The sequence below is a fragment of the Elephas maximus genome, chromosome 16, assembly GCF_024166365.1.
Source record: "Elephas maximus indicus isolate mEleMax1 chromosome 16, mEleMax1 primary haplotype, whole genome shotgun sequence".
NCBI classification, from domain to species: domain Eukaryota; kingdom Metazoa; phylum Chordata; class Mammalia; order Proboscidea; family Elephantidae; genus Elephas; species Elephas maximus.
This window is the reverse complement of record NC_064834.1, coordinates 61,491,918-61,745,841: the sequence shown is the minus strand read 5'-3', so window position 1 is coordinate 61,745,841 and position 253,924 is coordinate 61,491,918. Positions and strand designations below refer to the sequence as shown.

Sequence of the window (253,924 nt, the reverse complement as noted above, 5' to 3'; positions counted from 1 at the left end):
GCAGTTGATCCCCATCCCCATCTTCTGGGCAGAGGGCTGGCTCCTGGCATGGCCAGCATCTGAACTAGCTTCGTGAGCCACCTTCACTTTTTAAAATCAAAGCTTACCCTCCACTCTGTTTTTGTTTTTCAGCTTCTCCAGCTGCGTCCTTTCCCTTCTCTGCCAGTGCTTTGCTATCCTCTCCACTAATCAGTGACTGGTGGCTCCTTTTTCCAACTACTCTTTTCTTTCTACATGTATTTCTCTCTCTCCTTTTTAGTTTCTGACCCTTTCTGTCTTTCTCCTTGCCACCGACCTCCTATGACTCTTGCTAGGTTCGTTAATTTACTCATTCAACACAATTACTAAGTACCTATGGTATACCCAAGCTGTGTTAGGTAGGCATCTCAAAATCTGTGAAATAAGGAAAGAGTGGAATACAATTACCCATTTAAGAAAACATCTAAAACAACCTATATTTTTAGCAAATTACCTTGGAAGGTTCCATTATGGGGTAAGATTTCACATTCTTTTTTTCATCATCTCAAGCACTATCCATGATGCCTGGCATCTCAGGGCCCACTTTCGGGAATGCCAGACTGGTTGAGTGTGATTGACAAGTTCTGGCCACTCAGTCAGGAGATGGGGTTCTAGTCCTAGCTTCCTGCTAACTACCTGTGAGAACTTCAGCTCCCCTCAAGACCTCTCTTTCTTCACCAGTAAAATTCACCAGTAATGTCAGTGAAAAAGAAGAAGACCCTCAAGGAGATAGGTTGACACAGTGGCTACAACAATGGGCTCAAATATAGCCACAATTGTGAGGATGGTGCAGGACTGGGAGGTGTTTCATTTTGTTGTACATAGGGTCACTAGGAGTCGGAACCAACTTGATGGCACCTAACAACACTACAACAAAAATTCAGAAATAGGGCTAAATCAGCATTTCTATTTTCCAAAGAACATGAATTTTGTAATGAATGTCATGCCAAAAGTTGAGGGGGGGATCAATTTCTGTGATTTGGAAAGAACGTGTTTCAACAAAGATAAAACTGTTTCTTTAACCCAACTGTTCTCAGTATCTTTAATAAGCTAATGTGCTTTTTGAATCTTGGGTCACAGGCATTGGAAACTCAGCAATGTTTTTACAACTTCTTTGGTCATGGAACCTTTTTTTGTCAAGAAATCTCAGGATCAGTGCTGCTCAGAAACCAGTTTAGAAAATAATGGACTATAAATGACAGCCACTGTCACCAAGATTCTTTTCAGCTGCATTGGACACTGGCCACCTATGCCTTTGTAGCTAAACATTAAAAAAAAAAAAAAAGTTGAAAACAGAAAAGGATTCAAGTGCCGAGAATTTTTGCTCACCAAATCAATCCACAAATATGTCTTGTGTGCCTATTCTTTGAAAAGCATGGAGCTGGTCCAGCTGCGTTCTTGGCAAAAGGCACTATGGTATTCTGCTTCAGCGTAGGTAACATATGAAGCCTAGATCTGCCTAGCCTTCTGGGCCACAATGTACACTTTCATTTCAGTTATAATTGTCCATAAACTAACTTTCTGTTTCCTAAAGCCCTTTGCCTATGGGCTTGTGCTAGTTTAGGTGTTGGATAAGGGAAGAGGAGAGAGCCCTTCCCCCTTAAGTCATTTTACCCAGAATGATGGAGTTGCAACTTCCATTTTCCTTAAGAATGACTATTCCACAGGCTTAGGAGAAGGGCCACCACCACATCTCCAGAGGTGTAGAGAGTGGGGATGGAGGGAGTAGAGTGGGGTACTCACTCCCTGGCACAAGTCAAGGGGGCACCAGATGAGGCACAAAATGACATTCTGAGGCACCACAAATATGGAAAGCATCTGACTGAACCAGCTGGACAAGTGGGGGGAAGGCATTTCAGCTGATGCTCACTGCTGTAAGGTCTGTTCATCTTGAAATGGGGAGGGGGGGTGGCACAATCCCCCTGGGAGCTTGAATTGGGGGGCAGCGCACAATTTAGAGATTGCCCCTGGGTGCTCATTACCCTCACTAAGCCCCTGGCCACCACAATTGCCCAGAACTCTATTCAGCAGTGGAAACAGAAACTGTGCTGTGGGATCAGAAAGACAGTATATACCTTATCTTCTCCCTGCTCCTCAGGCATCTGCACTATTGAGATGCCTAGAGAGACCCAAACAGTATATGGTTTGATAGTGTATATGGGGGAAAAGATGTTCAGGAGGTGTAATTTCTTTTTTTTTTTAACCTCTTCAAATTATTGGCTGTGTCCTTAACTAGCTGTGTTGGTTTGAGCATTTCATTTCCCTTCTCTGGGCCTCAACTGAATGCCTCAGTTTCCTGCACTGTAAAAGAAGGCATTAACCATACTTCTATGACCAATTCATTTTAGACAAGAGCGCCAGGTCCATTCAATGGGAAAGAATTGTCTCTTCAACAAATGGTGCTGAGACAATTGGATCTCTGCGTGCAAAAAAATGAAGTTGGACCCATACCTCACACCATATATGAAAATGAACTCAAAATGGATCAATGACCTAAACATAAGAACAAACATAGGACTATCATATGACTCAGAAACTCCACTCCTAGATACATACCCAAGAGACTTGAAAGCAGAGATTCAAATAGATACTTGTACACCAATGTTTATTATTCAATCACAAGAGGTGGAAACTACGCAAGTGTACATCAACAGATGAATGAGTAAACAAAACATGGAATATACATGCAATGAAATATTATTTAGCCATATAAAGAAATGAAGTTCTAATAAAGCCTATGACATGGATGAACCTTGAGACATTATGCTAAGTAAAATAAATCAGACACAAAAGGGCAAATATTATATGATCCCACTTACAGGAAATATCTAGAATAGGCAAATGCATAGAGACCGAAGTTTATTAGTGGTTACCAGGGGTTGGGAGGAGGGGGGAAATAAGGAGTTATTGCTGAAGGGGTACTGGGACGATGTAAAACTTTTGGAACTGTATAGTGGTAATGGCAGCGCAACATGGTGAATGTAATTAATGTCACTGAATTGTACACTTAAAAATGGTTAAAATGGCTAACTTTTTATTATATATATTTTACCAGAATAAATTTTTACAAAGGGAGGGGTGGCCTCTGCAAGAGGTCTCTAGGAAGGCACTCCAGTTCTTACACTCGGTGATGCTGGGTCCTTACTGAGATGGCACAGCTGGACAGAAGGACTGTGGCTCTCAACTTGGGCTTTCTCAGATTGCAAAACTCAGATGTAACCACCGCCCTCCATCACAAAGGCAAAAGTGATGGCTGCTATAGGGTTGGGAGTGCTAATGAATTAATGTGTGTAAATTACGTGGAGAAGCACAGATGAAAGGTAAAAGATAAGTACCTGCAATGACTATTATTGCCCTTGGAACTCTCCAAGGCCTTTTCATTCTTCGGGCGGAGCCCCATTTGAGAAGAGTTTCTTAGTGAGCACTGTATGAGACTGAAAAGAGACCATCTCTCTGGGGACCGAGAATGGGTCTTATGCCACTTCCTTCCAAAGAACTTTCAGATGCTACTGCCATTTGCAGCAACTTCATCTGCCTGAAATAAATTTCCTGTATGGCACTGAGCTGTTCATTTTTAAAAATATATATTTTATTGTGATTTTGGAGAAAATTTACATAGTAAATTAGGTTCTCAGCTCAGCTGCTAACCAAAAGGTCTGCAGCTGGAATCCACCAACCACTCCTTGGAAACCCTATGGGGCACTTCTACTCTGCCCTGTAGGGTGGCTATGATTCGGAATTGACTCCACGGCAGTGGGTTTGGTTTGGGTCTTATATATATTATTCAGTGACATTGGTTACACTTTTCACAATGTGTCAGCATTCTCATTATTTCCATTCTGGTTCTGTTTTCATTAATCTAGCCTCCTTGTCCCCCTTATCTTCTCATCTTTGGTCTAGGGTAAATGTTGACCATTAGATCTCATTTAGATGATTCTTTAGAGGAGCACAGTACTCATGGGTGATATTATTTATTTTATGAGCCAGTCTGTCTTTTGGCTGATGAATTGCTCTTGAGAACAATTGATAAAAGACACGAAACATGCTTTGAAGGAAGAAAGCTGCTTGAAGAATTCTAACACCAGTGATGATAACTGACATTTATGTTGTGTTTTAAGGCTTACTGAGCACTTTCACATCTACTTCACCACCTCCCTATGAACTAGACAAGGCAGGTATCATTCTCCCTGACTTAAAGATAAGGAAAATGAGGCTTGAGCAGGCCACTGGTACTGGTGGGATTTTATGATGCAAAGACATTTGGGGATGCTATAGTCTAAACCTCTCATTATATAAATGAAGAAATAGACACCAAAAGAGACTGGGTGAGTTATCCAGAGCCACGCAGCTTGTTAGTAGTAGAGCCAGAAATGCAAAGGAGACCTCAGTGCCCCAGCCTTGCCCTGGTTCTACTACACAGGCCAGAGAATGAGTAGACAGGGCAGGTCCAGACCTTCTGGCACATAGGTCTAGGCTGAAATTCTACCACTCAACCTCGCGTGTTTTGAATAAAATTCAAATACGTGAGCCCATTTTTGCCACCCCCCTACCCCCACCCCAGCTTCCTGGCAGCACATGAACCCATTTTAAGATCTGTGGGGAGCAGCAGTGAGGAGGCTTTGTATGATGTTTAGGAGTTGTTTATGGAGCATTTCAAGAATCTATTTCCTAGAGTAATGAGCATAACGTAGCACAGCACAAAGAAATAGCTACAATTTTTTAAAATAGTATGTACCAAGAAATAATGAATGCTAATAAGGTTTTACTTCCCCAATTCAAGTTTTGAGGGGTTTTCTTGGTGTATTTCTTTGTGTTCTGGCCCCCTCCCCCCCAACTCCCACCAAATCACTCCTGCTTCCTTGAGGATGTAGAAATAACTTCAAGCAAGGTTCAGGAACTCCAGCAGGATATGTTTTCCCAAGAGCCCATAAATTTTAACACATCTCCTACATCTGGCCTCAGTTCTAAGCCAGTGAAAACTCCATCTCCTCAGACTTTTGCAATCACAGATCATTTAACTGAAGCTTTCCAGTGCTTACTATAACTGCCACACCCTGCACTTAATCATATTGAGTCAGAGTAGAGAAGAGTTTCTCCAAGCACATCTCTGGGGGTTTTGTCTGCATTCTGCGGGAACACTGGGTCCTCGCAAGGCTTCACACTTCTCAGACTCAGTCCTGTTTTCTCATCGAGCCCTGAGTGCACACACGCTCTCTGTTACACCCTCCTCTTCTCTAGCCCTACAGTTTCTGCTTGCTTCCCAAACTAGGAGGAAGAGCCCAAGGATCTGGTGTGAAAATGAGAGACTTTTCATGCTGGAAAATACGAGGAGTGAATGATCTTGGGTTGGGATTAAGAGAGCCAAACCTACAAACTGGGAAGATTGGGGGAGGGGGCAGGGGTGGGCTCAAGAGCTAAATACTTGGTAGGGGCAGACACACAAAGTAAAGGAAGTTCATTAATAGAACTAATCAAACTTCTATTTTATTTTGAGCAAAAATAAAAGTAGTGGCAAGTAAGAGGAGAACAGCAGAAAGACAAGGGATATGTTACTTTTATTAAATGTTTATAGCAAAATTAATGTTAGCCCTATGAAAGGCCATAGACAGAAGACAGTCTTGGGAGATGGACTAGTGAGGTCAACCTTCTCAGTTTACAAACTGAGGCCCAGAGAGGGGAAGAGGCCTGGCTCCAGGCAAATTGCAGATGAGACCAAAGTACCTCATCCTACTGCAGGCAGCTGCCTTCTTTTTCCAGATGATTCTCTGCATCAGTTTTAGCATTCAGCCCTCTTTTTTTTTTTTTTTTCTTTCCAAAAAATTAGGAGGGCAGCTTCCAGAAAGAAAAACTAGGACCAATGTTTTTAAGCAACAACTCAAGGGAACCCCCATACTCTGCATTTGAAGCAACGTGACTGGCAGCCCTTCAGCACAATCGACAAAGCCATCATAGAAATAGGAACTAGCAGGCAACAAGCCACCCGCCTCCATCCCCAAGTACCAAGAATATAGAAGAAAAAAGTAACTCCTGAAGGGGTAGCTGAAAGTCTTGACAACATTTCTTGTGCTGTATATATATGCGTGTATGTGTACGTGTTTGTACTTGTTTTTAGAAAGTTCTCTTTAAAGGCAATGAATTTAGGTTAGTGACTCATTGGTGGGTTTCAAGGAGTCCAAGAACACCCTAAAATTTTCTGCAAGTTTCATTATGAATATCATTGTCTTCATCATCTAGTGCTGCTACAACAGAAATGCCACAAGTCGATGGCTTTAACAAAGAGAAATTTATTCTCTCACAGTCTAGGAGGCTAGAAGCCCAAATTCAGGGTGCCAGCTCCAGAAGAAGTCTTTCTCTTTCTGTTGGTTCTGGGGAAAGGTCCTTGTCCTCATTCTTCCCCTGGTCAAGAAGCTTCTCAGCACAGAAACCCCGAGTCCAGAGGACAAATGCTCCTGGCTCTTCTTGCTCCCCCCACCCCCTGCCCCACTAGCTTTTCTTATATCTCAAAAGACACAACCTAATCTTTTAGACTGAGTCCTTCTTCATTAACATAACTGCCTCTGATTCTGCCTCATTAACATCATAGAGGTAGGATTTACAACACATAGGAAAATTGTATCAGATCACAAAATGGTGGACAACCACACAATACTGGGAATCATGGCCTAGCCAAATTGACACACATTTTGGGGGAAAACAATTCAATCCATGATATGCGTCTTCTGGCCAAAGGGGGCCCTTAACTTTTTTTTCATAAGACCCCAAGAAGAGTCATGTCTCTAAAAAAGATCAAGAACTTCTGTAATAAAGCATGTTATTGAGTTTGGGCCCATGGACCACCAGAAAATTCCACTAGGTTTTCCTTTTCTCTGTATATCAAACCAGGTACAGAATCAGAGTGCTGTCAAAGTAACCAAAATGGGGAAATTAAACAAATTTGATTTTTAAGGCATCAGTGGTTTAAACAGAGATGGAATTCCATCTTGGGATATCCTAATAGTCATTCCAGTCAGGTATGGCAACCACCTTCCTTTATGTTGACCTCAAAGGGCCAGAAATACAAGCTGAACCTCCCATCTTTCCCTGAACGAAGGTCAGAGCTCCATTACCCATGAATTTATCTTTACAAATCCTTGAACTTATTTAAAACAGGAAGCATTATATGGCATCTCTCAAAATATGCTCCACAGATGTTCTACCACAAAAAAATCTTGGAAAAGCATTATCATGTCCCTTCTTGGATGATCACAATAAACAATAGTTTTTTTTATTAAAGGCTCTGAGAAGTCCTGTCATAAGGAAACCTACTTAATTTTCTTTAACCAGGTATTTGCTGAAATTCCTTGACCATTAGCACTCCTTTTTTATATAATACCTACTAATATCTTATAGAATACACATTGGGAAGCACTGATACAGTGGAATGGGACCAGGGCTAGAAGGCAAGACACTTAGCTTCCAACTCTACTTCTGCTACTAAACGGCTATGCGACCTTAGGCCATTTGACTGCTCTGAGGTTCCCCAGATTCTTTCTGGGACTGTGATCTCTCCAATATAATCTCCAGGCTGACTGATGGTCTAAGATTCTTCTTATACCCATTTTCTATGATTATGCATGTTCTTATATAGGAGACTATGAGATACAATATTCTACTATCTCACAAACCATGATCTCCTGAGAATCATTTGAAGAGATAAGGTAAATGCTAGGCACTAGAGCAAAATAGTACCAACACCACGAAATTGGGTCAGCTTTATTCACTGTGAGGAGTATATTTTGTAGGCTCAAAACCAGAGACCTTAGCAAACACAAACGCAGCTAAGTGGTGACCATTTGCACTTGACGGCTTTAGTTTTTTGGAAACTGCACAACGTCTTTAAAGGTTTTATCAAGAATGACTACATGACCTTAAAAAGCAGAAGCCCTTTTCCAAAGAACCTGTTATTCCCACAGGCATTGTTACCCACTGGGAGAATCCCCTATCTCAGGGAGAAGGAGTGCTGACACTGCTCACTTTCACAGCTGTTTGAATCATTAACAGCTCTGACAGCAAGCTTTCCCAGGGAATACTAGAGGCCTGGGAGTACTTTAAGTACCACATGTAAAGTGTCTTCAGCTCTTGCACAATCAGTGGGGAAGTAGCCCAAGGTGATACGTTAACACTAAATGCTTTCTGCATCCAAGGCACAGGAAGTTCCATAAAATTTTTGCAGACAGCACACGGGGAAGCTGTCATAAAGAGCTGAGGGCCCAGGGCTGCAGGCAGTCGGGCCAGAGATGAGTTGGAACTTGTTCCTTTTCCCCAGCCACCACCATGGCAGTGTGTGTGTGTCCTTGTACCGAGGCAGGGCCACATGTCCAGGCAGGCTGTACTGTGTGTACCTTCCCACCTCATATAAAGAATCGTTCAATAAAAAGTCCATCTCCTTACTCCTTTGCTCTTGGTGCCCCATGAAAGCTAAACAGCTTAGCAAAGCATACCCGTCTTCCTAAATTGCTTCTGCCTCATATTTGAAATCCTGGGCTCAACCAGCAGAGCACCATCCAACCCAAAAACTGAACCCATTGCCGTGTAGTTGGTTCTGACTCATGGCAACCTCATATGTTACGGAGTAGAACTGCTCCATAGGCCTTTCATGGCTATAAACTTTTATGGAAGCAGATCACCAGGCCTTTCTTCTGTGACACCACTGGGTAGGTTCAAACTGCCAACTTTTAGGTTAGTAGTCAAGTGTAAACAATTTGTGCCACCCAGTGGCCATTATGGTATATAATATAATATACAGCTGTATATTCAAGCCTCAAGTTGCAATATTGAAGGATTCTATGAGCAAAATATTGAACAACGCAAGAAGGATCAAAAGAAGGTGGAAGGGAGGTCAAGATAGCAGAATAGCCAGACGCTTCCTGCTATCTGTCTTAACAACAAGGACACGAAAAAACAAGTGAAACAATTTTATTTATGACAAGCTAGGAGCCCTGAACATCAAAGGCAAAGTTAGAAAACACACTAAGCAGCAGGGGGAGGACAGACGGTTCAGAAGTGGAGAGGAGTTACTGGACCTGAATCGCTGGGATCCCTCAGGCACCATTCCCAGAAGCGGCTGCAGCAGGCTGGTAGTAGCATTTGGCTGCAGTTTCCTCAAAAAGAAGCACCCAGCTGCACAGCCTACTCATACCTCTGGAATCAGAGAAGAACGGCACTCTTGGCAAAAGCTAAGTATTTGCATATACTTTAACGCATCCCCAGCCCCCAAGCCGGCTTCAGTGGCTGTTGATTTCTTTGGGTCTGAGATAGGCCCTATTAAGCACCCTGAGCCATCCTGCTGGCCTTGGAGTAGGAATACATTCACAATTGGGGGAAAGATAATTTGCCAGCTCCACTAACCAGGGGAGGTCAGGACTGAAGTGGCTCCTGTCCAGGCATAATCAGTCCATGGACTTTGAATACCTTTTTCCCCTGCATGGTCTTGTGTAGGACTACATCAGGAGACTAGGCTCTTGTTGCCAGGCTGCAACCATTTCAGCTGTGTGGTGAAGAGGTGGGTGTTTGATACTTGACACCACTTTGCCTATTAAACAGAGTCCTCACCTACCCACATCAGGGGCATAAGGACTGGTGACTCCCTTCACGTCACCCATGACAGGGGCCCAAGGAAAACTTGTACCTCCCAGTCCTTACAACCAAAAGCATTGGGTGCCCAAGGTCCGTCTACAGAACTCACCAACTTGTACACTCTAGGGAACAGGGGCACGCTTTCCTTACAGACACTCAGGGGACAGTTCTAAGCCCCCACCTTGTCCAGAGTATGACCCCCTGCTGCAACCAGATACTGGTACCTATACCAATCACCCCTGCCCCTCTAAGACTATAGGACAGACCTGTACCACACACTTGATGATCAGTTACCTGGACACCTGAGCTGAATTCATACAAGAAAAGTGAATAGACGACTAGACTGATATACCTGATGACAGCTCTAGCCATCTGCCGACAAGATGTCAGAGCTTCAAAGGCAAAAATAACTAGGCTATTTAACTCAAGCAACCCATTTGGGCATATCAAAACAAAACAAAGCATGAAGCTAGGATACAGTAAGCAAACAAAATAAACTAATACAATAACTTATAGATGGCTCAGAGACAACAGTCAATATCAAGTCACATAAAGAAACAGACCATGATTGCCTCAACAAGCTCTCAAAACAAAGAATCAATGGATCTTCTGGGTGAAGGTGCCTCCCTGGAATTACTGGTTGCAGAATTCAAAAGATTACTATACAGAACTCTTGAAGACATCAGGAACGAGATTAGGAAGGAGATCAGGCAATATGGAAAACAAGCCAAGGAACACATAGATAAAGCAGTTGAAGAAATTAAAAAGGTTATTCAAGAACATAATGAAAAATTTAATAAGCTCCAAGATCCATAGAGAGACAGCAATCAGAAATTCAGAAGGTTAAAAATAAAATTACAGAATTAGACAACTTGATAGCAAGTCAGAGGAGCAGAATTGAGCAAGTGGAAGGCAGGACTGGTGAGCTTGAAGATAAAGCACTTGGCACTAATATATTTGAAGAAAAATCAGATAAAAGAATTCAAAAAAATGAAGAAACCTTAAGAATCATGTGGGACTCTATCAAGAAAAATAACCTACAAGTGATTGGAGTACCAGAACAGGGAGGAACAACAGAAAATACAGAGAGAACTGTTGAAGATTTATTAGCAGAAAATTTCCCTGATATCCTGAAAGATGAGAAGATATCTATCCGAGATGCTCACTGAACTCCACATAAGGTAGATTTTAAAAGAAAGTCACCAAGACATATTATAATCAAACTTGCCAAAACCAAAGATAGAGAATTTTAAGAGCAGCTAGGGATAAGTGAAAAGTCACCTACAAAGTAAAGTCAATAAGAATAAGCTCAGACTACTCAGAAAAATCCATGTAGGCAAGAAGGCAGTGGGATACTTATATAAAGCATTGAAGGAAAAAATTGCCAGCCAAGAATCATGTATCCAGCAAAACTGTCTCTCAACTACAACAGTGAAACCAGGACATTTCCAGATAAACAGAAGTTTAGGGAATTTGTAAAAGCCAAACCAAAACTACAAAAAATACTAAACAGAGTTCTTTGGTTAGAATATCAATAATATCAGGTATCAAACCAAGACTAGAACACTGGACAGAGCAATCAGAGGTCAACCCAGACAGGGAAATCACAAAAATAAATCAAGATTAAAAATATGCTGAAAACAGAAAAACAGCTACGTTATTAGATAAAAGAAGACAACATTAAAACAATAAAGAGGAACTAAGAAATGTAGTCACAGATCTTTCATATGGAGAGGAAGACAAGGTGATACAAAGAAATAAAAGTTAGGTTTAAACTTAGAAAAATAGGGGTAAATACTAAGATAACTACCAAGGGGACTACGATCCTACTCATCAAAATAAAATACAAGAAAAAAAAAATAGAGACTCAGCAGAAACAAAATCAACAACAATGAATAAGAGGAAAAGACAGTATATAAAGATAAACTACACAGCACAAAAAATTAAGTGGGAAAACGTAAGTGTCAACAACACACAAAAAAAGACATCAAAATGATAGCACTAAACTCATACCTATCTATAATCACGCTCAATGTAAATGGACTAAATGCACCAACAAAGAGACAGAGAGTGGCAGAATGGTTTTAAAAAAAAAACATGATCTATCTATATGCTGCCTACAAGAGATGCACCTTAGACTTAGAGACACAAACAAACTAAAACTCAAAGGATGGAAAAAGATATATCAAGCAAACAACAATCAAAAAAGGGCAGGAGTGGCAGTATTAATTTCTGACAAAATAGACTTTAAAGTTAAATCCACCACAAAGGACAAGGAAGGACACTATATAATGATTAAAGGGACAATATAACAGGAGGATACAACCATATTAAATATTTATGCACCCAATGACAGGGCCGCAAAATACATAAAACAAACTCTATCAGCACTGAAAAGTGAGATAGACAGCTCCACAATTACAGTAGGAGACTTCAACACAGCACTTTCAGCAAAGGACAGGACATCCAGAAAGAAGGTCAATAAAGACACAGAAGATCTAAATGCCACAATCAACCAACTTGACCTCGTAGACATATACAGAACACTCCACCCAACAGCAACCAAGTATACTTTCTTTTCTAGTGCACATGGAACATTCTCTAGAATAGACCACATATTAGGTCATAAAGCAAGCCTTAGCAGAATCCAAAACACTGAAATATTACAAAGCATCTTCTCTGACCATAAGGCCATAAAAGTGGAAATCAATAACAGGAAAAGAAATCAAACACTTGGAAACTGAGCAATACCCTGCTCAAAAATGACTGAGTTATAGAACACATTAGGGATGAAATAAAGAAATTCATAGAATCCAATGGGAGTGAAAACACTTCCTACAGGACCTCTGGGACACAACGAAAGCAGGGCTCAGAGGTCAATTTATATCAATAAATGCACACATGCAGAAAGAAGAAAGAGACAAAATCAAAGAATTATCCCTACAACTTGAACAAACAGAAAGAGAGCAATGGAAGAATCTCTCAGGCACCAGAAGAAAGCAAATAATAAAAATTAGAGCAGAATTAAATGAAATAGAAAACAAAAAAACAATCGAAAAAGTTAACAAGACCAAAAGCTGGTTCTTTGAAGATATTAACAAAATTGATAAATCATTAGCCAAACTGACAAAAGAAAAACAGGAGAGAAAGCAAATAACCTGAATAAGAAATGAGATGGGCGATATTAAAACAGACCCAAGCGAAATTAAAAGAATCATATCAGATTACTACGAAAAATTGTACTCTAACAAATTTGAAAACCTAGAAGAAGTGGATGAATTCCTAGAAACATACTACCTCCCTAAACTAACACAAACAGGGGTAGAACAACTAAATAGACTTATAACAAAAGAAGAGATAATCAAAAAACTCTGAACTAAAAAACAGCCCTGGCCTGGATAGCTTCACTGAAGAGTTCTACCAAACTTTCAGGGAAGAGTTAACACCACTACTACTAAAGGTATTTCAGAGCATAGAAAAGGACGGAATACTCCCAAACTCATTCCATGAAGCCAGCATATCCCTGATACTAAAGCCAGGTAAAGACTCCACAAAAAAAGAAAATTACAGACCTATATCCCTCATGAACTTAAATGCAAAAATCCTCAACAAAATTCTAGCCGATAGAATTCAACAACATCAAAAAAATAATTCACCATGACCAAGGGGGATTCATATCAGGTATGCAGGGATGGTTCAACATTAGAAAAACAATGAATGTAATCCATCATATAAAAACAAAAGACAAGAACCACATGGTTTTATCAATTGGTGCAGAAAAGGCATTTAACAAAGTTCAACACCCATTCATGATAAAAACTCTCAGCAAAATAGGAATAGAAGGAAAATACCTCAGCATAATAAAGGGTATTTATGCAAAGAAAACAGCCAACATCATCCTAAATTGAGAGAGTCTGAAAACATTCCCTTTGAGATCTGGAACCAGACAAGGATGCCCTTTATCACCACTCTTACTCGACATTGTGCTGGAGGTCCTAGCCAGAGCAATTAGGCTAGATAAAGAAATAAAGGGCATCCAGATTGGTAAGGAAGAAGTAAAAGTATCTCTATTTGCAGATGACATGATCTTATACACAGAAAACTCTAAATAATCCTCAAGAAAACTGCTGAAACTAATAGAAGAGTTTAGCAGAGGATCAGGATACAAGATGAACATACAAAAATCAGTTGGATTCCTCTACACCACTGACAAGAACATTCAGGAGGAAATCACCAAATCAATACCATTTACAGTAGCCCCCAAGAAGATAAAATACTTAGGAATAAATCTTACCAGAGATGTAAAAGACCTATACAAAGAAAACTACAAGACACTACTGCAAGAAACCAAAGGAGACCTACCTAAGCAGAAAAACATACCTTGCTCATGGATAGGAAGACTTATATAGTAAAAATGTCTATTCTACCAAAAGCGATCTATAGATACAATACAATTCCGATTCAAATTCCAACAACATTTTTTAATGAGATGAAGAAACAAATCACCAACTTCACATGGAAGGGAAAGGGGCCCTGGATAAGTAAAGCATTACTGAAAAAGAAAAACGAAGTGGGAGACCTCACTCTACCTGATTATACTGCCACAGTAGTCAAAACAGCCTGGTACTGGTACAACAACAGATACATAGACCAATGGAATAGAATTGAGAATCCAGACATTAATCCATCCACATATGAGCAGTTGATATTTGACAAAGGCCCAAAGTCAGTTAAATGGGGAAAAGATAGTCTGTTTAACAAATAGTGCTGGCATAACTGGGTATCCATCTGCAAAAAAATGAAGCAAGACCCACACCTCACTCCATGCACAAAAATGAGGTCAAAATGAATCAAAGACCTAAATATAAAATCTAAAACAATAAAGATCATGGAAGAAAAAAATAGGGACAATGCTAGGAGCCCTCATACATAGCATAAACAGTATACAAAACAGTACTAACATGCAGAAGAGAAACCACATAACTGGGAGCTCCTAAAAATTAAACACCTATGCTCATCCAAAGACTTCACCAAAAGAGTAAAAAAATTACCTACAGACTGGGAAAAAGTTTTTATCTATGACATTTCCAATCAGCATCTGATCTCTAAAATCTACATGATACAGCAAAAACTCAACTACAAAAGGACAAGTAACCCAATTAAAAAATGGGCAAAGGATATGAACAGGCACTTCGCTAATGAGGACATTCAGGTAGCTAAGAGATACATGAGGAAATGCTCACAATCATTAGGCATTAGAGAAATGCAAATCAAAACTACAATGAGCTTCCATCTCACCCCAACAAGGCAGGCATTAATCCAAAAAAACACAAAATAATAAATGCTGGAGAGGTTGTGGAGAAGCTGGAACACTTATACACTGCTGATGGGAATGTAAAATGGTACAACCACTTTGGAAATCAATTTGGCGTTTCCTTAGAAACTAGAAATAGAACTACCATATGATCCAGCAATCCCACTCCTTGGAATATATCCTAGAGAATTAAGAGCCTTTACACAAACAGATATATGCACACCAAAGTTCACTGCAGCACTGTATACAATAGCAAAAAGATGGAAACAACCAAGGTGCCCATCAATGGATGAATGAATAAATTATGGTATATTCACACAATGGAATACTACACATCAATAAAGAACAATGATGAATTCGCGAAACATTTCGTAACATGGAGGAACCTGGAAGGCATTATGCTGAGTGAAATTAGTCAGTTGCAAAAGGACAAATATTGTATAAGACCCCTATTATAATAACTGGAGAAATGGTTTAAACAGAGAAGAAAATATTCTTTGATGGTTACCAGAGAGGGGAGGGAGGAGGGAAAGGAAAGAGGTTTTCACTAATTAGATAATTAGATTAGAATTATTTTAGGTGAAGGGAAAGACAACATACAATACGGGTGAGATCAGCACTACTAGACTAAACTAAAAGCAAAGAAGTTTCCTGAATAAACTAAATGCTTCGAAGGCCAGCATAGCAGGGGCAGGGGTTTGGGGACCCTGGTTTCAGGGGACAGCTAAGTCAATTGGCATAACAAAATCTATTAAGAAAACATTCTGCATCCCACTTTGAAGAGTGGCTTCTGGGGTCTTAAACGCTAGCAAGCGGACATCTAAGATACTTCAATGGGTCTCAACCCATCTGGAGCAAAGGAGAATGAAGAGCACCAAAGACACAGGGTAATTACGAGCCCAAGAGACAGAAAGGACCACATAAAGCAGAGGCTGCATTGGCCTGAGACCAGAGGACCTGGATGGTGCCCAGCTACAGCCAATGGCTGCCCTGACAGGGAGCGCACGGAAGAGCCCCTGAGGGAGCAGGAGAACAGTGGGATGCAGAACCCAAATTTTTGTAAAAAGGTCAGACTTAGTGGTCTGACTGAGGCTAGAAGGACCCCGGAGGTCATGGTCCCCAGACCTTCTGTTAGCCCAAGACAGGAACCATTCCCAGGGCCAACTCTTCAGACAGGGATTGGACTGGACTAGGGGATGGAGAATGATATTGGTGAAGAGTGAGCTTCTTGGATCATGTAGACACATGAGACTATCTTGGCATCTCCTGTCTGGAAAGGAGATGAGAGAGCAGAGGGGATCAGAAGCTGGGCCAATGGACACGAAAATAGAGAGTGGAGGGAGAAAGTGTGCTGTCTCATTGTGGGAAGAGCAATTAGGAGCATATAGCAAGATGTATATAAATTTTCACATGGGAGATTGACTTGATTTGTAGACTTTCACTTAAAGCACAATAAAAATTAAAAAATACAGGAAGGAACACAAAGTCACTGTAGCAAAAATAACTGATCGACGTTTAACTATTTCAGGAGGTAGCATATGATCAAGAACCGATGGTACTGAAGGAAGAAATCCAAGCTGCACTGAAGGCTTTGGCAAAAACCAAGGCTCCGGGAATAGACAGAATATCAGTTAAGATGTTTCAACAAATTGATGTTAATGCTAGAAATACTTTTCTATGCCAAGAAATTTGGAAGAGAGCTACCTGGCCAACTGGCTGGAAGAGATCCATATTTGTGCTCATTCCGAAGAAAAGTGATCCATTGGAATGCAGAAATTATCAAATGATATCAGTAATATCACATACAAGGAAAATTTTGCTGAAGATAATTCAAAGCAGTTGTGGCAGTACATTGACAGGGAACTGCCAGAAATTCAAGCCAGATTCAAAAGAGGACGTGGGATGAGGGGTATCATTGCTGATATAAGATGGATCTTGGCTGAAAGCAGAGAATACCAGAAACATGTTTACCTCTGTTTTATTGACTATGCAAAGGCATTCAACTGTGTGGGTCATAACAAATTATAGATGACATTTCAAAGAATGGGAATTCCAGAACACTTAATTGTGCTCATGAGAAACCTGTACTTAGAGCAAGAGGCAGTGATTCAAACAGAACAAGGGAATACTGTGTGGTTTAAAATCAGGAAAGGTATGTGACAGGGTTATATCATTTCACCATACTTATTCAGTCTGTATGCTGAGCAAATAATCCAAGAAACTGGACTATACGAAGAATAGGGCAACAGGATTGGAGGAAAACTCATTAACAACCTGAACTATGCAGATGACACAACCTTGCTTGCTGAAAGTGAAGAGGACTTGAAGCACTTATTGATGAAGATCAAAGACCACAGCCTTTAGTATGGATTTCACCTCAACATAAAGAAAACCAAAATTCTTACAACTAGGCATACTGGGCCTATAGGCAACACCATGATAAATGGAGAAAACACTGAAGTTGTCAAGGATTTCATGTCTTCCTCCATTGCTCCTGCGAGGTGCCTGTCTAATCTCATGCCGGTCTCACAGCTCAGCTCTTTGTTTCCATGTTGGCTCCCTCGTGAATGGACTGTGGGCTTCCAAAGGGTAAAAACCTACCTATGGCACATCGTAGGTGCTTGTAAATAAATGCTCGAAGAAAGAGTGGAGGCACTAATACAACTTCTGTTTTCTGAACACATGCCTGTCTGAGGCTGTCGGTAGAAGTTTCACTTCCTGGTTTAGCCCAGCAGAAACCGGCCTGTCATTCACTGGGTCACCAGGGAATTGCTCAGAAGCACCCACTGAAACAAGCAGTCTTCAGCATTTGCAGCTGAAGCCTGACTTTGCTGAGAACGTGACAGGAGGGGAACTGTGTGGCAATCTGTAGGGTCGTCCCAGGAGGGCAGGAAGCTGGCACTCTTCAGGGCCCCCCCACCCCCTACCCCCACCACCAGGCTGGACACAAGGGGAATGCACAGGCAGAGGCTCCCACTGTCCCTAGAAAACTCCGTCCCACTGGCTGAGGCAGGGGTGATGCTTCTGCGTTTGCCTAGGGGCCCAGCCCAGTGGCCCCTCTAAGCTATTTCTGCCCTCACTGAGCCTCCTTCACTGGGGTGAGGCCTGGTTCAGAGGAAGGGCTGACACACAAAAAAAGGCAGAAGGGCGACGCTGTGCAGGAAGTTGAAGGTTGGAGCTAGAGCAGCGTACAGTATTTGGGTGACACACCACAAGAAAAGCTGCCTGAATATCAGACAGTGGAACAAAACCCTGACTGTTTGCATTTGCATTTCAGGAGTCAGGTTAACAACACCTTGTCTGGGCAGGCAGATCTAGTCCAGGGCCATCCTCTGCCTCTGACTCACTGGTTCAGCTTAGACCTCTCAGAGCCTCGGTTTCCTTATCTGGTAGCCATTGGGAGTATTAGACAAAAGACAAATGCAAAAAGATCAAGAATTTGCCCAATAAATGTGTCTCTTTCCTTTCTTTGCTATCGAGGACTAGTCAAGGTGAAAGATGAGGACTCTACAATCTAACTGTAGAGATAACATGCACACCACACATACACAGATACACATACCATACACACTGTTACGGATTGAATTATGCCCCCCAAAATGTGTATCAAGCTGACTACGCCATGATTCCCAGTATTGTGTGGTTGTCCACCATTTTGTGCTCTGATGTGATTATGCTGTGTGCTATAAACCTTAATCTCCACCTGTGGTTAATGAGATAAAATTAATTACGTTATGTTAAAGAGGATTAGAGTAGGATGAAACACCCTTACTCAAGTCACATCCTGATCAGAGGTAAAGGGAGTTGCCCTGGGGTGTGACCGGCATCACCTTTTATTTTACAAGAGATAAGAGGAGAAAGAAGCTGAGCAGAGGAGAGGGACTTCATACCACCAAGAAAGAAGCACTGGGAGCAGAGCACATCCTTTGGACCTGAGGTTCCTGTGCTGAGGAACTTCTTGACCAGGGGAAGATTGATGACAAGTACCCTTCCCCAAAACCTGCAGAGACAGAAAGCCTTCCCTGGGAGCTGACGGACTGAATTTAGACTTCTAGCCTCTTAAACTGTGAGAGACTAAATTTCTCTTTGATAAGCAATCCACTTGTGGTATTTCTGTTACAGCAGCACTAGATGACTAAGACAAACACTATACACACCACATGCACATACCACACATACATATACCACACACACCCACATTATACACACATACCATACACACACCATAAACGCATACCACACATATATACACATCATGTACACTGTATTACACACACACTACACACTTAACACACCACAAACACACATACTCACACATCACATATACTACACATGCCACACAAAATGCACACCACACACTACACACACATCCCATCCCACACATACACCATACCACAAACACATATACACACCACACAGATATCCACACAACACATAACACATACATGCATATACATCATATATACTTATACATATATACACCATACACACACACCCTTCACACACACTCACAAATATATGCTAAGTTTAGAACACTTATGAAGCAACAACTCTAAATTTTACAGTTCTCCCACTGGCTGCTCTCTAAGTAGAAACAGATTGTCTTCCCCTCCACTGTTTCTGGACCAAAGTTCCTCTAAATGTGGGTCTGCTCATGGTGGTTTCATTTCCTTTTCTCAGTCAACAGTCATTTGACACCACTGCCTGGGTGTTCTCTGCAGCACCAGCCTTTTATTACTTTGTATATTTGAAAACTGAGGGGATGGTTACAAAAATTCATAGTGACCCACCACTTACTGAGTGACTACTGTGTGCCCAGCACGCTCCGTGCTGAATCTGACCACAACCCAGCAAGATACTGCTATTCTCCTCTTCATACAAGAGATGAGAAATACAGGCTCAGAAAGGCAAAATAAATAGTTCTAAGCCTCACAAGGAGTTCCTGGGTAGCGCAGTTAAGCACTCAATTGCTAGCTGAAAGGTTGGCAGTTCGAACCCACCCAGGAGTACCTCAGAAGGTCACAGCCTTGAAAACCCTATGGAGAAGTTTGCTTTGCACACATGGGATCATCATGAGTTGGAGCCAATTCAACAGCAACTAACAATAGCAACAACAATAAGGACGCACAAGCAGTAAGGGGCAGGGCTGGGATTTAAACCTAAGTGAACTATGTCAGCCTGAGCTGTTTCCAGTGCCCCCTGCAGCCTGGCAACTCAAAATCCGATTCAAGTTTCTGAGGTGTTCCTAATTCACTGCTCTGATTACTATCCAGGCCATTCCTCTCCCAAGTTTTCACTTGGGTTCCTCTTAGCCCAAGCTCTCTCTCCTCCTTTCTTCCCTCTTCCCTCTTGGGAGCTTTAGGTTTTGCTTGGAGCAGGGCCCTGCTGGCAGAAGGCTGGAGGCCTCCACTTCCCTTGCCCCCACCCACATGGCCAAAGCAAACTTCTTTCTGGAAAACACAGTGCCCTCTGGACAAAGGCCCTGTGTGATGTCCTAATACCTGATTCATGGATCTTCTGTGAAAAGACCCAGTTCGGGTAGCTGGGCTGCCAGGCCTTGGACAGACAGAGTTCATAAACAGCTTCTCCAGCCCAGAGCTCAGAATGGACCAGAGCCAGGTGCAGCCTGCTTCAGTGATTAAGCCCTCCCAGGCCTTGGCCAGCCAGAGCCCTTTTCTGGGAAGCCAGCAGGGTAGCTAGATTTCCAAGGGCTGAGCCTGTGGGCCCCTTCACAACAGAAAACGAGCTTTGTAGTCAGGCAGACCTAGGCTAAAAGCCCAGCTCTACCACTTTCTACCTGTCTGATCATAGGCAAGTGGCTTCTGCTTCTCAACCTTGGCTCCCTCAACTATAAAGTTAACAACATCTGTCCCCAGCCCTGTGTTTGGGCCTCAGTCTCCTTGTCTCTGCCATGGAAGGATTGGACCACATGACCTTGAGATTTCTTTCTGAAATAACTTGCTCTCTATGAAGGCTGGTGGTGAAAGTGTCCTTGCTGCTCATGGGTACTATGAGGAAGATGGGTACCTTGTTAGCTCTCTCAGGGTGAGCACAGCTCTGGGGGAGAATTGCTGATTCAATTCAACTCAACAAATTTTGTTGGGCACCCCACAATGTACATCATTTTAAGGCTTTAGAGTACAAAGATAAACACAGGGCCTGTCCTGAAGCAGCTCAGAGACTAGACCAGTAGAAATGATAAGACCCGTAAAAGTAAATATAACACACAGCGGGAGGTGATAAATGTGCTAGATGGGGTACTGATAAAAAACAATGGGGCAACCGATGACTGCCCTGACAGGCAACACAACAGAGAACCCCTGAGGGAGTAGGACAGCAGTGGGATGCAGACCCCAATTCTCGTAAAAAGACCAGACTTAATGGTCAGACTGGGACTAGAAGGACCCGGGAGGTCATGGTCCCCAGACCTTCTGTTAGCCCAAGACAGGAACCATTCCCAGGGCCAACTCTTCAAACGGGATTGGACTGGAATATGGGATGGAAAATGTTACTGGTGAAGAACGGGCTTCTTGGATCAAGTAGACACATGAAACTGTTGACATCTCCTGTCTGGAGGGGAGATGAGAGGGCAGAGGGGCCAGAAGCTGCCTGAATGGACAAGAGGAGAAAGAGTGGAGAAAAGGAGTGTGTTGTCTCACTAGGGGGAGAGCAATTAGGAGTGTATAGCAAGGTGTGTATAAATTTTTGTATGAGACTGACTTGATTTGTAAACTTTCACTTAAAGCACAATAAAAATTAATCAAAAAAAAAAAGATGAAGGGGGCTGAGAGCAAAGGGAGGGTGATTTCTGGCTGAGTTGGGAGGTGGAATTGTAGTCAGTCCATGAAGAGTTGTGAATGACAGTTTGGACTTTATGAGCGAGACAGTCAGAAGCCATCGAGGGTTTCTAGCCAGGGCAGAGAGCAGATCAGAGCCATGGGGGCTGGAGCCTTTTGTTAGTCCTCTACCATCTGGGGCAGCCAGTCTATGGAATTATCTAGAAGGGACTCAGTTTCCTTCATTTTCACAAAAACGTTGTTCCCTTAATGAAATTGTTGAGAAATTGCATAAAATGTGCAGCAATCAAAAGCTGCCATTTGTTCCTGGTCCTGCATGTTCTGTGGCCTGATGCTCACTATTTCTCTTCCCTGTGCCCTCTTACCCAGCTGTCTCCCTGCACAAAAGACATATGAGTGAGGTATATGGGGCAGAAGGTAGGCACCCAGCTCAACAGACAGAGTCCCTTGGGACCTTGGTTATCCTGCCTGCTTGCCTTGGCCCCAGCTCACAGTCTTCTGGAAAGAAGTTGGCTTGTTGAGTAAAGGATGTGTCAGTGAGTTGCAGTTGGCATAACATGGCTGGAGCTGGCTTAAGTCTCCTGAGAAAAGCGTGTGTGTGTGTTCAGGATAAAGTGTTTTGCAGCTGATTTCAATCTGGGTCAGAATTGTGCAGCCCTCAGCATATGGCTATCTAGAGATGATAAGCTCAAACAATCCCTTCTAGGACCGAGCGAAAAACTAGCCTCTGCTGTAAACATAGCTGTGTGCCAGGCTCCAATTTCTGATGAGAAAGGGCCTGCTTCATTCCCAGAAGGGATCCAGATGGATCAAGGGGATAAGCCTCTCAGAGAGGCAAGGGTCTGCGGCTGGCCAACTTGTCTATCCAGAAACTCAGGTTGGGGGGGTGCGGGACGGGGAAGGCATGGTGAGCTCTGCCCCAGCCAAGCTCTCGCCACCTGGCTCAGGCCAAAGGCAACATGGCCATAAGAGTCAAAGAAGACACTAGGTTTTAGTCCTTGGGCTGCCACTCACTCACCATGTAATCTTGACCAAGTGACCCTGTCTCATTGGCACCCCATTTCCTCATCTGTGAAGTGGGACTAATGCATCGATGTGAAGCTAAGTTAAAAACGAGGAAGAAAATTCCAAGAAACTTCTGAGAAATAAAAGAAACGACTCCACCTGTCAGTCTACCTCAGCCTCTTTACTCAGAGAAAAGCCCCTTACATCTTTTCTCGGAGCCTGTGTTTTCTTAGTTTCCATATAATGAGAATATGCTTGGTTTTCTGGCTCCCCAGCCTACCGTAGGTGACAAACAATTGATTAGCAGGCAGCTGGGCTGCAAGAGAAAGGCATACTGATTACTGACAGAAATATAACAGACAACCGAGAGAGCAAGGAAGGAGAAGGAAAATCTGTGAGGCAGATACAAGATCCTTAAAAGCAACAGAGGCAATTTAGCACCAGGGCAAACAGACCTATTTACACATGTCAATAGCTCCAAAGACCATCATGCCTAGGAGCCTAGTACGATAATTGATACTTCCAAGGACTGTCCAAGGAAATTTCCAATAAGTACACTCTATATCTACTGTTCAGCAAGGCAGGGCTTTACAGAGTATTATTTTCAGAAAATTTTCCTTCCAAATGTTTCAAATAAATGAAGTTTGGATGCTTAAAGGGGAAACTCTCCAATATACTGAACACTCAGATATCAGAAAAGACAGTATACTCCATGAGTGCTCTGGAGGGCACAGTCATACTTGTTCTGTGCATATCAGAGTTCTGCTTGAGGATCAAATAAAACGATAGAAATGCTGATGCTACTGAAAAGGTGTAAAGCACTGTCCAAACTAACCAATTGTACACCCCCCCCCCAAAAAACATTGCCATCGAATCAATTCCAACTCGTAGCGGCCCTATGGGACAGAGTAGAACTGCTCCATAGGATTTCCGAGGCTATAGTCTTTACCGAAGCAGACTGCCACATCTTTCTCCGTGGAGCAGCTGGTGGGTTCCAACCACTGACCTTTCAGTTAACAGCTGAGCGCTTGACCACATTTACCATGAGGAGGTAATCCCTTGTGTATTGTTCTTAAAGGTTGTTTAAGAACAATCCCAATAAAGATGCTTTCTGACAAATTGGCCTGAAATGTAAGTCCGTTTTGCTTTTATTTGTGTTTAGAGCGTGAACTGTCTGTCCATTCTCTGCATGTACGACATACCCACTGTGGGAGGAGGGAAAGGTGGAACCAGGAAATAAGATTTCCGACCAGAAGAAAACTCCTCGTTCGATGAGTCGAGCTGTAGTCTTTATAGACACTTGTGTGAACACTGTGGCCTGGCAGGGCAACTTAACCTATCAGGCCACACACTTCTGCTTCTCATCAGGCCCTATCCCAGGTGCTTGGGAAGGAGGAGCATGGGCTGCCCTCAAGAAGCTTAGGGTCTAGTAGCTTTCCAAGGGCACAGCCCAGGTCAATATGAAGTATTGGGCAAACAGCATCTCTCTGGATACCTTTTTTCTTTAAATACACTTCCGTACACAAATAACACTTGTTTATATAGAAAAACAAGAAAATACAGATGATAAAAGAGAAAGATTAAAAGTACCTGTAATCCCAACAAACAGAAATAACCAGTATTAGCATTTGTATAACTGGTGTTAACAAGTTATGGGAACCCTGGTGGTGCAGTGGTTAAGAGCCGGGCTGCTAACCAAAAGGTCAGCAGTTTGAATCCACCAGCCACTCCTTGGAAACCCTATGGGGCAGTTCTACTCTGTCCTATAGGTTGCTATGAGTCGGAATAAATTCAATGGCAACGGATTTGGTTGGTTTGTTTAACAAGTTACAGAATTGTTCATATCCACGAGTACATTACTAGGATCATACTTCACACTGGCTGTTTTTACCCAAAAAAGTATGGGTCCCCTAATGCATCTAGAGTGATGAGAGAAGAAAACTTCAGAAATACATTGTCTATACTAGGAATAAAAGTTCCTCATCTATTCCAAATATAAATTCCTGAGATATTAAAGATGTAAATGTAAATCAATGAAGCCACAAACATATGAAAACAGACTGATTATAAGCATATTATAAGACAATGGACTAATTATGTAACCTCAGAATGGGGAAGACTCCTTAAATAAGACAGGAAGCCATAAAGAAAAAATAACTCCCACATGATGAAAGACAGCATGGAGAAAGTAAAAAATGGAAGCTATGTAAAAAATATGCAACATTTAACAGACAGAGGGTTAGTATCCCTAATGTCAAACATAGACTTCTGGCACCCAGGTACCTGCTCCAGATCCTCTATTCCCACCCCACCCCTGGGTGCTTCAAAACACAGTGTCTTTTCTCTTTGCCAACAGATGCTCATACTTAATGTACAAAGAGGGCCTCAGATAACAACTCAGACATCCAAATAATATAAACAGAGAATTCACAGAAGAAAAGCAAATGGCTGATAAACATAAAAAGATGTTGAACCTCACTGTTGTCAGGGAAATGCAAAAAGTAAGAAAATAATAGAATCCAGTGCTTACAAGGATATTTAGAATTGAGCACTTTCATATACTGCTTGTGCAAGTGTGAATGGGTACAACGTTGGAGGGAAGGTGGTTTGGTACAATCTACTAAAATTTAAATGTGTATACCGTTTGACCCAGCCATCCCACTTGCACAACTCTCTCCTACAGAAATAACAGCACAGATTCAGAAACATGAGTGTCTATTGGAACGAAGTTTGTAATAGAAAAATATATGAAACGAGCTAAATACCGGTAGGTTGCATTAATCATTGTGTATCCATGTTAGGGAATACTGTGCTGTCAGTAAAAGGAGTGAGCTATATTTTATGTGTTGCTCTGAAATGATGTATATGATATATTGTTGAAACGAAGCAAGATGCCCACTAACATGTACAATAATGTTTGGTTTGTAAAAATTTGTATCTATGTATGTATGCATATTTATGTCCGTATGCACCTAGAAAAAAGTCTGGAAGTATATGAACCAAATTATTACTAAGGATTGTACCTGGGGAGGGAAGTTGATTGGGGAAGAAGAGGAATTTTAATTCTCTCTTTATGTATCTTTATAATAGATGTGATTATTTTCCCCACTTCATACATAAGTTTGCTGAGGTTTATGGAAGCTGTCACTTGTCAAGGTCAAATAACAACGCTGCTAGAGAATGCAGAGCCAGCACGCTAGGTGAAGTTCATCTGGCCCCAAAGCCCCTATTTCTTTCCACTTTTCCAAGCTGCTCCTAGGGTGCGGGGTTAGCAAGAATACCTTACAGGAGTCTACCTAGGCTCCTAAGGACCAGACAGACAGGATTAAGTTTATGGCTAGTCTTCAGCCATTTCTCTGGTGGTTTCTCGCAGCAGAGGGGCAAAGGTGAGCTGCAGAGATGTCCTAGGAAGGCATTCTGGCTCTAACCTTTGGCCCTGTCCGTGGAGCCTCAGAAACTCATGTGAGGTGCTGGGGTGGTCACTGGGACACTGAGATGGCCTCTCTGGAGTGCTTTACTCTTTAAGATCACACAGTCTAGACTAGGTTTGCTACCTGCCAACCTGCGCACAGAGGATAGACCAGGCCATCAACTGACACTGCTTCAGACCAAAGGTCTCATGGCTTCAGCAGACTGGAACACTCCTCGGTTCCTTCTTTGCACCATTTCTCAGTTGTGGGGTGTGAGGAAGATGATGTGCCTGTGGCCCAAAGGAGATCTCTGTGGATTCCTCTGAAGGCAGTAGCCATAAGAAAAGAGAAATTCCTGAGTTAAAAAAACAAAGTCAGTGAACTACTTAGCCCCCTGAGAGGATACTCCTGTGCCCTTGCTACTATACTCAGAGGCCCTTGTGTCCATAGAGGCTAAGACTCTTGCTTGGCCACACTCCACCAAGACTGTAAAAGGTGTCTTAAACCCGTCGCTGTCAAGTCGATTCTGACTCATGGCAACCCTACAGGAAAGAGTAGAGCTGTCCCATAGGGTTTCCAAGGAGCAGCTGGTGGATTCAAACTGCCAACCTTTTGGTTAGCAGCCTGGGCTCTTAACCACTGTGCCACCAGGGCTCCAAAAGGGGTCTTACCACAAGCAATTTTGCTCTGGGATGGTGCTCTCCTCCTTGTGTTTCAGGTGCTGGTGCTGCCCAGTCTAACTTCCTGGACTTCTGCCTGAACCAATATGACAAAGCAGCCTCATTCTGGTTGGCTTTCCTTCACTTGGCTTCGCTGCTGGTCTCGTGGTGCTCACCTGATCTACCTTCCTTATACACCCTTCCAGAACTTCCCAGACAGAAAGCTTCTAGGCAACCATGGCCTGCCACTACCCTGGCCAAGGTGATCCACTGACAACCCAACACATTTAAAAACTGACAGGAGTCGCTTTGATTGGTCATCCAATAGATATGTACATGTAGGCTGGTGGATTCCCACTGACCAGTCTCTGGACCGTAAGCTCCCTGAGGGCAGGGTCCATGTCTGCTTTGTCCACCATTTGTACACTCAGAGCCTAGTTCATAGGAGGCTCCCACAAGTACCTGTTGATTAAATGAATACTGGATGAATCTTCTTAGACTCCCTTCTCCCTTGTCACATATGACAACATAAATCATTATAACATAGCAGATAACCCAATTGAGTAAACCAAAAAAAAAAAAAAAAAAAATTGCCATCAAGCCGATTCTGACTCGTAGTGACCCTACAGGACAGAGAAGAGCTGTGCTCCACAGAGTTGCCAAGGAGCACCTGGTGGATTCAAACTGCTGACCTTTTGGAGGTTTGAGTCCACTCAGGACACCTAGGAAGAAAGTCCTGGCAATCTACTTCCAAAAAATGAGCCATTGAAAACCCTATAGAGCACAGTTCTACCCTAACACATATGGGGTCACCTTGAGTTTATATAGCAAGAGAGAAAACAAATTCCTTCAACATTTTTATTGGTGAAATTCAAAAGATATTATAAAATATAATGAAAATATAGCAACTACAATTTTGTGTAATACAGATTTACAAATGAGAAGAATGGAATTCATTTTGGGGGAATAACATTTAGCCTAATTGATGCTCAAAGTTAACATCCCCGTCATCAAAATCCATTGCCAATGTTCACCCGTTAATGCTGATGTGTAATGAGATTTTACATTTTCATCTTTGAAAATGAAAGTTGACATTCATATAATTTTCACATGTCATGAAATACTATATTTCTTTTGCAGGTCATACAAAAACAGGTGCCCGCGGGCTGTAACTTACCAACCATAGCACCCGAGATAGTAGAGAGTAGGATGTTTGAGGAGGATGTTCTCATTTTCTAGCCTCACTCCTCCAAATCCTACGCTTTCTAAAACCTCGGGGTCTCCAAGATTCTGTTCCTCCCTTTCTGGTGCCCCTTTCTTTTTAAGGAAGGAAACAGGATGAGCCTGACACTCCTGGAGAAGGGCTCCCGGGGCCTTCGTTATTGCCCAACTGCCCAGAATCGTGTGGAGTCCGAGTTGCTGCAGGCCCTCCCTTTTCCAAGACTAGAGTTAGCTCTTTGCCAACCACTTGAAGACTGCTGGGAAGGGCTTACTTGTGCTGCTTCTCCAGCCCAAACCACAGAGAGAAGGCAGGCCTCGGGGGGCTGAATTAATGGGAAACAGTTGTGCTTGCCTAGTCCTGTGCACAGACGGAACAAAGTAAAATGCCTAAAACCCTGTTGCATCCTGAAAAACACGTCGTGTTGGCAAGACAGCTGACCATGGCATACAATTTGAAGCTGGCCAAAGGACCTAAATAAAGCACTAGAAGGAGCTCAATTTTCATAAAAACAAAGTGTATTGAAGAAATCAGGGATTTGTGAAAGCATCCCTCATTCATTCACTTATTAGTTCATTCCACAAATTATTTATTAAGGATACATTATGTGCCAGTGAAGCTCTAGTGGCATAGTGGTTAAGTGCTATGGCTGCTAACCAAGAGGTCAGCAGTTCGAATCCACCAGGAGCTCCTTGGGAACTCTATCGGGCAGTTCTACTCTGTCCTATAGGGTCGCTAAGAGTCGGAATCGACTCGACGGCCGTGGATTTGGTTTTTGGTTTGATTATGTGCCAGGCACTGTATTAGGCCCTGGGCATACTGCAGAAGATTAGGCAGACATAGTCCCTGCTCTCATGGAGTTTACAGGACTATTCAGCTGCATTTGCTAAAGCCCAGTATTCCATGAGATATTATGTAATATTCCTGGAATTATAATGATTGCATTGTAAATTAGTTGAAGAAAGACGAGATTAAATAAAGTCAGTAAGGTTGCTTTACCATATGACCTCAGAACCTTTAGTGTACAGACTTCCATTCCATTGAGAACCTCTGTACCTGTGATTGTAACCTCGTTTAGGGAAATAGGGTTTTTCTTTTATCATCAGTTGGGCAAACGAAATCATACCGGAATAGGGTGGGTCCTCATTCTAATTCCTTCTGAGTAGTGTCTTATAAAAAGACAGCAGCACACAGGGGGAATATAGACACCATGTGACAACGGAGACAGATCCATCTATCAGCAGCAAAAAAGCTAAGGATTGCTGGCAGCCACCGGAAAGTAGGACAGAGGCCCACAGAAGGAATTGACACACCAAGACCCTGATTTGGACTTTTAGCTTCCAGAACTGTGAGAAAATCAATTTCAGCTCTTTACCAGTTGGTGGTATTTTATTATGGAAGCCCTAGGAAACGAAGTCAGGGAGGGATATATAGAATGCAGCAACCCCAACCTTATTTAACTATGATGTCTTTTATAGGAGCTGCATTTTGTGGCCCATGGAACCTAATTTGGGGGACACACTTCTCAGGACCACTGTGTATGGTTGTGTAGGTTGTGCACTGAACAACTCCAGAGGGATCACTCACACAGGCTGCCACATCCATGGCACCCTGGAGTTGTGCGAGGCATTGACCTCAGTAATTCCAGAGACAGAGCCTGGGCAGCACAGTGCTCCCATGGCAACTCTTCAGCTCCGTGCCGGAGGCCCTTCCACAGAACAGGCCAGAATGGAGAGAGCTCAGCAGCTGCCCAAACTGACCATGTCTCAGAGGTAGCCTCAGGGAAGGTGGCCAGGAAGTCAAAGCACAATGTTCACAGGAGTCTCAGGCAGAAAAGAAACCAGTAGAGTGAATTTACAAAAAACACTAAAGTACAATATGGTGACATTTAAAACTGTGGGGATATAAAAAGGACACTGAAAACTTCTGGAGAGAAAAATCAGGTCATATACAAAGGAACAGTTATAAGACTGGCCTGGGAGTTCTCAAAAGCAACGTTGGGAGCTAGAAGACAAAGCAGCAATGCTTTCAATGTTCGAGTGAAAATGGTTTTCTGCCCAGAAGTCTCTACCTGGCCAGACTCCTGATCAAGTCTGAGGTTAGAATAAAGTCATTTCAAGGTTGCGAAGCCTCAAACGTACTACCTCCCAAGCTTTTCCAGAATTATTTGAATATGTTCTCTACTGACAAAACAGTGAACAAAGAAAAAGGCACGGGCTCTGGGAAACTGGGGATTCAACTCAGGAGAGAGCCCCAGAGTATCATTAGGATGAGGCAACAGTAGTCTAAGAACAACAGCTGTGTGGCAAGTCTGGAGGGCAACTGGTTCCCAACGGACCTGGATGAAGGGGCAGGAGGTAGGGAAAAGAGTCCTGGAGGGAAGCCCTCAGGGGAAAAAAAAAAATGACACTGAGAGATTATCTGACCCCATGGAAAATTCTATTTACAGAGCTGTGGAAAGACCTATCCATGGGTTCAAGGAAACTAACAACAACAAAAAGAGATAATTATTGACTCAAAAGAAAAAAAAAAAAGTGTAAGAAAAGCAACATGATAATAGTTTCCTACTTAGCTTATTAGTGAATAATATCTATGTAATTATAATAAAAAAGCGCCCTGGTGGCACAATGGTTAAGTGCTCAACTGCTAATCAAAAGGTTGGAGGTTTGAGTCTACCCAGAGGCACCTCAGAAGAAAGGCCTGGTGATCCATTTTGGAAAAATCAGTCACTGAAAACCTCATGGAGTACAGTTCTGCTCTGATACACATTGGGTCACCATGAGTCAGAATCAACTCAATGGTGACTGGTTACAATTCAATAGGGTGAGTGCCTAGGCTATGAGCCTGGGCCTGTTCCTAAGTGAATCTGAGGCCAACAACAGTCAGGAGAACAAATCAAACTTGAGGAGAAAGTTCCCAGGCAAGCCTCTGAGGGCACCAGGTCCTACAGTTGATTTGGGAGCACAGAAACTCTGAGCCCAGCAGGCAGGACCAGGCAACCAGACCTCAGGTTTGGTCAAATAGCATGTGTGTGTGTGTGTGTGTGTGTTTGAGGGATGGGTGTGTTCTGTGGTTCTTTTCAATAATGGTGGAGCTGTGACTATATATTTCCTATCTTGGTCAGGCTTGACTTAAAAAATGTAATCTAATGAATCATCAGGTCAGGGATGGTCAATGATTGTCTAGACCATCCATAGGTCAATGGAAATTAAACCGGGCATTATAGTTCTACAATGGAATTCGCTCTAATGCAATTCTACCTGTCTAGGCTCTTCCACATTTATCATTTAACACTCTGTGTCTTCTACTTGTGCTCAGAATAACTGAAGCACTCAATAACATGACCTATCAAGAGAATTCAACTCTAGTGACCAACCCCTTTCCCTTGAAATAGTCTTCCTTGGGACTCCAGGACATTACACTCCGCCAGATTTCCTTCTAGATCTCTGGGTGCAGTTTCTCCGACTCCTTTCCGCATCCCTTAAACAGTGGTAGTCTTTGGGGACTCTGCTATAAAACCTTCTTTTTCCTATGTAGGCAATCTGATCTGTCCCTGTGTTCTCAATTACTACCACGTTCCTTTCTTAAAACCGCTACAAAAACTTTTTTTCCCCTTCAGCATGCACAAGCATTCTTTGTGTGTTAAGTCCCCCTCTATACTTGCCTCGAGAGCCTGGGATAATCAGAGCAATTGGTCCACTATTGGCACTGACACCATCATAAACCCAGACATACACAGGGGGACTGAAACCAAGTCATCTGACCATCCAGATGTCCAGACTGTGGTGTGTGTGTATGCTTGCATGCGCCAGTCTGCTTATCTATCTTTCAGATTGTCATTAAAATGAAAAAAAAAAAAAAAAGTTTAAAGGCTTTTAGAGAGGACCTGACTGCAGCCTCGTGAGAACATGTGATCGCTCCATAAAATCTGAGTAAACGAGTTCCTAATATTCCAGGCACAAGTACTAGGGGTCGTAGAGGGTACAAAGGTGAATGAGCCAATGTTCCTTCCTAGGAGAGGCTAGAGGAGGGAGGGTAGGGGTGAGAACTGACATATACACAACCATACCAAAAAACCCAAAACCAACCCATTGCCATTGAGTCGATTCTGACACATAGTGATCCTACAGGACAAAGTAGAGCCACCCCACAGGGTTTCCAAGGAGCTGTTGTTGGATTTGAACTGCCAGCCTTTTGGTTAGCAGCTGAGCTCTAAACCACTGTGCCATCAGGGCTCCTACACAACTGTAGTCAGAATAAATTCAAGAACCCCACACAGTCCAGTTCCAGCCTTTTGTTGCATTTTAAAGAATCTAAAGTAAAAATACTATACTCACATATTTTAATACACACAATTTTTTTACATTTTGACTTTCCTGAAATCAGGATACCTCTAACAAATAATTTGATAAAGAAACATTGTGTTAGAGTTTAATTGGCAGTGTTTTTTCTTTCCTAGTTGTATAAAAAATAAAGATAAAATTTACAATTGATGCTGTCTGAGATTAAGTGAGAAATAGTTGGGTCTCTCAAAGAACATTAAATGAGATCAAATTTGTAATCCATAGCCACATGTCCTTAAGTCCCAACTTCTATTTCTTTTCGCTTCTAACTCTCTAACACCCCACAGCTGCCCAGAAGCCTCCCTTTCTCCATCCCTAACTGTCTACTCTCCACCAAAAAAGCAACACAACCTCCCTGGCATCTTCCTCAGAGAGGGAGCATTCTCTGTCTTCCTCTCTCTCCTGCTCTCCCTCTTTTCTCTCCGGGTATCAATCTTGGCCACCTTCCATGGAAATCTTCCAGCTCCACTCCTCTGTTCTTCCCCAACCCACTGATAGACTTGCTCTACTTGACAAGCGGGACATGTTCTACAGTTAGAATAGGCTAGGGATGGTCCCACAAGAATAATTCTTGGGCCAGGAATAAGAGTAACAAGCAGCTCACAATGCAGGTTAAAACAGAGGTGGGTTGCAGCAAGGTGCAGGATGGGAATTCAACCTTGGACAGGGAATCTTGGGAAAGTTCAGATTTTACAAACTTCAACTGTGACCTCTCCTCTCCAGGAGCTTCATACACATGTACACGCACGCATACACACATGCCTGAACACGCTTGCACTTAAACACCAGGCTGAGGCCTTTCCGTCCTACCAGGAGGGATGGGGGCTGGGCCAGGATGATTGCCTCCTGTTAAGGGATGAAGGGGAACGGAGAGGGAAGTGACCCACTCAGGTCACCCAGCAAATGAGCGGAAGGGGCAGGACAGGAACCCGACTCCCCAGTGCTGGCTAGGTTGACTCACAGATGGGAAGACTAGGGTGCAGAGAGCTGGGGGACTTGTTTCATCCCAGAGTAGAGGGGCAACAATAGACCCTACCCCTTCCCAACCTCCCCAAATTAAAACTAACTGCAAAAGGCTGGAGTACATGGTAAAAAAAATGGTCTCTACTGGATAATAGATGTTGGATTCAGAAGGAGCTTGGAGGAGGTGGAAGGGGGCTGAAAGACATTTTTTTGTTGTTGCTGAGAATACGCATAGCAGATCATGTACAATTCAACCATTTCTACACGTACAATTCAGTGCTATTGATTACAGTTTTCAAGTTGTACAACCAGTCTCATCCTTCTTTTCCAAATTGTTCCTCTCCCATTAGCATAAACTCACTGGCCCCTGAGTTTCCTATCTAATCTTTCTTTATATATAATCTTGCTTTAGGTGAAAGTTTACAGCTCAATTTCTCATTCAGAAATTTATACACAGATTGTTTTGTGACATTGGTTGCAATTCCCATAATGTGACAGCACACTCCCCCTTTCCACCCGGGGCTCCCTGTGCCCATTCATCCAGTTTCTATCCCTTCCTGCCTTCTCGTCTTGCTTATAGACAGGAGTTGCCCATCTGGTCTCGTATATTTGGTTGAACTAAGAAGCAGGTTCCTCACGTGTTATTTTTTGTTTTATAGGCCTGTTTGTCTAATCTTTCTGAGTTGCTATTGTCAATTTGATCCCACATCAGCGAAGCCTGTGACAGCTGGAACTCAACAGGACTGCATTGTTTTTCCAGGTCTCATAAGTTTTCCACCTTTGACAGGAAGCAGTCTTACCTCTTTTCTATTACTCGTTTTATTGGAAAATACTGGAGTTTTCTTCTCTGACAGGTTTCTGGCTTACACAGGTTCCAGCTTTCGCAGGTTTTACTGTAGATAGTTCTTAACCATCTAGTCTACTCAAGGTTGACATTCTTTACTAATTGAGCTAAACTATTGTCTGGTTTAAAGAAGACTTCAGGGGATATTTTTAGTTTAAGGTTTAAAGATTATCTCAGGGCAATAGTTTCAGGGGTTCAACCAACCTCAATGGCTCCAGAAAGTCTGGATTCCATGAGAATTTGAAATTCTGTTCTGCATTTGGTTGGGGGGCTTTTTGTTGATAATAATGTATCAATATTGGTTGATTAATTGGGGGTGGGGTGGGAGGGTAGCCTCTGAGGAGGACATGTGCTTCCCTAGGGCCTCAGAGAAAATAAGGGAGAAGCTGGAGAGGATGGATCTGCAGAGGGAGTTAGGTGCACTTTGGCCACCTAGTTGTGCCCTGGTATTTGAGTCCTTAAGTGCCCAGCAACCAGCAGGGTCTCAGGGTTCTTGTGACAGAAGGAAGCCCCTTGAGAGGACTTCAGATGTCCCTGATGATGGGCTACAGCCTGGCTAACCAGTTCCCACCTCTTTGAGCTGAAAGCTGTTTCCATGCCAGGAGTCAGGCAGAAAGATGGCACTGGGCATGCCGACTGTACCTTGCCCTTTGCTGGGCAGTGGGAGTATAAATAAGAAAGGGGAGAGGCCATGCTCAGGAGGAACTCACAATGGACCTGAGGAAATCGTGCATCAACACGAGTGCAACTGAAGTCCAATCTGATCTGCAAATTGTAGTACAGAGCTGCCGCCAAGGCTGGCTGCACTCAAGGAATTACCCAAGGCTTCTCAGAGCTCTGAGCCCATGGGAAAAAGTCAGGGAAGGCTTTATTTAGAAGGTGGGCTTAGAGGACTTTGGGTGGGTGGGAAGGAACGCTGAGACTCTTAAGAGACCTATTTCCCTGGAGGCTTTGGGATCTGGGCCCTCTCTCTCAGCCGCTGCAGGGTGCATGTGTGGCTGGGAACAGGCCATGTTTAATTATGAATCATCTAGGCAGCCTAATCAATCTAGACCAAGGTCGCTCTCTTCCGGGGCTGTGAAATCTCCACTCACTGGCCAAGTCCCCCAGTGCTTTCTAGACTCTAGGAGAGGAGGGTGCCAGGAGCTTCCTGGCACTCCTGGGTCTTCAGAAGGAGTTGATTAGGTGTGGACATCAGGCAGCGAGGTGTGGTTTACTGGGTGCAGGGTGAACTGGGGCCATCTACTCAGTGTTGACACAACTGTCATAAACCCTGCTTTGTTCCCAGCTCTGCCTGGGAAGATCCATGAGAACTGGGTGGGCCTGGCTAGCTGGGAATACACAGTGAGGACAGACAGGTTTGGGGAGAGGACAGCCCTGGGGGAACAGAGATGAGGCCTCAGAGGAGGCCTGGCTCTGTGGCTACAGCAGAATCCGGCTGTTAAAAGGCTGGGCTTTGGGCAACACAAGCAGGGTTTGTGTCACCAACTGCCAGAGGTGCCTCCAGGCCTGGGTAGGGGTTGCTGAGGAGGGAAGGCTGGCCACGGCCAAGGTGGCGGGGGGTGCTCTCTGGCACTGTTCCTAGGACACACCCTGCTCCTACCAGCCAGTCAGCTGGGCAGAGACCTGGGGCTCAGGCCTCTGTTGCTCTAGCCAATCCCAAGAATGGACAAGGGGGGTTGCTTAGTCATTCAACTAACATTCACGAGTACCTGCTCTGTGGTGGGCACAAGGGGAGCAGGACACGCTCTCTGTCCTTGTTGACTCAATGGCTAATGAAGAGACAAACCTGCAAGTGATCACAAGGCAACACGATAAGGGCTGTAGAGGGGGGCCTCTATGTGAGTATTGGGGGGTACAAACTGTCTCTGGGACATACTGGGAGAGCAGTAACAGCTGGAGGGGAGGACAGGTAGGGTCAAGGAAGGCTTTCCATAGGAGGTGACACTTAACTAAAATGTTAAAGAAAGTCATGGTTTTCAAGTAGAGAGAAAAGGGAAGGGCACTCTAGGCAGTGATAAAACTACATGCAAAATCAAGGAGCTGAGAAGGGCCTGTTTGGGGACTGATGAGGCATTGAGTGTGGCTGAACCACAGGTGGAGGCTGTGGGGGTGCAGAAAGCACTGAGATGAGGCAGGGGCTAAGTAGGGTCAGCTGAGAGTCAGGCTAAGGCATATGAAAGCCATATGGACCAGGTGTAGTGGCACCCCTGAGAAAGCCTGCCCTCTGGGTACACCTTTCTTTGCCCCTCAGTGGGGCTTGTTCTCCGCAGATGGTGGACTCCCCCTGGGCAAGGGTAGGAGGATGGTAACAGGGACCATATTTCCCAACAGGGCTATGGTATATAACACTGGGGCGATGGGAGGGTCCAGGGAGAGGAGCAACTACCACCCCTTCTGACTGATACTGCATCTCCATTGTGTCTTACTTTTGCTGCAACCACCCTAGGAGAGCACAAAGTGCACACAGGATGCACACACAGGAATACTGAGGTGGTGGGAGGTGGATGTGGGCCCGAGCTTCAGAGCGAGTTCCTTGTGGATTTGACCCAGGAATTCAAGGATCCTGATTCCCAGCACAAAGACCCAGCCCCTGAGTCAGAAAGTTCTCTCCTGAATTTGCAGATGGTGAGGGCAAGAGATCTCATGGAAAAATAGGCATCTTCTCTGCACCCCTCCTCCTCAGGGCCACTGCACAAGTTTGAGAGGCAGTGCCCAAGCCCAGCCCGAGGGAGCCAGCACTTCTCAGTCAGATGGGGTTCCCTCCTGGCTGCATAGTCCCTTTGGGGGAGCCTCAGAGAGTAAGGCATTTTCTCATCCTGTAGATGGGATAGTCCCCACCCAGAGCTCTCTGCTGTCAGGTGGCTGTGGCAGAGTAGTCAGGTGGTAGAGACAACAGTGGCCTCTTCCTTGCCTTATGGACACTGGTTCCCAGAAGCTCAGCTAAATAGAAATTTGAAAAACAGAGTATGAAAACAAAACAAAACTCCACAAATTCAAAGCAGCTCAACCTTGGGTGGGCTGGCCAGGTGTGACCAAGGGTCAGGTCTTTGGCCCCTGGGAGGTGTTGCCCTGACATCAGGAATCACATAACACAGACCAGGAGCCAACCTCATGTTTTTCTCCATCCTTAGGCTGTCAGCTACCTACCTAAGAATTTTCTCCATGTCTTGCTCAGTGCCTTTACTCACATTGTGTGCCACAGGAGAATTCTTCTAGAATATAGTCAGAAAGAACAATTTCCTCCAGATAAACTGAAATGCCCTCTCCACTCTAACAAGGAGAGCTATAAAACAAAGCATGTTTCCCCTTTTTGCCGAGGCTCCCAATCATCTCACGCTTATTCATTACCACTCTGTCAGCTTTTATGGCTCACGTACTTGCCACGTCTTCCTTTCCCCAGTACTCAAAATTTTTCTTTTGCTTAATCTGGTCACACATGGCCTGTTTTGTACATTTCAAGTCTTTGTTAGGAAGGGATGGTAGGTAAACAAACAATGAAGTTTCACTCAGGAAGGAGAGGTCAAAAGTGCAAAGCCTTGGGAAATCCCCTTTAGGTCACACCCTTTGGGCCCCCATGTTCCCCGAGAGCAAAGAGTGGGGTGCTTTCCTCTCCTCCCCTGCAGCCGGAGGGCATTAAGGAATGGGCAACCTCCCTCTCTTGTTCCCCAAGAGCCAGCTGCCCTGGCAAACTCTCCAGAGTGAGAAGGAAGAAACAGGGTTTCTTTGCCTCCCTTTGGCCTTCCTGCCTGTCTTCCTGCCATGCTGTGAGTGGGGACCTTTCTTTATCTGCTATCTAGGAGGTATTGGGAAGGTCAGCTTCAGGAAATTAACAATCAGGATGTCCGTCATAAGCACCTGAAGCATACACTAAATTAGGCTGTCCAATCTATCCCAGCCGCTGCTCCTGGCAGACCCAGGTTTTTGAGGCTTTAGGGAGACACAGAAACAAGAGAAGACACCAGCCCTGATGCAGTGGAGAAGAATGGTTGTGAGCGTGGCTTGAGAGTCATGCAGACCTGGTGTGAATCCCAACTCTGCCGCTTCCTGGGTGTCTGATCCTGGACAAACCACCTTGTCTCTCTGAGCCTCATTCTCCCTATCTATGAAATGGGGAGAACAACAGTACCTGTCTCTTAGCATTGTGAGCAGTCCATTAGGCAATGTCTCTACAGAGTACAGAATGTGGTGTGTGGATGGGCTCAGTCCAGAACAGGACTGATATTGTGTTAACGGTGGCTCTCAGAGGGTCGGAGGGAGTGTATGTGAACCCCAGGGCTCCTCGCTGGCAGTGACATAGCCCTAGGGGATGCCCAGTCCCCAGTCACTCCAATTTGCCCAAATGGACTGCTGACTGCACACTTCTCTGTCCTCAGGGGCAGAGCTATCACCAGATCTCGAATCTCTTAATAACCACGTGCTTTCAGCCATTAGCCAGGCTAAAGAGAGCATGGAAAACTGACTTACGCCTAAGCCCAGTAATTACGAATCCAACTGAAAAAAATTCCTGATACGTGGCCCACAGCCAGTCTGATAACGCCCCTCCCCACCAGCTCTCACCACCTCCTCCTGTCATGGCCAGGCTAGTCTCCTCCTCTCTGTCCCCCACCCTCAAGCCCCTTTCAGCTGGAGTTTCCCCTATTCTGAATGGTCTTCATTCACATCTCTCCGACCCTTGCTTCAATAAGATAAATGCCCCTTCTATTCTAGGAGTCACTGGGGCAGTCCCTGGTTGACATCTAGGGTGGTGTTTTTCAAAGTGTGATCAGTGGACTCTTCCTGCATTGAATCACCTGTGAATCTTGCTAAAATGCAAATTCCTGGGCCCTACCCTTGGGAGCCCTGGTGGCATAGTGGTTAAGAGCTTGGCTGCTAATCAAAAGGTCAGTAATTCAAATCCACGTGCTGCTCCTCAGAAACCCTATAGGGCAGTTCTACTTTTTCTTATAGGGTCACTGTGAGTCAGAATCAACTTAATGGCAACTGGTTTGGTTTTTTGTGGGGGTTTACCCATGACTTAGCTAGAATTTCCAAGGGAAGGTGACAGGAATCTTCATTTCTAACATGCTCCCCAGGTGATTCTGATGCATGTTTACGCATGAGAATTGTTGATTTGCCAACCTTGCTGAGTGCCAAAGTCTAGTCTTCACCTTATACTATTACGCTGTATGCCTTAGGCAGGACACTTCCCATCTCTGGGCCTTGGTTTTCTCACCTGCAAAAGGAAGGACCAGGACTTGGAGGTCTCTGGGGCCATCCTCCTCTAACACGCTTGGAATTCCACTTGGGACAGGCTCCTTTGTAGGGCCAGCATGGTGGGAAAGGAGAATTGCGAGCTGTTGAGGGTGAGTCCAGAAGTCCCACCACTGTCTGGGTGGACACCCAGCAGTTGCTATTGATGTTCAGGGGTGCACAGAGGTCTTGGGCCAGATGGGGGCCAAACCTGTTATCCCAGTGGCCTGGCCTCACAGGGGATTGTGTGGAGAGTACCAGTGTCTCGGCAGGTCAGTCAGGCCACAGGCAGCTCGGGGCTGATCCCTGGGGGAAGGGGTAGGCACAGAGAGTGGGTCTGATTGTCAGGGCTCAGGCTCAGAACCAGACTCTAGGTCCTACAGGAACACCAGAGAACAAATGAAAACTGGCGGATACCCAGACATGGGGGGCCAGCTGCAACTTAGGGGACTCCCTGGCAGGTGATGGCATTGCACAACTCTAAGAGGTACCATCTTAGAGAATACAACGTGGACGGTATCTCCAAGAATTGTGCAGCGTGGAACAACACGCTGGGACCAGGCACCAGGGGCACCCCCAGGCAGCCTAGTTCCTGATCTTAGGGCAGCAGGACGAGCTTGAGGCCCACTCACTGCTTTAGGCAGCTGGGGCAGAGCCAGCAGTGCAGGGAAGGATGTTCCCCATCCCTCATGGTTAAGAACAAGAGGACTGAGCTCAGCCCAAGGATGGCCATGTAGGTCAGGGAGGGAGGGAGCAACAGCAACAGGTACACAGGAACTTTACTCAGATCTACAATCTGCTCCCAGTAATTACAGCCTCCCTGCACATTTTGCCCTCTGGACTTAGGCTGCCTGACCCCTCCCCATTGACTTAGGAGCATTGCAAAAAAGAAGGAAGCATCCACAGAAGGTTTCAGGCCACTCAAAGGACCAGCCAACTGGGTCCAGGAGATGGGCCTTGTTTTGGTACAAGAAATGGTTAAGAACTTAAGAGCCACTGAAATTTGGAGGGTTGTTGTCCAGAGCACAGATTGCAAAAACAAACAAGATTCAGTGCTTTACAACAGACTAAGTGCCTTCACCAGCAATTACCTTAACCTTGAAACAACCCTGGGAAGTGATTAATATCATTACCCAGAGGAAGTAGAGACTTAGGAAGTCATAGGGCTAACAGGTGCCAGGGCCAGGACTCAAGTCAGCTTGGGCCCTGTATTTCCACCATGGCAATGACTACAAAGTTTTCATCTTCACTGGGGATGAAACCACCAGAAATGGCCTGGTGCAGGACAGTCTGAGTTCAGTCACTAGGAAAACTGGTGAGCACAAGGTACCAAGGCTTCTTCTTTTTAGCTGCCAGCAAATCAGCCCAACCCCATGCACGACAGAACAAAATGCTGCCCAGTTCTGCATCACCCCATGATCGGTTGCAGATCAAGCCATTGTGATCCATGGGTTTCCACTGGCTGATTTTGGCAAGCAGATTTCCAGGCCTTTCTTCCTAGTCTTAGTCTGGAAGTTCTGCTAATAACCTGTTCAGCATCAAAGCAACACACAAGCCTCCACTGACAGATGGGTGGTGGCTGTGCACGAGGTACATTGGCCAGGAGTTGAACCAGGTCTCTTGCATGGAAGGCAAGAATTCTACCACTGAACTATCACTGTAGCAAAGCTAGGAGTTTTTAAAGAGGTCATGAGATTTTTCTCTCCTGAGCCTCCAGATGGGTCAGCAGCTCCCCACTTCCTTAAGACCCAACACTGTGAAGGCTCACCCCTGAGAATCTCTGATTCTCCCTGGTAGTCCAACCAAGCTGTAAGCAGAAGCTGTTTTGTTCCCCCTATTAAACCCTTTGGAAACCCTGGTGGCGTACTGGTTAAGTGCTGCGGGTGCTACCCAAGAGGTCGGCAGTTTGAATCCACCAGGCACTTCTTGGAAACTCTATGGGGCAGTTCTACTCTGTCCTGTAGGGTCGATATGAGTCGGAATCCACTCAACGTCAGTGGGTATTAAAACCTTTAGAAACATCTAGATTCATAGAAGGACGAAATCCCAACCTGTCTTCAGTGACATCCCCCAGCCAACTCCCTGCATAACACACAGCCATACAACCACAAGCTTTCAAATTGTCTTTATTAAAAATCTTTTTATTTTCCTTTTGTAAAAACAAACACTTTGCGGTCAGTTATGCAGATCAGGAAAAGTGGTGACAATTTTATAGGGGGACAACCAACAAATTCAAATACTTTACAAACTCAAACTTAAATTAACTAGTGTTTTTCTTTTTGTCATAAGCTCAAAAAACAAACTCTGGTCCAGTTCAAGTATAAACTAACAGATCACAGCCTCAGACTGTCCAAGAATGGGAAACTTTAATACTAATGGCTGCTGCTCACACCAACATCAAATTAACCAAATACTTTGGGAATACTGTTGACATACTTTCTTTCGGTTGTTTACAACGAAAATTACACAGGCCTTTTGTTATATTAACCCAGGGTACAAATGAGTCTGTTGCTCAAGGTAACAACTGCTCTTATGTAACCTTTTAGGAGAGACACTTTGAAATGGTTGACAAACACTGAAGGAAAAGCTTTAAAAAAAAAAAAATCAATATTTTCCTGGTTGCCTTAAATACTGCATTATGTGTGACACAGAGGAATAAAAAGTGCAAATTATATACTCGTTGGAGGACCATGCCAATGGAATTGTATAAAAATAAATAAAAATAAATATATATACACAAGTAGAGAATCTTAGATGATTTTAAAACTGAAGATTCTGACTGAATACAGAGCCTGTCCTCCCTCCCTCCCAGGGGCTCTCTCCAGCTTTCTAATATGGAGAAGGTCAGGTCTACAACAAGGAGGACTTTACATGACTGAAGAATGCAGCTGTATGAAAGGCTGTCAGGATTTCCATGGAAACGCCACTGGGTGGGGCGGGGGGGGGGTGCGAGCTGGTGAGGTCCGCTCCGACTTTGCTGGGGGATGAGGCTCCCAGCCTTTCTGAAAGTGTACAGTTCCAGCTTCTGATGGAGGCTATGGGCTTTCCTCAGCAAGATTCAGTGAGGAGGCCAGAGCTGCCCCCAGACTTCCCTCCAGCGGGAAGAAAGACACATGGGGTCAAAGGTCTTCTGAGAAACTGGGGTCCAGACACCAGTTAAAACCTGTGGAGCCAGTCAGGGAACAGGTCCAGGCTGAGCCACAATCTTCAGGCCTCACTCTATTTGAGTTACCAACCTTCCCAAGGACCCCAAACCTCTCCTCACACATGTCCAAACTGTTCTGCTTTCCTCTGGTATTTGCCTTAAGTCTTCTCTCTCACAGGTTCCCAGTAATTCTCCCCTCACCGGTTACCATTTGCCTCAAGGTTTACACACAATCATTTTATGGTCTACCTTTCTTGACTTTCAGTGCCTCAGTTTCCTCACTGATAAAACATCAGTGTTGAACTAGATAATCTTTCCACTTTTCTTCCATTAGTTCACAGGACAGAATGTACAGTATACTCCTACCCACCATAAAAAGAAAAAAAAATCCCTTTCCAGTATACCTGCCTGCGGTAGAAACAGAAATAACAGGAACCGCTCAGGGGAGTGACACGTCTTCCTTGTTTTGTTTTTCACTTGTTTTTCAGGCTGAGTGCCTTCAGGGGAGTATTTGACTTGTGAAAACAGCACCAGGTTCCCTGCTGACCTTCCTGAGGTCTCCTCAAAGACTGTTGCCAAGCTTAATTTTCTAAGCACCTTTGTCCCAAAACTTTTCCAGTGGAACATCACACTAGACCTGCAGTCCATCTGGGGCCTGAAAACACTGACCTCCCATATCAGAAACACACGTTGGGAATAAAGGGCCTGACTTTCATAACACTTTGGCATCAAATTCTACACATATGTTCGACCTTGAGGAGCCTTCAAGGGTCTCTGTCAAGTTGGAAACAAACACTCCAAAAACCTCAAATGTCACTCTTCAGTCCTGCAGCTTTCTCTCTCCTCAGCTCCCACCCTCGTATCATGGTGAGACTCTTGTTCCCCAGAGCACAGGCACCAAAAGTGAGGCAAGGTCAGATGCCATTTCCTCATTTTTATGTTTCTTGAGCCAATGTCAGGCATTGCAGAGAGGCCAACATCCAACCTAAGACTACCAACTGCTGTTTTAGCTGGAGGGAGAAGAAGCTTGTTTTCATTTTTAATTAAAGTAACTCTATTTTTTTTAATGCCAAATTTGTTGTCCAGAATAGAACCAGCCCGCACATTTTCTGAAATCAAGATTTCCATGGGGGAACTTATCAGAGGGAACTAATCAGAGCTTCCAAAATGAAAGGCTCTTTCCCTCTCCTTAAAATTAGTTTAATTTTACTTAAGGCAAGAATCAGGTGGACTTCCAGAATAACTGAGAGGATGAAAGAGTTATCTAAAACAAGGGCTTTCCAAAAAGGCGGTTCAGCTGCAGGACGAGCTTTGGCCAACTGGTTACCCTGGTGCCCCTTCTCCTGGACTGCAGGACCCTGACTTAGCTCTCGCATACAAAGGGTGCCAGGCAGAGAAACCACAGATCACGGCAATGGCTCTCTTTACCCGGGAGTTTCCACTAAATCTTCTCCTTGGATGACTCAGTCTGGATGAACTGTTACATCCTATCAAGAATTTGATAGGATGTGAAAATCCCTGAGAAGTTGGATTTTATGAAGAGGAAATGACCCTTGGCACAAAAGGAGGGAGAGAGGGAGGGAGCACAAAGACGAGAGAAAAGTTAATTGAAAGATTGTGTGAGAGAAACGAGACAGCAAGAAGGCAGCCTATTGCCCTCAGTGGGCTGGACGTGCCAGGGTGACCTGGCCCCTGGAGACACTGGAGGGGCGTTTTAATGAGTCTCTGAGAACAAACCCAACAACGCGCCCTGCCTGCGTTTTCCTTCCTCCCTCGCTTCAGTTCCTGTCCTGGAGGGAAGCCAGGAACACCCCACCTCAGCAGGCCCTCCCCTCCCACCTTCCAGCAGCAGCACAGCAGCACAGCAGCACAGCAGCAACGGCGGCAGTGTCAGAGCTTTTTTCTCTCAAAGCACGGCACGATTCCGCTGTCCTCCAGCCTGGGGCTGCCCGCCCCCTCCGCCTCCTTCAGGCCTTCCTCAGCCAGCTGGGACAAGTATTTCTGTGGTAGGGAGAAAGGAAAAGGGAAGGAAAGAGGTCAGTAGTGACCTGGCTAGAGAAGAGAGAACGAGGGGTATGCCTGGGCCCCCTTTTCTATCATCTGTGCCTGGTGGGTGGGACACCCTCTCCTCTGTGGTCACCCCATCTGGGGTTGCGGGCCCCAAACTAAGCAATGTGTTTCCTCCCCTCATTACAAGTACTACGTGTGGAAAAAGTAAGAAAGTACAGATACTAAGAATAGCAAACACTACCACAGCCCTTATTCTCTGTGCCAACACTGTTCTAGCTGCCTTACTTAGACACACTCATTTAATCCTCACAACTCCTCTGCCTGTTTTCGAGAAAGAACTCCAGTCTCTAGGCAGCCAGTCACCTCCTAGAAGGGGAAAGGGAGAGGAGAGCAGGGAGGGCAGAAGGAGAAAAGGCCATCGTCCTATAGTAATAGTGAAAGACAAAAACCACAGCCTGACATCTGAGGCTCTTAACAACCTGTTTCCTGTCAGGGAAGGCTCACAGATTGAGTGTCTTGGAAGGCCCTCCACGTATTTAAAAACAAGCCTCTTTCTATGGTTGGGGGCTGCCTCCGTGCTGCCCTCTAAACACTCACTGCTGTGACTGGCCCTGAACCAAACACAGGCAGTCTGTCCAGGTCGCTGCTCTTGGGACATCTGCATTCAACACAGTGAGGCAGACCAGGAAACTGGCTGCGGCCCCAACCTGGGTCCTCTGAGCCAGAACAGCAAGAGGCAGTGCAAAGAGCACTGGATTCAGAGTCAGAGAGCCTGGCTTAGATCCAGGACAGTGGTTAAGTCTGTGGGCTCTGCCATTAGATGACTTGGGTTCAAATCCTAGCTCTGACCAGGCAGATCATCGAACATCTCTGACATCGGTAAAATGAGGGTAGTAACAGTAACTACCACATAAGGTCGCTGTGAAGTCTAAAAGTCAATTAAAAAGTTGAAGCATTTAGCACAGTGCCTGGAACAAAATAAACACTCAGAGTCCCTGGGTAGTGCAAATGGTTAGGTACTCAACGGCTAACTGCAATGATGGCAGTTCAAGTCTAGCCACAGGCGTCCTGGAAAAAAGACCTGGCAATCTACTTCTGGAAAAAATATCAGCCGTTGAAAACCCTCTGGAGCACAGGTTCTACTCTGACACACACGGGACTGCCGTGAGTCGCGGTCAACCTGATGGCAGCTGGTTTTTGTTTTAACGTTGGCCTTTATCATCAGTGTTACCAGTCACTGGATTTTGGGAAAGTCACTCTACTTCTCCCAGCCTCAGACTCCAAATCTGTTAAGTGGGAGGGACAGTGTCCTCCCTTCCTCCCAGCCAGGATGATTCTGGGGATCGGGTGAGGTGGTGTGCTCGAGAGGACCGGGTCTACCTTCGGGCTCCATGGAAGAGGCTGTGGTTGGTTTCCAGAGGTGGGTACGGCATGGCAGAGAGAGGGGCAAAGCACGCACCTGGGGCAAGGCTGCTGACCGAGGACTCGGTTTCTCCTCTGCCTCAGCTCGTTGTCATTGTTGGGTGCCACCAAGTCAATTTCTGACTCATGGCAGCCCCATGTGTTACGAAGTAGAACTGCCCTAAAGGATCTTCTGGGCTGTAATCTTCACAGAAGCAGATTGTGGGGCCTTTCTCCCAAGGAGCAGCTGGTTGGGTTCGAATTACCAACCCTTCAGTCAGCAGCAAGTGCTTAACAGTTGCACCACCATGAGAGGGAAAATGTGTGTGGAAGAAGGTAAGTGGATGTATGTGCTGGGTCTAGGCATGTTCTTCCCCAGGAACCAGAGCCAAGTAGGCAGGGAGCTTTCGTATCTAGCACTGACTCCACCTGTTGTTGACTCTGGGTAGGTTCTCTCAGCCATGACCAGCAGTGGGGTGCACGGAGTTTGTGTGGGAGTGAATGGCAGCTTCATCCACCTTTCCTGCCCCACAGAGCAATCCTGGTGGGTGCTAATTTTACAAGTTGCCTGACTTAGGGGTCAGCCAGCACCTGCTGCTCTGGTCTGGATTCTTCACTTTTCAGAGGAGCAACTTGGGGTGGGCGAGGCTGTGGGGACAGAGGCATTCTGTCAAGGCCACTGACAGAAACCCTATCTGGGAAGCCTGTGGTAGAGGTTCCAGCTCCTCAACAGGTATGCTCAGGAACCCTGAACTGCGGTTGGCCAATGTTGGGGGCTTAGCCAGTGTCTGGGTGTGGGGGGTCACAGGAAAGGCCCCAGCTTGCTGTGGTGAGAAGGCGAGTCTGCCTGGGGGCCTGGCCCAGAATACACTGCAGCCCACTCCCCTACAGAAAAATACCAGATTTGGAATTAGTGGCCCTGGCAAGCTCTGACTCTTCCTAACTCCCTGGATGACCTTGAGCTGTGTGGTCTCCTGGGGGCTACACAAACCAGGTGAGAGTCTAGAAGAGATAAAAGGTTTTCACACTGGGGTGAGTATCAGAACCAATTGGAAAGTTTGTTTAAAATGCAGATCCCCAGGCCTAGCCCTAGTGAGAATGACGAGTAAATGTGTATAGGATGGGGTCCCGGAAGCTGCATTTTAAAAAGACTTGAGGACCAAGGTTTGGGGAAACTTGAACCAGATGATCTCTAAGACCCTTTCTAGCTCTTCCATTCTGTGAGTTCATCTTGAGGGTGGGGATGTCTTCAGGGCAGAAAACTGCCCTCAGATGGCTCTGTGGAGTCCAGTTTGAATCGGCTGTGCTGGCCAAGTCAGACCCTCACTGCCCTTTCCCAGGAGATGTCAGGACCTGGGCCCCAGACCCCATGGTCACAGAGCAGTTGTTCTCCAGACAAAAATCAAGAGGCTTAAATGACCTGGGTTTGGGCATAGCCAATGACAGGCCCTTGCAGATGGTGACCCAGGCCATGACTTACAGATCTCAGCTTGCATGACCAGTTTAATAGAGTAAAAATCAGGTGATCTGGTCCCAGGTCCAGTAACTCACTACCTCCATAAAACCTGGGACAAATCACATACCTTTTCTGGGCCTCAGTTTCCTCCATTATAAAGTGAGAGAGTCGGCCCACATCTCAGTTTCCTAAGAGTACACTTTCGAATAGTTTGGAGAACTTTCTCAAATTCTGTATTCCAGGGCCCACCCAATTTTTACTGAATCTGACCTAGTAGTAGATGTATGTTAGAAAAACTGCCCAGGTGACTTTGGTTCACACCCGTGGGTAAGAACCATTGAATGAGCAAATCTATAAGTGTAACAATTCATAGACCTGATGGTCTCAGCAGTAATGACCATGTGGAATTAGGGCACGCTGCCACCACCAGGGGCTTCCCAAGTTGAGGTTCAACAGCTAGTCTGATTCCCTGTAACAAAAACTGCAGGTGCCTTTAGATACTTACCCTTGGGCTTCTAATAACATGTGCTTTCTGTTAAGTTACTAAATCCTAGCCTATACCAGAACGCACTTACGAAAACCACATTCTTATATACCTTAGTTAGGTATAGATTATAAAATATATCATCATATTTCATTTGTTCTAAGACACATTTTTTAAAACTCATTAACAGCTGTAAAATTGAGACACATTTTACAATCAATGGGGTATCACTGTTTAATTTGCAACTTTTTTGTTGTTGGTATCAAAAATAGTGTGTCTTATAACTGATGGTACCTTAGATTAGACAAAACATGGTATGTAGAGTATTTTTCATGTCACTTTTTAATACGCTGACTGACGTTATTTATTTATTGCGTGTCTCCTGCACTAGAATGAAAGCTCCACGAGGGCAGGGATTTTTGTCCATTTGTTTTTACTGTTGTAACCCCACTGCCTAGAATGGTGTCCAGCACATAGTATGCTTATGATGAATATTTGCTGAATGAATGAACAATTAAATGGAACTTAAGTGCGGTTTTTATTCCAGCAAGCAGGGACATCTGCAAAGGGAAACGGAACTATGGGGCAGTATCTGCATTTAGAGGAGCCAGGTCATTTGAAGAGGGGTCCCTTTCAATCACAGGCCAGGTGAACACTGGCCCCACTCGCAGGCTAGAGAGGGAGGCAAATATAAAAAAACGACCCAAATAGAATGCTTTAAGTGCATATTAACATAGAGACAGGTGCTCTGGGATCATCTGGGAGGAGCAGCCTGGAGTTAGGTCTAAAGGAAGACTAGGAGGTCTCTGTGCAGTGGAAGGTGGTAGAAACTCATAGAAGCAAAGGATGGCATGGTATGCCTGAGGAATGGCAAGTAGCCTGGGCCTTGAGTGGGCCTTGAAGGTGGGAGCTAGAAACAGAGGCATGCAGGCCCAAGCTGGCCTGGGAGCCTGATACCTGCCCTGAGGGTGAAGGTTGGGAAACCACCTACAGTGCTGGGCTAGGAATGCGACCCTTACCTGTAAGTTCCTGTAGTGGACAGCACTGCGACAGTGGCTCATCTTCGCCATCTCCTCACTCGTGTAGAACAGCCCACACAGCTTGCAATAAAACCCAGTCCTGGGCACCACGAACTCCACCCCTGGGGAGATGGGGGATGGACAGGCAGGCATTAGGAAGGCAGTGGGAGGCCTCTGTGGCCCCGGGTAGAAATGGCAGTGACCAGCCTCACCCCTCACTTGCTATTGACTTTGGCTAGCTCCAGTTTCCTCATTTGCAAAACAGGCTCAAGAGACTAGCACAGGTGGTTGTCAATCTAAGGGAAGGGCTCTGAGAAACAGGGTGAAGTGCTTAACAACTATTTGCTCTGCAACTGGCCTTTGGGAACCTAGGACCAGACTCTGTTACTGTACTTCTGGGAACATAAAAGGGAGAAAGTTCTCCCGATTTCTTACATTTTACTTGTTGGATTTCGTTTCTCCACCCTGTACCTCTCTTCTTTCCAGCTGACAAGGCCAAGGGTCTGGAAGAATTCTCTCAGTTTTGTTTATTTTAGAATTATGTTCATCAAAGAAATTTTAAAAATAAATTAAAGTGAGGAAAAATCACAGTCATGCCAATCCAAATATTTTCTTCCACACTATTTATTTATACATAGGATATGTGCATGTGTATATGTATATATACATATTTATACACACACATTCTATATAAATATACATACACATTTTTTACACATGTATAAAAAAAATTTTTTTATACACACACACACTATATACACATATGTATACACACATATTTATTTACACACACACACACGTATACATATAACATGGCAGTTTTTTAATCATATCCTAACCCAACTCTGTATCATCCCTTGTTCATGTAATTGTATATCATAAACATTTTCCATCCTGCTCGTTTTTATATCTGAAACATCAAATAAAAACACGTCATTCTTATTAAATAAAAGTGGTTACGGTCTCATAGGTGTATACATATGTCAAAACAGATCTAATCGTACACTTTAAATATGTTCAATTTATCGTATATTAATTATATCTCAAAAGTGAAGAGGATTTGAAGCACTTACTAATGAAGATCAAAGACCATAGACTTCAGTATGGATTGCACCTCAACATAAAAAGGAAAACAAAAATCCTCACAACCGGACCAATGAGCAACATCATGATAAACGGAGAAAAGACTGAAGTTGTCAAGGATTTCATTTTACTTGGATCCACAATCAATAGCCATGGAAGCAGCAGTCAAGAAATCAAAAGACACACCGCATTGGGTAAATCTGCTGCAAAGGACCTCTTTAAAGTTTTGAAAAGCAAAGATGTCACTTTGAAGACTAAGGTGCGCCTGACCCAAAACATGGTATTTTCAATCACATCATATGCACGTGAAAGCTGGACAATGAATAAGGAAGACCGAAGAAGAACTGACGCCTTTGAATTGTGGTGTTGGCAAAGAATATTGAATATACCATGCACTGCCAAAAGAACGAACAAATTTGTCTTAGAAGAAGTACAACCAGAATGCTCCCTAGAAGCAAGGATGGCGAGGCTGCATCTTACATACTTTGGACATGTTGTCAGGAGAGATCAGTCCCTGGAGAAGGACATCATTCTTGGCAGAGTACAGGGTGAGCGGAAAAGAGGAAGACCCTCAATGAGGTGGATTGACACAGTGGCTGCAACAATGAGCTCAAGTATAGCAACAATTGTAAGGATGGCTCAGGACCGGGCAGTGTTTCATTCTGCTGTGCATAGGGTCGCTATGAGTCAGAACCGACTCGACAGCACCTAACAACAACAATTCCCTCCACTCTCTATTTTCGTGTCCATTCGGCCAGCTTCTGCCCTCCTCTGCCCTCTCATCTCTTCTCCAGACAGGAGCTGCCCACATAGCCTAATGTGTCTACTTGATCCAAGGAGCTCACTGTTCACCAGTATCATTTTCTATCCCATAGTCCAGTCCAATCCCTGTCTGAAGAGTTGGCTTTGGGAATGGTTCCCGTCTTGGGCTAACAGAAGGTCTGGGGACCATGACCTCTGGGGTCCTTCTAGTCTCAGTCAGACCATTAAGCCTGGTCTTTTTACAAGAATTTGGGGTCTGCATCTCACTGCTCTTCTGCTCCCTCAGGGGTTCTCTGTTGTGTCCCATCAGGGCAGTCATCGGTTGTAGCTGGGCACCATCTAGTTCTTCTGGTCTCAGGCTGATGTAGTCTCCAGTTTATGTGGCCCTTTCTGTCTCTTGGGCACTGTAACCATTCTTAAGTGTACAGTCCAGTGATGTTAATTACATTCATCATGTTCTGCAACCATCACCGCTATCTAGTTCCAAAAATTTTTCATCACCCCAAACAGAAACTCAGTACCCCATAACCAATAACTCTCCATCGCCCTTCCCCAGCCCCTGGTAACCACAATAAACTTTTGCCTCTATCTTTCATACTTTTTTCATTAAAAATAAATAAACAAAAAAGACACTAATTATAAAGTAGCAGAATTTATTCTTACTTTTTCCTTGCATGTGTCAATTAAATTCCAAGTTTTTGGATGATAATAGACTCATGTTACATTTCTTGGTTTCCCCAGAGTGACCAGGACAGTGCCATGTTCTCCAGTAAATATTTACTAAATACATGAATGAATCACCCGGCACACCTTTCTCTTGAAAGTCAGACTTCGCAACTCTCCTCCAGGGTTAAAACATCTAGAAGGATGAAGTACTGATACATGGTACAACATGGGTAAACCTTAAAAATACTATGCCAGGTGAAAGAAGCCAGACACAAAAGGCTACGTATTGTATGATTCCATTTTTATGAAATATCCAGAATAAAGAAACCCACAGAGAGAGAAAACAGGGGCTGGAGGAACAGGAGAATGGGGAATAATTGCTTAATGAATACTGGGTTTCCCCTCGGAGTGATGAGAATGTCTTAGAACTAGATACTGGTTGTACAACATTGTGAATATACTTAATGCCTCTGAACTGAACACTTTAAAACATGAATTTTATCTCAATAAAACAAAACAAAACAAAAAACACCCAGTGCAGTCATCTCAGTTCATTCTAAGGTCACCGTTTCTTTCTTAAGTTTTTGTCCTGGGGGATGCTATGCAAATTTACCCCTTAAGAAACAAAAGAAGGAAGTTCGCACTCAAATCTGACTCTATGAAAATAGCACATTTAGAGGAAAGAAATGAGATTTTTTAAAAGGAGAAGAAAAGAAAAATAGAAACTTGGACGGAAAAGGGCGAGACTTCATAGCGACTAGCCCCTCCCTGGTAAGAGCAGACTTGTGGTTATCGGTCATCATATAACTGAGCTTTTGGCTCTTCCTTGTCCCACTTTCACATCTGAGGCCCAATTCTCTCTTGCTGAGCAGTCTACTCTCCCTTTGTCTCATGCATTTGCCTACCTGTCAGAGCCAATGCAAAGACTAGAAGATGATGCGGGTTTGGGTGGTAGTCCCTGGGGTAGTGGTGGTGTCAAAATCTCCTGGGAGCCTTTCCCAAACTACCTTTGTTCCCCACCCTGAGACTCTGGCTTAACTCTCCTGTTCGAAAATGAGCCTTAGGTGGTTCTAATATCACCACTCCATGTCACCACTGAAAACCACCAATCTGGCCCAATTCCAAGTGGTGGAATTGGAAACTGATGCTTAAGAAGGGGTCTGACTTATGTGAGGATATAGTTACCCAGTAAATGGAAAAGGAAGAGCAGGTACCCAGTATATCTCTGTCTAATGCTCCCTCTACAAAGCATATAGGGTCTCCCCAAACACAGTCTATTCAACACCAGTCCCTCAGAGAAGCTGGGCATTCAAAGAGGAAGAACGAGACGTTGTTTTGGGCAGGACTGGGACAAGAGGTGGGGAGAAGGAGTACAACAGCAGAAGAGGCTTGTTTCTGTTGACTTTGCTTCCCAGTCCGAACAAGGGCTGAACTGAGAGGCTCTGTGTGATCAGGAAGAAGGCATTCCCTGATGGGGAAAACAAGCTTCTCCTAGCTCTGGGTCCCAAAGCAGTGCTCTTTAAGGTCTGGCCCCGTGGGGCATCTGGTCTATCAAGAGAGACTGAAACTGCAGGAAACTTTAAAGTAGCACCTTGCAAATCCAGGTGATTGTATCGCACATGAACAACAACAACAAATGACGAAAAGCCCTCTTAGGCTCTCAGATGTTGCTATAGAACCACCATTTCTTGGAGCTGGATTCTCAAGAAGGGCTGTGTATTTCACCTACCTAGAGGAATGCTAAGTTCACTGAACACATCCTCTGGTTCCCAGGAAGGCAAAGAAAGGGGCTGTTTCAGCTCCACTTCAGCATATTCTGGTGACCTTGTGTCCAGGGATTTCATTTCCGTGTACCTGGAGTTTTCTGCAAAACATGAGCCAAGGCAAAGAACTAATGGAACACAACGTGCCTCAAAGAAGCAGTACTATTGTAGTTACCTGTACTGTGTGATCGGGATTGTCACTTAGGCTGCTTAATAAGATGAAGCTAGGAAAATAACTGCTAATTAGAACCAAAACACCATAATTAAGAGAGTTTTCCACTGCCAAAAGGTTGCCACACACAATAAAACTTGGCAAACCTGTGCATTCGGTCCAGGGGGAGTGGACTTTGACGCCTTCAGTTGGGATGATACACCTCCATGCCCCTCAACTCAGTATTATTCCATCTCTGTGGCCAGAAGAACTACTGAAGGACAAAAATTGTGCTGACGTCCACGGAAATACTGAGGCTGGCAAAAAAGCAATGCCATTCTCACCCCAAACTTGTCAAGCAGTGTCATTAACTAAGAACTCAAAACACTGGGTAAGGCAATAAGCCAGTAACATCAATGCATGTTGAGACCTACGCAACAAAATCTAAGGGGTTCAATCAGAGCAAGGTGACAATTTTGCTCCTCCTTTATCCTTGCCCTCTACAGAGCGAGCCTGGGCCTCAGGGTTTCTCTAGCAACAAGAAGGCACTTCACAGTGAGTTTCCATGGAGACCCAGATCCACGCAGGTGAAAAACAGCTCAGGTCAGCATGACTCTGAGAAAAACCCAAGGCTCTAGGTCATCTACCAGCTCCAGCCACCCACAGAGACACTGAGCTGAAATGTTTATTTTTAAGACTTGCCCCTATATTTTCTGCCCCCTGGCTCTTGTCTCCCTTCTTTCAGCCCCTGGTATGCTGCACATTTTCCTTAAAAAGAATCTCTAGTTCTTTCAAGATGAGAACCCTCCCTCCTCCTTCATACCTCTCCCTGTTTGGCAGCCCCTGATAGACTTAGTTTCCATTTGGCAGATAAGATCTGACTTAGTCTATTTTAAACTCTCTCTCATGATGTCACAGTGCCTGACACAGGCACGACATCACCTCCAAGGGAGGCAGAGGAGGTCCTGCGACACGTCTTGTTTTACTACCAGACCCTGGAGATAAATGGGTCTGAGGTAGAAAGAAGGGAAACAAGCCCTACTCCTTCCTTTGGGAGCCCCTCACTCCTTCCCTGTTCTCTCCTTTCTCACCTCCCACACTCCCACCCATCCCTAAGGGCTCACAAAATACGTCTGGGTGGGCCTCTGCCTTCTGATGAGAGGCTGCTTGCGGATCTCACTCATTTTGCTGATAACTCAAGCTCATTTTGGTTGTCAGAGTCAATTTGGGCTCCCATAAATTCAGAGAATACAGTCCTATCTGAGTTTGCGTCTTCAAAAACTTCCAGCCTCCTATCTGATTTCCTTTATACCATTCACCTAAATGCCCTAACAGTTTAATCAGGCTTTTAGAAGCTTGCCTCTGTCGCTAAATTACTTCCTGAACCACCTTGAATGCCAATGGAAACCTTCCTGATGTCCGTTCCAGCTTACGCATGCCCACACACTTTTTGAGGTGAGCAGTCGTCCCATCAACCCAACCACACGTGAGAAAAAGAGGAGGTAGTTACCCTGGGTCAACACTCCTTGGCAAGCCTGGCTTTGGAGGTCGGTTTCGGTGGGAGAGCTGGCTTTTTCCTCCAGGGGGCTGCCTTCACAAGGCCCATCTTCGGGGGTCCCCCTGGCCTTGCTGTCTTCGAGAACTGGGCTAGGTTGCTGGGCCCTCTCCTCTGCTGACTGAGGGGAAGACATTTGCTGGACTGCAGGGTCCAGACAAACGTCTGCACTCTCCTCTTCCTTTGCCTCCTTCTCGTGGCAATCTGAAGCCAACAGTAGTGAGTGGCCTATTTCACATTCAGCTGGCTTCTGCTCAGCATCCCGATTTAGGCCTGGCGCTTCCACGTCCATGTCACTGGGACAGCTCCCGGCAGTAAAAGGCAGTTCCTTGATCAACTCCAGGCTGATTTCCGGAATCCCATTGCCCATGGCTTTGACTCCCTCTTTGGTGAAATCCTTAGCTAAGTCCAGGTCTAAGGCGGTCGTCCCACAGGGGCATATTTCTGGGCAGGTTTTATCTTTCTGGTCCATGGGCACAATTTCTTCCAGCTCTGGGATGTCTGGTTCCATGATAAAATCTTCTTCTTCTCCCACCTCATCCACTGTGACCAGCTCCTCCATGTTAGTGGGATACCAGGCCTCCCCCTCTGCCTCACTTCCGCTGTCCCAATCTTGCTCCTGTACAAAAACACAGATCTGTGGTCAGGAAGCGGCTTAGGGATGGGCCTTGGTATTCAAACAGAGGGTGCAACCTTGACCACGAGGACCCTTCAAACCAGGGCAATCCTGAGGATTCTCCTAGCTGGGAGCAGTTACTGGGTAGTCAGGAGCTGTAAGCCACTGACCCACACAAGGTCCCATATCACTGACTCATCCTTATTTTGAGGCTCAAAACCACACAGGATTTGGAATAAGCCCTTAATGCTCCCTCCATCATGTTTAACGTGACCAAAAATTTCAATCCCTGGCACATAGTGTTTAATGAATAGTTTTTGAGTGAATGAATGATTAAGCTATAAACTTTAGATAAATCAGGTTGCTGGAGCTCTTTCCTTGCATTTGGGGCTTCGCGAGATGTAACTGGGGCAAAGTCCATCACAAAATTCCCCTAAGCGCCCTCTCCCAGCAAGGGTGCAACTTCCCCAGTCATGGCTCACACTTGGCCCCTCCTGCAACTCTCCCCTTGGCACCCCAGCAGCCTACAGACCCAGCAGACAGATTTAGGAGATCAGCTTTCCTGCTGGCGATACACATCTCTCCTGCCTCCACTGACCGGAAAGGCATGAAGCTGGCCACAGTCCAAGAACACTTCTTTTTGCTGTGGCAGTCCCTGCCCAGGATGACTATAGCTGAGTTTTTCATTTTAATTAAGTAAAATAATCTTTACAAGCATAGTAGATGTCTTGTTAATCCTAGGGTCTGGGCCTGCTCAGGTCAGGGCCCAGCTCAAGAGCCTGAAGCCCCCGAGAGACCTGCTGTTCTATTTTGGGAACCTGGCTCTGAAGCCTGAGTCTTTTCTGGGCACATGTGTTCTCTTACAAGGCACAGCCAAGTCACTAGAGTATGAGGCAGAGCCCAGGCGTGTGAGTAAAGATCACCTCAATAAAGACTGTGAAGATTCCAGGGAAAAACCATTCCTCCAAGAAGTGCTGGGAGGACCAGTCCATTCATGGAACCACTGGTAGGTCTGGGACACAGTCCACTCGGTGGGGTATCACTGGGTAGAATGGGGAATGGGGACTCCTATGACTCGGTCCCCAATGGCTGTTATGCAGATGTGTCTAAACTGCCAGTATCTGGGACAAACTTTACCTTCTTTTTCCTTGTGTTTTCTGGATCAATGGACTCTGTTTCCTTGTCCTGCCTGTCCACGGATTGGGGGCTTTCTTCCATGCCCTCCTGTTCTTTTCCAGCCTTAAAAAAAAGGAAAAAACAGAACAAATCAAATTAACAGTGAACAGTGACGGAGAAAAGAGGGAATGGCAGGGAAAAATGATGATATTGAGCACAGCTAACAATAGTCAGGTGCACTTCATATACATCATTTCCTTTATCTTCACAAAACCCCTCAGAGGTAGGTACTGTTATATTTTCATTTTACAGATGAGGAAACTGAGGCTCAGAGAGGTTAATTTGCTCAAGGTCACACAGACAAATGGTAGCAGAGAACTATCTTGAAGGCTGGACTGATATCTGGTAGGGGCAGGGGGAAGGGCAGAATGCCTGGCAAACTGGTATTTTTGTAGCTGTGAATGCCTGTAAGACAGTGAGGGTGAGCAGAAGAGGCCAAGGTGAATTGACTAGGGCAGGCTCAGAACCTGGGATTAACAGTCATCCTGGTGACATCTCCCCAACAGACTTGTCTTGGACAAACAAAATGAATTCAGGCCATTTATGGGCAGGAAGGGGGTTGTCAGCCGATTGGTGCCCTTCTCATCTTCTCTGTTGTCCTATCTTTGTCCTAGAGCTATAGCCCAAACTAGCAATCTCTTCCTTTCTTATTTTACCAAGCTTTTCTATTCCCTGCCCCTAATTAAACCCCTCATGATAATGCCCATGTCTGTGAAACTTAACAATTGAAAGCAGGTTGAGAATTAGGGTCTCTAATCAGGAGATGAGAGGCATTGGTGGTTGAGCGGTAGAATTCTGGCCTTCCACACAGGAGACCCAGGTTCAATTCTAGGAGGCCAATGCTCTTCTTGCACAGCCATCACTCATCTGTCAATGGAAACTTGCATGTTGCTGCGATGCTTAACAGGTTTCAGGTGGAGCTTCCACACTAAGACAGACTAGCAACAAAGGCCTGACAATCTACTTCTGAAAATCAGCCAATTAAAACCCTGCATGGATCACAACGGAAACCCTGGTGGCGTAGTGGATAAGTGCTATGACTGCTAACCAAGAGGTTGGCAGTTCAAATCTGCCAGGCGCTCCTTGGAAACTCTATGGGGCAGTTCTACTCTGTCCAATAGGGTTGTTATGAGTCAGAATCGACTCAATGGCGGTGAGTTGGTTTTTTGGTTTTGGATGGATCACAACGGTCCAATCTGCAGCTGATCATGGGGACGGCACAGGACCTGGCAGTGTTTTGTTCCATCATGCTTGGGCTTGCCATGAGTCAACTTGACAGTAGCTAACAACAAAGAACTGAGGGTTAGCAAACTATAATCTGCAGACCACATCTGGCCCTCTGCCTGTTACTGTATAGTCCATGAGCTATGAATGGTTTTTACATTTTTAAATGGTTGTATAAATACCAACATAATATCCTCAATTTTGTTTCTTGGCCCCCAAAGCCTAAAATACTTACTATCAGGCCCTTTGTAGGAAAATTCTGCCAGTCCCTGCTTTAGAAATTTCTGGAGGACATACCCCCATGACTGAAACTTTGGCCACCAAATCAATGACTCCTCTGCGGTTTCCTCAGAGACAAATTGCATTTTCTAGACATTTTTGGCTGAGGTTGGTTCCAGTTTCTCACAACCAGACACATACCCCTTGAGTTGAGAAGGAGGCAGCTGGGGCAGAAGCTCAGGGCTGACTGGTTCAACCAGTTTTTACTAGCCAGGAGCTGATAGTTCATATCCTCAAGCCCTTGCTCTTTCCAGTGTTTGGAGTGGAAGATTCCACTGAAAAAGCTTTGCTAAATCTCCTATGCTAACTTAGGTGTACAACAGCCACAAATGCCTTTTTAGCCATCAAAACCCACAGCTTCTACCAAAAGGTGACTTTATTTTTATCGCCCTGAATAAATTATCCACGGCCCTCCCTCATCAAAATAAATAATCCTTCCCCTTTCCAAGCAGTCCCTGCAGCCACACACCATACAGCCTACATATTCGGGTCAACACACCAAGGAGACCTGCTCCAGTTCAAGCTCGGGGAAGGCAGGGACAGCCTTGCTGGGCAGGAAGCCCTCCACCAGGTGGGCCTCTGCTGGTCCTTCCTGCAGGCAAAGGAAACACAGCCTTTCAGGTAGCCTCCCTTGGCCCTGGGACCACTTTGAGGTGAGAGCAGCAGCTTAAGTGAAATAGACAAATGCCACCAATGCACCCAGCTGCCCACTGCAGCTCAAGGACCAAGATATTAGGTCCCAACTGTCGCAAGCAGGGCTGAGCTGCTACCACAGGGTCGGGGCTACTGCTAAACTACCTCCTGACTGGCCTCCCATGTCTGCTCTGTGCCCTCCTTCCAAATCTACTCTCCCCAAAGCAATCACAGTGATTGTTTCAAAACATAAAACCATACCTTCTTGCTTAAACATTTCATTTGCTTCCTCTTTCACTTAGAATAAAGACAAAAATCTTTAACCTGCCTACCAGGCCCTGCAGGATGTGGCCCCTGATGACAAATCAGCCTGACCTACTACCTTTCTACTCCCAGCTCGCTCTGCTCTAGCAATCCTGGCCTCTCTTGCCCTCCAGCCACAGGACCTTTGCACATGCTGTTCCCACTGTCTGTTCCCCTTCTCTTTCATCCAGTGAATGCCCACCAGTCCTTCACATCTCAATCGTCATCATCCTAACCAGGGAAGCCTCCAATGCATTACAGGCACTAACAGCACTGTGTATCTCCATCTCTTTCTGAGCACTTGACAGTTGCTCTCTGCCATTCAGTTGAGGAATTATTCAATTAGTATGTCTTTTCCAGTAGGTTGTGAGCTCCAGGGGATCAGGGGTCATTTCAGTTTTCACTCACAACTGCAGGTGTAAAAGAATGGAGACTGGTAGGAGGAGTGGAGTGGATAACAAGCTTATACCTGCCTCCTGGCAAGCTTGGGTCTCTGTCTGGGATCCGAACTGAGTTGTTGTTGATAGGTACCGCCAAGTCGATTTTGACTCATAGCAACCCCATGTGACAGAGCAGAACTACCTCTTAGGGTTTTCTAGGCTGTAATCCTTAAGGAAGCAGATTGCCAGGTCTTTCTCCTGTGGAGCCACTGGGTGGGTTTGAGCCTTGTGATTAGCAGCTGAGTGCTTAACTGTTGCACCACTAAGCATAAGTGGTTTTTATATTTCTCCCTTGTATGGATTATTTATAGTGGGGGTTCCAATCTAAGGGCTCTTGGGCTGCATCTGGCCCACAGACATGTTTTGGTCTACACAGTTTCTACAGCATAGGAAATTCATACAGATCCCTCTCACTCTAAAGAAATGGGAGATGGGGCCACATGGGGCTGACATTCCTGAATGGCGGCCACAGAATGGAGCTGAGCAGTGGAGGCCACCTCCAACAGACAGGCACCTCCTTCTCGGTCAACCACAGTCCCATCATTCCCCCTTGGCTTCACTCATTTGTGTCACCTGCCTGGCTTCCTTTCCAGAAGGGAAGGGATCTATTATGGATCGAATAGTGTCCCCAAAGAAGTTATGCTGAAGTCCTAACCCTGGTACCTGTGAAAGTGACCTTGTTTTGAAAAACGGTCTTTGAAGACGTTATTAGTTAACACGAGTCATACTGGAGTAAGGTAGGTCCTAATCTAATCTAATCCTTATAAAGGTGAGAACAGACACAAAGAGATGGACAGAGGGAAATTGATCACGTGACAATGGAGTTATGCTGCAGCTGCAAGCCAGCGAACACCTGGGCTACCAGAAGCCACGAGACACCAGGAAGGATCTTCCCCGAGAGCCTTTGGAGAGAACGTGGCCCTACCAACAACACCCTGGCTTCAGACTACAAGCCTCCAGAACCGTGAGACAATACATTTCTGTTGTTTAAAGCCGCCCACTTTGTGGTGTTTTTGGTCCAGCAGCCTAGGAAACTGACGCGGCACCTGAGTCTGTAAGCACTGAGCTCCCCTTCCATGAAATGTTAACTTTCCCTTTGTGTTCCTGATTGAGTGACCTGATGTCTTTCCTTCTTTCTCTGGTCTTGTGGTCAGGGCTAGGTCTCCTGTGTGGCCCTGGCCACTCACAAACTCTGAGTAGCACAAACACTGAGTGTTTTACCACTGGGGCTTTCTCCAGAGATTTCAGAGGGTTTCTAATGAGCACAAGCTCACCAAAGTCCTACAATAGCCTTTGTGACCACACCCATTTTACAGACAAGAAAATCGAGGCACAGGAGAACAGGGTGTGACCTGGTTCTCAGAAGCCAGACCTTTGCCTCCAGACTCTGGGTTCAGTAATTCATTCATTCAAAAGACAACTATCGACTGCCCACTTTGTGCCAAGCCCTAATCTAAGGGTCTGGGGACACAGCAGAGAACAATGCAGACAAAAACTCCTGCTCTCATGGAGGTTATTTGGGAGAGGCAGAGAGCACAGACATGAAATAAAATAAATAAATAAATTAGGTGACAGGTTAGAAGGTGGGGAGTGCTACCAAAAAAGGAAAGAGGGAAGAGGGAGAAGTTGGCTGGGGTGTTGGGATTTTATGTAGTGGCCAGGAAAGACCTTATAGAGAAGGTGACAATGAGTAATGATTCAAAGCATGTGAGGAGCAAGCTACATGGACTTTGAGAGGGCGGGGACCTCCTAGGCAGGGGGAGCATGTGCAAAGGCCCTGTGGCAGGAGGTACCTGCTTTACTGGAAGAATAGCAAGGACACCACCCTTAGCCCTGCTGCCTCATTCCCAAGTTCAGCTGCTGCATGTTACCCACTCCGGGGACAACTCTGCTGGGATCTGGGCTTTTCTCAAATTCATGATGCAGAATTTTTGAGGTCAGTGAGAAAAAGTTTTTTTCTGCTGTTATTTCAACAACACTGGGCTGCCTGGCTCCAAACCCACAGAAACGACCTGTTCGGGTCCCCAACAAGTCCCTAGTGACCCACTCTAGGGCTACAATAAGCAGAATTAACTAGAGGGACAAAATTGTGGGGAAACCCATAGGGTTTTCTGGAAATTCTTTTTTTTTTTTTTAATCAGGCCCCCTTAAAAGGCCCCATAGTGCATGTCACCTTAAATAGGCAAAACCCAAAAACTAAACCCACTGCCATGGAGTCGATTCTGACTCATATCAACCCTATAGGACAGGGTAGAACTGCCTGATAGAGCTTCCAAGGAGCACCTGGCAGATTTGAACTGCCAACCTCTTGGTTAGCAGCTATAGATAGCACTTAACCACTACGGCACCAGGGTTTCCTTAAATAGGCAATGTGATGCAAACCAATGGGAAACAAAGTAGGTAAAACAAAACAAGAAATAAGGTTACAAAAGAGGATTCCAAGAAGTGTGGGTAGGAACGCAATTCCACTCCTTTTCTTGGGGGACAGGGAGTCAGCAGACAGTGGTAGGTAGGTACACATGTAAGGTCAGCCTGGAGCCCCTGCCACCTCTTACTTCTCTGTGCCTTTTCTTGAGGCACTGACCCATTGTCAGCTCCCAGCATATACGCTCTTCTTAAAAAACGTCCATTGGTTCAGCAGGTTCTCAGGACCCAGTACAAGTCCCCAGCGAAGCACCCAAGACCCTTCATGAACCCACTTCACCCACTCCCCCAATCTCATCTCCTGCTCTTCTCCCTGCTATACGTGTCAGGAAAAATTGTGGCTGACTTTGAAATGAGCAAAAAAGATTACTGGCTATCCTTTGGATGGAATGTGGACAGTTGTCTAGCATACTCGGGTTATCTGATTCTGTTGGGGTTTGCACTTTTCATTATGTTAAACTGAGCTATTTTTTATCTCTGTAAATTGGAGAAAACTGACAGTGATGCAAACAATTCCTGCTCATAGAGATACAAATATATTTTATGGGTAGCAATATAATTGATTTCCTGCCCCTGATGGAAGAGGCCGGTTTTCTATTAGTGAATTCATTTCAGCGTTCCTTATTGCCTATGTATGCACATGTACTTTGGGTTCTCCTTTGAATTGGTTTTTACATCTTGGTGTATTAACTAATGAGTTAAAGAAAATCTTTGACATGTATTCATTTTATGTCTGGTCATAATTTTGCTTTAAAGAAATTATCTTTTCCCAAAGCCAACTCCTCAGACAGGGATTGGACTGGACTATGGGATAGAAAATGACACTGGTGAGGAGGACCAAGTAGACACATGAGACTATGTGGGCAGCTCCTGTCTGGAGAGGAGAGGAGGAGGCAGAGAGGGTCAGAAGCTGGCTGAATGGACACAAAAACAGAGGGTAGAGAGGAGTGTGCTGTCTCATTAGGGGGAGAGCAACTAGGAGTATATAAGCAAGGTATATATAAATTTTTGTATGAGAGACGGACTTGATTTGTAAACTTACACTTAAAGCACAATACAAATTAAAAAAATAATCTTTTGATATGTCCTAAAACTGTAGCCACTCTAAGCATCTTCAGGTTCTTCATAACAATCTTTCTTTTTGACTGTTGCCCTCGCTGCTTTTTCTACTGAGAATCCCAAACTCCTTTTTCTCTACCTTCAATGCCCAGCGCAAATATCACCTCCTCTGTGCAGCCTTCCTCAGCAGAATTAATCCTTGCTCACATGGCCGCTTTTCCACCATCTATTCCAGCATGTGTCCCATTGTATCTCAGTTATTTTTCACAGGTCTGTTTTCACCATTAGACCTTGGTCTCTGCCACAACACAGACTATGTTCACTTCACCTTTGGGACCCTGTGCCTAGAACACTGTCTGGAAAAGCAGCACTCCACCAATTCACATGGAAAGGAATGCTGAAATACTGGCCAAAAGTACGACTCTTCAGTGTTCATGGAGTTGAGAATTGGGTTCATTAGTTATCACCAACTCCTCGGTCAGGGTTACTAGAAAATATGCATGGAGGATTAAGAAAATTAGGGTCTTTATGCAGACCCCTCCAACCTCCGTTACCCACCCCTACTTAAACATAAGAGACTGGCAAGAAGGAAGTATAAACCAAGTTAGAATATAAGCCTGGTATCCACAGTCTGTCTCATGACCCACAGTGTGAACTGAAGTAACGCAACAAGTTGCAAAGTCCTTTCAGATGCCTGGATGAAAGGGTACAGCTAATTGCTGCATTTTTATTGAAGTGGATGTGAAATACTGTGGGCAGTTGACTATGTCTAGAGAAACAGGCCAAACCCTGGGCATCCAGTATAATTTAGTGGGTGGTGGCTACTTCTCCTTTACCACCTCTCCTTGAAGCCCCAGGATTGGTAGATGCATTTGGCAGGAAAGAGGACTGAGTAGACCAAAGATCTAATCTCCCTTGGCACACTCTTTTGGTGCAAACACTTTGGGACCATTCCACCCTGGACAAACAAGACCACAGCAGCCAACACGCCAAGTTCCTCCCTATCTTCTAGTAAGGAAGCCCAGGTGCAGCGGGATTTGGTGCCAAATGGCCTGGGTGTGATCTCAAGCTCTACCAATTTCTGACCATTTGTCCTTGATCAAATAACTTAGGCTCTCTGTGACTCAGTTTCCTCATCTGGAATAATGCTGTGAGAATTAAATGACTTAACTGAGATAAAGTGTTTAGCACAGTACCTGGCAAATAGAAAACATTCAATAAATATCTGTTCATCATCCTCTGTATAATATTATTATTACTATTATTGTTTCTGGTCGACCCCTGGTGGCATAGTGGTTAAAGCACTCAGCTGCTAATCAAAAGGTTGGCGGCTCAAACCCACCAGGCACTCTGCAGGAGAAAGATGTGGCACCCTGCTTCCGTACAGCCTTGGAAACCCTATGGGGCAGGAAAAACTATAGGGTACGTATGAGTCGGAATCGACTCGATGACAACAGGTTTGGTTTTTTTTTGTTTGTCTGTTTTATTTTTCTCCTTTGGGACCTGGCTCATTTTCCCTAGCGAAGAGATTGCATCATTACCTCATTCTCTGGCATTTTGCCTTCTTTTCTATTATCAGCTCCTTCTTGGTCTCTATCAGGTCTCTTGGTCTTATTTTTCTCACTCTGCTTCGCCTTGGCTCTCTCAGGGGCCCTCATGACCTTCACCTCCAGCCCATCTTCCTTGCCCGAGTCTTCCGGGTGAGGGTGTCTGCTCTCCCGCAGCCTGGCCTCGTCCTTCCTCCTGGACCTCCCGGGAGTATCCTGCTGTTGCTTTAGGTACTTGTCCAACTTGGCTTTGGGCTCCTTCCAGTAGTAGCCGTCTTCCCGGCTTTTGTAGCTGGACACAGAATGGAGCAGATTGGGAGACCCAGACCTCAGGTACTTTTCTCGGTGGCCCCTCCCTCCTTCGATTCGCTCATCTAACTCCGCTTTGTCCAGTTGGCGGGGGTAGTGTTTGCGATCATGTACCCACAGGTCTGTTCGGTCCCTCTTGTCCTCCCCGTTCTCCCTCCAGGGGGCCGGGTCTCGCTCTTCCTCCCTCCTGGCATAGGGAGAGTGCTCCCACGAGTCCCTGCCGTTGCCCCAGTCAGCCCGGGAGGGGACCGGAGGACTGTGGGAAGAGCTGCAGGAGGTGAAGCTGGGAGTGTGGGACCTTGGGGAGAGCGAGCGGCTGACTGGACTACGGGAGCGTGGCCTTTCTGGGCCATATCTGTGAGGGAGCAAAGGAGCCAGTTTTAGAACCTGTTCACACACCTACTCAACACACACAGATACACATGGCCTCACACATAGGTATACTGTGTACATAGCACTCTTGGGTCATACACCCATCATTCACAACTGTACAGAACCACAGAGAGAAAGCCTTTTCCTCCACCCTGGTTTCTATGAGGAGTCCCTAGGTGGTGCAAATGGTTAACATGCTTCGCTGCTAACTGAAAGTTTAGAGGCTCAAATCTATCCACAGATACCTCAGAAGAAAGGCCTAGCTATCTACTTTCAAAAAAACGGCCACTGAAAACCCTACTAAACGCAGTTTTCCTCTGACACACATAGGGTATCCATGAGCTGGAACTGACTTGATGGCAACTTGTTTGGTTTGGGCTGGTCTCTTCGCGGAGGGGCTCTCCCTAAGCACAGTCCTGACTGCTTTCTGCCCGTTTACTTCTGCCACTCATGGGAACTAGGAGGGATCCTTGGATTGGTTTGGCTCAGTGCCATCTTTGTTCCTCTTAGAAGTGAGCTATACTTGGAGAGTAGGACTCTTCTCTGGGGGCGTCTGAGCTGAGATGGTAGGGCGAGGCTTGCCCTGGTCCACCTGGAGGGTAAGGCTGCCTAACCCTGAAGTTTAATTAGCCAGCCTCTTGGTTCCCCGGACTGAAGCCACTCCTCCACCTGGTCTGCTGGTGTCTCAGATCAAGAAACTGGAATCCAGAAATGGACTTCAACGTGCTCAAGATTCTGAGCTAGACCCCCTAGTCCCTGCTCCACTCTGCCAGAGAACTGCAGTCCAGCAGTGTAGCTTTATGCATGTCTTAAAAAACTTCAAACAAACACATGAAAGTCCCAACCTCAATGGTTATGTACAAAGATATTCATAGTCACACATTGAAGGCTGTTTACTCATTAAGCAAGTCAACTAAGTCATATTCCTGATACTCAAAAGGACAGGCATTTTTCACTTGGTTCCCAAATATTAGGAAACCACGCAGCCCTCACCAGTCTGGGGCTGCTGGGACATGGTTCATGAAGACCAGGCTGCACAGACCATCTTGGAGTCCACATCCTGGGCTCAGGCCCTCTACAGTGAGTTTAGAGCACCATCTGTGGCAGTCCTGGGAAAAAACCACAGAATGGGCCAGCCAGTGCCCACGCCAGCTGTTTTCCACCTTGAAGCTCCACAGGGACCCTCCTTGTAGGGGAGGGCTGTGGTAAACCTAACCCCAGCTTGGCATGGACACAAACTTAAGTTTGAAGAAAAGAGTTAGAACACTGAATGCATTCAATGTTCAGGGTAAATGACCAGTCAAGAAACTGCTTTTTTTGAACCATCTACATTTCTGTTCCTACATCTACAGAAAACTCGAAAACTGGCTTGAAGCAGAATACACGTACATACATACACAGTTACTCACATACACTTTCTGGCTGTTTTGGGACAATGTAGACTTGCCGCCAAAGGGCCAAATGTTAACAGAACCCCTCCTGCATTCCTTTCCAGAAAAGGAGAAGCACCTGAGGGGAAGCCCAGCATCTTGCATCTTTCTGAGGTTTAACCTGAACAGAACTTGTGAATTGGACTGCCCAGAAAAGCAGATGGACAGGGCAGGGCTTGACTCAAATACCCATAAGAAGGAGAAAGAGGAGAGATCTAGGGCCAGGGCCTCACCTGTCTGCTTCCCGGAACATGTCCCTCTCCCTCTGGGAATGGATGTCCTGGATGATGGCAGCCACGGTTTTCCCTGGTTTCTAAACAAAGTCAGAGAGAGTCACCATCAGAAGGAGGGAAGGAGGAGGGAGGAAGATGGGAGGTAGCGAGGGACGGGTGAGGGAAGAAGGGAGGCATTTAAAACTTGGAAGGAGGCTTGAAGATCACGGAATGCAGCCTCCACATTTTACACATCTGAAAACAGACCCAGAGAGGCTGAGGCAGAGTCTCTGCCCTGCACAACTCCAGGAGCATGATCGACATTGTGTTCCTGAGTAGATAGCGACTCCTTAGTTGTGCTGGGTTAACAGACACATTCAAGGTCATGCCTGGAACCCTGGTAGCACAGTGGTTAAGGGCTCAGGTGCTAACCAAAGGTCAGCAGTACAAATCCTCCATCCACTCCTCGGAAACCCTATGGGGCAGTTCTATTCTGTCCTACAGGGTTGCTACAAGTCAGAGCTCAACAGACATTTTAACTCCAAGATCTTTTCCATGTCTCATGCCCCATTCAACACCTTACTCTGGTATGTTCATCCACAGGGGTCATCTGATGCTCAAAGAAAATCTGTTATGTAGGCACCGTGAGCCATGATTCACAGCTGAGAATGCAAGGTGCCCACAGACTGCCTATGCCATAGGTCCCCAAATGGTAGCTATGCTAGAACAGGACCAATCCCAACCCCTAAATCCCAACCAGAGCCCTTCCTAAAGCCAGAATGGACAAACAATAACAAAATGAAAAACAACAAAGGATTTAAAAAATAAATAAATTAACAATCACAAAAGAAAAGCCAAGAGCATTTCCCAAAGACTACACAGGATTCACTCATTTAACGAGAAGGTATTAGCAGGGTGAATTTTATGGTATGTGAATTATATCTCACTAAAGCTATTATTTAAAAAAAAGGACTACAAAAACTCATTCTGTAATATCAACTTTTATAATTTTATTAAGAAGCTTAATCAACTTCCTTTTCTTTCCTTAATTTTTTTTCTATAAAGTTTACAAAGAATCATGAAATCTTGGAGTTATACAAACATTAGGTATCACCATGTATCTCATTTTACAGGTAGGAAGACAAGGTCCAGAGACGTGAAGTGAGCTTGCTGGGATTAGAATTCTCTGAGTACTCTAAATGGCATGGCTGCTTGCCTGTGTGGCTGTCAAGATTGAGGGTTGGGCTGGGAAAAGCACTGAACAAAGGTGAGATGAAGCAAGAGCTGCCTGTGGTTTCAGGGTAAAGCTCAGGCCTAGGGCAGGGAGAGATCACTCCTCTAGGTTCTTAAGATGCTGACAGACAGCCAAAGAGAAGATGGCGGCCCCATCCCCTGTGGCTGTGAAAAAAGTAGGAATTCAAGAAGCCAGTAAATTCTAAAAAGGCCCAGGAACTAGTCAGGATATCCACCTTAACAAGGCCTTTACTGCTTTGGCAAATGGCCTCTTACATACGAATATAGCTATAAAGATTGATCCCCTATAAGTGTACGAAAGTGCCACCTGCAATTAACCAGCTCTCCTAGGCCTTGGAGTCAACTAGCACCTCAAGCAGAGACCCAAGACCAACCAAGCAAAGAAGCCAAGGCTGTTGGCCTGGGCTGAGAAGAAAGCTGCAGCCCAAGATGCCTCCCTCTAATCCTACCCCACTCCAGACCACCTGTCCTTCAGTCAGAGTTTTGTCACTACCTTGGGGTAGAGTAAGAAGGCTCATTTGGAGGTGACTACACTCAATATGGATTGCACTGAGTCAGTCTTCTTCCTGCTTGCTCACCTTGGTCTGTAAAGTGGAAGCTCCCTACTGTACCATCAAGGGAAAGGCCAGCCTGGGATAGCTAGTCCACAGAAAGACCCACTACAGCAGCACTGCCTTCACACAGACCAACACATATACAAACAGAGCTCTGGAGAGCTGGTGGGCACCATCAGGACCTAGTACAAAGAATATAATCTGTTGTCACCATCACCAGGGAGGCCAAATGCTGGGCCTCAAATCTAGAAGCTAGAAAAGGCAAAGGCTAAATAATATGCCACCAAACTGGGTTAAATATACCATGGCAACTTTTCAGAACAGAATGATAAAAATTCTCCAAGGAGGTTGGATGGGGGATTTTCTGTAGTACAGAGTCCTCAAAGTCTCAAACTGTTTTCTTCTACTCCTCAGGAAGCTGAAATCTTCCCGACCGTTCCTTCCAGCCCAGACCCAGGAAAGCCCGGGTTAAGTGGAGGGTGGCCTTCTCAGAAAGCAGTTGAGGCTCTGCAGACTACTGAGGGACAGCCAGGATGGGGGTAGGGTCTGGGGCAGAGACCAGCAGTGCTGGAGCAAGTCAGGCCGGTCAGGGTTAGAGGCATTCCAGGAACTTGAGGTCCCTTAGCACCATGGTCATCACTGACAGCACTTCATTCTCTGCCCCATGCCCTCTGCCTCTGGTGAGGGCAGAGCTGGCCTTCGGGTACCACAGATAAAAACATCCTCTAGTGGCCGCTGGGATGCCCTCAGCAGGTGCCCATGCAGTCTTCCAGATCCAAGAAGCTTCTTTAGAGTGCCTCTCTGGGGACCAGAAGAGCCTCTTCCTGACTTAAACATTCTCTGCTCCTTATTTTCCCCACCACAGAATATCCTCCTGGGGCCATATTCAGCACAAGGCCCTCTGGAATTACTTATATTCAGGCCACAGGTTTCCAGGGAGCCAGGGCCCTGGGTTGCTTATCTTCACACAACACCAGCACAGAGCCTTGCATGGACCAGATGCTCCATGATACTGGGTCCAAGATGGAAGGCTAGATGGATGGGAGGATGGTGCTACAGAGGTTGCTGTCGAATGAACAGCATGGTCAGCAAATGGCTACATACTGGGGCTGCTCATCACTGGCATTGTGAGCCCTTCTGAGGATCAGAGGGTCAGCTCCTCTGTTTTAAGCGATTGTTGAAAAGTGTTTGGCACTCTCTGGACCAAATACTCTGCCAGCAGGCATCTGAGAAGGGGAGAGACATGGCCAAAGGTTTTCAGATAACAGAATTGACTTCTCAGAGTTCCAAGAAAATCGCCTCAACCTGCTTTGGGTACAGTCTCTGCATCCTGTGGTTAAAGGTGTGAAGGAGGCAGGTTAAATGCAGCTGTACTTATCCAAGAAAAATGGAGATGAGGGAGGTCTATGATGACATTTGGGGTAACTTTTTATTGCAGAAAATTTCAAACAGACAAAAGTAGAGAGAATGGTATACTGAACCCCAATAAACCCATCACCCCTCTTCAAAATTCTGAGCAAGCTTGTTTCATCTAACTCCCTATCCTCCTTCCCCACCCTCTAAATCATGGTATCTTTTCATCCATTCATGGTAACATTGATGCAGCTCAACAGCCCACAAGGGGATCATCCACCTGGTGAGATCCCAAGTCCCCTGCAGTTGTCCTAGGGAAAGGCTGACATGCACCAAGGGGGACACCATGATTTGAGAATCTCAACCCACAAAAAGCAGCCCCAGCTTGGTCCCCAGTGGGCTGGGTCAGTGGGGGTCAAGGCTCTTTGCCTGTGGGGGAGTCACATCCATCACCTATAAAGGTGAGATAATGAGGCTCATCTGGCAACCACCAGTAGCCTCAGGGCATGGCAGGCCACACTGATAAAAGCCAGAGTGTTTGGCCAACATGAAAGGAGCTGCTAGAGAGCTCTGTGCCCTCTGAGGGCTTCCCAGCTGTTTTACATACCTCGAGAGTCCTGGGCTGATACTGAAACCTTCCAGATAAGCCCTGAATTCATCAGAGCCGGAGCCTGTCAGGGCAGTCCTGATTGTTTGTGACATTACTGTGTTTTCACAGCTTCAACATTGCTTCTCACCTGACTGCTTCTGCCTGAAAGCCCCTTCCCTGTTGAAGTAAATTCCCATCATCCTTTAAGGCCCTGCTCAGTAATCACTCCTAAGTCACGCTGCCTTTTGTCACTCATCTTCTGAACTTATGCATACATGTTTATATCTTGTATAACTTTGCAAAAGAATAACTTGTCTACCCAGTTGGATTGCAAACTCCTAAATAAGAACCATATCTTATATTCATTAAAGCTTTTAGTATAATGACTTACCCAGAGACCTTCAATCATCATTTGCTGTTTTACCAACTGAGAGTATCATGGACCACTCACAACATCGCTTCCCAGGGGCTCTCTTTGGGGCTAGAAGGCTGGGCTGTGATTCAGAAATCAGACCCTCTGCTCCCAGAACCACCTGGAAGCTATCTTAGCCCCAGCCCAAAATAATGAATGAGAGTCTCAGGGCCAGGGAACCTGAAAACTCCCCCTGATGATTCTCTGATGTAGTGACTGGAAGACACTGGTTTAAATCACTGCAAGTTCCCTTCTGCATCTAAGATGCTATGACACTGTACTTAGACCTCCCTTGTCTCCATTTTTCTTGGGTGAATACAGCTGCATTTATAGAACAACCCAAAAAAGAGTCTGAAATTCTTGTCCAAGTCTGCAGGAAGGAAAACAACCTAAGATCTTGAGAAGCTTGAGCGTTATAGCCAATACCCCTGTGGCTCTACTTGGGGAGATCTTGTTGCTACAGCTCTTGCCACCTACCCAGACCCACGAGGGTATGAGGCAGAGGAGTTACAACTCCCGGGCCTTTATCTGCCTTCCCCCTCAAGGCAGGAACTTCACTGCCAACATGAGGCTCTTCACTGAGCCAAAGGCATGCAGTGACCATTGTTTCACAGGATGGTGGTCACTCCTTTCTCCAGAAAACTTTCACAAGGGTAGTTCAGAAAGCAGGTGATGGTTGGAAGCCAAACGCCTGCCCCACAGAAGAAGCCTCTCCATCCTATCCAGTGGGCCCTGAAGTTTGACATGAGCATATTCAAAATATTCAACCACCAGAACTGCACGGGCCTGACCAATTCGGGGTTCTAGGGCCAGGTGGCCCCCACTGTGCCTGTTGTTTATTCTTTAGTTGCTGGATTGTGGGAAAGCCTGGGGCCTGGGGAGGAGATAAGGAAGGATGTAGGAGAAGAGCATATGGGGACTTGGGCCAGTGACTCTTTACCAACCGATACTGAAGGGTTTTGATATCTTAACAACCAGGAGGGCCATACTGGTGCGTGTTGTTGTTGGCTGCGGTTGAATCACCCCCTCCCTCTGACTCATGGGGACCTCCACAACAAATGAAATCCTGCTCTGTCCTGCACCGTCCCTATGATCAGTTGGGGATTAGACTATTGTAATCCATAGGATTTTCACTGTTTTTCAGAAGTGGATCACCAGGCATTTCTTCCTACTCCATTTTAGTCTGGAAGCTCCACTGAAATCTGTTCAGCATCATAGCAACACATAAGCCCCCAGTGTCAGGTGGTAGGTGCACATGAGGTGCATTGGCTGGGAATCGAACCTACGTATCGGCCCTGGTGAACACACAGTAGGTTCTCAAGACATGCTTATTACTCAGGAAAACAAGACTAGGGCTGAGGAAGTGGTGACACTTTGTCGTTGTTGTTAGTTGCCATGGAGTCGATTCTGACCCATGGCAAGCCCATGTATGTCAGAGGAGCACTGCTCCATAGGGTTTTCATGGCTGTGGCCTTTCAGAAGTAGATGGCCAGTCCTGTCTCCCGAGGTGCCTTTGGATGGGTTCAAACTGCCAACCTTTTGGCTAGTAGTCAGAACGCTTAACTATTTGCAACACCCAGGGACTTTGGTGATATATTAAAGGGCTTTAATTTCTTTAATTCCTTAATACCAAGTAAAAACATTTCACATTTTATTGTTTATTGTTCAGATTCTCATTCATTCTGCACATGTATCACAACCTATTACTATGTGGAAGGCCCCGCCCCAAATATCCTGAGGAACATTATCCGCCCCCCCAAAATAATGTAAGGGGAAATAAGATATGAGCATGACAAAGTATCACTTAAGAGAGGGGATGAAAAATCCCTTATAATGTCAACTTTCTCTCCCTCCACTTTGCTACGTGGGTAAAAGGTAAAGTTAAAGAAAGACCAATCACCTCTGTATGTCCTGCACTAATCACCATACCCTGTGTGGTGGCCACTGGGCTCGGAGACCTCCCCAGAAGCCGTTCTCTTTTCTCCTGGTGGCAGCGCTCTTACTCCAGAGGTCTGGGTGGGCCTCCACCCCTGGATCCCAGGCTGAAGCAGGAGAGACAGGCCTGGCTAGTTATAGCATGGCCCCCCTGACCTCAGGGATTGGTCCAGAGATGGGCATGTGTCCTAAGCTAGCCTGATCAGAGTGACTCAGGACTTTGGTGGGAGTAAGCAGGAAAGGCTTTGGCGCTCCCTTGTTGAAGGAAATGGGGGGATGAGAATCCAGAGCTGGTGTTGCTACTGAGTCTACCAGGCCACCTAGAAGAGCAAGCCTGGAGCTGCCAGGGGCTGTCCCAGGGAGCCCCCAAAAGCTAACCAAGCAGAAAGCAGAACGGCAAAAAACCAAGTCCTAATGGCATCATAGAAGCCCTGGTGGTGTAGTGGTTCAGAGCTCGGCTGCTAACCAAAAGTTCAGCAGTTCAAATCCACCAGTTGCTCCTTAGAAAATCCTATGGGCAGTTCTACTCTGTCCTATAGGGTCGCTATGAGTTGGAACCAACTCAACGACACCTAACAACAACAATCATATCATTTGGTACCTGACTCAAGCTGTACCTGCAGCCAGGACTACTCTTGGACTTTTCATTTACACAAACCAATAAATTCCTTTTTCGGCTTAAACCAACATGCTTAAATGAGATGAATTTCTGTTACCTGCAGAGAGAGTCCTAGCTGATTCACATCAACTTAGGGGCCACAAAGCACACATTCCTATGTAGTTGAAAAGCGTTCTACGATGCTTTCACATATGTTATACCTTGTGACCTTCACGACTCTGAGAGGCAGTGTAACAGCTCGGGGAACAGAAAAGCCTTACTAAGGTTAGACAACAACATGTTCTAGGCCCTTACTACTTAAAGTGTGTTTAAGGACCAACAACATCAGCAGCTCCTGGGAGCTTTTCAGAAATGCAGAATCACAGCCCTGTCCCTGCATTTTAGCAAGACCCCCCCAAAGGATTTATATGCACATTCAAGTTTGAAAAGCACTGTTAGAATACTCTCTCTGCTACTTACTGGCTGGGTGACCCTAAGAAAATTAGTGATTTCTTTTGTCTTTTCATTTGGACAATGGAGATCATACTAACACAAAACAGATGAAGATATAGTGAGAAACCAAAACAGTCTTAGGTTTTAATTATGGCTCTTCCAGTAACTAGGATCTTGGGCAAGTTACTGAACTTCTTCTATTAGCCTCAGTTTCCTCATCTGTAAAACTAAGACAATAAAACCTGTCTGACAGAGCTGACGTCAGGATTAAAGCAGATAACGTATGTAAAGTACCTGGCACACTACTCGATCCAGTGACCAGGACACAACTAGCTGTACATATCATTGTTATTATTGTTGTACTGTTATAATTATGGTAATTACCTACCCTATCAGTCTACTTCCGTAAAGATTACAGCCTTAGAAACCCTATGGGCAGTTCTACCCTGTCCTATAGGGTCACTGTGAGTCGGAATGGACTCATTGGCCGTGGGTTTGGTTTGGTCCACCCTACATACCTCACAGGATAGCGTGATTATGAGACTCAAAAGAGACATTACATGCAAAAAATGCTTAAAACCAAAGGTTTTAGGTTCAAGTGAATCTTTACCAATCTAAAAACTAAGGTTCACAAGAGGTGAAGCAACTTGTCTAAGCTCATCAAAGCAGTAAAGGGCGGAGCCTAGATTGGCACCAATACCTTCCAATCTGGCATAGATCATATGGCTGCTGATGGTTTTAGGTTTAAACGCTTTTCCTCCCCCACCGGACTGTGAGCTCCTCTGTAAGCTTGCCACTTCCATATTCGAGGCACCCAGCCCAGTTCCTGCCCATAGTGGGCACTCAGTAAAAACCTGCTGAATGCAAACCTTGACCATCCAACCTCTTTAACCTATGGATTCTGCACCACCCCAAAGTATCTTCCTCAGTCAGGTATCACAGTGCCTTGGTACTTTAAGGAACTGATTACTGCTATTAATCCTAATTAGAAACTTATGACAACATCTCATTTGAGACAAAAGCTCCACTGAGAACTCATTGCAGAAATTCAATTCTATCCCCCAGGGGAGAGTCCAGGAGAACAAGACCTTTGCCTATGTTCAGAACAGGGTGGGATCTTTGACTTGTCTGAGAAAAGTAATGTGCTGTCATTAGTCAGAAAAAAAAGGAAAAAAAAAAAGCCAGGTTCTGCCTGAAGCAGAACTATTGGCCAAGGCACTTCAAAAGCAATAATGCAAGCAAAGCAGAACCAGGATGTTGGCAACTGGTTGACGTATTACTGATCCATATATGTAGACTTGTCAGAATGCTAGTCCTAGCTAGAAATAACCACTGTGCTTTTGTCTCTGATTTCAATCTTTAAGGCAAATTAAAGGCTATGGATCTTGAACAAAACGAACTCTGAGTAAATGTGAAATGAGCTGAAGTGAAGTAGAAAATCTCTGTTAAGTAAGATGGTAGACAGCACAAAATAAGATGGTAAGTTTAAACACAGATATGTCATTAATGCTAATAAATCCAAATGGACTAAGTACTCTAGTTAAGAGAACTCCTACAAACCAATAAGAAGACACAATCAACAAAAAAAACACATGGGCCGATGACTTGAAAGGGAACTTCCCACAAGAGAAGATCCAGATGGAATAGCCAATACACATATTAAAAAGTTTTCAACCTCAAATGGTAACCAGGAAAATACAAAATTAAAACATGATATACCATTACACTCTCCTCAGACAAGAAAAACTTTTAAAAGTTGGACAAGATAAAGTGTTAACAAGAATATGGACCTTTGGAAAGTCTCATATACTACTAATAGCAGTGTATATTTGGGACAACAATTTTTGAAGCGCTCTTGCTATTATCTAGTAAAGTTGAGGGTGAACGTGCCCTATGACCCAGCAATTCCACTCTTGGTTATGTGCCCTTAGTTTTACGCTGAAGCACATCTGTACCACAGTAACATTTTTAAGAATAGTAGTAGTATTCTAAAATATATATATATATATATATATTATTATACTACAATACTAGTAGTATTGTCCCTAATATCCTAAAACTGGGAACAACCTACATTGTCCATCGACAGTAGAATGGATAAACTGTATAGCCATACAACAGAAATTTATTTAACAATGAAAACAAACAGATACCTCCAACAACACAGATTACATGTCAACTGAAAAAAGCAAGACACAAAAGAACGTAGACAGTAAGATTCCATTCGTTTAAAGTTCAAAAACAAGCAAAATTAAACGATAATGTTTAAGGAGCATACATAGGTGGTAGGACAATCAGGAAAAGCAAGGGAATGATTATTCTCAAAGTCAGGAGAGTGGGGAGGGAGGCGTTGAGCTTGAGGAGGAGCTCCCCGGGGGCTTTTGGGCACTGCCAGTGTTCTACTTCTTGACTTTGGTGGTGGTTTTATGGGATTTCACCCATTATTTATTTTTGAAACAGTACATATATATCATTAGTCACTTTTCTGTATGTTATACTTCACAATAAAACAAAAAAGAAAGAAAGGCAAAGAAAAGAAATGTAGAGCAACCTAAGAGAAATAAAAGCCAAACCAAAATAAAAAACCCTGTTTGGAGTTATGGGAATTCATCCCTGAAAATCCATGGGGTTAATCTGAAAGTGGCCAATTTAGTCATGTAATACTTAAAATGACTTGTACTGAACTTAAAACATAAGTATGGAGAAAGAGAATCAAAGATCAGGGGTGGTGACAGGGGAGGAAAAAGTTAGCGAAGATTTGTTTGGGCAGAGAGAGGCCGTATTCAGGGACTTAGGCCTGAAACTCCCACTACCGAAAAGCAACAACCTTTCCCCCTTCAGGGACGGATTAACCAGTAAGCAAGGTACGTACAGGCTTACTTGTGCTTCCTTACTAGTCTGTAGTGCACGGTTTCATCTGTTTTTCACTGCATCTGATTAGTAAGGAAGCACAAGTAAGCCCACGTGTACCTTGCTTATTGGGTAATCTGTCCCTTACTTCATCCTTGGAGACCCAATACAGACATGGCTTTCTCTGTAAAATCTTTCCTGACCGCCAGGTATTTAGTCATCTTGCCTCAAGTATCTCTGCATTTTGTACTTCCAGTAATGAGCACTTTTCTTGCCATGTTGTAATGGTTTGCCTTCCCATGTGAGATCCCCCAAGGCAGTGAGTAACCTCTGGATCTTGCCCTGCCCTCCCCTTCCTGCCAGCACCTAGACCAGTACCTGACAAGTAGGAGACTGTCAGCTGATGCTTGTCGAATGACTAAGTAAACTCGAGAATGCTTTACCTTCAGTTGCAATTCTTTATATCTCTTGGACATCCGAATGAGCAGTTTCTCACCATTGATCACAGCAGATTTTTCTTGGTAATACTGGACCATGGCCTGGGCAGCTTCTGTGTAAGCCATCTCTAAAAAAGCCTAGGAAAGAAAGGAGGATGTACATTGGACTTTTGCAGTTTTACAGTCTTAAAATTCAGTACAAGGTATGATTCCATTTTTTATGAAGTTCGGTCAAGAATAGGCAAAATGAATAGATGCTGACAGAAGTGAGAGTTGTGCTTCCCTCCGGGGTGGGGGTGGGGAACTGACTGGGATGGAGCGCTGAGGAAACCTTCTGAGTTTTTGGAAATGTTCTGTATCTTGATCTGGGTGGTAATTACATGGGTGCACACATGTAAAAAATTAATAGCGTTGTCCACTTAAGATTAGTGCACGTTACACACTTCAGAGTACATAGTTTATACCTCCATAAAAAGAAAAAATTCAGTACAAGTTAAAGCTCTCTTTGATCTCATCTGTTCAAAGGGACCTATTTATTAACTTCACCAAAAGAGCTCATTATAAGACGGCCCTTCTCCAGGTCCCCGTGGTTACTACACATTATTTCTTAATTACGTATGTCCATTCCAGGCTACATCACGCCATGGAAGCCCCTCTGGGACAGGATGGGTCCATTAACCCCCAGTTCCCAGGTGTCTGTTGCACACGTGGCCCTCAGCTGACTCCTGCAAAGCTCATTGTTTGGCGGAGCCTATAGAGGAAGATGGACTCACAAGCCCTCACTTTCCTTGCAAAGAAAGAAATATACTCCAAAAATCAGGGGCTCACCAACCCCCAGGCTGGAGGGAAGGCCGTGTTCCTGTGAGTTAGAGAGGAAACCCCCAACTGTTTCCACAGCCATCTTTCCTCTGTATTTAGCTGTTCTAATAAAACGCATAATAAAACGCATAGAAAGGAAAGGGCTTTTCCACTCAATCCATTCTACAGAGAGTTTGACGGACTTGTCAGTCTGCCCCAGTAGCTGCTGCAGCAGATTTGTTGCTGTGATTGTTTCTTAGATTTGTTTGCTTTGTATATTCTGACACTGTGCTGATTCTGCTCCCTTTACGAGGAGAGGCTTGTGACAATGGGGCCCTCACTGTAAGCCCCTACTCTCCAGTTTCCCTGAACTGAATATTTCTTGGCAGAATTCATAAAAGCCTAAACAAGCCCATTCTCCCACCTTCCCTCAATTTATGTTTGAATTTCAGATGTACTGCCTTTCTGCATGCTGTCACAGCAGAAGTGTGTAAGACCAAGAACTCAAGATTCTCTAGTGTTTTATTTCTAGTTCTGCCACCCAGCATTCTATGTTCATCTTTCTTTTAATTTTTATTATGCTTTAAGTGAAAGTTTACAAATCAAGTTGGACTCTCATACAAAAATTTATATATACCTTGGTATATAGTCCTAAATGCTCTCCCCCTAATGAGACAGCACACTCCTTCCCTCCACTCTCTTTTTGTGTCCATTCGGCCAGCTTCTGACCCCCTCTGCCCTCTCATCTCCCCTTCAGACAGGAGATGCCAACATAGTCTCATGTGTCTACTTGATCTAAGAAGCTCATTCTTCACCAGTATCATTTTCTATCCCATCGTCCAATCCAATCCTTGTCTGAAGAGTTGGCTTTGGGAATGGTTCCTGTCTTGGGCTAACAGAAGGTCTAGGGCACCATGACCTCCGGGGTCCTTCTAGTCTCAGTCAGACCGTTAAGTCTGGTCTTTTTACAAGAATTTGGGGTCTGCATCCCACTGCTTTCCTGCTCCCTCATGGGTTCTCTGTTGTGTTCCCTGTCAGGGCAGTCTTCAGTTGTAGCCAGGCACCATCTAGTTCTTCTGGTCTCAATGTTCCTCTTTCTTGATGCAAACATGTTAGTACCTCTAGATCTCATCTGTCAAATGGGAATAATATTAGCCCAGTGAATCTCACTGCATTAACAGTGCAAGCTGAATTTGGGATACTTACCAAAATAGAATTCCGGAGCCTTAGGATCAAAGAGACCAAGAGGGTAGTCTATCCCCAGGTTGATGGAGGGAGACTAATGATCTGGTGTGGCCTTCAGTCTCCAAAGTTCATGCCTTAGCTAAGAAAAGAATTTCTCCTATGCCTGCTCCTCTGATTCATAAAGTAAAAATATTGATTAAAAATAAAAATATAAGATACTCTGATTTGTGACCACTCTATTAACTCCCCTTTTGACTTTAGAAATGGAAACAAACATATTCAGTGCCCGAAGGCTCAGTCAGTTCTCACAGGTTAAGGGTTCCCAGTTCTAAGATTTAGCAGATATCCACCAACTCCCATTTACTCTCCTGCTCTGAGACCCAAAGGCCTTAGAGGCTAAGACGAAGAAGCAGTAAAAATCCCTGTTTCAGCCAGTTCCAAATTCAGGCCGCTGGATAGGAGAAGCTGGGAGGGTAAGACTGTATAAGAGGCTGGCAATTCAGCGAGAGACTCAAGTCCATGGATTTCTATTTGGGGGGCCAGTTAGGTTTTCTATGCTAATAAACACCCTGTTCCAAAGCACCCCTCACTTCTAAGCAATTCACAAAAGGCTGTATCCATCACAAGGGTGAAAGGATAAAGGAGAAACAAAATACCACCACCACCAAAAACCTCGGTGCAGTACCAACAGGCCAGCTGTGTATCACCTTTTTATGTTAACAACAGCTTCCTTTAAAAAAAAAATTATGTAATTACCCTTCACCAATGTGTGGTCTGTCCCAAAGATACTAGTGTGAAAGTGCCCAGGCCTACCTGATTAGTGGACTTCATGAGGATGTAATTAGTGACCTTCCCAAAGGGCAGCCCCAGGTTAATGACGTCGTTCTCGGTGCAGCTTCCTTCCGGGAGGTTGCAGATGTGCACTACACGTCCAGCGCCCGCTTTCCGCTGTGTGAACTAATGGGAACAAAGAGCAGGGGCTGGGCTTCAAAAGACATTTTCCTCTTTCCCTCACGTCCAGCTATTCCTAGTGGTTACTTTCCCCCAAACAATGATTGCAAAGCTGTCGTTTATAAAATTAAAGCAGAAAAAATAATCCATTCGCCGCACACATAAAAACAACTATTTTACGCCATCTCTTTACAAAAAGGATTCACACTATTTTTAACAAGCAATAATATCCAAGGCTGTCAGAACGTGAAGAAATGGTCATATTTCGCATGTTGCTGAGAACACGTTGTTGTTGTTCGTTGCAGCCTCTGACTCATGGCGACCCCATGCACAATGGAACTAAATGCTGCCCAGTCCTGTGCCATCCCCATGATTGGTTGTGGGTCAGATGGTTTGATCCCTAGGGTTTTCATTGGCTGATTTTTGGAAGTAGATCACCAGGCCTTTCTTTCTAGTCTGTCTTAATCTGGAAGCCCTGTTGAAACCTGTTCAGCATCACAGCAACATGCAAGGCTTCACTGACGGATGGGAGGTGGCTGTGAGTGAGGTGCATTGTCCAGGACTCGAACCCCAGTCTCCTGCAAGGAAGGCAAGAATTCTACCACTGAACCATCACTGCCTCTTTGCAAACATACTTTAGCAATATTTAATAAAACTTAAAACATACATAGCCCATCACCCACCCATCCCACTTTGGGAAATCAGTTCTACAGAAATACAGGCACCAGTATGTAAAGAGTTATATACAAGGGCATTTATTGTGATAATTTATGAGGTGCCAAAAATTTTGGAAAGAGCCTGAGTGTCCAACAATAGGGGAATGTTTGAATAAGTGATGATTCAAGCATACAGTGGAATACTACACAGCCATTAAAAGGAGGACAAAAAAAAAACGCAATCATTTTCAAGACAGGTTTTTAAGTAAAAAATAAAGGTCGCCAAGTAGCATGTGAATGTAGTACTATGCATTTCGGTAGAAAAAAATATACAAGAGAAAGGAACAGATGAAGCAAGTGTTGTAAAATTTTGATGATGATTGGAACTAAGTGATGGCATATAGGGGTTAATTATACCAGTCTCCACGCTATTGTGTAGTTTGGAAACGTTCACAATAAAAAAAAACTTTTACGGGCTATCAGCACAGGCAGAGAAAGGTGTGGGAGGATGCATATCAGCCAGTCAACACTGGTTATCTTAAGAGGGTGGAACCGGAGGGAGAAAGTGCAGGGAAGCATAGCCTTTTCGTTATACACCTGGGCATTGCTTGACTTACAATGTTTTTAAAAATTCCAGTGAAGAGAAAAGAACACAGAAAGGATTTGTGGGAACTAATACATATACCAGGAGCCTGGGTGGCACAGTGATTAAAGCGCTTGGTTGCTAACCGAAAGGTTGGCGGTTCAAACCCACCAGCCACTCCACGGGAGAAAGATGTGGCAATCTGCTTCCGCAAAGATTATATAGCCTTGGAAACCCTATGGGGCAGTTCTACTCTGTCCTATAGCACTGCTATGAGTCAGAATCGACTCGATGGCAACAGGTCGATACATACATGGTTAAGTGCTTGGCAGCTAACCAAAAGGTTGGTGGTTTGAACCCACTCAGTGGTTCCAAGGGAGAAGACCTAGTGATCTTCTCCAGTCAAGATTACGGCCTAGAAAATCCTATGGGGCAGTTCTACCCTGTCACATGGGGTCGCTATGAGTCTGAATCGACTCAAATGCACCCCGAAACAACAAATACATACACACAGACATTTACAGCAACCACCTGCAGTTTAGGGCAGTGGTTTTCAAAATGTTTTTAGCCTTGGAATCTTTTCTTCAAATAAATTTTGCTCAACAGCCCAATATACAACACAAATAAAAGAGGAATTGTTCTGGTCAAACCTTGGGGTCCCCCCAAAGGCACCTCTGAGGACACAGTTTGGAATCTAAGACCTGAGCCGTTACGATCAAAGCTCTGAGAGGGAGGCGGAGTGTCTGTTTGGTCCCAACAAACTTTAATCATAGCCTGGAATATCCGGAGGTTCAAGAATTAGTAACCATAAGTCAACCCAGTGTGGAGGACCACCACTCAGTGTGGAGGAGAAGGGTGTAATTCCCCAAACCTGAAACACGGAGCCTAAATTTGCATAATCACCATTTTCTACGATAAAGTGAACTTCAACATCTAATTACATTTGCTGGAGGTCCGACTCTGCTCAGGTAACACAGGGGGAAAGGAACCAAGGTCCCTTCCCTAACAAGGGCTGAACTGGTTAAAAAAGTCCACCATAAAAAGCTCTCATCTGTCTCATCTGGGCTGAGGCCAATTAGAGGCAATAAGAATTTCCTTTTTTATGGCTCAGCCCTGAATTGGAGAAACCCAGGTACCCCTTGCGACCGCCCCCTCAGCGATGCTCTGAGGTCAAGCACTTTCCCAAAGTAGAACAATGATTCCATGTGTAGCTCAGGCAGCTCCCAGAGACCCCCTTGCCTCCTGGAGTACAGATGGGCCTCTCCATCCCCTGGGAGACTTGGGGGACCAAGCCTGGGCAATGAGGCCTGAACTCTTCTCCAGGGATGAAGGGAGGAGGGCTGTTACGATGCAAGGGTGAGCACTTCACATAAAGACACGGGCCTGTCTGAAATTTAAAGCAGGGCAAAGTGGCGGTCCACTGGGTTTATCAACAGGAGGGCTGAGCCCAGCACCCTGCTGGGTGTCCTCTTAGCAGGGCACCTTTCTGACCCATATGACCTTGCTGTGGTTGGTCTCAGCTTGGGCAACAGAGCAGATATACAGGGCACTTCTGGGGCCATCACAGCTCCTTGTCCGTCTAGTTGCCTAGTCACCAGGCACCATTGTCTCCTCCAGACTGAAAGAACAGCTCAGAGGCTTTTATCTGAGCGTGAGCTCAGCAACTGCTGCTGCTGGGTGGTAGAATGTGCCTCCCAAAGAATAAATGCCTGCACAGCCACCAGTCACCCAAGAAAGAGACGTATTCATGCTGCAGACATGGTAATGAAAGGTGCTGAAACAAATGGGTCTCAATGAAGGCTTTCACTCAAATTTTAAAAATACATTCCCTGAGTGTTTCTGAGCAAGCAGCGTGATGCTGTACAGTAATTTTCAACCTGGGGGTCTCTAAAGTCCTCAAGGGTCTTTGAAGGTAATAATAAGGCAATGGAGGGGGGAATCTCAGCATTGTCTTTGACATTTCAAAAACTCAACCTGAGATCATACTTTGTGTTTCTTTATTCTACCAACCTGGGTAACTCTGGTTATATTTTAGGTAGATCAGGAAGTCTGAGTTGTATGGCCATGTCTCTGATTAATAAAAACAGATAATTAATTATTCATTAATATAAGTCTTGGCAGATATAAACTTCGTGAATATGGAATCCAGGACACCAGCTGTTAGGGGTAGAGAGGTAAATAACAAAGGGGGTTTGGACTGTAAAAAGCTCCATATTCCCTGATGTAGTAAAAAGACCCTGAGTCTAGAAGTCAGAGGACCCCGGTTCTAGTCCCAGCTCAGCCACTCTTTAGGTGTACAACAAGGACAAATTCAATTTCTCTTTCTGAGCCTTGGTTTCCCAATGTTTGGAATGAGGGCGGTGGCCTAGATGTCTAAAGTCTTTTCCAGCTGTAAAATACCTATGCTTATGCAGTTCTAAATTCTAAAATTGTACTCCTCCCAGAAGCTTTGCCAAGCTAACCCTGAGATCCAGGATAATGATAACTTTCCCTAACTGCGCTTGGCATAAACAGGAAACACATGTCTTTTCCACTCCCTGTCCCAAACCATGCACTGTTTGTCCTCCCTCTCTATGTGATTGGTTGTTTATCCTCGCATATGTTCAGAAGCATGTTCCTCTTTCAGACATGCTTGTCTGTGTTGGTGGTGGTCGTCTCTACAGGTCTGATGGAAGCTCCAAGCAGTGAGCTCCTTGCTTATCTGCTCTGCTGTGCCCTGGATAATTCTGCTTCTGCAGAGCCCAGAACAGTGAGATGGTACACTCAGATGAACTAAAGACACATGGGTCTGGGGCCTCTCTGTGGACAGACCCACGTCAAGTATGTGCACCAGCACCAGGGCAGTGACAGAGTCAAACCAAGTCTGCATCTCAGCTCCCCGAGTGACTACCCCTGGGGCCTGGGCGAGTTACTGAATTTCTCCAAACCTCAGTTTGCTCATCTGTAAAACAGGGAAAATAAAAATTGATTCCACAGGGCTGCTTGGAAGAGGAAATACCACAATGTATGTAAAGCACTTTGGTGCAGTGCCTGGTGTCCAGGGTCCTACAAAGAAATGTTTGTTCCTTTTTGCCTCCAACAGTTAAAGGATGTGCTATGATGGTCCTAAACCCAAAACACCAAACCCATTGCTGTTGAGTCGATTCCAATTCATGGTGACCCCATGTATTATAGAGTAGAACTGCTCCGTGGGGTTTTCTGGGTTATAATCTTTATGGAAGCAGATTACCGGGCCTTTCTCCCACGGCACCTCTGGGTGGGTTCGAATCACCAACGTTTTTGGTTAGCAGTCCATCACAAACCACTTGCGTCACCCAGGGAACCTATGATGGTCCTAGACTGGGAAAAAAAAGTCATTGTACTTTGATTATGTAAGAGAAAGTCCGTGTTCTTAGGAAATCCATGTTGACGTAATCAGAGGGGAAGGCTCACAATGTCTCCCCTCTACTCTAAAACAGTTCAGGAAAAATGCACATGTGATTAGAGAAAGAGAGATGGATGATGGACAGCTGATAGAGAGACAGAGACAGGAAGACACACAGAAAGAGAATGATAAAGTAAATGGGGCAAAATGTAACAAAAGGAGTGAATCTGGGCAAAGGACATATGAGAGTTCCTTATACCATTCTTGTGATTCTTCTGTAAGTTTCAATTATATTAAAATTAAGGGTTACCAAAAATAAATTTTTAAAAGACGTGCTCTGGGGAAGAAGAGCAGGTGGGATTTGGACAGAACTGTAAGATCTCACCAATGTGTATTTCTGGAGTGAAGTGTTAATGGAGGCTCTGCCCACATCCCACGTCCTGCTCTGCCGGAGTGAGCTCCCAGGAGGCAGACATACGCCAGGTGCACTTGAAACTTTCCAGCCCAAGGACAAATCTCTAAGAGAGCTAAGGTGTCCTGGGGTTGTAACCAAAGCCCTAATTACTAACCTAAAAGGAGTCATCTTTTCCCAGCCTGCAGGCCAGCACCGACCTTAAACGCCTCCGCAGGCGACCAGGGACCTGGTCTGTACATTTTCACATGCTGGGGCCGCTCATTTAAAACCAGATGCTACTTCTAAAGGGTTCATGTGGTCGGGTCCCAGGCCTCTCCGCTCAATACAAGTCTTTTATAGATGGGTACAAATAGGAAAGGAGCAAACATATTTGTGCATGAAGATTCTGGACCTTTCAATGCCCTATGCTGCAAGTGTGAACAGGCTTCACAGGCAAGGTCAAAGAGTAACTTCAGTTCAAATAACTCACAGAGTTACAATAAAAATGTGGCTTAGGGCAATAAGCCTCAAGAGAAGTCTCTGAAAGTCCTTGCTAGGGCTCTGAAGTGCAGATTTAATTTTCAATTAACTGTCACTGCGCCCCTACTTTAAGGAGCCTTGGTGGTGCGGTTTTTAAAGCGATCGACTGGTAACTTGAAAGGGCAGCGGTTCGAAACCACCAGCGGCTCCTATGAAAGAAAGATGTCGCTGTCTGCTTCCGTAGAGATTTACAGCCTTGGAAATCCTATGGGTTCACTATGAATCGCAATCAACTCAATAGCAGTGGGTTTTTGGTTTTTGGGTATCCCTAATTTCACCTGGCACGAAGCCTGTGGGCCTCTGCTGGTTTAGTGCTTGAACACACCTGAGGACAGACACAGGGCAAATGTTAATGTTTATTCCTCATAATGTTGATTCTGAACATATTATGAACATATTATGCAGAGAGCAAATGGGGTTGGAGTCCATCGCTATGGAACTCAATAAAAGTATCAAATATTTTATAGAGCGCAGTAGCTTTGACTTAGAGTAAATCTACTTTTATTGGTGCCTGACTTGCCTACAGGCGTTGGGTTGTTTACCTGCCAAGCAACTTCAACATTCCCCATAAACTTCAGAGTCAAAGAATGTTAGAACAGGGAGGTCACCTGGTCCACACCCATCACTGCAGGTAAGGAACCCTAAGCCTGGGGGAAGTTAAGGGACTTAAAAAAAAAACAAAAAACAAAAAAACCCAAACCGTTGGCTTCCAGTTGATTCAGACTCATAGCGACCCTACAGGACACAGTAAGACTGCCCCAAAGGGTTTCCAAAGAGCAGCTGGTGGATTTGAACTGCCAACCTTTTGGTTAGCAGCCAAGCTCTTAACCACTGCACCACCAGGGCTTCTAAGGGACCTACCCATGGTCAATGAAATAGTGGCAGATTTGCCATTGAAAATCAGGTCTCACTGAAAAATCTGTCAATCAGGAACTTGTTAAATTATAGTAAATTTATACAATAGGTTGCGTCACACAATGATAGGTTTTTACGTACTGATGTGGAAAGATGCCTAGATAGCAATTAAAAAATATGTATTGAGAACTTGTTTTAAGTGAAAAAAGCAAATTGCGTAATAGAATATGTGGCATGGACTAGGAAACCCTGGTGGTGTAGTGGTTAAGTGCTATGGCTGCTAACCAAAGGGTCAGCAGTTCAAATCTGCCAGGCGCTCCTTGGAAACTCTATGGGGCAGTTCTACTCTGTCCTATAGGGTCGCTATGAGTCGGAATTGACTCGACAGCAACGGGTTTTGGTTTGGCATGAACTATGGAGTCCCTGGGTGGTACAACTGGTTAATGAGCTGGCTGTTAACCCAAGGTTGGAAGTTGGAGCCCACCCAGAGGTACCTCAGACAAGAGGCCTGGTGATCTACTTCTGAAAAATCAGTCATTGAAAACCCTGTGGAGCATAGTTCTACTCTGATACACATGGGGTTGCCATGAGTGGGAAATGACTTGATGGCAGCTATTTGTTTTGCAAAAAAAAAAAAATGCTTTTAATAAATAATATGCACACATATACTAGCTAGAGACACATAGTTATAGCAAAAGACATTTACCTTCCATTTTCTCTGCAGGGTTGGATTTTCCATTTGTTATTTCTGTACTGTTCAAAATTTTTATACCATGTATGTACACTTTTGCAACAAGAAAAAATAAGATTTGTAGAAAGAAAAGAAAAAATAGGGGAAAAACCCACCCAGTTCTGTCTCTTCCTCCAGGGTTCTTCTGCTCTCTTTAAAAATGCACAAGATGGTTCCTGGTGAGGGGACAGGGGCAATGGAAGAGCTGAAATGGTTGGGGAGGGGACAGTGAGTAGCCTTCCATGTGGGAGACCCAGGCTGACTCCCAGCCAACGCACCTTATGTGCAGCCACCAAGTGTCTGTCAGTGGTGGCTTCCACATTGCTATAATGCTGAACAGGTTTCAGCTAAGCTCTTAGACTAAGGCAGACTAGGAAGAAAGGCCTGGTGCTCTCCTTCTGAAACTCAACCAGTGAAAACGCTATGGATCGCAACAGTCCAATCCCCACCAATCATGGGGATGTTGCAGCACAGGGCAGCATTCTGTTCCATTGTGCGTGGGACCGGGGGCTGACTCAATGGCAGCTAACAAAACCACCACTACCATGCTCACTGAAGTCAGAGGCCCCGAGTGCTTTGAGCCATGGACCTGGAAGGCCAGGGCAGACAGGTGTTCTAGAAACAGCACACATTTTATTCCTGGGGCAACCTGTGACTTAAACCTAGGGGCTACCACAAACGTTTCTGTTTCTCCATGACTCAGTTTCCTTATTTGAACAAGTTTCCTGATGTGCAGGGTCCTGGTGAGAAAAAATCATAAAAACAATGTGTACTGGCCCAGGTCAGGGAGGCCCATTTGTGTCACCGGCACTGAGTAAACTCTGAGATTCTGTGAAAGCTACATGGTGGTTTTACAGGGCAGCAGGCAAAGTGCATCTTGGGCAGGCGCGAGCAAACTATTTACAGCCCAAAAGGCCCCGATGGCCCCTTCCAGAAATCTGATTACTCTGTTTATAACTACTCGGGCAGCCAAGGATAAAGTATCGTGGCACAGTCAGATGGCAGAAGATTAAATCAAAGTGAACACCCTTCTCCTAGGGCCCCGGGGTGGAGTGGGAGGGGCTGAGACAAACACAAATCACCCTACCAGCAGCAAACAGAACACACAACTAGGTCGGTTCAATGTGCCATCTCTGTCTAAAATAAATATGAACACAAAAGGCTCGGACTCTTGAGTTGGGTCAAGCTTAATTTCCACGAAGCCTCTTGGTCTGAGAGCTTGGTGGTGAGAGTATATGGCTTTTGTGGTCATTTTGGATTTTTTAACAGTTCATTCCTAAGCCCCATGTTGCTTTGTCCTGCTGCTTAAAGAAGATTTAGACCAGCAATTTCTCTTCACTCCACAAACAATAGTGATCTTACACTGAGGGAGTCCTGGCGTTCCTGGTTTCATTCAACACAATGCGTTTCTGAAAAGATGTACGTAATTGGATTCAGATAGAAAAAGCTCTGACATGAAAACACTTCTGGAAGAAAACACATCAAAGCGTTCAGGGGTTTTCTATGGGGTCTCAAAGGGGTGAATGGAGGAATTTCATTCTCATTAAGCATTTCTGTTCTATGTGAATTTTCACAATAATCGTACATTTTGGAAGCAGAAAACAACAAAAGAAATGTATATGTGAAGCAGTGTGACTCAGAGTTTGGCAAAGTCTCCTCTGCTAACAGAGCAATCAACCCTTGATGTGTGTCTGCTTATCTACATACCCAGACTTAGGTTAGTAATCAAAGACAAACAGAAAAAAAAAATCAATAATTCCTCTGTTACTTAAAGGAGCCTTGCAAAGTATCTCTCAGTAGCAGATTAATCAGCTTTTCACTTCTTAGCTTGACTTCAAATGTCAACATTTTTGTATTTCGGGTTTACTAAGGTGAGACACGCCTGCAGTCAATTTCATTTGCCAGAAACGGCAAAGAGGAGGACCAGCATCTGGGAGAAGGATGTGACCATCCGGCCACTGGAAATGCAGGGCCTGGCTGGTGGCCTTTGTCCTTGTTCCCCAGACATCCTAGGGAAGGCTCATGTGACCACTAGAGCTGTTAACAGTAAAACCAGCCAGATCTGTAGAAAATACCTTTATACATCTGATTTCACCTGGGAGATGCTGTAATGAGGGCAGAAGAATTTGGAGGCTGGATCTGGCTGGCCTCTTCACCTTGCTCCATGATTACCAAGGCCTGAGAAGTCCCCGGCACCTCCAAAACAGCCTTAAAACCAGCAGCTGTAGAGCCAGTTCTGATTTATGGTGACCCTGGGTGGTACAAACGGTTAACACACTCGGCTGCTAATCAAAAGGCTGGAGGTTTGAATTCACCCAGAGGCACCTCAGAAGAAAGGACTGAGAATCTACTTCGGAAAGAGCACAACCACTGAAAACAGTTGTACTCTGACCTATGTGGGGTTGCCAAGGCAGCCTTAGGTCCTCCTTAGCAGCTTGAGGGGAGAGAGAGGGAGGTTACTAAAGAGAAGGATCCCAAAAACGAAGAGACTTCAGAAATACCCAGAGAGGGGCAGATGGCTTAATGGTTACAAGTGAGGACTTTAGAGTCAGGCCAACAAAACCAAACCAAGTCTGTTGCCATCAAGTCAATTTCAACTCATAACAACCCTATAGGACAGAATAGAACTGCCCCCATAGGGTTTTCAAGGCTATAATTTTTATAGAAGCAGACTGCATCATCTTTCTCTCCACAGAGCAGCTGGTGGGTTTGAACTGCTAACCTTTTGGTTAGCAATCAAGCCCTTTAACCACTGTACTACCGGGGCTCCTTCGAGCCAGGCCACCTGGGTTCAAATCCCAATGGCTCCATTTACCAGGCCTGTGTCCTCAGAGGTGGAACCCTGGTGGTGCAACTGTTAAGAGTTGTGGCCAATAACCAAAAGATCAGCAATGTGAATTCACCGTCTGCACCTTGGAAACTCTAGGGGCAGTTCTACTCTGTCCTATAGGGTCGCCATGAGTTGGTCTTGACTCGACAGCAATGGCTTTGGTTTTTTGCTTTGGTGTCCTTAGGCAAGGTACTTAGCCTCTCTATGCTTCAGTTTCCTGAACTATAAAATAAGGATAATAATAGTACCCACTTCGCAGGGTTTGTTTGCAGATTAAATGACTTAATACAAGCAAAAAGGCTAAGAACAGTGGCACATCTTAGGCACTATACAAATCTTAACTATTATCATCCTACAATGTTTTCTCTTTATCCCAAGGTTTCGAGGTCCCTCAGGGACTTGCTCAGGTACACACAACTAGTAAGGGATCAAGACTGCCTTCAGTTCTGCTGTGTTTCACTTTCCAATGCTGCATCTCATTGAGTGGAGAAGCTATACTTTGATCAGAGATAGCAGATAAGCAGACTTCTTAAGAATCAACATCTTCGGATAGTAGAGGAGATGGTTCATACATTAAACAGGGACAGTAAGTCCCTAGAACCCAAATCCACACCCAGACTAAGCGTTCGCAGGCACGACCCATGCTTTGCCTGTGGTCTCGGGCCCTCCACTTCCTGCTGGTGGCCCGTGTTTCTTGGGTTGCTTCTTCTCAGGCTCAAGCCAGATAAACTCATCCTCTCTAGGTGTTTTCAGGAAGTTGTACTCAGAGCTTCTCAGTATTAATGGGAATCATAAGATTGCTTCTGCCTGCCCAGTAAGTACTATTTCAAAGTGCTTTCATGAGAGCATCTCAGCATCTCTAAGGGGTAGCAGATATAACCACAGGTATTACTGGACAGATTGCAGTGAGAGGTACACTGGTACTGAGACTTGCCCAAAGTCACACAGCTGGCCATGTTGGGTTCCCCCACCACTCTGCATGGCTAAAACAGGCTAAAAGAGGGTTCCTTACTCAGTAACAACTGTTGTTACTTCTTCTGTTCTAGACAGTTCACAAATCATTGTCACATACATGTCTCATTTAATCCTCACAAGGACAGGGCAACTCTGGTCTGTCCTATGCCTCATCTCCATTCTCTAGCACTGACCATTGAACCAGAGGGCCTTGTGGGAATGGTCACATATGACAGCCAAGATTTGAGGCATAATCAAACTGATAAATTATACAAACCAGGTGAGAACCCAGTCATTTGCCTTCAAAACTCATTATTAGAGATGTTCTTGTTCGCGTCTAAGGAAATGGAGCCTCAGAGAAATGACTTGCCTGAGGCCACACAGCTGGTGGGCTCTAGAATGAGGACTTTTGAATTTAGGTCCCTTGACTTCACATTCACAGAAAAGGGTCTCTTATACAATGGTTAACTGCAAAGGGTGGGGACAAGGTATAGAACAGACCACAGAGTTGTCCTGCCTTTGTCTCTCCTCACCCCTTGCAGCACCCTTTATAAAGGGATTCAGTTGCCTGGGCTCTAGGATGGAATCAACACACAAAGCCCTGGCCCCAATCTGCCTGCCACCCAAGCTGGTTCCCTCATCTCAGTCACAGTCCCTGTCTTAGCTATCTAGTTCTGCCATAACAGAAATATCACAAGTGGATGGCTTTAGCAAAGGGAAATTTATTCTCTCACAGTCTAGGGGGCTAGAAGTCCAAATTCGTGGTGCCAGCTCCAGGGGAAGGCTTTTTCTCTCTGTGGGCTCTGGGGGAAAGTCCTTGTCATCAATCTTCCCCAGTTGAGGGGCTTCTCAGCACAGGGACCTGGGTCTAAAGGATGTACTATTCTCCTGGCTCTTGTTTTTTGATGGTATGAGGTCCCCTGTCTCTCTGCTCACTTCCTTTATATCTCAAAAGAGACTGATTTAAGACAAAATCTAATCTTCTAGATTGAGTCCTGGCTCATTAACATAACTGCCCCTAATCCTGCTTCATTAGCATCATAAAGGTAGGATTTACAGCACATAGGAAAATCATATAAGATGACAAAATGATGGACAATCACAATACTGGGAATCATGGCCTAGGCAAGTTGACACACATTTTTGGGAGACACAATTCAGTCCACAATAGTCCCCTGAGTGCCAGGGGTGGGGCCTCAGCAGGACTGTGGGCACAGAGGTGCCACTATGGCCCACAGAGTGTGGAAGAAGGCCCTGGGGTCGGGCTGGTGCTGGAGGTGCCAGTGCCCCCAAAAGGGCACAAGGCCAGGTCATCAGCAGTCTGAGCTCAAAGACAAAACCACCAGGGCTTGCTGAACCCAGCCATTCCACTTTCTGACCCAAGGCTGCCAATGACGTGGATGTGGCTCTACACAGGGAGGGCAAAGTGAGGGAAATGACAAATTCTCTTCCACAGAAAAGTGGGCCTCCCAAGTGGTGCTCTTTCTTACAGCACTGCTCCCGTGAAACATCACAAACAGACACAAATAGAACTCTCGGTCCAAGAGGCCTCACGTCTCATCAGGAATTTCCTCACCTCCCACTTAGTCACCCACCAGGCTCTAACACCTGTACTTCATGTCCTGCTCTTTTGAGGCCTGCTCTCATGCACTTGTCCTAGTGGCTTGAGAAGAAGAGGCTGCAGCTGTTCACAGCATGAATTTTAAAAGTACAGAAACAAACATGCGCCCTCCAGCAGGATTCAGCCAAACGCACTTTGTTTTATAGCCGGCTCTGCCCCTCCCACTCCCGTCCATGTGCTTGTGGAGAGGTGTCGATGGTTGAATTGGAAGAGAAAAAGGGAGGGATGATGCTTGTAGAGCTCCGGGGGACTAAAGCACGTTACAGGGAACAAAGGAAACAAAACAAAACAGTGTATTATAGGCAGCAACCATTTCCCCAAGGGACCAACAAATACTACCTGGTCCTTGCTTTTAAACACGTTTTCTTTCTGATTCGCCTTTCAGAGTTATCCTCTCCTGGGAAATTGTCCACTTCAATAAAACACCAGAAAGTCTTTTCTGAAAAAGCCACAAGAGCTCAAGCTTTTTTTTTTTTTTCCTCTTCTAAACCAGGGCTCAATGCTAGAAAGTCTGAGTTTTTTCCATTTTAAGAATTTATGTCAACTTTGTTATCTGTGTGTTTCAATACTAGCTGAACTGAATTAAGTAACCTCTGCCCAGGGACATGTTTTCCTGAGCTGTACAAAACCACACCTGCCCCATCTTCACCCCAGCCTCCTCTACAAGTAATGACACAACAGCCAGGCTTGACAGGTGACACAAATGTGTTGATGATGACAATGACAAAGGAGGAGAGGCTTCTGTTACTCACATTCGTCCCTGGGGAAGCTGAAGGAAATGATCTTGCTGGAATGGCCGAATACGATGTTCCAAGATTTGAGGCATAGTCTAAATGACAAATTACACAAGCCAGGTGAAAACCTAGACTCTACTTCACCTTCAAAGGTATTATTAGGACATAAGTGGGAGAGAAAAATGAAAGTTTCTTTTTAATTAGTGATCAGTGTGATCACACCTCTGGGCATGTTAATAGCCAGTAAAGTTTTGCATCTAAAATATCTCAGATAATGTCTTTGGGCTTCGACAGCAGGCTCAGTGCATTTTAGTGTCTTGGGATGTTTGCTTTATACACATATAAGAAGGGAAGAAGCTCTGGTTATCAGGACTTTTGATAACAAGCCTTGGGGAAGCTGCTTTCTGCTCCAAGCTGCCTACCTGCAGGCCCTCACTCACCTTCGTTCCCAGCGGAGCTGTAAACAGCTGTGCTGTTGGGAGAGGCGCATAGCGTCCCCTCTGCCGAGCTGAGTACACACCGGACACCAGCGCTGGAGGGGGGTGAAAAGAGGGAACCAGTTCCACAGTAAATTAAACACAGAATTACCTATGACCCGCACCTAGGCATCTCCCTGAAAGAACTGAAAACAGGTGTCCAAACAAAAACTTGTACACAAATGTTCATAGCAGTGCTATTCATAATAATTAAAAGGTGGAAACAACCCAAACATCCACCAGTGAATGAATGGATAAACAAAATGTAGGATATATATGTGTGTATATATGTATATATATAAAATGGAATATTACTCAATTATATAAAGGAATAAAAACCTAACCCATTGCCATCGAGTCAATTAGGACTCATAGCAACCCTATTGGACAGAGTAGAACTGCTCCACAGGGTTTCCAAGGGGCAGCTGGTGGATTTGAACTGCCAACTTTTTGGTTAACAGCCAAGCTCTTAACCACTGTGCCATCAGGGCTCCTGAGCAAAGAAGGACCTGTGTGTCGTAATGGAGTCGACGGCAAAGGGTACATAAAGGAATAGGCGCCCTGGTGGTACAATGGTTAAGTGGTCAGCTGCTAACTGAAAAGCTGGTGGTTCAGACTCACCAACGGCTTGGTGGGAGAAAAGACATATGGTGATCTGCTCCCGTAAAGATTACAGCCTAAGAAGCCCTATGGGGCAGTTCTGCTCTGTTCTATAGGGTCACTATGAGACAGAATCACCTCGATGACACACAGCTACAACAGATAAAAGAATGAAGTGCCGATACATGCCACAACATGAATGCACCTTGAAAACATTATGCTAATGAAAACATCAGTCATAAAAGCCACATGTGCTGTGATTCCATTTATATGAAATGTCTAGAATAGGCAAATCTACAGATGCATAAAGTAGATTAGTGGTTGTCAAGGGCTAGAGGGGATGGTGATGGGGGAAGTGTAGGAGGGTGATGGTTAAAGAAAGCCAGGCTTCTTTTGGATTCTAGATTCTGAATACATTTCAAAGGAAAAGAACTGCCCCATAACATTCCCAAAGCTGTAATCTTTATGGAAGCAGGCCGCCTCATTTTTCTCCGCTGAGCACCTGGTGGGTTTGAGCCTCAACCTTTTGGTTAGCAGCCGAGTGCTTAACCACTGTGCCACCAATGCTCCCGTGCAAAGAAGTACCCATTTAAAATGCAAGAACTAGCACCCTCCCCTCATTCCCATGCACATACAGACACACTTCCACCTCCTGCCCTGACCTTGTTTTCTCCTAACCAGAGATGCCATGTAATTTACTGGTTTATTTTGTTTATCTTCTGTCTCCCCGCATGAAGCATCACACTCTTTGAGGTCAGGAACTTTGCCTATATTGTTCTCTGCTGTAGCCCTAGTAGGTGCTCAATGAATATTCGTTGAGAGTATACCTGAACCTGGTCTCCAGAACAAAAAAGGAAAAACCAAACGTGTTGCCATCGAGTTGATTCCAACTCACAGAGACCCTATAGGACAGAGTAGAACTGCCCCATAGAGTTTCCAAGGAGCGCCTGGTAGATTCGAACTACCAACCTTTTGGTTAGGAGCCGAGCTCTTAACCACTACACCACCGGGGTTTCTGGTCTCTGGGACAGCACTTACTTTTCAGAGAAGACCAGGCATTTCTGAGCGTGCAGTTTCCCTTTCACATGTAGCTCCCAGTCCTAGGACAGAAGAAAAAGAACAAAAAGAGAACTGAGTCCACGACGGAGGGGCACTGCAGGGAAGGTGAGGGGTGAGTTTTGCAGGAGTCACTGGCCAGGCAGGGAGCATGGAGGGCCCGGCATCTCCCTTCCCAACATACCTCACTCCCCTCCTCCCTCCCACTCAGGCTCCTAGCCCTGCTCCATCCAGCCTCGCACATTCCATGCCCATCTCAGGCAGGTGCCCAGACTCACAAGTTGATCCCCTCCTCTTCTCCCAGTGGCCCTTGATCTCATCTGCATGACCCCATCCCCCACTTCCTCTCCTTTCCCCGAGAGAGACCCCACCCATGTCTCCATCCAGTCAGGAGAATCTGGCAGGTGGGCTTACAATGAGTGTGAAGCCTTAGAAAAGGCTTATGAGAGACAAAGCCCTCAAGCACTTCCTCATGTCCACCAGTCCCCTTCTGAGACTGGAGTGATAGGGTGTGTCCCACTCAAGTGACAGTTATACACTTGGATGATGTGACCCAAGCAGAGGTTAATGTCACACTGTGGTGTGACTTCCACTACTAAAAAAAAAAAAAAAAAATTTTTTTTTTTTTTTTTAAGCAGGGGCTTATTCTGCTCTCCAAACCCGATGAGGGACAGCAGTCCAGTGCTTTAGAGGGATAGCTCTGGGAGGGGGCCAACCCGTGTTTGAATCGCCACCCTGCCACTTTCTAGTTAGGGAGCTCTGGGCAAGTCATCTACCTCTCTGGGCCTTGGTTTCCTCATCTGTAAAATGGGAATAATAATGGTATCTATATTTTATACCTTGTAGAGTTATTGCTAGCACACAGAAAGAGTTCAATATACTTTAGCTATTGGGGCCCTGGTGGCACAGTGGTTAAGTGCTTGGCTGCTAAACAAAAGGTCGGCAGTTTGGATTCACCAGCTGCTCCTTGGAAACTCTATGGGGCAGTTCTACTCTGTCCTATAGGGTCACTATAAGCCGGAATCGACTCGACAACAACAGCTTTGGGGTTTTTTGTTGATTATAATTATTATTACTTTGGAATATTTCTCTGCATCATCATTACATTCACTGGGAAAAAATTTACTGTAAGGGACCTTGGTTTGCAGGGGCCCGAAGCATTTTACAAGTGCTGGGAAGGTCTCAAGAGGCTCTATGTCCATTTTGCAGATGGGGAAGCTGAGGCCCCATATAATAACTTGTCTGGGTCCAACCTGAGAATTACTCTCTTGCCTCTGACCTGAAATTCTGCAAGCCTTTCCTTTTTCCCTTTGAGGCTCAGTACACTACAGAATGGTAGCCTCTAGGCATACCACCGAGGAAAAGCCCTCAACCAGGAGGCAGGAGGCCTGAGTTGTTGAGCTGTTCTCTGCCGTCGAGGCCCGCTCAGCTTCAGCTTTCTCCTCTACAAAATGTGGGTGCTCATCTCTTACTTGCCTTAAAGCAAGGGACTGGGCCTGAGCAGTTTCTGAAATTCCTTTTGATTCTAATAACCAGTTGCTGTTGAATCAACTGGGACTCATGGTGAACCCATGTGTGTCAGAATAGAACTAACTACTCCATAGAGTTTTCAGAAGCTGATTTTTCAGAAGTAGATCACCAGGTCTTTCTTCCAAGGCACCTCTGGGTGGACTGGATCCACCTTCTGGTTAGCAGCCAAGTATGTTAACTATTTGTACCAACCAAGAACTCCTTAGTTCTAATACCTATGTTTTGATCAAGGGTTAAAAAAAAAAACCAGTGCTGTCGAGTCAATTCTGACTCCTAGCAACCCTATAGGATGGGGTAGAACTGCCCCATAGAGTTTCCAAGGATCAGGGGTACAGATGGCAAAATGCTGCTACCCAATCCCCAAATGTAACAGTTCCTCTCCCATGAGCAGAGAGAAACGGGGTCGTGGTGACAAGCCTGCCAAGGCTCTCACTGTGATTCCCAGCCTGTCCTGGACAACTCACCTTCAAATCAAACACCTTCTTGTCACAGATGCTACAGGTGTGTGGCAGGTGGAGGGGGGGCACACCGTGAAAGTCATTCAGCTCATGAGCCTGCAGGGGCCGTGCAGACAGTACCGCCTGCTCCTCCTTGGCCCGCCGCCGGGCGCCACCGAAACCCTGCTTGTTGTTGGTAAGCCGGCCCCCGAAGGAAGGAGGGGTCCTGTCTGGGGTGGGCTCCTCCGGGTCATACAGCTCATAGGGTTGGCTGAGGGCTGGAGGCCACAGGTTGGGGCTTGTTGTAAGATCAGGCTTGCTTTGGCCAGAGAATCCGTGGGGGCTCTCCCACTGGCTGTTTGTTCCCTGCAGCAGTGGGCCCACCTCACCTTTCATGCCCCCGGCCTGTTCAACCAGAAAACCACCTGCCATATGCAATCCTTGGGCGTTGGGTCCGTAGAAGTCTTTAGGAAAGGCGGTTTGGCCATCTTGTCCTGGGTGACTATAATGTCCTTCGTAGTTCACACTGCCCGAGGTAGAGGCTGAGGCTGGCAGGAAGCTGTGCTGACCGTCTGTTTCTGACCCATGTGCCTGGCCAGAGTTGGCTTTGCCATACTCGTAGAATCCTGCAGTAGCAGGAGTGGGCCCAGACTTGCCAATACCCAAGAGGACAGCTGGCTGGGCAGGGGTCTGTGGCATGACACCACTGAAAGGATGCATCACCACGGTACTGGGGGGCTGGCTGGGAAGGCTCATGGAGGGTCCCGGGCCTCGTGTCTGGCCAGGGGGTGAGAAGGCAATTGCGTTAGAGGGAAACCGGGCACTGGGCATGGTGGCAGCATGTTGGGGCACCCCAGTATGGCCATGCGGGGTGCTGATGACAGAAGGATGCCTCAGCTGGTTGAACAGGGGCTGGGACATGGCCACTTTTGAGAGGACTTGGTTCAGGACCGTGGCAGCCGCAGTGTTGTTGGTGACAGCTGTCTGTGCCAACTTCAACCGGTGGAGGGTGAGCTGGGCTTGCAGCTGAGCCAGTTGGAGACTGGCAGGCGATGGAAGCAGAGGGTTTGTGTTACTGACCGAGAACGGGTTCTTGTCCAGGAGCTTGGCGGCACTGTGGGGAGACAAAGGTCCAGATGCACAACTGATTCTCATCAAGGGGGACAAGGGGCTGTTTCTTTGCTTATATGTGGCCCCATTCACATAAATAAGATCCTTTCACACAGGCCCTACATACAAGTGCATCTGCAAAAGCCTATGCGCGTGCGTGCGCGTGCACACACACACACACAGCAGTTTAAAAAAATTATAATATGACACAGTGTTCAATCTCACCGGTAATCAAAGAATTACAAACTAAAACCATTACAAACAAAAATTTGCCTAGCAAAATAGCAAATATTAACAAAAAAAAATTATAATAGCAGCACTCTGCTGGTGAGACAAAGTGGAAAGGGTCTGATGTCGATGACAGTCTGAATTCACCCAGCTTGGCAGTACGTACTCACTGTATTCACAGTATTTGGCTCAATTATTTACTTCTATAACTCTATCCCAAGAAAATGAGCTAAAATGCAGACAAAGCTTAATACCCAAAGATGTTTAACACTACATTATTTTGGAGCCCAAAGTTGAAAATCACAAATACCTAACAACAGTGGCTTTAACTGGAGTAAATTATGCTATATCTACATAATGAGGTGTTAAGGAACCGTTTACCACTGCTATTTACTTTTTTTTTCCTTAGAATTATTTTATCAAACCATAACTGTGGTATTTACATTTTTAATTTATTGCACAATATTTACGATTTTCAAAAAATATAAAGGGTCACAAGATGAATCCTTGTGTACCTGGTACGAAACTTCAGAGACATAATATCCCACTGTCCTAAGTTCCTCTTGGTACCTGGTTCCCCCATTATTGCCAATGGTACACTGGCTTGAATTTGGTAAAGTCAATGTTTACAATAATAATTGTTCATGACATGAGCAAATCCATACGCTCTAATGTTAAGTGAAAAAAAAAAACTGGCTTCAAAATCACATACAGAGTGACTTGTATGCATATGTGTGCCAAACACACTTTCATCCTTGTCCTCGTTTCACATTCAAAAGCAACAAGAATTATACTCCCTTCTATCCAGCTCTCAAACCCAACTAGTATAAGGAGTCACACAACAATATGACAAGTGAAGAATCTAAGTTTGAGATTAGGCAGCGGTGGGCTCTCACAGAATCTTCTTACAATGGTGTCTTGTCTGATATTGCCTTTCATGTGACCTCTGTTGTTTGGTTATGGTGTTTTCTGGACCAACAGTCAGAACATACAGTCTGGAAAGGGGACAGCTTTCGCAGAAAATCTGGGATGGTGACCACAGTCAGGGCTTTTTTGGAAGACCATATTTTTTGGGTCTTAAACTCCCTTCTGGGGAGTGGGTATAATCAGGAAATGTGTTTTGGATGCTGATGAACTGGAATTCCTAAGGCATTTCAATGGGAAGAATGGGACTGGGCACTTGAAACTGGTACAGTCAACATGTCTGTCTATGGAAGGGTGGGGAAACTGAAAAGGTGGGCACTTTAGACAAGTTTACCACTGTCCCACACTGTACAGAGAGAGCCCAACAACAATGAAACACAGAGGAAAGAGGCTGGGGTGGAGAGGGGAGGAAGAGAAAGGGAAAGTGTGTGGCATGTCACACCTCTCCCACTTCAGAGAAACTTTGAGGAATAAGAACTTCTGCTTAGGTTGGCCCTTTGCATTGGTCTAAGAGAGCGGAGGCAGTCAGGAGGAGACAGGGAGGTGGTGGGGAGGAAGGTGACTGGGAGACAGTGCTCACGTTTACTGCAATGCTACTGTGTGTCCAAAGGTTAAACTATGCTATCTCATTTGATCTCTCCATCAGTCCTATGGGGGTAGATAATTTCCACCCCAATTTTGCGGGGCAAGAACCTAAACTCAGCCAGATTAGGTGATCTACTTACAAATACTCACTGTTGGTGAATACACACTTGGGACCCAAGCTGTACTTTGAAAAGGAGAGAATGGGCACAAGGCACTCAAAACATGTTGCTTCTCAGCCCTCCTTGAGCCCTTCTTCATGGGTGGCTTCTCGGTTTTGTTTGAAGTGAGTTCCCAGAATGTCAGGCACACCCACATTTAAATACAAGTACAAAACACATTTCAGATCCAGACAGAAATGACATTTGTGTGAAAAATCAAGAATTTGCTCTAAGCTGTTAAAAAGATACCACCTCCACCCACCAGCAGCCCTGCTACGCTCCAAGGGCAGAAAGGGCTGGCTGCATTTTAAGATACTGGGAGTGGGAATTGGGAGATGAGGGTGGTCAAGGTGATCACAGACCCTTTTTGTTCTGGAGAGTTGTGCTGGTTGCAGCCAAGCCTTGGTGGTCCCAGTGTGGCCCAGGCACAAATCATGACAGCAGCAGAGTTGGGGAGGCACTCATTTTCTACACAGGTGAGAATATGAAAAGGGGAGGATGGTCAAGAGTCTGATGACAGATTTCAACTTGTGTGTAGTATTAAGTAGCTGAGCTTTAGAAGAGCAATTAAGCTTAACTCAAAACCCTGCTCAAACAGGGCCAACCCTTCCTACCAGGTTTGTCCATAGCACAGCCTGACCTTACTAACAAGGTGATAATGAGGTGCCAGTTTGGTTTTCATGACCAGAGTAAGACAAGGTTGGTTTATTTCTCCCAGAGAAGTCAGCTGTATTTTCTAAAATTGTGTTCTGGGTTGAAGGGAGCTCTTGCTGGAGATTCTCTTGCCTCTGAAGCAACATGTCAGGAAGAATGATCTTTCCAACTAGGAAAGTGAACCACTCTGGGCATTTGTAAGTTGGCCATGGGAAATCAGTCCTCTTCAGAGTATAGTCCAGGTTACAGGACTTTACCTATTCAGATTCAGTGTGAAAGAAGACTCACCAGATTTTCTTTCTAACTTCTGCTATGTCTAGCAAATTCTTATCGTCCCAACTTTAATCAACCTTGAATACAAGTGATTTCACATGAGTCTTCAGAGCTGGACACCTCTTTTGAACCAAAGACCTTTTACGTAAGAAGAAAAAGACACACCCTCCTGTACTTTAAAAAAAAAAAGTCCTGAAATTCTTAGCCTGCAAGAGTTAGTAGCCTGAAATGTGTGTATGTGGTGATCATATTTCTGAGCCAAAAACTGGGGTGCATGATCTGATACCTTTAGGGGCTAGAACTGATGGTGTCCTCCTTTTTTTTTTTTTTTTTTTTTTACCACTTACCTTGGTTTACCACTGTTACATCACTTAGCACATCCTGCCTGGTGTTAAAAATACTTGCATACGTGCCTTTTTCCTCCACTTAGACATAAACTCCACAAGGGGAGGGAGGATGTCTTGGAGACTTTTTGCCCAGCATCTTGTGAGCACTTAGTAATTGCCATGAATAGAATGGAGAAGGAAGACAATGCACGTGGCTCATGGAACCAGGTAGCTTTGAGAAGTAGACAACTCCTTGGTGAGTACACATTTCTGTGGATAAATGTTCTCAAGCAATTGAAAAAGGAGAATCTAAACACACCCAAAAAGGTGATGATTCTGCTGTTGTGTACAGCTAAACCCACAGGCAGGTCCAGAGTTACCTGCCTAGGGGACTGCCTGTCTTCTTCCATTCCAAAGCAGGTGTCCAAATATACTCTTCTCCCTGTCCAAGTCTGGGTGTTAAAGTTGAATAGATAATCCTTACAGAAGGATGAATAATGGCCCATCCAACAACATCCACATTTTATTCCCCAAACCTGTGACTATGTTACCTTACATGGTAGAGGGGACTTTAGAGATGTGATTAAGTTAAGGATTTTGAGATGGAGAGATTATCCTGAATGATCTGGGTTGGCCCAATGTGATCACAAGAGTCTTTATAAGAGGAAGGCAGAAGAATCAGGGTCAGAGAAAGGAGACGTAAGGAGGGAGGAAGAGGAGAGAGGAAAGAAGATGCTACACTGCTGGCTTTGAAGATGGAGGAAGGGGACACGCACCAAGGAATGTGGGCAGTCTCTAAAAACTGGGACACACAAGGAAATAGATTTTCCCCTAGAATCTTCAGGAGAATCAGCTCTGCTGACACCTAGACTGCTAAAGCCCAGAGAGACTGATTTTGGACTTCTGACTTCCGGAAGTTCAGGTAATAAAGTTGTGCTGTAGTAAGCCAGTAAATTTATATAATTTGTTATATTGGCCACAGGAAACAAATACGATCCCCTAAGACAATTAAGGGTTGCTATGAATCGGAATCAACTCGACGGCACTGGGTTTTCTGGGTAAGACAATTAGATGCAAAAGAAGCTTCCACGCAGAGACAGTGATGGGTATGGATCTTGTTGGTATGAATTCATCCCCCTGGGGCCCTGGGGGGTACAGACCATCTGACCAGGCACCAAAAGACCCTCTGAGAACTCAGCCAGGAGCTAACTCTGCTTGAGTGAGAAAACCCAGAGATCTTTTCCTTTTTAATGTCTGCTGTCTTTACTAGCTGGAGAGTGGCAACCTGGGAAAGCTTAGAATCACAGGCCTTAACTGGGTCAACTCATCCAACCCCCTCATTAACAAGGAGAGAAAGTGACTTGTCCAAAGTCACACAACTGGGTGGTGGCAAAACTTTAATGAGGACCAAGACCATCCATCCCAGCTTTCAGCGCCCTACAAGACAGACATGGCTTCCAAAAACCTTAACTAAGCCCCAAATAATCGATCTCATCACAAAATTATCAGCTCCACCCACATTTATTTGTGGTTTTCCCCTCAGTTTGGAGAGATACTGAGTACTTTTGATATGCAAGGCCCTCAGCTGGGCACTGGAGAGATGCAAAGATGCAGGCCCTTTCTGGAACCCCCACAGGCTCCAGGGGCAAAGGCAGGAAATCCCCTTGTCTGGACAGCAGAGGAGGGGGCAAGGTTCCGTGCACCCTCGCCATCCCCTCCTCTCCTAAACCTCATGCAGCTGCACCCTGTGCAATCAGACTCAAACATCGAATCTGGGGAAGATGGGGAGCGACACAGTGAGTTATGTGACTTGGGTATCAGATCACAGAACTAGAATATCTAGCACATGACCACGCCGAGGGCTGATCCACGCTCACTGGAGAAACAAACATTTAGCACACAGCCATCTGATTCATCCAGGCTTCTAGGAGACTCACTGCCCCCAGGGCTGAGGTTTCACTTTTGAGCCATTAATGGTTGCAAAGAATTCACAGGGCATAATTAGATTAAAAACTCCCCTGCTTGCTTTAAAAGGTTTTTATTTATTTATTTTTTATTTTATTTAATTAGCATTTCACCCAAGGATTTAAAAAATAAAATATAACATACAAGAGAATTGGTTACTTTTATAATGCTAAGAGATTCAGGAGACCCAGATGGAAACCATTTCAATGGTCTAATTGCTTTGTGTTCAAAGGGTGTGTAACATATTGTATCCACAGGGAGAGCCTGACAGCTGTTCTGGTTTGAGAATGCTCAGTATCTGTCCCGCAGCTCTTTCACATTTTATTCTGAGTCCCCAATAGGATGCAATGATGGATTAGTATTTGGGCACAAGGAGTGAGGCAAAGTGTCCTCAGTGCAAGTCAGGATACTGGAAATTTGGCAATTTTTGTTGTGTAATCCAACCTGTTCTGAAACGAAGAGAGCACCCAAGATAAGGCAGGGACTGTGGGGGTGTTTGGGGTCCCTGGGTGGTGCAGTTAACATGCTTGGCTGCTAACCAAAAGGCTAAGGTTGGAGTCCACCAAGAGGTGCCTTGAAAGAAAGGCCTGGTGATCTTCTGAAAAAATCAGCCACTGAACACCCTATGGAGTAGCTCTACTTTCACACACATGGGCTCGCTATGAGTTGGAATCAACTCCATGGCAATTGGTTCAGTTACTTGTGTCAGGCCTCTGCTCTGAAACAGAGACCCCACTAAAGGGGCCAAGTGTGCAGTCCTGAGTCTGTTCACCCAGCCTACATGCATCAAGCATCTATTATGAGCCAGGCAAAGTCGCTGAGTGGTGGGAATCCAGAGATGAAAAAAGAGAACCCTTCCTGAAATGGCACAGGAGACAGATGAGAATCAGATGATGAGAACACAGAGTGATCAGTATTCCAGCAGAAGTAAGCGCCAAGACAGCAAAGCACAGGAGGAAGTGGTTCAAGCCTCAGACATTTCAGAGAAATGTAACAAACGAAAGAAAAGGCCAATGCAAGGGCTGTCTCTGAACTCTGCCTTCTGTGCTGATGAACTCAACTGTAGAGGCCAAGAAGCATCTCGTGAACAGCAGCAGTCAGATGAGCTGTGGTTGGAGGTCTGGGCTTCCGTCTGCCTGGTATTGGGTGTGAGACTGGGGGAAAGTTGCTTCATCTTCCCAGCCTTAGAATTTTCTCATCTGTAAAATGGGTATAATAATACCCAGACCTGGCCAGTCAGAGCCCCACATCCCCCTGGTCACAGTAACTGGCTCAAGGATGGACACTCCCTGAGGCTTTCGTTAGAGTCATCAAGAAAGAGACACTCTTGCCTTGCTGGGGTTGCTAAACTAGTTGAATTTAAGCCACTACTTAAGGAGAGCCTGCTCCTTAAGGAGAAAGGGCTCTGTAAACTGTTAGGTACTATACAGCTGTAAGGGGGTGGTATTATTTGTGAGATTACTGGGAAAAGGGCTTTTCATTCTCAGGAGGAAATAATATTTTGTCATCTACATCCTTGGAGATGACCTTATGGCCACTAAGATTTGGGCAGAATGAGTTAAAATCAGTTCCATCATATTTTTGGAGTCCCAGCCATATCAGTGTGATTATGCTATGCATCACAGACTGGGGGTGGTGGGGTGGCAAGGATCACTGCCCCGCGGTTAAGGGTACAGGGTTCAGAGTTAGTATCAACCTGGGCATGAATTCTAGCTTAACCACTTAGCTGGTGGCTTTGGGCAAATATTTATCTTCTCTAAGTCCAAGTGAGGGATAGCTGTATCTATCTATGCTACAGACTTGTTCTGAGAATTAAATGATAGGGTGTTAGGGTGTACATAAATTTTCCAGCACAGTCCCTGGCACACAGTAAGCATTCACTAAACAAATGTAGCAGCAACCATTACTACTACTGTTCTTCTTTTTTTAACTTTACCATTGTTTAAATCAAGTAACATAGGTGTTTGAAACAGGAAGTGTTCAGACAGCTGAATAGAGAGCAAAGTGAAGGATTACTCTAGTGGGACAACCTCTGTGAACAAAACTCCACAGTGTACGTGAATTTGAATTCTATCAAAGTTTGGCACCAGACTCAACACTGGCCTAAGCCAAAATTTTCTCTTTAGTGTTCTGAAGACCAGAACATGTTTCCTTCAGATTAAAAAAAAAAAGAAGAACAAACAAAACAAAGCAAAACCTCTAAAACAGAGCCTCAGTAGCTTGAGTATTTTCAGTGCAACTCAGCTTACCAAAACAAAACCAAACTCATCATTGAGTATTGGACAGAGTAGAACTGCCCCATGAGGTTTCCAAGGAGTGCCTGGGGGATTCGAACAGCCGACCTTTCAGTTAGCAGCCATAGTTCTTAACCACTACGCCACCAGGGCTAGGTCACTATTATCTCCCGTAGAATTTCAAATTGGTCTTGCAGCAAAGAATGTGAAAACCTAGGCAAGATGCACATTTGCAAACCCTCCTCTTTGGTGTGACAAAGCACATCCCCCCAACCCCCATAGGTTCCTGCTCCCCTCTCACCAGAATCTAGCAAAGGCTGCTGGAGACCCATTCTTATGTCTGCAGTAAGACTGCTAGGCTTCGATTCCTTAAATATCAAACTAACAAGGTTTTATTTATATCAAAGGTCTGTATACTTACTATGCAAAAAAATTTTACATACATTTGTTATTAAGGTCTCATTAAAATCTGTGAGATGGACCACAAAGGGCTAAGAGTCAGCGAGGTAACTGATATAAGCCAGCCAGCGCTCCCAACGCAAAATTAACCCCATGTATCTTTGATTCTTACCATGCGCTTTTTATGGAAAGGAGTAAACACAAGAAGCTCTTCTTTTTTTCAGGTGAAAGTATACAGCTCCAGTTAATTTCTCATTCAAAAATTTATACATATATTGTTTTGTGACATTAGCTGCAATCCCCACCATGTGACAGCACACTCCCCCTTTCCACCGCAGGTTCCCCATGTCCACTTGGCCAGTTTCTGTCCCTACCTGCTTCTCATCCTGCTTTTAGACAGGAGCTGCCCATTTGGTCGTGTATATTCTGATTTGAGCTACTAAGTACATTCCTCATGTGTATTATTTTTGTTTTACAATCCTGTCTAACCTTTGTCATCACGACTCGACTCGATGGCACTGGGTTTTTGGGTCTAACCTTTGTCTGAAGAGTGGGCTTCGGGAATGGTTTCAGTTCTGGGTTAACAGTAATGCAACAAGTTCTTACCTTGAAAAAGAGGATTGCTTAGATACAGTCAGATTAGAGATTAGATTAGATCAGATAATTGGGCAAAGGATTAAATCAGCTAATTAAGCAAAGAATTCACAAGGAAGTGATCAACTCCTATTCATATGTCCAAATCTAAAGCCCCGGCTGGGCAAGGTCAGGCCCCAGTGACCCATACCCAGGGACCATCCTCACAGATTTATTGGGTATCTATCTGCCTATGTTCAATGTGAAGTAAAAAATATCCCAAGTCATATGCCAAAAGATAGTCTTTGACTTAAAAGTACACTTTTTTCTTTTTAAATAACACATTTTGAGGGGAAATTACTACTATTATTCTTAACATTACTGTTGCTATTGTCATTACCATTATCATTATCATTATCATGGCTGTCAATGTCATCATCACCGCAGGCAGCAGCTGAGCTCTGCCAAGGCAGAGCCTCTTTCATAGAGACAGGTAGAGATGAATGACGAAGTACAAAGAGATGTAGACATGGAGAGAAGGAAGTAGCAGATAATGGGCAGACAACTGCTGAGACAGGAGGGGACAGGTGTGGGGACTGGCGTTTGAGGAAAACAGAGAAAGTTGTGACAGCTGCTTGGTGAACCAATAAGGAGTAAACAATAGACAAGGGATATGATAACAGCAAGGACACAGCTCAAGTCCAGTGGTATGAATGTGTATGGGCTCATCATCAGGGTTTTCCCTGGTCATGTTCGGCCACCCAGAAGCAGAAACCAAAAACCACAGCCCAGAATACGTTAGCGTCTAAACTGACCTGACTGGTCACATTTGCAATAAACACACTATCTTCCAAGATAATCAATTCAGGAATTTAAATTCGCTTCCAGCTCAACCCAGTTCACTTTCCAGGCTTAGTAATGAATGCACCATTTCCTCTTTTATGCTACAATAGAAAATATAAATCCAGGCAAGGGAGTTTATGACTAGGCAAGAGAATGTTTTCCAGGCTTGGTCATACCTTTATGGCATGGCCAAATCAAAGAAATTACAAGGCTCAGAGTCAGGTCTTTGCTGGGTCCTACCCTGCAGTTAAGAGCCTTGTTGGCGCAGTGGTTAAGAGCTCTACCGCTAACTGAAAGGTCAGCAGTTCAAACCCACCAGCCACTCAGTAGGAGAAAGATATGGCGGTCTCCTTCCATAAGGATTACAGCCTATGAAACCCTATGGGGCAGTTCTACTCTGTCCAATTGGGTCGCTCTGGGGTCACGATGAGTTGGAACTGACTCAATGGCAATGGGTTTGGTTTTTCAGGTTTTGGCCCTCCAGTTGCCTCCAGAGAGCTGAGCCTCTTCTAGATCAGAAATTCTGAACTCTACTGCAATGTTCTCAGAAGCAAAGGTCAGGATATGGATCGCTGAGGACAGCCCCTAAGTGCCAAGTTACAAAGACACAGTATCGTTGGGGCTGATGTTCAAACTCTAGCTGATTCTCACAGATTTTAAGAGCAAGAAGGGGTCTTACAGATGACTTAGATCTCATTCTAGAGGACAAAAAGTAAAACCCAAAGAAGTGAGTGTAATATGTGACTCAACTAAAGTCACACAGAGGAGAGCTGGAAGTGGAACCCAAGTCTCCTCACTCCTTAGGTCCAATGCAGTGGCTACAATGGGACATAACCCCATCAACATTCCCCAAGTACAGGGATAAGAGTGAGATCACACATTTTTTGATAGTGCTATCTTATTGGTAGCAACAGTACTGCTAGATTATCACTAGCTAGGCATCTGTGACTAATTTTGAGACTACAGGGTCAATGCTGGCATTATCCAGTATTTGGGCTTTACCCATGACATTATCATATGATGATTCATACCACCATTACAACTCTTGGAATGATTCATAATGGCAACAACAATCCTATCATTTCTCTTTTGTGTTTTTCAGTTGGAATGTTAATAGGTATTCTCACATGATTAGCTTATCTGATCCCCAGGACAACCATACGGGCAGATAAAGCTAATATAACTATTTCCAAGGAAATATTAAGAAGACTGAGACCAAGAAAGATCAGATGAATCACCTGGGGTCATACAGCAAACAAGGGACTTGCTTAGAACTTAAATGCAAGTCTTTTTTTTTTTTAATCATAAAGCCAATATTCTATCCACCATGTGTTAAAGGGAGCTTCCAAAAACACACTCCTGGCCCTGCTCTGAATGTGAGTTTACATAACATGTTCCCAGTCAAATCACCAGCCTTTTGGACCATCGTGGTCTGGACCACATTCATCAGGCAGAGTAAGATCGTAGAAGGTTGGGAATGTGCAATCACAAAGGGCCAGCTAGTGGCTTTATAACTGACAAGGGAGGGTCTGCCTTTCTCATCGGAGCTTACAAAAAGAGCTCAAAATGTGCAAAACAGAACTGATAATGCAGGAAATGCAGAAAAAGAATAAACATTCTGCTGGTGTCCTCGCAGAAAGACTTGAAGCAAAAGAGGCTAAGTGTCAACTTCAACCACCAAGAAGCACGGGCGTAGCTTTCTCTTTTCTTTTTCTTCCTTCCACACCATTGTTCTTTCTTTAAAATAGTCAATGGTTTGACAGCTGGTAATTCCTTTGTGTTACTCATATTTGTTTAATTTTGAATTAAAAAAATAAAAATATGAAGAGTAATAACAAATGAACTTATCACCCATCACCCAAAATTAACAAAGGCTAATATTATGGTCATTTTTGTCTCTGATAGCTTTTATAAAAACAAATGAATAATATGATACAGATAAAGTTGAAATCCCCTTTGAGACACTGCCCAGTCCAACCCCACCCCCAGCTCCCCAGAGACATCCAGGTGTGGTGTGCCAATCTGTCTGTCTTTCAATCTATGTACTTACAAAAAGTATAAAAATAGAGTTTTTCCTATATGAACGTGTGCTCATAAAACAGCACGTAGGTCCACTTTCAGCAATATTTCTCTTAAAGAAACAAATGCATATTCTCCCAACTTCCATTTAACTCACTGAAGGTTGAAGACAGCAAGGTGGAACAAACAAATTGATGAGCTAGAAATCAGAAGATCTGAGCCTGGACCTACAGCCACTGTTCACTCCCCATTTGATTTTAGGTCAATCAGCTTCCCTGGGCCTCAGTGAGTATTTTGTAAGATGGGAAAGCTGGATGAAAGGTTCTCCAAGGTTCCTTCCACCCTTGAAATCTAATGGCTCTAAGGTTTAATTTCCCCATCTGTCAAATGGAGACAATGTCTGCTTACTACCTCAGAGGGCTGCTGGAAGGATCAAACATGATGTATAGAGGCTCTCCAAAGCACAATGATAATGACAGCCATTATTATTATTATTCACAAAGTAAGCTATTTTTAAGCTCCTGGGAATGCTTCTACAGAAACCACTGTCATTATAGATAGCCTTGTCTCAGATGTATTTGTTGCAGGCCAGTCAGCATGAAGTACTTTCATTTCCTTGATCCCATATGTCTTGGATATACAGTCCAACACAAGGAGAGGCTCCTTTAACTTTATTCAGGAAGACTTAGTGAATGAAATAACTAAAGTGCCCCATTATAAGATGCTCTCTTCTGCAAAGGCATATCCCAGGCACACCCACGGCTTTTGTGGTAAAACATATCTCAAATCCATGCAGGGCTGGAGTTGGTTTGCCTGAGACACAATTCTTCAGACAATTCATGTGGGCAAGAATTTCACTGGTTTTATGTAGGCTAAAATCAAAGGAGTTGGTTTGACTTCTGGGGCTAGGGGAGACCTTTCCATTTTCTGAGGAATATAAGATACAGTGATCTCTCAACCAAGAAGCTTTTCTGGTGAACATCTGAGACTTTGGAGGTGGAAAAAAATCTCCGAAATGTATTTTTAAAAACTGCTACACAAAAATCTCTAAGAAGTCAAATTGTTCATGCTTATTCATGGAAATGAAATATTTAGGGGTTTTTTATGCCAATAAGGCACCCTGGTGGCACAGTGGTGAAGAGATTGGCTGCTAACCAAAAGGTCTGCAGTACAAATTCATCTGCCACTCCTTGGAAACCCTATGGGGCAGTTCTACTATGTCCTATAGGGTTGCTATGAGTCAGAGTCAGCTTTTGGTTTTTTGGTTTATATGCTAACAGGAGCCCTGGTGGTATGATGGTTAAGAGCTTAGCAGCTAACCAAAAGGTCAGTGGTTCGAACCCACCAGCTACTAGAGGGGAGAAAAGACCTGGCAATCAGCTCCTGTAAAGATAACAGCCTAGGAAACCCTATGGGGCAGTTCTACTCTGTCCTATAGGGTCACTATGAGTCAGAATCAACTCAACAGCACACAACAACAACATGCCAATACTGTGCCCACTGAAGGACGATGCACACACAAACATCAATACCTTTGCATATGCTGTTCCCTCTCCCTGAACAGCTTGTTCCCCTAATCCTCTTCACCTGGATAACTATCGTCCTTCAAAACACAGCTCAGATGTCACCCCTCCAGGCAGTCTTCTCTGACTCCTGCCCCCATCCAGTGTGGGCTAATGCCCCTTCTATGATTCCCATTAATGCCCTGTTGCTTCTGTTAGTCTCAATTACATTTTCTTCCAGCTCCTACTTTTTTTTTTTTTTTCCTACCACCCTCTCTCATAATTGTCTGTTTAGTTACTTATCTGACTTCCCCGCTACCACGTGACCATTTTGAGAGCAGGAACAATATGTCCCATATCGTGTCACAGTGCCTGGTACATGGTAAGCGTACGGAACCAACTAGCATTTCTATACATGTCCACGGAGCTTTGGTGGCACAGTGGTTAAGTGCTCAGGCTGCTAACCAAGAGGTCAGCAGTTCAAACCCACCAGGCACCCCTTGGAAACCCTATGGGGCAGTTCTACTCTGTCCTATATAGTCTCTATGAATCGGAATCGACTCTGCAGCAATGGGGTTTTTGGTTTTTATACATGTCCGTACTTGCTCCATATGTATGTGTACGTAGGTAATAGCTGTATATCACATTATCAATTTGTTTGCCTGGCTAAATGTTCCATGTGCGATGCCCTGAGATTTGAAGCTCTGTGGAGAATGTGGATTAGATTCAGTCTTTGAACACTGTCAAAATTATGTAAATACAACCAAGCACATCAAGTATAAAATCCTAAAATATTCAACAAACAGACTTGTTGCCACTTTTTCCTTGTAACTAAATCTGAAGAAAATGTTGATTTCAGTGTGTGACCTGAGGAGCTCTAAGTGTCAAATCTGCATGATTCTGAGATGAAGCACACACTCCAGGAAGGGTCCCTATGTTCTCTGAGCTCTGTTTTAAGTAGTTCACGTCACTGAGAGTGTTCTGGTAAATGTATAGGATAGGTATAAAATTCAAGTAAATTTTAAATCAAAATAAAATTTTAGATTAACTTCAAAGAACTAAAATTCTCAATCAAAATAGCTCTTACTCTCCTCCACTCCCCTCCCTCACCCTGGACATTTTAACTAATGTGATTTAAGCCAAATACTAAGAGTTCACATGAAACTGAAGAGGCAATGTAGAGTACTGGGTAGAGGTGGGTCAGTGTTTCAGTTGTAAACAGACCCACTTTTTATCCAGGTTCTGCCAAGATAATTATCCATGTTATTGAGGTTACTCTTCACACTCTAGACCTTGGTTTTCTCATCTACGAAATGGGAGGACCAATGAGACAACATTTAAGGTCACTTCATGCCTTATGGAAACCCTGGTGGTGTAGTGGTTAAGAGCTACAGCTGCTAACCAAAAGGCCAGCAGTTCGAATCCACCAGGCACTCCTTGGAAACCCCATGGGGGCAGTTCTACTCTGTCCTATAGGGTTGCTATGAGTTGGAATGTACTTGATGGCAACGAGTTACACCTTATGGAGCCCTGGTGGCTCAGTAGTTAAAAGCTCGACTGCTAACCAGAAGGTCAGTTGTTCAAATCTACCAGCTGCTCCCTAGAAACCCTATGGGGCAGTTCTACTCTGTCCTGGAGGGTAGTTATGAGTCGGACTTGACTTAACAGCAACCGGTTTGGTCTGGTTTTTGGTTTACACCTTATAGTTTTAGGATGATGGGTGTTATTTATGGCACATGGAAATATTAGGGCAAACTGGCTGTAGTATAGAGATAGATTTTAGGACTGAGATATCTGTTTCTAGCTTCTATTCCTCCTCTAGCCCTAGGTGACTTTGGCGAGAGACACTTAGTCTTATAAGGTTTCCACTGACGGTGTCTGTAAGATGACAAGGTCAAACTACAGCAGTGTTCTCAAACGTTGGTAGGTATCATGAATTGAATTGTGTTCCCCAAAAATATGTGTCAACTTGGTTAGGCCATGATTCCCAATATTGTGTGGCTGTCCTATATTTTATTATTGATGTAATTTTCTTATGTGTTGTAAATCCTAATCTCTGCCTGTGGTTAAAGGGGCAAGATTATACCACACTGAAAAGGATTAGAGTGCGATATAACATCCTTACCCAGGTCACATCCTTGATCCAATGTAAAGGAGTTGCCCTGGGATGCTGCCTGCATCGCCTTTTATCTTACAAGAGATAAAAGGAAAGGGATGCCAACAGAGAGTTGGGGGCCTCATACCACCAAGAAAGCAATGCTGGGAACAGACTGTGTCCTTTGAACCTGAGGTTCCTGTGCAGAGAAGCTCCTAGACCATGAGAAAACTGATGACAAGGACCGTCCCCCAGAGCTGACAGAAGCAGAAAGCCTTCCCCTGGAGCTGGTACCCTGCATCTGGACTAATAGACTGTGAGAGGATAAGTGTCTGTTTGTTAAAGCCATCCACTTGTGGTATTTCTGTTATAGCAGCACTAATTGACTAAGACAGTAGGCATCAGGAAAATGTCTTAAAACACAGATGCTGGCCCAAACCCAGAGTTTCTGACTCAGGAGAATTTGCATTTCTAACAAGTCCAGGTGATGTTGATGCTGCTGGCCTAGTCACCATACTTTGAGATCCACTGAACTAGAGTAACTTCAAAGTACTTTCCAATTCTAAGAATCTATGGTGAGTTATAAGGAATTAGTAACTGCTGTATTTTTAATGAGCCGTATCTATCTAACAGCTGTCCCGCACACCAAGAGTAGGTCCCTTTTCCACGGAAGTTTCAGACTCAGCAAAAATGATTTCAAGGGCACGTGTAATTAATCTTATAATTACCTCCCTTTAAGAGACTCAACTGATATCTTCAACATTATTTGGCCTTGAGGAATCTCAGGTAATTTAGTTCATTGATTGATTCAGTGTCCTATTATCAAGTTTGTTCAATGAGAAGAACACACAGCTTCATTCACAGTGAGTTCTTCAATGCAGAGACCAGAAGTGTCAGACTCCAGAATGCCAAAAATTCTTTAGTCAAGCAACACTATCATCATGAGAGAGCCCACTTCCCAAACTCACCCCAAAATTCCTAGATTAAAAAAAAAAAAAAAAGTTGTTGATAAAGTCGTCTACATCCTAGATCTCAAACTTGGTGGCAAAATTGGAATTACCTGGGGAGTTTTTAAAAATACTGATGCTTGGGTCCCACCCCCAGAGATTCTGATTCAACCTGGGCATAGGGATTTTTAAGCTCCCCCAGGAGAAGATTCTATTTGAAGCAAAGCAAAGTTTGAGAATCACTGGTCTATAAAGAAATAGGATCAACCCCTTCTTCATTACTTTGAGCCACACAAGTAATTTTCTCATGCCAAACAGCATGACCACATGCCTTAAATTACTCTAAAAAATAAACACCGAAATTTTTACAAGTCCGCAAAGGGTCACAAGCACAGGAGGAAATTAATCAACATTTCTGACTTATATTGATACACCTGCCTTTCACACAGTTCAATAATTTTTTGTGTGTGTCAAGTCTTCCCCCAGAAGATACATACAGTTTCTGCTACAGAGAGCCAGGTGAGGTTTGCTGGGGGAGAATTCTTGCTTGTAAAGATAAGAAGCTGGAGGACATCATCCACATCCTAAAATCTTTCCAACTCCTGAGTGCCTGCCTGCGTGGCTTAGTCTTGGGCAAAGTAGAGACTGAACAAATACTTGTTCAACAGACTTGAATTTATGACTGCCTCGAAACATATGGGAACGTAGGCCTTAGTATAATATTCTGTTTCTTTGAGAAGAACGTACTGTGTGTTTCTGTGTCTGTGCTGAGGATGTGCATGGTTTAATTCTTTTAGATCCCTTAGGCTAATCTTTCTGACTACAGTCATAGAAGCACAGGCGCCACCCAAGGCAGAGAATATTACCCGTAGGTTACTTCTGGATTTTGCCTCCCTCTCACAAAGTTGTGGCTGTGAGGAAGTTACTGCAGGGTGGTGATAAAAGGCAAGGCAGCAACGGTTACAGGGACAGGGCCATCTTGGTTACGCTTGTGCCTGCCAGTCTAGATATCTTCTCAGAACGCCGCAAACTAAACCTGTGGTTAAGATCCAAGCAGATTGAGGACTGCCTTGACTGAGGCAAGAAAGAATAGTTCAAACTTGACAGCCGAGTTTTCACTGGAAACTGCTTTCCAGTACTTTCCCCCACCATCTCATCCATTGCTAATTAGGAGCAGCCAAGGCTTGACATGTACACAGTTCTCTATGGTAAAATTGATTATTATATTACTATGGAAAATAAGGGAGACATGTTGTTGGAAATATCAAATTCCACGAAGTCATATGTGGCAGCTGTTAGTCTATGAATGTGGGGGAGGGACAAGTATGTGAAAATATTAACCTCCTCTCCTTCAGTTTTCTGACTTCTTCGCAAAGATATACCCGGCTCCACCCCACTCCCCCCGCAAAGAAATCCAGTGCATATAAGGCAGAAACCAATGACAAAGCTACAGGGTGGATTTTTTTTTTTAAGTTAAAAAAAAAAAATTCCCATGATGCAAGATATGTCATACATGCCATTTTGTGTGCAGATTTAGTTTTAAACACTTGCACGCAGAATACCAGTATTTCTCTACCACGTGTGTCGGCACGACTTTTAATTGCATCAGATCAAGAAATGAGGTGAGTCATGTTTCGTTGTGTCTGAGCCTGCTAATAGATCCTCACATCCATGTCCAAATATGTCCCCTGAACCTCAGTACCGAAATGCGTACACTTATATGCTTGCTTGCTTGGGGATTATTACAATAACTTTGTTTTGAAATTTAACTTTACTTAAAGATACCTAATAGTTCTCATGCTCATAATGGTTACTAAGATGCGTATTACAGCTACTTCAGACATACGTAGAAGCAACCCTCAAGCATTCTTTCTTGCAGAAATATCCCCTGCTCATGAATTCTCATGTGGCACTCCCTCCCGGGTTCAGAATGAATCTCATACAAGACAGCTCAAAAGCCTTCATAGTCATTTTCTATCACAGACAAACTCCAGCGATTAACACAAAACACCTCAACCTTAAGAGGCCACCATGGGTCACGAGGTTTCAGGATTCTGAAGACGTCCCCTTCCATTCCCTCAGATCTGAAGGTTTTGGCGTCTGTTTTCCAGTAGCCACGCGACTTTTCTTTATAAAAGAGTTCAGTAACAGTGTAAAAAGAGAATCTAGACTTCCTGACATTGGGATCCCTAATTTCACTAGGGTTACCGGGACCTGTTTTAAGTCACATGTTAACCTGCCGCCGGGAATCATTTATTAAATTTTTTTTAAAAGGGAGGGGGTGGGGATACCGGCAAATCGCACACTCATGCACAAATGCTTAGCGCCAAGAACGTGGTCACAAGTGCTGCCTGGACCCAGGGAAAAAAAAAAAATCCTTGATTTCCCCCTTGTACAGGGGAAGATAAGATGACGTCATGCAACCTTACCTTTCTGAAAAAGTACAAGGCGTCTGGCTGGCATTGAGCATTGACCTGTGGCCACCAAAGCCGGGAGTCATTCTGGGTGTCGCCCATGTGCCTCCCTAGAAAATTCCAATGACATTCTACCAGCTTTCTGCATGCCAACCATGACAAGCTTCCACTTAGAATCTCACAAGTCTGGGAATGGGCAGAGGAGGGGGGATGCGAGCGAGGGAGCGAGCGAAAGAGAAAGAGCGGTCCCCATGCGACATACCGTCTGGAAGGGGAGTCACATGCCACCGCTGCTGCCGGGAGCCATTCCTGCCGCATTACACATGCTGAGTGTAAATGGCAAACAATATCAGTCGATGTTTGTGCCACATGTTCTCAGCCTCTTCACATATCAACACCCAGGCCAGCTCTAGGCAGACAGGCCTCCTGAAAATACTTCTAAAGCAGGGGGTCTTAGGCTAACCATGCTGGCCATTTTTAATAAAATCCCAAAGCCTTCTGGCCTGGTTTACTTTCCTGTTTTTTTTTGTTTGTTTCTTGCTTGCTTGCTTGTTTTTTTACTCTAGGCTTTCAGGGGTGACAATTTGGTCCTGAAGTAACTAAAAAGGACATTTAGCAATGTAGCTGAATCAGACAGCACTGACAAACTGACTCCCAGCCAGCAAGCCTGAACGGCATGCCCCTCCTTTCTTCATTTCTGTGGAGCAGATGGTGTGAGGGCCCATCGTTTCACCTGCCCAGTGGGAACTGTAAGATCTTTCTTTCAGTTAAAAAAAAGGGGGAGGGGGAGGGGCTGCTTTGCTCTAAGGCAGTGGTTCTCAACTGGGGCCCATTTATGAGTCAGAATCAACTCAACAGCAACGGGTTGGGTGGGTTTTTTTACACCAAGAGAATATTTGGCGACGCTGGAGACATTTGGTTGTCAGAACCAGGTAATGCTATGAGCATCTAGTGGGTGGAGGCCAGAGACGCTGCTAAATATTTTACAATGTTTAGGACAGCCAGCCACACAAAGAATTATCTGGCCAAAATGTCAATAGTGCTGAAGCTGAGAAGCTGCTCTAAGGAGGCCCTCTCTGTGAGGAAGTTACTCAAGGCCCTGGGATGAAACGACGGGTGCAGTCTCATTTATTTACGGTTTAATTACCTCATGAATCTGCTCACTTTCTCCCCAACAGCCCTCATTCTCTTGCCGTTTTTCTCCTTTCCAAATCTTACGCTGTAATACTTCAACAAGTAAATCAAACTAAACCGTCAAGCAATTTTCTAACTCAGAATCTGTCATTCACAGGTACCTCTTGTCAGGTTTACATAAAGCAACCATCCTTGAAACTTGTCTGGGATAGTCTGAAGTTAATCTGTGGTGCCTAGTATCCAATATAATCCTCTCCCCAAATTATTCAATAAGGTATGCTTTTTCTTTTTTTAAAGGTAATCCCCCTCCCCAAGAACCTATAAATGACCTAGCAATTGGGCCTTTCTAGGTTTCAGCTATTTTCCTTGACCCTTGGGGGTGGGGGTGCAGTCAGTCTCCAACCTGGCACTCCCAGCAGGTGTCCTGGTATCAGGGAGGCTTCTCTCCCGCTAGGACTGAACTCAGGCCCGGCATGTGACCTTCCAAAGTCACGTCATTTGAACAGCCTGTTTCCAGCTGCCCATCCGAGGCCCTCTCGCAGCCCACCTGCCCCCCTGAGCTCCCTACAGAGCCCAAGGGCTCTTTTCTTCCTAATTTAGTCACAGCCCACAGGCTGCCCCCAGTCGCTGGCTCTTGGCCGCTGACTCAGTCACAGGCACCTAAAGGCGCCAGGCCCAGATCCTGACCTACAGGCAGCAGCCAACCTGGCTGCAGCTGCATTTCTGCTCAGACCTCAGGTCCCTTCCGTGATCTACTGTTGTCCCCAAGGTGCAAGGCTTGGCGCCAGTCAGCACTGCACACTTTGCCCCCTTGTCTCTTCCTTCAGCTGCTCCTTGGAAATCCTATGGGGCAGTTCTACTCTGTCCTACAGGGACACTATGAGTCGGAATTGACTCCACAACAACCAATTTGATTTTGGTCTCTTCTTTCAGAGCCCTGGTGGTACAGTGGTTAAGAGCTATGGCTGCTAACCAAAAAGGTCAGCAGTTCAAATTCACCAACCACTCCTTGGAAACCCGGTGGGGCAGTTCTACTCTGTCCTAAAGGGTCGCTATGAGTCGGAACTGACTCAACGGCAACAGGCTTGGTTTTTAGTTTGGTCTCTTCTTTCATTGTGCCTGGGCTTTTTTAAGTTAGCAGTGTACTGAAAAGTGCTCAACCACACACATCTCCCAAGCCCTCATCGAAAGCTCTGCTCCTCCTTGACACCACAGGAGAAGCAATGGTGTGCAGTGGTTAAAAACACAGGCCCAAAGTCGGACAGCTGCAGTCAGCATGGGAAACGGGGTAAGGGCAGTGCCTACCTCCAGGTAGGGTAGAAGGTATGTGACGTACCCAGCCCACTGCCTGGGGCAGAGTCCTCGCTGAATGAGTAGCTGCTACTAAGGTAATATATCCACTGTGAATTTGATTATTAAGGTAGAAGGAGCCCTGATACACAGCCTGAAGTTCGAGTCCCAGGAGAAAAGCCAGGACTTTGAATGAGTCCTTCTACTTGCGTGCTTCTAGCTCTTACCCAGAGACTACCACGCAGCCCCAGGCCTCATCTGGAAATGAATAGGCACAAAACAACCATCACAAACTTAAATTCAGTTCAATGTAGTGAATAAGTGTAGACCACTGACTGTGTACCAGCACTACAACAGGCAAGGAGAGAGGGGGAACAGAAGGTACCAATGAGTCCACGTGGCCAAGGCAGAAGGCTACATGCTTCACACTCTAGATCTTCACAAAACCAAAATCAAATCCATTGCCATTGAGTCGAAATCGACTCTATGGTCGACTCTAGAGTAGATTTCAACTCATAGCGACCCTACAGCACAGAGTAGAACTGCCCCATAGGGTTTCCAAGGACCAGGTGGATTCGAACTGCCAACCTTTTAGTTAGCAGCCAAGCTCTTAACCACCGCACCACCAGGGCTCCAATGACTAGATACCCGTTGCCTTCGAGTCAATTCCAACTCATAGCAACCCTATAGGACAGAGTAGAACTGCCCCATAGAGTTTTCAAGGAGCGCCTAGTGGATTCAAACTGTCGACCTTTTGGTTAACAGCTGTAGCTCCTAACCACCACGCCACCAGGGTTTCCAATGATGAGATAACTTACCCAAAATCCCAAAGCCAGTATGTGGCCATTTGGAACAAGGTCTGTTGGATTCCAAAAACCTTTCCCTTTCACTAAAACACCTCCCAGTGTGTGACGTGAGTCACAAATGTAACTAATAACAGTAACGTTAGATGAAGACTTTGGGTAAGGTGTATTCAAAGTATAATGGGAGCAGAATCAGCTACATAATTTGAGGGAACCGGTGAAAAATGAAAATGCCAAGCCCTTGTTCAAAGCTTATTAAGAATTTTAAGACAGTGACAGCAGAACATTAAATCCAGCAGCCCGTTGCCATCCAGTCAATTCTGACTCATGGCCCTTTTAATAGTGGGGCCCTATGCAAATACACACCAGGAACCAGACCTGAGGGGGAGGGAAGAACTCAGAGAGCAGCAGCTAAGAGAGCACCACACACCCTAAGGCTGTCTGCAGGGCATCCAAGCCTGTCCCTCTTTCCTCTGGCTAATGTTTTTTCCTGCTACCCATTCACCGGTTGCAGTCGAGTTGATTCCAACTCATAGTAACCCTATAGGACAGAGCAGAACTGCCCTGGTGGCACAGTGGTTAAGCACTGGGCTGCTAACGAGAAGGTTGGCAGTTTGAACTCACCAGCTGCTCTGCAGAAGAAAGATGTGGCAGTCTGCTTTTGTAAAGATTTCCTGCTACAGGGCTAGCATTAACGCATGGGGATGGGAAGGGTTCAGAGGTGAAATTTAGGTTGAGAGAAGTAGGAACCAAATCTGGCCCAAATGAAGACTGCCACTATTTATTATGATACTATGGGTCTCTCCAGGTGCCATAATAAAAAAAAAAGACCTGTTGCCATTGAGTCTGACTCATAGCAACCCTATAGGACAGAGTAGAACGGCCCCCATGCAGTTTCCAAGGAGCACCTGGTGGATTCAAACTGCTGACCTTTTGGTTAGCAGCTATAGCTTTTAACCACTATGCTACCAGGGTCTCCCCAACGTGCCCCAATGGAAGGGGATAATTTGGCCTCCGCCCCTGGGGTGACACCCTGCAGTGGGTTATGTAGTGATCCTCAATGAAAGGTGGGGAAGGGGCTAAATGTAATAAAAGACACAAGAGGCAGGGGCATGCAGGCCATGTGTGAGGGGTGGGGCAGAGAAAGGGTTGAAAACCAGTGGGTGTAATGAAAGCTCAAGTGACTGCTGAGAAACATGGCATCTGGGCCTGCCTTCTTCACCAACTTGCTGTGTGACCTCCAGCCAGTAACCAAATCTTTGTCGCTCAAAATGTCCAAGTGTCAAGTACACAGGAACTTAAATGGATGCCATTTGGCCATTAAAAGTGATGTCTACTATTCACTTATTTAATGCTGAATTAAAGCCAGTACACAAAATTGTATTTGTATTATGGTTACAGCCCTGCAAAAGGCAACATAACTCGTAGGTAGAAAAACATGTTAGTAGAGAATTCTCTAAAATGTTAACAGGGGCAGTTGTGCTTAGAGGTGGAATCATAACGTCTTCCTCCTTTTGTATATTTCCCAATTTTTCTTTACTAAACATGCGCTATTTGTCGATGAAAATTTAAGTTTTTAAGGACAAAAGAATTGAATTGGGATAATACTCCTCCATCTAGCTTATAAAGCCCTTCAAATGAACCTACATAGAATAACCCAACAGTCCTTCCCATAACAGGCGCTTGTCTCCTGAAGAACATGTTCTAAACAGTAAGGGGAGGTGCATGCAAGCCATCTACTTGAGGCATTGTCTCATTCTTCTTTCATGAAGGCCAAAGCATATGACTCAGATGGGTTTCTACACTTAAATTCCAGGAAGCACCCAACACAAAGGAGGGGGAACATGCCAGCACATTGTTCATGGATCACAAAGGTTCATTTTATGACCTCACACTTTTCTACCAGAGACACTAGGGTCAGTGACCTCAAAACAGCTTCTTGGTTCATGCCAGTTTGAAGTCCACAGCCTCTGGCCCTTTCCCTGGCCATCTCCCTACCACTGGTCAGGGGATGGGCAGGAAGAGCCCTGAGTTAGCTGTAGACAGGTAGGACCAAGGGGAAGAGACAAGGCAACCACTCAACCCATGAAGGTGGGCTTGGCCCTGTGATCTTCCATTTTCCATCTCGATCTCCTTTGCTCAGTTGTGTATACCTTTCATGGCTGGGCTAGGTAATTGTTTTTTCTTTTGAGTATGCCAGGGCAAAGAGCATGGTAACCAATGACTAATCCAGGCTAGCCCAGGATTAGAGACTGTAGTTGGGCCCCCTCTTATCCTCAGCACACGGAGCCAGGATTGGCTGCCTGTCTCTGTTTTTGGCTGGGAATTTTTCCAAATCTCCACCCACGCTGGATGGGCAGAGCTGGTCCCTGCCATGGCCCCAACACACCCCTCCTGGGATAAACTGGTGGCTGCTCAGAATAGCCCAATTCTTGGCCAAGAGGTACAGAGGCTTCCATGGCTGGAGAGAGACCTAGTACATGCATGGCATGTGAGAAAACCACTGGGAGCATTCCTGGGGCTTTGCCTTCTCTTCTTTTCTTTCTTTCTTTCCTCTTTTCCTTCTTAACCCTTTCAACACAAGTGGCAATTCAAGGTGAAACTCTCTCTAACCACCAGTATCTCTTTATAACCACGGCTGACTATTCCATCTTCATACTGGAAGAAAAAAGGTAAGTTAAGACACAGAAGACTCAGTCTCAGGCCCTTGGATGGAATGGATGGAAGCCAGTAAGTAGAATATAAAGTGACCCCTTGAAAGAGCAATGGTAGAGGTTCCAGCTTCTTGTTACAAGAAGACACAAGGAAAGAAGACAGCCAGAATGCGTTTCCAGAATGAGCATGCTCGGCCTCTAAAAAGGCTCCATCCTGCGCAGACAAAGGCCAGGCGCAGCCCTGTTAGCAGAGGAAACCTGTCAAGAGTTGTGAGTCAGAGAGTGTGGGAATAAGCCCTCCCTAGGAAAGGAAATGGATTCTTTGTTGAGCAGGGTTTCTAATTCCCATGTGTTTATGGGAACCGCTGTTCCTCTGCAAGTTCTCCAGAGGCCAACAAAACAGAAGCAGGAAGCGTATTTAAGTTTTCCAAATTTGCTTGTTAAAGACTGAACATAGTTTTCAGACATAGCTCTCAAGCTGGGTTCTCAGGGTGACCCCATCCTCAGGGCCTTTGCACAAGCCGTTCCTTCTGCCTGAAATGCCCTACCTCCACATCTTCACTGCCCAATAAGGGAGGCATTAGCCACTTGTAGCTATTTAACTTTAAATTAATAATTTTAAATAAAATTTAAAACTCAGTTCCTCAATTGCACTACCCACACTTCAAGAGCTATTAGTGGCTACCATATTGGACAGCACAGTATGTAACAGTTCCATCATTCAGAAAAAGTTCTGTAGAACAGTATTGCCTCAGATCTTCATGTGACTGACTCATTCTCAACCTCAGGTCCCTGTGCTATTGTTATCTTCTCAAAGAGGCCACTTCGGACCCAGGAATCTAAAGCAGGGCATATGGTCACTCTGTGTCATCTCACCTAGCCTTATCACTATCTGAAATTACCCTGTTTATTTGTTTTGTGCTTTATTGCCTGTTCCTCCCCTGGAATTTAAGCTTCATGAGATCAGTGAGCTTGTCTGCACTTTTTTTTTTTTAATTGCTGTATCCTCAACAGAACAGTACTTGGCCCAAGCAGAAACTCCATAAATATTATTGAATAAATGACCCCATCACCCTGGGATCAGAGGACACTAGCCACCAAAGCCAGTGCAGCTTATCTTGCCAGGGACCAAGGTAACATCTAAGCATGGACCCCACGAGGGACACCTGGGAAGACTGAGAGCTGTGGGAGTTCCCACGTAGAAGCAGAGCACCCAAAACCCAACTTTGTCCTGATTCTCCTCCAAGCACACTAGCAAAAGTTGCTGTTTATCACCTCTATCAGTGAATCAACAGCACTATGCTCACCACTTGAACTGTCTTCCTTCTCTGATTTTTGCAAAAGATCAGAACATCCTCTAACTTAAAGATCAGAGCAGAAATAAATGAAATAGAGAATAGAAAAACAATAGAAAGAACCAACAAAACAAAAAGTTGTTTCTTTGAAAGGATCAACAAAATCGACAAACCACTGCCAAACTGACAAAAGAAAAACAGAAGAGGGCACAAGTAACCCAAATAAGAAATGAAATGGGGGACATTACAACAGACCTAACTGAAATAAAAAAGCATAACAGACTACTATGAAAAACTATACCCCAACAAATTTGAAAACCCAGAGGAAACGGGCAAATTTCTAGAAACACACTACCTACCAAGCTGACATCGAAAATCTAAACAGATCCGTAACAAGAGGGGAGATTGAAAAGGTAACAACAACAACAACAAAAAAAAAACCCAACAACAAAAAAAGCCCTGGCCCAGATGGCTGCACTGTAGAATTCTACCAAACATTCAGAGAAGGGTTGCACCAGTACTACTCAAACTATTTCAGAACATACAAAAGGAAGGGGTACTTCCCAATTTATTCTATGAAGCCAGCATAACCCTGATACCAAAATCAGGCAACGACACCACAAAAAAAGAAAATTATAGACCAATATCTCTCATGAATACAGATATAAAAATTCTCAAAGTTCTAACCAATAGAATTTAGCATCATATCAAAAAAATAATACACCATGACCAAGTGGGATTCATACTGGGTATGCAAGAACATGCGTCTGTCAGTTTGTCCTACTGTGCAGGCTTACATCTTGGTACGATGTTGGAAGCTATGCTACCAGTATTGAAATACCAGCAGGGTCACCCATGGCAGACAGGTTTCTGCTAAGCTTCCGGACCAAGGCTCGGAAGAAGGATCTGGAGAAAAAGCCAGTGAAAACCTTATGAATAGCAGCAGAACATTGTCTAATATAGTGCCGGAAGATGAGCTCCTCAGGTTGGAAGGCACTCCAAATACGACTGGGGAAAAGCTGCCTCCTCAAAGTAGAGTCAACCTTAATGATGTAGATGGAGTCAAGTTCTCAGGACCTCCATTTGCTGATGTGGCATGACTCAAAATGAGAAAAACAGCTGCAAACATCCATTAATAATTGGAACCTGGAATGTACGAAGTATGAATCTAGGAAAATTGGAAATCACCAGAAAAGAAATTGAACCTATAAAGATTGATATCCCAGGCATTTGTGAGCTGAAATGGACTGGTATTGGTCATTTTGAATCAGACAATCATATGGTCTACTATGCCAGGAATGACAACTTGAAGATGAACAGCATTGCATTCATCATCAAAAAGAACATTTCAAGATCTATCCTGAAGTACAATGCTGTCAGTGATAGGATAATATCCACATACCTACGAGGAAGACTGGTTAATACAACTATTATTCAAATTTACACACCATCCCACTAAGGCCAAAGATGAAGAAATTAAAGATTTTTACCAACTTCTGCAGTCTGAAATTGATTGAACATGCAATTGGGATGCACTGATAATTATTGCTGATTGGAATGTGAAAGTTGGACACAAAGAAGAAGGATTGGTAGTTGAAAAATATGGCCTTGGTGATAGAAATGATGCCAGAGATCACATGATAGAATTTTTAACAAATGATGCTGGCAAAACTGGACGTCCATCTGCAAAATATGAAACAGGACCCAAGCCTCACACCATACACAAAAACTAATTCAGAATGGATCAAAGACCTAAATATAAAACCAAAAACTATAAAGATCATAGAAGAAAACATTGGGTCAACACTAGAGGCCCTAATACAGGGCATAAACAGGATACAAACCATAACAAACAATACACAAATACCAGAAGATAAGCTACATAACTGTGATCTTCCAAAAATTAAACACTTATGCTCATCAAAAGACTTCACCAAAAGAGTAAAAAGAGAACCTACAGACCGGGAAAACATTTTTGGCTATGATAAATCCACAATAGTCTAATTTCTCCAATCTGCAGGAAAATCCAACACCTCTACAACAAAAAGACAAATAATCCAATTAAAAAATGGGCAAAGGATATGAACAGACACTTCACCAAAGAAGACATTCAGGCGGCTAACAGACACATGGGGAAATGCTTAAGATCACTAGCCATTAGAAAATGCAAATCAAAACTACAATGAAACACTATCTCTCCCAACATCACTGGCATGAATCAAAAAACAGAAAATAACAAATGTTGGAGAGGCTGTGGGGAGACTGGAACACTTATGCACTGCTGGTAGGAATGCAAAATGGTACAACCATTTTAGAAAATGATATGACACTTCCTTAAAGAGCTAGAAATAGAAATACCACATAATCCAGCAATCCCACTCTTTAGAATATATTCTAGGGAAATAAGTGCCATCACACAAATAGACATATGCACACTGATGTTCACTGCAGCATTGTTCACAATAGTAAAAAGATGGCAACTACCTAAGTGCCCATCAACAGATGAATGGATAAACAAACTATGCAACGTACACACGATGGAATACTACGCGAAGATAAAGAGCAATGATGAATCTGCAAAATATCTCACAACATGGATGAATCCGGAGGGCATTATGCTGACTGAAATATGTCAATCACAAACGGACAAATAGTGTATAAGACTAGTATAAAAACTCATAAAAAGGTTTACACACAAAAAGAAACAATCTTGGATGGTTACAAGATAGGGGAGCAGTAGGGAGGGAAAAACACTAAATTGACAATAGGTAAGTGGTAACTTTGGTGAAGGGTAAGATGGTATATAATACTGGGGAAATCAGCTCAACTTGACACGTTGTGGGGTTGCCAACCAACATCACAAAAACATCATGTGTATTAATTATGTAATGAGAAACTAATTTGCTCTGTAAACCTTCATCTAAAAAAAAAAAATTTTTTTTTTTCATCTAAAGCACAGTAAAATAAAAAATGAAAAAAAATCCTCTAACATAATATTAGATACTCTCCAACATGGTATCCCTTTTTTTCTGTCTGCAAGAAAAGTGTACAGAAGCAAGTAATAGAATAGGGTCTTTCCTAAATTTAAGGAGTTGGTATTTTAATACTTTGCATACTCTATGGGTGCTTTCTGACGCCCTCTCTTGAAGATGAGGAGGAGAAGGAGCCCCTTTAATACAACTCTGTTTCACTATTTACTTCAATTGAAATGAATTGCAAGAGTATCACATTCAGCAAAACGTGATCCCCATGGCTAAACACCAGAGGAGTACAAGGATATAAAGGTTAGAATACATACCACATGTCACCGGTAACTGCGCTTGCATAACTAGCTGAGTACAAAAGTCACCCTTGACTGGTATGAAAATACTCAGCAATATAATCAAAGGAGCAGGGTATGGAAAAAGGGCATGTGCAATAAGAAGAGAATAATAAGTAAAAAGTAAAATGAAAGGAGGCAAAATCTGTGACTCAGAATCAAATTCAAAGGACTCCTCGTGGTCAAGGAAATTGGGGGGCTGGAGGCTAACAGCCCAAAAGCTTATCAAGAAAGTGAGGCGCAGGCTGGAGGTACTTCAAAATTTACCCCATTTCCCTGCTGAGGAAACAAATCTGATTTAAAGCTGCACTTCCATTAAAAGCTCACATGCAAATTGTTGGCTGAGGATCTAACTGCCCTCAGTGGCATCAATTAACAAATGCACCAACCTCACTCCGTTAGGAACACTACAGAACAATGAGTTTTGAGAGACTTGGCAAGAAAAATACACTCCAGCCAAATTTTATTAACTCAAATTCCAATATCCATTCTGAAACAATTTCCAGGAAATTTGGGTCTGTTCTGACGCATACGGCATGAATTAATTTTTGTTGCTTGGCCAAGATTGCATGAAGCCTCGTGACAGGTAGCAAGATTGAGTCCCACCTTCAGGCTTTCTCCATTTTTTCTTTTGCTAAGTCTTAAACATAGAAGCATCTCATATTTTGACCAAAGGATGGCCCTCCTCCAGGTGGGAAGGTCATGCTCACTGATGTGAGCCCAGGCTTGGGAGGGACGTGCCCTGAGGTATGAGGAAGCAAGAGAATAGCTGCCAACCAGGTGGGCCAGCTCAAACCTTATGAATGATGTGACGACAAACAACATCACAGCCAGATCACTCTCACACCCAGCCTCAGTGGCTCTCCATCTCAGTTTCCTTCTTAGGTGGCCACATTTGAGTTCTCCATATAGAATATGATTATAAGTATTCTAATTTTTTTTTTTTAAGGACAAGGATTCTGCAATACCCAGCAGGGTGCTTTCCACACAGAAGTTCACTAAGTGTTTTCTAGATCACTGAGTCAGAATCAACTGAATGGCAACAGGTTAAATCAACAAATGACTTACAGGATTTTCCTCACGTTGATTATAATTCCATTCAAACGTGGGATATGAGGACCAAGTGGTCCAAAATTCATTCTTCACATTTGGGATTTAACGTTTTGAAACTTGATTCAACACCAACTGGTCAAACGTGATGTTGTAGGTGGGCCAAGTTCTGATTGCCTATTCGAAAGACTGGACTCATAAACCTCACCCAAACGTATCCACTGAACTACCCTAAGTCATTGCCAGAGTCAAGAATCTGCCTTCGTTGTCACAGACACACGTTGGAGGGTTGAGAATCAGGGCATGAGAGAAGACGCACCGACTGATGCTATCTCTACAGTTCTAATCAAAGCCAGCTGCCCTGAGAGCTGCCCCTAATTTGAACAGGCTGAACCTTGGCTTCTACAGGGCCTCTCAGGACCAGGCCGAGGTGGCTGGGAAACCAGCTAAAGAGTGGTTTTCCTTTGGTGGTTATCTTTTCAAGACAAGGACGCAACTCTTTGGCCAACCAATTGATGTTACCCTTGAAGAAAGAACAAATGGCATCAAGCAAGATGGGCTTTTCAACTTCATAATGTCAATGGAGCAATAATACATCAAAAGCCTCACACCTTTGTGACTGAAAAATCTACACCAGATCTGTCTTCCATGTAGCTACTAATCTCTTAAAACGAACAATGTGAGGTCCTTAATTCCCTTGGTCTTTCTGCACCAAAAATTCCCTAAAGGCAAATAGCACAAGTTGGAAACACAAATGCATAATTTTACACAATAGAAATGCAATAGCTATTTCCCACGAGAACAATTTAAGTAGGCTGAGTTATTTGGATCAACCCTGTGACTGAAAATAACGCTGGGTAAATCACCTCAAAAGCAATGAGAAACCGAAAAGACAGTGCAGTCCTACCAGGCCAGTTTGGTAGGGGAGAGGCGGAAGCTTCAACTCAAAGAGGCTAGAGGATTATTGAAGTGCCAAAGCTTATCTTTGCCTTGACGATACTGGAGGGGTAAAGAAGACAGAAATCAAGGCCCAGGGCATATCCAATGTGAACAATCTTACAGGAGACCTTTCCTGCATCAAGCTGGGTCCCAAAGGGCTACACTCTCAGGATTAGGATGAACCAGAACAAACCTGTCACCTCCCGTCCCTTTCCAATCAACCCCACAGACCCAGAAAAAAAGGCTGTCCTGGTTTTGAACAGAGAGAAGAAAAACGAACAGGGAGAAAAGACCCCTGAGAAGATGCAGTCACAAACCTGCCCTCATGCAGGTTTGCATCCCAGGAATATACAACATAGATTGGCAATGAATTCAGTTTGAAGTGGTCCCCAATCTGTAACGCCCCCAGAAGGCAGCCAGAAGGAGGAGAGTACAATTAATCTAAGCCTCAGGGAATCTCCACAAATAATATTTTAAGGGCAATAAACAGCAAAGCACTTAAGGATAATTAGCCATATAAGAAAATAAGGCAACATGAACGAGAATCAGGATAAACAACAGAGAGAAGAAACAGGCCTGGACAGGCTTCAGACACTGGATTTATCAAGTTTATGCATGCTTACTACATGAAAAAAAGTAAACAAGCTTGCAAACATCAACATCTGCAAGGGACAAACAACTGTAAAAGCTGACCTAGAAGATCTGGAAAAGAATCAAACAGAACTTCTATAACGAATTAAAATCTCGATGGAAGTTATTTGGCAGCAGATTAAAAGCAACAGAAGGGAGAAATAGGAACCAAAAATTAGATCAGAGGAAACTGCTCAGAATGCAGCACAGAAAAGCAAAAATATGGAAAACAAAGAAGAGTGGATTTAAGACATGAAGGATATAGTGAGAAGGTCCAACATACATTTGACTGGCATCCCAGAAGAGGAGGAGAAATAAGAGCTGAGGGTTGCTAGAACTATTGAAAGAGACCATTAATTCAAAAGACCCAGAGAATCCAAGCAGAATAAATACAAAGAAATGCACGCTTAGACATACCATAGTGATCACGGATCACAGTGAACAAAACAAAGAGAAAATCTGAAAGAAAAAATACGGATTACTTAAAAATAAAATTAGACTGAGAGATGATGTCTTAACATCAAAAGTGGAAGCCACTTGAATAACATCTTTAATTTGCTGAAAGAAAATAACGACCAACCTATAATTCTATACACTGCTGTGATCGGCTGAATAATGGCTTCTAAATATACCCTGGTCCTAGTCCTTGGAACCTATGAATGTAAGCTTATGTGGCAAAAGAGACTTTCCAGGTATGATTAAATTAAGAATTTTGAGATGGGGAGATTATCCTGGGTTATCCAGGTAGGTGCTTAAATGCAATCACAAGTATCATTCCAGAGGCAGGCACAGGGAGATTTGACACAGACAAGAAAGTGATGTGACAAAAGCAGAGGGATGAGAAGATGCCACACTGCTGGTTTTGCAGATGGATGAAGGGGCCGAGAGCCAAGGAATGCAAAGAAGATAGCTCTGATGATGTTGTGTGCCCTCGAGTTGAATCTGACTCATAGTGCTACTATAGCACAAGGCAGAACTGCCCCATAGGGTTTACTAGGCTGTAATCTTTTATCTTTAGGGGAGCAGATTGCCAGGTCTTTTCTCCCGCAGAGCTGCTGGTGGGTTTCAACCACTGACCTTTTGGTTAGCAGCCAAGTGCTTAACCACTGTACCACCAGGGGTCCTTAATGCAGCTCTAGAAGCTGGAAAAGGCAACAAAACAGGTTTTTCCCCACAGCCTCCAGGGGGAGGGTATCTCTGCCAACACCTTGAGTTCAGCCTGGAGAAACTGCTTTCAGACTCCTAGCTTCCAGAACTGTATTTGAATAAATGTGTGTTGCTTTAAGCCACCATGTTTGTGGTACCTTGCTACAGAGTTCATGAGGAAAGTGATATAACTGCCAAAAAATGCCCTTCCACGATGAAGGTGAAACCCAGGAGTTTTCAGGCACACGAAACCTGAAAGAGTTTATCACCAGCGAAGAAAATTCTCAAGTTGTATGTCAGGCAGAAGTAAAGTAATTCCAGATGGAGGACTGAAAAATGCAAGAAGGAAGGAAAAGCAAAGAAAGTGACAAATGTATGAGTAAATCTAAACTGACAAAACACCAGCTGTGTAAAACCATGTATCTTGTGGTGCTCGTGGAAAAGAGAGAATTAAAATGCACAACAATGAGAGAAAATAGGCTGGGAGGAGGTAAATGTTTTTAAACTGTTCCAAAGGCCTTGTATTTCCCAGAAGGGAGACTAAAGCATTGATTAATTATAGACTCTGCTAAGTATAATTATCGTAATTTCTAGAATAGAAAGCACATATAACTTTTAAACTATAAAGGAAAACAAGTGATAAAACTATAGAGAGAAGCAAGGAAATGATTATCATAAAAGTAAAATGGTATACAGGACATTCAAGGGCTTCTGGATATCAGAAGCATCCATTTATTGAGCAAGGCGACAGCTCCAGAGATATTTGCTTTATTTGCTAAACTTTGCATACATGCTTTAAGCATTTTTCAGTGTGTATGCAATATTTTACACTGCAAAATGATTAAAAAAGAAACAGGCACACATTTATCCCTTTCAACTATATTCTATGTCCAGATTCTTCTATCTCATCTCAGTGTTTAGCACAACAAAAATCCATAGACAGGTGCTCAGGGATCACCTCCTCCAGGTTTCTGTCCACAGACAAGTAAATTATTATTATACCCACTTTACAGATGATGCAACTGAGGTCTCATGAAGTTAAATGATGTACCCAAAACCACAGTGACTTTACCTAGACAGATGACTGAGGATAAAACCAAACCAAACCTATTGCCATCAAGTAGATTCCTACTCCATAGGACAGAGTAGGACTGTTCCATAGGGCTTCCAAGGTTATAATCTTTATGGAAGCAGACTGCCACATCTTTTTCCCATGGAGTGGCTGGTGCGTTCAAACCACCAAGCCTTCTTTCAGTTAGCAGCTGAGTGTTTAATCATTGCACCACAGGGCTCCTTTGATTTAGGACAATTTTTTAACTTAGGTTTTTTTAAAAAAAGGAAATTCTCTTTTTCACTTCCTCCTGTCCCACCCGCTCACACACTCTATATGTCACCAACACATCAGAAAGATTCTCAATGTTGTATCTGTTGTACTGAGATAGCCCAGTTATACCTGTTGCACCGAGACAGTCCAAGAACTGAATCTCCATCCTCTGGCTCCTGACTATTCTTCGTATACAAGAAAGACATGCCAGTGGCCAGAACGTGTGAGCGCCAGTAATTAATATTATTTTTGCAAGACTTCCCCTTAATGGAAACCCTGGTGGCATTGAGGTTAAGAGCTATGGCTGCTAACCAAAAGACTGGCAGTTCCAATCCACCAGGTGCTCCGTGGAAACCCTATGGGGCAGTTCTACTCTGTCCTATAGGGTCCCTATGAGTTGGAATCAACTGAACGGCAATGGGTCTCCCTTAATACTGATTGAACTGTACAATTCAAATCGAGCAACAGCAAGGAGTAATAACAGGACAAATATCAAGTCTGGACTTGAGTCTGGCTTTCCAATGAGATATGCACCAAAGCGATGCTGCTAAAATGGCAGAAAGTCATGCATTATACCAGAGAGGAAGGACACTACCCCAGACAGGAGACCAATCATGGAGAACACACTGCACAACTCTGGCTGGGGTGGGGAGGGAGGGAGTGCAGGGGAGGAGAGAAAAGCACAAATAATAGCAGTGGCTTAAGAAATCGATCTACGCAGGGTTTTTAGGAAACAATTTCCTCTTAAGACAGATAAATATTTAAAGAACAACTTATTGCCAATTTTCTAGATAATCTTCTAACAGATTAAAACAACTGCCTCAATGCACCAGGTTTTCAACACTGGTCACTTACAACAAAGGAACTCCACATTTGCCTCTGGGAATTGTTGACTTTCCCACAGGTCTCTTGCATGCTTGACTTCTGCATGCAAACTTATTCATTTCAACGAACTCTTAAATGAGAACCCTCTCTTCATGTATGTTAACAGCTAGTGATTTCAAAGTTTCAAAGCCACGTTACAGCGTGCACTTTGAGAACCACAGTTTTCAAACGGCATGACCATTTTTCACTAAAATTGTCCACGTCACAGTAGCCATCGTGGGCTCATTTTAGGACATCCTTAGAACATATCCTACAAAACAATGTTGTGACAACAGAAGGAGCCCCTGTAGGCCCCTTATTGTTCAACCACGTTGCAGGAAAAGAATCCAGAAGATGCAAAGAGGAGGTGGCAAAGAGAGTGGAAGAGAGAAGGAAAGAGGAGTTAGGCAGTGATAGACAGAACCTGAATTTCTGTAGTACAAACAATGAAAAGAAAGATAATGGAGGGACTATGTGTCTACACCCCAATCGCATCCTGCTTAACTACCTCTAAATTTAGATTCTCGATTAAGTCTCAAAGTATATTCCTCCGGCAAAGAGGGGCCATTAGAGCACGCCCTGCCTTTCAACGCTGATTTCACATCATCTAGCACCCAGACTGGTTGTGCAAGGTTATCGTGTACAGTTTGAAGAATCCATCCCCATACACAAATCATTTAAGATGACAGAGATCTTGGTATACTCCCTGCTTGGACTGACAGCAGTGATAACTATAGTTATAAACACCCAAACCCAGTGGAATATTCCACCCCCTGCCACTTCTTTTTCTTTTTCCAAAACCCTCTCACTTCAGGCAAAAAGGCAGTGATTCCTTAATTTACACAGCTCTCATCTGATTAGCCAATTTCACAGATGAGAAAACTCAGGCAGAACAGGTCAGCAGGTTCAGTGATGAGGCGGGGTTCCACGACTCCTGTTTCTAAATTGCCCACCCACAGACTACTACCTTGATCAAAAGCATTGGTACTTACTGAGGGACCCCTACCCACCCCCCATACCAGTTGCCATCGAGTTGACCCTGACTCATGGACACCCCGTGTGTCTCAGAGGAGAACTATGCTCCATAGGGTTTTCAATGGCTGATTTCCTTCCGAGGCAACTCTGGGTGAATTCAAACCTCCAACCTTTCAGTTAGTGGCCAAGCACATTCGCACCACCCAAGAACTCCACCCCACCATAGCTGGGTATATTTTCTTGACTCTTTTTCAGGCCTCATGACATAATAGATGGAGCCCAATTAAGCTAGTACCTCAATGTCAGCAGCATGCCGCTTCTACTCGATCTCAAATTCAGACTCTCTGGCACTTGTTAGGGAGCACCCTTATTGCTACAGGTCACCCAGTTCCACCCTTTCAAGGAAAACAGCAAGGTCTAGGGTTTATAAGAAATCAGGCAGAGCCTATAAATTCAGAGGTCAAGCAACTGACTTCCGGGTGCTTCTGTAGAACCTCATGCTTGTCAAAGGGCTCTTACAAACTCCCCATGCTTTCTTCTTTCTCTGCCCCTCTAGAAGCTGTAGCCTCTGCCAGGAAGACTAGAGAATGTGAGAGCTGGCAAGAGAGGAGGACCTTGGCAACTAGTCAGTCCAAATCTTATTTTCTAGTGTGCAGAGCCCCTGAAAGAGAAAGTTTTTTCCAATAGACACACAGCTTGCTGATGGCAGAGGTAGGACCAGAATCAGGCTTATGGGACAAGGGAATTTTCCCTTATGCAACTGTAGCTTCCACACTGCGTGCTGATTCAGGTTGACAGTTGTTTTGTGTTTTCTTGAAAAAAAATTTAATACAAAAATATAAATATAACAAACTCTCATGTTCCTACCACCCAGAATTAAGGCATGCTAATAGTTTGTCATTTTTCACATTATGGATAAAGTTGATGTCCCTCTCCCATTCTTTGCCCTCTCTGTTCAGAGGCAACATCTACACGTATATTTCTAGGCCATTTCTTATATTTCTATAAATAATAATATTTTAACATTGTCGAATTTATCAATCTTTTCCCTTCTGAGCTAGGTTTTGTGGGCCTTTTCTATGACATGCTTCCTAACTTTTGAGGTCATAAAGGTATCCCCCTGGGGTCATCTTCTAACAGTATTAAAGTTTTGATGTTCACACTTAGGTTTAGTTGAAATTTATCTTTGTGTATGCTTGAGGGATGGATCTAATGTTTTTCTATAGAAAGTCAGTTGTTTCAACATGAGTCACCGAAGAGCTCAGCCTTTCCCCACTGGTTTATAAAACTCCGCTATCCCATGCCAAGTTCACATTGATTCTCAGGTCTGTTTCCCTGCTCTCTATTCTACTCCATTGCCCTATGTGTCAATCTCTGTACCACTATCACACTGTTTTATTTTTATAGCTTTATGAAAGGACTTTACATCAAGTAGAGCAAGTCCCCCTCCTTGTTCTTCTTTATCAGAATTATCAGACCTATTGATGTACTTTTTGGGGGGCTCGGGTGGTTTAGTGGTTAAGAGCTCGGCTGCTAACCAAAAGGTTGGCAGTTCAAATCCACCAGCCACTCCTTGGGAAGCCTATGGGGCAATTCTCTGTCCTATAGTGTCGCTATGAGTCGGAATCGAGTCGATGGCAATGCTTTTTTTTTTTTTAATTGATGTACTTTACTCCACCGAGTGAATTTTACAATTGGTGTGTATAGTCCCAAGAAGAATCCTGTTAAGATTTTTATTAGAATTGTCCTGAATGAGATGCTTTTATGCTAATCAGTTGTCCCATCTATGAACATAACGTTCTCCATTTATTATGTACTCTGATAATATTTAATGATTTTCTCCACTGAAGTCTTATTCATGTGCTATTTAATTTATTCCTAAGGCCCTACAAGTTTTGTTGCTATTGGGAACGATATCTTCTTTTTCCTACAGCATTTCCTATAGACTATTGCTGTTATATAGAAATGCTATTTCTTTTTGTATGTTAATATTGTATCCTACAACTCTGTATATCTCTTTTATTATATATAATGCTTATGAGAATTCTTGGATTTTCAAGGTACACAATCATATCTTCACATAAGAATTTTGTCTCTTATTTCCAATCCTTATACTCATTTATCTTTCTTGCCTTATTGCATTGGCTAGGTCCCCCAGCGTAATGCTGAATAGTAGTGGTGATAGCTGGTATCTTCATCTTTTTTGGCTTCAATTGGGAATGCTTCTGGTGTGTTTCCCCATTAAGCATGGGGTGAAAACTGCCTTTTTTATGTTCTCAGATGATATTTTCCCAACTAGTAAGCCCCTTCAGGGCAAGGATTAAATGTCACATACTTCCATCCACTATAGCATGATGCCTTCCACACAGCAGGTACACAATCAATGTTTGCTGATTGACTATATACCTCTAAATTCTACTATTGTACTATCTATTTTACTGACACTTTCTACTTCTCTGACCCTGGCGAATATGGTAGATATTCAGGCAGCATTTGGCCAGGTAGTTTTAAGATGAGTGCTCGTTCAGCGTGTGTGTGTGTATGTCCATTTGTGTGCGTGTATACATATAAAAAAAAAAAGAAAAAAATTTTTTTTCTTTTTTATACATATAACTTTATGGAGACAGTAGCTCACGGAGTCATGCTCTGTGGTTTCATGAAGAAAATAAAAGGATTTTGGTTTTTGAAAAGTGAATTCTCTCAGGGATTTGGGATTTTTGATTACCCTCTGAAGACTGCTTATCTTCTCCATCCATGTTAATCCCTTATGAACAGGGATTAGTTGGAGGGATTAATTGGCCCCTGAATGGGTCACTGACTTACTGGGATACACAAGTGCCAACTCCTTTGTGCAGAGCATCAACTCCAGAGGCGGGAGGGGGCTGCCGATACGGTTCAGTAGGAGTGATGCCACATACCTCTGGCTTCTCTGAGAGAATGTAATTCCTCGGAATTTGGCCAGTGCACTCTCCCCAGCCCTCCCTGGCCTCTCTCCCTCCCTCCTACAGGCTGTGCACACACAAAGCCACCAGGAGGGCCATTCAATCCTGACAAGAAAATGCCTGTGGTGAGCTGAAAAAAAAAAAAAAGCTGAAAGAAAATGTAAAACTCCAATCCATGCTTCTTTCTTATGCTCAACTTCTCCCCACCCCGGCCCCAGCTCCTGCTCCCTTTGCGGAGCTGTCTGAAGGGCTGAGGAGGAAAAACATGCCACCTGGCCACTTTCCCCAGTTCTTTCTTTTTTTTTTTTTCTTTTAAATAATGTCTTATTGTGTTTTTGGTGAATTTACATAGTACATGAGATTCCCATTTGACGATTTCTATACAAATTATTCAGTGACATTAATTACATTTTTCACAATGCGTCAACATTTTCTTTAACTGCGTTTTGGTCATTTTCCCCAACTCTTAGCTCACTTGCTTGAGGTACACAGGAGGAAAATGAATGACATGAGAGATGACCGGTGGCCAGGACTCTGAGGCAGTGTCACTCCCACCCCAAACTCTCCTAGCCTTGTCCAAGCAAACAGCTGGAAAAAGGAAAAACTGGAGTCCTTGGCCCAGAAAGTAAAGCTGCGCATGTAGGGTAAAATCAGAACAGCGACCCCATCCTCAGGAGGAGAGAGCACAAAGGCCAAGCGGAAGCAGGGGCATGTGGCGCAGAGAACACGCCCCTCCTGAAGTCAGAGGACCTGGACTGATAGTGCCAGCTCCAAATCACCTTAAGCAACATGTTCACCTCTAAGCACCTCACCTGTAAAATGGGAATTTTTTTACGAGATAGTCCCAAGTACTATTCCAGCATGAAGCAGGACAGGAACAGGCTGACTGGTCCCTGGAATGTGAAAAGTTCCAATGTCCCGGGAGGAAGTTTGCACTAAGACTACCCATTGCTGTCAAGTTGATTCCAACTCATGCTGGCCCCATGTGTTACAGAGTAAAACTACTCCATAGGGTTTTCTTGGCTGTAATCTTACAGAAGTCAATCGCCAGACCTTTCTTCCATGGTGTCACTGGGTGGGTTTGAGCCACCAACCTTTAGGTTAGTAGACCATTTGTGCCATCCAGGGACCCTGTGCACCAAGACTAGAGATTGAAAATCCCTGAATGGTTGGCTCGAAGAACCCGGAGCAAGCTGAGAAAACCAGAGATGAGTCATTAGCTGGTCTCTACCAGGAAGATACACAAAGCACCCCCTCACCATGTCACTGAAACTCTACACTCAGCAAACTACCCCATGGCACAACCAGCCTGATACAGGGCAAAACAGAGAGGCGGGAGGCTAAACAGAAGGGTTGTATCCCACAGGTCTCCCTCTGGATTCGTTTAGGCCCATCTTCACCTCCTCATTCCCCTCAGCCCTCTGCACCCAAGAAGAGCCCAAATCTTTTGAGTCAGTCTCCGCTATGGCCAGCAAATTCATCTGTTCTTCGCTATGCCCATTGCCAGTGCCCTGGGGTCAGCATTCTTGCCTAAATTATTGCAGTAGGCTCCTAAGTGGTTATCTCTTTCTAATACCCCTCACTACCACTCCAGACCCCAAATAAACTCCACAATGCCTCCAGAGCTGTTTCTTAAAGAACAGGGTACAGCACTTCACTCCTTTGCTCAAAAACCTTCAATGGCTCCTACTTGACACTGAATAAGTCCAAACTTCTCAGAAAGGCATTCAGCTAAGAGTTGGGTTCATCTCCCACCTCACTGCCCTATAGGTCATATGTGACAGCTACCCCATAGACCACCATGTTTACCCAAACACACAACACACCTTTTCACCCTGAACGCACGGTCATGGGGGTGCTCTTCCCTCTATTGCTTCTGTGCCATTGCTTTGTATGGAAATTAATTGGATGCACACCTCTGTTCTCCTGCAGACAAGCACTCTTGAAGGGCAGAAGTTCTGTTTTGTTCTCCTAGTCATACCCTCCCACTATCTTTTATGTAGTAAATTTTCAGAATGTAAAACTGAGGCTGAGCAACATGGATGATCCCTGAAGACATTATGCTCTCCTTTCTAGAAACACCCGTTGTACACAAAAGGTCACATATTGTATGATTCTATTTATATGCAATGTCCAGATTAGGGAAATCTATAGACACAGAAGTATATTAGTGGTTGCCAGGGGTTGTGGGGAGGCGAAAATGGAGATGGCAGCTTAACAGGTATGATATTTCCTTTAGGGGTGATGGAAAATTCTAGAACTAGTTAGTGGTGATGACTGCACAACATTTTGAATGTACTTAATGCCACTGAATTGTACACTTCAGAATATAGTGAGTCTTATGTGTATTTTATCACAATTAATAATGAAAAACCTGAGTGTGAGAAGATATAAGCAACTTGTCCAAGGTCACAGAGCTCGTAAGTATGATTATAAGAGTCAGTTTCTCACTACAATTTTAAGAGTCAACAGGCAGCTATCCAACTACATCTTTACATCCAGCCCAAGTCTGGTACATCTCCCTGACATCTGCCCTGAGTTCCCAAGCTTTAGAAGTCCTTGTTTCTAGAAACACACATGGTACACACATTGGCCACCCTGTATTGTTCTCTGCTGCTTCCTTCATGCGGATCTTAGTCTCCACAGCTGTACTGTGCACTCTTTGAGGGAAGGACCCAGGTCAGAGTCTCCCCAGAGGGCTTACTGACTTGGGCAGTGGAAACTCGGAAATGAATCCTGTGTGCCCTTTCCACTTGACACAAACTTAACTTGCATTTTAGCTGACAAGTTCACACAGTCCTTTGGTCAGCAAAACATAACAGAGTCTCATTTTGCCATTGATTCAATCTCAGGAAATTCCTTTTGCCACAAAACCACTAATCCCATTGCTACCTATTGTTTTTGCACTCATGGAACAAAAACATTAACATCAATTTCTCCGCTTATTCATAAGAGAAAGTTTTATTTCTCTATTTGAAACACTGTGAAAACATTAAAAGGTGCTGTAGGTTTCATTTTAATAGAGCAAGCCAGTAAATAAAAGCATGTGAAAGTATGGCTAAGAGTTTAAACATGGAAAGGGTTTTATTACTTTACTTGAAAAAAAATTTTTTTCTCTTCTAGTCTATTTTTTTAGTCTATTTAGGAATTGGAAAGGAAAATCTAGATTAAAAGTCAAAAGTCCTGCATTCTAGCCTTGGATCTACCACGTCTTATACAAACTTAGGCAAGTCCCTCTACCTCTCTGAGTTAGTTTCCCCACCCACTGTCGTTGTTGTTGTTGTGTGCCGTCAAGCTAACTCTGACTCATATCTACCTTAGAAAATACAGTAGAACTGCCTTATAGGGCTTCCTAGGCTGTAATCTTTACGGAAACTGATTGCCAGCTCTTTTCTCCTGTGAGGCCCCTGGTGGGCTCAAACCACAGAACAGCAGCCAAGCGCTTAACCACTGTGCCAAGAGGGCTCCATTCCCATCCACTAAGCCCACTGCCATCAAGTTGATTCCAACTGATAGCAACCCTATAGGCCAGAGTAGAATTGTCCCATAGGGTTTCCAAGGAATGGCTGGTGGATTCAAACTGCTGACCTTTTGGTTAGCAGCCAAATATTTAACCACTGTGCCACCACCAGAGCTCCAATATGCCTTCTCTGTGAGTCTTAAAGGGGTGTTGTAGGACATACTTAAGGCAACAAATGGGAATGTGCTTAGCAAAGGGCAGCGCCCTGGATGTAAGAGGCACTTTAAACAGATCCTTAATTCAGGAAAGGAAGGAGGGAGAAGGCAAGAACACACCTCTCCATCTTGGCTCCAGGTCTCTGGACAGCTGACTAGCCAGTCTAGCAGGTGCTCTAAGAGTGTGTGTGGATGGTTCTTGGAGGTGCCAGCAGATCTGAAGGGACAGAGGGTGAAGAGAGTGCTACAACCAACAACAACAACATCACTCAACCAGGGGTGGAGTCAACTTGGTGCTATAGACAGAAGCACCATGCAGTCCTTCTGCAGGAAAGACTCGAAAAACTACATAAAACAGATACAAACATCAATTCTGGAAAGCTAAGTATCAAATGAAGGGATAAAGAACTCAGTCAAGCACCAAATGGAAGAAAAAACTGACAGAGAACAGAGAACGAAGACAGCTACAGAGTGGACGTCCCCTACCAGCTAATGAGACAAGGACTCGCCATCTTGGACTACAGCCACCAAGGAACACAGACACGGAGTAAAGAAAGGCAGCTTCACGGAGCTCCCAACAGGAGACAGGGCACCCAGTGACCAGGGGATACATGCTTTTCCACTCCCCATCTTTCTTTCCTGTACGAGGCCTCCGCTGCTTTCCAATGGGCCACTGTCACTCAGCCGGAGAGACACCAGCTCCCTGCAGCCTGGATTTTCCATCTTGGGCCTCAACCACCAAGGGCTGTGGACAAGGAGTACCAGAAGGCAACTTCAAGGAGCTCCCAAAAGGAGACAGAGCACCCAGTAACCAGGGATACATGCTTTCCCACCCCCCATCCTTCTTCCCTCTACACGGCCTCTGCCACTTTCCAACTGGTCACGGTTGTTCATCTGGAGAGACAACAGCGACTGCCCTCTGGGTCCTCCCCGCCCTCACTGGCCAGTCCTTTCAGCACCTTTTTTTTTTTTTTTTTTTTTGGCTTTTCTTGTTGCTTCTCTCTCTCTCCCTTCCTTCCTTCCCTTTCCTCCTGCCCAGCTAGCCTCAGGTGCAATCCCCTACCCTTCTTGATGGGCTGTAATTTTTTTTTGGCTTGTTTGCTTTGTTCTTTTTTCTTCTTCTTCTGTTTCTTCTCTCTCTCCTTTCCTTTCTCCTGCCCACCAGCCTTGTGCACCACCCCTACCCTTTCTTGAGGAGCCATGTTGCACCACTCAGCTGGAGAGTCACTGCATGTGGCCTCCCCGGGTCTGTGCCGCTGTCACTGACTGGCTCCCTCAGCGTCCTTTTATTTTTTGTTTTCTCTCTTTTTTGTTGTTGTTGTTCCTGGTTTCTCTCTCCCTTCCTTTCCTTTCTCCCACTCACCTAGCCCTGTGTGCCATCCCTCCCCCTTCTTGGCTTGCCTGGAGAGTCTCTGGCACACGGCCTCCCCAAGTCTGTGCTGCCCCCACAGGCCAGTTTCCTCAGTATCATTTTTAAAAATTTCCCTTTATATTTCTTCTTCTCCCTTCCACTTAGGCCCTGTGCTGCCTCCGCCCCTTCCTGATGGGCCACCTGGCGAGAAAGACATCAGCTTGCCACCACCCCAATTCCACCTTGCCGTCAATGGCTGGCTTCCCCCAAACCATACATGTTTTTGTTGTTGTTGTTATTTTATTTTATTTATTGGTTGGTTGGTTTCTTCTCCCTCTTTCCCCCTTTCCTTTCCTTTCTCCCACCTTTAGGCCCGTATGCTGCCCAAAGCCCTTCTCTACAGGCTGAGTCACACTGCTAAGCTAGACAGGCACTGGTACATGGTCTCACTGGTCTGTCCACCCCCACCCACTGAATCCTACTGTACCACCACTTTATTTACTTCTTTTTCACTTCATTTTTTCTTTTCCTTTTTTGCTTTTATTTCTCACTCTTCTTCTCTTATTTCACCCACCAACTTAGCTCTGCACATCCCATGATCTCCTTTCCCTCCTGCCTATCTGCATCGTGCACTGAGCGCCACACTTCTGAGTGGCACCAATGAGCTCCCCTGGACCCCACCCTGCAATGCCCCAACACTGCCCTGTCTGACCCAGCCCATGCCGCAAACTACCCATTCTCAGCCCTCCACCCCCATAGGACCCACCCTGCTGCACCACAGCTCAGTGACAGGCCCTGCCCACCTGGACAAGGTGGTGAGAAGTATTGTACCCACAGGCAGGCAAGCAACAAAACACACCCAGCCTGCTCGCCCAAACTTAACCAAATAAAACAAAAAGTCAGGATGAAACAACCAAATCTGCAATCAATAAATGAATAAAATAATTCCTGAATGTCCCAGAGACAGAAGACAATATCAAAACATAAAAAAACAGAAGAGGCTAGACCAGAAAATAACCAAAATAAAACACCGGATGACCTTCTGCCAGAAGAAAAGGCACTGGAACTACCTGATAGGGAATTCAAAACTCTAATATTCATGGTTCTCCAACACATGAAGGAAAATGCAGACAAAAATAAGGAAAAAATAAAATCAGGGAAAATACAGACAAAGCAATGGAAGAATTCAGGAAAATAATACAGGAACAGAAAGTCAAAATAAATAAACAACTAGAAATCATACAAAACAGCAATTAAAAATTCAAAAGATAAACAACAAGATTTCAGAAATAGCACAATAGAAGGTTTTAGGAGCAAATCTGAAACAATGGAAGACAAGATCAGCAAAATGGAAGACAAATCCTTGGATACCACTTTGTTTGAGGAAAAATCAGAGAAAAGAATGAAGAGAAATGAAGAAACCCTGAGAACAAAGTGAGATAAAATCAAAAGCAAAAATCTGCATGTGATTGGAGTTCCAGAACAGGGGGAAAACGGAAAACACAGAGAGGATCATTGAAGATTTGCTGACAGGAAACTTTCCTAATATCATGAAAGACAAAAAGCCAACCATCCAAGAAGCTCAGTGAATCCCATACAGGATAAGCCCCAAAAGAAAATCACCAAGACGTATCATAATCACACTCTCTAAAGCCAAAGACCAAGAAAGAATCCTGAGAACAGCTCAAGAAAAATTAAAACTCACATATAAAGTCACATACAGTAAGACTAAACCCTGATTACTCAGCAGAAATCATGCAGGCAAGAAGACAATGGGATGACATATATAAAATCTTGAAAGAAAAAAAACTGCCAACCAACAATAATCTATTGTACAAAACTCTCACTCAAATATGATGGTGAAATCAGGACATTTCCAGATAAACAAAAATTAAGGGAATATGTAAAAAGCAAACCAAACTTACAATAATTAATAAAGGGAGTCCTTGGGCTAGACAACCAACAACATCAGACAACAACCTGAATCTAGGACATAAGACAGCATTAGCCAGACACCAACCAAGATAGTGAACTCTGAAGGATAAAACAAAGCTAAAAAATTTACAACAGGGAACCAGAGAAAGTTGATCTATAAGTGACAACAATGTCAGAACAATAAAAGATGGAATAAAAGGCACAGGTATAGAACATTCAAATGGAGAGGAAGTCAATGAGATATCAAGTAATAAAAGACTGGTTTAAACTTAGGAAAATGGGGGTAAATTTCAAGGCAATAGCAAAGAAAGTTTACAAACCTACTCATCAAAATAAAGAAAAACAAAGTCTCAGCAAATACAAAATCTACAAAAATGAAAAAGATAAAATAATCCACAAAAAAACCCACTACCAAATGACAGCAATAAATTCATACCTATCGACAGTCACTGTCATAGATTGAATTGTGTCCCCCCAAAAATATGTGTCAAGTTGGTTAGGCCATGTTCTCCATTATTGTGTGGTTGTCCTCCATTTTGTGATTGATATAATTTTCCTATATGTTGTAAATCCTAATCTCTGCCTGTGGTTAATGAGGCAAGATTGGATTATGCTGAAGAGGATTAGGGTGGGATGTAACACCCTTGCTCAGGTCACATCCCTGATCCAATGTAAAGGGAATTTCCCTGGGGTGTGGACTGCACCACCTTTTATCTTACAAGAGATAAAATGAAAAGGGAGTGAGAGAGTAGGGACCAGATACCACCAAGAAAGCAGTACCAGGAGCAGAGTGTCTCCTTTGGACCTGGGGTTTCTGCACAGAGAAGTTCTTAGTCCACTGGAAGACTGATGACAAGGACCTTTCCCTAGAGCTGACAGAGAAAGAAGGCCTTCCACTGGAGCTGACGCCCTGAATTTGGATCTCTAGCCTACTAGACTGTGAGAGAATAAATTTCTATTTGTTAAAGTCAGCTACTTGTGGTATTTCTGTTATAGCAGCACTAGATACTAAGACAGAATTTGGTACTGACAGTGGGCTTAAAAGCACCCATAAAGAAACAGAGAGTGACAGAATGGATTAAAAAAAAAAACAAAACCCAGTGCCATTGAGTCAATTCTGACTCACAGCGACCCTATAAAGGACCCATCAATATGCTGTCTGCAAGAGACACACCTTAGAAACAAAGACATATATTAAAAATCCAAGAATGGAAAAAATACATATCAAGCAAACAGCAACCAAAAAAAGAGCAGGAGTAGCAATACTAATCTCAGACAGCAAAGACATAAAAGACAAGGAATAACATCATATAATGATTAAAGAGACAATCCACCATGAGGACATAACCACAATAAATATCTATGCACCCAATGACAGGGCTCCAAAATACATAAAACAAACTTTACCAGCACTGAAAAGTGAAACCGACAGTTTCATTGGATAAAGTCCCATACCCACTCCTGATAAAAATTCCCAATAAAATAGGTATAGAAGGGAAATTCCTCAACATAATAAAGGGCCAAAACCAAAAACCAAACCCACTGCCATTGAGTCGATTATCTATACAAAACAAACAGCCAACATCATTCTTAACGGTGAGAGGCTGAAAACATTCCCCCTGAGAACAGGAACAAGACAAGGATGTCCAGGATCTTAAAAGCTTGTAAGCGGCCATCTAAGATACTCCACTGGTCCCACCCCGTCTGGAGCAAGGGAGAATGAAGAAAATTCAAGACACAATGGAAAGATCAGTCCAAAGGACTAATGGATCATAACTACCACAGCCTCCATCAGACTGAGTCCAGCACAACCAGATGTTGCCTGGCTACCACCACCAACTACTCTGATAGGGATCACAGCAGAAGGCCCTGGACAGAGCTGGAGAAAAATGTAGAACAAAATTCTAACTCACAAAAAAAGACAAGATTTACTGGTCTGACAAAGACCGGAGAAAACTGGCGAGTATGGCCCCTGGACACTCCTTTAGCTGAGTAGTGAAATCACTGCTAGGTTCACCCTTCAGCCAAAGATTAGACAAGCCCGTAAAACAAAACAAGACTAAATGGGCACAACAGCCCAGAGGCAAGGACTGGAAGGCAAGAGTGGACAGGAAAGCTGGTAACCAGGAATCCAAAGTCAAGAAGGGGAGAGTGTTGACATGTTGTGGGGTTGGCAACCAATATCACAAAATAATATGTGTATTTATTGTTTAATGACAAACTAATTTGCTCTGTAAACCTTCATCTAAAGTACAAAAAAAAAAAAAATCATTCAGCTCTCTTAAAAGATAACACGAATACAGTACCAGTAACACACAACCATGTGGTGGTGGGTTTTGTTTTTAAGAGAGTTTCTGTTTTTTAGCCTTTTATTCTGAAATAATTGCAGATTCGCAAGAATTTGCAAAAATAGTACAGAAACTTTTTGTGTCCAATGGTAGCATCCTAGAGAACTCTAGCACACTATCAAAAAACCAGGAAGTCAACTCTGATGTATGTCTTAGTCACCTAGTGCTGCTCTATCTAACAGAGATTTATTTTCTCACAATGTAGGAAGCTAGAAGTCCAAATTCAGAGTGCCACCTCCAGGGGAAGTCTTTCTGTAGGTTCTAGGGGAAGGTCCTTGTCATTAATCTTCCCCTGGCCTAGGAACTTCTCAGGCACAGGGATCCCGGGTCCAAAGGACTAGCTCTGCTCCTGGCACTGCTTTCTTGGTGACATGAGGTCTCCATACCTCTCTGCTCACTTCTCTCTTTTATATCTCAAAAAAGATTGAAGATACAACCTAATCTTGTAGATTGAGTCCTGCTTCATTAACGTAACTGCCTCTAATCCTGCCTCATTAACATCACAGAGGTAGGATTTACAACACACAGGAAAATCACATCAAATGACAAAATCATGGACAATCACGCAACACTAGGAATCACAGCCTAGCCAAGCTGACAGACATTTTGGGGGGATACAACTCAATCCATGAGAGTACAATACAGTTAACTAAACTACAGACCTTAATCAGATTTCACCAGCTTTTACATGCACTGCTGTTTTTAAGTTTACCAAAAAAAAAAAAGTTTAAAGTTTACAAAAGGCAGAAGCTAGAGACAGCTCTGGTATAGAACTGCCTGGATCACTGTAAAGGAATCAATGCAACGTAATTTCAATAGGCGGGTCATAGGGATACAAACATTGCTTTATTACAAACAGTATTTCTTTGCGATTGTGTTCACTACGATGGGACAATATTTGTGGTGTTTTACTCTAGTCTCCCATGCTAGGAGATTAAGAGGCTTCATAGATTCTTGTTCCCACCACAGTTCTACAAGAATAACAGAGAAAAGGATTAGTCCTTCTTTTTTCCAGAAGAGCAGCCAACACCCATTACAACCCTCATCCCAGGCCCCCTGTGTAGTCAGCACCACCTAGCGCTGATCCACCCACACAAAGTCACAAGATTCCCACAGCTCAAAGGGCATCTCCAGATGGAAAGCGGTACTGGCCTTGAGATACTCCAGGTCAACTGAGCAATGCCACCACCTGGTGGTCAGACAAAGAACTACGAAACACAGTGGCAATGGGTAGCTCTCGAATTGTGCAAAGGATGAGTCTTTAGTTAATTGAATCACCTGTTAATTCTACTCCAGAAAACTCTTTTTAAGGTATCCTCATGTCGAATATTCCAAAAAAGAATGCTTAGTACTGAGAAAAACCACCCTGCGGCAAATTAAGATGGCCACAGGTTCTTTGCAGCCCCTCCCACTAAGAGGTGGAGTCCGTTCCCCATCCCTCGAATCTGGGCTGGCCCTGTGACTAGCTCTGAAACGGAAGGCACCGGAAGTGATGCTGTGTAACTTCAAGCCTCGGCCTCAGGAGGCTTCAGAACTTCCAGTCTCGACCTCTCACAACACTGCTGCCTTGTAAACAAGCCTGGGCTAGCCTCCTTGAAGCTGAGAGGCCACGCGGGGAGAGAGAGGTCCAGCTGTTCCACCATTTCCCTTGAGGCCCCAGACATGTGAGTGAGGCCATCCAAGACCAGGCAGCCCCAGCAGAGCCATGAGCCACGAGCCATGAGCCACGAGCCAAATGTCGCCAACAAGAAAACCCAGGCAAGACCAACTGAAGTCAACTTAAGTAGTAAGCCACAGAATCACGAGAAATAATAAATTGATTTTTAAGAACTAAACCCTGGTGGCATAGTGGTTAAGTGCTACTCCTGTTAACCAAAAGGTTGGGAGTTTGAATCCACCAGGTGCTCCTTGGAAAATCCATCGGGCAGTTCTGTTCTGTCCTATAGGGTCACTATGTGTTGGAATAGACTCAATGGCAATGCTTTTTTAGGTTTTTCTTTCTTTTTTTTTTTCTAGGTTCTAAGGGGAAACTCTATTGGCATAGTGGTTAAGAGCTATGGCTGCTAACCAAAAGGTCAGCAGTTCGAATCCACCAGGTGCTCCTTGGAAACCCTGTGGGGCAGTACTACTCTGTTCTGCTTTGAGTTGGAATCCACTCGAGGGCAACATTTTTGTTTGTTTCAGTTCTAGGGAAGGAAGGAGCCCTGGTGGCGCTGGAAAAAGATGTGGCAGCCTGCTTCTGTAGAGATTTACAGCCTTGGAAACCCTGTGGGGTCACTATAAGTTGGAATCGACTCGATGGCAGTAGGTTTGGTTTGGTGGGAAGTTCTATAGGGAGTCCCTGGATGGTCAACCGGTTAATGTGTTTGGCTGCTAACTGAAAGGCTGGAGGTTCAAGTTCACCCAGAAGTTCCTTGAAAGAAAAGCCTGAAGATCTACCCCCCCCCCCAAAATTAGCTATTAAAAACCCTATGGAGCACAGTTCTACTCTGACATACATGGGGTCATCATGAGTCAGAGCTGACTCGAAGGTGGCAACAAGTACTGGTAAGTTGTGGGGTGGATTGTACTACAACAATACATAACTGCTATATACCCCCTGATTTATGTTTAAAAAATCTGTGTTCTGGACTATTAACTTAAGGTTTTTTCATTATTATTTTAAGGGGGGCATACATCAGTATTTGCACATGGTGAATCTTGACTATTGCACAAATCTTGAATGCTGTATGCTCTGATTTTCTTGAGCGTTTTTAGCCCCTGCCACATGTCACCCCGGTGGCATAGTGGTTAAGTGCTACAGCTGCTAACCAAAGGGTCGGCAGTTCAAATCCACCAGGCACTCCTTGGAAACTCTAGGGGGCAGTTCTACTCTGTCCTGTAGGGTCGCTATGAGTCGGAATCGACTCGACGGCACTGGTGGGGCCACATGTTATCATTCATTCACTCACTCATTCATTCATCAAACATTACCTGAGCATCGTGCATGTGACCAACCACTGGAGTAGGTGATGAGGACATGACACTGACTTAGATATGATGCCTACCCTTGAGAAGGCCACAGCTACTGGAAAAGACACACGTGCAAATGCACTGTAACCACAGAAGGGTGAGTGCTAGGTTAGAGCCTGTGTGGAGGGCAGTTGGGGAGGCTATATTCATCAGGACTCACCTAAGAAAACAGAAACTACTCTAAGTTTTTAGAACAAAGGGAATTTACTCCAGAGAATTTGCTATACAGATGAGAAGGCAAACAAAAGATACGCAGCCACTGCCAAAGACGCCACCAGTGGCAGAGAGGGAGGGAGAGACATACCCGGGTAACTCCCTGCCTCCGCCCTTCGATCTCCCACCAGTGCTTCCTACGGGTCACACCCAGCTGGGAGCCTGAGAAACACAGCCTGCAGGGATCAGCCCCCAGGATGCAGAGCACTACAGGGAAAGGGCACGGAAAGAATCTCAGAGTAAGCGGACTTAGGAGTTGCATGGAAGGGGGCTTGCAGTTCGAAAGGCTTTACAACTGAGGCGATGTAGGAGCCAAGCCTTGAAGGGATGACTATAGATTATTTCATGTGAGCCCTATATTTCTCCATCACAGGATCCCCTGCCCCGCCCCCCCCCCCCGCCCCCGGCCAAACAGTGTCAATGTCTCTGATATCTTTCATCCTGGTGCAGTTCTACCTCTGCCATGAAAGATGGTCAAAGGCCATCAGGGCAGAGATGACATGATTCCTTTTGTACCCACATGGCCCTTCTCGAAGAATCTCAAGAAGCATGTGAGTAAAGGACACTGAACTATGTGGGACACAGGACAGAGCACTTGGCTAGATCTCAGCCAGAGGCAGGAAGGGAGCCATTGGCCCCTCCCCTGAATGATGAGGGGACTAAGGGAGCACTAAATCAGCCTATGAGAGCCCTGAGGAACACAACAGAACACTGCCTGGTACAGTGCTGGAAGACGAGCCCCCTAGGTTGGACAAACCCAAAAAAAAGAAGACACTCAAAATACACAGTGGCTGCCACAATGGACTCAAGCATACCAAGGACGGTGAAGACAGCTCAGGACCAGGCAATGTTTTGTTCTATTGTACATGGGGTCACTATGAGCTGGAATCCACTCTATGGCAATTAACAAGGGCTCTCCTGGGTCTCACATTCTCTGGCAAGGCTGTATAGGAGAATCCAAGCACCTCCTCAGCCCTGTGTAGCCCTGTGAGACCTGGAGACATCATGGCTTGATGGCAGAAGTGGCTTTGGGTTCAAATCCTGGCTGCTTCTTGCTATCTATGACAAGAAGCAAATTGTTGTCTGTCATAGTGTCTGTTTCCTCCTCTGTAAAATGAGGTACTAATAATACCTAATTTACAGGGTTGTTGTGAAAATAAAGTTGAATAATCCGTGAAGTATCTGCCAGGTGGGTGACCTAGGGCAATGTTTCTGAGTGTGGTCCCTCCACCAGCAGCATCACTATCATCTTGGAACTTGTTGGAACTGTAACTTCTCGGGCTCCACCCAGATGTGCTGAATCAGAAGCTCTGGGGTGAGCCCTGCAATCTGCATTTTAACAAGTGTCCTCTGAGGGATTCTGACACCTCAAGTTTGAAAACCACTGATCTAGCTAGAACATAATCAAACCAAAACCAAACCCATCGCCGTCGAGTCGATTCCAACTCATAGCGACCCTATAGGACAGAGTAGAACTGCCCCATAGGGTTTCCAAGGAGCATCTGGTGGATTAGAACTGCTGACCTTTTGGTTAGCAGCCAAACTCTTAACCATTATGCCACCAGGGTTTCCAGTTAGAACATAGTAGACTCTTAATAAATAGCAGCTATTATTATTATTACCCTTTTTACAGCTTCAAATAATGAGTTTGGAAAAGGAAGTTTTACACACCACCAACTCCAAGAGTCATCTGGGATGAACTGGAATTTGAGGATGCCCAAACCAATCCTGTGTGGTTTGGGGATTCACCCAGCCACTCTAAAGGCAGCCTGAGTCTGGCCCCACTGCCCAGATAACCTCAGTACTAACCCCCTCGCAGGCCCCAGTTGTAACAGCCCTACCCAGGTAACAACCTGCCTGCTCAGGATGAGATGTTCTCTCACATCCCAGAGGATTCTGGGAGTATCTCAAAAAAAAAAGGTGAGGGGGGAAAGGGACAAAGGCTTTCAGAGAGAGGAAGAATGTGCAAAAAGAAAGAGGGGAATAAAAATTGAGCCCTAAGAAAGGGGACATGAGAGTCTAAGTGGCAAAAAATCTGTACCCGGGCATGTGTTTGGGCAATAAGAATGTTTAGAAAAGATGAAGAGGAAAATGAGAACCAATAGCCTAAGAGAGTTGTGATACCTAAAGAGCAAAAGGGGCACGTGATGGTTTCAGGCAAGAGGAAAGAAGCAGAAACCGATATGGAATGAGTTAACGTAAACCACATCCCATCCCCTTCTTTCCTCTTTCCCACCGACCCCATATTAACAACAAAAAAAAAAACCAAACCCCTTGCCATCGAGTCGATTTCGACTCACAGTGACCCCACCTGGCAGAGTAGAACTGCCCCACAGAGTTTCCAAGGAGCACCTGGTGGATTCGAACTGCTGACCTTTTGGTTAGCAGCCTTAGCTCTTAACCACTATGCCACCAGGGTTCCCAGGGACCCCATATTAAGAAGGTCTTAATCTTTGTGGGAAATACATTTCCCAACAGGCACAGTAGCTGATTGCCTTGCCTACAAGTTATGCTCCTGGTGCTCAGACAGCTCTGCTGCCACTAGGTGGCAGTATTTTGCTGAATTGGGTGTAACAGGAAAATCTTCACTAATTTGAGAAGCTTTGCAGTCATCACTTGGGCTTGCCTAGGAAAAAGGGGGACCAAGAGGCAGGGGGTTTGTATTAAAACAACTTGCTTACAACAGTGACCCAAACAACAATGACAATGAGAGTGAGCGTGTATAAGAGGGATGATGGCTAAAATCAGAAAAGGAAGCGCTAGAGCTCCTGAGAAGCAGAATAACTTCTCACACGTGGTTCTCCTTTTGTTTTGAGAAGATGGCGACTTTGGGGCTATCCATCCAGTGGTCCTGGGCTCTCAGGTTCTCTGGTCCACACACGGGCCACTGTGTTTTACCATAAGACAGGCAGGGGACCAGGGTGGATTTGTTGCCCTCGCTAGAAATATAAATGAGCTCCCATATCCTTGAATTTCTTTCCTTTTTCTTCTTGGTATAAGTGTACTTACCTTTAGATTTCTTCCTTAACGTTGTTGGTTGCCACTCAGTCAATTCTGACCCATGGCGAATCCACGACCCCATGGGTTACAGAGTAAAACTGCTCCATGGGGTTTTCTTCCACGGTACCACTCGGTGGGTTCCGATCACCAATCTCTATGTTAGCCGTCAAGCGCAAACTACTTGCACGACTTACAGACCTTCTTCCTCAATCCCCATTCCGTCAAGTTGATTTCAATGCATAGCGACCATATAGGACAGAGTAGAACCACCCCAGAGTGTTTCCAGACCGTAAATCTTTTCTTTTTTTTTTTTTTGTAATTTAGATGAAGGTTTACAGAACAAACTAGCTCCTCCTTAAGCAGTTAGTACACACACTGTTTTATGACATTGGCTAACAGCCCCACGACACGTCAACACTCTCCCTTTTCGACCCGGGGTTCCCTATTACCAGCTTTCCTGTTCCCTCCTGCCTTCTAGTCCTTGCCCCTGGGCCGGTGTGCCCCTTTAGTCTAGTTTTGTTTTATGGGCCTGTCTAATCTTTCGCTAAAGGGTGAAACTCAGGAGTGATTTCATTACTGAGCTAAAAGGGTATCCAGGGGCCATCCCCTCGGGGTTTCTCCAGTCTCTGTCAGGCTAGTAAGTCTGGTCTTTTTTTGTTCTACATTTTTCTCCAGCTCTGTCTGGGACCCTCTATTGTGATCCCTGTCAGAGCAGTCAGTGGTGGTAGCTGGGCACCATGTAGTTGTACTGAAGGCTGTAAATCTTTATCAGAGCAGACTGCCACGCCCTTCTTCCATGCCACTGCCCAGAGCGACAGGCTGGACGGAGGCCTCTTCCCAGCCAACACGTCAGCTCAGGGTCCACGTGCACCAGGAAACGGGTTTTTCGTGGTGGGAGTTGTAGGTGGAGACTCAGGTTGGACAGGATGGAAATGACTCTTTTCCTGTTTCTGGCATCAACACTGGACTCAGGAACCAGAAGAGTCTCTGTTTTACACAAATCCAGCTTTGAGGGCTTTAAAACAGTAACGGAGTCTCCCAGTTACTACCAAGCTGCTTTTAAACTAGATGACGCCCAGAAGATCAATTAAAATAAAGTTATGAAGGAGTCCCTAGGTGGTGCAAACAGTTAAGTGCTTGGCTGCTAACCAAAAGGTTGGTGGTTCAAAGCTATGCAGAGGCACCGTGGAAAAAAGGCCAGGCAATCTATTTCCGAAAGATCACAGCTGTGGTAAAAAATAAGTTATGGGACCAACTGTGCCTGGACAGTTGAACAGGAGTATTTGGATTTGTATGTGAAGTTTGGGTTCTTTTTCCTTGTAACAGGTCTTTCACAGAAAGAAACAGTGTCTCGAGAAAAAACTTTTGTTCAAGGAAGATTGTGGGTGAAGAAAGAAATGCTGGGTTTAGCCGCGCTTCTTGGCTCTAACAGCTCCAGAAAGAGTACAGGGTGAACATATTGCGAGGAAATTGGACCAGGCCCCCCTCAAGACTGAGGCCCAGGGGTCCACATGGCTAAGGTCCAGGAGACTCCGGGGGCTCGTGCACAGCACCGTCTAAGTCCTCTGTCTTCTTCCCTTAGGATACACCTATATGGGGTCCTGGGGAAAGGCCTCCAGCTGGGAGCTGCTGAAGGAAAGGCTCAGGTAGCTAATAAGTGAAGGTCTTCCCTCCACCCAGCCCCGGGAGTGGGTGGTGCCGGAGCTTCTCTGAGGAGGATGAGCTGATGGAGAGGTCAGACTGGAAGCTGCAGGTGCCCACTGGCAGGATCATCAAGCATCAGAATAGGAAGGAACTCTGGAGCACCTGCTAGATTCATGTAGTGTTTGGAAATGAGGGAAACCCTGGTGGTGTAGTGCTTAAGTGCTACATCTGCTAACCAAAAGGTTGTCAGTTCGAATCTACCAGGTATTCTTGGAAGCTCTATGGCGCCGTTCTACTCTGTCCTATAAGGTCGCTATGAGTTAGAATTGACTCGACAGCAGTGGGAATGGGATAGGATGAAAATGGGCAGAGCACTCACGGTGGCACCAGGGTCGATGCAGAACCTGTACTGTGTTGTGCATCCCAACTCTCAGTCCAGTGCTTTTTCCTCTACATTTTGCTGCCTCCCTTGAATCTGACCAAGATGATATCAGCCACTTCCGAGCTGTCCTGGAGGAGGGTACGGTCCAGCGGGAGGCAGGTATGTGACTGGTCCTCCCATTACTGCTGGGAAGTGGGCATTCTAGACGAGTGGGTGCCCGGCAGAGGGTGCCAGTCTCTCCCGGGGCAGGGAGAGACTTGCACCGTCAGTCCGGGGGCTCCCCCAAGGAGATGAGGTCTGAGCTGAGGCTCAGTGAGAGCAAGATGAAGCCAGGCAAGACGGGGTATGGGGCGGGGGATGGACTCAGGCAGAGGGAATAGCACGGGCATAGCTGCAGGCAACTGAAAACAATTTTCATCCTGTGAAAGAGTGAAAGAGGTCACTGGTGGTTCAGTGGTAGAATTCTCCCCTTCCAGGCAGGAAACCCCGGTTCAATTCCCAGTCCGTGCACCTCATGCAGTCACCGCCTCTCTGTCAGAGAAGACGTGGGTCTTGTTAGGATGCTGAACAAGTTTCAGCAGCACTTCCAGACTGAGACAAACTAGGAAGAAAAGCCTGGCAATCTACTTCCAAAAATCAGCCAATGAAAATCCTATGGATCATAATGGGCTAGTCCTTTACTGGTCACGGGAACAGCACAGCACCAGGCAGCGTTTTGTTCCACTGTACGTGGGGTCACCATGAGTCGGGGGTCTGACTCTACAGCAGCGAACAACAACTGAGTGCAATGAGAGTTGTTGAACTGCCAGAGCCTGGGTGAGGCAGCCCTGGTACGGGGAGAGATTCAGGAAAATTTAGGACGGACAGCTGGAAGAACTTGGCAGGTAGCTGGACACGGAGCGGGTAGGGGCGAAGGGAAGGAAAGAGTCCGGGACGACTCCTGCTGGATGGTGCAGTCACGTGGGACAGAAGGAGAGGTGGTGAAAGAATGATGGGTTCCAATCTGGACGTGCAGAGTTGTCGGTGCCAGGGGACATCCTGTGAAGAGGGACGTCCAAATCTGAAGCTCAGGGAAGTAACAGCACTAGAGACTCGTATTTCCTTATTACCTGTGCTTTGTGCATTAGCTCTGTAGAGAGCTTCTTCTCTTACCTGTATCCTCCCTCAGCTAAGTTAAATACTTGTACCTGTCCATGCCAATCCACAGGATGCCTCTGGCCTGGGGAGCAGTTGAAGAGGTCCCAGATGAGAAGTGGCACAGAAGGCGAGAAGGGTAACACAAGGACAAAGAACACGCTAATGGGGATGGGAGACTGGGAGAAGACAAGCTGGAGGAAGTGTCAGAAGCTGCTAAGGGAAGCTGGGCCTAATCATAGATGAGGGCTGCCATCTTGAAAGGGCAGAAAGTTAGGGAAAGCCTAGCTGAAGACCACGGAATCAAAAGGGAAAGAGAGAAGCAGGTAGTAAGGTAGAAGAGGACAGTGAGAGCCATGTTACCCTAGACAGAGGCACCGGGCAGATCTCTAAGATGTTTCTTCCAAGCTGGAGCCAGTGGGCCTCTGCCTCCTTTCTCTGAGCTCACAGAGCTAATTAATATGGATCTCCAGGCATCTGCTGGACAAGGCCCCTTGAGCAAATTTGTTTACATGTTTTTACACAAATAATGGAGAAGGTAGAGGTGAGGGGAAGGAAGAAGTCCAGGATGACTCCTGCGTGGATGATGCAGTCGTGTGGGACGGGAGGAGAGGTGGTGAAAGAATGATGGGTTCCATTTTGGAAGTGTGGAGTTTTTGGTGCTGGGGACATCATGTGCAAATGGCTACCAGCCCCTGGACACCCAAATGTGAGGCTCAGGGAAGTTGACAGAGCTGCCTTCCTCCTGAATAAGGGGATGAATGAAGGTAAGAGAAGACCAAGTCACCTTAGCCCAGGAAGGAGTCCCAGTGTCGAATTACCCCATAAGCAAGGTAACCCCGGGCTTACTTACTAATTTATAGTGAACAACTTAGCATTTTTTTGCCACATCAAAGATTCTGCTTTCAAGTATGGCTGGCATCTGTCTCTTTCTCTCAACCCCATAGCACCTTCCTACAGAATCAAAGGCCTCTTTTAAATTTTACAATCCCCTGACCAGGATGGAGTACCCAATAAGATAGGTAAGCACACGCTTGCTTGTGCTTACTTACTAATCTGTAGTGAACAGTTTCACGTGTTTTTCACCACATCTGGTGAAGCTGTTCACTACAGATTAGTAAGTTAGCACAAGTAAGCTCGTGCTTACTGTGCTTACTGGGTAATATGCCCCTGGTTCCAGTCCACACCCAGTGGAGATGGAGGTGGCCACAAACCCCCTGTGCCCCCTGACCCCTGGTGGGAGAGGGAAGCTGTGGAGGAGACAGGAGAGAAGGCGGCTCCATCTCCCTGGCAGGTCCACAACTCGCTCCATAGAAAGGCAGCTCCCACTGGCTCCCCTGCAGCCTCCCTCTCGAGCTGGACCTTGGCCAACCTTTTCTTCCCAGACCCCACCCTCACCCATGAAACACTCAGACCAAGCCTGTACTAACCTGGGGGCCCAGTTCAGCCCAGCCCATTCAGGTCTGGCTGGTTCAAAATCACCCAACCTCAGAAGAAATTTAGTTTTCTCCCCACCACACAAGCCTGCATGATCCCATTGGACACAAAGCATCCTAACGCTCCAAGGTCAACATTACTCCACCTGCACCCACAGCCAAGGCCATCCAACACACATCTGAGCAAAGGAGTTTTATGAAATTCTAAGCAGCCTTCTTTCAGAGTTCTGGGGTGCTTGAGCCACCTGGGGGCCTCTGACTAGACTTCTTTCCTTGGGCCCTGGCCACGACGTTGAAGCTGTCTCGGCTCAGCAGTTGGCCCAGAAATGCCAAGCTGCCTGAGCATCCAAGTTTCCAGACCAGTCTGCATTGCTGAGGATCAGGGGAGGCTGGAGCAGGTCTGGGTACTTGGGCAGGGAGCAAGGGGGAAACTAAGCCAGGGCAGGAGGGCCAGAACAGGAGGGGTGCTGGGTGCAGCTTTGTCACTACTTTGTACCCCAGCATCAGGGAGAAGCCTCTTCCCTCGATGGCCATGACAGCCACCCATACTCAGGCCAGGGGCTTGGCCTACATGATCCCAGTTCATTGTTGCAACGATCTTACAGGTGGAGATGATGAATCCCCATTTTACAGATCAAAGTTGCCCAAAGAGCCACCACCAGGAAGTCTCCTGGCTGGGATTCAAACCGATGCTGAAGCTCTTTCAGGCTCTGCCACCAGGCCAGCCCTTAAACAGAGTTCCACCACGAACAGCAACTCAGTGCTCCCTAAGCAATGACTTGCTCTTCCTCTTCATTCCTGCTGCTGGTAACCACTAAAAAGCTTTGGTCTCTATGAATTTGCCTACTTCATATAAGTGGAATCATACTGCCCACCCCCCAAAACAAAACCAAACCTGCTGCCGTCATATCAGCTTTGACTGATGGTGGACACCTGTGCTACAGAGTAGAACTGCTCCGTAGAGTTTTCTTGGCTGTAATCTTTATGAAAGAAGATCACCAGGCCCTTCTCTGGCAGCACGGCTGGGTTGGAACGGCCAACCTTTAGGTTAGTAGTTGAGTGCAAACCATTTGCGCCACCCAGGGACCTGAACGTACACAGGGCCGAAGAAAGATCTGGTATCTGGTCAGTCAGATTGCCGTGCTTTTGCTTTGCCCTTAGTGTTCATGAATCCAATCACTCCTAGTCATAATGGGCGTTTAAGCAAGTGACCTTTTTTTTTTTAAGGAGAAAGATTTTTAACATAGAAATAAGTGGGAAACATGGTATATTTAAAATCATAATGTGAATACTGGTGATTTAAAAATATCCTTCTGACAGATGAGCTCTGAAACAGATGTTATTAACTTGTGGGTCCCCCCAGGGGTCCGAGGATGGGTTTCAGGATGTCTATAAAAGCCATGAAATTGAAACTGTTTGCAAAACCACGCGGGTATGCTCCAGAGAAATTTTTCTGAGGTGAAAGCCTAAAGCTTTCATCAGCTCCTTAAGGGGATCTCTGACCCCCAAATGCCAGGGCTACTAACAGTCAGATCTGGTACCTTCCTGGTTTCATTTATTCCAGAGACAGCCTTGTGAATTAAGCAGGTAAGAATGATATCCTGCTGGGCAGACAGAAAAGCTGAACCTCAGGGAGCGAGCGCAGGGGTCGCTCAGATGACTTTAAAGGTGTTGAGGACCCCAGCACACACTAGGTGTGCAGTCAGGGTCCAAGAGATCAAGTCCTTGGGCAGGAGGCCGGCGGACCAGAGCTAAGGCTTCTGGGCACTGCCGTAGGAAACCTAGCATACATACAGTAGGCGCTGGATAAATGCTTGCCTGCTCTTCTCACTCCTTGTGATTCACACACAACAAACATACTGTGGTTTGGCCACAAAGAAAGAATGTACGCTCTCTAGGTCTCTAGTGCGCCAGACCCCCAGCAGGGCAACCATGTGACCCAGTACACCAGTCACTGCAGGGACTTTACTAGGCATTTTAAGGCAGCTACTTTTTTTTTTTTTACTTGAGAGGAGAAGCTAAAGTTTCACCGGAAGAACACTGGGAAGAATAAATTAACAGCCCCTTCTCTCCACTCACAACTCTAAAGGGATTCAATGGTCGAAAGAGCCAATGATCCCTTGTCTGAATTATGTCCCCAAAAATGTGTGTATCAACTTGGGTGGGCCATGATTTCCAGTATTACATGGTTGTCCTCCATTTTGTGATGGTAATTTTATGTTAAAGAGGATTAGGGTGGGATTGTAACACCCTTACTAAGGTCACATCCTTGATCCAATGTAAAGGGAGTTTCCCTGGGGTGTGGCCTGCACCACCTTCTATCTTACAAGAGATAAAAGGGAAGCAAGCAGAGAGTTGGGGACCTCATACCACCAAGAAAGCAGTGCCAAGAGCAGAGCGAGTCCTTTGAACCCAGGGTCCCTGCGATGAGAAGGCCAACAGAGAGAAAGCCTTCCCCTGGAGCTGATGCCCTGCATTTGGACTGTTAGCCTTAACCTTTACTGTGAAGAAATAAATTTCTCTTTGTTAAAGCCATCCACTTGTGATGTTTCTGTTATAGCAGCACTAGATGACTAAGACATCCCTCTTCTGCCTCCAGAAGGAGAAGTGATTTAGCACCATTTGAGAGGAGCTGGAAAGAAAGACATAGCCTCTGGAAACACTTTTAGACTCCCTCGTTCAACAAAGAAGTAGCAATTCACTGGAAAGACACTTCAATTCTACAGTTCCATGACTTGAGCAATTTCAACGTGAGCAGCCTACAACCTGCTGGAGCCAACTTTTTACCTGTAACCCTGAGGTGGTGCACTCTGAAACATGACTAGCATGAAGTCCCAGGAGCAGTTTTCTATCACTGCCACGGGGACCAACCGGTTTTGCACAAACACTGGCAGTTAGGATTTGTCTGTTTTTACAGTATTGTTGGCAGAGCAGAGGAAAGAACACAGACTTTGAAGTCAATAAATCTGGTGTGGGTCCTGGCATGGTCTTTTGCTGTGCATCTTTGACCTTAGTAATTTAACCTTTCTGAGCCTGTTTTTGCAGAGTTATTTAAAGGAAGAAAGTCTAAGGGTCACTATGAGTCGGAACTGACTCAATGGCAACTGGTGTGGTTTTGGTTTTGGCACATAGTAGATGTTCATTAGTGGTAACTAGTCCCTAGGTGGTGCAAACAGTTTGCACTAGACTACTAACCTAAAGGTTGGCAGTTCAAACCCACTTAGCGGTATGGTAGAAGATAGGCCTGGCGATCTGCTTCCATTAAGATTATAGCCAAGAAAATCTGTGAAGCGGTTTTCTGTAGCACATGGGGTAGCCATGAGTTGGAACTGATTCGACAGCAATAGGTTTGGATTATTATTATTATTTAAACATGGGAGAGGATATAAAACTCAGTCCAAATACTTGGGAAATTTCATATGAACTGAGAACCACACAATTTTCCTTTCTCTGTCCATTGCCACAAATGAAAGGCCATGCTTATCTGTAAAATGGGGGTAACCAGCTCAATAAAAAGACAAATAACCCAATTAAAAAATAGGCAGAGGATCAGAATAAACAATTCTCCAAAGAAGATACGCAAATGGCCAATACGCACATGAAAAAATGCTCAACATCATCAGTCATTAAGGAAACGCAAATCAAAACCACAATGTGATACCATTTTGCACCCACTAGAATGGTGTTTTTTTTTTTTTTTTTTTTAGAATGTTGGCACAGTGGTTAAGAGCTCGGCTGCTAACCAAAAGGTTGGCAGTTCAAATCCACCAGCCGCTCCTTGGAAACCCTACTCTGTCCTATAGGGTCACTATGAGTTGGAATCAACTCAATGGCAATGCATCAGAATGGCTAAAATAAAACAAGACAGACAATAACGTGTTTCGAGGACCTGGAGAAATCAGAACCCTCATTCATTACTGGTGGGAATGTAATAAGGTCCAGCCCCTTTGGAAAACAGTCTAACAGTTTCTCGAACGTTAAACACAGAGTTACCATATGCCCTAGCAATTCCACTCCTGGGTATATATCCAACAAAGTTGAAAACACATGTACACACAAAAGTTTGTACATAAACACCCACAGCAGCATTATTCATAATGGCCAAAAAGTAGAAACAACCCAAATGTCCATCAAATGATGAACAGATACACAAAATGTGGTCTGTTCATACAGTGGAATATTATTCAGCCATAAAAAGGAAGTACTGGCATACACTGCAACATGGATGAAGCAACATGGATGAATCTGGAAAATATGTTAACTGAAAGAGGCCAGACACAAAAGGCCACTTATTGTATGATTCTATTTACATGAAATATCCAAAAGAGGCAAATCTATAGATACAGAAAGTAGATTAGTGGTTGCCTGGGGCTTGGGGGAGGAAGGGACGAACAATGACTGTTAATGGGTATAAGGTTTCTTCTGGGGATGATGAAAATGTTCTGCAGTAGATAGTCCTGATGGATGAACAGCTCTGTAAACATACCGAAACTACTGAGTTGTACTTTAAAGGGATGAATTTTATGGTATGTAAATTAATCTCAATAAATCTCTTATTAATAAATGGGGCAAAAACGGTACCCACTTCCTACCAGATGGGGTTGCTGGGAGCAGTACTTGCGCTGGTTTGTGTGTAGCCCCTGGTATGTGCCCTGGCCTAAGTTAGTCCTCAGCGTTCTTCATGGATAGTACCAGTTGCCATCAAGTTGATTCTGACTCATTGCAACCCCATGTGTGTCAGAGTAGAAGTGTGCTCCATAGGGTTTTCAGTGGCTGATTTTTCTGAAGTAGGTCACCAGACCTTTCTTCTAAAGTGTCTCTGTATAGACTCGAACCTCCAGCTTTTTGGGTAGCAGCCAAGTACATTAACCATTTATACCTCCTCATTAATAGTAACAGAGGTGTAATTAGTATCATCATCCAGGTTGTCTGGGTTACAACTGGGAGGATACAGACAGACCGATGACAGTGACTGATTCTCCAGCAGGATCTGAGATTGGGTATGGTGGACAAAAGAGACTCTAGCCTTATATGTAATGTTTTAATATTTTAAAGGTGAATCTATTCACATATTACTTGTACAATTAAAATTTAATTTTTAAATGCCTGCTCTTATGCTTGAAATGCATCTTTCTATTAGTATTTCAAAAATGTCTCACTTAACAGCCATTAGTTAGTAGATGTGTGATAGCTACTAAGAACCAAGAAGTCTCTATAGAGGAATCACTGTATTCAAAAGTAATACAATTAACTTCATTGCTCCAAACTATAGCCTCCCAGCCCCTTCCAAAAAAAATTAACCAAAGGCAGAGAAGCAGCAGAAATGATGGGGGCCGGGGGCATGTACCAAAGGAGGGAGCCTTCATCTCCCTCAGCAATAGAAAAGCTAGTGCACCAAAACTAACCCCTGAGGTCACCTTGTAGCAAAACAACAAATTGGCTCAAGAAATGAATTTTTTTTTTTTTCTAAATATCCCCCATAAATACTGTACCCTTTAAAAAATCACCTATATGAGACCAAATGGTCGACAATTACTTGAAAACAAAGATGAGAATGTAAGTGGGCAGGGAAACTAGATTAATGGAAATGAAACAACCAGAACAGAAATACTGTAACAAGAATGTTCACAAATTATGAAGAATGTAACCAGTGTCACTGACAACTTGTATAGAAATTGTGGAACGGGAAGCTAAACTGCTATATAAACCTTCATCGAAAACACGATAAAACATTGTTTATCAAAGAAGAAGAAGAAGAGCAGCCCCAGTCACACCTTAGTCCATCACCTGAGGTCTCGAGGAAGCAGCGGAAGCATTTCCGCCAGAGACTGCTCCATGCTCCTGTCCTCTGGCCAGAGGTGAAGTGGGGCAAGGAGCTCTGCACATAAATTGCCTTAATCTGCTGATCACACCTATTTTTAGGCCTTCATTTTATAGCCCGGTGAAATGAGAAGGTGCAGGGTGATCAAAATACCCGGGTACATTAAGTTGTTCATGAGAGGTAGGGAGACACTTTCACAAGCAAAAGCCAGAGTCGGAAGCCACAGGTTGTTTTTAATGACACCAATTGGGGAGGTTGCCGAAGAACTTGATCTGCCCTTTGGTCATGTGCAAAGTCATGGTCTGTGCAGCAGTGATTTACTGCTGGGAGGACTCTGCTTGGATGGACCCACACATGGACAGACACACACACACACATTGACCTCTCCTGTGCATGGCAGAACTTACCAGCCCTGGGAAACAGCACTTAGCAAGAACCTTTGCCCTGCCCACTCCGAGGACAACAGATTGAGAAGGAGCCAAGATTCCAACAGCAGGCGGCCCTCATGGGAAAGTGTCCAGGTTTGACATGTCTACATTTATTCAACAAACCGTGTCCAAGTGACATTCTTATATTCTTTGTTATATTCTTATATTCATTCAACAGCACACAACTAACAATTAATTAACTAGTTAACTGTAAATGAGCACCTTGTTTGGTTTGATGCATCATTTCCTGCTGGAAGAATAATGCATAATAACCCCAAACATAGTTTTAATGAAAATACAGGAATATTCAGTTGCGGGGGGGGAGTGCTATTTACATATTTGGATCCCATCATCTCTTTAAAAAAATACAAAAACCAAACCCATTACCATTGAGCCGATTCTGACTCAGAGTAACCCTACAGGACAGAATAGAACTGCCCTATAGAGTTTCCAAGGAGCGCTTGGTGGATTCGAACAGCCAACATTTTGGTTAGCAGACGTAGCTCTTAACCACTATGCCATCAGGGTTTCCGTATCACCTCTTAGGAGGTTTCTATGGCCAATATGCATATGATATTGTATCTGAAACAATACCAAAACTTTCTTTGAGGTAGGAATCTTCTACTTCCCCACTAGATCAAAAAGCCCTGGTGGCAAAGTGACTAAGAGCTTGGCTGCTAACCAAAAGGTAGGCAGTTTGAATCCACCAGCTGCTTGCTCCTTGGAAACCCTATGGGGCAGTTCTGCTCTGTGCTATAGGGTTGCTATGAGTCAACGGCAGTGAGTTTTTTGTTTGTTTTGTATTTTTTTTTGCGGGGGGGAAGAAAAAGATATGATACCTGCCTAGGGAGTCAGAATCAAAGCAGGTAATAAACCTCTCAGGGTCAGGTAGAAAGTGTGTTTGTACAACTCTGTACCACTAGTGCCTAGCAAAGCATGCATGTGATGCTTGTTAAGTGATATGGAATGGGTGACTGAATGGATGACTGATTCTCTGGACCAGGCTGATAGATAAATGGGGCAGGTTATGGTAGAGCTTCTGTCCACTGGGCATAGGCATAGAATACTGCCATTTTTTACTTAACTGGTCAGGCTGGGCTATGTCAGCCCCTTCTCTCCCTTTCCCATTGATGGCGGCTTCCTTAAGGTCATCCTGACCCAATTCCTTGACTTGTCAGTCACTTCCAATTATCTGGCCTCATTTAGATTTCTAAAATTCAGCCCAGTTCATTTCAAGACGTTAGTCTTCCAACTGATTCAAAGCTCTTCTCCTACAAGTCAGGCCAGAGCTGTCGCCATAGTAGCTTGGAATGAAGGCGCATTTGAGGCTGACCTTCCCACATGCCCCCCTCTCCTAGCCTCATCCCTGTGCTATACAGGAGGGGAGCAGAGGGAAAAGCCTGAGGTCACCTAAGTTGCTGGACCGGCCTCCGGTGCTCTCGCCCTAGTGGCCGTGCCTGCCGCCCTCATCTGCAGTCTGTGGGCTTGCTCCCAAGTTGCTCCTCTAGGGAAAGCTTGATCTAGATACCCCCTGCCAGGGGGCATCTTATGACAGTATTCCCATTTAGGAGTCTCCTTGTTCCCTAAGCAGTAGCAGTCCCAGCAGACTGTGGCCCCAGTGTCACAATCTAGGACCTGGGGCTCACGTGGGACCCACCCAGCCATCTCTCATCACTTCTATTCCAAGGGCCCAGAGTAGGAAGCAGATCCTGACAAAGCAGATGTCTGACTAGACACGGGCCCCTTCTTGAGGGTTCCTCATCTTCACAAGAGACTTGGGGAAAAGGAAGCCCCACGCCTTCTCCTCCAAAGGGGAGAAGCCTCTTTCTGAGAAAACTGCAGTCTTCAAAATGTAAGCTTCTCTATCCCTCATCAGTTTTCTCTCTACTGGGGAGGAAGACTCAGGTGGAGCTGGGGCTGTGCCTGGGAGGCAGAGAACTGATGGTGGAAAAGCTTCTTAGAGGCCCTACGAGGCAGCCCCAATATTTGCTTGTTCTCTAAACTTCAAACTGGGAACACCGTAAAATGGGGATAATTACAGTACCTGCCTCCGGGGATTGTTGTGTTAACGGGTTAGCACATGTGAAGTGCTTAGAACAGTGCCAAGCACATAGTATATGCCATAGACTCACATGGATTTTTGTTGTCATAATTTAGAACCTTGTCTACATTTCCAGAACATCAGGGAATACCCTACTCAGCAGGACCACCACCCTTTTTCAGTAAAAACTACCTCAAATACAAAGCAGAAAGTTCACTATGGTCATGGTCCACCCACTGGAATCTGCTTCCACTCATTGGCACAACTGTTAGAGCTAAAAAGATTTGTCCAAAGTAAGTGAGATGAAGTCTCGACATCATCGCTTCTCAGAAGCATCTGGCTGTACTCCTTCCCAGACAGATCTGTTCGCTCTCCTGGCAGTCCATGGTATAGTCAGTATTCTTCAACAGTACCATAATTCAAAGAAATCAATTCTTCTTCAGTCTTCTTTATTCATTGTCCAGCTTTTGCAGGCATTTATGAGGTGATTGAAAATATCATGGCTTACGTCAGGTGCACCTAAGTCCCTAATGTGACATCTTTGCTTTTTAACACTTTATAAAGAGATCTTTTGCAGATCTGCCTAAAGCAACAGCTTCCATGGGCATTGGCTGTGGATCCAATTAAAATAAAATCCTTGACAACTTCAATCTTTTCTCCGTTTATCGTTATGTTGCTTACTGGTCCAGCTGTGAAGATTTCTGCTTTCTTTATATTGAGGTATAATCCATACTGAAGGCTGTAGTCTTTGATCTTCATCAGTAAGTGCTTCAAGTCATCTTCACTTTAGGCAAGCAAGTTTGTGTCATCTGCATATCACAGGTTCTTAATGAGTCTTCCTCTAATCCTGATGCCCTGTTCTTCTTCATACAGTTCAGCTTCTCGGATCATACACTCATCATACAGACTAAGTATGGCAAAAGAATACCACCTTGATGCACACCTTTTCTGACTTTAAACTACGCAACATTCCCTAGTTTTGTTCAAATAACCACCTCTTGGTCTATGTACAGATTCCACATGAGCACAATTAAGTGTTCTGGAATTCCCATTCTCCGAAATGTTATCCATAATTTGTTATGATCCACACAGTTGAATACACTTCTCTTCTCAAATAGGTTTTGAGTCTGTTCTACTTTGAGCCTTATAATTTTTGAAATTACAATTTGTCATTAAAATAATTTTTGAGATTTACCAGGGCCTTCAGCCAAAACATTTCTGCCCAGAGGCAGTGCAGACAGAACAATAAGAGATGACCCACAGACTTTGGGGAAGATAGTCCCTTTGGTAAAGGGGCTCTGGCAATAGCTGACTGGAGTAGGCTTGTACCAGATTTGCCTGGTGGTCGGCCCCATGCTCCCAGGATGTCTGCGAGTTTGCCGGATCTGAGGCAAGTGTCCAGCAGAAAAATGCCAGGGTCACCCCTGGTTCTTTTACTCTAGATCCTAGCATTTAAATCCTTGCCATTTCAAAACCAGGGCATTACGGGTGTCACATTGTACAGCAGGGATGAGATGTCAACAAGGGTTTAGTCTCTAGCTGTTTAGCTCACATTTGAACCTGACCCTGAACCTGAAGAAGGACAACCCGACGGTGGTTCAAAGGCAAGCTGGAGCTTTGGCCAAAAGCAACACATTTCTGACCTTCCGTTGAGGGGTAAGGGGAGTGTTAAAAAAAAAAAAAAAAAAAGACACACAGCAATGGATAGTCAAGAACTTAAAATTCAGTCAGTGCCTCATGTAAAAGTGAACACCAAACCCAGATAGTGTTTCTGCCAGAAACAGTTCCACCCACTCGTGGCCACACTCACTCCAAGCCTTGTCTGGAACTTTCCTAACATTCTGTGATTCCCCTGCCAGAATGGGAGCCCAAGACCCCTAACTCCTCAAGAGATGGCTCCTCTTTTTAAAGCTACTACAAACGAAGAGGTTCTCTCTTGAGCCTCAGTGTTTCTTTTCTTCCTGAATTACAAAAAAAATTCCTGCTTTGTAAAAGTTCAAATTCAGAGCTACAAAACTCAGAAATTGAAAATCTTCTGAAATCCCCCTGTGATAGCCACTGTTAATAATTTGAGAAACAAAGAGTTTCACGTCATTTATTTTTATCTAGCAAAAATATATGGAGCCTACATATTTTAACAGACACAAACAAAGAAATGGGATTTCAGTTTTATATTGTATGCACCAAAATTAAAACGTTCAAAATTATCGCTTAGCTGGTACTTAGAACTTTGAAAACAGCTGAAAAGAAATGTATCTAAATAAAAGTTCATTAGTCTGGTCCTCACAAATAACTGTATAGAAAAAAAAAAAAGCTGGTAAATGGTTAATTAAGCTTAAGAGGAAATTCAAAGGCCCAACACTAGTTTGCGCTGAATTACTAAGTAGCCTATGAGTAGGACCAGCTACATAATTTGTGGGTCCCAGTACAAAATGAAAATGCAGGACCATTGTTCCAAACAGTGACAACAGAGCATTAAACCAAGGGTGGGACTCTCCTAAGCCTGGGGCCCTGCCCATGCACATTAATTTAGCCATCTGACTTCCAAGTGTTTTACCTTGTATTTGTTTTTAAGGCTTCAGATCTATCATGTTCATGTTTAAGACCATTCTGTTTTCTTAAAAAGTTTAACTTCCTCTATGAAAGGAGCCCTAGTAATGCAGTGGTTAACTTGCTCAACTGCTAACCAAAAGGTCAGTGGTTCAAAACCACCAGTGCCTCCGAGAGAGAAAGATGTGGCAGCCTACTTCCATAAAGATTTACAGCCTTGGGAACCCCAGGGGGTTGCTATGAGTCGGCATCAACTCAACAGCAGTGGGTTTGGGGTGGGTCCTCTAGGAAATAAATCAGGACGATGGTGGTCACGTGGCAGAATTCTCGTCTTCCATGTGGGAAACCAGGATTCAATCTGTGGCCAAAGCACTCTGTGCATAGCCACCGCCTGCCTGTCAGTAGAGGCCTGCATGTTGCTATGATGCTGAACAGGTTTCAGCAGAGCTTCCAGACTAAGACAAACTAGGAAGAAAAGCCTGACAATCTACTTCCAAAAATCAGTCAATGTAAACTCTATGGATCACAACAGTTCAATCTGAAAACAATGACGGGGACGGTGTAGAACTGGGCAGTGTTTTGTTCTGCTGAGAGTAGGGTCACCATAGTCGGGGCCAACCTCACGGTAGTTAGCAACAACAACTAGGAATACATTGGCAGAATGAGAATAGAGCCAGAAAAAATGCTTAAAGACAGTATATTTTAGCTTGACCTTAATTAAGTTATATGTCTCCTGACTTATTTTCCAGTAGAAATGAATTGGCTACGCAGCTAATATTGTAAAAATACAAACCATTCTAGAATATCAGGGTAGCAAAAATAAAATCTTAAGCTCCATTTTACATCCAAAAAAATCTACATTTAAGATTTACATTTATTTCTAGGATAAATTTTATACTTTATTCTTTCAATTTTTTTCATAACAAAATACATACTTCGTTCCCAATACACCCAATCCGTTACTAAATAGAATTCCTTAAAAGCAATGGGAAAGAAAACCTTTATCACTTGGCAGATGAAACTGTATAAAATAAAGAATTTTCTTAAAAAAAAAAGAAAGTTGCCATGGAGTCAATTCTGACTCCTGGTGACACCAACTGTTACAGAGTAGAACTACGCCATAGAATTTTCTTGACTCTAATGGTGGGTTTAATCTTTATGGACCCCCACTCATCTGTCAGTTTCCAAGCAATCTGGAAGATAGCTACCTGATCAACCGACTCAGGAAAAGATCCATATTTGTGCCCATTTTAAAGAAAGGTGATCCAACAGAATGTGGAAAATATCATTAATATCACATGCAAGTAAAATTTTGCAGAAGATAATTCAAAAACAGTTGCAGCAGTATACTGACAGGGAACTGCCAGAAATTCAAGCTGGATTCAGAACAGGATGAGGAATGAAGCATATCATTGCTGATGTCAGATGGATCTTGGCTAAAAGCAGAGAATACTAGAAAGATGTTTACCTGTAATTTATTGACTATGCAAATGCATTTGACTCTGTGAATCATAACTAATTACAGATAATACAGCGAAGAATGGGAATTCCAGAACACTTAATTGTGCTCATGCAGATCCCATACATAGACCAAAGGCAGTCATTCAAACAGAACAAGGGGATACTGCATGGTTTAAACTCAGTAAAGATGTGCATCAGGGTTGTATCCTTTCACCACACTTATTCAGTCTGTATGCTGAGCAAGTAATCCGAGAAACTGGACTATATGACAAAGAATGCAGCATCAGGACTGGAATAAGACTCATTAACAACCTGCGATATGCAGATGACACTAACTTGCTTGCTGGAAGTAAAGAGGACTTGAAGCATTTACTGATCTAAGATCAAAGACTACAGCCTTCAGTATGGGTTGCACCTTAATATAAAGAAAGCAGAAATCCAATAAGCAATATCATAATAAACAGAGAAAATACTGAAGTTGTCAAAGATTTTATTTTACTTGGACCCATAATCAATGCCCATGGAAGCAGCAGTCAAGAAATCAAATGACATATTGCACTGGACAAATCTGCTGCAAAAGAAAGAGGTCACCTTGAAGACTAGTGCCCCTGACCCAACCCGTGGTGTTTTCAATCACCTCATACGCATGTGAAAGCTGGACAATGAATAAGGAAGACTGAAGAAGAACTGATGCCTTTGAATTACGGTATTCGTGAAGAATACTGAATAATACCATGGACTGGCAGAAGAATGAACAAATTTGTCTTAGAAGAAGTACAGCCAGAATGCACCTTAGAAGGCAGGATGATGAGACTTCTTACGTACTTTGGACATGTTACCAGGAGAAACCAGTCCCTGGAGAAAGACATCATGCCTGGTAAAGTAGAGGGTCAGAGAAAAGATCCTTACCTTTACCAAAAACTCAAATTCCATGCAAAATTGACGGCCTTTTTCCAAATTCAAATATTTCCAAATTTTACTCAAATCCAAAAGACCATCAAATCCCAATCTTGGGCACTAGTGACATCAACACTATCAGCCCTCTCCCAAACCTCCACTCTCCCCACTCCCACTTCCTACTCAGCCATCTCCCAGGCTCTTTTAAGCCTTCTGTAATCTGGCCATACCCTTTTTTTTTTTTTAATCCAGCCATACCCAATCTGTTAGTGATTAGTTCCAACTACTTAATTCCAGACCCAAGATTAAACATTTCTTGAAGGCAAGAGCCATCACCATACCATCTGAATCTCCTTCTGTCCGCCATCTCTCACCCAGTCCTGGATATGTAGTAAAAGCCAGTGGTCTGTTTTTACTTATTTAACAAATACTAATACTTTTTTTTTTTTAATACAGTGCTAAGGTGCCCTGATGGTGCAATGGTTAAGCACTTGGCAGCTAACCAAAAGGTTGGCACTTTGAACCTGCCCAGTGGTTCCTCGAAAGAAATACCTGGCAATCTGTTCACATAAAGATTACAGCCAAGAAAGCCCTAGGGGGTAGTTCTACTCTGTGACATGGGGTCGCTATGAGTCAAAATTAACTCAACGGCACCTAACAGCAACAACAATCCAATGCTTACTCCAAGTCAAAAAGTGGAACATAAATTTATTGTTGGGAGGTACAAATTTAAATAACAAAGTATATTTTATACCTATTAAAGTAGTAAACCTAACATGTAATTATCATATAACCCAGCAACTACACTCTTGGGTATTCACCTCAGAGATATGAAAACGTATGGTCACAGAAACACCTGTAAACAAATGTTCATGGCAGCTTTGTATGTAATACCCAAGAACTAGAAACAGCGCGGATGTCCTTCAACAGGTGAACAGTTAAACCGTGGTATACAGGATACACTCAGCAAGAAAAAGGAGCACACTACTGACACACTCAACAACTTGGATGCATCTCCAGGAAATTATTTTGTGTAAAAAAAAAGCCAGTCCCAAAAGGTTATACATACTGTATGATTTTACTAATACAGGTAGTCCCCGACTTATGATGTATTTGAGTTAAGACGAACCACACTTATGACCATCTGTGCTTTTTTTTTTTTTTTGGTACATCTTATAGTTAGTAATATGTACTACATATAATGTTGCAGCATGTAATTTGATGATATTATCATGATCTGTAAATTTATATGTAATACTTCCAACACCCAAAGGCAAAGACTGATTTACAAAGACACTGATAATAAAAGGCGATAATAATGAAAACTAAAAAAAAAAAAAAAGAGGTATTCCACTTACATCAGAACCAACTTACGATGGAGTCATATGAACGAAACCCCGTCGTAAGTCGGGGACGGCCTCTACCACAATTTTCAAATGACAGTATTTTAGAAATGGAGAACGGACTAGTTTCCAGAGTTGTTGAGGGTGTGGGGAAGGGAAAGAAGAAGGAGGTGGGTGTGGTCATAAAAGGTAACCGAGGAGTCCACATGGTACTGGATCTGTTAAGTATCTTGACTGTAGTGGTGGAAACATGAACCTATACATGATCAAATTTTACAAACCTAAATATACACATACACACAAATGAGTACAAGTAAAACTGGGGAAATCTGAATAAGAGGGATACATTACATCAATGTCAATATCCTGGTTGTGAGTTCAGAGGACTAAAGGACCACATGAACCACAGGCTCCACCAGCCTAAGCCCAGAAGAGCTAGGTGGTGCCTAGCTACCACCATCGACTGCTCCACAGGGATCACATCAGAGACTCCCAGACAAAACAGGAGAAAAATGTAGAATGGAATTCAAATTCACGAAAAAAGACCAGACTCACTGGTCCGACAGAGACAGGAGGAACCCCCGAGACTATGGCCCCTGGATACTCTAACTCAGAACTGAAACCACTCTCAAAGCCCAGTTTTCAGACAAAGATTAGATAGGCCCATAAAACAAAAAATAACACGTGAGGAATGTGCTTCTTAGTTCAAACAAACATAAAGACCAAATGGGCAACTCTTGTCCAAAAGCAAGATGAGAAGGCAGGAAGGGACAGGAACTGGACGAATGGACATAGGGAACCAGGCCTGGAAAGGGGGAATGTGCTGTTACATTGTGGGGATTGCAACCAATGTCACAAAACAGTATGTGTATAAATTTTTGAATGAGAAATTAACTTGAGCTGTAAACTCTCACCTAAGGCACAATTATATATATATGTATATATAATATATATACATATATATATATTTTATATCCCGGTTGTGATATTGTACTTTTGCAAAATGTTACCATTGGAAGAAATTGGATAAAGGGTAGACATACACAGGGTCTCTCTACATTATTTCTTACAACTGCATCTGAATCTACAATTATCACAATGAAAAGTCCCGTTATAAAAGTGGTAAACCAGTGAACAGTCTCAAACTAGAAAGATTTACTTATTTAACAAGCATTTATATGGCGCTTACCAATTGCCAGTTACAGTTTTAAGCACTTAAGTGTTAACTCATTGGCTCCTCCTAACAACCATATGTGGTATGTACTATTATTAGTCCCATTTTACAGGTGAAGAAACTGAGGTACAGAAAGGTTAAATAACTTGTCCAAGAACACACGGCAAGTTAAGTGGTGGAAACTGATTCCAACACAGGCAGTCTGAATCCAGAGCTCTCCCCTCAGAGAGCTCTGCATTTCACCCTGGAAAGCTTGGGGCTGACAGGCTGACTAGCCCTTGAATCCTGACAGCTGCTCTTCTAGAAGGTTCCCAAATTGAAGCTGAAAGCTTGACGAATCCTTCCGATCATAAAGCCAATCATAAACGTCACATGCTCTCAAAGTAAAAAAGAATTGAACATAATCATGGGCTTCTAAGTGAGAATGGCACAGGACTGGGAGTATTTCGTTCTGTTGTACGTAGGGTCGCTATGAGTGGGAACCAACTCGGTGGTACCTAACAACAACAAACAACATGGGATTCTAACATAAAACCTTCCACTGGGTGGGAGGATGGACACTTTTAACAAGTAAGAGCATCTTGCCGCAGAGCAAAGTCTACTCTTCGTTTTCAGTTTCCCAGCAGAGGCTGGAAAACAAAGAGAAGACATGGGCACATGTGGGAGGGCATTTCAGAGACAAATAGTGAGGAGCCACAAAAAGTGAAATGCCTCTGGGAAAGGATGAAAGGGGAAAGTGGAAGCTAGCTGAAACAAGACCTCGTAATCCCGTCATCCTTCACACACAATTGCCCCAATTCCTGGAGTACTGCTGCCCTATCACCAGAGGGCCATATCTTCTCCACCACTCTTGGCACAGCCTTCGTGAGATCTCTGACTCACCGGTTTCAAGCCCACAGGCCCTTACAATGCGGGCCACCATGGGCCCTGGGGATTGAAACTCAGAACCTATGTGGCATTCTAGGGTGGCAGGCCTATAGCAAGGCAATCTCGCTCAGAAGATTTTCAGATTACCAAGTAGGAAAGGCAGCAATGTCACAGCCTCTGTGGCTGGACACAGAGGCATTCATCAAAAAGACAGCTACCACGAAATTGCTGTCAGTCTTTCCTACTGGAGTGGTGTGGATCAAGGGTATATGCATATACATGTGTGTCGGGGGGTGGGGGGAAATACACACACAAACATACAGAAATTATTTTAGCAGAAAAATCATTTCCCAAGATGAGATACTAGAAAGGGCAAAAGGAAGGCCAGAGCCAAACTTTTCAAAAAACAAACTCCCAACCAGAAGGCCGCAATAACTTAACTCTAGCCATGAGACCCCTGCTCACACATCATGATCCAGGCCAACGCCATGCACCATTCAGAAAGAATCCAATGTGTACCAGGGAGTAGGGGCTAGATTTAGTGGTTTCCAAGAGCCTTGACTCATCAGCTGATAAAAATTAACAACTCTGGGCTAGTAGGAAATAAGATTCTTCACCTACCACGCATCTTCAGTTTACCGTACTGTGGTGGCTCGCATGTTGCTATGATGCTGGAAGCTATGCTGCTGGTATTCACTAGAATCACCCACGGTGAATAGGTTTCAGTGGAGCTTCCAGACTAAGACAGACTAGGAAAAAAGGCCTGCTGATCTACTTCTGAAAATTAACCAACGAAAACCTAATGGAGCACAACAGAACATTATCCAACTCATTTGTTTTGGACACGTCATCAGGCAGGATCATTCGCTAGAGGAGGACATCATGTTTAGCGAAGCAGAAGGCCAACGAGGGAGGGGGAAACCCTCAGCGAGATGGACTGGCACGGTAGCCACAATGATGGGCTTGAACATGCCCACGATTGTGAGGATGATGCAGGACCAGGCAACATTTTGTTCTGTTGAATATAAGGTCACCATGGGTAAGAGTCAACTCAATGGCAGCTAACAACAATAATGTTCTTAACAATCCGTTATTTTAAGAAAGAACCATTGGGAATGGAAGTGGGAATGGTCACCCGGAAAATGGAGTCTCTGTTCACTTTATCACAGATACATCAAATTGACTTAGGCCCGTGTGTCAATTTTCACATTTAAACTGCATTTCACTTGTGACAAGAATCTGAAAATGTCACCTCCTGGGTAGAGAGGCCCACTCCCACCCCCCACTTCCTGCTTTGGTTGCTGGCATCTAAGCACATGATAACTGGAACCTGTGTCAACCGTCTTATGAAAAGGAGGCCATAGACATGCAAACAAAAACATCACTGAAGGTGGTAGGGCAGAGGGACGGCAAGAAGCCAGATCCCTAAAGACACTGGTGAGCCACCAAACCAACCTTGGGCCACCTGCCTCCAGACTTATCAAGTAGATGATAAATGTGCTTGAGGTTCAAGCCACTGTTTGCTGGGTTTCCTGCTGGCAGCCAAACATACTTTAGTTGATACATCAGCCCCATAATGATTTTGCTCAACAATCATATTAAAGTTGCCAATGTCTCACTCCTTAAAAGGCCCAGGGTTGAAACTTCAATGAAATCGTATGTCTCTTTACAAAAAAAATACATAAATAAACCAAACCAGTTGCCATCACGTTGATTTCAACTCATGGTGACCTCATGTGTATCAGAGCAAAACTGTGCTCCATAGGGTTTTCAGTAGCTGTGACCTTTCAGAAGTAGATCACCAGGCCTTTCTTCCACAGTGCATGTCATGGATTGAAAAATGTGTGTCAACTTGGCTAGGCCATGATTCCCAGTATTGTGTGGTTGTCCTCTATTTTGTGATCTGATGTATTTATCCTACGTGTCATAAATCCTAACCTCTATGAATTTAAAGGTAGGATTAGAGGCAGTTATGTCAATGAGGCAGGACTCAATCTACAGGAATAAAGTTGTATCGTGAGTCAATCGCTTTTGAGGTATAAAGGAGAGAACTGAGCAGAAAGGAGAAGGACCTTATTGCCACCAAGAAAGAAGTGCTGGGAGCAGATCCCTTTGGATCCAGGCTCCCTGCACTGAGAAACTCCTAGTCCCAGGGGAAGACAGATGACAAGGTCCTTCCCTCAGAGCTGATAGAGAGACAAAGCCTCCTCCTGAAGCTGGTTTCCTGAATTCAGACTTCTAGGCTCCTAAATTGTGAGAGAATAAATTTCTGTTTGTTAAAGCCATCCATTTGTGGTATCTCTGTTATAGCAGCACTAAATACCTAAATAAATAACTGGGTGCATTTCAGCTGCCAACCCTTCTGTTAGTGCTTAACTATTTGTGGCATTCAGGGACTCCTAGGTCTCTTTATATTGGTGTCTAAATATGAAGTCCCAAATAAGTGAATTTAGCACCTACAAACCTAGCCAACCCATGGCAGTCAATTCTGACTCATAGTGACCCTACAAACCTAGCCAACCCATTGCAGTCAATTCTGACTCATAGTGACCCTACAAACCTAGCTAACCTGGAAACCTGGAGTTAGTACAAAGGCACAACAGATAAACACAATGACAGAGAAAGGGAAAAGGGGAGTGGAGAGAAGGGAAAACCAGAAAGAGGAAAGTATAAGGGGAAAATGGAGAGGGGGAAACAAGGGCCCTTTAAGAACGGACTTTTTTTTTAAGGACGCACTCATGCTTTTCAAAATCAGGCAGTTCTGAGTAAGAAGCCACTGTGTGCCTCATCCCCATCATCACATAGCTCTGGAAAGGCTAAATCTCATCAGTGGAGCCCCTCAGCTACATGGTGCAGACGTGTGAGTGACCGACGGGCTTCTTGCATTGCTTGTACATGACTTGGCCAGGCAAAACATATTTTACATTAGCTTGGGTCCTGACATTCTATCATGTTCCCTGTCAAGAGGCCAAGTAGTTCTTGGAACTCTGCACACCAAGTGACATATAACAGAATCCAGCAAACGAGACGACTCTTTGCCAAGTGCCCTTAAATGAAAGGCTCTTCTTACCTCTCCTACCTTCGTGGCAGTGGTCTGGCTGGCTGCACTGGGGGGTGCGGTTTACTAAAGAAAGGTCGCCATCCTTTGCCAAAATCGAAGGCAATTTTCAAGGAGGTAATATTCCAAGGTGTGCGGCTCTTTGCAAGTGAGTTGCCTTCAGCAATCTGTATCACTGAGTCAGGAACTAAAAGCAGGACAGGACTGGGCACCCCAGGGTCTCCCCAGGGCATGGCAGAAGGCTGAGGGAATGGCCCTCAAAATGACACCTTCCCATGCCAGCAGCAGGCGGTCTCAGGGAACCTTCTCCTGCCCCCACACCTAAGGACGCTCTGTCAGGCTGTAAGGGGAGAACCTCAAACACCACCTCATATGACACTGCCTGGAATGCCTGTGGCTGGGTGGCTGGAGTGTCTGTCCCCTCCTTGCAGGCCATCAATGCTGTCACAGAGATGATGGGTCCTCAAGGACAGGCAGGATTCCTAGCAGGCAACTGCCTGTGATGACGACTCCTGATAAGGAGACTGACATTTCTCTCAAGTGCCCCTAGGAGATGCCACCCCAGTCTCTTCTTCTGGTGCTCAGTTTCACTTCTGAGCTCATTCCCTGTATTTATGAGGTGTCTGCTACATGCTTGGAGTCCCTGGGTGGTACAAACAGTTAACATGCTCAGCTATGATGTGAAAGGCTGGAGGTTCAAATCCACCCAGAGGCACCTCAGAAGAAAGGCGTGGCAACACACGGAGCACAATTCTATTCTGACACAGATGGGGTCACCATGAGTCAGCACTGACTCGACAGCAGCTGGTTTTTGCTGTATGCTCAGAACCGTGCATGACATTACAGGGCAATGTCAGGAAACATAAAACTAAGTCTCTTCCCACAAGGCATGTGATATCTAGTTTAAGAAGCAAGGCTTTTTCTTTTTTATGTGAAGGTATCAATGACTCAGGAATCCTCGGGTGGTGCAAATAGTTCAGCATTCAACTACCAGCCAAAAAGTTGGCTGTTCGAACCCACTCAGAGGCACCTTGAAAGAAAGGCCTGGCGATCTGCTTCCAAAAGGTCACAGATTTGAAAACCCTATGGAGCAGTTCTATCCTGCACATGCTGGGTTGCCATGATTCAGAATCAACTTGATGGCAACTAACAACAACAACATCAATGACTCAGAATTGAGAGAGTGATGGTGTGGGAAATACAGTTGATAGGAGGTCAGAGGAGGGACGCAACACAAGAGAAAGGGATGATCAGTGAAGGCTTCTTGGAGGAGGTGGGATTTGAGCAGAGGCTGGAGAAAGGAGTGAGGGCCAGACAGGAGGGAAAAGAGAAGGGATGGTGAAAGCAGGAGTGTGGTGGTTATACATGGGCTCGGGGACAGGAGACAGCCAGCATGGGTGGCAGCTAAAATGGTACTGAGAAGTGAACCCACACAGGTGGGGCTGTGCCACATTTCCAGTTACCTGCAGAGGAAGCTAACTGACAACACCTCATCTTTCTGCCTGTAACACCTCATATTCCCAATAGCTGGCACTGTCCCTGGCTCATAGTCAGCGCTCAGTAAGTGCTCATGAACGAATGGAGGAAAACTATTAAGGCCCAAGTCAAGAACCAAAACAAGATTGAAAGGCAGGGATTGCAAACTCTAACACCCGCAAGGGCCAGGCAAGGTAAGAGAAGTGTCGCTGGCTAGGTGTGAGCAGTGGGGAGCTATAGGGACCTCTGCAGGGTGGGCACCACCATCTTCAAGGGGGCAGTCTGTACCTGATGCCTGAGATACATGCACTCAGTATTGCCAAATCTTTTGATTTTTTCTTGGGGAAACCCCCCAATTTTTAAATGTTCACAATGAATTTAAAAAGAACAAAAAACCATGAGGGTCAAACAAAACATATAAGCATCCTGTTGGCTTTCTCCTGCTACATAGCATACATTGTTTGTTCAAGAAATTAATAGTCTAAAAAGCCCCCAACAAAACTAAACTACACTGACAGAGGTGAGAACCGTGGTTACCTTTGGGGGTGAGGGGTTATGGACAGGAAGGGGTATGAGTGAGCCTTCCGGGGTGGGGGTGGGGAGCTGAAAATGTTTCATGATTTGATCTGGGGGTCGTTACAGGGGTACAGAGATAGTTAAGTACTCTTCAAGCTGTAAATTGAAGAGCTGTGCGCTTTACTATATGTAGTAAATATGAAGAGAGTCATCAAAAGCTGAATAAAGCACTCTCTAAAGTGCACTTGGAAACCCTGGTGGCATAGTGGTTAAGTGCTACGGCTGCTAACCAAAGGGTGGGCAGTTCAAATCCACCAGGTGCTCCTTGGAAACTCTATGGGGCAGTTCTACTCTGTCCTATAGGATCACTATGAGTTGGAATCGACTTGATGGCACTGGGTTTGGTTTTTTTGGTTATAGTGCACTTGAAGTCCCTGGGTAGTGCAAATAGTTAACTGTGCTTGGCTGCTAACCAAAAGGTTAGCAGGTCAAGTCCACCCAGAGATGCCTCGGAACAAAGGCTTGGCAATGTACTTCCGAGAAATCAGCCACTGAAACCCTGTGGAGCATAGTTCTACTCTGACACACGTGGGGTCACCACGCATCAGAATCGACTCGACAGCAACTGGTTTAATTATTTTGGTAGTGTGCTCTAAGTAAGTGGTGCTGCTCCTTTCTGCCTGAAATGCCTCCTGCCCCTCCCCCTTTCACCCAGCTGCGCTTCCTCCAGGAAGCCTCTCCTTCTCCACCCTAGCCTGGCTCTGCACTTGGCTCATTTGTGTGCTCCCAGATAAGGCCAGTGAGCCCACTTCACTCGGAACAGTCACCCCCTGCTTGTCCTGGGGCAGCAACCACGCTATTCTCACCGTAGCCCAGGGTCCAGCACCCAGGGAGCACTCAGTACACGTCTCAGCGGATTCCTCAACCTCCTCTGGCAATCGGCAAATAAAAGCACCTCCACCCCCGCCCCATCTCCGGAAACTTGAAATCTGAAGAAAAAATCTGGGGGACTAGCTGAGTCCTGGGAGGTGAGGCAACAAGCACACTTGGGGATTTAGAATGAGATTCTCTTGCAACCAGCTGTGGCAGCTTCCTACTAATATGAGAGGAAACGAGTGTGTGTAAGATTCTTAAGTCACCTCCCTGGTTGAAGAAACTTGAGACCAGCCCTTCTCAAACGTCAAGGAGCATAGGAATCCCCCGAAGGTTTGTTAAAAGCACAGGTTTCCGGCCCGCCCCAGAGATTCACTTTCAGTAAAGCTGCGACGGGGCCTGAGAAGCTGCATTCCTCACCAGCTCCCAGGTGATGCTCCTGGTCCAGAGACTATGCTGTGAGTGACGCTGGGCCAGAGGAGAGGACTGTTAGGAAGCAGGAAACAGCATGATGCCCTGGTGTTCTGTCATTGGCTCATTTAACCAACGTTTATTAAACCCCCACCATGTGCAAAGCCGTGTGAATGACACCGACATAATTAGAACCACCAATCACATCCTCACCTGTGGTCACCAGAAAACGGAAGGCCTGTCACAAGATTTGCTGTTGAAGCAGAAAATGACACCAACTTTCAGCCACTCCCCCATGCTCAGACTCTCAGGTTCAAACTCATGACTTCAGAGTGAAGTTTTTGAAGTTTGCTCCCCGCCAGTGAGCTCGTCTGTCTTCCCAAATGTCTTCGATCAGATGGGCCATTTTCCTGGGTCTCCCTTTAGTATATCACCTCCTTCATTTAACCTGAAAGAGCTGACTGTAGGTTTTTGTACTTGGGACTGTCACTGACGGGAGCAGGCAGATGAATGTCCCTGGACACTCAGTCAGTCAAGGATCTCCAGAAGAGTCCGAGGGTGAAGGCAGCTTTCCAGCAGACATACAGGCACACTGAAATCACACCCTCTCCCTGTCCCCAGCAGGCAAAGCATTCTGACGTATTCAGTTACAAGTGAGTACCTGGGCATTAAATCTAAAGGGTCCATGATATGGAACGCCCAGGCAGCATGCAGCTTTGTTATTTATGCCCTCTGCACCTGTGGAAGCCAGGGTTTAATTATTTACTTCGTGTTAAATTTCCAATCCTGGGCTTCCAGTCTGCAGATGAATAAAGCACCTCAGTGCAACCGCAGGGGACTTTGGGTCACCGCTCTTCAGGAGCCAGAAAATATAGGAACTTCAGTCCCCCCGGGGGTCATCTCACTCTAGGGATGTCCTAAAGAAATCCTATGAAGTGTGGGAAAGTTTTGAGAACCCTCTGAAGCAACAATACCTGAAAAATACAGTGATGCCCTCTCAATGAAAATGTAACTCAAGACAGAAAGGCACAACCTTTGAACCATGAGCACAATACTCAGTGAGTTTATCTTTCTGACACACATTTGATGTGCTATGGGCGCCCACCCCACAAACCCTAGTTCCTTCCTAAACCTGGGCACAGCATATTTCAAATTATTAGGGCTCTCAAATTAAACATCAGTCAGCCTCTCACGGTGGCTGATTGAAGTGAAATACAAAGGTACATTCTAACAGAATTAGTTATCTTCCTACGGTAAGATCCACTTTGCTGTTGTCAACTGCCTATAGTTTGGAATTACTGTTTTAGCCCAAGGAATCCCTGAGTAAAGGGTTAAGGTACTCAGCTGCTAACCGAAAGGTTGAAGGTTCAAGTCCACAGAGAGCAAGGCCTGGCGATCTACTTCTGAAAAACCAGCCATTTGAAACCATACTCTGACACACAGGGGTCATGAGTCAGAATACACTCAATGACAACCGGTTTTTTCTTTTTTTTTTAATTTTAACCCAAACCATCATCAACTCTTCACTTCAAGCAGAGATTCTTAGAATTAAAACCTCAACTCTTTTTCTGTCTGTCTTTCCCTGTACTGGTAGCTTGGGTCCAATCTCCTGTCACAATGAGATGGTTAAATTCCCATTTTGCTATTTTCTTCTGAGGGCAAAATATCCATGTTCGCATCAATTCTCATAGTGCCTATATGAGTAGGAATTGACTCAAAGGCAACGGGTTTGGTTTTTTTGGTTTTACATCATTTCTGGAAGGCTTCCAAGGCCCTGCACAATTTCACCCATTGCTTCATCCTCAGGAACTCTGGTGGCACAGTGGTTAAACACCTGGCTGTTAACCGGAATGTCGGCGGTTCGAACCCACCAGTGACTCCATGAGAGAAAGATGTGGCAGTCTGCTTCCATAAAGATTTACAGCTTTGGAAACCCTATGGAGGTATTCTACTTTACCCTGTAGTATTGCTGTGAGTCAAAATTGACTCAACAGCAATGCTTTTTTTTTTTTTATGGGCTTTGTCCCCGTCCCCTTCCCGTTAAAGGTGGCTACTCAAGCCTTAGACATAAGGGTTAACCCAGGTGTAGCCAACCCAACCCATTCACATTAATGGATTCACTCCATCAACAGGAAGAGGATAAAAAGGTCCTAAACTTTACAGGACCAAGGCTGCCTTTAAGTTTGGACTGCATCCTTTGGTTCTCCCAGCACACAGGGAGTTGCCCGTTTTGTGTGCTTCTGCCTTTGGGGCCACTGGGGTATCTATGACTAAAATGGTGCTGTCATATGGCATGTACATGATAAACATCGAATGAATGACTCTCTACCAAAAAAACACTTGCCATGAGGATCAGGTAGAAACACAAAGGAAAGTCTCAAAGTTCTCTACCACACAGATGCTGGTGGCTTCTCCAGCTCTGTCTGACCCAGTTGCTGGGGATAAACTTGAGAAATTTAAACTTGAGCCAAATATAACACTAGTTCATTCTGTCATACCCATTAAATGGGCTAAAGACCATATAAAAACGAAGTCAGTTTACCAACTCTGAGGATAATTTTCAGACAGTAATGCCATTTTATCAACAACTCCACAGAAAACCAAACCTATTGCCATCAAGCTGATTCCGGCTCATAGAGACCCTACAGGGCAGAGTAGAAGTGCCCCACACAGTTTCCAAGGAGTGGATTCGAACTGCCGACCTTTTGGTTAGCAGCCGTAGCTCTTAACTACTACACCACAGGGTTTCCAAACAACTCTACAGGGGCTCTGTAATCTAAACTATAAGCCATTGCTATGTTGGAATCATTTTTATATAGCCTAATAATCTTATATACACCTTCTCACTTTTAATGGGTCATAAGACACATAGTGAAATATATTATTAATTACTAGCAAAAACAGAATATACATCAACAAGTAAGTATGCAAACAAAACCTACGTGTTCCTTGGTTCTTTAATTTGTAAAGGAAAAAAAAAATGCCACTTGAAAGGAGACTTTGACTCTTAGGCAGGAAAGTAATTTACAAAAAAAGATTAGTAATTCATTTGCCAACAGTTCAGTTTTAAAATGGCCATAATTGTTCATTTGAAAATCACTCATTTCCAGGGTTTTAAAATAACTAATATCATTCAATGTATTGATCTGAATATACTGATCTATTTAAGTATTGCTTTTTAATATCCAGTGTCCTGAAGGACTTAAAATGAAGAAATCTCTTTTATAAGTGACACAAAATTGACCAGTGAAAGTAAATATTTGTAATCTAGAATCTTCTCCTCGCCTCTTTGATTTGTGTCACAGCTTCTGCAGCACCCTAAAACTACAACGAAATGAAAACGCAGCCACTTTACAGTTATAATAGGCTTTAGACACTATGTCTGTCGTTGATAAATAAGCAAAATGCCGTCCCTACCAAGAGATACCCTACACTGTGGGACTAAAAGCCACAGAAGCAAGGCTTCTCCACAAAATTTCACTCAAAACTAACTCCTCAGATTTTAAAGACCCACTGCCAACACAAAACAACACCATGGATCTTAAACTGTATGTAAAATAGCTGTACATGACTTAAACATAAAACACACATTAAACAGTCATTTGATGTTTACCCCTCAAAAGCCAACAGCTGCTCCTGAGTACCCCCTAAACTGGGCTATGTGAGAAGGCTACCCCAATGTGGCCAGAGCACTCAAATTTTCAAGAGAAGTTAAAACCCTGGGTTTCCTCCTCTGATTTTTCTTCACAGCACTTATTAAACAAACAAACAACAACAACGAAAGCCAAACCCGTTGTTGTTGAGTCAATTCGGACTCAGAGCAACCCTACAGGGCAGGGTAGAACTAACTCCATAGGATTTCCAAGGCTGTAAATCTTTACAGGGGCAGATTGCCACATCTTTCTCCTGTGGAGTGGCTAGTGGGTTCGAACTGCTGACCTTTCAGTTAGCAGCTAAGCACTTCACCACCACACCACCAGGGCGGGATCCTTACAGCCCTTACTACCTGACATTATATTATCTACATACGTGTTTACTTGTTCATGTCTATTTCCCAGAAGTTGAGCTTCATGAGGGCAAATTTTGTCTCTCGTACTCAGTACTGTCTCCCCAAAGCCTGACCCATGGGAGACCTCAATCACCATGTGCTGAACCAAGAGAGTGTGAGGGTGGGGTTGGGTAAGGGAACCAACCAGGTGGTGATGCCTGTATCTTGTGGTGATGTAGTCTGTATTTTGGCTGTATCAATGTCAATATCCCGGTTGTGATACCGTGCTATAGTTTTACAACATGTTACCATTGGGGAAAACTGGGTAAAGGTTACATGGGATCGCTCTGTTTTATTATTTCTAATAACTGAATGAGAATCTACAATTAATTAAAAAAAACCCTCAAAGGCAAGAATTTAAATAAACAAACAAAAATGCCTAAAAAACGTTCTACAAAATACCTGACTAGGATGAAAAACAAGTTAAGGCTGAGAAAGTGTCACAGATCAGAGCTGACTAAGTAGACCTGATGAGTAAACGCAACACAAGCTCCTGGAACAGAAAAAAAAAAGAACATTGGTGAAAAAACTGGGAGAATCTGAATAATATCTATAGGTTAACCAAAAAAAAACACCCATTGCCACGAAGTCAATTCCAATTCATAGCAACCCTATAGGACAGAGCAAAACTGCCCCACAGAGTTTCCAAGGAGCGCAGGTGGATTCAAACTGCCAACCTTTTGGTTAGCAGCTTAACCACTGCGCCACCAGGGCTCCACCTATAGGTTAGTTAATAGAATCGTACTGATGTGAATTTCTTAGTTTTGCCAGCAATGCCTTGGTTATAAAAAGTGTTAACCTCAGGAGAATCTGGGTAAAGGGTATACAAAAAACCCAGTGCTGTCGAGTCGATTCCGAATATATTATCGCTGCAACTTTTCTGTAAAACTAAAATTATTCCAGAAGAAAAACTTTACTTAAGGAAGTAAGTGAAGTTGGAAGAGAAACATTCAATAATACACCTGGTGGTTAACGAGAACCGCACCTGCTTTACCTTTCACGAAAAAACTATATACTAAGCAACGAAAACGTTGGAGAATCTGCTGTTGTTACGCCGTGGTGTGAGCCCACCGGCCCTTGTCTGAAAACCTCGGGGCTGAATTTATTTTGGAATTTAGAATCTTTACGCTGAAGCCTCGCAGGTCTGGGGAAATACCTTATCACCAAGCACGTGAACATTTCCTCAGCAAAATGTACGTACAGTCACACTACGTGGGATAAATAAAGGCTATAAACAGCTTCCTGTCCTTTCAGGTTCAGGTCAGATTTTGTTGCCAAATAATTTTGCTCACAACTTAACAAAACAAAACAAAACAAAAAAAACTTTCAGTTTTCAGAGCTATTTGGATTTCAAGTTTGCAGACAAGAAACTGTGACTGGATTAACAGGATCCCTTACACATAAAGCTTTGGGGTTTTAATCTGTTAGATCTTTGAATTTCTAAAACTTATCGCCTCAATTTTCTTTCTCTCTCTCTTTTTTTTATTATTTAAAAGTAGCACTCAAAACCAGGGAGAAGGAACAAGAAGGGCTTCCAGGGAGTTGATAATGTTTTGCTTTTTAATTTGGGGGCTGGCTAAAAAAAAACACAAACCCATTGCCGTCAAGACAATTTCAACTCATAGCAACCCTACAGGACAGAGCAGAACTGCCCCATAGAGCTTCCAAGGCTGTAATGTTTACGGACGCAGACTGCCACATCTTTCTCCCGTGGAGCTACTAGTGGGTTCAAACCACCGACCTTTCAGTTCAAAGCCAAGCGCTTAACCACCATACCACTAGGGGGCTAGCTAAAACCAAAACCAAACCTGTTCCCATCGAGTCAATTCCAGCTCACAGTGACCCTACAGATCAGAGTAGCACTGCCCCATAGGGTTTCCAAGCAGCAGCTGGTGGATTCAAACCGCAACTTTTTGGTTGAGCAGACAAGCTCTTAACCACTGTGCCACCAGGGTTCCCACTGTGCCTCCAGAGCTCCAGGGTCTGATTGGAAAGGTGAAATTCAGTGAGCTAAGCAATGATGATTTGTACACTTTTCTGTACGTACATCTGAGGTCAACACAAAGTTTTTGTTTTTTAAGCAAGAGTTAAATTTGAAGTCACAAAATATTAACAGTGACAGACATCTTATCTCATTTGAGATATGTAGTCCAGTCCCCAGAATGATGAAGTGACCTGTCCAAGGTCACACAGCACAAAGGTGAGGAGCTGAGACTCCCAGCTCCCTAAGACTTGCACAATGTGATTTCTGTTATGCAAAAACATGAGATTTCTGTTTCAAGCATTTGTTCTGCAAAATGTGTTACTAATAAACTGGGAAAACGTGTAATACCATCATGCTGGGGTTAATACCAAAACATTTTTTGCTCATTTAAATTTATTTTTTCCCATGAAATTACTGAACCGATGTCTGGATCAGATGTCTCCACTTAATTTGGTGTAACTATGCTTCTCTCTAATAATGCATAAAACCATCAATGACCATAAATACAACCTAAGTGTTTTGTCACATTATTTGGCTATGCATATATCACGGATGATTTAAATCACATTGATTGAGTTCATCACTAAAAAAAAAAAAAGATGTTAACCCTCTGGTTAGCTCTGGCATTTTAAAGCTGAAAAAGGAATCATGATTTGTGCCCCTTTGATTTATATGTTTTTAATATCTTACTACTTTCCCAGTAAGTACCATCTGTGTCAGCTTCTCCTGTAGTTTAATTTATAATCTTGCTTTTGATAATTTACAATCCTGCCCTATGCAGCTGAACTGCCAAAGTCCAGGAAAGCATGCAGTGTATTCTAAGAACACAATGTAATAATGGTTTCTTCCACTGTAAAATGAATAAGTGGTCTAGAACGATGTATACAAGTAGAAAATTTCAAATGCCAGAAATGTGTAAAAATCTAGTTTTCTCAGATCATAATTTAATTTCCATAAAAGAAAACCAAGTCAAATCAGAGGTTCTTAACTAAGTTTCAGACTGTAAATTCCTGACCATGTCTGCTAAATCGTGTGTGCACGTGTGTGTGTGTGTATGTATGTGTTCTGTAGAAAAGAGGCAATACTTTGATCAGAATTGCAAAGAAACCCGAGGCCTTAGACAAAGAATGGAGAGCAGGGGGAAGATCCAGTAGCTACTGTGAGTAAGTAGACGAAACTGAGGTCAAGGTGGATCTGAGACCTCCTAGTTTCTATTACAGGTTTTATAAAATATGTAAAGAACCATGATAACAAAGTATAGCATTGCATCTTGGATGCTCACAACGGCCCTGTCAAGCAGCCAGGTAGCTGTGGCTCTATTCTGCAGATGAGAAAATAAAGCTCTAGAGATTAATGAACGTGTCAAAGTTCCACAGCTAATAAATACGCGTGCAACCCGCTGCTGACTCATAGTGACCCTATAGGACAGAGTAGAACTGCCCCCATAGGGTTTCCAAGGCTGTAAATCTTTACAGAAGCAGACTGCCACACCTTTCTCCCGTGGAGCGGCTAGTGGGTTCAAACTGCCAATCTGCAGTTACCAGCCAAGCATTTGAACCACTGCACCACCAGGGCTCCCAATGTGCATGCAAGACTCCAGGAATTCTGATGGCATTTAAACTGAGCCCCATCAGCGCTACATACACAAAGTGTTTACCTTAAGTATCTGTGAGGGCTTCAACGGTCTCTTTCAAAAGTTCTCCCATCATGGTCTGTACCACAGTGTTTTTAAAACAACGACTCAAAAAAATAATAATAAATAAAACAAAGATTCCACATCATGTAAGAGTATTAGAGAAATGTGATTTTCAGTGCCTGAGTTTTAACTTACATTTTGCACAGCATGCAAAAATAAAAGTATTAGCTGTGTTGATCACATTACCTATACCCTCCCCCAAGGCTACCTTAAATCTGACCTCTATTTTCCATTTTCCTTCCAGCTGTTCCCTTGCCAGGCATTAAACCCACCAATGGTACAACTTTCTCACCCTCTGTGCCTCCCAAGCCAAAAGCTGGGCATCTTTCCCTGCCCACCCTCCCCGAGGTCTCTTACTGCTTCTTTCCCTCTTATTATGGACTACTAAGGACTTGTTCACCAAAATAGAAAAGAAAAGTACCTTCCATCATCCCCTTCCTATCTAGGTGTTTAAATACCAGAGCTATCTTCCAGCTACCCCATGACCATTATGAACACAGACACAGCTGTCAACAGAAGAACAGAAAACAAGAAAGTCACCGCAGGTTTGACCTGACAAAAGACAGGTCTGTCACTGGCCTCCAAGTCAAAAATAGATCATCCACCACCCAGAAGGGCACAGGGCACCTTCCACACTTACCTCAGAGGCCTCCAACCGCTATGTAAAATGCACCAAGCTCTTGATGGAATGAAATGTACAATCAGCACAGTGCTTTCAAAATAACTTCTTTTTGACAGGCCTGCCAGGGACAAGGTGGCACTAGATCCATAAGGTCACATGTGAAAGTGCTGAGCTTCCACATTGATCACAAACCTCAAAAAATACTGGAAGGAACCACACAATGTTTTTCCCAAACCAACAGCTGGTCCAACAGTCTCATTTTACATACGGATGAGCAAACTCACTCTCCACCTCATTTCAAGCATGCTTTTGTGAACATACTCACTTCCCAAGATGTCAGGGAGTCCCTGACAAATGATTAAATGCAGAGCTACTAACTGAAAGGTTGGCAGTTCGAGCTCACCCAGAGGCTCCTGGGAAGAGTGGCTTGGCAATCTGCTCCCGAAAGATCACAGTCATGAAAACCTTGTGTAGGGCAGTTTTACTCTGCACACGTGGGGTCGCCATGAGTCAAAATTGACTTAAAGGCAACTGATTTGGTGTTGGTTTCATTTTGTTTCATCAAGATGTCAGAATCCACCATTACCATCTGACATTTCACCAGCACTTCATTTTATTTGCTCTTTAACATCTTATTTTGTGTGTGTGTGTTTTTGGTGGCCATAAGTTTCAAGGGAAGGCGCTCTGGTGGTGCAGTAGTTAAGTGCTCAGCTGAAACCCATCAGCGGCTCCACAGGAGAAAAGACCTGGTGATCTGCTTCTATAAAGATGACAGCCTAGGAAGCCCTATGGGGCAGTTCTACTCTGTCACACTGGGTTGCTATGAGTCAGAATCACAACAACAAGTTTCAAGAGTCCCTGGGTGGAACAAATGGTTAACATGCTCGGCTGCCAATTGAAAGGCTGGAGGTTTGATCTACCCAGAGGTATCTCAGAAGAAAAGCCTGGTGATCTCTTTCTGAAAAAGCAGTCATTGAAAACCGTATGGAGTGAACTCACACAATATTTACCCTTTTGTGATTGACTGACTTCACTCAGCATAATGTTTTCAAAGTTCATCCGCGTTGCAACATGTATTAGGACTTCATTTCTCTTTATGGCTGAGTAATAATCCATTGTCTGTATATATCACCTTTTATGTATCCATTCACATGGCATTCACGCTGATGTTCATGTGATTTCCACCTTTTGATTATTGGGTGAATAGTGTTGCAATGGTTCTGGTGTACATGTATGTGTCTGTTTCCATCACTGCTTTCAACTCTTGGGCATATACTTAGGAGTGGCGAAATATCTAGAGCAGGCAAATGTACGGAGACCAAAGTGTATTAGTGCTTATCAGGGGTGGAAGGAGGAGGAAAGGGGGAATCATTGCTTAGGAAACGTTGAATTTCTGTTTATGGTGATGGAAAATTTGGCAAAGGATATCAGTGATGGTTGCACATGATTAATGTACTTAATGTCTTTTGAATTGTACACATGAAAAACATTAAATGGCAAATGTCAAGTTATACATAAAATTGTAAACATACAACAAAAAAAAAACCATATGGAGCACAGTTCTACTCTGACACACATGGGGTCGCTAAAGTCAGAGTTGACTTGGCAGCAACTGGCTTTCAGTTTCAAAAGATCTACACCTGACTAGATCATGTGACCATATGAGCTGCCTGACAGATGGTAAAATAAACACGTGGTAACAAAGTTTTTTATTTTCTTCAGCAAATTGAAAAAAAAAAATGTATTAAAATCTCGGCTTTTCATCCAGCTCCACAATCAGGCACGAATGAACAAGTTACAGAAAAATAGCATGGCAGAGTTTGGGGTGCCCGACTGAACTTTCACAGTGCTTTCTGGCACACATGTTTTGGGGCTAAGTAGGGTAAAAATTAAATTGCAGTTTAGGAAGTTTTCTCTTTTAGTGATTCCTTCTAGTGACTTCTGTACCAGGACAGGATCAGAAGCTCCTTTTTGTCTCTAACAGTGTCTCTTGGGTAAATAGCAATTATTTTCTTTCTATTTTTTCCTTACTTGGTACTATGGGATAATTCTTTCTATGAAAATTTGTAAAAGCTGAGTAAATAACCCCCACAAATTAATTAGAACTCTTTCAAAGTAAGGAACTCAACCATGTTCTCAGTCACAAGATTCGCCTTGATTTTTTTTTTCCTCTCCTTCTATCATCGCTGACCAAAGAGTCCTATGTAAACACCATTTTCTGAAATCATCTAAAGAGCCAACAAAAGCATGAGCCATACCTCACCAGCTGTTCACCTAATCTTCCATATGATCACTTTAGGAATACTTTTAATTATGGAGGAGAAATAGAAGTTCCTCTAATTTTAGGAAGCTGACTCAATGTATTCTTTTGGTGCTCAAAAGTAAATCAGACGGCTTAACTTTTGGAAGCCTGTCTGGCTGTTTAATGGAGGCAGTATCACTTCAACCGATATTTTACTTCAAGCTAGAAATGTGCATCTAAGAGCAACGGAACTCTATTACTTCAAACTGCACCAAAGCAAGGTCTTTCGCCCTTAACTAAAATTTCCCAAAAATGTTGTCATTGCTTGCCATCAGGTCAATTTTGACTCTTCATGACCCCATGCAACACAACAGAACTGCCCCAGAGGGTTTTCTCAGCTATAATCTTTACGGAAGCAGATCGCGAGGTCTTTCTCCTGTGGAGCCACTGGGTGGGTTCAAATCGCCAACCTTTTGATTAGCAGCCAAGCCCTTAACCACTGAACCACCAGGGCTCCTTCTTCCCAAAAATAACAGAATAAAAAGAAAACTCTTAAAGAGCAAGAGGGGAGAGAAATTTAGTAACATGGGCCGCAGTCACAATTCAAACCTGACCTAGAATGTGTAAGAAAATACTACAAATCTCCTCTTTAGTCAAAAATATTACCAAACACAAATGACTTCCCAGCAGCCCACACTGGCTCCAATCGCCCTAACGCTGACACTTACACTGTAACTCAAGCAGCTGTGTAGTGGAGTTGAACCTACTGCCATTAACAAGTTAACTGAACCCAGACCTACCAGGTCTGAGGCCACCAGACGCCCACAATGTTGTAATCGGAGTAAAAAGCTAACCATGAAATCCAAAAGGTATTCAAGAATTAGACGAGATCAAACAAGTCCGAGAGGGGTAGCCTTGGCAACCACTTCAAAAATTAAGATCATCATAACCCCCAAAATAAAATCAGTACCTATGAGTCCATACTAATATAAATAATACTTGATAAATAAATGGGGGAGAGGAGACGGTTCTTCCTTATGGAAGAATTCCAATTAATAAATGCAGAAGGAATAAGTGGGATAGGAAATCCCCAATAGAACGTCACAGGAAGAAGTGCTGCAAGCCATATCCACCAAGGGATGCTACAATTAGCAGGTAAACATTTAAGGAGAACAGGATATTTGCATAATCTTATGAAAGCTCCCTGAGATATTTTTAATTACAAAGGAAAAAAAAAAACTTTTAATTTTACAGTTAATACCACCTTGACCAAGTGTTTTGGCATACACAGAGAGGGACACGTCACTTTCGTGGTTTCCTTGCAAAAAACGCACACCCTCAATCTAATAAGAAGAAGATATCAGACAAACCCATAGCGAGGAAACTTCTACAAAAGGGGTGGGCAAACTATTGACCGTGGGCCAAATACGGCCCTTCACCTATGTTCATAATTAAAGTTACACTGGAACTCAGCCACACTCACTCGCTTACACACTGACTAAGGCTGCTTTCTGCAGTACAACAGCAGGGTTGAGTAGCTGCTATGGAGACCATACGGCCCGCAAAGTGGAAAATATTTACTACCCAGCCTTTTACAAACAAAGGCTTCTGAGCCCCGTTCTACAAAATAACTGGCCGGTAGAAGAAGAACTGATGCCTTTGAATTATGGTGTTGGCGAAGAATATTGAATATACCATGAACTGCCAAAAGAAGGAACAAATCTGCTTTGGAAGAAGGACAACCAGAATGCTCCCTAGAAGCAGGAATGGCGAGAATTTGTCTCACATACTTTGGACATCAGGAGGGACAAATCCCTGGAGAAGAACATCATGCTTCGTAAATTAGAGGGTCAGTGAAAAAGAGGAAGACCCTCAACGAGATGGATTGACACAGTGGCTGCAACAATGGGCTCAAACATAGCAAAGATGGTGAGGACGGCACAGGACCCGGCAGTGTTTCATTCTGCTATAAACAGGGTCGCTATGAGCGGGAACTCACTCGATGGCACCTAAGAACAACAAAAACACTTCAAACATGTCAGTCATGAAAGACAAGGAAAGAGTGAGGATCTGTCACAGATTGGAGGAGACTATGGAGACATGACAACTAAATGCCATGTGGGACCGTGGACTGGATCCCGGAATTGAAAAAAGACATTAGTGGAAACATTGGTGGAATTCAAACAAAGTCTATAGTTTTAGTTAACAATATTGAGCAAATACTCATTACTTAGTTTTGATTAATGTACCATGGTTATTCAAGATGTTAACACTAGGGGAAGCTGGGTGGAAAGTATACAGGAACTCTCTGTGTTAATTTTGCAAATTTTCTGTAAGTCTAAAATTATTTCAAAATAAAAGTTAAGAAATAATTGTGATGAACTCTGAGAGAGAGAGACAGCAGCAGCCTTTTCTAGGCTGGCATCACTCTTTAGGCTTGTCTTTATGGGGTTTAAAGGCAACTATAAAAACAATTCCAATGTAACCAATACTTCAGGCCATTGATCAAGGGCAATCAGCACTCATTGTTTCAAGGAGCCCTGGTGGCACAACTGTTAAGCACTCAGCTGCTAACCTAAAGACTGGCATTTGAAGCCACCCAGTGGCTCTATGGGAGAAAAGATATGAAGAGAGAGAAAAGACCTGGCAATCTGCTCCTGTAAAGATTAATCTGAACACCAAACCTGTTGCCATTGAGTCAATTCTGACTCATAGCTGCTCCACAGGACAGAGGAGAACTGCCCCATAGGCAGATTGCCACATCCTTCTTCCAAAGAGAAGCTGGGAAGTTTGAATCACCGACCTTTTGGTTAGCCTGAGCTTAACCAGTGTACCACCAGGGCTCCTTCTGTAAAGATTAAACCAAATAACTAAACCTGTTGCCGTCCAGTCAATTCCAACTCATAGCAACCCTACAGCAACTCTATAAGACAGAGTAGAACCACCCCATTGGGTTTCCAAGGAGCAGCTGGTGGATTCCAAACGCCAGCCTTTTGATTAGTAGCCATAGCTCTTAACCACTACACCACCAGGATTCCTCCATAAAGATTACAGCCTAGGAAACCCTATGGGGCAGTTCTATTCTGTCATATAGGGTCGCTATGATTTGGAATCAACTCAAAGGCAAACAATACTGCCATTGAATATATATTAATACTTTGGGGATCCCCGTACTTAAATGTAAAGAACTAAACAAGAGAAAGAACTAGGTAGCTAATTTTTTCCTATGCCATCTCTCAGAGCTTAAAACAACCTAAAAGATAGGTGGGTGGAAGGCATTTCCACATGAAGATTTTCTTGAAAGTGTCCTTGCTGACATGGGGAGGCATGTCTGGGGAGACTCCATGCAGAGCCCACTGCAGGGCAGTAGCAGTCCGTTCAGAGGAAGGCAGTGTGTTCAGAGGAAGCCAGAGTTCAGGGCCAGTTCTGTCGCCAGCTTCTGACAAGGGAGTGAAATGCCTTTAGCAGCCCTGTCCCTTCTTCACTCACTCAAGGACATCCTGCACAGTCGGTGAGGAATGTGTGACAAAGTGCTCCTGTTCTCTCCCTCCAGGCTACTCCCACAGGCAGACACATGCCACACAGACTCAAGCTTTCTAATGAATAATAATGAATCACATAAATATTTTTGCCAGGATAGACAGAAATTTCAAGAAAGAAGTGAAAAGAAGAGAAAACAGGGTGCAGTCACAGAGCAGAGGCAGGAAGAAGGGCGTGTGAGCAGCTCTCCCCTCCAAACGAACCCTCAGGAGCCACTTGCCCTCCCTATAGCCTCAGTCAGCCCAAGTGAAGGCGGACCAAGGCCAGGGCGAAGGGGAACCCAAGCCACTGAAGGGTAGTCGGAGCCTCCCCAGACCCCCCCACCCCTCAGGCCACCAGGTGAGCCATCCCTGTCGACACACGCAGTGACAGTATACCGGAACTCAGGCTGGTTAACCGTGTGTCAACCCCAGAGCCAGCCGAACTCCCTTGGCAGATCCCAGATCACAGCTGAACACACGACCCGGAGAGGCCGAGGCCATCGATCATGCCGAGTCAGGAGCGGAAAAACAGTTGAAATTTGGAGAAAGAGGTTCCTACCACCTCTCAGCTAATGGTGCTCCTCCCCCCCTCGAGAGAAATGAACCCTTGGGGAGGGGAAATCAGGCAGTGGCCAGTGCCATCTGGAGGTGGAAGAGGAGGCGTTTTATGAATGGACCATTTGGACAGGAAAACAGCCCTCAGGCCTTTCCGGGGCCAGTGCCTGCCTCCCGCCGCTGAAAATTCTTTTGGGCCCATCTGCTCAGGAGGAAGCAACACACCCAAGAAGCAAACTCACCACCCACTCCCTGGCTTCCGCCCCCACCAAGAACATTCCAGTGGTTTTGCCAAACAAACTAATTGCTTTTCCCAAGGGCAGCCTGCGTGACAACAGGTGCCCGGCCCTAGTGCCACCACTCACAATTTCTAGATTTCATTGTTTTTAATTAGCCTATGTAAATGTTTTTTAAAGTCATTTAAAAAACAGTACTGCCTTACTACAGACCTTTCTCTAAGCAGAAATTTCAGAAGAGGAGGTTAAAGGCGGAAGAAGCAGTCGAGAGAGGAACTTGAGATGGTAGTGCCCTCTGCCCACCTCTGGCATAAGACGGCATGAGCTGTGAATGACAATCACCACATGATCGCCCCTGCGGCCATCTGCACGCCAGGCCTGTCTGTCTGGATGGAAAGTTTGTCTGCATGTGCCTCAGTCTGTCAGGGCTGGAGGAAGACAGACTTGCCTTCCAGCCTGCAGCTAAGCCCTCTCTCAAAGAATAGCCAGGCTGCGGATGGACAGACTTCCAGCCCTCTGCATTCACCTGCCCAGTCCTAGCACCTTGCCTTTGGAAAGGATTTGAGGGCTCGCAAAGTACTTTCACTTAACAATAATTGATTGTCCTGTGAGGCAGACGCCACAGGTAGGAAACCAAGACGTAGGGGATTTAGATGATGTTCCCAACTAAAGAGCTACAGTAACAGACACCATAATAATTATTAATGAGAAAAATAGCAGCGACAGTGAGCATTGATTGGGTACTCACTATGTACCAGATACCAGGCTCACCACCTTACACAGCCTTCATCCTTGCACCAACCCCAGGAACAAGACAGGGGTATTTTTAGATGCAATCTGAGGCTCCATTTTATAGATGTGGAAACTGAGGCTCAAGGAGGCCAAGTTTCCTGCCCAAGTCCACATGGCTACTTAGGGAGGAGCCTGGATTTTAACCTAGAACCGCTATACCACAGAGCCTCTTTGTCTCTAAACCTAGGCTGTAGCAGAGCGTAAATGACCTTGTGCTCCAGGCCTGGTGACTTGGAGTAAAACAAGTCACTCCATGAGTCAGTGGCACTGTGGAGACCAGAACTCCCATTCCAGTGCTCTTGCTGCTGCTCGTCCTGCTGCGTCACACTATAAAATGTCACATCCTGATTAAGGATGAAGTGATTTGACCCCAAACATTGTCCTACTGCCTAAAATAAAATTTAGATCTAGAAAAACCCTTTAAAGTCTCCAAGCTCAGCCCCTCATATTCCAGACACGGAAACCAGGTCTCAGGGAAGCCAAGCTCCTTGACCAAGGGAGTTGCCAGCAAGACAGAGAGTAGAACCCCTGGCCTTCCATACTCCAGGGTGCTTTCCAGAACCAAACTACTTCTTACCAGAAATGAACCATGGAGGAGAAGTCACACAATCAGATGTTTTCTCATGGGTCACCCCAACTCAGGAGGTCCCTTCTCCAGGAACAATGGGGTCAGTGTGATGCTGCTTTAACTGAAATGAACCTTTTTATGAGAAGATTCACCATTCACGGCCTCAGTGTAGCCACAGGCTCAAAATGTGTGGTGAGACAAAACTCCGTTTAGTGGTACCCTCATGGTCAATTAATGGCAATTAATGTATTTAAATGCCTCAATACCATGTTTTTCATAATCATTTTTTAAACTTTGCTCTGTTTAAGTTTTCAGAGGAACCTGTTTTGTATGAATAAACATTTGAGTATTCCTATAACTCTATCCACCTCCCCACTTTGAGTTGAAAAAAATCCTTTCTTTTCCTTCATATTACTCATCTCAATTTATTTATTTATTTTATAGTTATCTGTATGCTTTTTGGCTTCTGCTTGTCTTCGCCACTAGACTGTAAACTCTACCCATTAGAACGACATCTGTTCTGTTCATCATTCAACATCTACTGCAGCACCCAGCATGTAGTAGGCACTCCATAAGTACTTCTCATAGTTAAATGAATTGTGAATGAGGCATCCCACAGGTTGGGCTGGGAAAATAGCAAGCTATGGAGGGTATGAACCCCCTTTGCTTCAAGTAAAGCAATTCACAAGGCTATGATTTTACCTGTCAGGTTGACACCATTACCTTTGGACAGTTACCCATTACTTGAAGACAACATGAGATACATGCAGATCAAATTCACCAATTATTTAAGATCCACTGCTTTAAAATCCACCTATTAGGAAACTTGAAAAATTAGACAATGACCAACACTCCAGTTTTCCAAAAGACTCCTTAGTGGCAAGTAGGTTTGAACTAGCCATTTGACTTCTAGCCTTATGTGAAAACTTAAATATCCTACAGTGACTCTGGGGCTGTAATAAAATTTTCACATTATCAGACAAGCTACAATTTTTTTTTTAACTTTTATTTTTCCTCGTAGCCTCCTGCATCCTCAAGTACCAAACCAATATTGGATTCGAAGCAACAAATAACATTTGTTGGCTCCACAGAAGCCAAGTTTGATTACATCAAGGACATGAGGATAAAAACAAATAGGTTTGTCCCATCCAAGGGGACTGAGGTTCAGGAAAAGAAAAGCAATTGCTTTTCCTTATAGACACTTCCATTGTGGCTCTGGAATTCTTGGAGGAAGTAATGTTAAGAAAAACTCTACAGCCACAGAGAAAAACTACCACGTGAACAGTCTAAGTGCGAGAACTCAAGCATGTGAAGCCCTGGGTGCTGTTTCCCTCCGTGAATCCTGAGACTGAATTTCTAATTAGCATTTCATCTTAAAAAACGGTTTTTCTTCCACGCGTTTTTGTTAAGTGTTTTGTTTACATGTTCCTGTCTTTTTTATAACGATTTCATGCATTCTAGCTTTACAGACACTTAAACGCACTCCCTTCAACTATTCTCTTCCTTTTGCGAGACGTATTATGACAAGTATGTCTGGTCAGTACCATCAGACACAGGAACCAGCGGGGCAAGCGTAGTAGATCCCGATTCCAGCCCCTGGAATGCACAGTTGGCACCAGATGCTGAATTTCAGTACCACGGCAATGTCCTAGTTTTACCCTCCCAGTTTTGGAGGACAAAGAGAAATACAATCACTTCCTGGAGCAATGCAGAGCCACTTCTGGAATTCGGAATGCACTCCAGGGGTGCTACAGACAAAGAATTCAGCACCGGGTATCTGTGTTGGCTAACTGTTATTGCAGGTGACTGCCCAGTAAATTCTACCTGAATCCTGTCTTGCCCTCATGCCTTCTCATTCTCAGAGACCTCTATATAGCCCTATATATATCGGAGAAATATAAGCCAGAGCAGCTACCGTTTCCTGTCTGCTTACTACCTGCTGGGTATTCTGCTAAGTGTGTATTGTCTCACTTAATCCTCCCAACAACTCTAGGTAAGTATTATTATTATCCCTCTTTTATAAATGAGGGCACTGAGGCTCAAAGAAGTTAGGAAAGTTCCGAGGTCACAGCCAATAGGCAGCAGAGCCAGAATGTGAGCCCAGGTCTGTGTGGCCCAAAAGGCTGGGCTCCCCAGAACCCAAGGGGCCAATGAACCGCTTTAATCCCATCAGAAGCTCCCTACTATCACTTTGTTGTTGTTAGTTGCTGTCAGGTAAGTTCTGATTCATGGCACCCCACATATGCAGAGTAGAACTGCTCCATAGGGTTTTTAAGGCTGTGACCTTTTGGAAGTAGATTGCCAGGCCTGTCTTCTGAGGCGTCTCTGGGTGGGTTCAAACTGCCAATCTTTTGGCTAGCAGTTGAGCGCTTAACCACTTGCACCACTCAGGGAACCACAGCTGTCACTAAGAGGTAGTAAAACATGACAGTAAAGAACACGGGTTCTGAAACCAGGCTGCCTGATTTGGCCTACCTGAACCCAGCTCTGCCACATACCAGCTGGAAGTTACTTAATGTCTTCATATCTCACTTCCTCCACCATAAAGTGGACAAAATAACTGTTACCTATTTCATGGGGCTTTTGAGGATTAAATAAGATAGTACATGAAGCCCTTAGGACCACACCATAAGCACACAATAATTGTCAGCTGTCACTAATGTTGTTGTTGACGATCATGGTGGTGGTGGTGGTGGTTTTAAGGATAAGCCTCTCTTCTTGACTTTGGATGCTCCTCCCAAACCTGGTCCCACCATCCTATATAACATTTTCCCTATTATCATTCAGCATGAACTCTGTTCTCCAAAACAGGCTCTCTTCTCCTTTATTCCCACCACCTTCTCCTCTGGCTAGAACTTCGCTTCCACCTATCCAAAACCTGCCTGCTTCTTCAAGGCCCCTCCAAATCCCACCTCCTCCATGAAGTCTTCCCCAAACACTGAGGTCCCACTGGTCTTATCTTCCAGGCCATTTGCACATCCACAGTGCTGACACTTAGAGCAGCCTCATCAATCAGCAACACACTCTGAATACAGAATTACATGCTGTCTTGAAACATTCATTAGATATTTCAGCTTTGTTTGCCTTTTGCCCACAACTTGGTTATACATTCCTTGAGGACAAATGTCAGATATTTCTATATCCCCCACAGGAGATGACACAGAGCTAGTGTGAATCCTAAAGTTATTGGCTTAAATTATTTTAAATGCTAAGAGTGGAGAATGAAATCAAGAAAGAGCCTCAAGAATACAGTTCACTGACAGCCTCAAAAATACCAGACCCTAAAAGCCTGTGAGCAGCCATCCAAGATCCTTCACTGGTCTCACCCCTTCGGGAGCAAGGGAGAATGAAGAAAACTAAAAATACAAAGGAAAGATTAGTACAAAGGACTAATGGACCACATCCACCCTGGACTCCACCAGACTGAGTCCAGTACAACTAGACGGTGCTCAGCTACCACCACTGACTGCTCTGACAAAGATCACAATAGAAGGTGCTGGACAGAGCTGGAAAAAATGTAAAACAAAATTCTAACTCAAAAAGAAAGACCAGACTTGCTGGCTTGACAGAGACTGGAGAAACCCTGAGAGTATGGCCCCCAGACACTCTTTCGGCTCAGTAATAAAGTCACTCCTGAGGTTCACCCTTCATCCAAAGATTAGACAGGCCCATAAAACGAAACAACAAGGGCAAGGATGAGAAGTCAGGAGGGGACAGGAAAGCTGGTAATAGGGAACCCAAGGCCAAGAAGGGAGAGTGCTGACATGCTGTGGGATTGTTAACCAATGTCATAAAACAATGTGTGTACTGACTGTTTATTGAGAAACTAGTTTTTTCTGTAAACTTCATCTAAAGTACAATAAAAAATTTAAAAAAAAAAGACCCTGTGCTTGATCTCAAAGACTTAAACAGCGATTAATGTTAATGCCTGCACTTACTACCACTTTATTAGTGTGCAGGCTTCCTAATTAAGATTATTTGGATTAAACAACATCAACACCATTAATCCAGTGAGCTTCTAAGTGATCCTCATAGACTTGGGAGACATTATTGAGGTCATGGTCATGACACAAATGTCCAGCTACAAGTTATATAATTTAAGTTTGCCTGTCATCCAGAAATGGGCTGGGAATTGGGAATAATTCTAAGAAGATGCTCAGAACTAAACTACAGGACACTGGAATCCTGCTCTAACATGGATGTAATAGGGCAAATACAGCAGCCTTGATTTTATGAGTTAACTGCTGCAAACAATGCCCCTACGAATATGAAAGCCAGGTGCAAAATAAACTGGTGATAGAAGTAAAAACCAGTTACCATCAAGTCAATTCCAGCTCATGGAGACCCCACGTATGTCAGAGTAGAATTATGCTACATAGGGTTTTCAAGGACTGATTTTTTTGGAAGTATATTGCCAAGCCTTTCTTTTGAGGTGCCTATAAAAAAAAGAAAAAAAAAAATTATTTTTTCTTTTTTTATGGGTGGACTCGAACCACCAACCTTTTGGTTAACAGCCAAGCACATGAACGTTTTGTACTGCCTGGTCATTCAGATACAGGTTTTCTAACGGACTTTACAGAATATAAGTTGACCATGGACAACTCAAAAATGAATTCCATCCTAACAGTTCACTTGTCATTAAAGCCCAGCCCTGCCGATACATTTGGAGGCTGGATGGCTGTAAGTGATTTCTGCGTTTCCTCTCACTCACCTGACACACAAAGGGCCTGAGATGCTGTCTTGAAGAGAGACCTCTCTTCCTAGATTTAAGAAGCCTATAATAAATATTTTTTTTTACATAATTGCAAATTTTATAAGCTTTGGGGTATTAATCATCAGGATTACAAGAGCTAGGGTGCTCCCGAGTACAGACTTGCACTGTATTCTTCCCCTATATTCTGCATATTCTGAAATCATTTAGACAACATATTTTGCTCACAATCCTTCTTTGTCACACAGACAACACGTGTCTGAGTCCATAAAAATGAAGTTAGGTGTAAAAGATAAATGTACTGACAACTGTAAAGAGAGAAAACTCACAGTGATTATAAAAAAAATAGGATGAGAAAAAAAAGCATGAAAATGCTGTATTCGTATATTCAAGAAGATACAATGTGACATTAAAATATTCTACTAAGGAAAAGAATATGTTTCAATGGTATCATTTAATGTCAATCTTTCCATTATCAGAGGAATAAGGAACATAGGAGACAGGATGGAACACACCCAACAACCCCAGAAAAGTGAATGCTAACAACCTCAGCAAGCAATGACAGGATAAACTACAGGATGGGGCTCAGAGTGTCATCAGGCCTGGTCCCTGTCCCAGAAAGACACATCCTCAAAGTGCCAGGGGAGACCGTCTCCCTTGGTGGACTCATTCTCCTCAAAAGTTTTGGAGGCGAACCCAAAAAAGGTGTATCCCACATAGAAAATGGCACTGCCTTTTTGTATGTGAGCAGTTCTTGGGTGGCACAAATGATTAAGTGCTCGACTACTAACTGAAAGGTTGGCGGTTCAAACCCACCCAGAGGCACCTTGGAAGAAAGGCCTGGCAATCTGCTTCGGAAAGGTCACAGCCTTAAAAACGCAATGCAGCACAGTTCTGCTCTGCACACACGGAGTCACTGTGAGTCAGAACCAACTTGACAGCAACTGGTTGTTGACTGATTTTTATATGTAACTCGAGCTTGTACGTTACGGAGTCATAACAATTCCCAGCAAGGCTCTACCTCAAACATAATAGCCCAACACAACCACTAGAGCCACCTCCATCTCAAAACACAACTAAATTTCATTCTTCCAATTTCAGTACAGACCCATGTCCTCAAAATGCAGGGATCTGGAGATAAATGTGCTACAGAATGAAGCTCTAGGCTTCACGTCATACAGGCTTCAGAGCCAGTGTCTCCTCAGTGCTCCTTACCTGTGGCACTGGCCTCAGAACCGAAAAGGACCCTCATAACATTCGGTGCTGGTGAGGCTGGTGTGAACTATCTGCTCACTCATCTCTGGCAGGAGTGAAAATTGGTATGTATCAATCATCCTTAAAAATATCCCCACTCTTGCCCCAAATAATTACAATAACAGGACTATAACCTAATATGGCAGAAAGATGTTTACCACAGAATTATTTTTAAAAACAAATAAACCTAAATATTCACCAGCAGAAGGGCTACGTACACATAATAGAATATTATGCAGCTAGTGTGTGTGTTTTAATAATGTGAAAAAAGCAGAATTCAAAATTGAACATATAGTAAAATTAAAGCTAGAAAAGAAAAATCACTAGAGAAAGAAGACAAAGGAACTATCCCAAATAGCAGTTGTTTGGAGAGTGGACCTATAACGGTGTTTTCCCACGTTTCTACTGTTCTATATGGAGCAGGGAGCCCTGGTGGCGCAGTGGTTAAGAGCTCAGCTGCTAACTAAAAGGTCGGCAGTTCGAATCCACCAGCCACTCCTTGGAAACCCTATGGGGCAGTTCTACTCTGCCCAATAGGGTCGCTAACGGGATAACGACCATGCGTTAAGCTTTAATTGAAAAACTGATCCAAGTACAAGTCTATGGTGCAGCGAAGCATGTTGAAAGAAAGAAAGAAAGAAGCCGCTTTCCAACTACAGGAGTAAAGACCATCTCTCCGGGGGCTGCTATTCCCCCAGGCCTCGAAATGTCCCCAAGCAGGGGACAGAAGCTGCCCGTGGCGCATCTTTGCGGGGTGCTGGAGAATCTCCAGCGCGCCTGGAGAAGACTGTCCCGGCACAGCGCACTGAACTGGTGGCTTTTCAGCCGAGAGCTCCGGAAGCTCCGTGGGCCCGAGAGAGGACGGTAGGCACCGGGAGAGGCAAGTCTCCGCGGAGCGGGGACGCAGGGTCCTGGCGCGGTGACACACGACGCGCGGGGAGCCTCCCGTTCTACTAGCTCCCTGAGATTTCTCAGGCTTCTAGAGCTTTTAAACACACACAAGGATTGAATTATTCAGAGAGCTCAGCAGAAATAACCAGGATTAAGGACAAGAAAGCTGATCAAGCCATAAACTAACAAGTGCGGCGACCTGTTGCGCCCTCCCGCCCGGCCGCAGGGGGTCCGGCGCCGCCTCACTACTGCCCCCACCCGCAGCATCACGTAGCGCTCTCGGGGGACGGGGACTCCGCTTAATGTGCGCCCAGAGAAGCCAGGAGGGCTGGGCGGTTTCCTGCCACCCCCCAGGTAAATGAGCTCAGACATAAAAACCTGGGTTCCTCCCCACCTAATACAGGCCCTAGAATACCCACGTATGTGTACCTCCCGTCTGCCCAGCGAGGCCTGATTTCAGCATTTGAATTCCTCAGAGATGAGAGGCTGACTGTGAGCGTTGGCACCTACCCTAAAGGGATATGCGGCTCTCTACTTTAAAAGCTCCTGGAAGAATTCCTAAGGACTAGAAATAACCAAAACCCGTTGCTGTGGAGTCATTCCAACTCACAGCGACCTATAGGACAGAGCAGAACTGCCCCATAGAGTTTCCGCGGAGCGGCTGGTGGATTCGAACCGCAAACCTTGTGGTTAGCAGCTGAGCTCTTAATCGCTGTGCCACCAGGGCTCCATAGGAATAGGAATAAGCACACCAAAATGGATCCGTTCTGTGAATTAACGTTTTAATATTTATCCATTCCTGCAGGATCGGTAAGAGTGAAAACGTGGAACCATCACTATCCAACAATAGGCAAATAATTAGATAAATTTCAGTAGATCTGCTTAGTGGAATCTCAAGCAGTTATGGCAAATTAAATGGTGAACGTGACGCAACTTCAAGAAAAAAATTTTACAATATAATATTAAGTAGAAAAGACAGAACATAAAATGACATGTAATATTTTCAAATATATGCACATGACCAAATGTAAAAATGAACACAAAACAGACAACTGAGCCTGACAAAGAGATCCTTGGTAACTTTTTCTTTCAAAATTTTCCCTTTATGTTGTTACAGTAATGTTGTTATAAATAAAATCTAGGAAGAGAGATGTACGTCTCAAAGTATTTAGGAGGATAAACCATCTTTTTCCCAAGCCAAGAACATTCAAAAGGAAACCTGCAGTGGGGAAAGTTCTACTGTATTTCAATGTTCCCTTAGCCCAGCAGTCCTTGACCAGGGAAGGAGGAGAAGTGTGTCGGCAGCTGGAATTGGCACCCATCTCAGCCTTGGTGCTGGAGAACTCCAGCTGAGACCAACACTGAGGATAGCAGGCCTAACATCAAACTCTACAAATCAAACAACAGTGAAAGAAAACCCAAAACCCACTGCCGTCGAGTCGATTCCGACTCACAGCAACCTATAGGACAGAGCAGAACTTCCCCATAGGGTTTCCAAGGAGCACCTGGTGGATTCAGACCCTCAACCTCTTGGTTAGCAGCCGTAGCACTTAACCGCTACGCCACCAGGGTTTCCACAGTGAAAGAAGCAAAGGCCAGTGTCAGGCACTTTTTGCACACAAGCATAAGATCTACGCAAGCACAGTCCAGGCGTGAGAAGTTAGGCTCATCGTATCTCACCTGAGGACAATTTAAGGATGTGCCTCAGTCTCCACATCCTTATCTTATTTGTGGAATGGTGCCAGGAAATTGACCATTTCCTGGATCCATGCAGAAACTCTAAGGTGTGAATCCTTAGGCTCCCTAAAGTTCAAGTTGAGGCAAGGAAAAAAGGCAGAAATACCTCCATAACAGGAACCTCCAAACTAGGTAAAACTAAAAGGCTTCAAAGAGATGAATCATTAGAATCATTGAGGAATAAAGTTGAGTCGAGATAAAAACCAAGGCAAAAATATCTGGAACGATGAAATACAGTGAAACAAAATGGTTTTAAAGAAACAGCAGAATTATATTTAATTCAGCAATATTGTTTATCAGGAGTTCTCCCTTTCCCTAAGCCCCAGCAACTGCCTTATCCAAAAGCCAAGAGCAGCTCTCAGTCGCTGCGTGCTCGGGGACTGTGACAGCATACAGCTTTCCTCACCCCTGCCCCTACTTTCTTTTAACTTACTGGACAGACTCAAAAATATCAACATGGTAGGGAGAGCCAGTCCCTTAATATTTACAGGAACCAAGTGAAGGCATAATGTTTTCAAATTTGAAGACAATCTTCAGAGCCTAATTTAACCCAAAATTTTATTGAAAGGAACATGAACGCGTGTAAGTGGTTTGTTGAACTGCAGGTAAAAGCCCATAAGAGACTGAAATTTTCAGACAGATGGCAGTGGCTGTGAGCGCATTACACTGCATCTTGATTGCTTTTAACAGAAAACACAAATAATACATAAGAAGCTCTTTGCTTAAATATCATTCCTATTCCGCAAAAGGAAACCCTAGTGGCGTAGTGGTTAAAAGCTACAGCTGCTAACCAAAAGGTCGGCAGTTCGAATCCACCAGGTGCTCCTTGGAAACTCTACAGGGCAGTTCTACTCTGTCCTATAGGGTCGCTATGAGTCAGAATCAACTCAATGCCAGTGCCACGCTCACACACACAGACACAAACATGCTCACAAACAGACACACAAAAACATACATTCACACTCACACACACACTCAACAGACACACAAACTCACACAGACACAAATGCACACCCGCACACATCCACCCTTACACACACAAACACACGCACTCACACACACACACCCCTTTCCAGAGATCCCCTTTCAGACTCTATCTGGAAACATTTTCAGAGTACTCCAGCCATAAACAACCTCCTCGTCAGCGGATTAGCAAAAGTAATTGGCATTTTAAATTAATCTTCCGCTTGCTTACCCTCAACGATAGCTTTGCTGCCATACCGAAAAATAGAAGGAAGTTTTTCCTCTGTTTAAAAATGACAACACCCAAAAGGGAATCAAGACAGCGTGCACAGACTATACATTCATGTAAAAGTGCAAAGAGAAATGACAAACTTTGATGAAGAACTGTGAATACCTCCCCGCCCCGCACCACCAAAAAAATCACCATTTTTAAAATCACTTTTCAAAAACCAAACCAAAATGAGGGCCAGGGCTTATAAAGGAAAACAGGTTTTTAAAAGTGTTTTACTCGAAAAAGTGTCCCACAGTCAAATGCCCTGAAAAGTTCAAAAAAAGAACCTTGTCAGTTCCTGCATTTAAGTGAAACTTTAGACCAAAGAATCTTAAGAGTCAGGATCAACTCTGCCCTGGGCCCTCCCCTCCCCTCCTGGCCCTCAAAGAGCAGGCATTAAAAAAAAAATTTCAAAGGAAGAATTTAAGGAGGTTTCTAAACGTTTTGCCTAGTGTGCTCATCACTCATTGTGAACTCTCTGGACAGGAATGACACTTGTTAAGTTTTTTTTTCCTCTCCCTCCCTCCACCTGTCGTTCCAAGTCTCCCTTGGTATGCCAGGGCCATTAGCACTTTCTGCTTGAATGACAAGGTCTCCCCTGCAATCCAGCGTGCCCCCTTCAAACCAAGCAGCTGCCCCTCAATTGGACACTCCTAAAAAAATATGTACCAATTAGGAGCATCTTTATATCTAAGGAAATCCTGTTGTTGTAGCAGGTAAGAGCTAAGGCTGCTAACCAAAAGGTTGGCAGTTAGAAAGCACCAGGCGATCCTTAGAAACTCTATGGGCAGTTCTACTCTGTCCTATAGAGTTGCTATGAGTCAGAATCAACTCAACAGCAGTGGGTTTGGGTTTTAGCTTTATATCTAACGAAGGAGCCCTGGTGGCGCAGTGGTTAAGCACTAGGCTGCTAACAGAAAGGTCAGTGGTTTGAACTCACCAGCTGCTCCACGGGAGAAAGATGTGGCAGTTTGCTTCTGTAAAGATTAATAGCTTTTGAAACCCTATGGCGGAGTTCTACTCTGTCTTATAGGATCTCTATGAGTCAGAATCGACTCAACAGCAATGGGTTTTGGTTTATATGTAAGCATCACAGAATGGCTATAAGTTGGTTGGTTAGTTTTTTCCCTTGTTTTGGGTTTTCAGTATAATGACTGGCCCCACCTTAACCTTCCGGAATATGGGACGCTGGAATGGGTGAAGACGCACAAATTCAGATAAAGGGGATCGGGTTAGTTGTCTAAATTTCCTTTGGGCCTCCCCACTCTAGGTAGCCCCAGCCACAGCTCAGGAATGCCAGGCAGGGATGCTTGGCATAAGTAAGTAATTGACTTTAGGGAGATCTAAAGAAAGACTTCACGTTCACATTCATATGCTAAACTCAGTTAAAAATAGACCTTAAGAAGGGCCTGACCTCACTTTTTAATTTTAGCCTGATGATGAGCATGCCCTAAAGACAGAAAGTCACCAGGCATTTTCCTGAGTGCAGTGATCTTCATATTTTTATAAAAAGGAAATGCAGCATGTTCTATTAATAAAAGTGCTGTAGCCTCAGTTAAATCCGGACAGTTCGTAAATCAGGGCTCCTTCTGGCTTTACTGCCCTGGACCAGCCACTCACACCCAAGCCCCAGCAAGTGGGCAAGTCACATACATGGGGGAATCTGAGCCGGACACAGCGGGCCCAGGGATCAGGGGCCACAGTGGATGGCTTTGTGAAAGGAAAGGTACAGCTCCTGGACACTTCCCAGGTGATCAGGTGACTCAACCAAGTGCACTCGCCAATAGATCTAAAAGGGCTGCTGAAAAGATTCATGTTGGCAGGATGGAGCCTTAAATTTGGGGAGGAAAGGCCCACTGAGTCATGCTTAAAAGAGGTAAAGAGTAGAAGGATGGGAAAAAGCGGTGCCTGCTTCAGAAAGGACCACAGAAAACCATTTTGCCTTTTCCTGCTAATCTCAAAAATGAGCTGTTTGAGTAGCCTCCAGCTCTCCAGCTATTTACCCATCTGTCTAAAAGGAACCCTGATGACACAGTGGTTAAAGCGTTTGGCTGCTAATCGAAAGGTTGGTGGTTCAAATGCATCAGCCACAATTTGGGAAAAAGATGTGGCCATCTGCTTCTATAAAGATTACAGCCTTGAAAACTCTATGGGACAGTTCTACTCTGTCCGTAGGGTCACCGTGAGTTGGAATCAACTTGATAGCAATGGGTTTGGGTTTTTTGTTTGTTTTCTACCCACCTAAGAAGGATCTTCCACAGCTGCCCATGACTATCAAGCCATATGACTAAAACCTGGCCAGGTGGAAAATTGCCATCCTTTATGAGCACTCAGCCTCCTCACCCAGTTGTTTGGTACCCTGAAGTCGCCTGGGACTCATAGCAACCCCATATGACAGAGCAGAACTGCCCCATAGGGTTTCCTAGGCTGTAATCTTTACTAGAGCAGATCACCAAGTCTTTTCTCCTGCTGGTGGGTTCGAATCGCTGACCTTTCAGTTAGTGGCTGAGTGCTTAACCATGGAGCCACCAGTACTCCTTTCCTCACCCAGACTAAGTGGCAATTCCATATTTAGGCAAGGCTGCTCTAGGACCCCCAGAAAGTAATGAAAGAATGTGCTCAGGCTAAGAGTGGGGGCGGTCTAGGTCAAAAGGCACTTAAAAACACAGTTCCCAACCCAGCTTTGGGATTCACTGGATCTTTGTGAACTGTGTTTCTTCCTTTATTCTCTCTTTGAGCCTTACTGCTCACCAGGCACTGTGTTAAGCGTGATAGGGACAATTTCGTGTGATCCTCCCAAAACCAGATGGTGTTGGCTGAAGAAACTGAGGCACAGAACTGGGTAAGGTCACACAGCTGGTAAGTGATGGGGCACACTACTCTAACTCCGGTCTCTCTCAATCGAAGCCGTGGGTTGTGGCAACAGAAAAGGCCAAAGGTCAAGGTGGAGTCAGAGAATTGTCTTTCATCGTCTTGCCTTATACTGGGGTAAACTTCCCTTCTCCAAAGGAAGACAGGAAACCCTCGGGGCATAGTGGTTAAGTGCTACAGCTGCTAACCAAAAGGCTGGCAGTTCAACTCCACCATATGCTCCTTGGAAGATCTATGGGGCAGTTCTACTCTGTCCTATAAAGTCGCTATGAGTCAGAATCAACTCGATGGCAATGGGTTTGGTTTTGGTTTTTTTTTTTTTTTTGCAGAGGAAGACAACTTTGATGTTTTGGTTCCACTTTTTGGTTACCATTTTGCTTTTGTCCCCGTTTTTCCAAGTTTATATTATGACTGCTTGTAAACTCTCATTCTAAACAATCCCACAACAGTCTGAGCCTCAAGAGGGGCATAAATTCTGCAGGGTAGGATGGAAAGACCATGAACTTTGGGGCCAGACAGAAGTGAGGTAGAATCCCAGCCCTTCCACACTCACTGGCCAGGCAATTTCAGGGGTATACTCCACAGCTCAAAATTTAATTCAAGGACATCTGAAATCGGGACTGGCCAACAGAGCTGGTGGGTTTTATTTTTTTAACTTTTTGGAAATTTTCTTACTATACAGAGGTAAAGAGAACAATATAATGAATTGCCATGATCCCATCACCCAGTTTCAACAATTATTAACCTAGGGCCAATTTTGTTTATTATGTACCCACCCCCACTGCCTTAGTCATCTAGTGCTGCTGTAACAGAAATACCACAAGTGGATGACATTAACAAAGAGAAATTTATTTCCTCACAGTAAAGTAGGCGAAAAGTTCAAATTCAGGGTGTCAGCTCCAGGGGAGGACTTTCTCTCTGTGTCAGCCTTCTGGTCAATCTTCCCCCAGACTAGGAGCTTCTCTGCTCAGGGACCCCAGGTCCAAAGGATCTGCTCAGCTCCCAGCACTGCTTTCTTGGTGGTATGAGGTCCCCAACTCTCTGCTTGCTTCCTTTTCCTTTTATCTCTTGTAAAATAAAAGGTGGTGCAGGCCACAACCCAGGGAAATTCCCTTTACACTGGATCAGGGATATGACCTTAGTAAGGATGTTAGAATCCCATCCTAATCTTCTTTAACATAAAATTACCATCACAAAATGAAGGACAACCAGACCATACTGGGAATCACGGCCTAACCAAGTTGACACATATTTTGGGGGGACACAATTCAATCTATGACACCCGCCCCCACCCTATTATTTTGACGCTAATCCCAGACATATCATTTCATCTACAAATACTTTAGTATATTATTGTTGTTAGGTGCCATCGAGTCGATTCGGACTCATAGCGACCCTATGCACAACAGAGCGAAACACTGCCCAGTCCTGAGCCATCCTTACAATTGTTATGCTTGAGCTCATTGTTGCAGCCACTGTGTCAATCCACCTCATTGAGGGTCTTCCTCTTTTCTGCTGACCCTGTACTCTGCCAGGCATGATGTCCTTCTCCAGGGACTGATCCCTCCAGACAACATGTCCAAAGTATGTAAAACGCAGTCTCGCCATCCTTGCTTTTAAAGAGCATTCTGGCTGTACTTCTTCTAAGACAGAGTTGTTCATTCTTTTGGCAGTCCATGGCATATTCAATATTCTTCACCAACACCACAATTCAAAGGCATCAATTCTTCTTTGGAAGACCGAGGAAGAATTGAATTTAGTATAGAGCTCCAAAATACAACTTTTGTTATTTTAACATAATCATAGTACCATTATCACAGCTATAAATAAGGAAATAACTAAATAATACATGAATAAATGATTCCTTAACCCCGATACCCAATCTGTTCAAATTCCCTAGGTTATCTCACAATATTTTTTTTCTACAGTTGGTTTGTTTGCTCTAAGATCCAAACAAAGATTATAAACTGCATTCTGCTGATAAATATTTTAAATCTCTCTCTTCACCTCTAGATAACCCCTCCTGCTGTTTTTATCCTTGTAATTTATTGGTTGAAGGAACCAAGTCTTTGGCCTGAGGAATGGCCCACATTCCAGATGGGCTGATTTCATTTCCATGGCGTCTTTTCAACATGTTCTTTTGTCCCCTGTATTTCCTACAAACTTGTAGTTAGATCTGGAGCCCGGCATAGGTTCTTTTTTTGATGGCGTTGTGTACTTCCTACTGCATCACCTCAGGAGGCACCTGATGCCTGCCAGTCTTTTCCTTTTGTGATGTTAAAATTGATCTCAAGTTTGAATATGGTCAGCCTGATCCACCCACTATAAAGTTTACCCATCAGCTTCACCTTATGGGTTACTAATGGGCAACCATTAGTAACTGCGTTGTCTAAACTCGCTATTTCACTAGGGGTTGCAAAATGGCAATATTCTGAGTTTATCATTCCTTTTGTATTTATTAGATAGAACTCCTCTACAAAGAATTTCCTCATCAACTATTTGAATATTCTAATATAACCAATTTTTTAAAAGGCAGAATAGATGCCCGATTCTTTACCAATTTTCAGAATGAGTTGTTTCTCTAGCATCTACCAGTGGGAAGCATTAGATTTTTAACTCATGGATTTCATACATTTTAACATATTTGATGTATGTCAATCCATTATAGTTATTCTTTTTTAATGATCAAGTTGCTCAGTTTTTAGTTAATAGGAGCCCATTTTGACAGGATACCAGTGGTCTTTGATGGCTTCTTTACTTTCTAGTACAAGAATTCCAGGTCACCTTGTACAATCCTGCCCCAGGCCTGGAATCAGCCATTTCTCTGAGTTCTAGTTCCTTTTAGCAGCAAACTGTATTTAGAGGCCACAATTTGGCCATTACAGGTGCTTATTGCTACTGGGTTGTCATTGTTTCTAGGCTTCTTAGTGGACACAGTTAGGAAATACTTTATTTGCTTAAGAGAAAATACATCAGGAGTTCATACTGATATTTCCAATTCAAATTTAGGATTTACAGGCTTTTTCTTAATGTATTTGATTATAAAATTGTGTCTCTTTCCTTATATACTGAAAATCTTGTTTTCTAATGATTTTAACATAACTACTTACTATATATACATACATACATAAAAATAGCTTCAGAATTTTAATACAGTATGATTACTAACACAATTACTAAAAACAGTTAAAGATTTATTTGGAGTTCCTTTTGACCTTAGATATATCCCACTAGGAATGTATAATCAAATTGTTGTGTTTTAAAGTTATCCGAAATAATTCCCTGAGTGATTAAGCCACCAACTTGATATGTAAGTTTATTTCATTTTCCTCTTGATTTTTGGAGATTACTTCTTTTTCCATTTTGATTTAATTTTGTTTATAATTAAGAAAAACATTTACCTGGTTCCAAAGTCAAACTACAAAACAAACTACATCCAGAGAAGTCTAGCTTCTGTCCCTGGCCCATCTATCTATTTCCTCCCTCCTATTTTTTTTTATACAAATAACCGTTTTTATTGGTATCATGGATTGAATTTTGTTCCCCCAAAATATCTGTCAACTTAGCTGGGCCATGAGTCCCAGTATTGTGTGATTGTCCACCATTTTATGTGATTCCCCTGTGTGTTGTAAATTCTATCACTATGATGAAATGCGATGGATTAGTGGTAGTTATATTGATGAGATATACAAGATTAGATAGTGTCATAAGCCAATCTCTTTAAGATATAAAAGGGAGAACTGAGCAGAGAGACAGGGGGACCTCATACCACCAAAGCAGTGCTGGGAGCAGGGCACAACCTTTGGACCTGAGGTTCCTGCACTGATATGCTCCCAGACCAAGGGAAGTCTGATGTATCACAAGGACCTTCCTCCAGAGCCAACAGAGGGAAAATGCCTTCCCTGGAGCCAGCGCCCTGAATTCGGACTTCTGGGCTACTGGACTGCGAGAGAATAAACTCCACTTTGTTAAAAACACCCACTTGTGGTATTTCTGTTATAGCAGCACTAGATGACTGAGACAATTGTTTAATTTTTCCATTTCTTTTAATTATAAGCAAATACATATGTATTTCTTAGATAAAAGGTAGCATACTATACATATTTCCTGCACCCTGCTTTTTTCATTTAACAATATACCCTGGGCCTCATTCCACAGTGACATACAGAGATTGCTCTACTTTCTTTTTGTAGCTACATAAAATCCAATGTATGGATATACCACAGTATATTCAACCCATCTCCTTTGATGGGCATTTATGGTGTTCCCATTTTTTGCTATTAAAAAGAGTGCCATGATGAGGAACCTTGTGTATATATCTTTTCTTATTTTCCCGTGTATCTTTGGGATAACCAAAAACCTGTTGCCATTGGCATTCCAACTCACAGTGACTGTATAGGACAGAGTAGAGCTGCCCTATAGGGTTTCCAAGGAGCAGCTGGTGGATTTGAACTGCCGACCTTTTGATTAGCAGTCATAGCCCTTAACCACTGTGCCACTAGGGCTCCATTTTGGAACCCTAGGAATAGAGTTGCTCAGTGGAAAGATAATGAGTGTGTAATTTTTGCTAGGTATTGCAAACCCCTCTCTATAGGGGTTGTACCATTTTACATTCCCACCGTTAGGTGATATGTTTTACATGCTGACTTTAATAATAATCTTTAAAAATCTCTGAAATCTCAAAGACTTTAATTAAAAATCTCTGAAAGGGACTTTAATTAAAACCATCTAATTCAATTCTCTAGGTTTTGGACAAATGACATTTTGTTGAGAAAGGTACAGTGCTGTACTCAAGGAGCTGCCTTTATCCCCTGTCTTTTCTGTCCTAGATGGGTCATTTATGCATAAGTCTCTCTCCCCATCAGAGACGTTAGGCACAGTATTAAATATTCAGGTTGACAATAACAAGTTAGTTTAGGACTTCTTGAATTACAAGTTGCTCCCTGAATTGGCAAATCAAAGTTCATGGGGCGGATTGAGGGAGGAGGGAAAAGGAAAAGGAGTGTGCTGGGGGGTAAGGCTTCTCTGTGCTTTCTCCTTCCTAATCACCTCTTCCATCCATTCTAACAAAGCAGAGATTGGATTTGGATTTTTAACGGTACTGCACAGAACGCTGGCTCCTACCCACACAAACACCCCCAGAAATCATCTTCTCCAAGCTTCCCTTTCCCCGCTGGGTATCCTCCCAGCATCTGAGACTGGGCAGCTTACAGACTGAGCCCCTTCTTCCTGCTGACCCCTACTTCTAGCGTCTCTCAAATCTGGCCCCTCCCCTCTATCACCACTGCCACTGCCTTCATAAAAGTAGCTAATTTTCACAGCATTCTATGTTATTATCTCACTCTTCACACTGACACCATGAGGTAGATGCCACTACCAGCCCCATTTTACAGGTGAAGAAATGTAAGTTCAGAGAGGTCACACAGCTACCAAGTGGGGAGCCAGGATGTAAACCTAGGCATTTCAATTCCAAAACTTTAACTATTATGCTATCTTGCTTCCTCAATTCAGACCTTCATCCTGTCTTGCTCAACTACTATAGAGGCCTCCTAACTGACCTCCCCACCTCTCCAGGTATGCCCCTACACACACACACACACACACACACACACACACCTCCCTCTCCCAATTATCCTCACCTCCATAATATCCAGAGCCCTGGTGGTGCAGTGGTTAAGAGCTTGGCTGCTAACCAAAAGGTTGGCAGTTCAAATCCACCGGCCCCTCCTTGGAAACCCTGTGGGGTAGTTCTACTCTGTCCTCTAGAGTCGCTATGAGTCAGAATTGATTTAATGGCAATGGGTTTGGTTTGGTTTTTATTTATTTTTTCGTTCTATAATATCCACAGCATCTCTCCAGAACACCAGTCTCATTATGTCACCCCCCCCTTTTTTTTTTGCTAACAAATGGCTGCTCGTAAGACAATGTGCAAACTCCTTGCCTTGAAAAACAGGTTCTTCATCACCTGTATCCTGCCTTATTTTACAGCCCAGACTCTCATCCTTCCCAGCCACCCCACCCTGTATCAGTACCCTCACATGATCTCAAGCCAAGGAGAATTACTCTGCGGTTCCCAGTTCACCATGGTCTTTCTCACCTCTGAAAAGGTATTTCTATCCAGAATGCTCTCCCACCTCCATCTATTGCCCTCCCCTCACCCATACATCCACTGAGAAGCCCATCCTTCTCTGAACCTCTTCCTCCGCCACCCCTCCATCACCTACTGTAACAGGCATGAGTCTCACTCCCACACCCTCTATCCCCTCAACTTGATTCTCCACCTACATCTATAGGTAACCATTTTATTTGGTTTTCTTTTTGTTTATCCTTCCAGTATTTTTATTCAACTAAGACAAATATGAATATATATTCCCATTCTCCCCCTTTCTTACACAACTATATACACTTTCCACATCCTGACATTTTCCCTTAATAATATACCCTTACCCCCCACACGTCTGTCAGTTTGTCATACTGTGGGGGGCTTGTGTGTTGCTGTGATGCTGGAAGCTATGCCACCAGTATTCAAATACTAGCAGAGTCACCCATGGCAGACAGGTTTCAGCTGGGCTTCCAGACTAAGACAGACCAGGAAGAAGGACCCAGCAGTCTACTTCTGAAAAGAATTAGCCAGTGAAAGCCTTATGAATAGCAGCAGAGCTTTATCTGATATAGTGCCAGAAGATGAGCACCCCAGGTTGGAAGACACTCAAAATAACAGTATATATAGAAATGGCCCTCATACTATTGGGAGGATGTAACCAAACTTCTTAACTGGTCCCTTACTGCTGGACGTGTGTGGTTGTTTCAGTCTTTTTGGACCCTATTGCAAATGGCTGGATCCCAGCCCTGCTGCTCTCACTCCAATATAAAAAAAAAAAAAAAATTATCAAGACCCCACCAAATACACAGCTCAGGTCTCAAAGGGAGTCTGCCTGGACAGACAGCCACCAAGCCAGGCTACAATGCAACTGCCAAGTCAGTGATGCCCAGGCAAGGTGGGTACTCCAGGTTCTGCACATCCTTTTACCTCCAACTATCACAGAGAAGACAGTGGTTATGATCTTCTAACATCTTAAACATTTCAGGTTTCTTGGATCACAAAATTCAGATCCTAAAGCCCAAGACTCAGAGAAGACCCAAATGCCACCATGTAACAATGGTTGGCATTTTTATTAACAGTTCATTCAGTCAATAAGAGAGTGTCTTCTAGGTGCCAGGTACTCTTCTTAGGCCCTGGAGAGGTAATCCTCTGAGTAAAACTCCCCTGCTTGCTAGAATGCTCCTTAGAAGGTGAGGACAGCAAAGCTTTAGCTAACTTACTTTGGACCTCTCATCAGAAAAGGTGAATCACTAGAAAAAGACACCATGTTTGATAAAGTAGAAGGTCAGCAAAAATGAGGAAAACCTTTAATAAGATGGATTGACACAACAGCTACAGCAATGGGCTCAAACATATCAAAGATCGTGGAGATGGTGCAGGACTGGGCAATTCTGTTCTATTATACATAAGGTCGCCCTGCGTTGGAGACAATTCGGCAGTACCTAACAACAACGGCTCTTGTAGAGCTTGTGTAGTGGAGACAGGGTGGGAGGAGACAAAACAGACAACAAAAATGTAATAAATAAGTAAAACAAGTAAATTCTGTAATGCTATGAAAAAAATAGAGCTAGGCGAGGGAGATTAGACAGCGAGTGCTGGATTCAGGGTGCAATCTAAATAGGGTGGTCAAGATTGAAAAATCATGAGCAATAACTTATTTTTAGAACACCTTTTTTCAGTTGCCACAGGTCAACCGTCTCTATCATTGCCATGGTTAAATTGTCATGATCGCAAATGCCAAGGTATCCCAGAATTTTAGTTGTCTTAAGTTGTTTTGGAAATTGCTTGAAATAAGCACAGGGCCTCACTAGGGCTTAGAAACTCTTTTTGTGTGTGTGTGTGACCCAGAAATTTCTGATGTTGAACGCTTTGCTGCAATGGGGTTTAAGGAGTATTCTACCTGGTTATTTCTACCATTTCTTGTATTTGGATGGAATCTCACAGAAGAAATTCAGCCTGGAAATCACCTGTACTGCTAAAGGCACAATCAGGTCCTCAGCTGGAGGCAAGTGGTGAGACAAAAAGTCAGTTATATTAGAGTACACATGTGCTCAGCACTTTAGACCCACCGGTACACATTCCTGTCATCGCACTGATTGTTATAAAAAGCCACGCTCCCCAGGGGCTGAAAGAGGCACCTGGCACCACTTTAATAATGTGGAATCAGAGACGCTGAGTGTCTTACCTCTGGTCACACGGCAGCTGCACAGTGGAGCCCAAACCATAGCTCAGGTGTCTTGCTTCCTGAGTCTCAACTCCCCACTTACACTACCTCTCCAAACAACATGTTGATAGTTACCATCAAGTCAGTTCCAACTCATGGTGACCCCACATGTAGAGCAGAACTGCTCCATAGCATTTCAAGGCTGTGACCTTTCAGAAGCAGATTACCAGGCCTATCTCCCATGGCATCTCTGGGTGGGTTTGAACCACCAACCTTTCAGTTAGTAGTCTAGCACTTAGCCATCTGTGCCACTTAGGCACTACTTCCCCATCACAAAGGTGGGCTATTGTGTCCGTCTAGCCCTTTCAGACAGGCTGCCTGAATAAAACATAAATTGGAGGAAACCAAACTTGAGACTTGTCCTGTGTGGTTTTCCTCATTACAAAGACAGTTGGTCAAAAGTTAGGTTGCCATGACGTTATTCATTCTCTTATATGTCCAACACACAATGTGCCAGGAACCCTGCCTGGTGCTGAGGACCCCAAGATGAACACGATGCTGGCCCCCACCTGCAAGGACTTTACAGGGTCTTTAGGGGAGATGAACAAGAGGGAAGTGTGGAGTAAATGCTACGGTGGAGATCTCTTCCTTATATAGAAGAGATAAGGTCTAAGCGGAATCCATAAGATGAACTGGAATGTTCTAGGTGAGGAGAGGGAAGGTAGTGTAGGCAGAGGGAAGAGGAGGGCAGAAACAGAACAGGAGGCCAAGAGGCTGGAGAGCTAGGTGGGGGCAGATCAGGAAGGGCCTTGTATGCAGTCTGAATCTGAACCTGTAGGGCTTTAAGCAAGGGGTGGCAAGATTAAGGCTACACTGGTGGGAAGAAAAGAGAGATCCGAGCACAGGCCCAGTGGGAGGCAGGGGGAAGGCTGGAGGCCTTAACAAGGGAGATGGCAATGGGTATGGAAAAGGGGAAGGGCCCAATACAAAGGAAGGAAGTAGCGCAAGTGGGAAGGAGTCGAAAGACCTGGCTCGGAGCCTCGGTCTCCAATCACGGGCTAGGTGATCCTATGCTACTTGTAGTTACTTAATCCCTACCTACTTCACAGTGTTGTTGGAGGATTAAATGGGATAACCTAGGCAGGAAAGAGTGCTCTGTGAACCCTATGGCACTACAGGAATACAACACTCTCCCTCCACACACACACACTGCTGCGTCAGTGGACGCCTCATGGCTAGGAGACTTAAAATTATCCTCACAAGCACATACACCTGCCCTCCTCCACTTTACTTCTCTAAAGGCTGGATGTCTTGGCTAAGTCCAGTCTCCCTTCTGGACCTGGTTTCCTTTTCTATAAGAGTTGAATTAGATGAGGGTCCCTTTCAGCTTGACGTTCTGCAGTTTTGTTGTCTCATTCATCTTGTGTCCCAACTGCCATGGTGATGATTATTTTTCAAATAAAAAAATGATTGAAGGGACATTCATCAATAGAAGAAAATAAACTAAGCTAATGAATGGGCAACCGACCCTGAAAACTAAGAAAGTGTGAGTTCTTTAAATGTCTTAAAGGATCACACTGGCAGGCTCCGTTCAAAGACACAATAATAAAAATTCAAAGGTATTTTCACCCAAACATGATTCTTAGGTATAACATTTGTGCTCGTAAAAGGTTATGTGTAAATTAAATTACCCAAGAGAAACTAAAAGATATGTCCACATAAAGACTTCTAAAGGATTGTTTATTTAGCTTTATTTGTAATAGTCAAAATCTGGAAACAACCTAAATGTCCATCAACAGATGAGTGGATAAACAACTGGTGATACAGCCATATAACAAAAGACTACTCTGCAATAAAAAGGACCAAAGTTTTGATACACACAAAAACATGGAGGAATATCAAAATCATTATGCTGAAAAACAACCTGCAGGAAGGAAGAAAATATCTGCAAATCATACACCTGATAAGGATTTAGTATGCAGAATATATAGAAATCTTACAATTCAACAACAAAAAGACAGCCCAATCAAAAATTGGACAAAAGACTTGAATAGACATTTCTCCAAAAAAGATATACAAATGGTAAATAAGCACATGAAAAGATGCTCAACGTCATTAGTCACCAGAGAAATGCAAATCAAAACCACAATGAGATACCATTTCACGCCCACTGTTGCTGGGCCAGTAGCTAAGAGCTTGGCTGCTAACCAAAAGGTCAGCAGTTGAAATCCACCAGCCGCACCTTGGAAACCCTATGGAGGAGTTCTACTCTGTCCTATAGGGTCGCTATGAGTTGGAATTTACTCTAGGGCGATGGGTTTTTGTTTTTTCCAGTTGTTTTCTGCCATCCAGTCGATTCCAACTCATAGCAACCCACTAAATAAACAGAAAATAACGATTGTTAGAGAAACTGGAACTGGTAGAAATATAAAATGGTGCAGCTGCAGTGCAAAACAGTCTGACTGTTCTTCAAAAAGTAAACATAGAGCTATCATCTGACCAAGGAATTTCACTCCTACATAACCCAATACATACATACCCCAAAGAATTAAAAACAGGTGTTCAAACAAAAGCTTGTTCACGAATGTTCGTAGTAGCGCTATTCACCACAGCCAAAAGGTAGAAACAGCCCAAGTGTCCAGCAACAGATGAATGGATAAGTAAAATGTGGTCTATCTATGGAAACCCTGGTGGCGTAGTGGTTAAGTGCTACGGCTGCTAACCACAAGGGTCCACAGTTCGAATCCGCCAGGTGCTCCTCGGAAACTCTATGGGGCAGTTCTAATCTGTCCTGAAGGGTTGCTATGAGTCGGAATCGACTCGACAGCACTGGGTTTGGTTTTTTGGTTTTTGGACTATCCATACAATGGAATATTATTCAGCCATAAAAATGATGTACTGATACATGCTACAATATGGATTAGCCTTGAAAACATTATGCTAAGTGAAAAAAGCCAGATGCACAAGGCCACATAAAATATGATTCCACTTAAATGAAATACACAGAAATAGGCAAGCCCGTAAAAACAGAAACAAATTAGTGGATGCCAGGGGCTAGGGGAAAAAGGGATTGGGGAATGGTGATAATGGATACAGGGTCTCCATTTTGGGTGATGAAAACATTCTGGAACTAGATAGTGGTGATGGATGTACAACATTGTAAATGTACTTAATACCATGGAATTGTACACTATAAAATTGTTAAAATGGTAAGTTATATTTATATGTATTTTACCACAACAAAAAAAAATTCATTATTTTAAAAACTCACTATGCAGAGTGAAAAAAAAGAAAGAGTACATACTGTGATTCCCTTTATATAAAATCCTAGAAAATGCAAACTTATCTATAGTGACAGAAAACAGATCAGCGGTTGCCTGAAAGGGAAGGAAACAGGGAGAAGATAAAGGGATGAATTATAATAGGCATGAGGAAACCTCGGGGGTGATAAAAATGTTTATTATCTTGATTGATTGATAGTTTGGTGGATGCTGATCGAATGTTGTTGGTAGTGCCATCCAGTCAGTTCCAACTCATAGTGACCCTATGTACAACAGAAGGAAACTGCCCCTTCCTGCGCCATCCTCACAATCGTTGTTATGCTTGAGCCCATTGTTCCAGCCACTGTTGTCAATCCATCTCGCTGAGGGTCTTCCTCTTTTTCTCTGACCCTCTACTGATCAAACAATACACTTTAAATATGTACAGTTTAGTATACTTCAATTATACCTCTGTAAACTTTTAAAAGGCAAAAAAAGTTTTTAAAAATTATCACCAAACCTCTAAATTCTTAGAGTTATTGAATTCCTATTTGAAATGCACTGAGGAACTCACTGTTTAAAAGATCTTTACCAAAAACCCTTTCAGAGTCAAAAGCAAACAATCCTTCGCTGATTTATTGATTCTTTGAAATCTGGTTTTTGCATACCATGGCTTCTTAAAGCAAAAAGAACACCTGCAACAATGTCTACAGAAACCGTTCAAGAAGTATGCCTGGCAGAGATTAAGTGAGCTTGATGTGGCCATGTTTCAAGTTAGGAATTCTTTCTGCTATTAATAGTGCCTGGGACACTTTAATCATTGCTGAATACTGGTTTTCTGAATTGGTTCAGAAGTGGTCTGGTAGAACTTGGCAGACGCTCCCTTTGCAAATCAAACGATACTATCTGTTATTATTTTAGCACATGCTGAGAGGATTAGAAGTGTTTATATACTCTGTGAGCATCAAATTCGGATCTTGCCTAACATGCACAACAGGCAGAATAAGACAGCAAATCAAATACCAGACTAAAATTTGCTCATGGAATTTAAATTGGGATATGGATTTCACTTTAAACCAAAAGGCATACGTAATGCTACAAGAAAAAAAAAGAAGAAGAAGAAAGGAAAACAGAAATAGAAAAAATATTTTGAATTGGATTGCTTGGTTTGTCTCAAATTAAATTTGACCTACTTTAAAATTTCTTCTACTCATTTTTTTCTATAGTATTATCTTTGTAAATCATGGCTTTTCTATAAATTATTTTAAGGTTACAGACATTTACACAGAGGTGATATCCCAGAATTTACATAACATTCTCCCATTCCTACCAGGGACTCCAGTTCTGTCATAAATATTATTTTTCTTATCTCAGTAGAGTCTTTGTGAGGTTGTGACTTTGTTTCCTCACCTGGGGAGAATAACAGCGCATGATTCACAGGGGTTACTGTTGGATTAAACACACTAATACACGTAAAGTGTTTAGAATAGAAGCTGGCACACACACAACCAAAAAACAACCAAACCCATTGCCGTTGAGTCAATTCCAGCTCACAGTGACCTCCCAGAATAGAGAAGAACTGCCACATAGGGTTTCCAAAGAGTGGCTGGTGGATTGGAACTGCCAACCTTTTGGTTAGCAGCTGAGCTCTTAACCGCGGAGCCACCAGGGTTCCACACACATAGGAAGTACTCAGTAAATGTCAGCTGATGTTCATTTTACTATTACTGTTCCCTCTTACAGATGAGAACATTGAGATTCAGGGTTAATTGGTGACAAAGCTGAATGTAGAACACAGAGCAGGCCTGCTCCTGATTCTTTTCACGACTCCACACCACTCTCCCCACCCATACATATTTTGTGTATGATAATAAGAGTACCAAACTGGAACAGGCAAAAATAGCTGTGTAACTTAAATCTAAAAAGCACGAACAAACTGTTAGTCCCTGACCAGTTCCAGGATCCACCCAGTTTAGGCTCCAGGGCAAGTCATCAGTCATTTTTAAAGTCGGCTTCACATAGTGATTTTGAAAAGGGAGATAAAAGGTTTCCACAAAGAGCCGACACAGCTTCAAGAAGATGCCTAAAAAACTGTGTGAGCAAGTAAAAATTACAATAGCATCCACTTCCTGCCATTAGATTTAAAAGGGATTTATAACCACTCTGTGTGGACATTAAGGAGCACCGCAGCCCATGACAGGATGCCTGCTGTAGGGGTTACACGGGAAGTGGCTAGTCCACCAGTTAAATTTCTTTTAAATCAGAATTATTAGTGAAAAATCCAAAGGCTCCAGATAATAGCTAACAGCTGTTTGATTTAAACTATGTATCCAAACTAATCCATTCTCAAGTAATATTCATCTTTCCAATAGCACATATGTCATTGAAGTGCTTTTTAAAAAAGGAGGCTTGGTGGTGCAACTGCAGAGCACTCAGCTGCTAATCAAAAAAGTTGGCAGTTTAAACCCACTGCAGAAGACCTGGCAATCTGCTCCCATGAAGATTAACCTATGGCCGTTGAGTCAATTCCAACTCATAGTGACCCTATAGGACAAAGCAGAACTGCCCATAGGGTTCCCAAGGCTGTAAATTTTTATGGAAACAGACTGCCACATTTTCCTCCTATGGAGCTGCTGGCGGGTTTCAACCGCTGGCCTTTCGGTTAGCAATTGAGTGCTTTAACCACTGCACCACCAGGGCTCCTCCCAAGAGTACAGCCTAGAAAACCCTATGGGACAGTTCTACTCTGTCACATGGGGTCACTATGTGTTGAAACTGACTCAACGGCACCTAACAGCTATGGCAATAACTTTTTAAAAATGTGGTCAAATTATACGGATGAGAGTTACTGGGCAACAGGAGAGTCAGAGGGCCTCACGGTATCATCCCCATGGATAATTTACCAAACCCGAAGAGAAAAATCTTTACAATGGAGAGATCTGGCAGTCACCATGTTAACCAAAGGACCAAACTCAGCATCAACAGCAGAGGGACAACCTGACATTATATGGTGCAGAAAGTAGAACACAACAACACCCATGGAAGATACCTGCAAAACGTTTAACCTGAATCTGGTCATGGGGAAACACCAGACATGTCCAGATCCTGTTCATTCTACAAACCAGTAGCCTGGGATCTTCAGCCATGAAGGACATGGAAAGAAGTGGGCACACTTGCTCGATTAAAGGAAATGAAGGAGACATAATAAACAAATGCACTTGTGAACCTGAATCAACAACAACAAAAAAACACACTGCCATCAAGTCGATTCCAAGTCATGACAACCCCATGTGTTGCAGAGTAGAACTGCTCCATAGGATTTTCTTGGCTGTAAACTTTAAGGAAGCAGACTGCCAGGCCTTTCTTCTGCAGTGCCACTGGGTGGGTTTGAACAAACTAACCTTTAGGTTAGTAGTCGAGCACAGACCATTTGCACCACACAGGGACCTGAACTTGGATCGGGGGGCTTAAAAAACAGCTAGATAAGACTTTTTTGAACAATTAGGGAAAGTTTAAAATGTAGTATTTATTAAATATAATTATTAAAATAAGGCTATTTTTCTTAGCTATGCTAACAGTATTATGGTTACACAATTCATTTTCAAATAATTAGGGGAAAATATACACGTACAGAGAAAGAGACCATGCACACAAGAGCAGGCAAGAACATAAATGTGACCTCTAAAAAGGCAAAGATTATTTTTTTAAATACAATCAAAATTATACTCTTGGTTGAGACAAATCTGAGGCAGAGTGAGTGGGTGATGGGGTAGCAGAAATTATAATGGACATTCCAACAATCCTGACATGGATACAAAGGGCTTAGGAGTTAAAGAACTAAAATGTGTTTTGCTTCCTATAAATAAAATATCAGTTATCTCTTTTACCTTAAAAGGTTCATCTTTACACCACAGCTTGAAGGATGTCAAGAGGATGATGTCTCTGGGTCTGAAAGGAAAGTGGGCATTGGGGTTTTTCTCTATGAATCAAGATGAGGAAAAAAGAAAATGTGATATTCCGCTTTTGATTGGCAGGAACACAGAGCATGAGATGGTCTGGAGAGATCCAGACTACTGCCCAGGTACACAAAGTCCTGGGGAGAAGGGAAGGAAGAGGACACACTGAAGGACCGTGTTCTCAATTCCCTTGGGGGATTTGAGCAGATCAGAACCAGCAAATCAATGGTTAACATATGAATGGCCTCCATTTCTTCCGCTCCCATTTCCAGGCAGGCAAAAGGGATGCGGAGTGGAAAACACAATGGACACAAAAACCGGCTTCTCACCACAGACTGACCCACACCTAGCTGTATGGCCTTGAACAATTCACTTGACCCTCTGATGCTCACTGCCTACCTAGAAAACAGAAAAAAACAGAAGGGCTGGATTAATGTAGCTCTCAGATGCCTTCCAGGGCTAAAACCTAAGGCGCTAAATGGCTAGCTCAGACTTAAAGGCAGTGCAAGACCCATGGGAAACGTCTAGTCCTATTTTGTCGTACAACAGTCGCTATGAGTCAGAACCGACTTGAGGGCACCTAACAACACCACCTTTGTTTTTAAAACTGTTAATCGTTTCACTGTTTTCCTGATTGTAAAAGTCATACTTGCTCAGGGGAACAAAACAGAAAGTAAAAAAATTTTTAAAAGACAAGCCACTATAATTGTACCACCCACAGCGAGAAACACTGTTTGCATTTGTATATTTGCTCTTTCAATGTTTTCCAGGCTTTCTCGCACTTGCACACACACTCATACACGTATTTTAAAAACAAAAATGAGATCCCTGTATATGCGCTGTTGGAAATTTTTTCTAGTTGCCAATATTACATGGTCCTCATTGCGTATCAGTAAATATAAGTAATGGCATCATTATAACGGCTGAATGGTCCAAGACATTACATATGCACATGACTTATTTTTCCAACAAAGGGACACATAGGTGGTTTCTAATTTGGTTTCTAATTTTTTTCTTTTCTAGACAATGCTGCAATAAATGTCCTAACGTTCTTCCTCGTTATGTACATACTTAGTCTATAAATCAAGATTTAATCACACAACTCATCTCCCTTTTATGCAGACGGTAAAAAACCTATGTTTTCGAATAACAAGCCCAGAGGAAGCAGGACTGGTACGTAGGTGCTCTGGTCCTTAGGAGGCTCTGGGAACAACATGATCTCTTCAATTCAGCAAGGCCGCAGGGAAATTTGAGGCCCAGCATCTGGATAAAGGATCTCCTCCAGGTGGCGAAGAGATTTTAGGGAGAAAAATAAATACTGGGCCTCGAAATCTGCAGCCTAGCAGCCGAGGGGTCCTGTGTTTACATTTTCTGCCTGTAAAAACAACAATGTCACTAAGCACACTCCTGCCTGCCTACGTTTAATACAACCCAACTTAAACACACGAAAGTGACTGCATCGGTCTCCGAAAGTGAAAACAGCACTCTTTTTTGCCAACTCAAGTATTCGCTTTAATATTCCGAAATAATTTTTTTTTATACGAAACATTTCTCTAACTTTCATTTTTAAAAAAAGTATAAAACTTCCTCATTTCCACTGGCATTATCATCTATTTTTCTGACTTCGAAATTACGTCACTGATCCAAATATTCTTTGCAAACGTTGGAGGAAGCATTTAATTCTATTTTTTTGTGGTTATGGCTGTTTTCACAAACACGTACTTATGCGCGGGTCTAAAATGTAAGGGATGCGGGATATACTCTCCAGCAGATAAGAGGGAAACATCCCACACTAACGATCTCTCAGATATATTACTGGAGATTCACAAGATTTTATTCTTGGAGGAACTTCCATCGATCATTTCCAGTCCCTGGAGAGGCTGGATTAGGGAGGTTAATTGGCTTGTCCAGGTCAACCATGCCCAGAGTTTTTTCCCTCTCTCACCCTCCTTGTCAGAAGCTCAATAATTAATTTAGGATAAAGATGCTCATTTTACACTTGACAACATCCAGCAGAGCTAAAATCATTGTATCCAATAATGAATTCAAAATAAAACAAGACAGTTGGTAAAATCAATATGTCTTGTCTATGCCTTCAAAGCTATGAGGCTGTCCTACTCTGTCCTGTAGGGTCGCTATGAGTCAGAATTGACTCAATGGCAATGGGTTTGGGTTTTTTGTTTTTTGTTTTTTTTTGTCTACTCCTTCAGGGTCATGACCCCAGAGCTCAGGTGTAAGGGCAGGTCTCACAAGAGCCAAAAACATAATTGAGAAAAAGTGTATAAACAAGTGGCAAAACTGAAAAATATTTAAGACGTCCAGAGAGCTGCGAGTGGATGTTTCCAGGTTTGGGCCAGAGTGGGCAGTGGTGGCTGAGAACTAATGGATCATTAGTGTGATTGAGAGAAAGCAGGTGCAAAGAAAAGGCAGGAGCAAATGGCCCTAGTACATCGTTAGAGCAAAGACCCACATTAAAGAAGGGAAAAGTGGTGTTAAAACTATCTTCACGGGGTGATAACCGTCTCCCGAGACACATGCATGACCCCTAGTCTTTTGTTCCTGAACACATGGAAAGACTGATTGCACAAACTGAGCTACAAATTATTAACACAGCCTCATACAAACTGCTTAACTCCTCCCTTTTTGCTCATAAAGTACATCAGCATTAATATGTGCCATGTCCCCCACAGCTCTGCTGTCAGCGAGTTGGAAAAGTTGCCTTGTAAACCATCAGGAGACTTACTTATCTTAGAAAATGCAGCAGAAGTTGTAGGGAAGTGGAGGATCAATTAACTTGGTTGTAACTTCTGCCACGGTGAAGACTTCATCACATTAGATGGATATATGCATCATATCCAAAACACACACACACAATAGTTGGGGGAAGAGACCCTTCCCTTCTACCTCCTCAAACAGCTGGCAGTGGTGACTTGTCCCTAAACCTGCAGTCTGTAAATGCTGGAGACCAAAACCTTCTATGGTTCCTTCATTGGGTGGAATTTAAACAGTGACCACCCATGGAGCAAGGCAAACTCTCAGGCTACCACTAACACCGCTTAGTGGTGTTAGAAATCAAATTTACATTCCTGATTCAAAAATACGCCTTCTTAATTAAAGTAAGGATTTCCCAGTCTTCTCAATGGTGGGAACAAGAAATACTAGGGTTCCAGGATAACACACGTATCACCAAGTCCAGCCCAGGGTTTTGAACTGGTTCGTTCCTGTTCAAACCCCTGCTGAGAATTTTCATTTCCACCCCCAGATATACTCAATGAGAATCTACATTTTAGCAAGATCCCCAGGTAATGCTTATGTATAATAAATTTTGAGAACCACTGCTCTACTAGTGGTTCTCAGAATTGGTCCCTAACCAGCAGCATTAGCATCGCCTGGGAACTTGTTAAAATGAAAACCAGTTCGAAGGCCTGAGCCAGGTTCATTAATCAAGAAGGGAACTACTCCTTTGTAAAAGCACTATTTTACCTTTTTTGCCCTGGTTCTGGAATGCAGATCATTTTACTTTCTGCAAAACTTTTCAATGCTCTACTCTAAACACAGCTACCGGTCATATTAGCTGGGGATCTCCAGAAAGTTTCCCTGTTAAAATATACAGGATGCTATCAGTTAGACCATCACAAACAAGATAATTACTGTGGCAGGAAATAAAAATCAGATTATGTGGGATTTGGGGGACACAGGAGACTCCTTCAAAGCTCTGACTGGAGCTTTAAGTCCACCATCTCAAGCTTCTATTCTGGCTTCCCATGTTTATTCCAGTCCATTTTAGTTTCTCTCCCTTGCTTAGACCCGAAGTCCCAACATTTTGTGTATTCTTGTTGACCAAAGGTACAGACTGAGCTATATTGGTTTGTTTACTTGACAATCAGCTGTTGTGGACAGGGAAGAAATATTAGTTTAAAATGCAGTCAAGAACCTACAGCCACAAGAAAAATAAATCAGAGAGAGAGAGAGAAGCTGGATAATGTGGGATCATTTCTCTGTGAGTCAATCCTTCTGGGAGTTTTCTCCCCCTGGTGACCATAAGGATAAGCAAGCAGATCTTAACAATTCAGAGTTAACATTCCAACTGACATACTTGGGTTTTTCTTAATTACTAATTTGATAAACTGCTAAGGATGTAGCAAAAGACTAAGTGGACAGAAGAATAAAAGCGCTGATAAAACATCTTCCCCCCCCGCCCCCCCCGCCCCCGCCACAGCTCTGGCATTAAAACAACTCTGTGTCCGCCATATGTATAGTCATTTACCATGACTAATGGGAATAATGTACTACATTTCATAATACTGATCTCTCTGGCAGTTTGAGAAAAACTCATAGCTGCTGGCTACACTTACCATCTACAAATACTTACCACAATAAACCCTCAAGGAAAATTTTCTGTTTCAAATAAATACTCTAAAGAGGCTTTCTAGAGAGGGAAAGAAACTTTTCAGAATGCTGAGGAAGGAATCCACCCTCTCTCCTTCCCTGTTTTGAGTAAATGCTTAATCCTATCAGATGTTTTTCCCGTCGAATGCTTGTCTTCTGTGCAGTTTAAGACGGTGTTTAAAATTGCCAAAATTCCTTTGACAAAACCAAATTCCTGTTTCCCCTAAAAATGGACTCAAATTGATGTTAGAAACTGGCACAGATGTTGGAAATTCCATCCTCTTTCCAAAAAAAGGACCAAATGGTGTGTGAGGTAATGTCCCTTTTTGGCAAATTCTTATTTCCTCCCCGGGATCCTGGATGTAATTGTCAGCATGCCCATCGAAGTGGGTGGACATCACACACACAACTTGCCTCCATAGCACTTCCTACCCTAGATCCTTCCAAATGCAGGGTGGACCTAAAAAATTATCTGGAATCAGAGTTGCTACTTGTAACATTTTCCATACTGAGTCAGGGAAGGGAGGAGCTCTTTGCTCTGAACAGAGAGAGGGAACGATCCTGATGGTTCACAGAAGACTATAAACTTTAGAACCAAAGCCGGGTTTATGTTTTCATAAACTATGCACTCTGGTATACAGGTAACAATAACTATCTAGTGCTAAACCTAAAATTGTTTTATTTTTATAATTGCTTTTTATCCATTGCTTATAGAAAACAGTAATCTGGAAAGGGAAAAATAAGCCATCTATACTCCAATAAAATACATAACCTGATGTCCTGCATTTGCCAGGAATATTTTGCTGCAAAGAAAATAATTGAGGAAAATCACCTACGTGTTCATTTCATGGAGGCGTGTGCACTTGTTTGGTTAATCTTTTGTCATGATAGTGGCATGCTTTTAGTCCGATCTGACAACTGACTTCCACATTTTACATGGATTTGCATGGCTCTGTGTATAGTATGCGGAGGGTCTGAAAGTTTAAAACCTAAAATTAAAATTTTTGATGTTCACCAACGTAAACAAGTAACTTCTTACAAATCAAGAATTCGGTTTGATTTTAAAGCACAAAATTAAAACACAAAATGATTTTGGACATGAGAATTGTGAATATTTGAGGAGATAAATCCTTATAAAACATTCACTGACACACACTAGTCAATTTTTTTTTCTTCTGCGAGTATGGAAAACATATATTTGAAGTCTCGGATTATTCTGATTTCTTAAACTCATCCCAAGTCCCCTCTTAAAATGGTATTTATGTTTCTTGTTGCCCAAATGGCTTAAATAATGCTTTAAATTTATCCACATAGAAGAAATAAAGAGAATGCATATTTAAAACAAAGATCTTACAAGATATTAGTTAAATTGTGTCTATAAAAGACCTGATAATTCTTATGGTGATGTCAATATTGTCCAGAGGAGGAAGGTGACCAAGAAGAAAAAGAGCATGCAAGCTTCTTAACTGAAGCTAAGAACACAATAAAATGAGAAAACTGAGTATATCTGATTAGAACTAAAGTCCTCTGCAGAAATTATCTTTAGATACGATCTTCATAATGAGACTGGGTTCCGTAAATAAACCCCAAGAGCAATCTCATTATTCCTCATCACATCTCACGTGTTTAGCCACTTGAATGTAGTATACAGCAGATCTCTTAAGACCAAATATAACACACATAAGCAGGAATCGGTTTTTATTATGATCATTACTACTGTTTTCCCAAAGTCATTAACTCTACCCAAAATGAAAGCCATTACGAATGAAAACAAGTAAACACAGACATCAAGAAGTAAAAGACCAAACAAAAAAAAATCTTCTAATTCTTAAAAGCAATGCAACATGCAGAAGACTCACCTCTCCATCATTCTGAAGACCAAAACTTCCCTGCTTACAAATTACTTAACAACCTCACTAAAACAACTAGAAAAAATACGGATTTCCTAATAAAACTTCTTCCATATGTGTTCCACTAGAGGAGAGTTTCACCCAAAGCCCTAGCTCACAAAATTCCCCAAACCAAGAGGCAGACGACTCCTTCTGCAGCCGAGGGCAGTCTCCCTGACACAGTTTCTCAAAGATGGCGGATAGACACAGCGCCTCATAACGTAAAGATGGTTGCTCAGATTAAATTATGCAAACATAGTTTCAAAATAACCTGCTCAAATTTCAGCGCATTAAAGATGGACCTGCAAAACGTTTGCCGTGTTAAGCCTGGTTCCAGCGGAATTTTAGTGGGTACCGAGGGGAGATCACCCTCATAATGACTTTGAAACATAAGCACACAGACATCAAATCCCATAGGCACATTCCCTGGCCTTGGACCCGCACTGAACGCTGTCATCAGTGCAAACCCAGGCACAGCCAGGAGGGTACTTCTCGAGGTCTCCATCCTAGACTGCCAGCAGGAGGGGCCATCTCTGAAAAGCTCAGCTTATCTTTTCAAATAAAATTCCAAAGATAGAATTTTCAAATGGGGATGAATTTATTGGGTAAATTATTCACTATATGAGGTAATTAAAATATACTTCAATGACCCATTTTCCATAAAATGGCATTTATTTTCAATCTGGCAACATTTTATCATCAGACACCCATCTATAAATATTTCTCTGTGGAAAGAAAATTCCTAATTTCCTTTTAATTAAAAGTAAATGGTGGGAAAACGCAGGTTGATTACAATGCTGAAGCAATTTCAATAAACTCAGTTACGCAGCCTAATTCCAAGCCACAGGACATGGGCTCGGTAAGAAGCACATTAGGTGTTCCCCAATTAATAACCGGTCAAAGTGGTTTTTAACAAGTGAATTTTAGATTTAAATATTTTTTGTATGCTACTTTGTATTTTTATTAAGAGAAATTTTAAATCCTGATGTACGTGATACACTGTCAAGTATATTTAGAAAGTCTCAGCTGAAATAATTTGGGAAACAATAGGCACAGGATAATAATACGAAATATTTTCATTTTGAAATACTGAAGACCGTTAGTAGTTGAAAGGTAGATAAAATATCTATAAAAGCAAAAAGGTGTCATAAAGGGGGCTTTAACCTCCCACCAGCCAAAAAAGAGGGAACCATGTTGTTCTGAAATACACCAGCGTTCTTTGATGTCAAACTAGAATTTCCACTATTCTTTCTTATCATTACATAAGTCAGTCTTAAAAACAGTCCACATTTAAATGTTATTTACTTTCATTTGCATTCCATCATTTCTCCTTCTGCCTACTAATAGGTTGATGGAACGCCAAGTATCAATACAGCAGCGCCGGGAAGCCCTTCCCCTGCTCTATCCGCTAGATTTTGCTGTACTTTGTATTTCTCTCCTTTCATCAGTTTCTCTGAAACATGCATCATTCAGAACTTCTTAAACTAGTTTCAAGGACTTCATTACAAGCTGAGTAAATCCACAGGACAATAAAGAGCCTTCAAATAAGCCAACATCCTAGGCCTTAAACTGTCAAGGAAAATTTACAAAGAACGAACAAAACAAAACATCATCGTTTTACTTGTATGTCCCCCAAATGGGCTGAAATTGCTTCTCGGGGCCTGCTGACCACCCTCAACCTACTCACGCGTTGGTAAGTCAGACTCTGAAAATTCGCGATCAAAATCGCAGGGTTCACCCGAGTCACAGGATGGCAACATTAATGGAAAACGGCTGCGGCTGCGTAGCTGAGAATTCTTCGCAAGGGCCTTCTTGAAACGCGTCTACACTTTCACGGCAAAGCAAAATATGTTGTTTACAAACCCTCGCCTCCCTTTTCACCCCAATGTCACAGGCTGACTTCAGGGGCACCATTCTGGATGGTTTTGTTCATGGCAGCATTTTACTTACACACCCTCACGCACACACACACTCACGCATGGCTTTCCATACATTCCAGCGGCCTCTGGGGACCAGAAAGATGAAACATAGTCTCTGGGCCATTTCCCCCCAATATGAGCTATTTTTATTTTATGTTTATGAGCTATTTTAGTCCAAAATATCGAGTAACATCCCTGAAGAGAAAAGGGATAAGGAAAAACAAAGTTATTTCCCCCCCCCCCAAAAAAATTAGCTCTCCTCTCCCCAATCTCATAAACGGCCAGAATAAATAACACTGCCTCTGTCCAGAAAACTTCAAACGCAAGACAGACGAGCTAAGTTTAGCTGGGACAGGAGATGAAGTCACGGAAGGGGGCGCCCGGGGCGTGCCCCCCAATCGCACCCCCCCACGGCCCCATTCCCCGCTCGCTTCTCTTACTTTTGGATGATCTGAGGTAGGCCGGCTGGGGGCGGCGGTGGCGGCTGCATCCCCCGCGGGCCCGGGGGCACCGGGGGCACCGAGGCGCCCGGCACGCTGCGGGCATCTCTGTCCGCTTGCTCCTGGCCGCTGGGGTCCGCGTCCTGGCTCATGGCTACGGCCAGCACCTTGGGCGACGACACCGGCCCCGGCTCGAGGCAAGAGTGCGCGCGCGAGGGGCGGCCCCAAGACACCGGCGCTCACTGGCCAGGGTACCCGCACCCAGTCCCCTTGTCCTTCCCGGTGGCGCGGGGAGTAGACGCGAGGGGAGGGGAGGAGGCAGTCCCGGCGGCGCCGCCTCCGCCTCCTCCCGCCGCTCCCGCTCCCAGCCGGGCCAAGCGGGGTGGGGGCCAGGGGGCGTCTCCGGGCTGGTGGAGCCGTGGGGCGACCGGGGAGCTCTGTCTGCCCGCCCGAGCGCGGCGAACGGCAGGGAGCGCGGCGTGCGCCCCTCGCCACTGCGCGCCCTCAGGCTCCCGGGCCGGCCGCTCCGCCGCGAGCGCTACCGCGTGAGGCGCCTAGACGCACGCCGACCGCGCGCTCGCCTCTCCCGGGAGCCGGGCGGCCTCGAGCTGTCCCCGGGGACGGCGCGCGCGGCCCGGAGCCGCTCCTGCCAAGCCGGAGGACGGAGCGCGCCCGGAGCGTCCGCGCGTCTCGCTGTGTGAAGTGCGCGGGGCTCGCACCCTCTGTCTGCTGGAGCCCCGCCAGCCCGCTCGCGGACTTGGCCCCCCGACCCCGCGCGGAGAAGGCCCAGACCTCCCCCAGGAAGGCGGGAGGGCTCCCTAAATAGGCAGTTCCGGCTCTGATTTCAGGGGTCCCCGGAAGCAGCCGGCGGGGCCGCCGTGCATTTCTGTTCATTTCTTTTTCTCTTCTGTAAAACACCCGCCACGGCCCCGCGAGCGCAGAGACAAAAATCAAGCATACGTTTTACTTTTGTTACTTATTGGCTAAACCTCAATGGTAATGTAAAAGATAAAAGGAGAGATCGCTGACATCACGCCGCCACCATCACTGCCTCTGAAGCTTAGTTCATTGCCTGGACGCCGGTGTGCACTGGTCCCCCTGTACTGCCCACAGCTGTGCACGTGCATCCTGCGCTTTTGAAGGCTGCGGAGACACCTGGCAAGGTGCGGCTTAAGGTCCTGTCGCTCCGGTTGCGGCAGAAACGTGTAGGAGCTGGGCAAAGACCATGGAAAGAAGTCACTCAGGGGATCCTAACCGTCCGTCGGGCGCACGGGAGTTCTAAATCCTAACATGGGCAACCCCTGGAAGCGTATTGGAAGGTAAAGTGTTTGGGCTGCTTCGGAAGCCAGAGCGCGTTCCAGGGTGCCCAAGGCCTGGAGAGGGACTTGCTGAGGATCTCAGGCCAACCTGCTCCCCTCCTGCAACCATGCGGAGGAAGATTATGGAGATGGGCTCTCTAGGACCTGGCAACTAAGTAAATTGCCTTCTGAAAGATGGTTTCTTTCCCCAGACTGCTGCAGATTTCTATCTTCCGCGCCAGTCTCACAAAACAACGCCTCTCTTGATCTCTGGCGTCCTACCTAGGTCTCTCTTTGCCTCTGTCTCTCTTTTCTTCTGACAGATAAAATAATATTGTAAATTCCTTGTAGTCATAAAAATAGTCACAGTTCGCAAACTTAGTCTCACAAAAATCCCAGGTAATATTGTTCCCATTTCACAAATGCAGAGACCAAAACTCGAGGTATGGTGGTTTGCCCAATGGTCCACACGAGTGGTAAGAGGCCGGCTGAACAAATGTCTCTTCTGGGGCTCTCCAAAGGTCTTAACTCATCATCTTCAGCTTCTATCACTAAATTCTGAACTGTGGCTTCCAACAACTTAATGATTTTTTTCCCCCTTGACTTTTGCAACTCTCCCAGAAATTAAAATGAGAACTCATTGAGATCTCCCTTTGAGAATCCTCCAAAACCTTTATGAAAGGCAAACCTGCTTTTGAGTCCAGACTGCTACTTACTGCGGTGACTCAGCCTCACTGAGTGCCCGTTACCAGATATGTGAATCAGGAGTGATGAGGCCCTGGCTTGCAGAGTCACTGTGAGCCTTAAGAATGAAATATTTTGGCATTTATCTGTTGCAGGAGGTGTTCGATCAGGCACTTATTACAAACATAATTCCTTGTATTCCAACCTTTATTGCCAAAAAGAACAGATGTCCAGGGAGCTGACTGCCTGGAAATCTCAATACTGATATCGTATATATATATGGAGCCCTGGTGGCACAGTGGTTAAGAGTTTGGCTGCTAACCAACATGTGGGCAGTTCCAATCCACCAGGCACTCCTTGGAAACCTTATGGGGCAGTTCTACTCTGTCCTATAGGGTCGCTATGATTCGGAATGAACTCCGTGGCAATGGGTGTGTATATGTATGTATGTATATATTTCTTATATATTTACTTCATGTATTTGTATATAATTTTTATATATTTACTGCATGTATTTTATATAAAATTTTTTACTAGTAAAACTGGGAAACTCTAGGGGGCAGTTCTACTCTGTCCTATAGAGTCGCTATGAGTCAGAATCGACTCGAAGGCAGTGGGTTTTATGTATATATATATATGGATGCAGTTCTCTGCATCTCAAAAATAACGTACTAGTATATATGACAAAATAATAGCAGTGGATGAATCTAGGTATTCTTCTTGTATCCTTCCTGAAAGTTTGAAATTTTCAAAAAAAAAAATTTGGAGAAAGAATTTATTCACAAGATGCTTTCCAGAATCCCATTTCCGTGATTATAGCCTAATACTTGCGTGTTATGTAAGAACTGAAACTTGAACAGGAGCAGATGTGGAGGGGGCGGAAAACACTGCAGCAAAAACCGAAAGCTCGTTGAAGTCCTACCTCAGATCCCCACAAAATGTTTTCCAGGTAATAGCGAACACACATATCCATTTTATAAGTCAAACATTAAATGTATTAAGCAGCTCCAGTGAAAAAGATGCTTGTAACTCAAGTTTTCTCACTTCTTTCCAGGAGGAATGAAATGTGTGAAGACCCGTAGGTGGGGTTGCAGCCATTTAAAAGTCTGGCTTTCATCTGCCCTGCACCACCACTTGTGCCCAGGGTGCGCTTCACAGTTACAGAAGTGAGAGAAAGGCTGTGTGAGTCACTGACTTGACAAATGGGGAAGTGCATGCTGGGAATTTCTGTCTTTGTCCCACTCAAAAGAAGCCTCCCGTGCCTCCTGACCTACAAGTAAACTATGATCAGGCGGTGAGGCTGTGGTGGTTTATGAATATATTAAATATTTAACAAGAGTCAGGTGCTAAGTACTTTCATAGATAATCTTTATACTCATAGCAACCCCATGAGGTAGCTACCGTTATCAGCATTTTATCATTGAGGAAACTGAGGCTCAGATAGCTATAAGAATTTGCCCAAGGCCACCAGATTTTAAGGGGCAGAACTGTAATTAGGTTGGTATGACACACAGCCACAGTGACAATGACCTGTCTACTTTTGATATGTGATGCCTTCATCTTCCAATGCATGTGAAATACCACCTGCATCATGGCTCAGTTCTGTCACTCATACCTATTCAGATCAGCAAATTAATAGAAAACATCTAAATGACCCCTTACAAATAAGAAAACTGGGGCTCCAAGAACTTGAATGACTGACTTGAAGCAAGAAATAGAACTCAAGGTATCTATTACTACTAGGATCATCCTCAAATTTACCAGGGATTCTGGCACTCTGGCTTGTTTCTTGATAATAATAATAAATGTCTAGTAGGTTGCACGCACTGGATCTAGGAGCTTTCTCATGCCTTATTTCATTTAATATCACCATTTTGCAGACAAAAGAAGCTTGAGGAACTTGCCCAAGGTCACAGGGATGGTACACAGTAGAGCTGGCATTCAGAACCTGTGCTGACTCACTCCAACCCCCTGGCCTCTGTTCAAAGGGGAAATATACTACCTGCCAGTGTGATTGTGAGCATCACCTACCAATGAGACCATTTAATACATAATGCTATTCCGAGGCCTGGTGGTGCAATGGTTAAGTGCTCTGCTGATAACTGCAGTTTGGTGGTTCGAACCCACCCATTGGCTCCACGGGAGAAAGACCTGCCAATCTGCTTCTGTGTAAAGATTACAGCCAAGAAACCCTATGGGGCTGTTCTACCCCATCACATGGGGTCACTATGAGTCAGAATGAACTTGGTGATAGCACCCAACAACGTATGATTATTACTGTTATTTTTAAAATAAGAGTTTACATAATAAATTGTAAAGTTTGCTAATACTTAGAGCTGATGAAATAACGGAGACACAGACACTCTCATACACTGTGGATTAAAGTGTCCTTCACTGCAGTCTCTTTGGAAGTGAGTTGGCACTGCCTATCAAAATTTCAACAAGAAATTTATCCCATAGATTATTTTGTAGCTGTAACCAAAGTTGCTTGTACAAGGGAGTTTATTGTAGCATCACTCATAATAGCAAACACTAGAAACAACCAAAGTGCCCAGGAAAGGCAGAGTGGTTACGTAAACTATAGTCCTTGCATACAATGGGATACTATGTACGTAAAAAGACGGAGGTAGATCTATGTGCACTGCAATGGAAAGAGCTCCAAGTACTACTAAAGGGAAAAAGCAAGTCATGCAACAGCATTGTATTATGACTAAATTTTTTAAAATTAAAGGGCATAGAACATTTCTGGAAAGTTACACAAGTAATCAGTAAACAGTGATACCTTTGGAGATTGGGGTTGGGGTGGGTCAGGAATCTTTTCCTTTTATGACCTTTTATATTGTTTGAATTTTTGAAATAAAAATTTGTTGAGGTATAATATACCATTTGAATTTTTTTCTCTAAACATGTCTTAATTTTTATTATCAACAAAAATGAATTACTTATTTCTCCAACTAGTAATAACTAAGAATAACACATTAATATGATTTTTTTAAACAAAAATTCATCTGGAAATTGGGGAGAAGCAAACAAGTACAATGTATTACCCAGACTTAAACTCTACTCATTTGATATCCTAACAACCCCAATGGAGTCAATTATTAAATTGCCAGCAGTTGTGTTGATGCAGTTGCAATCTACTAGTTTGATGATTATGGATAAGTATTAAGCAGCCTATCTACTTTAGCCATAACATATTAACTATCTGGGTGTTAATAATAGCAGTTACCATTTCTTGAGTGTTACCCTGTGCCGGGCTAACTTGAGCACATAATATTTCTCATTTACAACCACCTTATCAGTAGTTATTTTTACAGATAAGAAAATTAAGCCTCCAAGAAGTTCAGCCACTTGGCCACATAGTGAGTGGAAGAAACTACAAATCTAACCCCAGTCTCTATTACTCCTAGACTTGAGCTTTCAATTACTCCACCATGATATCCCTTGATATAATAGGGTCTTTGATATGAGATGCTCCTCTGCTAAATCCTTGATGGTTTGATCCTTTCTGGTGTCTCCACTATCCCATCCTCTGGTTTCCCATCTCTTCATTCCGCGGTTTCTCCTTGCCGCTCCCTGAGGTGAGCTTTGTCTATTTACAGGTCCTTCTCTCAGAACCAGAGTATAATCTTTTATTTGGACTCACTAGAATCCCTGCAGATATTTTAAAAAACAATCATAAAAGAAAATCCTCTCCTGGCTTTACGGAGGATCACCTCTCTCTGAAAACCCAGGAGAGACAGCGGCTGAAGGATGCTGTTTAAAAATAATACAGTTACTCATGGAACTGGACACACATCTGAATTTGAAGGAGACAGTCAGGGAACTTTAGCTGAGGAAAAGTGAGGACATGACCTATGAGGACTCTTTTCTGCCTAACAACTCACTGTGAATGTCCCTCATTGGCTGCTGAAAAAGGCTTAGCCTCCATCTCTCTGGTCATGAATTTGTGAGCCAGGTTCCCCATGTCCTCTGCTGAGCCCCACAGGGAGTGGCTGGGAGTCAGAAATCTGAGTTCTGGACCCTTTGTTGTTGTTGTTAGATGCCATCGACTTGGTTCCGACTCATAGTGACCGTATGTACTAAAGAACAAAACACTGCCCTGTCCTGTGCCATCCTCACAATCGTTGCTGTGTTTGAGTCCATTGTTGTAGCCACTGTGTCATTTCATATCTTTGACTGCTGTCCTCTTTTTCGCAGACCCTCTACTTTACCAAGCATGTTGTTCTTCTCCAGGGACTGGTTCCTCCTGATAACATGCCCAAAGTACTTAAGATGAACCTAGTCATCTTCCCTTTCTGGCTGTACTTCTCCCAAGATAGATTTGTCTGTTCTTCTGGCAGTCCGTGGTATATTCAGTATTCTTCACCAACACCATAACTCAAATGCATCAGCTCTTCTTCCTTACTCATTGTCCAGCTTTCACATGCATGTGAGGCTATTGAAAATACCATTGCTTGGGTCAGGTGCACCTTAGTTCTCAAAGTGGCATCTTTACTTTTTAACACCTTACAGTCTTTAAAGTGACATCTTTGTTTTTGAACACTTTAAAGAGGTCTTTGCGCAGATTTGCCCAATGCAATGCATCTTTTGATTTCTTGATTGCTGGTTCCCTGGGTGTTGATTGTGGATCCAAGTAAAATGAAATCCTTGACAACCTCAATCTTCTCTCTGTTTATCATGACATTGCTCATTGGTCCAGTTGTGAGGATTTTTGTTTTCTTTAAAAAAAAAAAAAAAAATTTTTTTTTTTTTTTTTTATGTTGAGGCGTAATCCGTATTGAAGGCTGTGGTCTTTGATCTTCATTAGTAAGTGCTTCAAGTCCTCTTCACTTTCAGCAAGCAAAGTTGTGTTATCTGTTTATTGCAGGTTGTTGATGAGTCTTCCCCCAATTCTGATGCCCCATTCTTTTCCAGATATTCCAGGTTATTGGATTATTTGCTCAGCATACAGATTGATAAAGTATGGTGAAAGCATACAACCCTGATCCACACCTTTCCTGAGTTTAAACCACACAGTATCCTCCTGTTCTGTCCAAACGACTTCCTCTTGGTGTGTGTACAAGGTTCCACATGGGCACAATTAAATGTTCTGGAATTCCCATTCTTCACAATGTTATCCATAATTTGTTATAATCCACACAGTCGAATGCCTTGGCATGGTCAGTAAAACACAAGTAAACATCTTTCTGGTATTCTCTGCTTTCAGCCAAGATCCATCCGACATCAGCAATGATATCCCTTGTGCCGTATTCTCTTCTGAATCTGGCTTGAATTTTTGGAAGTTCCTTGTCCATGTACTGCTGCAACCATTTTTGAATGATCTTCAGCAAAATGTTCTTGTATATGATATTATTCAATAATTTTCATATTATGTTGGATCACCTTTCTTTGGAATGGGTACAAATATGGATCTCTTTTTGAGTCAGTTGGCCAGGTAGCTGTCTTACAAATCTCTTGACATAAACAAGTAGGCACTTCCAGTACTGCATCTGTTTGTTGAAACATCTCAATTGGTATTCTGTCAATGCCTAGAGCTTTGCTTTTCTCCAATGCTGTCAGAGCAGCTGAAATGGTTGGGGGAAAAAAAAAAAACTTGTTTCTGTCGAGATGATTCCAACTCATAGCGACCCTATATAGTACAGGGTAGAACTGCCCCAGGAGTTTCCAGGTTGTAATCTTTAAGGAAGCAGATCACCAGGTCTTTTTACTGAGGAGTGGCTGGTAAGTTCAAACTGACGACCTTCTAGTTAGCAGCCAAGTGCTTTAACCACTGCACAATTATTTTTGGTACGATGTACTCTGTGTATTCCTTCCATCTTCCTTTGAGGCTTACTGTGTCATTCAATATCTTGCCCATAGAATCCTTCAATATTGCAGCTCCCTGTTTGAATTTTTTCATCAGTTCTTTCAGCTTGAGAAAGGCCGAATGTGTTCTTTCCTTTTAAGGTTTTCTAAGTTCCAGTCTCTACACATGTCACTATGATACTTTACTTCGTCTTCTCGAGCTGCCCTATGAAATCTTCTGCTCAGCTTTTTTACTTCATCATTTCTTCCATTTGCTTTAGCTGCTCTACATTCAAGAGCAAGTTTCAGAGTCTTCTGACATCCATTTTGGTCTTTTCATTCTTTCCTGTCTTTTTAATGACCTCTTGCTTTCTTCATGTATGATGTCATTAGTGTACTGTGGTTGGTGGCAGGTTGCTGTGATGCTGGAAGGTGTGCGACTGGTATTTCAAATACCAGCAGGGTCACCCATGGTGAATAAGTTTCAGTGGAGCTTTCAGACTAAGACAGGCTAAGAAGAAGGACTGGTTTCAACGTGTAAATTGGTGTGTGAAAACATTCCCTCTAAATTCAGATCTGCTTCTAACAAAATTGGCCAATGAAAACCTCATGAGTAGCAGTGGAACACTGTCTGATACAGTGCTGGAAGATGAGCCCCTCAGGTCTGAAGGCACTCAAAGTACAACTGGGGAAGAGCTGCTCCTCAAAGTAGAGTCAACCTTAATGCCAAAGATGAAGAAATTGAAGATTTTTTTTTACCAACATCTGCAGTCTGAAATTGATCAAACATGCAATCAAGATGCATTGATAAGTATTGGCAATTGGGATGTGAAAGCTGGAAGCAAAGAAGAAGGATGACTAGTTGGAAAATATGACCTTGGTGATAGAGACAGCACTGGAAATCCTATGATAGAATTTTGCAAGACCAACAACCTATTCATTGGAAATACCTTTTTTCAACAACATAAATGGTGACTATATACATGGACCTCGCCAGATGAAATATGCATGAATCAAATCAACTACATCTGTGGAAAGAGACAATGGAGAAGTTCCATATCATCAGTCAGAACAAGGCCAGGGGCTGACTGCAAAATAGACCATCAATTGTTCACATGCAAGTTCAAGGTTAAGCTGAAGAAAATTAAAACAAGTGCACGAGAGCCAAAGCAAGACCTTGAGTACATCTTACTTGAATTTAGAGACCACCTCTCTGGGCCCTTACATGTTTCCAAAGTCTCTGACCAGAAAAGCAATTGTCCCAAACCAGGAGTGACCTCACATCTTTGCCTCCCCTAAGAGCATCACTGTCCCAAGTACCAAGGGGCGACAGCTCTGTACTTGTTCAGTACCTGGTGACATCCCACATGGGGTAGGGCTAAACCAACAACTGTGACTAGAACTCAGAATCCCAGGGGCTCAAGCAGGAGAAGGCAGGAATACCCAGGGATGGCATCCTGAAAAAGTGGAGTTTTAACTATGCTTCAAAGGATCCAGGGAATGACTTTCTCTGCTTCCCTTAAAAAGAAATCTGACATGTTGTTTCCAAGAGAAAGGAAGGCATGGTACAACGCGAGTGCTATAAAACAAATTGCAGCTGGAAGTTTTTTGGGGGGAGGGTATGGGAAGTGATGGAGGTATGAAATGAATGTGGGAGAAATGTAGGCTGGTGGTTAATTGCATGATTTAAGTTCCATGGGGCTCGGCACCCCCTGTGGAGACCCAGCTTCCACAGCTCCAGGCTTAATCTCTGGAGAATGTCACTGTCATTCAGAGCCGGGTGTGACTTCGGGCCCCAGCCAAGCCTAACAGCACTTCTCTGAGGCAAGGGGATTCCTTTATCCTACCGCTCCCCCCAGTCGCCTCCTGTGTCTTTTCTTATCACCTTGGCTGTCTGTCTGTCAGGCCAGTTGGTAGGCAGGGAATAAACATTTCAGGCTGTTTGCCCACCAGCTCGGGGATCAGGTGACCATTATGGAAGGCAACACCGGAGGCCTCCACATGCCAGCGTGACGCTCAGAACAGTGAGAGTCTGCGATGTGCTGACTTCACTGAGTGGGCACCCGTGCAGCTGGCCTGGAGCAGTGGACTGGAGCCACTCTCTACCATGGCTCCTTTGGTCATCCCAGGGCCACCCCATGAAGGGAGCCCTGCCCATTCCCCTGTGGGCATGGACTGGGAGTCAGAATGGCTTGATTAGAAACCCAGTCCCATGATCTGCTAGCTGCACAAGCTTGGACAAGTCGCTTTACCTCTCTGAGCCTCCATGTCCCCATGTGGAAAATGGGAATAACAATGCTGGTAGAATAAGGTTATTGTGAGGATTAAATAAGAAGCTGTGTGTAAAGCATTTGGCCAGTGTCTGGCATATGGTTTGGGCTCAATAAGCTTATCTGTTGTTAGCTGTTTCTAATATTCGATCACTGGACTTCCCAATGGAAACTCTTCTAGGGGTGGGTGGGAATAACGTGCTATGTGCTCTGAGTCATGATGTTGGTCCCTTTGTCTACATGAAAGTCCCAGGTTGGAAGGATATAATTAGAAGAAGCTTCTGGACGGTAAACAGAGAAAAGCGGCAGTGGCACCACTAGGGCTAGTGTCACCCAGTGCAGTAACACGTGGTGTCATCCCCCCCAATGGACCAGTCCCACACCAGACCATACAGAATCCTTACTAATGTTTTTTGTACTAATGTTACTTGTGAATCATAATTCCCATATATCACTCAATGTAATGGCAATAGTAGTGACATAAACAACTAGCAAAATTAAAATTCCGCCTTTATGTTACAATATCATACTAAACCAAAAAACCCACTGCCCTCAATTCTGACTCATAGCGACCCTATAGGACAGAGTAGAACTGCCGGATAGAGTTTCCAAGGAGCGCCTGGTGGATTCCAAATGCCGACCTCTTGGTTAGCAGCCGTAGTACTTAATCACTATGCCACCAGGGTTTCCCAATATCCTACACACAGCCTAAATGTATTTACAATTACATAGTTTCATGTGGTTAAAGTGAAAACCTGATAAGAAACAATAGAATTCACAGTAAAAATGTTTAAGAACTACATCAAAATTATGTTCATTTTAACATTAATTTTACTATTACATAAGATACGTTGGTGGATTAAACCCGTTGCTATCGAATCAATTCCGACTCATAGAAACCCTATAGGACAGAGTAGAACTGCCTCATAGGGTTTCCAGGGAGTGGCTGGCAGCTTCAAACTGCCGACAATTTGGTTAGCAGTCAAGCTCTTAGGCACTGCACCACCAGGGCTCCATTAATGAATTAGTTTTGCATAACCAATAACCGTCCAAATAATGTAGAAGTTGTAGACAAATGCATATGGAAATATATTCATAAATGAAATAATATATAAAAATAAACAAGTACAAATACACAAGCATTTCAGCACTTAGTGAACCCCTTTTTTATAGTTGTAAACTGCTTAAAGGTAGCATTTCTTAGACTACATGAATACAAAATTGTTTTGTAAAATCTTTCTATATTGAATTACAACATTAGTAGTTACAATATTATTAGTACCAGACTACTAATTACCACAATGTCGTAACTAAAACACCAGAAAATTTGACAAAATCAGCAGCTATAGAAACACTGGCAGCACTTGCTTGCAGCGGGCAGACAAAACCACGTGGTTCAAAAAAAAAAAAAAAAAAAAGCATCATGGTAACTGGGTACAATGAGAGCTCTGACCAGAGTGAATTAGAAGACTCCAAAAGTAAATCAGCACAGAGTTTTAGTCTCGTAGGCATATTGACACACATAAGCTGGGCTTGGAAACCCTGGTGGCATAGTGGTTAAGTGCTATGGCTGCTAACCAAGAGGTTGGCAGTTCAAATCTGCCAGGTGCTCCTTGGAAGCTCTATGGGGCAGTTCTACTCTGTCCTATAGGGTCGCTATGAGTCAGAATCGACTCAACTGCAGTGAGTTTGGTTTGGTTTTGGAAACTGGGCTTATGAAAACTGTTTTTTTGTTGTTGTTGTTGTAAGTATAGGGATATTTTAATTAAAAAACGATAAATTTCTGCTAAAACACTGCACAAAAATTTTATGGACAGTCATTTTGGTTTCAACCCCTCTGACAGTGTCACCTGGTGCTTTCTGTACAGCCCCCCCCAACACACACACCGCTTAGTGACACCACTGAAAAAGGGTGTTGTCAGAGCTGTTGTCAAAGGTGGGCAAGACAACATAGACTTCAGTTTAGGTCCTAATTCTGCCCCTTGTGAGCCCAGTGACTGCCCTCAGTTTCTTCATCCGTAAAATGGGGATAATAAATCTTTCCTTCCCTTTTGGGACGGTTGAGCGCAAGGCTGGCCAGAGTCATCCCTCACAGGCATGTGGTGGCTGTGATGATGACACACCTGTTCAGTCACAGAACACCGGCCGGCTCAGAAAACCCGATTCCAATAAGCACAGGACACCTAAGAGAGCATAAGGAGTGAAAGGTGTCATTTTGTTTGATTTTTGAAGGTGAGGGGTTCATTGGAAATGGGGAGGCTGCCCACTCCTGAGAATGTTTCCATGAGGAACTTAACTTCTAGTGGCTTAAAGAATCCTGGGGAAGACCTGTTAGGTTTGGGGAGGGATAAGGGTCTCAATACATGCCTGCTTCCGGCTCCTCCTCACTCCACAGGAGGCCACACAAGGAAGAGTAGAGAAGCAAGGCTAAAATGTCCAAGGCAGAAAAGGGACAAAGGAGCAGGAGGAGCCCAGGAATTTGGTTTCCTTGATCTGAGAGCCCAGAAAGCCAGGTGCAGAAATGTGTGGCCAGAGGCGGGGGGGGTGCTCTGGTGGCTCATCCTGCCCGCCCCCCCCCCCCCCCCACTACATGAGGGCTTGAGCTCAATTCTAACCCCGGGATCACTAAGTTTTCCTCCAAGGAAAGCAAGGGGTTTGGACAAAGTGAAAAATGGAGGCAGGGAAGGGAAAGAATCAAGGATCTATGGTTCAAGAAGGAAGGGCCCTGACATCCGAAAGCTTCCCCAGCATCACCTGGTCCAACCCTCCAGACTGGGCTCTGGCTCCTCTCCGCTGAAACGTCTGACCAGGCTGATCTAGTACTTTCCCTGGAAAAACACCTCTGCACTCCCCGCTCTTTGTGTCTCCTCTAGCTTGGCATTTGCCCCTACTGAAGCTCCATCTCCCTCCATGCCCTGCCTGGCAGATCTTCCTCATCCTTCCAGCCCAGGGATGCCTCCCTCCTTGAAGAGCATATGGCACTTGGCATAACCCACTTGGCAGTTAATCCCTTACCAAAAACATAACAACAACAACCACAAAACCCCAAACCCACTGCCATCAAGTAGATTCCAGCCCATAGCGACTGTATAGGACAGAGTAGAACTGCTCCCATAGGGTTTCCAAGTCTGTAATCTTTACGGAAGCATACTGCAACATCTTCCTACCTTGGAGCAGCTGATGGGTTCAAACCACCAACCTTTCAGTTAGCAGCCGAGTGCTTAACAATTGCATCTCCATTACTCCCTGGTAAATCACAAGTACTTTTGTATTTGATAATGTGATCCCTCTTTTAGTGATTTAATTTTTCATGTGTGCTGCCTTGTTCTCCTGACAAGACCAGGAACTCCTGGGCTGCAGAGACTGGGGATGACTTTCTCAGTAGCCCTTTCACCAACTAACACTGAGACCTCCCCTTAGTAGGATGTATGTTTGTTTCTATAATTCAGCCAAGAAGATTGACCATGGAGATCAGGAAGTCTAGAGTGGTCTTTAACTCAGCCCTTGGTTTGTTTGTGGCAGTGTCATTAGGGGCATGGACTTAGCTCAAATTCTGGCTCTATCTCTTTTTTTTTTTTTTTTTACTGAATGGAAATTATACTGCTATTTATTATTTTTTTATTAACTTTTATTGAGCTTCAAGTGAACGTTTACAAATCAAGTCAAACTGTCACATATAAGTTTATATAAACCTTACTCCGTACTCCCACTTGCTTTCCCCCTAATGAGTCAGCCCTTCCAGTCTCTCCTTTCGTGACAATTTTGCCAGCTTCCAACTCTCTCTATCGTCCCATCCCCCCTCCAGACAGGAGATGCCAACACAGTCTCAAGTGTCCACCCGATATTATTAGCTCACTCTTCATCAGCATCTCTCTCCCACCCACTGTCCAGTCCCTTTCATGTCTGATGAGTTGTCTTCGGGAATGGTTCCTGTCCTGTGCCAACAGAAGGTTTGGGGACCATGACCGCCGGGATTCCTCTAGTCTCAGTCAGACCATTAAGTATGGTCTTTTTATGAGAATTTGGGGTCTGCATCCCACTGATCTCCTGCTCCCTCAGGGGTTCTCTGTTGTGCTCCCTGTCAGGGCAGTCATCGGTTGTGGCCAGGCACCAACTAGTTCTTCTGGTCTCAGGATGATGTAGGTCTCTGGTTCATGTGGCCCTTTCTGTCTCTTGGGCTCTTAGTTATCGTGTGACCTTGGTGTTCTTCATTCTCCTTTGATCCAGGTGGGTTGATGGCTCTATCTCTTAGTAGCTGTTAGTTAAAGGTAAGTTGTAGAAACCAGGACATAAACACAACACCCAGGGCCGTCGAGTCAATTCCGACTCATAGCGACCCTATAGGACAGAGTAGAACTGCCCCATAGAGTTTCCAAGGAGCCAAGTATTCCTAAAGGACAAAAATATTCTCCTCTATAACCATTAAGGCACCCAAGAAATTTAACATTGATTCAATAACATTAATTTTCTGTTCATATATGAATTACCCAGTTGTCCAAATAATGTGCTTTATATTTGCTTGTTTGCTTGCTTTTTAAATCTAAGATCCAAACAAACATCACACATTGAATTTGTTGGTTTTTCCCTTTAATTGGCTTTAACCTAAAACAGTTTCTATGCTTTTTTTTTTTTTTTTTCCCCTCACTCATTACATTGACATTTTTGGAGAATCCAGATGAGTTGTTTTGCGGAATTCATATTCTGAGTTTCTCTAGTCATTTTCTTCTTACTAAATTCGGGTTAAAATTTTTTAGCAAGAGGACTACAGGCATGAGGTTGTGTATTTTCTGTTCCTCACACTGGGAGGCCCATAGTAAAAAAAAAAAAAAAAAAAAACCGTAGTAGCTCTGGTTTATTCCATTATTGGTTTGTTTAGCTTAAGCTGTGTCTGCCAGGTCTTATCTCTTCCCTCTTACAGTTAGAAATAATCTCTGGACTGCTACTTTGAGATCATTTAAGTATCCTATTCACCAATAATCATTCACCCAATGGTTTTAGCATCTGTTGATGATCTTTGCCAGAATCACATCATTATTCCTTCAAAGCGTTCAAATTGTCCTAGCTGTGGCCAGTCTCACTCCTCAGGTCCTTTTTGATATGGTCTTTTGACACATCCTTAATTTCTGCCTCCACAGAATAGTCCAGGCTCACTTTATAGTTTGCCTACTGCAGACCTGGGGTCAGCCATTTCTCCAAGTGTTCTTTGTTACTTTACTGGGAAAAGTATTAGAGACCATGATCTGGGTGATAGATGTGTTTCTTGCTACTGACGTGTCAATGCAACTAGACCCTTTCGGTAGTCAGAGTTAGAAAATGTATTTTAATCGTGTTTGTATCTCCTTCCCCTTCCCACAGTAAGAAACCTAAGTACCCAGAAACATCAAAATATTTACTCTTTTGTGTTATCCAACAATACCACGAAATGGTTTCAGAATGACTATCCCAACTCCACTTCCAAAAGTAAACCTACTCAGTAAAGTTCAAGGTTTCTTTGAAGTTATTTTTGTCCTTAGAAAAAAAAAAAATCCCACTAAATGTATACAGTTAGAGTACAATGTTCAATTGTTTACGCTTTGTATTCTCTATTTGTATTTAAAGTTGGGATTTACTCTTTTTAATAAAAAAAAAAAAAGATTCAAAAGTCAAAATTGTATTAAAAGGTATACTTGATGAAGTGTTATTTCTATTCCTACAGCCTATTTTCTGTTCACCCCTAAAGGTGATCATTTTCATTACTTTCTGATTTATCTTTTGCGTATGTGTATTTAATATTCTTTGCTCCCCTTCTTTCTTTCACAATAGATATTTAAGTGAAACTTTCATTTGCATTGCTCTTCTTATGAGTAAAGTGGAGCACATTTCTGTACGTTTAAGGGCCAATGTGGCATAGTGGTTAAGTGCTACGGCTGCTAACCAAAAAGTCAGCAGTTCGAATCTGCCAGGCGCTCCTTGGAAACTCTAGGGGCAGTTCTACTCTGCCCTATAGGGTTGCTATGAGTCAGAATCGACTCGATGGTAGCGGGTTAAGGGCCAATGTGTTATTGTCAAAGAATACTGACTATATTGTGGACTGTCAGAAGAACAAACAAATCGTCTTAGAAGAAATACAACAAGAATTCTCCTTAGAGGCGAGGATGGAAAGACTTTGACTTGCTTACTTTGGACATGACATCAAGAAAAACTAATTGCTAGAAAAAAGCATCATATTTGGTAAAATTAGAGGGTCAGGGAAAATGAGGAAAACCCTCAATGAGATGGATTGACATAAGAACAGCATCAGTGGGCTCAGGCACATCAAAGATCATGAAGACAGTCCCAGGCAATGTTTCCTTCTGACTCAACAGACCTGACTCAGTGGCAATTAACAAAAATAAAATGCCAACATATGATCGTTTTTCAAGGAACTGTCTGTTAATATCTTCTGCCCAATTTTGTGTTAGGTTTTCGGTCTCCTCCCACCCCCCCACTCAATTTTAAGACTATAAATTATAGAGATTAGACCCTTATCTCTGATACTGATGACAAATATTTTTACTTGGTTTATTTTTTGTCTTCCGATTTTGCTTATTGTGGTTTTGCCATACTGTTTTATTTTCATGTAGTGAAATTTATCAGTCTTTTCTTTTGCTGCATCTGGATTTTGAGTCAGTGTTAGAAAAACTTTCCCTACACTGAGACTATTTTAAAAAAAGCAAAAACTCATGTTTTCTTCTAGTACTTGTATGATTTCATATTTTTTCTTCTTTTATTTATTTTTCGTGGCAATATACCAACCAAACATACATCCATTCACAACTTCTACATGAACAGTTCAATGACATTGGTTACATACTTCACATTGTGTCACCATCTCACTATCTCTACCCATATGGTGTCATCACCATTAATTCAGGCTCTCTGCCCCTTAAAGTTCTCATCTGTCTTTTAGATGAATTGTTGTCAGTTTGAACTCATATAGATAATTATTTATAAGAGTGCAATGCTCAAGGCAAACATTACTAATTGAGCTAAACTGTTATTTAGTTTAATGATGGCTTCATGGGATAGTTTTGATTCAAGATTTAAAGATTATTCCCGGGATTAGATTCAGGAGTTCCCCCAGTCTGAATGGATTCAGTCAGTCTGCTTTCTATAAGAATTTGAAGTTCTACACCATGATTTCCCTCCACTTGATCAGGATCCAGCTATTGGATCCTGGATCAAAATGTTCAGCAATAGTAGCCGGGCACCAGCTATTTCTTCTGGTCTCATGGTAAAAGAGGTTGTAGTTCATGGAGGCAATTAAATCTATAGTGCGTTTCCTTCTCCAATTCCTGGGTGTCCTTTCTCTCCTGTTCCAGGCAGATATGTAGAGACCAATTGTGGTACCTTGAGTGGCAGCTGAAAAGCTTTTAAGACCCCAGGCACTACTCACCAAACTAGGAGGTAGAACAGAAACTAAAAATAAAGTTAGGCCAATTGACTCGATAGAATCACAAAGCCATGACTCTAAACCTTCAAATCAATAAAACTAATCCCATGAAGTGTTTAGTTTTAACTAAGTAGCATCCACAAGTGCAGCCTTAAAAAAAAAAATTTTTTTTGCTGCCGTTGCAGTTGTAAAATTATGTAAAATATTTTAGTTGCCATTTTGCCCTTTTTTCCTGACATAGAGCTTAGTGGTAGCAGTTACATCAGTCTGGTTGTATAACCATTACCCTTAGTCTATGCCGATTTTCCCATCACCATAGACAAAAATTCACTACTTCCCAGAGATTGATTTAATCTCTCCATCCCCTTCCTGCCCCTGGTAACCATTAGTAACAGTTGGTCTCTATATAATTATCTATTCTTGTCCTTTCATATAAGTGAGACCATACATTATTTGACCTTTTGTGACTGACTTATTTTACTCCGTATAATGTCTTCAAGTTTCATCCATGTTATATAGCATGTATCAGGACTTTATTTTTCTTTAAAAAAAGATAAGGCTGTGTAATATTCCATTTATGTGATTTTATTTGTTACATTTAGATCTCTGATACATTTGGAATTTGTTTTAGAGTACTATGTGAAGTGTGGGACCTATTTTATCTTTTTACAAATGGCCATCCATTTGTCCCAACACTATTTATTAAAAAGATCAACAGTACTTACTAAAAGTTGTGAGATATCATCTTCATCATATGCTAAATTTCCACATGTACTTGTAGGTCCATTTCTGGACTTTGTATTTTGTTCTAATAGTCTGTCTATCCATTTACCAGTTTATAGATCCCTTATAATGTCATTTATCATTTGATAAGCTGAGTGTTTTCTCTCAGCTCTTCTTTTTCAGGGTGTTCATAGCTATTCTCACATGCTTATTTTTCCATAGGAGCTCCAGAATCAACTTCTCTTTAAAAAATGTGGTATTTTTATTAGGATCACATTAAAATTACATATTAGCTTGAGGAGAATTAGATCTTTGTGATGTTGAATTGACCTATCAAAGAACAAGGGATATCCTCTACTTTGTTCCAGGATACTTTTATGCCTTTTCCTCAGAGAGGATTTGATGGTTTTAGTGGTAGCAAATAAAACACTTGACACGCCAGCAGATCAAAGGAAAGGTTTTATTACAGAAAAAGTGATACTAGAAGGGAGGACAGAGCCAGGCAAACCACCACACTGACACCAGCTGCCAGACTCACAGCCCAGAGGGACAAAAGACCTGGAACCAGATGGATAACCAGTCAAGCCAGTAGGTGGCACACATAGCACCTCTGCTGGGACTAGATAAAAAATGCTTCCACTGTCCTTGTAGTGCCTGGGCTACTGCTACCCTGTTGCTGTTGTTAGGTACTGTCGAGTCAATTTCAACTCACAGCAATCCCAAAGTGATAGAGTGGAACCGCCCCCATAGGGTTTTCTAGGCTGTAATCTTTTTGGTAAAAAAAAAAAAAATTTACATGGTTCAGCACTTGGTCACTAACCGAAAGGTTGGCAGTTGGAACCCACCAGCGGCTCCATTGGAGAAAGACCTGGCAATCTGCTCTCAAAAAGATTACAGCCTAGGAAACCCTATGGGGCAGTTCTACTCGTCATATAGCTTTGCTATGAGTTGTCGAATCAACTCCACAGCACACAACAACAACAATCTTTTTGGGAAAGATTGCCAGGACTTTCTCCCACAGAGCCACTGGGTGGGTTTAAACCCCAACTTTTCATTTAGCAGCCAAGTACTTAATCACTTCACCAGCAGGGCTCCTTTCTAATACTCTAGGGATTCCAAATTAGTTAAATAGTGGCTATTTTTAGAACCAAGCTTGCCTAATATATAATGTGTTTTTTATTTATGACTATGTAACTCATTTACTAGATATCTACTGTCATAGATATCTAGTAAATGAGTTACAAAAAAAAAAAAAATTTTTTTTTTTTTTTTACTGTCATAATATTGAGAAAACAATCCCTTAACAGATCATATTAGAGTTCCCACATACTTCACATATTTCTTGTTAGTTTATCCCTAAATACTTGTTATGGATTGAATTGTGTCCCCTGAAAATATGTATTGTAAATCCTAACTTCTATGCCTGTGGTTATACTCCTATTTGGGTTATCTTTGTTATGCTAATGAGGCAGGATTACTTAGGGTGTGTCTGGAGATATAAAAGAGGTTAAAACAAGCTAGTGGGCAAGCAGAGATGGGGGAAGAGCTAAATGCCAAGCCACATGACGATCATCCAGCAGCAGGAGATCAAAGGGACAAGGACATTTCTCGAGGGTCAACAGAGAGAGAAAGCCTTCTCCTAGAGCCAGCACCCACCCTGAATTCAAACTTCCAGCTTCCTCAATTGTGAGAAAATGAATTTTGTTTGCTAAAGCCACCCACTTATATTTCTGTTATAGCAGCACTAGATAACTAAGACAATATTTTATCCTTTTTTGTTTCTACGTTGTTGATGCTAGGTGACGTTGAGTTGATTCTGCTCATAGCGACCCCACGTATAACAGAAACAAGTGTTGCCCAGTCCTGCTCCATCCGCACAATACTAGTTATGTTTTAGCCACTGTGTCAACCCATCTTGTCGAGGGTCTTCCTCTTTTTCACTGACCCTCTACCAAGCATGACGTCCTGCTCCAGGGATTGCTCCCTCCTGATAACATGTCCAAAGTAATCAAGATGAAGTTTTGCCATCCTCACTTCTAAGGAGCATTCTGGCTGTACTTCTTCCCAGACAGATTTGTTCGTTCTTCTAGAAGTCCATGATGTATTCAGTAGTCTTCACCAACACCATCATTCAAAGGCATTAATTCTTCCTTGGTCTTCTTTTTGATTGTCCAGCTTTCGTTTGCATGTGAGGCAATTGAAAACACAATGGCTTGGGTCGGGTGCACCTTCGTCCTCAAGGTGACATCTTTGCTTTTTAAGATTTTAAGGAAGTTTTTGCATCATATTTGCCCAACGCATAGGTCATTTGATTTCTTGGACATTGCTTGTGGATCTAAATA

General features: G+C 43.9%; 1 protein-coding gene across 1 annotated transcript; it reads right to left on the bottom strand.

Moving 5' to 3' along the window:
* Nucleotides 1–41,548: 41,548 nt before the first annotated feature.
* Nucleotides 41,549–239,358, bottom strand: RBM20 (RNA binding motif protein 20). The gene is made up of 17 exons (XM_049855099.1): nt 239,279–239,358; nt 234,439–234,621; nt 233,952–234,316; nt 233,410–233,647; nt 97,695–98,781; nt 95,683–95,744; nt 94,009–94,100; nt 93,587–93,663; nt 80,170–80,313; nt 77,380–77,511; nt 66,960–67,039; nt 64,610–65,279; nt 56,668–56,769; nt 54,870–55,533; nt 53,175–53,309; nt 48,935–49,056; nt 41,549–44,565 (listed from the first exon to the last, which is right to left on the bottom strand). The coding sequence occupies exons 1-17, from the start codon at nt 239,356–239,358 to the stop codon at nt 44,455–44,457; spliced, it is 4,344 nt and encodes a 1,447-aa protein (XP_049711056.1). The 3' UTR covers nt 41,549–44,454.
* Nucleotides 239,359–253,924: the final 14,566 nt, after the last annotated feature.

Coding starts and splice junctions, on each gene's coding strand:
- RBM20 (XM_049855099.1), bottom strand. CDS start 239,358: ATGGGGAACCTGGCTCACAAATTCATGACCAGAGAGATGGAGGCTAAG. Junction 234,622..239,278: donor GCCAATGAGGGACATTCACA/GTGAGTTGTTAG, acceptor GTCTTTGCCCAG/CTCCTACACGTTTCTGCCGC. Junction 53,310..54,869: donor CCAAGGAGTGTTGACCCAGG/GTAACTACCTCC, acceptor CATGTTTTGCAG/AAAACTCCAGGTACACGGAA.